The sequence below is a fragment of the Rattus norvegicus genome, chromosome 3, assembly GCF_021556685.1.
Source record: "Rattus norvegicus strain SHRSP/BbbUtx chromosome 3, alternate assembly SHRSP_T2T, whole genome shotgun sequence".
NCBI classification, from domain to species: domain Eukaryota; kingdom Metazoa; phylum Chordata; class Mammalia; order Rodentia; family Muridae; genus Rattus; species Rattus norvegicus.
The window spans coordinates 117,305,076-117,515,717 of NC_141536.1; the positions used below are offsets into that span (position 1 = coordinate 117,305,076).

Below are 210,642 nucleotides of genomic sequence, written 5' to 3' on the forward strand. Positions count from 1 at the left end.
ATCCTTTAAGTAGCTCTCCACTGATTTCAGTCTTTAAAAACTTAACAGTGAGCCTCTGACATTCCCAGGGGACACAGTCTCACAGCAAACTCCATGACCCTCTGGCTCTCAGGATCTTTCTGTCCCTCCCTCTGCAGTGTCTCCTGAGCCTTAGGTATGGAAGTTGGTTTTTGTGTGTGTCTATCCATCAGGACTGGGCTCCAGAACTCTGCATTTAATTGGCTGTGGTTTTCTGTGATGGTCTCTTTGGTAAGGAGAAGTTTCCTTGATGAGGGGGTGCAAGGACATGTGTTTAGAATGTACTTAGGGAAAACATACGTACAAGTAACATCAAACAGACTGAGAAGGTTGTATTTATGTATTTAGAAATACATATACATTAGCATATAGTATATAAAAACAAGTAACGAAAAAGAAGCTATAAATTTAGAGAGAAAGGAAGGTTATATGGGAGTGTGTGGAGGGAGGAAAGGGAAGAGGGAAATTATATGATTATAATCTCAATAAATAAATAACTTTTGAAATAATGTTTTAAAGGCTTATCATAAAAGTCTTGTATGTCTTCCACCTCCAGCATTTCATATTATTACGCATGTCATTACCTAAGTGTTTGTTATAAATACTTAAGTGAATGGCACTTAGAAACACAAGTGATTCTTTAAAGTACCTTTGTATCCAGCAACACACTTCATTCAGTCAGTAATACTTTATCAATGGATTGTCCTAAGTATGTTTCTTTCGTAGGTACCTGGCTATTTCACCTGCAAACATCTTCACTCGCTGTTTTTTTTTTTTTTTTTTTTTTAAAGATTTATTTATTATATATAAGTACACTGTAGCTGTCTTCAAATACACCAGAAGAGGGCATCAGATCTCATTACAGATAGTTGTGAGCCACCATGTGGTTGCTGGGAATTGAACTCATGACCTCTGGAAGAGCAGTCAGGTGCTCTTAACCGCTGAGCCATCTCTCCAGCCCTTCACTCGCTGTTTTATTTTAATTTCAGCTTCGCATCTGGTTAGACTCCTCAGTATGATGTTGAAAATGAGTAGTGACAGTGGACATCTTTACTCTAGATCCTGAATAGCAAGCTTTTAGCACTTCACCATTATCATGTTTGGTTTATAGTTATCATTGAATATAATTTCAATTAAAATTATGGCTGAATTCCATAGTTGGGGGGACGCTTCTCTGCATACTGTAAGGTAATCGAATGCCTTTCTGCATTACCTTGTGAATGTGCTGAATCACATCAATCGTGTGTCAGTTCTAAGCCATTGCATTAACTGTGGAGAGAGGCATTTAATGACCGGCTGCTCCTGTCCTCTGCCCAGGATTAAACGGCTAACGGTGGCCCCACTCTCTTCCTCTCCCTTTCCTACTCTTGTCCATTCTAGTTCTTGCCACATTAGAACATGTGCTTCCATGACTTCTGGGAAGCAAAATGCAGAAATCTACCTACCACATCAACATTTCTTCCCATGGTACAGTCTAATACCTCCTGGGATCCAGGGAGGAGAAAATACAAGAAGGAAAAAATGTCTCGTGGTCATTCAGCCTCCATAATGACTCATGTATTTAGAGTTTGTGTGATTCCAGCCTAGCTAGGCTCCGCTGTTCTGTGCCTGTCTGTTGGAGATCCAGAAGAAGCCTAGTGCGTTTCTCTGCCTGGAAGCTCCATATCTACTTGGCCTTAATAGAATGTCAGTACTCAGAGGGCTTGGGGGAGGGGCTCGGGCTGGAGCTGTAGGACCTGCTCAGCATGAGGATGAGTAGGAGGGTTTTGAGTGCAGAGATTCTAGACAGAGATGGAATGGAATTAACTTCATGGCTACAAAGACAAAGAGGCTTCCCAGCAGGGGAGTAACAGAACAAGGTGTTTTTGTTTGTTTTTGTTTTTCTTATTTCCCCATTGATCACTTTGTTCCTTGAGAGGAAAGGAGCCCAATATTTAAAGGGGGAAGGAGTGTCCTCAAACAGCAGATTTGCTGATCACTGAGACCTACTGTTTTAAATGTTTATTTTACTTTTAACTGTATGCGTGGGGGTGGGGGAGGGGGTGGGGGCAGAGGTGTTGGATGCCCCTGGAGACAGAGTTTTGCAGGCCACCCTCAACGCTGGGACTGGAAACTGAACTCAGGTCATCTGCTACAGCAGTATTCACTTTTCCCAGCCACCCACCTCTCCAGCCCCAGCGTCCAGCCCTTTAGCATCCTGGCTGTCCAACACCTTTCTCTCCCATCTGCCAGCCTGAGAGAGAAATTCCCTGTGCATCCTTGCCTGTATGGAGGCCTGGTAGCCATCATGAGCCGGCCCCGTGCCATGCATTCATACACGGACCCAGAACCGATGCTGCTCTCAGGTGAACAGAGGAGAACCGAGCCATTTTTGGACTATTCAAATCTAACCCATGTTGGCTTCTGTGGTAAGAACTAGTTTCTCTTGGCCACTCCCAGGGCCGTTCTTAGAAGCTGGCCCTAAGAACCTTGCCAAGATAAACTGGTTACTGGTGAAATGTGGTGGAGCAGCTGCTGAAAATGCCCAAACTTGGCAGGCCTACAGTAGGTCTCCTACTGCTTCCCCAGCATGGAGCCCTTCAGAGTCAGGCCAGGCCAGAAGCATTTGCGAAAGGCTGCCAGACATCTCTCTGAGCCCTTGTTGACTGAGGCCATGTCTGTCTTCACCTGAAAACTGAAGAGCCCGTCACTACCTTCAAGGCTGACAGAACTTCAAATCCAGTTCCCCTGGGAGCAGCTCAGCATCAAAGGTGTGGGAGGATGCAGGGGAGGTGTGGCCAGGTATGGGTATGCAGTTCAGGAGAATGAGCTCCAGCAAGGCCTCCTCCCTCCACATAGCCAATATGATGGTGTTACATTGCTGTTAAATCCATCATTCATTCAGCCTGCACTATAATCTGAGGTACAAGTCCGTGGAAGCAGAGCCTGAAGAGATTTAGATATGCATGAAAGTTCTCTCTGGGAGAAGAGAAAGGGCACTGTGAGATTCAGCATAATGGCATCTACATGGAGATCTAGCGCCATCCCAGCTCTGAGGCTGCAGTATCACACAGTAGGATCTCCTTTGTGAAAAGATACAACTCTATCATTCCTGTGTCCCTAGTCTCTGAGTGCCTGAGTGGAAACAGCTCACATTTGGCCATGGGCTATACCTGGGAGAAGGTAACAACTGTGCACAAAGTTAATAGCCAGTGCCTACCATAATAGAGGAATAAGTATAGTGGTTGGTGAAGAAGATCCCAGGGGGACACTGAGCCCTGTCTGCAGTGTCTCCAGGGAAAGGAGTTAGGCCTTCCTTTGTGTGTCCCCACTTCTACTGCAAGTGAAGCTTATGCAATGCATCCTAGGCCACCGGAAGGCAAAGAATATTCGTCTACATACAACGTCAGATGAAGCTGGCAGAACTCTGCTCCAGAAGTGGGCACAGACAGCAAGCAAGCACTCAACTCAACAGTCATCATATGATTCTGTTTTCATTAGAATTCCTACTGTTGTGATCAAATACAGCTCGAAGAGGAAAGGATTTGTTTCAGCTTGCAATTCCCAGGCCATATTTTCATCACAGGAAAGTTGAGGCAAGAACTTCAGCAGGACAGGAACCTGGAAGCAGGGGCTGACGCAGAGCTGGTGGAGGAGTGCTGCTTCCTGGCTTGTTCTCCATGTCTTGTTCAGCCTGCTTTCTTATAGCATTTAAGACCATTAGCCCAGGGGTGACATTGCCACAGTGATCCAGCCTCTCCCACACCGATACCTATCATCAAGAAAATAACCTCCATGCATCCCACAGGCAATCTTACAGGGACATTTTCTCAGTTACGATTCTCTCTTCCAAAATATGTCTAGGGTTGCATCAAATTGGCAAAACTGCTTACCACAGTGTCTGCATTAGTTCTTTGGAACCATAGCTTTTGTTGCTATAGGCGTTGCTAAAAGTTGGTCAAACGCTTTCCCTTTCTCTCACCACTCTCCCACAGATTGGGTTCCCTTTCCCTTCTCCCTTGCCATTTAGATCTGGTGACTCTCTGCCAGTCCCAGGTAGGATGGGGGATGGTGATCTACTGTCCCCTAGTCTCACTGGAGCCTCTTGACATCGAGTCCTAGTCTCCTGGTCCTTTGCAAATCATCAACAACAACAAAATAATAATAATAATAATAACAACAACAACAGCAGCAGCAACAACAACAACAACAACAGAACCTGCTCTATTTATCTCCCTGTACTGCTGGGATAGTGGTCTTAGTTAGCAGTCTCCCTTAGGCAGCTCTGTGTACCATGATTAACAGAGCCAATTATAGAAATGACAGAAAGGAAGTGAAGGGGTGCCTAGGGGACATGGGAAAATACCCAGAGAACAGAGATAGCACGTTCCAGGAGGGTAAGTACTGAGAAGGAAGCTGCGAGCAGCAGAGCTAACGGGAAGGACAGGTTCTAAGACAAAACCCTCGAGAGAGATTAAAAAAAGTATCCGTGGCTGACTCCACAGACAAAACAGTCCTGTTTCCTGCTACCCCAGCAAAGGCCTAGTGGAAAGCATCAGTTTTAACCCCCCTGGAATTGCAGGGAGCAGTGTCGGGTAAGAGCAAGTAGAGACCTGTGATGTTCATCCAGCCAGATAGTGAAGAAACTGCCTCCCACCCATGCTGTCCTCTGCCTTCTCAGTGAAGACCCCATAAAAACCCAGCATTTTCACCCCTTTCAACAGCCACAAGTGCTGCTCAGCCTCCCTTTGGGGATAATGTCACTAGAAGCCTAGTGGTGAGGACCATAGCACAAAGTTAGCCTTTCCCTGACACTATGGGGTCACAGGAAATGACACTTAGAGTCAGAGTCCCTATCCTTGCCTATCATTAAAAGGAATAGCCCCTTAGGAACTAAACTTGGTCATGTGGGGAACCTGGATTTTTCTTCCTTTTGACAAATCGCTCCCCCATACACAACCCCAGAGAGGCAACAATAAAAAGCTAGTTATAATACAAAGTTGTCAAGTATGGTGGCACAGGTCTTTAATCCCAGCACTCTGGAGGCACAGGGAGGTACATCTCTGTGAGTTGGAGGCCGGCCTGGTCTGTAAATCAAGTTCCAGGTCAAACAGGAAGAAAAAGTGAAGCCCTGTCTCAAAACAAATAAAACATTTCTAATATAGCCGTGTGCTGGTGACATATGCCTTTAATCCCAGCACCTGAGAGGCGTTGGAAGGAGGATGCAAAACTAAGGTCAGCCCGATCTCCAGAGCAAGTTTCAAGAGGGCCAGAGCTACGTGGAGAAACCCAGTCTTGAAATAAAACAAAACAAATCTAATTTAAAAAGACCTTGGATACAACACAAAATTAATATAATTTGCGGGGATGATTCTAAAGTGATTGATTGGCAGATGAGCAAAATAAAAATGGCCTTAGCAAAGAGAGTAGAGATGTAAACAAGCAAATTAAAAAAAAAAATTAGAACTGAAAAATACAGTTACAGTAGAAATTTCAACAATAAAAAGCAATAAAATTAATACTAATCCGAGTTCCAACAATGAAATGAGGGGTCTAAACAAACCAAAATAAAAACGAGTGAACTCAACAGACAAATGGGAATGAGCAAAACTTTCCCCTTTCCTGACCCACGAGGTCGCTGTTTGCGAAGCAGCCGCTCCGGCTGAGCCTGAACTGTAATCTACTTCAACACACTTGAATTTCTTATAAAGGTATGGTTTTTAAAACAACTGTGCCTTCAAAGTTCACATTACCTCGAAAGAAGGTCAACATGTTGTCTGTGTTTCCCCAATACTCTCTGCACGCAGGCTTTACTAGGGAGTTGTTTCTCATTGAACTTGGAGCCTAGGTCTAGCCTTTGCTAACTCGGACACATCAAGTTTGAGCTGTATACCATAAGCTTAGACCACCTTTGTCCTGGTCTCTTTTGGTTGCAAACTGGTTTCATTTTCAGCTCAGTGCATATGAAATCTCCACACAAATTAGAAAGAGTCATTCCCCTCTCATGCAAAATAAAAAAAAGAAAGAAATGTTTTAATGTTTATTCCTTGAAAATTATACTTCAGATAAACACACAGAAATAATTTTTACCTTCCCCTGCACCAAAGATGATGCCTGGCATGTGTCATAGAATGTTCTGGTTCTTCCATAGATACCAGAACATGTGACTCTTCTCTCAGTATGAGATGGTGCCTTAGTTTGGGTTTTATTGCTGTGAAGAGACACCATGACCAAGTCAACTTTTTATAAAGGAAAACTTTTAATTGGGGCTGGATTACAGTTTCAGTGGTTCAGCCCATTATCATCATAGAGGGAAGTATGACAGTGCAGGCAGACATGGTTCTGGAAGGAGAGTTCTACATCTTGATCTGAAGGCTGCCAGGAGGAGGCTCTCTTTCACATGGAGCGGGGCTTTGAGCACTAGGAGCCCTCAAAACCCACCTACACAGTGACACACATCCTCCAACAAGGCCATGCCTCCTAATAGTGCCACTTCCCACGGGCCAAGCATATTCAAACCACCACAATGGTATGTGTACATCCTTCTGTAAACTTTAAATCATTTCTGGATTACTTAATAATGCCTGGCATAATGAAACACCATACTAATAGTTTAAAGTATATTTTATCATTTAATAGTGATGAAAATCTATACGTATTTCATACAAATTCTGCTCTTTTTTTCCCTGAATATTCCTGTTCTTAAGTTTATTGAACAAACTCAAGAATCCTGAAGTCTGAGCTGTTCCTCGGTGAGGAGCCGGCTTTCCTTGGCTTCCTTCTTTGTGGAAAGAAATCAAAGCATGGTGATCAGTCCTCACGTGCCAGTAGATAGCCTAGCTGGCCGTTTACGCTTTAAAACGCCAGCACAATGTAAGACTTTGTATATTCAGTTTACCTCCTGCCACTGAGAGTTCGAGTCTTACCAAGCTTCGTGATGCTGACCACACCGTGCTCCCTCTGCCGGCATGCTGTCAGGAGTCAGAAGGTAGTAGTGTTCTTTATGATGGTGATGTGGGCCAGATGCCTTCCAACCACGTGGCACAGACACCAGAAAAGTTAGCGTAGCATGAGGTAAAACCCTAAGCTCATAGTCTTGTCCATTCCGTCTGAGTGAAACTTTACTTCTCACCTTTTCTAACTGGAACAAAATTCTAGTGTGGAATTCACCTTAACAACAAGCAAACTAGGTGATCATTTCAATAAAAGCAGAACAAGCACTTGCCTAAACTAGTGCTCAATAGGAAAGTTTCCAGCAACTTTCCAGTGGCAGCCTTAGAAGGGAGCATAATAAACAAAACATCTTACGACTAGCTGGTGGTGGTGGCACATGACTTTAATCCAGGCGCTCCAGAGGCAGGGGCAGTTGGATATCTCTGTGAGTTTGAGGCCAGCCTGGTCTACAGAGTGAGTTCCCTGAACAGCCGAGGCTACATAGAGAGACCCTATCTCAAAACAAAACAAAAGCAACAACAAAATCTAACAACCAGCAAGAAACTGAAACCTTGTAACCTAAAGTCAAGGCAAGCTCTCACCGCTCATCACTGTCCTGGCTGGTGTGAAGTGTGAATGAAGTCTGTGCCCTTCACCAGAGTAGAGAAGTTTTCAGCCATTGTCTCTTAGCTCCTATTTAGTATTGGCATAGCAAATAATAAATAAATAAACAAACAAAATAAGCTTAATAGTAGAAGGAAGAAAATGGTAAGAATTTTCATATAATGTAATAAACTGTGAGGAAATCTCTCTTTGAAAAGCTTTGGTGAATGAAGACTAGACCCAGTGATTTACAGCACTGGCTGCTCTCACAGAAGACCCAGATGTGGTCCCCAGGATCCACATGGCAGCTCCCAACCGCCATAACTCTAGTTCCAGGGAATCCAGTAACCTCTTCTCTCTCTCCAGCACAGTATTAATAGTAACAGCAATAATAAAAGTGACAGGACATTAGGTCCCTCCTGAGACCTTGCTCAGAGAGTCTGCCTTCCCCCAGTGTCTTTAAAGAGAAAAGAGAGGAGAGAGAGAGAGAGAGAGAGAGAGAGAGAGAGAGAGAGAGAGAGAGAGAGAGAGATTGTGTGCGCACGCACGGTCTCATGTTCTTTCTCTCCCTCTCCCTCTCCCTCTCCCTCTCCCTCTCCCTCTCCTTCTCCCTCTCCCTCTTCTTCTCCCTCTCCTCCTCCCTCTCCCCCTGTCTGTCTGTCTATCTATCTATCTATCTATCTATCTATCTATCTATCTATCTATCTATCTCTATCCCTATCCCTATCCTTATCTATATCTATATCAGGAGTAGACTGGACCTCTTTCTCTTTATAAGAACATCAGTCATATTAGACCAGGGCCAAAATGGCCTCCTTTAGCCTTTATTCCCACAGCTTTATCTCCACATATAGTCACATTTCTGAAGAACTAGAGTCTGTAATAGTGTTAGAGGTAAGTTTGGGACCAGGCGATGGTGGTGCACCCCTTTAATCCCAGCACTCAGGAGGCAGAGGCAGGCAAATCTCTGAGTTCCAGGCCAGCCTGGTCTACAAAGTGAGTTCCAGGACAGCCAGGGCTACACAGAGTAACTCTGTCTCAGAAAACAAAACAAAACAAGTGAGTTTGGAGTCAGGAAGAAGGAGACCACCAGAAGAGCAAGCATCTTTCCCCTCATTGGCTGAGATCACAGTCTTTTGTGATTGGCTAGTTTTAAAAGCATTGGTGCAGAGAAAACAGAAAATGAAAAGAGGCTGGTCTCTCAGAGCATTTAGTTTCTGAGAATGCAGCATGTTTTTTTATGAAACAAAGGTTTTTTTTGGGAGGGTGTTTAAATCATTTGCACAAAGTTTTACAAGGTAAGGGAAGTAAAACGATTCACATTCCTTCTTGAAAACCCAAGTTTTACAGCATTTGATAGAAAAGACTATTATTTACTAATATTTAATGTTTCTTACAATAATATCACAGAAAGGGGATACAAAGAGAGAGAAGAAAGACGTAAACTTCATAAAACATGTTCAAGATCTGTAGCTGAAAACTATTAAGTTATTGGAATTTAATTAAATAATTCAAAGAAGGACAATCACTCTTGCGGTATTCTCACCTGCCACCTGCTGCGCCCTGTTGCATGAGAGTAAGTTTTTTTTTTTTTTTTTTTTTTGGTTCTTTTTTTCGGAGCTGGGGACCGAACCCAGAGAGTAAGTTTTTAAAAGTCATGAATTTCAGGAAAACGTATTTATTCTATGGTTTAGTTTGTGTACAAAACACTGAGTTTCCTTATGACACTTTTGTACAGGTCCATCATTGTGCCACGGTCCTATTCCCCCCTCATTACCCTCCCCTGTCGTCTACTCCTTTCCTCTCCCCTTCCTCCCTACCGATGGTTCTTCTAATTCACTTCATTGAGAAAAAGGTAATGTTTATATCGTTTTATGTATATAGTATCTGTCTGTCTCTTCTCAGAGTCCATCCTCTGCCTTCTGCTCTCCTCCTCCACACACAAACCATGTGCTGTCTGCATCCCCAAGCTGCCTTCTTTTCCTCAGTACTATCATTTCCGCTTCTATCCATTTTTCCTGCAAACAATATGTTCTCTTTCACCACTGAATGAAACTCCAACGTGCGCACATGCTCCAAAAGGAGAGACTCTGATACAGATCTAAGGAGACACATCCCAGATCTGTAGCTGGAAACTACACAATGCTACCAAGAGAGGTTGAAGACCTGATAAACGGAGAAACTCACTGTTCATGAATCAGAAGACACAGTATAGCTAAGATGTCAAGTTATCCAATTGGCTTAACGTGATTCCCATCCAAATCCTAGCAAGGTTATTTTCATATAGATAAATGGACTCTAAATTGTATATTGGAGAGGGGTGGAGATTAGCAAAAAAAAAAAAGCCTTGAAAATCAAAGGCAGAGGATTCACACTCACATTTATTTGTGTGTGTGGAGTTTTTTTTTTAAGGGGTCTTGTAGCATGGTAAAAATATGGGTAAAATAAAATCTACTACTAATTTGTGCTTAGGTGTACAATTTTTGGTACACTTACGATGCTGTATTGCTACCACCATATCTGTTTCATTATGGAAACAAACACAGAACTCCAAATGCTTACTATCTTCAGGCCAGAAAATCTTCCCTCTCTGTCTGTGAACTTGCTTAATCTACGCACACCCTACAAGAAGAGCCAAGCACATCTACTGTACCTGCCTCATTCCACTTAGCTTAATGTTTCTGAAGTTCATCTTCTTCGAAGTAGCTTAGAATCTCATTCCTTCTTACGGCCAAGGAAGATGTTGTGTGCACAGAGTCACACATAACAGGGTCAAACAAATCCTGTACGGTAGTGGCATTGCTAAAATTCAAATGCATGCTCTAGGTGAGAGAAGCCAGTCTCAACAGACTATACAGTCTTTGGTTTAATTCGCAAGCTCTCTCGGACAGGGAGAAATGCATTCCTGCCAACTCTTTTCTGGCTGCTCTTGGTATGTGTCGCATTTCATTCAGACCTGCAACCTGTGTGTGTCTGACTCTGAACAGCAACACTTGTAGCATCTGCTGAAGCCGGGCCATGTGAACTAAAAGAAAAGACTGATTCTTAGTGTCGTTTACTTGAGGGAGCCTGATTGTTTTTTTCTGAAGAGTTCTGATTTGATCTGATCTCTCTCTCTCTCTCTCTCTCTCTCTCTCTCTCTCTCTCTCTCTCTCTCTCTCAAAAAAAAAAAAACCAACAAAGTTATTCTCTCTATTTATTGTACAGCATGGCAAATATGACACCAAAAAGAAATGAGGGGCGGATGTGATGGTGGATACCTTTAATCCTAGCACTAGAAGCAGAGACAGGAGGATGTCTGTGAGTGTAAGGCCAGCCTGGTCTACAAAGTGTTCCAAGCCAGCCAGGGTTATGTAGTGAGACTCTGTCTCAAAAACAAACTACTCAGCCCTTCTCCAAAGAAAACAGAATGAGGAAAACTTACAGGAGTCTCCTAAAGGGAGAAATTGTTTGTCCAAATCTATTGACTCTGAGCAGAAAACCACAATCAGATGTTATCAGTCTGTACCCACTTGCTGCTTTCCACATTGATGGGAGGCGTTGTTTTCAGTGCCTCACTGCCTCCAGCAAATGGGAGTCTGGTTACCACATCTTAAGTTAAATATGAATTGTTCTGAGTCAGGGGCATGAATGGGTCACAAAGAAATAGGGAGCATAGTAGAATCAAAGCCATGCATTTAGTGGACCTTGTAGGAGTTAATTACATTGGAAGTAAAAAGTATAATAAGATTGATTACATTGTTTTTTCTTAAAGGTCAGTTAGTTCTCAACATGCTGAGTACCCAGTCTGTCAGCAGAAGGAGCGCAGGGCTCTAAGTGATTCAAAACAACATTATTAGCCTGGTTACAGGTTGGGTGAAAATTTGATTTGCAAACTTTGAACAGCATTTCTCAGAAAAATCATTCCCACGGTGTGCTTTTTTAAAAGTGTTTTTGTGTAAGGGTATTTTTGCTTGCATGTATGTCTGTGCACCATGTGTATGCCCACGAAGGCCAGAAGAGGACACTGGATTCCTGTGAAGTTACAGACAGTTGTGAGCTGTCATGTGGATGCTGAGAACCAAACCTAGGACCTTTACAAGAGCAGCCACTGATCTTAACTACTGAGCCATCTCTCTAGCTACACAGTGTGTTTTCTAATTCACCGTGTCTGCTGTGTAATTAGAGGATGAGAGCCACTCACTTAAACCGATGTGAATTTGCACATACTACTTTGCTGTTTGTTTTCTCTAACTCCGGTGTTAAAATGCTTTCTTTTGTGGCATTCACTCTTTTGTGGCATTTATGTTCCCATGGCTCCCTTTACTATTTCCTTTGAGTTCTTTCCTCGGTGGTTGCCATGGGGACCGCAATAACACTCAAAAGTGCACCTGCGTGCGCCCCGCTTTAATTCTGTACAGGAACTCCATCCCTCTCCAACTTACCCCCTCAGCATCTCTGTCATACCAACTTTATTTTATGCACTGTACATCTGCCGGTGTGGACTTTTTGTAACAGCTTTGAGATAAAATTCACAGCTGTGCAATTCATTCATTTAAATAGCATAGTTCCATGGTTTTCAATATAGTTGCAGAGGTCTATACCACTATGAACACATTCAGTTTTAGAACTGAGAAAGGCAAAAATATAGCCACTAAAACAAATGCAAAGCCTTTTTTTTTTTTGTTCTAAGACTCCTTCCCAATTGTACCCGTCACTACACAGTAATTTGTTTTCTGTGTCTACTGGCTTGACTACACTGAACATTTCATATAGAAGGAATCATACAACACTAGAGGTGGTGGTGAAGCCTATAATCTCAGCACTTGGGAGGTAGAGGCAGGAGGATCAGGGGTTAAAGGCCACTCTGGGAAAGCGACATACCCCGTCAGAAAGAAAGAGGGGCTGCAGAGATGGATTCCCAGTTAAAAGCACTTGTTGCAAAGAATGTGGGCTTGGTTCCCACCACCTACACAGTGGCTCACAACCATTCATGACTCCATACCTTCTTCTGACCTATGGATACCATGCATGCATACTACTTGTCTACTTTTCTATTGCTGTGATAAAACATCATAGCCAAGGCAACTTAGAGAAAACAGTGTTTAATCTGGGGCTCACAGTTTCAGAGTTACAATCCACCATGACCGAGAAAAGGCATGGAGGCAGGATCAGCTGAGAGCTCACATCTTGATCCACAAATTGGAGGGAGGGAGGGAGGGAGGGAGGGAGGGAGAGAGGAGGTAAGGAATAACTAGAGTCTTTTGAAACCTCAAAGCCTCCTCCCTGTGACACACCTCTTCCAACAAAGCCACACCCCTTAGCCCCCCCTTTTTTTAAAGATTTATTCATTTATTATTTATAAGTACACTGTAAGTATCTTCAGACACACCAGAAGGGGGCATCAGATCTCTTTACAGATGGTTGTGAGCCACCATGTGGTTGCTGGGAATTGAACTCATGACCTCTGGAAGAGCAGTCGGGTGCTCTTAACCGCTGAGCCATCTCTCCAGCCCTCCTTAGCCCCTTCCAAATAGTTCTACCAACTAAAGCTCAAGCATTCAATATATGAGGCTATAGGGACCATTCTTGTTCAAATCACCATATTTGAACACATAAAACAAAACATACAAGTCTAAAAAAAGCAAAGAAAGAGGATAGGTTGAGGGTCAGAGAGGGGCTCAGTGATTAAGAGTGCATACTGCATTTCCAGAGGATACCGCTTCAGAGCAGCCATGTTGGGTAGCTCACAGATGCCTGTAACTCCCACTTCAGACAATCTGTGGACTCTAGCCCCCGCAGGCACCAGGCACCTGTACTCAAAGCACATGTGTCCAAGTGCCCACGGGAACACACACACACACACACACACACACACACACACACACACACTCTCTCTCTCTCTCTCTCTCTCTCTCTCTCTCTCTCTCTCTCTCTCATTCACACAGAGACCTCCAGGTCTACTCTACCCCACCCCACCCTGCTCCCAGATCCACCCGCGTTCCAACACTCTATCACATACCTCGTTCCTTTTTCCTTCTTTAACTTTTGTTCTCAAATTTAACCGTTAAATATATTTTTAAAAATTAATTGTAGGGGCAGAGAGATGGATCAGCAGTTGAGGACACTGGCTGCTCTTCCAGAGGACCCCACTTGGTGGCTTTCAACTCTCTGCAACTCTATTCTCAGGGGATCTAACTCAAAAATTCCATTCTGGCTTCAGCGGGCACTATGCAGAGCACATACAAACATAAATACACACAGCGAAACACCCACGCACATAAATAATTTTTAAAAATTAATTGCGGTAAGCCATACTTAACATAAAACTTATCTTTATTTTCTTTCTTGCAATAGTGGGGATTTAATACAGTGCCTCATTGAAACTAGGCAGGTGCTGTGACACTGAACGTCTTCCTGAGTGTTTCTTTTATTTTTGAGACCGGGTCTCCCTAAGCTGGCGGCTTTGAACTCGTAATCCTACCTTCGTCCCCTGGCTAGCGGAGATCGTAGGTCTTTATAATCATGCCGAGCTCACCATAGCCGTTTCTAAGGTTCCAGAGGTAGTAATATGCTCGACTATTTCCACTATCCATCTTCAGAATTCTTGTGAAACTCACGTTCTATACGCACTGTGATTTAAACGGAAATGTCCCTCCACTGGCTCATGTGCTTGAATTCTTAGTCCCTGTTGATGGCACTGTTTTGGGAGGTTACAGAGCGCCGCTCTCTGCTTCCTGTTCCACTAAGATGTGAGACCGGAAGAGCTCCGACTGGGGCCCCCACCACAAGGAACTGTCTGCCTCTCGAACCGTGAGCCAAAACAAATTCTCTCTCCTTTGAGTTGCATCAAAAGTAACCAATAAAGCCATTGGACAATAACTCCTAGTTTGTTTCTTCCCCAACCCCGGAGACCACTAATCTAACTTTCTGCTTCATGTATTCCATGTGTGTGGACTCGCACGGCCCTGTCGCTGTCATTTCATAACTGGTTCATCACACTTAGTGGTTTCCAAGGTCTATCCATGCTGTAATGTGGGTCAGAATCTTCTTCCTTTAAATACACTATTTGTACTAATTCTTAGAGAATTTCATTTACAACATATCTTGATCATTCATTTTCACACTCCTGGAAACACACACACACACACACACACACACACACACACACACGCACACACTTCTTGTCCTTTTTAAAGAAATCCTCTGGCTCTCACAGTCTTCCATCCCCCTTTTTCATGATATTTCTTGAGCCTTAGCTGTAGGGTTGGGTTGTAAATGTATTAACTGGGGTGGGCGTCCATAATCAGTTGAGCTATCCATTTTGACAAGTTGTGACCTTCTGAAATGATCTATGACAAGTGTAAAACGCAGATGAGAGGTGAGAGCTACACTTACCTGTAGGTAGAATGATTAGTATTTAAGATGCATTCAAGCATAAAATAATAATAAAATTCTTCAAGATCAATCTAATTATAAAAATAGCATTAGTAGTTGTGAGTAGAAACTGGATACTCTTTCTTTAGTGAGATGCACATTCACATCTACCAATTATCTGACTTGTGTGTCTGTCTTGGGTTTCATTGGCTAGCTTTTTTGCCCTTCTTTCTTTCTTTCCTTCTTTCTTTCTTTCTTTCATTCTTTCTTTCTTTCTCTTCCCCTTCTCCTTTGAGATGGGGTGACAGGATCTCACCAGCTGGCCTGGAACTCACTATGTAAATCAGGTTGGCCTCAAACTCACAGTGATCCTTCTGCCTCTGCTTTTGCTTTTGCTGTGCAGGGTGTTGTAAGCACAGCTAGCTCCTGGAATTCTTTAACTGTGAAATTTTCTCTTATGTCAGTTCTAGACAGTCCTTATTTAACATCTCTTCAAAAAACTGCCCCTGAAGATTGGAGAGATGATTTAGCAAATAATTCAACAACCTGAAACCAACCCCCAGGACCTGCATGACAGAAGGAGAAAAATTTTATGGGACACTTTGGAAAGAGAATAGGACACTAAGGCCCTGCTTTCTGGGAGCAGTGTTTGGGTTTTTGGGTGTTGTTGTTGCTGTTGTTGGGGGTGGTGGTAGTGGGGTGCATGTGTGTGTGTCTGTGTGTGTGTGTGTCTGTGTGTGCTGAAGCTTAGGCTTCTAGCAGGTTCTTCTTCAAAGACTAGAACCCTAAACACTATAGAGTTAAGGGTTTTATAGACTTTGGACCTTTGTTTGTTTTGTCTCTTGTATTAGATGGCATGCCATCTTGTTTGGGTAGTTGAAACTACTAGACTTTAATATTAAAATGACTGGACTGGGACGGAAATGGGGAGGGGTGCCACAGGAGAGGCGTGGTGAAATGGTAGACACTCAAGGACACTGACCACCTAGCTGTTTCCTGTTTTAATTCTCCTGGCTGTCAGGCGCCTACCACAAATAACTCTTTCAAGTTGTCTTCTGACCTCCAAACACAATGCTCAGCAAAAGCTGGAGTTTTGTGCTTCTTGCCCTGTCATGTTGGAATCTTTGCTGGCTTGTTCTTGTGCAGGTGACCGTAGCCACTGGAGTTCATGAGTGCAGTATCTATGAGTCTCTGCAATAACCACTATCTGCTGCTAAAAGGAGCTTGTCTGACCAAGGTTGAGAGCATCACAGACCTAGGGACATAAACGATATTTAGAGTTAAACATGACTATGAGCAAAACAATAGTAGGCCTATAGGATATATTACCTCCCCAGCCATGGGCTTCTGACCAAGTTTACAGTACCAGACATAAATTCCCTCCTGCGGAGCATGCCTTAAATTCAGTCAGAAAATGGTTGCCTATCTTCCAACAGTCACGCTACAAATGCCCATCTCGTCTGTCAGGTCATTTTTGGAGCATTTGGAATCCAGTATTGCATAAAACTGTTGATTTTCTGCCCCCAGTGACCTACATAGCAGCTTCCCGCACTATGGAAACAAACCAGCAGGGAGGATGTTTCTTAATCAGTTCCAGATTGATTTCTGCATGTCCTACAACCAAAATTTGTAGTGTTTTCAGCCATAGTGTTTTCATCTGCTTCTGGTGAGCGAACAAGGGTAATATCAATGGTCTGTGTTGTTTTGTGGGCCTCTGGGTGACTGACTCATTTTAGGTTTGTAAGAAAAGATTAGTGTTTTGCCTACATGTGATGTATGTGCATTGTGTGCATGTAGAGCCCTTGGAGGCCAGAAGAGGGTGTCAGATACTTTGGAAACAGAGACAAGGGAAGTTGTAAGCTGTGATGGATACTGGATCCCAACCTTAGGCCCTCTGCAAGAAAATTAAATGCTGACATATTTATTTCTCCAGCCCTAGCTAGTACTCGTTCGTTTTAAACAGAATTCCCTAAAGTGGTACAATACAGTAATGCTACTCAGGAACCCCCTCCAGTGTTTCCAGCACATAGACAAGCTCACTTAACATTATTTTTGAACTTTGTTTTAGCTTGACTTCTTATATTGTAAAAAGTAGAAGGCCAAGCACGAAGCCTTCCAGACTTCTTACCTGCGATTACTCTAGATTATCCAGATACCACTGGAAAGACGCTCTGGCCCTAGACCGGGGGGTAAAACTGGGCAATGGGAGGTGGCATATTTTCTGACAGTCATAGCAGTGGGAGTGTTCAGTTCTTCTCAGACATATAAAGAAGCTTCTAATGTCTAGTTCCTAGTATCTCACCTGCCAGTAGGAAGCAAATGGTAAGTGTTGGTTCCTGTGGAATATCACATGCCTGGCATTCCTCTGGTTTTTCTTGACATCGGTTGTCATTTTAGAATAGACACTGGAGTCTGGTCTCTGGTTCTCTTGGAAATTGTAAAAACTAAGACATTTTATAAATCCTTTTCTACTTAAGCCATCTAGAGTAGATTCTGTTTTCTGCAACTAAGAATCCTGTTATGTCTGGTGAAGTAAAAAAAAAAAAAAAAATGGAATCCTAAAACAGAGCAAACTCAGGAACACAATTGAGAGAGATTTCTGCTACTCTGAATTTTTAAGGGGCTAGGAGCTTTACCTATAATTTACAAACTTCCTCGTCAGCTAAGTTAGTTAGATCTGCACCAACAAAGACAAATACAGATTTATACACACGGAAGCAGGGGCAGGCAAGATGACTCAGCAGGTAGCAACCTTTGACTCCTGAGGTCCACCTTGCAGGAGAGAACTGACTCCCAGAAGTTACCCTTTGATCTTTACATGCTACCCATGCTAAATAAATAAAAAATTTAAATAGCAACAACAGTAAATAAAGGTTATTAACTTCCTGCTTTCTGGGTAGCTCCCCCCCTTTTCTCATCTTGTGGTTTCAGTATCTTTCTACACCATTTCTAGCACTACACTTTTCAGTTCGGAGTCATTGCAATGGGTTGTTTTCTTGGCAAGACAAAGATTCACATATTTCCTCCTCTAGTAGGAAAGAAACTAATCAAAGCTATCAAACTATCATTTTTGGGTACCCTCTGAATAGCTGATGGAGTAAATTCAAATGCCTTTGGCTGATCTTGGCCCCTTGTCAGTAATCCTATGCCTGGCCCATGTATATCTCATTTCCTAAGCCACCTCTACTGCATCCTTGACTGCTTGAGTCTCTGCAGACCTGCATTTCCCCGTGTATATGTGACCACACTACCTGCACCACCAAACTGCCTTCCACACTGGAATGCCTCTCAGTGTATTAACCTGTCTCCCCTAACTGGGAGCCCCCAGAAGGCTGGGCACAGACAGTGCTTGCACACTGGTACCAAGCAGATGCGTACAGAATGCAATAGCACAGAAAGTCACAGGCAGAAGTGAGTTGCTCTGCCAAGCCTCAGGTACAAGGGCTCAGGTGGGATCTTCTTTGCACATAGCGCCCTAATGTGTACGAGGGCACAGAGACTAGGGACTCAAGAGGGAGGCTGAGGCCTACCCTGGACGAGGACCTGGGGCACAGAGAAAACAGGAATATTGGGTACCAGGAAGCTTTAATGAGCCAGAGCACCTCTTTTCTACCCTGCCCCTCCCCCCTCCCCGTCCTCCTTCAGTTCTGGACAGGTCCAGCCTGTCCGAGGATGTGGATCTCTTCAGCTGAAAATGCTACTTCTGTCCCCTCAGCCACTCTAACTTCCTCCGAAGGTCTGGGGGCAACTTCGCTCCTGCTGCCAACAGTTCTAGAAGCCTCTGTTTGGGAGTCTTGGTGAGTAGGAAATTGCAGGGAACGGGGCCCTCTTCAAAGGTGACCCGACAGTGTTGTTTAGCTGTATGATAGCCTTCAGCACTGGCTGTCACGACATAGTCCCCAGGCGTCAGCAGCCGCCAGTAATCTCCACCCCAAGCTGAGAGAAGACAAAGGGTAAGGTCAGGCCAGGTTCAAGAATCTTCAACCTCTGACCAGTCAAAAGCCCCCCACCCCCACCCCGCTCCTCTCTCTGCTGCAATACCTGTTGTAACGTCATGGTTAATGCCTTCCACAGCGATGACAGCATCTGCAATCCCGAGCTCTGTGTCTTTGTCCCGTACAACTCCGGTAATGCCCATGCGCACCTGTATAGCAAAGGAGATGTAAATGCTTTTCTTTAATTTACTCTTCTCTCATATATTACATCCTGTCTGTAGTTCCTCCAACCCCCATCCACTCCTCTTTCCTTTCGGAAAGGGGCAAGCATCCGAGGGATATCAAGTTGCAATAAGACTAGCCACCTCCCTCATGGTAAGGCTACACAAGACAACCCAACAGGAGGAAAAGGGACCCCAAAGCAGACAAAACAGTTCAGGGACAACCCCTGCTCCCACTGTTAGGGGTCCCATAAGAACACCAAGCTACACAACCATAACATACATGCAGAGGCCTAGGTCAGACACCTTCAGGCTCCCTGATTGTCGGTTCAGTTCCTGTGAACCCCTAGGAACCCAGGTTGGTTTTGTTTCTTGTTGTGTCCTTGACCCCCTCTGGCTCTTACAGTTCTTCCTTCCCGTCGTCTGCCTGATTCCCTGAGCTCTGCCTAATGTTTGAAGGCTTTTGTTTAAGGCAAAGTCTCCATATTTGGTCCAGGCTATCCCTGAGCCTGATTTTCTTGCCTCTACTTCCCAAGTTCTGGAACTACAGGTGTAGGCCACCTCAGTCTGTAGAAAAGTTTATCAAAACCTTGAGGTGGATGTAAACCTTCAAGTTTGAGACTAGTCTAGGCTACATGGTGAAACCCTGTCTTAAAAGCAAGAAACAAACAAAAAATTTAAAGGTGACTTTCCTTTATGTAAGAGTGACTTCGACACCTTTCTGGCCGTTGCCTTATAAGCCTGATAAGGTGGCAGTCTAGCACAATCCTAGATGACAAACTTTGTATTAAAATTGTCTAATTGCTAATTTACACCTGATCTTTGGACTTTCTGTAGTGTGGTGGTACTCTTATTAGGTTTCTGGGTGTGTTTATGTGTGTACACATGTGTGTACACGTGTGTGTGCACACGTGCACATGCACACTTGGGTGCACGCTCACCCACGCCTGGAGGCCAGGAGAGGCTCTAGATGCTCTATTTCTGTAAGGCAGGGTCTACCCTTGAGGCTGGAGCTCACACTTCACTAGGCTGTGAAGCTCAGCAGTTCGTGTCTATGCCCAACTCCGAGCTGGGGTTGCAGGTATTTATGCGGATGCTTAGCTTCTAACATGGGAATGTCAATCCTCTTTTAAAGATGTTTGTTGATATGTTTATTTTGGTGTGCCCATGTTTGTAAGTGGGTACACACATGCCAAGGCAAGTGTATGGAGGTCAGGGAGCACGTAGCAGACAGTACTCTTCTCCCGTGACGTGTGTTCCAGGGGCTGGAATTTGGTTGTTAGCCTGCTCAGCAGGAACCTCACCTCCTGAGCCATCTCACCCCGGGAAGATGTCTTTAATAGAAGCCATGATGCTGTTACTACAGAACCACTCATAGGGATCTTAGTCCCTCAGGAATGTAACATTTTGTGCCAAGGCAGTTTTCCCATCTGACTAATGTCTTTTCTGAGAAACGCTATCCTGACAATGACAGGCTTGTGACAATTCTAGGGGCCACCCCTTAGCCTCAAGTCGCTTCTAGTTCTGTTGGCTTCTAACATCTGAAACCACCCTACTAGCAAATTGCACTTCCTATTCTAGATCATTCCAAACAGATGTCACATGTGGCCCACAGCGTAGTGGAAATCCGATGCCAGTTAAGATGGCTGGTGCCCCAGTTCTTTAAGGTGCAACTCCAAGACTGGCCAGGAGTAAGTAATTCAGGCAGGCTAGGAAGTGGGACTTAGATCCCACCTGCTCCAGGTAGGTGAGAAGAGCGTCTTTGTTGTTTTCCCACTCCTGAGGTAGCTCCTTCTCATGAGGGAACTTGTCACAGGACAGCTCCACCGTGACCTCAAAGCAATTGGTGTGTAGGTAGCTGAAGTCGTTCATGCCTGGGGATACCAAAGACACTGGAGTGTTAAGTGGGTAGATGGGGGCCCCACTTTCCCAGGGCTCTTGAGAGACACTCGGGGTAGGGATTGACAGTAAGTGCTGTACATCACGAAAGACTATTATGGGATAGGTGGTTATGGAGACAGGACTAATGCCACATACTCCCCGGAACCGTGTGCCAGTCGGCTCCATTGATGACATTGCCATGCAAGGAGAAGTCCTGGCTATGACAAGGTCGGCGATCGGTGTCCTGCATGGCTCTATTTGTGCCAGCATAGACAGTGCTGAGCCAGCGGAAGACGGCATCATCCGGTGTGGGAGTGAGTTCACGAGCAGCCCACGGGGTCCGAGTCATGTCGAAAGGATAGGACACCACAAGCTCACCCCCGTGGAGGTTGGCACTCAGCACGAATGGAATGCGCTTCATCCATTTGATCACTGCCCATGTTTCAGGAGCCACCTGGACAAGGGGAAGGGAGGATGGTCTACACAGAGACAAGGGGGCCTTAGGTGGCCTTCTACCGCTGCCCCAGAATACTCACAGTGGCATTGGGCAATGTATAGTAGGTAGGCAGTGGCAGGTGATGGTTGGGGACAGTATGGGGTACCAGTCCATCATCTTCTGCATACCACAGTTGTGTGTTGAGGTCAGCAAAATTGTGGTTAAGGTCAATGCCCTGGTGCGTCCAGCGGCCCTCTGCCCAGCCCACCAGCTCTGAGCCCTGCCAAGAAAGGGCCTTGTTCAAGTCAAGGGAGCTCTGGGTACCATGCAGGAGAGATGGGAAGGCCTTCGTGCCAGGTGACTTACCTTGTGGTAGGCAGTCTCATAGCCATCAGGATTCATGGAGGGTAATAGATGAATTCGAGTCTCGGTGAGCAGCCGAGTCACTCGTGGGTCCCCTCGCAGGAACTCACGACACAAGAACTGCATCAAAAGCAGAAGCAACTCCCGGCCCAGGGCCTCGTTCCCATGCATACCAGCCACATAGCGAACCTCGGGCTCTCCTGGAAACACACGGAGGCTTAGAGTTAGCTCGCACCACAGTCTGCCCTGTGCCCACCTCTTCCCATGCCATTGAGCAGTACCCAGCTCGTGCTCCCCTGGATGGTCTGACATTTCCATCACATAGAGCTTCAGGCCCTGGTGGCTCTTCCCGATGCTGTAGATGCGGGTGATGTTGGGGCACTGCTCATTCACCTCTTTCATCAACTGGGAAGCAGAGAGGAGCACGAGGCAGTTACATGCAGAACGTGCGTAACCCAGGAAAGACTTACAGAGTTGATGGTGGTCCACAGAGATGGGAGCAACATAGTATGATCCAGAAAAGGCGGAGCAGCTGGGGGAGGGCGGGGCGCAGCAAAGGGGTGGTGTCGTGACAAGGGTAATTGAATTGGAACAGAACTTAGAGATCAAGACAAGTAGGACAAAGGGGGACACAGAGACAGGGCATTCATGGGTAGTCATAGCCAGTTTGCCCCGGCGGGAAGGGGATAGGCAGGCTTCCTTCCAGGGTCATGGGAGTTAATCTGACCTTCCTCATAGCTTTATAATTGTGATGCCGGAAGTCCAGAGAGTCAGATGATCCTAGTGTATGGGCCTCAGGGAACAGGTCATTAGGATCTGGTGGAAAGTGAGTTCCAGATAAAAGGTTAGTTCATAGTAAAGGATGTTCCTGAAATCAGGCCCTGACATACAGCCTTTGCCCAGATGCCCACCTGAGACTGGACAGGCCAGGATCTCTGCCCGGAGGCAAGGCGCACCTCCCTGGAACCAGGTCTGAGGCAGCAGGCGAATGAATCGAGCCACCTGAGGCTCTGGCAGAAGGTTCAGCACTGGGGTCTCCGCGTCTGAATTGGCAGGAAATACCTGGGGATATGGAAGGCCTTGCTGAGGCTGCCCAGACCTGACGCTGGCTCCAGATCCAGCAAAGGAATTAAGGCTCTCATACTCACAAGCCAACCCTCCCTGGCGGGTACAGCTGGAGACATGCACTCTATTAAATGTGGACCCCCATTTCCACAGCGCCTGCCAGTGGGCAACCTTGGGCAGCTGTGTTTTCTGGCATGGTCTCAGTTCATTAAAACAACATACCCATTCTGGAGTATTGTACCAAGGAGGTCCATGAGATAGGAAACCAGAGCCATGAACAGGCAGGAAGTCAATAATCCCGCTCATGGTCAGGAGGGGTGTCCCAGAAAGAAGATGAAGCACCAGCCCCATGGTGGAATTAATAGGTCTATCCCAAAGGAGCTACTGCTTGGTAAATAACTTCCCTGTGAATGCACAAAGTCCTGGATTTGCACTTTAGCACTGTAAAAGTCTCCAGCTTTCTCCTGGAGTCTATGTGTGTGTGTCTGGTTTTTATTTGCAGAGGATTCTCCCCTAGCCCAGCACCCTAATGAACTGGTCCCGAACTCTATGGCGTCACTCACCATGTCCATCCCACTACTGTTCCTACTCATCCACCAGCTCTGACTGTCATTGCTGAACTGGACCTTGAATGATGTGACCCAGTCATACCTGCATGTAGAGATACAGAAATATTGGTGTCCCAGAAGAGCCTCTGTGGCACTTCTATGTCTGGCCACTAACAACTTCCAGGCTAAGCGTTGGCCAGCCTCACCTCCACACAGAATTTCTGCCCTGCGTAACAATTCCTGAGAAGCGGGCAGGACTCCTGGCGTCCACCTGAAGCCAAGGCTCATTATCTTGTTGCTCGGCACACCAAGCCCCGTCGTACAGGTCACCATCCTCCAGACCTGACTGTGGACACAAGATCATCGTGATCAAGCCCAGGTGGGCCGTAGAGAAGAGGGAGGATGGGGGAGAGAAGGAGCTGGTCCTAAGCCTGTGCTTCCCTACCCCTCGATCTGGCTGAGCCAGGGTTGCCAACCTGGATATTGAGCCGTCCTCGGTGTGGTCCAAGACCGAAGGACTGGCTGCTGGAGGCCTCCAGCTGACTATCTGAGACCCGCAAGGACTCAAGGCCTAGAGGGGGACATCCTGGGATAAGGACAGAACAGGGAGACAGGATTAGTAACCAAAGAAGAATGAGCCTAAGCTTGTTCATTGGCTGGGCAGGGCCCGGGGAAAGGCGATACCTGGTTCTTGTTTCTCAGGGAGAGTGGGGGTCTTTGCTGGGTGAGTGGTCACCAAAGGCCTGGCCGTCACCAGAGGACCAGGCTGCCTTAGCTTCTTTCGCTTCTTGACAACGATCTTTTTCTTCTTGATGACTCGCAGTCGGACATGCTGTTCTGAGGTCTCTAGGGTACCAGAGGAGAGAAGGATGTCATGAAACACAGACGGAAAGGTCTGTTAGCCCAGGAAGGCATCTGAGCATATGGGACACTTACAACAATTACCAACATCCTAGCATGGCATGCAAGGCCTGTTATCTCACCCCACCTGCCTTTTTTAGTCACTTCTTCAGTTCTTCCTTCTTAACACAATTGCATCGTTGGCCAGCATCCCCTCTGACTCTCTGACCCAGGGGAGAGCAATGTCGAGCCATTAGAGACTGGTCACTCTGAAGATCTGAAGTTAGTTTTTAACTAACTTTAGGCCTTGCCCTGGTTGTTCCTCTCCGGCAATACTACCTCCCACCTCTAATTTTGCACCTACCCCCATCATCCTCCAAGCCTTCCTTATCTTCAGACTAGGCCTCGGGTCTTGTCCTGAAGTCCGTGTTTGGCCTACCTCCTGGCCTCAAAGCTCCCAACTCTGAGGAAGAAGTTGGGAGGCCAGTCTGCCTGTGCGAGTCAGGAGACTGCGATCTTTTCCTCACGCAGCCTCATCGCCCTGTCTTTTCCCTACAGTCCTTGGTCTTAAACCCTATTCTGCTTAGGCTTACTCTGCCCCTTTTAGTCTGGTGTCCCTTCACCTTTCCAGATTCTGGCCTCAGTTTCTTCATTTGTGAAGAAGGGAGGCTGGAGTCAGGGCAGCCAGCATCCCGCTGGGCCTGCCCCACGACTGCTGACTAGGTCTGACCAGAATGAGGCTGCTGAGTTAGCAGCCATTGCCCAGGGCTGTGTGCGTCCTGTTCACAGGACAGGCTGGAGGACCCAGCTGGGGAGTGGGTCTGACCTGCCCAGCAGCCGACCATGGGACCCAGAGCTCACCATTTGCCTTTGTGGACGGCTGTGCAATGCTGCTATGTGGGGCCAGGGTTGAGCCCGGCGTCAGGCCCAGCACTGAGGCGCTGGGCGCCCCCAGCCCCAGACCGACGGAAGGCGCAAAGGCGGTCACAGCGAGCAAGAGACCCCACATAGCGGGAAGGATCGGCAGTCGCACTGTGCCGAGACTCTCGGTGGGTTCTTTTCTTCCTGCGGGCGTCTGCGGAGCCCCCCGCCCCTTCCTGCCTCCCCGCCCTCCGCCGCCCCACGCCCCTCTGCAGCCTCCGGCCCGCCCACAGCCACTCGCCGGAATCCGAGGTCTTAGGAGAGGGGAGGGCAGGCTGCGGAGAGCGGTGAGGTCCTCCGGGAGCGGCCCACACTGGTGAGCCCCGAGGACCCCCGGGGGCCGCAGGCTGGGGCCCTGGAACCCAGCCTCACCGGTACCCGGCCCTGCACAATCTGCAAAGCCACCGCACATTCGGTTGACTGCGCGCTCCCATCCCACTGCAGGCACCTATGCCAGGCGCTCTGCACGTGGTCTGAATTTTAGTCAAACTTCAGTTTACAGGCTGGTAAACTGAAGCTTGGAGTGGGCCTAGCTGACGTGGCCAAGGTAACAAAACTGAGAACTTTGGAAACTACAACCTGGGAGGAAAATCCATCTAGAACCTCGGGTGCCTTGCTGGGGTAGAAAGACAGCAGGAAAGCAGTAGTGGTGGGAGGTCAGAGTTGTGGGATTGGGGTGAGGGGTCCTCCATTAAACCTAAAGATAATCCAAGGGTGCAAAGAGAGGTGGCGCTTCCTCCTGGTTCTGCCTCCTTTCTTCTTCCCTCTATGGGCTGCCACGTTTTGGGGTTACATAACTCGAGGAAGGCAGCCAGAGCTGATAACGGGAGGGCTGGCGGCAAGAACCATGAGGCCAAGTCTTAATGGGATTCCTGCTCTCCCCGTTCCACCTCCTCCCCTCTTCCTCTCACCCTGCTCCAGGAGTTCTCAGATCTGTCTTCCCCAGGACCCCTCTAGGTTCCCCACACCCCTGAGTCACCTGCCCAAAGGAAAGGCCTGTGCCTCTGGTGCTTCTTTTGCCTTCGCTACAGTCCCCCTAGAAGTGTCACCCACAAGTGGCTGGGAACCCTAAGCAAAAGGTTGTAGGGCTATGGTCTATGTAAATGACTTGAATAACCTCAAGTCAAGTCAGCACCTTTCCAGCAGCATAAACAGAACCAGTCTGGTGGAAATGCATGGGGCCAGGTGTGGGGCTCCTGAACTGAGGCCACCTCCTGTAAGGGCCCACTCCACTCCATGGGAGTAAGCCCTGCCATCTGGTCCAACTGTGCCTCTCCAGAAGGAGGGTCAGAGATCTCTGAGAAGGGGGTGATCACTGAGGACCAAGTCCCATCTTGGTGCCCCCACCAAAGCAGCAGTGCTAGGCCCAGCTCACCAGAGAGGCATAGAGAAATTTAAGGGTGACTCTTTGTTCTACTCTCTGTTGTCATGATAAAAAAAACTCTGACAAAAAGCAACTTAGGGAAAGCAAGGATTTATTTCTGATTACAGGTTCATTCAGGGAAGTTGAGGCAGAACTCAAGCAGGTACTTGAGACAGAAAACAGACGAAACCCTGCTGGTTAGCTATTAGGGCCCTGCTTAGCTAGCATTCTTATATAGGCCAGAACCACTGTTTAGGGAATGGTGCTGCCCACAGTGGGCTAGGCCCTCATACACTGATTAGCAATCAAGACAATCCTGCGTAGGCTGATCTCATCTCTGTGTTTCCTCAGTTAGGTTTTCCTCTCTGATGTGTCAAGTTGATAATAAAAGCTAACAGGATATATTTTTAAAGCACAGACTTTCTGAACATGGGGCCAATGCACACAGGCAAGACCCTGCTTCCTTGACTTGCAGGCCACTATCTGAACAGATTGAGGGCTTCTGGGCTTCCAGCAGAAAACCCACACTCAGCCAAGTCTCAGAAAGCTCTAAAAGAGAGGAGAGACAACAGAAATACCAACAGCAGTACATCTCAGACTGAACTCTACTCCCTTCTTCCAGACTCTTCCTCAGAGCTCTTGTATGCCCCTCTCAGTCCCTGAACTACTCATCATCTCCTCACACACATGTCCTGCTAAGCCTTTGGTCCAGGCCACTTGGTACTTGGAGACACAAAGGCAGATCAAAAGACCATGACTCCAGGGACACAACAGCGAGTTCATATTCGGTCACCTACAGGGCCTGGTTTCTATCACCAAGAGTCACATGGAGGATCTTTGGATATCACAGGGCAAGTGTATGTTTCAGGGAACAACCTAGTAGGACGGGTGGGGTCAAGAAGAGCTCAAAGATGGCATGAGCAGGACAGCAAACCTCGCTCTCTAAATGAAACGTTAAAGAATCTGACGAATAGGGGTTGGGGATTTAGCTCAGTGGTAGAGCGCTTGCCCAGCAAGCGCAAGGCCCTGGGTTCAGTCCTCAGCTCCGGAAAAAAAAAAGAATATGATGAATAAATAAAATTCTGATTCCATTTCATCTTTTTCATTATATGTACGTAATCTTTTTCTATGTAGGAAGCACCAGTAATTCTAATTTCACATACACTATGATCTGGTAGGACTCTATGAGTTCTATATAGCCCAGTGCCTTAGTTAGGCTTTTATTGCTGTGCAGAGACAAGATGAACATGGCAAGTCTTACAAAGGAAAACATTTAATCGGGGCTGGCTAACAGTTCAGAGGTTTAGTCCATTGTCACCAGGCAGGAAGCATGGCGGTGCACAGCAGAAATTGTGTGAAAATTCTACATCTGGATCTTCAGTCATCAGGAAGAGGCTGCTTACACTGGCTGTGGCTTGAGCACCTGAGACCTCAAAACCAGCCTCCTGGGCTGGGAAGATGGCTCAGTGGTTAAGAGCATTGACTGTTCTTCTAGAGGTCCTGAATTCAATTCCCAGCACCCACATGGTGGCTCACAACCATTTGTAATGACACCTAGTGTCCTCTTCTGGTATATAGGTATACATGCAGGCAGAATGCTGTATACATAATAAATCTTAAAAAAAAACAAAAAACCCCCAAAACAAAACCAGCCTCCTAGTGGCACACCTCCTACCACGAAGAACCTATTCCAACAAGGCCACATCTCCTAATAATGCCACTCCATATGGCCTATGGCAACCATTTTCTTTCAAACCACCCTCCTAGACTGATGTCTAGACTCTATGTACCAGGGATGACCTTGGGCTTCTGAGCCTCCTGACTCTGCCAAAAGAATGCTGGGAGTACAAGTGTGCACAGATTACCGCATCCAGTTTATTAAAAGATTTATTAAATGATTTAGGCACTCTGATCCTCCCTGTTTGGCCATGTTGGGCACTGGTCACTAGGGCTGCTTTAACTCTGGTAAGGTTGCCTCGATGACCTCAACTACATGGTCTGCACGTTTCAGTAGGATTCCACCCATGGCCAGTTCCTTGGAATAATTAAGGCTGAGAACAGGAAATTTGTCATCAATGGGAAGACAGTTTCTAGCTTCCAGGAACAGGATCCTGTCAGCACCAGATGAGACGATGCTGGTCCCAAGTATACTGTGGAGTCAACTGGCATCTTCACCATGATGGAGAAGGCCAGGGTCTACTTGAAGGGTGGGGGCAAAAGTGATCATTCTGCCCCTTCTCCTGTTGCCCCCATGTTTGCGATGGAGTGAACCATAAGAAGTACCACACTTACTCAATCAAGATTGTCAGCAATGCTTCCTGTGCCTCCGAATGCTAGCCTCCCCCCTCTCCAGCCAAGGTCATCCATGACAACTGTGGTATCCATCATAGGGGGACCACAGCATGACATCACCACCACCCAAAAACTCATGGACAACCCCGCTGGGAAAGGCATGATGGTTGTGGCACTGCCAGAACATCATTGCTGCATCCACTGGCACTGTCAAGGTCATAGAAAAGGGCAAGCGAGAGCTGAACAGGAAGCTCACTGGCGCGGCCTCCCATGTTCTTTCCCACAATGTGTCTGTTGTAGATCTGACCTGCTGCCTTAAGAAAGCTGCCAATCAGGGGCTGGGGATTGAGCTCAGTGGTAGAGCGCTTACCTAGGAAGCCCAAGGCCCTGGGTTCGGTCCCCAGCTCCGGAAAAAAAAAAAAAAGAACCAAAAAAAAAAAAAAAAGCTGCCAATCTTTCTTCTGATCTCTGCGGGTACCAGACATGCCATGACACTGTCATACATGCGGGCAAAACACTCATACACAGAAAATAAATTTAAATTGTTTTTAAAAGGTAGTAAAGCAGGCATCCGAGGGTATTTGGGGCTATAGTAGGAGAAGCAGGCTGTTTCCTGTGACTTTAACACTATCACTCCTGACGCTGGGGCTGGCATCGTTCTCAATAACAACTTTGTCAAGCTTGTTTCTTGGTATGAATTCAGCTACAACTGCAGGGTGGTGGAGCTTAGGGGTCACCAGCCTCCGAGGATTAAGGAGCCTTGGACCACCAACCACAAGAACAAGAAAGGGAGAGAGGTCCTTGACTGCTGGGGAGTTTTCATTCCAGGCCCCCAAGAAGAAGTGGGGAGCTTGAAGCCCTACTCCCTTGAATGACTTGGTGAAGTTCACTTCACTACACCAGGGAAAAAAAAGTTTTGCAAATTTTTTTTCTATTTGAAGTTTCTAAAACTAACTTTCAAATATTCTTCCTCTATTTTTGTGAACCCTTTCTAGTTTCTTGAGGGTTTTGTTTATTATCCTGCTTTCTGGACAGGTTCCTAAACAGTTCTCCCAGGATTAGCTCTGCCATCAATGAATTCTGCTGACAGTTTTGACTTCCTCTAACCGATCATGGAGTTGCTTCATTTCCAAGCTGTGGGTGACTAAGTAGCCATCGGGGAATTTCTCCCTCCTATCCCTTTCCTCAACTCGTGATTCCATCATATTTAATGAATTAACACTGTCTTGGTGAATCCATCTTCAGATGACAGAGCTGCTCTTGCTCAATGGTTTATCAGAATTCCCAGGAGTGGTTATACTAATGGTCATGGCTTAGGACCAAGAAAGCTGCAGGTAGATTAAAACCAACAGTAGAACAATGTACATTGGAGTGAGCTTCCGGTTGTTTATCTGAAAACGGAATCAGGTAGGCAGCACTTACTCCTCCCAGCTGTGTATATGACAGTGTTTACCAAGTTCTGTCAGTGAGAGAAATTCACTGGACCCTCGGTGTCCAAAACTTTATTGGAAGATCAGTCACACAGGTATAGTTGACTGCCCATGTTGGTTGAGTTCAAACCCTCTAGAAGCCAAGGTAAAGCTAATTTCTGGTCCAAGTCCCCAGCAAAGATCATATTGTTAATGCAGACTATTAATGGGATGGGATCTAAGACTTTTGTGTATGCTTATATTGAACAGGATATCTCAACGACTTAGAAACCGGCTCCTTAGAGAGCCCAGCAAGAGCTAACCAATTCTGAAGTTTAAAAAAAAAATCATATACTCATGTGATTACGGTATTGGATCACCTGGAGCTGGAGCTGTAATACAGGCAGTTGTGAGCCACCTGATGTGGGTGCTGGGAACTGAACTCTAGTCCTCTGGAAGTGTAGGAAGGTACTCTTAACCACCGAGCTTTCTCCAGCCCCAAGCCAAACAGTTTTCATGAATGAACATGACACGAACAATCCAGGTTTGTTGAACTTTTCACCAGATCCACTGCCATATGTTGCTGACTCCCCACTGAGGTCCCCTTTACCAACAGTGTGCCCACTCCCACTGTTTGCAGTTCCCAGTCCATGGATGATTGCTTCCGCCTGCAGTTAAAAGCCTTCAGCAGATGGGTGTTGCGTTTCAGGCTGAGAGATTCAGTTCTCCAACTTCTATTTCCTTCTTCCTGTCCTTCAAGGAAGAGGCACCACCAAAGGCTGATACGGCGGAATCTACTGTATAGCACAGTTCACTGTCTCAGATCTGTCTGCACAGTCAGGTTGAGGCTGAACCCCAGACAAGAGCGTATGCTGGCTTAACTTTCCTCTACGCTGTTCTCCTCCTTCTTTATCTATTTTCTCCTGAAAACAACCTCAGGCTCTCAGAAGGCTCTAAAGGTTCATGGTCTGCCTTAGGAGTTAGAACCCAAGAGAGGCTGGAGACCTGAAACACAGGGATCACATTAGAAATGATCGTTGACTGAAAAACAACCTGTGAAAACCCCAAGTAGAACTCCCTGCAAATCATACAGACAGCCATGAGTGCACTAAATCATTAGTCGCCCTACTCCCAACCCCTCGAGTATGTGGACTATTTTGTCTCAATAGATGTCAGGACCTGACTCTTATTTAATTCCATAGTCCGGGATACAATCTTGTGGCTGCACCAGACTAGTGGAACTGGCAATTTTAAACCTGAATGCTAATTTTCTCATTTACAAAGACAATTGAGACTTAAACATAAAACAGGCTCCTCTATTATAGCATATATCCCTATAGACAAATCTATGTCAGAAGCACAGTTCCCAAGCAAACAAAAGCCAGTGGAAGGGAAATCAGTGAGTGACATTAAGCACAAATGATACTGGCTCTATGGTCTGCCAAGTCCATCAATACCAAACATGTCAAGACCACCTGCCCTGGATCTTTGGGCAGCTTAGTGCTCTATCATTCTCTCCCAATCTCTCCTTTCCCTGGGTGCTATATTGTCAGTTTCTCCCCCACCCCAACCCCTTCGGTTTTCCTTCAAGGTATTTAAACTTATGTCATTTCTACTCTTGTCTTTTGTCACCAAACTGATCACGTACTTAGTAGCTCTATAGCCGCCCCCAACTATTGATTCAGGGGGAATAAGTTTATTCTCGTTGAATAATTATAGCCAGTAATGGTGACCAATCCACTTGTTCCATGATCATTCCTTAATTTCATTCTTAGGAGGCAACGTTAACTTGCCATTTGGAACTTATGCGAGCCATAGTGGTGCCTGCCTGCAATCCTAGCACTCAGGAGAATGAGGTGAGGAATCCCCAAGAGTTATAGGGCAGCCTGCATTACATGGTGATTTCCAGGTTAGCCTGGAACACATGAACAGACCCTGTTTCAAAACACCTTGAGGTCATGATGTTGTGGGACTCTTAAATTCAAGACCTCTTTTTCTTTTGTTTGTTTAATTCTCTGGGCTATGTAGTCCAGTTTTGACTTAAACTCACAATATTAAACTCAGAAGCCTCAGCCTTCTGAGCACTGAAATTAGAGCATATGCCCCCATGCCCACTTCTCTGTCCCATTGCTGAAACCATAATGTCTCCCCTAACTGCAGTGCTTAAAGCATTCAAATAGCATCCTCTCCCCCTCCCCAACTCCTGCCCTTCCTCATGGCCTATGTTGTATTCTAGAAAAGTCTATTCTGCATCCCAGAGTTGCAAACCTGATTTTCCCACTACCATCAAAGGCCCACAGGCCTCACCCCACTCTCAGGGAAGAGAACTGGATACAGAAAACTTGAATGACTGAATGACATCCTAGACACACATCTTGGAGAACTTTCTGGAAGATGCACAAGTCCAAGCAGCATGCTTTCCTAACATCCCAGAACCGGTGGGAAGTCCCTGGTGCAGAGGATTATTAGCCAAGGCAAGTGGGTGAGTCTTAGTTCTCAGAAAATACTGGTTTGCTAGCTACATACTACCTAGGCCACCAGTGCTTATGAGGCGAGACAGACTGTTGTCCTGTCCTTAATTCAAGGCCCTGCCTGGTAATAGGTCACAATGCCCCAGAGTGTTCAAATCTAGAATGGTCAACCCAAGTAGGAGGAGGTGAGGAGAGTTGGTGAGGATGTTGGGTGGGAGTCGGGGGAGGGAGATCCCCAAAGAGGCTAGTTCCTCACTCACTGAGCTCACCCTGGAGTGTTGTATCCCTTCACTGATCCTCAATCTCCTAGCACGAGGACTCCCTAATAACCTTTGGGACCTGGCTCTGCTTACTCATGCCCAGAACTATTCTACAGCCAACTTCCTCCTTCCAGAGGGGCTGGAGACTGGAGAGGGATTGAGTAGTGTCAGTGAGCCATGTGTGTCCCCTGGGACTTCAGCCAGGCCCAGCTCCTGGACAGTATCCTAGGGCTGGGGGCGCTAGGAGTGACGATTCGAACAGTCTTCTCAACGGCTGGCCTAGCCCTGCTGCTCCTGTTGCTGTCCAGCTTCCTTGTTTTTGACCTGCTCCGTGGGTAAGTGCCACCTGTCAGGTAGGTGTCACAAACACAGGGACAAATGAGCAGTTGCCTCGAGCTGCCATCTTCTCTCTCCACAGATCCACAGGTCCCAACCTGCCACGGCACAGACTTCTCCCAACAGGTCAGAGCCAGGGGGCTGGTGAAGGGCCAGGACAGCAAGCAGCTCCCCTGTCCCCAACAGGGAGAGTCTCGGGACTGCTCAGACTCCAGGATGCACTGCTCCTGCTGTTCCTGGGCCTCAGCCTGCTCTTGGGAGGCTCTGGTATCCCCTTAGCCATGCTGGGCCTAGCTTTCTGTATCCATCCGTGGGCCTGAGGGGCCTCCAAAAGATGAATGCCTTCTAAAAACACACCATCCAATCTGCTCTCTGATTTCTTCTCCTCCATCCTGAGCTACGTGAGGGTAAGGTTGTCTGTTGGAAGGACAGAATAGTCCAGTATATTCAGCTTGAACCTTCTAGTTCTATAATATGAACATTTGGTAGCTGGGTCTGAGGCTTAGGGCATTAAGAGAAGGCAGAGAAAAGGGTGGTTACAGAAACCAATGCCAGCCATGAAGTTGGAGGCAGCCATCCAGGAGGGACAGGTGTGGAGAAGGCTTCCTACAAGCAAGGAGAATGGCATCTGTGAGGCTTGCTGAGCTCTCCTGCCAGCCTGGAGGGGCCGTGAGTAAAAGACGTGAGTGAGTCTCACACTGCAGCAGCTCTTCTCTCGGCTGGGCCCCACCCCAGCCCGGGTCATAATGCACCCCTCTGGGGATGGTGGGGTGAGCGAGGGTGAGACTGGGACCTGGCTGCCAGGTTAGCCTGCACACAACAGGAAGCACCATGACTTAGGTGGCTCTGCCCAAAGGTGAGTCCTAGCCCCCGGGTCAAAGCCCAATCCTGCCCATGCTGGTATCCTCCTGACCCCTGCATGCCCTCCTATCCAAAGGTCCTGGGCATCTCCAGGGTTGCTCCTGCAGCTGGCCTGGCCCCATCCACAGGTGCACCAGCCGTGATGCAGCAGCCACGAGTGGAGACGGACATCATCGGGGCTGGCGAGGGGCCCCAGCGGGCAGCGCCCTGGTCAGCCTGGGTTCTCCGTCAGGACTGGGTGCGCTGGTGGGTATGCCACATACCTCGGAGCTGGGCCCAGTGGTGGAATACATCAGGCTGGAGGCAACCACTGCAGCGCATGCTATGGGGTCTGGAGGGGACACTGTACCTGCTGCTGGCACTGATGCTGTGCCATGCACTCTTCACCACTGGCTCCCACCTGCTGAGCTCCCTGTGGCCTGTGGTGGCTGTCATGTGGAGCCACCTGCTGCCAGCTGTCCTGCTGCTTGTGCTCAGTGCCCTGCCTGCTCTGCTCTTCGCTGCCTCCTTCCTGCTGCTCTTCTCCACACTGCTGAGCCTCGTGGGCCTCCTCACCTCCATGACTCACCCAGGCTACGCTCAGGACTTGGACCAATAGAAGGGCAACCCCATCTTACTGCTTGTGTCTGTTGAGCCCTGGCCTAGGGCCTGAGCCCTGTGGGGAGGGTGGGCAGGGAAACTCCAACAGACCTCAGACCCCCAGTCACAAACACAAGTGGGGGTCTGGATTCTGGGCATCTACCTTAAACCCACACTGGTGTCAGGAACAGGACGGTCTTGCTAGGACAAACCACGGAAAGCACCATGTCACTTGATCTTCCTGGCAGAACCCTTTTTTGTCACCACCTCAGCCCTCCCAGCTCCAGGCTTCTTGAGAGTTTCCATGTACATACCCCTGGGCTTGTCTGGATTTGTCCCGGATCCTCTCTCTAATTCCAGGAGGAGCACACACTCTGGAATGGGTTTTATTGACAGAAAGAGAGGCTGGGGACCTCACCTCACAGAAACGGGAAAGAGGCCAATCATGGGGGAGACTGAGGGAGGGTGGAGAGTGTGTGTGTAGACTGGACCCAAGGCTTTGTGCATAAGCAAACACTCCACCCTACATACTCATATTTTTAAGAGCCTCCAGGTCTGTTACAAAAATGCAAAGTTCCATATCTTGGCCAATTCACTATTCTTGAACCTCAGCGTTAAGGGAGCCCCCATGTTTTCATAATGTCGTTACGATCGAAAGCCAGTATCTGTTTGCAAACTACTTTGCTTTTGCTGTTGTTTTGAAACAGGGTCTCATGAAGCCCAGGGTGGCTTTGGACTCTTTAGCTGGGAATGACTTTGAATTTCTGATCCTGTCGCCTCTATTTATGTGCAGAGTACTGGGATTAAAACTTGCGCCATCATGCCTGGTTTTATGAAAAGTACTTTGTAAGGCTAAACAGCAGTTAAGCTCAAAAGGCCTTTTGATTCAGAAGCTAAAAGATGGAGTATGTTTCTCTAGGCTTGCACAGAAAATCTGTCATGTATGGAGTCCCAGCCCCAGAACTGACATGGAATGAACGGGGCGATGAAATGTGAAAGGTACCACGTGGCCTCACGCTAGGCAGATACTGAACTAGATGAGTTGTGCAATGCCTGAGACCGGAGCCTGGTCCAGGAAATGTTGTAAGGCTGTGTGAGTGGGAAAATAATAGCTCAGGGATTTCCAGAATTGATTAAGCAAGTTGCTTCCATGAGAGGGCTTCGGACCATGCACACTTCCCTGGAGTTTGGCCATTTACCTATCTGCTGAGTCTTCCAAACAAAGCTGTGAGTAAAGTGACAGACACAGTAGACAATTTGCCCACAGCTGGGGCCCAGATTTCAGTCTTCATCCACTCCTGACCTCTACCCTATCCCTGCTGCTTCTCAGTTCTTTATCCGTTTTATATCTAACCTTAAAATCATTGCTTCTGACTCTCTAGGCTGAAAAACTCTTCTAAACACTCAGTCATCTAAACACTCAGCACCTTGAGTTATGGTTCATTTTGGCCAAAACCTGCAAGTTTTGGACCTCTGTGTTACTGGTAGACATCTTTAGATTCAGTGCCTAGAACCCAAAGCCAGTCCTTCTGTTTCTTTGTGGTTCCCCCTGCAACGTGGGACGTGTGTCAAGGCAAGACATGGGGGTACTGAAGCTTATGGTTACGATTGCTGTAATTCCAGGACTATCACTTTCTTGTTCCGTGGATGATCTATTCCTCCGTCTGTCTGTCTGTCTGTCTGTCTGTCTCTCTTTATACGCACGCGCGCACACACACACACACACACACACACCTCATGTAGTTCAGACTGTTCCCAAATTCACTCTGTAGCTGAGGATGGCTTTGAGCTCTGATCCTCTTGCTCCCACCTCCCAGGGACTAGGATCACAGAGACGTGCTCCCACGCCTGCTTTGTTTGGTGCCAGTGATCAAACTCAAGGCTTCTGGCATCTTGGGCAAGCACTCTACCAACTGAGGTACACTGCTAGCCTTGATCAGTCTTTCTGAACTCATTTTCTACCTGGATATAACAAAGACATGGACACTTGCTTTGGGGCATCTGGCTTGCAAGGTGAAGTGCCTGAACTAGGCCCTAATTTCACAACATAACTGAATACATATTAACAATACAACTTAACTGAAAAACAGACTGAGATGCCTAGCCTGGGCCATGTGTCATTGGCCATGGACCTTGGGTCATTCTAATTAAGAGGAGAGGAGGTATTAACCAAGACCACATTCAGGGGACACAATGCAGGTGAGAGCAAAAAGGGTCTTTTCATCTCTCCTCCAATCAAAATATAACCCCTGCCCTCTTGACCTGCTGCTGTGGGGTGACACAGTGAAACAGGTGTGCAGTTGGGCAGTCCTTCCCAAATTAGATGTTCTTATATTCTACAACCCAGAAACTCAAATTCTCACGGAGGTCCTTGAGGGCCTTGCTCTTTGACATGTGGTTCCAGAAGAAGCCGTCTAGGCATCCCTTAGCTTTCCGGATACATAGACACTCCGTGGGGCTGCTGAAATGGCCCAGCAGTTGAGAACACTTGCTCTTGCAAGAGGATCCTGGTTCAGTTCTCAGAAGCTACATGTGAGCTCACAAAGCATCTGTAACTTCAACTACAGAGGATCAGACACCTTCTGCACCAGGCAGAGGATGTGATGTGGCGCAGATACATGTAAGCACTCATACATATAAAATCATTAGATTAAAAAAATGCAGACTCGGGGGGGGGGGGGGCTAAGGATGTGGTTCATTTTAGTAAGTGTTTGCCCAGCATGTGGCCCTGGGTGTGATCCCAGCACCATATCAACTTGGCCCAGAAGCTCTTGCCTGTAATCCTGTCACTTGGGAAGTGAACTCAGGAGGAGCAAAAGTTCAAGGCCATCCTCTGTTACATATCTAGTTTGTGGCCAGACTGGATTACAGGAGACCACATCTAAAAAGAAAACAAAAGATTTTCCGGCTCCGGCTCAGACCTGCTGAGCTGGGCCTGTATTTTCCAAGGTGACAGGTGAGGCACTGCCTAGGGCATGTGGTTGAGGACTGCACTGTGCTGTTGATGCTGGCGGCCGTGGGAGGGTAAAGCATGATGAGGAGGGCAATGGAAGGGGCAGAAGCTACCCGGACCAGTCTTGAGATCTTAGTATAAAATACAATTCTCATCGAACACATTTAAAACATATAATGGCCCAACAAAACAACCCAAGAAACAGAATGGCACACATGACTAGCCCCAAGCAAATGGGAGTGGGGTACAGGGATATAGTGTGAGACCTTGCAGAAGAGAAAATACTGGGTATGGTGGCACATGGCCTTAATCCCGGCACTTGGGAGTCAGAGGCAAGCAGATCTGTGAGTTCAAGGCCAGTCTGGTCTACAGAGCAAGTTCCAGGACAGCCAGGGCTATACAGAGAAATCCTGTCTCCACAAAACAAAACAAAAATCAAAACAATCCACGAAATCCCTTAAGCATACAAATCTGTCCACTTTGAATTTAAATGATTTTAAATGCAATCCAATAAAAATTGGACACGTTGGAGTCAATGTGTTCCAAGCCAGTTGAGCCAAGAAGAGGGACAAATGATGTACCAAACCACTGGGTGAGTCTTTTCGCCTACCCCTTCCTCACCTCACCCACAGTTTTGTTTTGTGTTTTGTTTCTGACAGGGTTGGAATGAGGGGCTGGGATCTACCAATGGTTTTCTTTACCCAGAAAAAAATGGTCAGGCATGATTTATCTGATTCATACCAGTGTAGTTTCTTGATACTGAGGAGTGTGTGTGCGCGTGCGCGCATTGTACATGCACTATGACCTTTCTATCTCTGCCTCAAGGAATAGGGAGAAAAGAGGACCTAGAAGGATATCCAAAGATGGTCAAAGAGGAAAGAACGCAACTAGGCACTCGTTGATGAGCACGCCCAGCTCCAGGAGTGGGAGGGAACCTGCACAGCGAGGTCGACAGGAAGACCATAATCGAGAACACATCAGTTGCTGCTCAGGCGCAGTTGGGCGAAAGGGAAGAAGCAGGGGGAAGATCGCTGTGGGGGATGGGAGAGGGAGTGTCTGTGTTCCTGGATGACTGGACACCGGCTCTAGAGAGTGGCCTCTGGTATTCCCCTTTGGCTATGTGGAGAGGAATAGTGAGGGCAGCTGGTGAAACATTGTGTCGAAGGGGGTGGACAAGAGCCTGGCACTGATAAAACCCCAAGCCCAGCATGGGATACGAAGGTCATGGGCATCCACAAAGCAAAGGACTGCTGTCCTGGACCACTGAGAGGCCTAAAATCCGAGCTTGGGGAATCTGGTGCTCAATGTAGTGAGGCGCGCCCCCTGGCGGAGATCTGTGGCTCTGGCCGTGAAAAGTTAGCCTTGGCTAGGGTTCCCCGGAGGGGCGGGATTCCACAAGCTTGGACAGCAGTCTTGGGGTGAATGGGGCAGAACTTTGGGGCCATGGAGAAACCAGGTCTACCACCATCAGGATGACAGCTTTGTTGACTCCTCACTTATTTTCCTAAATCTTCAGTTGGCTACCCCACCAAGAGAAACCTAAGGCTTGAGAGTTCAGCTGAGAATCCCGGGACAGCCAGGATTCCAACTTCTGGCTTGGCCCTGGGTTTCTTTGGTCAGAATCTGGATACAATTAACTTTGTAAAACATCTTTTTCAGCTGAGTCAACGTTTCCATTTATATTCTGTAATGAAACCTTTGCTTCCTTTATACTTATATCTCACCTTTCAAGTATTTTTCCATCTTAAAAATAAAGGCTAGGAATGTGGCTCTGTGGTAGAGCTCTTGCCTGGCTGACATATTGACACCCAGGGTTTGATCGCTGATACTGCAATAAAATCGTTTTAAAAGAACTTAACTTCTTAATTCTACCAGTTTCTTTCCTGCCTTCAAATGCCTGACCCCCAAATAAAATAGAAAATGTTGGTGTGTGCACCAATTATTTCACACTGTATGTCTGCCCAGAGGCCATACGATAAGCCTCAAGGATACCTAAATCCTGTGAGATAGCACCTCTCACAGCCTCAGCTCCCCAACTAGGCTAGAATGGCTGGTCAGCCAGCCCCTGGGATCTGTCTGTCTCCCCAGCCCTAGATTCAAGTGTGCAGCACAGTACTTAGCTGTGTGAGTTCTGGTGATCAAACTCTGGTCCTTATGCTTGCAAGACAAGCACTTCACCTACTGTGCTGTCATCCCAGTTCAGTAGCTCACTTTTTAAAATGACGGAGTGGCGTTCTAACTTATTCGGTATACGGAATTTATTAATCCACCTGTTGGTGGATGGACCCGAGTCCTGTTCAGCTTTTGTAACTACAGCGCTGAAGTCTTCTTATGAACGGGTTTCTGTGTTGTGTAGGTAAGCACTTAGAGGTGAGATGGCCGGATCATGCAGATCACCTTTAATACAGTAGGCATTCCAGCAGCAAATGGTGCTCCTCTGGTTTGTACTTGGGTTATTCCCAGTGGCTGAAGATGTTGAACAAATGTTGGCATGTTTATTTACAATCTGTCTTCTTAAGTGTTCAAACTGTTTGCACTCCCTTAAATTTACTGGACTTACTGGAGTTACTTATTCTAAACAAGACAAAGGAGTGTTTATTCTAGAGTCAGTCTTTTATCAGACAGTTTGATTTGAAAATGCATTCTCTCAGGCTGCAGCTTGCCCTCTCTTAACAGCTTTGGGAGAACAGTTTTGCATTTTAATGAAATAGTTACAAGGAACTACACTGGTTTGAGCTCACCAAGAAGCTGTATCTGGAAGGGCTGCCCTTCTCCCACCCCCATTTCAGACCCAAGCATGTTTGTCTCAAAGTGTCTTCCAACTCCCCTTTGTGTGAGGGTAAACTGGCCTCTAATTTCTGTGACAGGGAGGGAAGAGAACTATAAAACTGCTTAAGGTTGCATCTACTCCACATCAAGGTGGCCTGGACCATGGAGATCCCCAGAATGCCAGTGTGGGGAACCTGGTGCTCAATGTGACAAGGTTCACCTGTTGGCAGAGATCTGTGACTCTGGCTGCAAGAGTTCAGTCATGGCTAGGGCTCCCCAGGGGGTCGGGATTCTATCTAGGGGGCAAAACATTTTCAACAGAGGTTACTAAAGTTTCTCCATGACATAGGGTCTACAGCAGGAGAGAAAACCACAAATTCAGTCATGGGGAGCTCATCTATAAAGAGAAAGTTCATCTGGGAATCCAATGGACTGCCTTAACTTCCCCAGCTGGTTTCTGCTGTTTGGTGTGCCTGACTTTAAGACATTATCTCTGTTGCCATTTATTCTTTCACTTGGATGCTCCATCCAAGGAGACACTGTCTCACCTGGGATTCGTTCTACTGGGGATACAGCTGACGACCTTGAGGTTTCCCTAGTGCATTTCTGCAGGGTGTTTTGAGCACCCAATTTGAAGTTTAGCCCTTCTTCCCTCCCTTCCCCTCTTCCTCTCTCCCTCCCTTCTGAGACAGGGTCTATTTAGTCTTTGTATTCTGAAACTCATGTAGGCTATGTAGACCGTGGTGGCCTCAAACTGACAGAGATCCTCCTGCCTGCCTCCCAAGTGCTGGGATTAAAGGCGTGCGCCACCATGCCTGGGCTAGTGGCTCTCTTGTTACTTATTCTTTTAAATTATTTTATTACTTAATGTGTAGGGAGGGGTGTTTTGTCTGCATACACATATGCTTTCCTTGTTCTCACAAAGGTCAGAAGAGGACATGAGATCCCTCGGAATTGGAGTTGCTGACAGTTGTGAGCCCTGGGGGTGCTGGAAACTGTCTGTCTGCAGAACGCCTGGAGGAGCAGCCCGTGCTTTTAACCACTGAGCACTTCTCTAGCTTGCTAGCTATTCTCTTAGTTTAGTTTGCCTCTGTAGTTAATAAACTGTCATAGATCATTCTCTGGACCATACAGCACAACAGTATATCACCATGCTATTTTATGGGCCTGCTATGGATGGCACATGCCTTTAATCCCAGCACTCAGGATGCAGAGGTAAGCACATCTCTTGAGTTTGAGTTCTAGGACAGGTAGGACGGATGACATAGAGAAACCCTGTCTCAAAAAAAAAAAAGTTGTTTGGTTTTTTTTGTTTTTTTGGATATTATGCTTTTGGTGTTGTATCTAGAACATCTGTGTCCAACGATAGGCTACCGACTCCTTTCCTCTGGATCTGTAGTTGTATGTATTGGGTTAAGAGCTATTTCTAGCTAATGTTTATATGGTATGAATTACAAATTGAAATGCATTTTCCTCAGATGGCTATGTAGTGATTTCTTCACTTTTTAAGTCTATCCTCTACTAACTTGTCTTTTTAAGTCTATCCTCTACTAACTTGTCTTTTTAAGTCTATCCTCTACTAACTTGTCTTAAGTCTATCCTCTACTAATTTGTCTTTACATTTTTAAAATGTTATCCTTTGTGTATAGAGGTGTTTTGCCTTCATGCATGTCAGAGAACCACATGTATGCCTGGTGCCCGGAGGGATCCTGTCTGCCAAAAGGAGTCATTTGTTACCTCTGGCAGGACATACGGATCCACTGACATTCATTTGTGGCAAAGCCCATGCCAGCTTCCAGACTGTCAGTCCCTACTCACAAGTACTTATACATTTCAAAGTCCCTAACACCAATTTCCTGCCCCCCCCAGCTACCCACCTTCCTTCTCTCCACTCCCCCATACCCCCACCCCCGCTGAACTTCTCTCTCTGCTCTGAACTCTTCCAGATGCCTCTGTCCTCTTATCTATAATAAACACCTTAACCACACCATGGAGCAGTTATGTGTGCAGTTTCCTTATGGTGACCCCTTGTCCATCACTGTATGGGTTCCAGAAACTGAACTCGGATCACCAGTCTTGGTGGCACCCATCTTTACCTATTGAGCCATCTGACTGACTGAAGCCAAATAAACATATCTTTGAGGCAAAGTCTTCCTGTGTGCATTGAAACTAACTTGTAAATTCACTTAATACTAGATTATCTTTAAAAATAATTTCCACTAGATTGTTTTTTACATAGACGACCTGCTATGTGCCAGTAAGTAATCTTGCTGTCCAACCTCTGACACTGAACAGAAGTAGTGACAGTGGACATAACAGTTTCTGACCTGTGGGGTCCCTATTCAGTCTCTTTCATCAGCTTAACTGGAAGGTCTTGGTTTTATTTTTAATGTGTATTGGCATTTCACCAGTGTGTGCATATGTGTATATGTTTATGAGAGAGGGAGGGAGAGAGAGAGAGAGAGAGAGAGAGAGAGAGAGAGAGAGAGAGAGAGAGAGTGAGTGTGTGTGTCTAGTGCCAGAAGAGGGCATCAGATCCCTGGGACTGGAATTATAGCTGGTTGTGAGCCACATGTGGGTACTGGTGGGTATTGGTGGTTCTACATCACTGACTCATCTATCCAGTCCCCATTTTACTATTCCTCATCCATTCATGGTCTAGACAGAACATTTTTTTAACTGGATAAAGTCATCAAAAATCGATAGTAAACTAGAATGTATTTAACAGTGAAAAATCACAGACAACTCTTTTTAAATATTTGTTTTGACAGGGCTTGGGAGATGGCTCAGTTGGTAGTGTTCCGTGAAAGCACTCCAGTCTGGGCCTCTAGCACCTAGTCTAAGCCAGCATGGTGGCATGCATCTGTAGTCCCAGCATGGGGTGGGGTGCAGGGTAGAAGGGGTAGAAGGGCAGAGTCAAGAGGATCCCTGAGGCTGCAATGGGGAGAAGTCAGTGAACTACTCAGTGAGCTCCAGGTTTACCCAGAGACCCTATCTCAAGAAAGAAAACTACGGAGGAAGACACCCAGTGTTGACCTCTGACCTCCAAGTGCCTGTGCACCCACATACACACTACACAATTGTTCCTTAATTTTAAAAGATCCAGTCAAAGGTGACTAAAAACAATTCCATGTCCTTCTCTCTGAATCTTTGTTTGCAAAAACTAAACTACATAGGAAAAAGCTTAATCTAGTCTTGATGGATGGGATGCCCTCTGGTTAGGAGAGCTTCTAACTTTCGGGTGGTACACATCTTTTATAAGTACAAACCTCACACATCAATTTAGAAACTGGGATGATTTTTAAATCCTATTCATTTGACCCACTTTGAAAGATGTTTTTCATTTAAGTGAAAAAGCCTGATTAAACAGAATGCCTATCAAATGATTCGATCCATGTAAAACCCTAGCAGATTGGTATCAAGTACTTGGGGACTAATATGAAATATGAGGAAGCTGTAGGCAGAGGAAAGGGGGAAACTATAAAATAATTCATAATTTCACAGATATACTTACCAAATTGTATACTTTAAGTATGCCAATAACATCCTATAAAGGTTTTTTTTTTTAAAGAATATCTATTTTCTTGTAATAAGAAAAGATATTCTTACTATTTTATGTCTGGATGCACTTCAACATACATTCTCCACAAAGACAAGACAGTGGTCCACTTTTATTGGAAAACTTTTAGTTTACATCAAACTAGGGGAAAACTAATAGTTTTATTTAAAAGAATTTTGTGTCATGGAGGTAGATCAGTGGGTAAAGGAGGCTGCATCAGTCTGACAACCTGAATTCAACCCTTGGGTCCCACATAAAGGTGAAGACCCCAAAGTTGTCCTCTGATCTCCGCAGGTGCTATACCACACCACCACCACCACCACCACCACCACCACCACCACCACACACACACACACACACACACACACACACACACACACACACAGAGTTTAAGCAGCCCCTCCCCCAAGGGCAGGAAAGGTTGACACACAGGCCTGCACTGCTTTTAGTCCTGTGGAAAAACTGATACTGGACCTATCCTTTGAAAATCATGGTTCTGTGAGCAAGGCAGTGTGGGTCACATTTTGGAGACAATGAAAATTAGTTCTTTCCTGATTAGCCAATAGTGGGCCTTTATATTGGGGCAATCTAAGCTTTAATCATTTTTACACCTCAAGACAAAGTCTAGGGAATAATTTGAGTGTAGATGAAGACATGTATAAGGCTTTTTTTTAACTTTTCAATTGTATGACAGCCAAGATAAAATCTCTCTATTCTTTTTAGGATAGATTTCAAGTGTAAGAGCATCTATCTTATTTCAAAAAAACTTTAAGTGGCCATAAGGAAATATTTTTTAAAGGGTTGGGGCATGGAAGTCAAAGTAGGGTAGAAATTAAGAACACAGAGGAAGCATGTAAATAGTATGACGTACACCCATCTCGAGGTTGTTTATGGAGCGTGAGTTCTAGACATTAAGCCCAGAATTGAAGAAGTAGAAGGGGCAGAGAAGGGCTCAGGAGGGAGGTGATATGGACCACTGCGGGACAGGCTAGCGGCCAGCCCTGCAGGACAGAACTCAGGGGTTTCATGGAAATCAATATATGTGCAGTTTTCTCCAACACTGGAGAAGCAAAGATACAAAAGTCTCTGGCAGGAAATGCAGAAAGTGACAAGGGACTGGACAGACTGTGGCTGGAGAAGACTGCTCTAACAATGAGGTTTTGATGATGAAAAGAAAAAAAATCCATTTCTGCAAGAAAAATTATCAAAATTCTTATCTCTGTAAAAACAGACCTAAAAATCTTTTAATTTTTGTACCCCTTTAATCTTGTTCAGAAGAAAGGATTGAGCTCTTTGTTCTTCTCTGCTCTGCTCTCTTCCCCTCTTTCCCTGTCCCTTCTCTCCCCATCGCCCCCCTTCCCATGGCCGGCCTTTACTTCCCCTTTCTTCTACTCTTCTCTCATTAAACCTCTCCATGTGGAAAAAAAGAAGAAGCAAGGATTGATACATTTGTCTTGGACGCTGTGTTGGAGCCTCTGCGTGTCTGGTCTCCTCCAAAGGTTTTAACTCACATTGTCTGTGACCACTTCCTTAGCACCTGCCTGTGTGAACCATGCCCTTTATCAATCTGCCAGATTGTTAACCAAAATCCATTTTTCTGATCAACTTTTCTGTTTTCTTTTCAGTGGAATGTTGTCCTTTGAAAGGTTTCATTAACAGGGACAAAAATGAACCCAAGAATTCTGTTCCCTCCACTCTAATTCAAATGAGTCCTTGCGTGCCCTCTCTCTGACCATTGTCACTGGCATACTCCAGGGTGTCCTCCCCATTCAAAGCTGAGGCTCTGATATTCTCTGTGACCAATTTAGCAAGCATCTCTGCCACTGCCCAGTCCCCCAGTGCACGAGTTGCTCTTACTGCACATCATAGCAAGGGACTGAGGGATCCTGTGCCACTGCCCGGCCTGGCCCACCAGTGCACGAGTTGCTCTTACTCATATCAGGGGACTGATGGGATCCTGACTAGTCTTCACCTGCACTTGGAAGCTTCTCACCTAGGTTCTAACAACTAACTGAATGCCTGCTGTGTGCCAAGAATGCACGCTAAGGTTGCATTTTTCTACTTTCAGGAAGAGATGAACACCAAAAACACATGATTGTAAGTAGGAGGGAAGGTAAGAATTAGCCAAATTCAAAACTCATCTAGAATAATGACCCTTTAACTCAGTCCTTGATTTTTCCCAGTCCCAAAGACCTGTTGATAACAAGGGACCCTCTAGGAATCTTTATTTAGTGTGTCTGTGTTCTTGTGAAGATGGCCCTGTGTAGAAGAGTGTATTTACAGATTTCTAAATTGTTTATAGAGGTCAAGGGCATCTTCCCCATGCCTTAAAGTCATGGTTTGGGAGACCCATTCCCTCACACAGGAATGCCGCTCTGTCCTTTCATGCATTTATTGATAGCAGCAATGGACAAGAACACCCCCGCCCCAACAGCTAGGTTATCAAGCAGACCCTCCAGGGTCATTGGCATCCCTAACCCCAACCTAAGACCCTGCCTACCCAGGCCATGTTCCTGAATGGGCATATCCCCGTCTGTCCTGTTTATATGTGTGGATCAGTCTGTCTGAGTGTCTGAGTCGATGCCTGCACGGGCCCCCAATCCTTGGTACATGGTAGGGGTTGTTCAGAACACAACGTGGCTTGCCCCGGTGGACCACTGGGCCCCGGTGTTGACCATGGGAGACAGGGCCAGAGACGGATGGTGGCAGGGGGCCAGGTACAAAGTTCATTCCAGGGCCACATCCTACAAAAGAACCAGTCATTATCAGAGTAAGTTTCTGACCGGGTACCTCTACTCTTCTGGGGTAAGTTTCTCTGGGCTTCATTTCCTATCTGCAAAATGGGAATTCCACTTCACCTACCGCCAGACCAGAATACTAATGCTGTTCTAATCTGAGAGACTACTGTGACTAACCCCAAAAGGCAGTACCCAATTCCTGAGCTCACATGAACACAGGTGGCTAAGCTGGAGAATGTGCAAAACTGGAAAAGGTGTGAGCAGAGACTATAGAGACACCTACCTAAGTCAAGCACCTACCTGGCATTGAGAAGTCCTCCATTGCATTGTATTTGAATTCATAGGGTGGAAAGGGCTGGCCTTGGAAAAAGGGGGTATCCTGGGGCAGGGGTGGGAACAAGGGAGGTGGTGAGGGCTGAAGTGGGTAAGGAAAAGACATGGGGGGAGGCAAATGGAAAGGTGGGAGCAGGGGCAAGGCCGGCTTCTCCCTGAAGTCTGGGGGCTGCTTATGGCTTCCCTGGTATGAATGATCCATCTCTGGCCAGTCCTCAATCCACGGGTCTAGGAATGGGATGACTATGTTAAAGAGACCTGGGAAAGCAGGTTGCCCCCAACGCTGGCTACCCACACTTCCAGAGCTCTACTCTGGCCTTTTGGAGAACAGCAGCCTTCCTCATCCCCTTTCACTTCCAGCCAAGACCAAGCTGTGTTCCTTTTTCCTTGGTACTTGTGTTTGCCTGCTCCTGCCCAGTGTCTGTATCTGTAGCTTTTTCTTCTTCCCAAGTCCTTCCCAAAGACTAATTAAATGAGTCAAATATAAAGATCCAGGTCCCCTTGCCAACTAGTCCCCATTTCCTTCTAAACCACCTAGGGAGGATTCTACCCCATTTTTATCCCTCATCAACTGTGTATTGTGACTCTTAAACACTTCACGTCTTCAGCGGTTTTCCTGAACTTCAGTGGTTTCCGGAACTGAATAAACCCCTTCTTCCCAACAGTCACATGACACCAACGATACACCCCGAGAGGCACCTTTCTCTTCTCAACTACTTGTGTATGCCCATCAATCTGTTCTCTGCCAATCCAAAGTGAGCCCCGTTCTGCTGTCCTTCCTAGTTCACATTACACTCTCCACTTCTCCCTCTGCTGGTCCTGATGACTCCCAGGGGTTTCCACAGCCCCTCACACGCATCTGCCCTAGTCAAACTGGATTGCTCATCCTCCCCTTCAAATCAAGTTTTTGTTTTGTTTTCTTTTGTTTTGTTGTTGCTGTTTTTAACAGCCTTAATTTCCTTTGTTCCCCTTGAGACAATGTCTGGCCTTAAACTCACTTTGTAGATAAGGATGTGTTTAAACTGCTGATCCTCCTGCTTTTACTCTCTAAGATCTAAAATTACAAGCATGCACCACTATGCCTGGCTGTGTGTGGTGGTACTAGAGACGGAACCCACGGCTTCATGCATGTATCCACTTCCAGCACTCTACCAACTGAGCCACATCTCCAACTACATCCACAGTTCTTAGATGGAATCAGAAACTGTGAAGCACCACAAACTAGCCTTTCAACCTTTAAAACATTCCTTTATTGACTGAGGACCAATTCTCTAATTGAGCAAAACAAAGAAAATAGAGCCAGTACATAATCCATCCCAGTTCATCTTCCTAACATTCTAGCTTCTAGTTACTAAGTCCCAGTGCTCTGCTTCTATTCCTGGCCTTTCTATGTCCCCCACAAGCTGTATGTCTTCATATTGCTGCAACAAACAGCATAAGATACTCATGCCTCCAAGTCAACAAACACTGCACTCCTGGAGCTAAAGTACAGTTGTGTTGGCACAGGACTCAAGTGACCTGATGCCAGGGAGAAGTAGATTTGGAAATAGGCCATGCTGTTTCCTTTGTGGGCAGGCAGGGACTGAGGGACTAACAAGCAATCAATCTGTAGCAGAGAACATCTTAGCAGGAATGCAGTTGGACTAATATCCCCAAACCAGCTGAAGGAATGGGACTCAGTAACTACAGCAGTGACTACTGAGTGAGCTGGGACCCAAAGGTGGAGGTGAGGAGGCTATCAGCTGTTGTCTACTAACCCTACTACATTGCAAAGACACTGTGGGTTACACTGTGTCTCTGCTGAACAACCTGCTGACTGTACCCTTCACTTCTCTGATGCGCTTGCCTAGACCATCCTTTTTCCATACCTGTCTTCCCACCTCCTATGCCTGCGACTACCTGGAAACAGTCTCATTTCTTTTCCATTCATCTATTGATTCGGGTCTTTTGACCCTGCCTTTTGCAATCAATACTTGCACATGTTCATGCAGGTACACAGAAGGAATCACGAAGCTGAAGAAGCAGCCACATGACTCCTGTGATCTAACCATTCCCAGGAAATGAGAAAGAAACATTTAGGAGCCACAACTGTTCTTCAAGAGATCCCCTACTTTCTGCAAGTACTTCTGTTCTGTTTGGTTCCTTGTGCCTTGTGCTCTGAAGGTCCTATCTACATCAATACCCAGACACTCTGTGGGAGGGCTTACCTGGGAGACGGTCATGTTTCGGTAGCTCCACACCCCAGGCATCAGCCACATGGGTCAGAAGTAAGTGTGAGAGGTGGCGGTGTGCATGCTGGTCCCAATGGACACCATCTCGATGACGGTGACGTACAGCATGCCGGAAATGGAAGTGGAGATCTAAGACGTCAAAACAGTGGTTCCCGGCTAATGTAGCACTGTAGAAGTTCCCCTCAACCACATCCTGTCGCAGAGAGACTGCCAGGGGCTGGAGCTAATTGAGAAAGTGGAGTCTCTAAGAGGGTCTCCTATCTACCTGCCGGCCACTCTATCCCCTGTCCAGAAGGGTCCCAGTCACTCACCTCTGGCAGGAGGAAACCCCCAGTGACACGCTCCCCCAAAGGCATTGCTAAGTTCCACACCAGCAGACAAGAGTCTGGCAAAACCTGGTCCATTCGTACAAACACTCGTTCCAAGTTCTCCCTGTAGCTCTCCATTGAGCAGCGGCCATATCTGTTGGGTAACACTTAGGGTGGGCAAGAGCACAGGAATGCTGCCATACCTCCACCTCCAACGGGTATTTCCCTGTTCCCCCGCCTGAACCTGGAGAGATCCCAGAGGCAGGAGTTGATGATCACTAGGTCAGGGGCAGGTCCATATGACAGCTCCTCCAAGACGTCCTCAAGGTACTCGGAGTAAACACGGGTGAGGAAGTAGAAGCGCACAAGGTGGTGGCCAGAACCAGAGCAGAACTGGCGGACCTCTCGGTACTGTGTCCCGTTGTGCAGCTCTCCCAGCTGGCCCCCAGCCACCAGCTGATCCTGTTCAAAGCTCAGCTCCCCCTGCCCACCCACCCCACCCCAACAGTCAGATCCATGCCAGGTAGGTGGTCCTTTTCAGGCCAGGGTCTGTACCCACCCAACACTGGCATGGCTGCCAAGCTTCTCTCACCTTGGCTTTTAACTGGGAAGCCGTGAGCAGTGTGTCTTTCTGGAGCAGAAGCACCAGGTCCTTATACACAGCTCTTTGGACTGCAGGGAGACAGGGATCCCGAGGTTAATGTAGCTCTCAACCCCCTCCCAGAGCTTCCCAAATGAAGGTCTTTGTTTCCCAGGGCTTGGCTCTCCAACAACAGCTCTATGGAGGATTGACTTAGAAAAGAGGAGATGAGATTTTATGTTTGGATCTTTTTTTTTCTTTCTTTCTTTTTTTTTTTCGGAGCTGGGGACCGAACCCAGGGCCTTGCACTTGATAGGCAAGTGCTCTACCACTGAGCTAAATCCCCAACCCGAGATGAGATTTTAAAGCCCTGGCTCTGCTCTTCCCAGCTATTTCGCTCTCCTCTAGCTTATGCACTGTGACCGAAGACCAACTGGCAAAATTATGTTGGTCAAGTCACTAGGGAAACACACAACATAGCCCACAGATCCTTTTAAGAAAATCATGGAGGGCAACAACAGATAAAGATGCCACACGAATGGGCTGAAATAGTGCACAAATGATATGCCAGGGCACCCGTGGAAGGTATGTAGGGAATTTAAAAAAGAAAAAAATACAGTCTAGTGTTCTAAAACAAGAGTAAGAGATGGAGAAGTCTGAAATGGAGATGCGGCGAGCAGACAAAGAAAAGGCTGTAGATACAGGGCTGTGAAATGTCATCCTAGAGTGGTCACTCACTGGAGTCCCCCAAAATGACCACGAACTTGTTGTGTAGCAGCTGCTGGACTTCCGAGGCATGGAAGTGGACCATGGCGCTTCCCAGCAGGCGGTGCGGCATCTTGTTTTCCAAACAGAAGACCATGCTGCCACTGACACCAGCTGCAGGGAGAGGCCAATAAGCTGATAGAGGGCAGGAAATCAAGGTAGGTCGGTCTGTTCCAAGATGACCCATGCGCGGTGGTCCCTCCCTGGCTGCTCTGAGTAATAGGGAGGAGAGTAGGGCGGCAAGGCGAATCCCAAGAAGGCACCAGCCTTTATCACACTCGAGGAAAGGCGGAGGGTCACTTGGGCGGTAGTCCTATACTATGGCGCTTCGCGCGCACGCAGAGACTCCCTTGCTCCCTGACACGTGTCAACGGCGGCCTCGTGCGTGCGCACACGTCTGCTCGCGCCAGTTACCAGGTCTCAGGGCTCCGGGGATTCACCGGCCAGTACGGCAGGCCCGGGCGCGGTGCGCCTTGTCCGCAGCGGGTTCCTTATCTAGAGTCATGTTCCCATGCCCCTGGAGAGCGGTGGGTTCTGCAAAAATCCCGCCCCACAGAGCTCGGGTGCCCAGGTTAGCTGTCGGTACGCAGCTCGAGGCCCAGCGCTCCCCATTCGTGCGTTGCGGTAGTCCAGCCAATGCTTCCAGCGTCTGAGCTTCAGGAGATGCTCATGGCTCCCACTTCCGGTCACCCATGTCCCGCCCTATGCGACCCCCAACGCCGGAGGAATCAGAAGGGCAGTGAGGTTGGCCGCTGGGAAGAACAGAAATTAAGGCTAGGCCCACTCGGGCGGGCGCGAAGCCCTGGTACTGGCCGAGGGCAGGACGAACGTTCAGCATAGTTTGCCCACAGTGCTGATGGCCGCTATGGCGGCCTCATCACGTGACCCCGGCGGGCGGAAGCGGAAGTGCGGCCTGAGTTTGGGTTAGGCGGGTTTTTCCTCGGCGTCTCTAGCCGACAGCTGTACTAGACATGGACTGTTACACTGCGAACTGGAATCCACTCGGGGACTCTGCCTTTTACCGGTGAGCCTCCCGTCGCCCCACCTTCTGACCCACTGCCCACCTTACCGTGTTTGTCTGATGCTGCCTTGAGCCGGCAGAGCCAGCGGTGCTCGTCCCGGTCACCACGGGTGCTGGCGTCCGCCCCTATGGCGGCTCGCCCGAACGTCTGCCACTTTACGCACTTTAGGGGCAGCAATTTGGTCCTTCCTTTGCGCCAACTGAGGCAAGCTCAGAAGCCACCCCCAAACCGAGGTCTGCTGGCCTCCGGAAGGATGCTCAGATCACGTTGAGGAAGGCCGCCCGCGGCGACAGCGAGTGCCAGTCTCTTTCCGGAAACTGCTGCTGAAGTCAGACCGTAGGGGCTCTCACAGGAGGGCGGGATCGCCACAGCGGGCGGGGTGACAGTACTGACCAAAGCTGAGAGAAGAGGGTGAACAACGATTCAGTCTTGGGTCACAACTAATGAGAAACCCTAGGCAGTGGCAACTCACTGGAGTTGGAGTACCCTTAGCGGTACTTTCTCAAGGCTAAAGTAGTAACGTGATTACAATGGTTACTGTCTCGTTGGCTTTATTTCTTTTTAAGATATAAAGTACAAACTGCTTGTGGAACTCTCATCAGTCAGCCTCTATTTGTCTCTCTCTGAGCGGTTTCCAATTTAACTAACCTCAACCATCCTCAATTAGTGAGAGTTCCAGCTTCACAGAATTGCAGGACCTCATCAGACCATGCATGCCTTGTGTTTGCACAGTCCTATAGTCCCTTCTATGGGCATCGCAGTTTTCCTCTTTATCACCCTAAAGAATGTTGCTCATCTTTCGGTACCTCCTTGGTTTGCCTGCAATAAAATCTTTTGTGCCTCACAGGGGCCAGTTGTAGAGTCTTTTAATATGTGGCACAGGAGGGCAATGTTTGTATGTGTTTCTCCTGCCAAGTTCCTTGAGGGCTAAGAATACTTCAATTTCCCATGCATATTTAGGCCAGGGCCTGTTACCTAATAGTTGTTCAGCCTGTGGTGGTCCGTGCCTCCTAATCCCAGCACTCTGGAGGCAGAGGCAGGTGGATCGCTGCAAGGTCCAGGCCACCCTGGCCTATAGTTCAGGCCAGACAGGGCTACATAGTAAGACCTTGTCTCAAAACAACAACAGAAACAAACAAAACCTAATAGCTGCCCAACAAAATTATATAGAATGTTTTATTGACGCACCTGAAGATGGTGTTTTATTTCAGTAGAAGACATTGCTTCTGCTACTAAAGCTATGTACCTTTCTCATAGCCAGACTGTTAAATGGAGCTTCGTTATTTACAGTGTGGTGCGTTTCCTAGACAGAGGATGCCTCGTGGTAATTTTTAGAGATCTGTTACATTTGTTTATTCATGATTCCTCTTAGACATATGTACAGTATGAAGCAACTGAAACTACTAATGAGCAGAGTGTGCTGTCACACCCACAGTCCCAGCACTTGGGATGTGGAGGCAGGAAGACTAGGATTGCCAATTCAGTCCAGGTGTGTGCATGCATGTGCGTGTGTGTGTGTGTGTGTGTGTGTGTGTGTGTGTGTACTGAAGCCAGCCTCAGCAAGATGAGACTCTGTCCCAAAATATGTATTTAAAAGCTAAAAAAATATAAAATGTTAGCTATTACTTTTAAAAATACCTGTTGCCTTCCCAGACTTTTAAAATCAGAGCATGGAAAAAGATGACCTCATTACAACAGAGCTCGTCCTATTTATTCTAAGAAGTTTTAGTTTCACAGATACATAAATAATGTTTCAAAAGATGTGAGTCATAGAAGTGTTGAACTCATAGAAGCAAGTAGAAGAGTTAAACATTACTGGGACTGATAAATATGTCCTAAGTTGCTAACTTTCTTATATACTAGATATTATGCTAAGTACATATGTATGCATGTATGTGTGTATGTATGTATGTGTATGTATGTGTGTGTGTACAGTTTCCTAAGTACCACCACCGTACAGAACTAGAGTCATGATTCATACCAACTTATTAATGAGGAACTGAGGGGCAGTCCAGGTTCTGCAAGTGGTGGTGGGACATGCCTTTTTAATCCTAGCAGAGGCAGGTGGATCTCTGAGTTTGAGGTTACCCTGGTCTACAGAGTGAATTCCAAGACAACTAGGGCTACAGAGAGAAACCCCTTTTTGAAAAGCTCCCCACAACCCACCCAAAAGATGTATGTGGTAGACTCTGTGGGCCAAAACATAGAAGTTTGGATCTTACATTTGTGTGTGTGCGCCCCTCCTGCACATGTGGAAGTCAGTGGACAACTTGTAGGAGTTGGTGTTTTCCTCTCCACCATTATTGAACTCAGGGCAGCAGGCAGCAAGCAGCGTTTGCTATAAAGCTGAGTCACCTCTCCTAGGTGTTGGAGACAGGGTTTCTCAGTGTAACCAGCACTGGCAGTTCTGGACTAGAAGACCAGGCTGGGCTGGAACTCAGAGAGGTCTGCCTGCCTCTGCCTCCAGAGTGTTGGGATCAAGGGTGTGTGCCACCATGTCCAGTTCCAGATTTTTTTTAAATCGGGAAAATGTAAGGACATTTTCTAGTTTATTCTCCAGTGGGAAAATGTTTTAAGACTAGGTATTTAGTTTAGTTCATGTGTTCATCTTAGACTTAATCTGACTCTAATAAGTGGGTAAATGGGCAACAGGTGGAGACATTTCACTTGAGTTTAGGGCAGGGATCCGCATTGGAATTAGTGTTGTCAGAAACTCACTGGATTTGGAAAGGTAAGGAGAAGTGGCGACCATCTCTTACGTGGTTCTAGAGATTTAGCCATTTTAATCCTAAAACTGCAACTTGAGCCGATTCCTTCTTTAATTTGACCCAACCTGTGCCAGACTCAGTGTGTGTTAACTAAGAGAGACATAGGCCCCCTTCGACATTCATAGGGCTCACAGCCAGCTCACGAGCCAGAGGATAAACTGAACCTTTGACCACAGTTACAATGGGAGTTCTGAACCTGGGCTGTGTGGAAGTAAGTAGTCAAGGATGGTTTGGTTTCTTAGCTTAAAATCATGCAAAGGGAGAAGTGAACTTGGCACAGAAGAGAGTGGACTTGTTTTGTGGTGTGTGTAGCTGTGTGCATGGCTCTTGCAGAAGAGGGAGGGTCGCTGTTGCTCCTCTGGAGCCATTCACTCTGTTCTTTAAGACATGATCTCTCACTGGACCCAGGGCTTGCTGGTTAGGCTGGCAGCCCCACAGATCCAGCTGTCTCCATCTTCCCAGGGCTGTACTCACAAGCGTGGCTTTTATGTGTGTGCTGGGGATCAAACTCAAGGTCTCACACTTTTGCAGCAAGCAAGTTAGTGAACGAGTTAGCTCTCTCCCCAGGCCTGTGAACTTGCACGTTCACAATAGTTTGATTTTTGTAAAGGGGGAGGAGTGATGATACATTTTTATTTATGAATTTATTCTTGTAAGTGTTTTTCTTTCCTTTTCCCCCTTTTTGTTATTCTTAAAAGGGAAGGGGATTATTTTAGTATTATAGTTTTGAAAAAAAATGAGTGTTTAGTAAAAACATCATTAAGTATATATAACAAAATGTATCATCTTTTTTTTAAAAGATTTATTTATTTAATTTATGTATACAAGTACACTGTAGCTAACTTCAGACACACCAGATCCCATAGATGGTTGTGAGCCACCATGTGGTTGCTGGGAATTGAACTCAGGACCTTTGGAAGAGCAGTTGGTGCTCTTAACCGCTGAGCCATCTCTTCAGCCCACAAAATGTATCATCTTAATTTTTTTGTTTTGCCTTGTTTTTAGAGAAAATGCCACTACTTAAATATTTGAAAAAAATGTATGTATGTGACTGTTTTGTCTACATGTGTGCCTATGTGTCTCATTGTGTTGCCCACAGGGGCTAGAAAAGATCATAGGACCCCTTGGAATTGATTTTATAGGCATTTATAAAGCAACATGGCGGGGTTGGGAATTGAACCTGGATACTCTGGGAAAATAGCCAGTGCACTTTACTGCTGAGCTGCCTTCCCAGCCCTCCTTGGTTTTGTTTTCTGAGACAGGATCTCAGGTAGCCCAGGATGCCCTTCTGCCTTCCTGCCTCTACTGTCAAGTGCTAGGGATATACTCATGCCTCGTCCACCCAGTGCTGGGGATGAACCAGGGCTCATGTGTGCTAGACAGGCACTCTGCTTCCTGCTCCTTTTCCAGCCTTCCTCTTAGCCATTTTTGAATTACTGTTCAGCAGTGTTGGGTATATTTACTGTGGTGTACAGCCAACTTACATTTCTTTCATCAAAAAATTCTATACCTGTTAAATAGCAACTCCCCATTAAGTATTCCTTGTTCTCTGCATTTGACTATGCTCGGTAATTCATGTGAATGAAATCTATTGTTTGTCTTTTTGTGACTGGAATTTTTAACTTAATATACTATCTCCAAGGCTGATGTTGTAGTGTGTGTCATGATTTCTTATTTTTTAAGACTGAAAGGTTTTGTTGCATTACATACTACATTTTCCTTATCCATTCTTTCAGTGACATGAGGTACAGAAGGGCAGATAGGATGGCAGCCTCTCAGAAAAGCCTAAGGGTGCAGATTTCATGAGGACAGGCTATGCACTAAATGATAAAGGCTAGCTACAGTTTTCATCTCTCTACCTAGTTCTCAGAAACAGAAGTCTTGTCAGCAGCAGGAAGTGGGCCCTTGGATTTCAGTGCCAGGAAACCATTGGACACAGCAGTGCTGCTGTCACCCTTGGCTCTGGAGAATAACACTGCCATAATCACAGAAATGCATAAAGAGCTGATGGAGTATGTGCTTTGTATGTGGGAGGACTCATAGGAAATGAAACAGCAAAACCCCTCTTTCAGACTCTGTTCCTGTTTCAGTTCTTCTGGAGGAATATCCAGAAATAGAATTACTAGGGGTTGGGGATTTAGCTCAGTGGTAGAGCACTTGCCTAGCAAGCGCAAGGTCCTGGGTTCGGTCCCCAGCTCCGAAAAAAAAGAAAAAAGAAAAAGAAAAAAAAAAAGAATTACTAAATTGTCTAGCAATTCTGTTTACATTTTTAGAGCTGCCATACTGTTCCACAGCAGTGGCTGCGCCATTTTACAAACAAGCTGCAGTACCCTTGAATAGCTTTAGTCTTGAGTGAGTTGGAAGCAGGGGATTTTGGAAATGATAGTGGGCCCTCTTTAGGGCCTACAATTGTTGGATTGTTCCCTGACACTAGATGTGATGTACCCACTTAGGGCTTCCCTGCCTGTTGTACACAGGGCTCTTCTTGCACTGTGGTTGACAGTGCTTCACCAGAAGTTTACCTGGATAGCTACAGGGATTTCTTTATTGATTGCTGCAGGGGCTGGAAAGGAGGCTACCAGAAGTACTCACTAGACTTTATGGCTTCCCAGATTAGACTCTAGGATCCATTTAGTGCTGTTCCTCAGGAAATTTCCATTTCTGGGATAAGAGAGTGGAGGAGAAGGATGTAACTAGCCTTCTACATTGAGGAATGACCTGTCCTCATGGAAGATGTACCGGTAGGCTTTCCTGATGGGTTGCCCTCCGTGTTGTCAATCTGAACCCATGCCACCCACGAAGCATAGCATATATTGTCCCTATTATCTACCTCCAATACTTTGGAAGGTGATCTAGCCACCGTTCCTTTTCTCTGTGTGCCTGTTTGTTCCTTTATGCATGGTGCTTCCTCCTCCCTCCTAGTCTTTGTTGCTGCTGAGTCCCTGGACCGCATTCCTCAGGGATTATTTGGCAGTTTGGTTCAGTGGTCCACTGTGCATCCCAGCCCTTGCTGCTTTCAGAGGCAACATAAGTGAGTACTTAGCCTCACAGTCCCGGCAATTTGTACTCAAGTGATTATATCCCTCTTAGCCTCTCCCTGCCTGTCCCACCCCACTCTGTGCATGTCCAGAACTGCTCTACCTCTCCAGTATTGAATTCAAACAATTCTGAAACCCTCTCAAGCACCTCTCGTATAGATGTTTTTCTCCCTGTCTAGCTAGGAGGACAGCTGTGCTTCTGTCATTTTTGTTCTTCTCTTTTCTCTAACAGCCTTATTCCTTGTCCTGGGTGACACCTGGCTAGCTCTACCTGTGCTGAGGCTGCAGAGTGCTAGTGTGGATGCTATGCAGTGGGCAGGTCGAGACTACCTCAGGCCTGTGCCCCCAGCTTTATCTGGACTCCTGTGATCTTGTTTTGTGGAGTCATCCTGTATTCACTGTAAAGGCTCAATGTGTGAAAGATCACATGATAAAACAATTGTGAATGGTTCAGATACTTTAGAAATACTGAAAATTGGGGTTGGGGATTTAGCTCAGTGGTAGAGCACTTGCCTAGGAAGTGCAAGGCCCTGGGTTCGGTCCCCAGCTCCGAAAAAAAGAACTAAAAAAAAAAAAAAAAAAAAAGAAATACTGAAAATTGAAGCCTTCTTGTACCTTCTCCCCATAATTCACCTTCTATCTTCCAGAAAACTGAAGTTCATTGCATTGGAAAAACGTAAATTTTGTCTGGCCAAAGTTATTCTCTTGACTCACTGAAGAAATATTCCCTTGTATATTCCTTTAATGGTAGCATCAAAAGTAAAAATGTGAAAGAGAAGAAGAGAAGGGCAAATATGTCCCTGTATCTGTATGTACATGTACACATAACAAGTCAGTCATAAGTCATGGCTGATCTACTGTGTCTGTATGCACATGTACACATAACAAGTCAGTCATAAGTCATGGCTGATCTACTGTGTCTGTATGCACATGTACACATAACAAGTCAGTCATAAGTCATGGCTGATCTACTGTGTCTGTATGCACATGTACACATAACAAGTCAGTCATAAGTCATGGCTGATCTACTGTGTCTGTATGTACATGTACACATAACAAGTCAGTCATAAGTCATGGCTGATCTACTGTGTCTGTATGCACATGTACACATAACAAGTCAGTCATAGGTCCTGGCTGATCTACTGTGTCTGTATGTACATGTATACATAACAAGTCAGTCATAAGTCATGGCTGATCTACTGTGTCTGTATGTACATGTACACATAACAAGTCAGTCATAAGTCATGGCTGATCTACTGTGTCTGTATGTACATGTACACATAACAAGTCAGTCATAAGTCATGGCTGAGATCTACAGCTTTCACGTGTGCCTGCATCTCCCCCACAGCCGTGGCTTTGCCTGCCCTTGGCCAGCACGTCCTTTGCCCGTGTTTCCTTCCTTAGTAGAGCGACGGAGCCTTCACTCCACTCATGCTGAGGTGTCTGGTTTCGGAAGGTTTTCATTGACTGTTATCATTGGGTACGACAACATCCCACAGAGATCCCACAGAGGAGTCCCTGGATTTTAGGCATAGTCCTTGTTGCCAATGTAGTTTCCCTCTAAGCAGAATAACCCCCTTAAACTAGTAAATTAAAACCCTTTGGCAGAGCAGCTCAAGGTGGCAAAGTGGCATTCTTACCTTCCAATTCAGTAACTCAATTGTTGCAAGTCTTGATGGGAGCATTGGCCTCTTAAAGACTCAGCTCTATAAGCCAACAGACCACAGTTTCCAGAATGAGAAGCTACTAATAAGGAGCCACTCTCACTTCCAACCTCTGATCCGGGTGGAGGAAACTATGCCTTGTAATAGTCTGTGAATCAGAGCATAAGAGAGAACCCCATTCTTCCGAGGTACTTTGACTTCCAGTTGGTGCTGTAATTTTACCGTTTGTTAGCTAAGTGCTATGGTTTGGATATGAAATATTCATCATAAACTATGTAGTTTGGGGCGATTGGTTGCTAGGTAGGCTTGGGGGGGAAGCATTTAGATCATGGGGGCTATCACCTAATCAGTGGTTGTTTACATTGGTGGATTCAAAGTTGGGATAGAGTGTTGGGAGATGGTAGAACAATGGAAGGTGCAGCCTAGTTGTAGGAAATGGGTTTCTGGTAGCAAATAGTAGAAAGACATATTTGTTTCAACCCTTTCCCGTCTCTGCTTCTCTGCTTCCTAGCTTTCATAAGTAGCAGCACCGTGTGTTCTTGACACCATGGTGTTCTCCTTTGTCTTACACCCAAAGTCTGACCTTGTACTGAAACCTTCATACTGTCTTAGTTACTTTCTATTGCTGTGAAGAGATAACATGACAAAGGCAACTTATAAAACAGTCGGAAGCTTGCTTACAGCTTCAGAAGGTGAGTCCATGACCACCTGCAGGCCTGCAGTCATGGTGTTGGGCAGTAGCTATGAGTTTACATAAAATCCACAAATTACAGGCAGAGCAAGCAAGAATAGCCTGATATGGGCTTTTGAAACCACAAAGTCTACCCCCAGGGACACATCTCCTCTAACAAAGCCACTCTTCCTAAACCTCTTCAAAACAGTTCCACTAACCCTGGACTAAGCATTCAAATCCTGTAAACCTGTAGGAACCTCTCTTACTCAGACGACCATGGATTCTGTGAACCAGAGCAAATCTTTCCTCCGTGACACTGTTGTATGTATTTACCACAGCTGCATGCATTGACACATCCCATGGTTTCTTGTGGGAGTTGGAATATATGGCAAGACCAGTTGGTTCTGTGGCCAGAGCTGACTTAACACTGTTGTAATATGGGCCCTTGATGAGATACAGTGCTTTGCAGAATGCAGCAATGGTGAATAAAGCTTTCTATGAGTCAAGAGATTCTGGGTCCTGAAACACAGTAGAGGCAAGAAAGGTAAATCTACCGAGAATAGGTATCTGTTCTGTAACAACAAGTCTCGGCCTCTTCAGGGCCCAGTGTAGCTATCTTGCAGGTTGGACCCTTCAGAACGGTGCCATGGTGGGGACTTGTTTTAAGCACTCAGCACCTGGGCCAGGAAATCCTTTGTCGCATCTACTGTAAATGAGATTACAGTAAGGTTTTCAGGGTGAGGGTAGTTGGTAGGGAGATGACAGACAAGCTACTTTCATCAGGAAGAGAGGATCCAAAATTGTCAGCTTCATCTGGACTAGCCCTAACTGTATACCCTATTTAGGTTTCAGGGTCCCATTGTTTCCTGATCAGTACCCCAACTTCCACATAAGATGTGGCATGCTGATACACTCAAATGTTGTAATTAAAAAACGCACAAAATTAAAATTGTGTTGATTTTTAGCAATAGCAACTGTATAGCCACAGGAGATTATGTTAGACTGTCATAGAAGCTTTCTGCTCCTCCTCGGGTCATGATTTAGTTAGCAGTCCACGCATGATGGGAACATTCAAGAATGGAGGTGTAAGGAGTGGTGGGAGACCTGGAACACGACATCCATAAGGCAAGCCACATCAAAGGTTGGATATAGAGCAAGTAAAGGGAGTTATTAGACATGTACTTGTATACATAGTGTGTAGATAGCCAGCCATGTAGGTGTACAGACACTGGGTGACCTGATGTGAGCAGAGAGCTTGGGAGTGCAGTGTCTGCACAGAACCCTGAAAAGGTGATCAGGGCCTAGGCAGTGTTTCCCAGCAGCAAGTGCTACCACTAGGTTTACTCCATGTCAAGCTGAAACCAGAAGGCACAAGTTGTCCTGCGTGCTGTTCTAGTGTTTTAGCGCCCTCTACTGAGGGAACTTGGCATTGGGCTTACTGAGAGAAAGGCTTGAGAGAATAATGGTTGTCATTGTGCAACTTGTGATTTGGGGACTGGATGAATGACTGTCCCTTTATAACTAGCATGAAAATATGTTTTCCAATATTTTCATTCAGTGAATTTAGTAACAAAATATCAAATGATATGTATTTTGAAGCTACTATGTGACTTAGCACGGAGGTACAGAAGCAGGAGGATCAGCCTGAGTTTGAGGGCAGCCTGAGCTAGTAGGGAGTTTTAGTCTAGTTGTAGCTATAGGGTAAGATCCTGTCTAGAAGCAAAGGCCCCAAACTCCAATGTTTTAATGTTTCATGTGCATGGGTATTTTGCCTACATGTATGTCTGTGTGCTGTGTACACGCCTGATGCCCAAGGAGGCCAGAAAAGTGTTGGATCACCTAGAACTAGAGTTATAAACAGATGTGAGCCACCATGTGGGTGCTGGGAACTGAAGCCAGGTTCTCTGCAAGAACAGCCAGCGCTCTTAACCACTGAGCCATGTCTCCAGCCCCATTTTTTTTTCTTTTTTCTTTTTTTTTGGAGCTGGGGACCGAACCCAGGGCCTTGCACTTGCTAGGCAAGCCGCTCTACCACTGAGCTAAATCCCCAACCCTCCAGCCCCATTTTTTTTTTTTTTTGGTTCTTTTTTTTGGAGCTGGGGACCGAACCCAGGTCCTTGCGCTTCCTAGGCAAGCGCTCTACCACTGAGCTAAATCCCCAACCCCTCCAGCCCCATTTTTAAAACTCACACAATAGCAAAGTATATGGGTTAAAAAAAAATGATTCTTTGAACCTTCCCATCCACCACCCTCCACAAAGGTAACCACTGGTTTTGGCTTCCTGTGGGAAACTCAGCATTTTTCTATGTATTTGCATACAAGTGTGAAAATGTGCAAATATACTTAGCACAAACACATTCTTATTAAGTAAATGGGCCCAGCTAGGTATGGTTAACACATGCTTAACCTCAGAAGTGACAGCAGAAGTGGGATGATTGCTGCCTAAGTTATATAGCTAGCTTTAGAGAGACCCTGAGTATTACCAAAAGGAGAAGGAGATCGCTCAGACATGGCTCAGTGGTTAAGAGCCCTGGCTGCTCTTCCAGAGGATGCAGGTTTGATTCCCAGCATCCACATGGCGGTTCACAACTGTTTGTTAACTCCAGTTCCAGGGACTACAGCACCCTTTTCTGGCTTCCGCAGGCGAGCCAGAAGATACATATGTGATGCACAGACACACATGTAGACAAATGCACATTTATTTTAAAGTTTAGAAAATTAATCCACAAATATGTAAATTAATAAAGCAAGCTCATATACTTTATGCTATTTCCTAGCTTGTTTACTTAGCCAGATTTCTTAAAAGTCATGTAGTCAGACCCACAGATAAGCAACCACAAAATATTCTCCAGAATGGGCACACTACAGTTTATTTAGCTAGCCTTGTTTTTGTGGGCATTTTCTAGTGTTTTCTAGGTTTGGGCTAAGTCAAAGGGTATTGGATAAAGTGATTTTGTTTTCTTCCCATAAGAACTAAACTAAGTTCCAGCAAGGTGACTGGGTAAAGGCTGTCAAGCCTAATGGACTGAGTTCTATCCCGGAGCCCCATGATGGGGAAAGGTCCAGCTCATGAGAGTTGTCTTATGACTTCCACATGGGTACACAACATGCACATACACTCACACTCAGTCAGAAATGCTTTTTAAAGAAAGAAGAGCTGAACCAGGCCAGGGAATTAGCTCAGTTGTTAGAGTGCTTGTCTAAAATGCATGACATCCAGGTCTCAATCCTCAGTACTGCATAAAGCGGGCATGGCAGTGTGGGTCTGTCGTACCATTATCAAGGATATTTTGTACCAACTTGAAACACCATCTTTATCATAGGCTCAGTTCCCAGGTCTTTTCTGGGCACTGTTCTCTTTCATTGATTTGTGGAGGATTTTTGTTTGTTTGTCTTTTGTTTTCTTGGTGTGGCAGAAGAGGGGGTTGTTGTTTAGGTTTTTGTTTTTTGAGACAGGGTCTTCCTATGTAACCTTGGCCCTATGTAGACCACGCTGACCTTGAAGTCTCAGAGTCCTGTGATTAAAAGTGTATACCACTGTACCTGACTTTTTTTTAAAATTTATTTCTAAAGAGGGTGGTGGGCTCTGTGCATGTGTAAGTGTGGGTACCTTCAGTGCAGAAGAGGAAATCAGGCACTTGGAGTTAGAGCTCCAGATGCTAGTGAGATGCCTGGTGTGGGGGTTGGGAGTGGAACTCAGGTTCTCTGCAGGAGTAGTATGAGCTCTTAACCATGAGCTGTCTCTCCAGTCCCTCACTGTTTTCTCATTCCTATCTCAAAACAGTAGTTTTAACTAACTTTAGTTTCTATAGCATGTTTTATATCTGATATATATACACATGTATGTATATGTGTGTGTTCTTATGTTTTTTAATCATCTTAAATCCTTCTGTTATTTTCTGTTTCCAAGAATCCCTTTTCCAACCATGGACTTTAGACTCAGAGCATTGGTTATTTATAAAGAAAACATGGGGAAGTATTTTTGTCACAATTATTGTGCATTTGTGGGTCATCTTACAGTATTTATTCATGTCTTTTGTATTCTTGAGGACAATTGGTATGATTTTATTACATTTTTCATGATTTTTTATAAAAGATTTGTTTATTTTATGTATGTGAGTACACTGTAGCCCTCTTCGTGCATACCAGAAGAGCACATCAGATCTCTTTACAGATGGTTGTGAGCCACCATGTGGTTGCTGGGAATTGAACTCAGGACCTTTGGAAGAGCAGTCAGTGCTTTTAACCACTGAGCCATTGCTTCAGCCCTATTTCTCAACATTTTTAAATACCTTTAAAGTTTTGTTGTTAACTTTTTAATATTAATTTACTTTATTTAAGACAAGGTCCATGTACCCTGGCTAGTCTGGAACATGCTGCATAGTCCAGGCTGGCCCCAAACAGATCCTCTTGCCTATGTCCCCTAAGTTCTGGGGTTAAACACTAGACTCTTTTAAAAGTTAAAATTTATTTTTTTAAAGATTTATTTTATTTAATTTATATGAGTGCACTGTAGCTGTCTTCGGACATACCAGAAGAGGGCATCAGATCCCATTGCAGATGGTTGTGAGCCACCATGTGGTTGCTGGTAATTGAACTCAGGACCTCTGGAAGAGCAGTCAGTGCTCTTAACCGCTGAGCCATCTCTCCAGCCCAAAAGTTAAAATTTATTAATCAGGTATAATGAGTGTATACTCTTATCCCAGCACTTAGCAAATTAAGCAAATAGCTGTGAACTTTAGGCTAGCCTCGGGTATATAGCAAGAACCAGGGCAGCCAGTAAGACAAAAAATAGGTTGAAAGTGCTTACTTGATCATCTTCACTCTTTACTCATTCCCCTCCCCCTCTCCCCTCCCTCTTCTCTCTCCCTCCCTCCCCTCTCCCCCTCTCCTCTCCCTTCCTCCCTCCTCTCTCTCTCTCTCCCCCTCCTCTCCCCTCCCCCTCTCCCTCCTCTCCCCTCCCCCTCTCTCCTTCCTCTCCCCCTCCTCTCCCTCCTTTCCCCCTCCTCTCCCCTCTCCCCCCTCCCTCTTCTCCCTCCTCTCCTCCTCCTCTACCCTCCATTCTCCCTCCCCCCTCCTCTCCCTCCTCTCCCTCCTCTCCCCACTCTCCCTCCTCTGCCCCCTCTCTCCCTCCTCTCCCCTTTCTCTCTCCCTCCTCTTCCCCTCCTCCCCATCCTCTCCCCTTCTTCCCCCTCCTCCCCCTCCTCTTCCTCCTCTCTCCTTCCTCTCCTCCCTCTCCCTCCTTTCCCTCCTCTCTCCCTTCTCTCCCCTCCCTCTTCTTCCTCTCCCTCCTCCCTCCTCCCTCCTCACCCCCTTGCTCCCCTCCTTGTCTTCTCATTCTTCATGAGTCTCACTGCAAATGGAAATGTCTTGCCATACAAACATGGCCTGATGTTTGTTCATGGTCCTGCTGAGTCCTCTGAGTGTCCTATAAACTGCTTTGCTGAGAGTCCCCAGGGAGTGGGGGATGCTTAAACTGAGATAAGTATTTTATTTTCAAGGTTCTTCTTAATTTAGACTATTTGTGTAGACTTCGCTAGTTTATCATCTACTCTGCAACTCAAATCTGAAACAATACTCAAGAAAATTCACTTTTCAAAGTGTATTACTCAGGGTTCTCTCTAGAGGAACAGAATTTATAGAATAAATCTATATGTAGATAGATATAGATAGATGGATGGGTAGATAAATATATAATATATAAGTATATCATTTAATACTATTTGTTATATTTATTTAATATTATATATTTAAATATATAAATATATTCATGGGATTTATCAGAATGGCTTACAGGCTCCAGCTAATCTATAATGGATGCCAATAAATGAAAGGTCTAAGAATCCAGTAGTTGCTCAGTCTACCAGGCTGACTGTCTCAGCTGATCCTCAGGAGATGCTGAATCCAGAAGACATAGGCTCTAGCACCAATAAAGGAATGGACTTGCTAGTGAGAGCAAAGGCAAGCAGGGAAAGAGAGAGCTTCAGAGGCTTCCAGAAGAAGGTGTGGTCCAGATCAAAGGTGGATCTTCCCACCTCAGAAAGCCAGGTTAGAAATGGATCTTCCCACTTCAAATGATCTAATTAAAAAAAAAAAAATCCCTCACAGGTGTGCCCAGCCATTTGGGTTTTTTAGTTAATTCTATATGTAGTCAAGTTGACAGCCAAGAACAACCATCACACAGAACATTTCAGATTTTAAGACGATGTACACAATTTTGGTAATAGCTTTGTTCTTTTTCTAAAATATATGTCAAGGGTTTCTATGCCAGGAGAAAGTTGAGGCAGGGTCTCATTCTGAAGTTCAAGTTTGATCTGGAAACAGTTTTGTCTAGGTTGGCCTTGAACTTGAAATAATTCTGCCATAATTCTCAAGTGCCAGGCTTCCAGGTGTGATTTAGTTAATTTATTTTGAGTCCCTAGAGGGTGTCAAATGCAATGGTGGCATGGTCCTGACTGTTAATGAAACCACCAAGATACACAAAAATGCCCTTTTTATTTGTGTTTTCTTTTGATGTTCTAGAATAACATCCCCTTTTCCCTGTTCCTTCCCCTCTCTTCTAAGCATCCAGTGAGCATCATGTGAAGCCTTAAGCCCTTTCCAGGCAGCATTCATTCATGCACACATTAGGGTTGCGGCATGCAACACATCTAGGGCTTCAGGCTTCTCATCCTGCTGGTGATTTTATCACCTCACGCAAGTCAGGAGTCACAGAATGCCATCAACCAGAACTCCCCCAGCTGTATCTCTTGGAAGAGCTCATTTTGGGTATCTTCTTTCAGACACTGTGAGCTCTGTGTGTCTAGAACTAGCTTCATCTAGAACTCTAGCTTGACCCTTAGACATAAAGAGCACAATCTGATTCATCATTGGAACCAGAAATAAAAGAGGACTCCTATTCAATAGGTAGGCCTCTGAAGCTCTCACTCTCCTCCTGGTTCCAGGCAGAGCCAGCACCATACCTTACATCATTTCAGTGTCTTGTACATAACCTGCCCATCTCAGTGTCCTGCCAATGGTGGACACTTGCCTCAAAAACTGTATCCTTCCTTGTCGACACCCTATGCTGCCTCACCTACAGTTCCCAGGCCTACATGATATGGTCAGTTTCTAGTCACCATCCCCTCTCTGCCTCTCATGTGGGGGAGCGGAGGACTCTCCTCCACTACTGCAAAGGATAAATGGTAACTTCAGGCATGCCTCTGGGGCTTATTCTGTCTAGATACATACAGATCACAAGGATGCTAATCTGTTTATCTCTCCGAGTAGGAAGTATGAACTGTACAGCATGGACTGGGACCTGAAGGAGGAGCTCAAGGATTGTCTGGTGGCTGCTGCACCCTATGGGGGCCCCATTGGTAAGCTACCTCTCTATTACTCATGCATACTGTGGGTGCCCACGGGCGTTGCTTGCAGGTTGTTCTCTGCCAATCCACCTTCTAAATGTTTTTAATCTGGGTTCTCATGAGGCTTGGTTCCCATGGGCTGAGCCTGGGTACATGACCCAAGAGGCCTACCTTACCTGGAGCCTGAAGTTCTAGGATAGAAGTCTCTTCTCAAATTGCAGCTCTACTGAGGAACTGCTGGAGAAAAGAGAAAGCTGCCAGTGTGCGGCCAGTACTGGAGATGTACTCTGCTTCTGGCATGCCCCTGGCTAGCCTGCTGGTGAGCATGGAACCTACCCTTACTGTGATGGGCAGGGCTGGCTGATTCCAAGGAAAGCCACTGGAACCTTTCTCCTCTGCAGTGGAAGAGTGGGCCTGTGGTGGCCCTCGGCTGGTCAGCCGAGGAGGAGCTGCTCTGTGTGCAGGAAGATGGTGCAGTGCTAGTTTATGGGCTTCATGGAGACTTCCGGAGGCACTTCAGCATGGGCAATGTAGGCACACAGGAGCCTGAGGAGGGAAGGGGACCTCTTCACCTGTGGATTTCTTGACCCATGGTCCATCTTGTTAGGAAGTGCTTCAGAACCGTGTCTTGGATGCTCGGATTTTTCACACTGAGTTTGGTTCTGGGGTGGCCATCCTTACCGGAGCCTATCGATTTACTCTGAGTGCTAATGTGGGTGACCTCAAACTCCGTCGGATGCCAGAGGTGCCAGGTAAGCCCTGATACTTAAGAGAGCCCTACAAGATCACGAATGTGCTTCCAAACTGAAACCAGCAAAGACACACATGGTGGGCTCTGGTCATTCAGTGTTTCCTCTCCCTGTCACAGGTCTGCAGAGTGCACCCTCCTGCTGGACCACACTGTGCCACGAGCGAGTAGCACACATTCTTCTGGCTGTAGGACCTGATCTTTACCTTCTGGATCATGCTACCTGCTCTGCAGTGGTGAGAACCTAAGTGGGAAAGAAATGGAAGGGCTGGCCAACCAGTAGGAAGGCATTGAGAAGTCAGTTTATCTGTTTCCTCCCTGGTCCTGCCCCAGACACCTGCTGGTCTAGCTCCAGGAGTGAGCAGCTTCCTACAGATGGCTGTATCCTTCACGTACCGTTACCTGGCACTCTTCACAGACACAGGCTACATCTGGATGGGGACAGCATCACTCAAGGTGTGGTTCTGGAACAAGAGATACTGTGCTTTGTCCTTGGAAGATCTGTTGTGGATAGGGCCATGGCTTTTCAACAGCAGGGTGACTGTTGAACAGCAGGATGCTGGGGCAAGGCCATGACATGCTGTGCCATTTCAGGAGAAGCTGTGTGAGTTCAACTGCAACATCCGGGCACCCCCGAAGCAGATGGTCTGGTGAGGATAGCGGCTGCAACATAGGCCTTCTCTTTTCTGCCAGCACTTAAAGGGAAACAGTGTCTTCTGTGGGCCACTTGACCGGTAGTGCAAGAGTGGGAGGGAAGCAGATAGGTCAGCATGTGACCGGGAAATGGGCTCCAGGACACTGTATGTTCAGGCTGTCCCAGGAGAAGGTACAAGTAATGGTATAGAAGACATGGCTATAGGCCCAATGTCCTGAGTGTCCCAGATGTGTATATGATGTTGCCTATAGGTGTAGCCGTCCTCGAAGCAAGGAAAAGGCTGTTGTTGTAGCCTGGGAAAGGCGGCTGATGGTGGTGGGCAATGCGCCTGAAAGCATTCAGTATCCTTGGAACGTTTCCTGTGGGCTGGGAGAGGGAAGGAAAAGGAGGTTACCCTATCTTTGGATGTTCTTAGTAGCCTTGACTAAATTCAGGTTTGTGCTTGATGAGGACTCCTACTTAGTGCCTGAGCTTGATGGGGTCCGCATCTTCTCTCGAAGTACCCATGAATTCCTGCATGAAGTCCCAGGTGAGGCTCCCACAAGCATACAGTGTGACACAGGGCAGGTGCTCCTGACCAATGGCCCAAAACAGGATTTGGGTATTGGGGGCAGAACTGAGAATTTTCATGCTTCATCTCTATTCAACAACTCCTCCTCTAGTGGCCAGTGAAGAGATCTTCAAAATTGCCTCAATGGCCCCTGGAGCACTGCTGTTGGAGGCACAGAAGGAGTATGAGGTAATTTCTGGGCAACTTCTAAGATTCCCAAGATGCTCTCTTCCTTTCTCTTTTCCGGATTAGACTAGCCTTCTGTCCTACCTAAGCACCCATGATAAGCCAGGTGCTACCTGACAGGGGAGGGGATTAGGTAAGATGCTGATGTGAACTGGCCAAGGCTAGCACATGTAAAACTGGCTAGGAAGGCAAGGCACCCCTACTGTTCACAGGCTCAAGTTGGTCCTTCCCAAGACCTTTCCATTTGAACTATGTAGTCCACGAGGCTAGGGATCAGAGTGAGACGGTCTGTGTGATGTTCCGTCTCTGGGCCTCTCCCCACAGAAAGAGAGCCAAAAAGCAGATGAATATCTGCGGGAGATCCAGGAACTGGGGCAGCTGATCCAGGCTGTGCAGCAGTGCATTGAGGCTGCAGGACATGAGCACCAACCAGACATGCAAAAGCGTCTGCTCAGGGTTGGCCTGGAGTGGTTGGGGGAGGGTGTGTTGGAGTGGGGTGGGCTGGGCTGCATGGGAAGCTCATTTCCATTCTGTTCTTTCCAGGCGGCTTCGTTTGGAAAGTGTTTCCTTGACAGATTTCCGCCTGACAGCTTCGTGCACATGTGTCAGGACCTTCGAGTGCTCAATGCTATTAGGGACTACCACATTGGGATCCCTCTGACCTATACCCAGTATCCCTATGTATGGCATGAGGGTGTTTACAGCTGGGCATGGCAGGGTAAAGGGCAGGAGATGTGGTCTGCAGTTCCCTGGCAAAGAGGGCTTATACCAACTGATCCTTAACCAAGGAAAATAAAGATACAAGCAGCTTACCATCCAGGTGCTGCTCGACAGGTACCGAAGCCCAGGTGGTGTGGGAGGACAGGGTGGGTGTAGCATGTGGGGACTTGTGGGGACTGCTCCTCACTTACCTGTTAGGACTGGGAAGCCTAGCACAGGCTAGGGTCATTCTGCCTGCTCGACCTCACTTTGCCTCACCGCTTTGTCCGTTACTCCTTTACCTGCCAGGCTCGTGTTGCGGAGGCTTTATCCCCTGGCTATCCAGATATGCGAGTACCTGCGCCTTCCTGAAGTACAGGGCGTCAGCAGGATCCTAGCCCACTGGGCCTGCTACAAGGCAAGGGCATGGGATATGAGGTAACCTCAGGCCCTGACAAAATATAAGAAATACCGAGCATGGAAATAAAGGGTGGGTTCTGCTGGAGGTCCTGTAGGATTGGGCAGGTGAGGGATGACATCCAGACTGTGTGACACCCATATACACACAGGTGCAGCAGAAAGATGTCTCAGATGAGGACGTAGCACGGGCTATTAATCAGAAGCTGGGTGACACGCCTGGTGTTTCATACTCTGACATTGCTGCAAGGGCCTATGGCTGTGGCCGCGCTGAACTGGCCATTAAGGTGTGGTTGTGTTACCTTTCCCAGACACCCCAGGGTAGGTGTTCCAGGTCCTTATCTCTGCCTTCTCACCCCTCACAGCTGCTGGAGTATGAGCCACGGTCAGGGGAACAGGTACCTCTTCTCCTGAAGATGAAGAGGAGCAAACTAGCTCTGAGCAAGGCCATTGAGAGTGGAGACACTGACCTGGGTGAGCAGGGATGGGCAAGGGCCAGGAGGCACGAGGGTGATGAGGTGAGTGAGCCCAGGAATGTGCAGAGCTGGGCTGGAGGCCCACCCACTTCATCGTCTCACAGTGTTTACAGTGCTGCTGCACCTGAAGAATGAACTCAACCGAGGAGACTTTTTCATGACTCTGCGGAACCAACCCATGGCCCTGAGTTTGTATCGACAGGTAAGTGCACATGAAGGGGAGGAAAGGGTTGGAGCCTTTGTTGACTTTGCTGACTAACCTTCTGCCCATGACCCAGTTCTGTAAGCATCAGGAACTAGACACTCTGAAGGACCTTTACAATCAGGACGACAATCACCAGGAATTGGGCAGCTTCCACATCAGAGCCAGCTATGCTGCGGAAGAGGTCTGAGGTCCAAAGGGAGGGTGGGCCATTTATCAAAGCCCTAGCCCTCTGCATTGGGTTGCACCCTCTCTGGTCATAACTGTTGAGGGGCTCTGAGAACATCAGGGCAGAATATGGCACTGGTGTCCAGGGAGCCAGCGTCTGTAGCACAGGGGAAGAGTGCCCCTGGTAGATAAGGCTGGCTCTCGGCACAAGGGTGGAGAGCGGCAGGCTAGTTGGATGTGTTGTGACCTCAGTATCCCTTTGTATGTAGCGTATTGAAGGGCGAGTGGCAGCTCTGCAAACGGCAGCTGACGCCTTCTACAAAGCCAAGAATGAATTTGCAGCCAAGGTTTGACTGCCTTTTCTAAGAGCTTTTGTCCTGCCTTCTTGGTCTTCCTACCTTGGTTGTGATCCCCTCTCTCTGGTCTCCAGGCTACAGAGGATCAAATGAGGCTCCTGCGGCTACAGCGACGCCTGGAGGATGAGCTAGGGGGCAGGTTCCTAGACCTATCTCTACATGACACAGTCACCACGCTTATCCTCGGAGGACACAACAAGCGGGCAGAGCAGCTGGCACGTGACTTTCGCATCCCTGACAAGAGGTGGGCGAAGACCTCAGCTCTAGGTAGTCCTGGGACTTCTTGCCTTTCCTTCATACCTGTGCTGAGTACAGCTTTCCTACAGGCTCTGGTGGTTAAAGCTGTCTGCCCTGGCAGATCTGGAAGAGTGGGAGGAGCTGGAGAAGTTTTCTAAGAGCAAGAAATCACCAATTGGCTACCTGGTGAGACAGGGCTCCTCCCTAGGCCTCCCACTAGTGAGAGTGGTCCTGGGAAGGAGCCAGGCAAGGGAGATGGGGTGATGGCCTGTTTGTGCACCCATTTCACTGTCCTGTGTTCTTAGGTAGTGCTTCTTGTGCCATGTGACTATGGGCAGACACATGTACTATGTGGGGAACGCTGGAGGATAGGCACAAGCCTGCCTCCTACCTAGTGGTGGAAGAGTTACTTTACCCTGTAAAGACTACAGGGGCCACTGTGTGCTTGAGGGCAGAAGGGGCAGGGAGAGCCAAGATATTGAGGGGTTGCTTCAGACATATGGAGGGCAAGTTTCATAGTGGCAGCCTGAGAGAAAGGACACAGGAAGCAGAAACACCTACCTTGGTGGTGGGAATGGAAGTAGAATAGAACCCTAAAGATGACTCTTCTGAAGGCTCCGGTAGGTCATTGGTTTAGCTGCTTTCTGTTACAGTGGTATGCTCCATCTTGTTTTCCACAGGTGGGAAGGGGACTAGATATACTGACTGTACAAAATACCTATGGGCAAGTGTCCCCTGGGCTTCTGCTCCTGAGAGAGGAAATAGGCCTAGGCTTGTCTTCTCTGTCTTGCAAAGCCCTTTGTAGAGATCTGCATGAAGCAACATAACAAACATGAGGCCAAGAAGTATGCTTCCAGAGTGGGCCCTGAGCAAAAGGTCAAGGCTTTGCTTCTTGTCGGGTAAGTCAGATGAAGTCCTCTGTATGTGAGGTGGCTGAAGAGCAAGGTGCCTGAGAGGAGACAGGTTCGTTGTCCTTGAACAGCCCCAACACCATCTTCCCTTCTGCTCAAACCACAGGGATGTGGCTCAGGCTGCAGATGTGGCTATTGAGCACCGGAATGAAACTGAGCTGAGCCTCGTTTTGTCCCACTGCACTGGAACTACAGATGGGGCCATAGCTGACAAGATTCAGCGGGCCAGAGCACAAGCCCAGAAGAAATGAAGTGCCTGTCCCTAAAGGGGCTAGTTAAAGTCCAGGGGTGTCCAGATGTAAATAAATTTGGAATACTAATTCGGAACAGTTGTTGTGTGCTGTCCAGCTTAAGAAAAGCAGGCTTTGAGGCAAACTATTCAGCTACTGCAGCAGAACTCCACATATTTGATTGTAATGATGCTGGGAATAAGAAGTTAAAAGAGAGACCTGTTTATTCACATAGTTATTCTCTCAGAAGCTATAGCTCAGTAGCTAACGGCCCTTGCCACCAAGCCAGGCAACTTGAGTTTAAACCTTGTCCTATGTTCTTTACCCATATATAAAAACACACGGAATAAATGGGTGTGTGAGTGAATAAATGAAAATAAATGGAAGTAAATGAGGATTTGAAACCTAGGTTGTGTTCAGGCTGGAACTGGTCAAGTCCTCTAATCCTGAAAACCTGGTTGAAGGATGGATGGGAAACCGGTGACCATCCCGTTGTCAGGGTTGGAGGTAACACCTTTGAGAGCCCTGGCTATTGAACAGTAAGTGGCAAGCAGGTCTGTGCGCTTGAAAAAAGGGGTGGAAGATCATCTCAATTCTGTCTAAAAGTTATGAACTGGAAACCCCCAATCCCACCCTACTTGAGTGAGTCCTCCACTGCCAGTCAACATGAGGGCTGTGACTTTCTCCTTCTGTCTGCAGCCCCCAGTGTACTCCAGTGCACTGTAGCACTCCCACCCACCATTGAAGTGAGCCTTTTGCATCATGTCCCCCACCCAACTTGTTAGCAGAAGAAACCAAAGTCTACAGGATGTTTCCTCTTTAGAACTCTGAGTCCTAACTATGTTTGTAAAGGATAAGAGAAGCTAGACATAGTGGTGTTTACCCATAAGCCCAGTACTTGGAAGGTTCGGGTAGGGAGATTGCTGTGAATTCAAGGCCAACATGGGCTATGTAGCAAGCTCCTATCTCAAAACAAAGATAGATGTGGTTTAAGGCTGAAATCTAGTACTTAGGAGGGAGAGGTAGGAGGACTGCTACCAGCCTTGGCTATGTAACAGATTCTAAACCAGCTAGGACTACGTATCAAACCAGGTCTCAAAAAACATGAGAGCTGGAGAGATGGCTCAGTTCTTAGGAGCACTGACTGCTCTTCCAAAGGACTTGGGTTCAGTTCCCAGCACCCACATCACAGCTCACTCCTGCCTGTAATTCCATTTTCAGGGGAGCTGACAAAACACCAGTGCACATAAAATGAATAAACCAAGACAAACCAAAAGACAACAACAAAAAGCAAGACAGATTCTGAGCATAGTAAGTTTAGCTTCCTTTATCCCATCTACCGTGTAAATGCAAGTTTGTGAAAATCCTTCAAGAAAAATCTATCTCATTGTGAAACAACTACTTGTTCTGACAATGGTTATTATGTGGGTCAGGAATGTAGACAGGGTTCAACGGTGATGGTTTATGCCTGGCACATAGCTCTGGATATCAGCGGAAAGAAAGTTCAAAGGGTAACTTGGGTTCTGGGGGCTGACATCACCTGGAGGCTTGTTCGTTTTTCACTTCTAGGGAAGATTGTAAAGCAGAATCTTATTATGGTTGTGGATGAGAACAGCTACAACTGTGTGCATCTGGTACCCAGAGGGAAACCGCTGCCTTTCCTAGTCTGGCACTGAATTCCGATGTGCCCCGCCATAGTCTGTCAAGGTGGTCTGCTAATCCTACCTCCACCATCGCACCTCTTGATGGGGGAGTACAAGCTTCTGGGAAGAGTAGAGTCTGTTTCAGGAGTCGTTTGTTTTCATCTCTTTGGAACAAGCAGACATGTCCAAGTGAGGAAAAGGATGCTAACACTGGGCGTGTTTCCTCCCTGGTCTCAGCCTCACAGGTCCTTACTGCTCGAGTGTCTCTTTGATGTCCTTTGCAAAGATTACTGCCAACATTGTGAGTTCTTAGTGAAAAAGAGTTTCTTTCTGGGAAGGAAAGACTGCCCAGTGCCTTAGATAAATCCACAGCTCCATAGTAACATGCAAACAGTAAATACTACACCTGAGATCATAGAAATAGAGGAGAAATTAAAACAACAGCAAGTGGCAACAGTGATTATAGCTTGCCAAGAAAGTTCATGCACAAAGCACTGGACTTGTCTATGGGGAGTGACTAAAAACTAAGCAGAGGGCGTTTAATGTGCGCAGCACAGAGGGAGACCACTAGAGTTGCCTAGAGTGTCTGAAGCCCAGGGTTGAATGCTTTGTGCCTCAAAACAAAAGCTAAACAATTTTATATACTTTTGTAAAGGTCAGGCATCTCTGCCCCTACCTCCAAGATTTTATTATGGGATTTTCAAATACCCAAACAAACTTTAAAAAATATTTATATTAGACACCTGTATAATCACCACTTGGATTATCCATTAACATGCTTAGGTTACACATTTGTCTCTGTATCCATTATTTGTGTGAATTTCAAAATAAATTATGTGCTGGATGTGGTAGCCCACACTGTACTGTCAGCATTCTGGAGACTGCAGGAGGGAGATAAAGGGACTGGAGAAACGGCTCAGCAGTTAGCATTTGTTGATGACTCCTGCACCTCATTCTGAACCTCATAACCACCTGTTAACTTAGGCCTCAGGAATCCAGACATTCTTCCTACTACACACACACACACACACACACACACACCCCTCTACCTTAAGAGTTTGGCCAACCATAGTGCCACATGCCTCTAATGCCAGCCCTCAGGAGGCAGGATATGCAGATCTCTGAGTTCTGAGTTCCAGGCTAGCCAAGGGCTACATAGTAAGATCCTGTCTCAAAACAAAACAAAAACTTAAACAAAAAAAGAAAGGGGGGCTGGGGATTTAGCTCAGTGGTAGAGCGCTTACCTAGGAAGCGCAAGGCCCTGGGTTCGATCCCCAGCTCCGAAAAAAAGAACCAAAAAAAAAAAAAAAAAAAAAAAAAAAGAAAGGGAGACAGAGACCGAGACCAAGGAGACCTTCAAATCCACCCTGGTCAAGACCCTATCTCAATAACAGAGCAAATTATAGACATCAGGATAATCTCTCTAAATATTTGAAAATGCATTTTATAAACAGTCTTAACTGTCCTAGTTAAAGTTTCAAATGTGAAAAAACACCATGACCAAAAGCAGCTTGAGAGGAAAGGATTTATTTAGCTTATTCTTTCACATCACTGTTTATCACCAGAGGAAGTCAGGGCAGGAACCTGGTCTCAGGAGCTGAGGCAGAGGCTATAGATGGTGCTACTTACTGGCTTGCTTTGCCTGCCTTCTTATAAAATTCAGGACCACCAGTGCAGGGATGGCACAGTAGGCTATCACAAATTAGGAAAATGTCCTACAACTAGGTCTTATGGAGGTGTTTTCTCAATTGAGGGTGTGTGTGTGTGTGGTGGGGGGATAAACAGAAGCAAAAGTGGAAAGTCAAAACAAACTTTAAAAAACCAGTAACACAACAAACAAAAGTGGAGCGTGGCTGATTATACCCAGTGACACTTCAATTAAGAGAACTAATTTTCCCTTTCCCAACACTAATCAATTGCAAATAGCTTCTTGGTTGGAGATGGGATATCTTTATATATCTACTTACCCATTTCAGGAAAGTCCTAGATCTTAAAGGGCACTGTCACCAAGTTTTCACAAGTGTAAGTTTTCACTTATAAATATTCACATCTAAAAATTAGGATTGGGGTTCTTGGGAGCTAGCTCAGAGAATACTTGCCAAGCATGTGTGAGTCCCCAAGTTCTTTATCCCTGCAAAATAAAAATCAAAAGCAGAGCTTTGTTTCAAGTTCTTATTTGCTCAACTAAAATTAGTATAAGATACCTTCTGTCTTTTAAGACTTGTACAAGAAGGCCTGTGTCCGTGGTCGTGGATGGGATCAAGTCCTATCTAATGGTTTGTGTTAGGATTTAATCTTGGGACCAAGTATGGAAACACTTTTAGATTAAGTTACCCATGGTAGCTGTAGAGTGTATGAGGTCAGAGAGCCTGCCTGGTCTATCTTAGTTACAAAACTTCAGCAAATGACCCTCAGGAGATGTACAGTAGCCAGGGAAGGCCCTTGGTTTTCACTTATTTCAATTTTCATATTTCCTGGTTTCATTTTCACCTTGGCACTTTAGTGAACATGCTTGTTCGTTGATTATCCAAGTACATCCCAGAATGTTAGCTCCTGAGAGGTGATAATCTCTGACTTACTCTCAGCAGTGTCCAGTGTGTGATCTGCATTCAGAATATAGAGAACAACTCATTGTTTCATTTACTAGACAGAATGGCAGGCAGGTGAGGGGAAGTGACTTTGTCTTTTGTAGGGAAACAGGGTCCTTTAATCCTGTCCTTCAGCCCTGCTATTCCAGTTCTTACCTGCAGGCACCAATGCAGTAGAGAGCTGGGGAGCTCCCACTTACCTTTTTGTTGGTCGTTCCTCCTCCTCCTCTTAATTCCAAGACAGCTCTTGATTATGCTAATGGGGATAGGGAGCTCTGAAAAAGACCAGGAGTGAAGTAGGACAAAAGCTAGGTCAGTTTCACCAGAGAGGCAGCTGAGTGAGACTGTGTAGTTGTCACTACTGACCCTCCCTTCCCAGGGTCTCTAGGGCAGGCCACTTAAACCTTGGTCACCCTTGCACAAGTATCACACTGCCAAAATATTATATAGAGAAAAAACCTTGAGGTTTTTGAGAAAGGGCTACTTTGCCAAGCTGCATGTATCCGGAAGGTCCCAGGGAGAGTCAGGTAGGCTTGGGTCATCCTAGACCTCTGACTACCAAACCCAGCTGCAGATTTTCCCAAGTGTGGTCAAATCTGGCAGTGTCCTTCACTTGGTCTCATAGGGAACCACTTACTCTATTTTATTTACATTACCAAATATTAGTATGGAAAATGCTTTTATTATACTGTAAATTCAAATAAAATAGCAAGAGAAATGAACAATGTAGGTTAACTGTAGATAAGAAAAACTTCACTGGTAGGTTTTGCTTTAAAGCCTTGAGGCTGCTTTCTTAGCCAAGAACCAGTATTTTTCAGATTTGTTTTGTTTTGTATTTTTTTTTAATGCATTGAGTTCTAGTGCAAGACCTGACTTCATTTGGTCACTTTTCAATTTGCTCTGTATTTGCATCCTGCTAGACCTTGTACTTCCTAGGAAATGGGCTTCTTGAACTTGTAGGAGGAGCAGACCTCATTGACTGGAGTCTCACATTTAAGAGACTCTCTGGGAAGGCCCTGCTGGGGGGGGGGGGTAACAAATCTTAATCAAGTAGAGGTCTTTTACTACCCAGAGGGAGGAAGTTTAAAGAAGATCCGTTCCAACGCACATTCACAGGTCCTGGCTCTGGTCTGAGCACATTTATTCAAGAAATACAAGAAGGCTGTTGGCATAGAGTCCTAATTTGGCGCCCCAGGTCTTGCAGCGTCCAAAGTGCTCTAAACTGAGGACTGCTACCTCCTGAAACACCCAACTTATGGCTTCAGGAAGCTAGATGAGGGACCAATGCCCAGACATATGAGGACGGTGTCCACACCCCTAGTGTCATAGTGCTTTCAACCTTCCCCTCCTGACCACCATGCATTTATCAAAAAGCAACTCTCAGTCTGCTGCAGAGCACCACGTGCCGTGGTTCCATCCAGCTCCAGAGAATCAGGCCCAGAATGCACATCTGGAAAGCAAGAGAGATTTCCCTGGGGTTCGGGTGGGAATGATGTGGGCTGGTTTATTTAAGATGACACCCACAGAACTAGATCCATTCTAGGTACTAGGCAAATTCCTGTCCTCGCAATTACATCTTTCGTCCTTTAAGTACCTTACAACAGTGTGCGTGTGTGTGTGTGTGTGTGTGTGTGTGTGTGTGTGTGTGTGTGTGTGTGTGTGAGAGAGAGAGAGAGAGAGAGAGAGAGAGAGAGAGAGAGAGAGAGAGAGAGAGAGAGTGTGAGTGAGTTCCGTGCGGTGTGTGTGTGACAGATGAGAGGATCACATTTGGAGAGGGATGGAGATGGCTTTCCAGTGCCTGAGCTCACCAGTTGTGAGCTTGTGCCTGGTGTCAGTTTCCTCATCTGTAAACCAGAAAGAAAGCCCATGCCCAGGGACCTAGGACTGTGGCTAGGTGGGAGATGTTGGTGCTTGAGGAGGATGGGGAGCATCTTGCCTGGTTACCCGGAGACCCCTAGAGCGCCCGGGGAACTCCGCAGCGCAGCGGGGCGCGCAGGGGTGGGGCCCGCGGAGGCGGAGACGCCCGCCTGGCGTCAGCGAACCAGCGCCCGCCTCTCAACGGCCAATGACGAAGCGCCTTACAGCCCAGGCCGCGTTGGGAGTGAGGCTGCGGCGAGTGAGGCGCTGACAGGGACTCACGGGGGCATCTTGCACAGACCCCTGGACCACGCCGCCATCGCAGCCTCCCGCCCAGTCCTCTCTCTGCTGCTTCTCCTCGCCATGGAGGCGAGGCCGCCGCCGCCGCCGCGGGGCTTCGAGCAGCGGACCGGGCGGCGGCCCTGAGGGGAGCGGCGGGCCGAGACGCCGCCGCGGTGCTGAGGCGGAGCTGCCGTGCGCGTCCCCCGCGGTCCCGCCCAGCGCCGGGCTCGGTAAGCGTTCGCGCCTGCCGCCGTCGGGAGGGCTCGGGAAGGTGGGGTGGCCCGGCCGCGCGTGGGAGCGGTCCCCGGATCCTGTCCTGGAGGAGCGCCTCCGGCTTGTGCATCCTGGCCGGGTGGACAGGGGGAGGGGGTCCCGGAAACGTGCGGGACACAGACAGGCTGGAACTTTGCGGACGTCCTCCTCGGGCCGGGCCAGGGCGCTGCCGTAGTTCATTCTGAAAGAAACAACTTTGAGCAACGAGGACAGTATTTGCTCAGGTCCATTTAATGGGAGGAGCAAGGTAGCTCACACAGTGACCATTCCATCCCCCAACCCTCCCCTTAAAAACCCGTCCTGGTCCTACTCCCAGGCCCCTCTCTGCTGCCCATTCCCAACTGTTGTGTATGCTCAAGAAGGAAAATATGGACTTAAGCTACCCAGAATTCAAAACCAGCCACATGGGAACGCACATCTCCTCTGTTTACTTTCAGTAATTCTTAAAAATTGCCACGGGGCGGGGGGCGGTGTTTAAACCCTAATATTTTCTAAATATAACAACTACAGAGGCAGAGGTGAGCCTGATATATTAGGGGTTTTGTTGTTGTCAGTGATTATATTTGTAAGACAAGAAAAAAATGTTCCAAACCCTCTTGGACAGTGTGATGTCGGCCGAAGCCCTTGGCTAGGATAGGGAATCCCTGTTGAAAAGCAGCCTCATGTCCCGGAGATGGCAGCACTTGTTACCAGCTAACTCTTGAAGCAGCCAGAGAACCAAAAGATGGTGGATGAGGGTAGCCTGAGACAAAATGCACGTCTTTCTGTCTGATACTCCTTTCAAAACGTATATCAGATGCTGTCATTTGTGCGCTTAAAGACTCCCTCACTTTCCTTCCTCCATGAGGTGGAGGAAAACCCAGATGCCTTACCGTTTCCTACAAGGCTCTTGACAGTCTTGCCTGAACTTAATCTTTGATGGTTACCTCAGTCCTCTCATTCTCCTTTCCCTTCGACCCCGTGCTTAGCCATTCAGAGCTACTTGGCCTCATATTTTGGGAGGTTTTTGCTTTCTGGGTCTCCCTTTCTCTTCACCCTCTCTTGCCAGGTTCTAGGCCTTCCTTTATAATTCTTCATTTGAGAAGCTTCTTGAAGATAGGCTGTGTCCCGTTTAAGACTTCACTGTCAGAATTCTTCCTAGTTATCTTGACGATCCTCAGCCACTTCCCAAGAGAAATGTTTGCTAGTGTTTGCTGGCAGCCTGCTTTGAGTTTGGGTTGCCCTTACCGGGACAGGCATACTTTGATTCCCTATGTCACCATGTCTGTCACACCCAGCAGCCATACATAGTCATCGTGGAGAAACCAGTAGGCTTTCCACCTTACTCGTTTCTTATCTGCCTGACTGTCCTTGAAAGGCCAACACCTCCTCAGTTACTTTTCTCCTCTCTACCCCAGTGGCCCGAGGCATGGTCGGATCAGTAGACTATTCACTGGGTTACCTTTTAGCCACTGATTTAGAATGTGGGTGAATACAGAACCAGAAAAGCAAACCCGATTGGCTTAGTGCATTCTTATACCACCTATTTGCCAGGCACTGTGCTTGAAATACAAAACGAAAGTGAGAAAGTCATCTTCTTATCTTTGAGAAGGTTACAGACCAATGGGGGACGGGTAGATATAAACAGTCACATCATAGGTGCTAGTAGAGTAATAATAATTGCTGTTTTCTGTGTGACAGGCTATATAATAAATGCCTAGCAGGAGTTATCTTGTTTAATCTTTTCAGTAATTATAAGGGTTCATTCCTACTCTGCAGGACTTGAAGCTGAGAGAGTAGACAGATAGGACTAGTCAGAATCTAAATCCTGACAGTGTTTCTACACCCTCCACCTGGGTAGTCTGGGAAGGTTTTCGGGGGGGGGGGGGGGGGGGGGGCGGAATCTTGAGATCCTAAAGGAAGGATCTGCACATTAGGGGGTGGGAGGGAGGGAGGGAGGGAGAGAGAGAGAGAGAGAGAGAGAGAGAGAGACAGACAGACAGACAGACAGACTTAGAGGAAAACTCCTCTGTCTTTGGAAACTGGCAAGAGCTATGGCTAGCCTAGAGGGGCAGAACAAGGTAGGATTAGGTTCAGAGTGAAGGCTTCCATTGTTGTGTTAGGGTCATTTGGAGGCTTTATGGAGCCACATGCTCATTGATACTGGAGTAGTTTAAGAGGCAGCGGCCCAGACCTACAAACGTCGAATCACATTCTTTTCGACCCAGAGGATGATTATTCCTCTTGAGAGACATTCCTACTCAGTTTGGAAAAAGACACTGGAGAGGAAAATTCTAGCAGTCAAAAGGATATGTAGAGAAAGAAAAATCTATCCTCTTATCTCCTAACCACCTTCCTAAGGATGACCGAAGTTGCTGGCATCTATCTGTGTTCTTTTATAAGACCTCCTCCTTTATAAACATTTCATCTACTCCTCCCTCTGTGGCCATACCTGTCACACCTTACTCTTTAAGTGAGCACATGTTTAGGAAACCATTCCATGTTAGCATAAAGTATTGTCTACTCTTTGTGTTGACGTTTCTTTTAAAAAATTTTTTAATTAAAAAAATGTGGGGTTGGGGATTTAGCTCAGTGGTAGAGTGCTTGCCTAGCAAGCGCAAGGCCCTGGATTCGGTCCCCGGCTCCGAAAAAAAGAAAAAAAAATGTATGTGTATGGGTTGCTTTACCTGCATGTATGTCTGTATACGGCTTGTGTGCTAGGTACCCTTGGAGGCCAGAAAAATTTTGGAGACCCTAGGAATTGGAATTATAAGACCACTGTGACCTGCCATGTGGGTGCAAAGGATTGAAGCCAGGTCTTCTGGAAGAAAAACCCGCTTTGACACTTCTTACTGTGTTATACTGCTGCAAGATAAGCTGTTTCTGTACATAGGACTGTTATTTGTATTTGTAACTAGTCTTTAAGTTAAACATTTGTTTCTAGGTTTTCCTCTTATAAGAATACAATGAAATCCTTCTAGATACTTTGTTATATGCTCGTATGTTCCTATATACAATTATCTCAACAGTGTAGTTTAAGAGATGGAACTACCTGATCAGAAGACCCGTGCCTACTTTTATTTTTAGACATACCAACAAGTTGCTGCCTCTTTGAGGCAGTGCTCGGTTTTTGTTATTTTTTTTTCTCCCCTAAAGTGTGGCTCGATAAACCTAAGTCAGAGTAGCCCCTACCAAGCTTTTCCAACAGTCGTTTGCCTGTTTCCCTCCCCTACTCCAGCCTAGTTCAGAAGGAGTCATGTGATTTGTGTAAGCCGATCAGAACTGGATGACGGTAGTTTGCTTTCTGCAGTTGTGGTATTTGGTATTTGCCGTTTGCCCAGCACCATTCCTGGAGGACCTCAGCATCGGTTTGTAAACATGGTCGCATGACTTCTACCATCTTTACGTGGAGAAATGAGATGCAGGCTTGAGTTTCAAGCAGGAAGCCAGCCAAATATAGAATCTTGTCTTTTTCCTTTGGTACAGGAACTAGTAAGTGTTCCAAATCCCAAAGCGGAAGAATTTTTTTTTCCTTTGGTCCCGGGTGCAAAAATAGCAGTAGTGTAACACAGACTTAATAAAACCAAGCAGCAAACTGACAAGATAATCTACTTATTAAAACTGTATTTTCTCAGTTCACATTCCTTTGCCTCAGTGTACTGACACTGATGTTATTTGTGGTCAGTACGGATAGAATATGGTTTCTGAAATTTTAATGTGGTAATATTTACTTATTTCTATATCTTGTTTAAAATGTATTATTTATCCCATGTGAAGTCTGTTTTATTCTTTCTTTTCTTTGTTACTTTTGGATGATTTTATTGTCCAATAAAATCCTTTACCCCTCAAGAGGGCCTACTGAATCAGGATTATTTTAGTGACGAAGTTGAACTAATTTGCAATACTACCACTGTTTTCTGCCATTCCAGCATTACTGTCACAGACAAAGCCTAGTCTTTATTGTTATTTATTAAAACTGTATATATGTATAGGAGCTAGAAAGGTGGCTCAGTGGTTAAGAGCTCTGAGGGCTCTTGCAGAAGACTGGAGTTTGTATTTAGCACCCAAATAAGTTGACTCACAACCACCTATGTGACTGCAGTTCCAGGGACTTTGACATCTCTGTCTTCCAAGGGTGCCTGCAGTGATGTCCACACATGCAATTAATAAGAATAAAATGGTAAGGAAAGGAAATATCATAGCCATTAAGAGTGAGCACTGCTCTTGCAGAGAACAGAATTCGGTTATCAGTATCTGCATCCAGCAGTTCTCCTTGCCTGGAACTCAGCTCCAGGTGATCGGTGACCTGTCTTCTGTTGGGCAGACATGCGCACATGCACACAATATTTTTAAAATTAAATAAACACAAGGTGGATGACTTAAGAAATGACACTTCCACGTGTCCTCTAACATCTATATGCACAGCCATATGTGTAGTTTTATACTTCCACACATATATGTACACAAAGAAAAGACTCCATTCCTTGTCCCCCCCCTGTGGGCAAACAAGTCAGGTTATCATTCGCTTGTTATCTTGTGATAGTGTTGTTGATGACTTGTGTATTAGTCAGAGATCTCTAGAGGAACAGAACTTACAGAATGAATCTCTCTGTGTTCACACACACACACACACACATACACACACACACAGAGAGGGGAGTGAGGAGAGAGGGGGGGATTTATTAGAATGGCTTATAGGCAGTGGTCCAGCCAGCCCAACAATGGCTGTCTACCAACAGAAGGTCCAAGAGTCCGGTAGTTGTTCTGTCTATGAGGCTGGATGTCTCAGCTTGGCTTAAGTATGTGCCAGAATTCCAAAGAAGTAAGGCTCTAATGCCAGTGAAGGAGTGGACTTGCCATTGGGAGCGAGAGCAGCAGGCAGAGTGAAAGCTTCCTTCAAGGTCCTTTATACAGGCTGCCAGCAGAAGGTGTGGCCAGGATTAAAGGTGGATCTCCCTACTTCAAATGATTCCTCACTGGTGCACCCAGCCACCTGGGTTTTAGTTAATTCCAGATGTAGTAAAGTAACAACCAAGAATAGCCACAAACAACTTTCATATATGTACGTATGTATACATGTGTATGTGTACATATTTATATATTATATGTTTACATATGTGTATTTTAATGCCAGTTTTTGCAAGTACATAGCAATTTTTGCAAGTACAGTTTTTGGTAGTACATAGCTATAATGCCATACACCTCAGAGGTTGAGGAAAGGATTGAACAAGGCCAGCCTGGACTACAAATAGCTAACTTTTTGCTGCCTGACAAGAATATTAGAAAAAATGTCAAGTAGGGTGGTTATTTTTTCCCTTACTATTTTTTATTATGGTATGTGTATGTATGTGCACCTGCCCTCTGTTTGTACATTGTATTCACATAGGTACTTGAGGTGGCCATGGCCATGAGAGCCTATTAGAGCCTCTATAGCAGCGGTTCTCCACCTTCCTAATGCTGTGACCCTTTAATTCAGTTCCTCATGGTGTGGTGATCCCACCACTACCATAAAAGTATGTTGTTGCTACTTCATAACTGTAATGTTGCTGCTGTTAGGAACTTTGTGTAAATATGTGATGTGCGAGGCCCACAGGTTGAGAGCTGGTGCTGTAGAAGAAGAATTCCTGGCAGTTGTGAGCAGTCTGGTGTGAGTGCTGGGAACTGAGCCTGGTTCTCCCCAAGAGTATAAAGTGCTTTTACCTGTAGAGCCATCTCTCTAGCCCCAAAAGTGTTGTTCTTGATAATCAGTGAGAAAGTAACTGCTTTTAAAGTTACTTTATAGGTATGTGCGCATGAATGCAGGTGCCCACAGAAGCCAGAAAATGGCATCGGGTCCCCTGGAGCTGGAGTTGTGGACAGTTGTGAGCCATCTGATGTAGGTCCTAGGAACTAGGAACCAAGCTCAGGTTCTCTGAAAGAACAGTACAGTCTCTAAACCCTTGAGCCATTCCTCCAGCTCTGAAAGTAACTGCTTCTTTTTTTTTTCTTAGAAAGGACAGGCAAGCTGGGTGATATCCATGGAGGCCTCCCCTTTTCAGAGAAGAAGAGGAGAGGGGTGTATGGGTGGAGAGAGGTGAGATAACAGGGAGGGACTGGGAGGAGAAGAGAGAAGGAAAGCTGTGGTAGAAAAATGAAGTAAATAGACAATTGAAAAAAGAAAGAACAGCCAAGACTACACACTGAAACCCTGTCTCAAAAAAAAAAAAAAAAAAAAAAAAAGGTAGGAGGTGTTGATTGTTATGTACTTATTAGCTATTAGTATATGTTACTTGGGGAAAAAAAGTCTCTTCAGTCTTTGTCCATTTTCAGAAACATGGTTTCTTTTATTATTGAGCCTGTTCTTTTGTGTTCTCTTATTAGGTATATGATTTGCAAGGACCTTTCTCACTGATGAAGGTTGTTGTGGATATAATTTATTGGATATATAGGTCTATCCGCAGAGTTGCAAGGCCAGACACTTACCTCTGCTTAGTTTGCTGAGACCTGTGGAACCGTTTTCCAGGTCCGTGTGTCTGACACTCCACGCGCTGCCTGAGAATGTCTGCCTCTCCACACCTCTGTCAGTGCTTACCGTCTACCTTTCAGCTCTAGCCACCTTCGTGGGTATGGAGTAGTTTTGATTTGTGGTCTGATTTACAGGCTGAGAATGTCATTGTGATTCTGTTCCATCTTTTAAAGAAATTCTCATCATTTCACCCTTGAGGAACTTGTAAACAGGATTTTATAATCTGATAAAAAAAAAGTCTTAAATCTGTTTCTTTAAAATAAAGTTTCTGTGTGATGATCTAATGAAATGAAAGACCTGTGCATTAATTATCGGTACCAGTTAAAACTACTTAAGGGACTTTGGAATGAGGGGTTAGACTGACAACCTTAAGATAAACCATACCAGCTATAAATTTGGCACAACTAAATCCTTACTTCTGTGCACATGACGTCATTCGTGAGTATTCTTGTTTCCTCCTCCACAAATTAAATAAAAACTAAGTTTCGAGGTATAACAGTTTGTAGAGTGTTATTAATTATGATGTGGGAAATTCTATAGAGCATAACAAGCCCAGTGACTTTAGATGGGTGTCAGGAGAAAAGGAGAGACGCATCTCCATGCTTAAAAGATTCGACACCAGCTAAGTGGAGTGTATACACTTTATTTGTATCCACACCACTGTAAAAAGGTGTTTTGAGGCCATTGGGAATAACTTGTATAGCCTTCAAATATTAAGTGATTTTTAAGGGATTTTAATTACTTTTACATATGATAATAGTATTTCTGTCTTAGAGCTGAGAGATGAAGTCTTAGGAATGAAGCAATGTGTTTGGAAGTCACTTTAAAATCTTCAGTTGTCTAAAGGGTTGTAGATGAACAAAGAATTGCCATGTGTTGGTAATTATTAAAACCGAATAATAGGCATGCAAGGTTTGTTCTGTGTGTTTGTTCCTGTAGGTGCATGTGCATGTGCACACATCTGTGGAGGCTAGTCATCGGCTTGGGTGGTGTTCCTCAGGTGTCAGACGCCTGTTTATAGTAATTTTTTATTTTGCATTTACTTATTTTATGTGTGCACACTCATGTGCCATGCATGTGGGTGGAGGTGAGAGGACAACTTGAGGGAGTTGGCTCTTCTTCCACCACGTGAGTCCTGAGGATCCAGCTCAGTCAGGCTTGGCAGCAAGCACTTCTACCTGGTACGCTGTCTCACCGCTGCCCACCTTGTTAACTGTAAAAGATTTTATCTTATATTTGGGATTACAGTATATATACCCCATGCCCAAGTGTGCGTGTGTGTGTGTGTGTGTGTGTGTGTGTGTGTCTGTGTGTGTGTGTGTGTGTGTGTGTCTGTGTGTGTGTGTGTGTGTGTGTGTCTGTGTGTGTCTGTGTGTGTCTGTGTGTCTGTGTGTGTCTGTGTGTGTGTGTGTCTGTGTGTGTCTGTGTGTGTCTGTGTGGGGGTTTATGTACATGTTGGGTACAGGTACCTAACGAGGCCAGAAGAGGGCATTGGCTCCCCCTGGAAGTAGAGTTATAGGTCATTGTGAGCCAACTGATGTTGCTACTGCAAACTGATCTTGGATCGTCTGCAAGAGTAATCTGTAGCCTTAACCGCTGAGCCGTTTCCACACACCCCCAACGCACGCACACATTCACACACACACACACACACACACACACACACACACACACACACACACACACCTTGTTCTTTTTTCTCTACATTTTTTGAGACAGTATCCTTCACTGGCTTGACCTCACAGTGTAGACTAGTCAGGGTAGCCAGTGAACCCCAGGGATTTTCCCGTCTCCATCTCCCATTGCTGGGATTGTAAATGCACACACACACCACCTGCCTACTTTTTTAATGGTCTCTGGAAATTAAACTGAGTCTTGCCTGGCAGGTACTGGCAGACAGTAGTCCAAATGAAGAGTTTTAATACATTTCAAACCCGTTTGGTAACAAGTGACATCTTCTAACTAGTTGTTAAGAATGAGTGCATCAGAGAAGATGGGCATTTACTAGACCAATTAATTTATTTTTGTGGTTCTGGGGTTCTGTTATTTTTTAGGGCAGGGAGAATATGAGATGGGGTTTAGGTATGTAGTCCAGGCTGGTCTGGACCTTACAGTTTTCCCACCCCAGTCTCCCGAGTGCTTAGATTTCGTGTATGAATCACCGTACCCAAATGTGTGTGGGGAGGGGTGGTGTGGGTGTTCAGAGCCAACAATGGGTGTCTTCTGCACTCTAAACCAGGTTTCACTGGTCTCACAGTAAACCTGGAGTTCACAAATTCAGCCAGGCTAGCCAGCTAGTGAGCTGCAAGCATCATCCACCTGCCTGCCTTCTCGGTGCTGGAATTACAGACTCATGACACTGAGCCCAACTTTTTACGTGGGCACTGGGGATGCAGATGCAGGTCCTTACACTTATGTGTTCTAGGACAAGCACTTTACTCACCGTGCCACTTCCTCACCCCTGTATCCAGCTTGTTTGGAGCTTCTGTTACTGAATGGTTGGAACTGTCACAGCACAGAGCTCCCTCGCTTTGGAACCATGCTTACATTGCCCACCACAACCAAACATTGACTTGAAATCAGACCTCTGCACTGCTTTGTTATGGAATACTAGGATGAGCTTTAAAAGGATGGCACTGTAGTTTAGCAGGAGAGTGCTTGTATACCCAAGGTCTTGGGTTCATTACCAACATGGAAAGGAGGGGAAAGGGGAAGGTTTTTTCTCACATCAAACAACCTCACGGAGTAAACTCCTTCCTTTACATGGGTTCTGGAGTTGAACTCAGGGCATTGGGCTTGCATAGCAAACACTTTACAGCCTGGAGGCTCACATGAAAAATATATTTAACCATTTTTTTAAATTTTATGTGGATGAATATTTTGGCTGCATGTATGCTCGAGGCCAGAATAGGGTGTCAGGTCCTCAGGGCATCAGATCCCCTGGGGCTAGCAGTTATATTTGGAACTGATTTAGTGTGAAGGCGTAGCAGTGCAGTTGGGACACATGGACAAGTATTACTAAGTGGAAAAAGTGTTGATAGTTCCAGATTTAATAGTTTCGAGTGGTGGTTCTTTAATCCCAACAATTGGGAAGCAGGTGGAACTCAGTCAATTTGAGGCCAGCCTGATCTACAGAGCAAATTCCAGGACAGCCAGGGCTACACAGAGAAACTGCCTCAAAAAAACAAAACAAAAACAAGCAAACAAACAAAAAAGATCCAGGTTTGGGATTTGGAAGAGGATTATTGGTGAGTGGAGCTTCTCTGTAAAGGAAGAAATTGAAATCCAGCTGTTAGGAACTGTGCCTGTGGTTTCCAAACATGGACTGACTGGCTAATAAATCAGTAAAGAGAATGCTTTTCAAGAACTGTTGCTAGAGTGATGGGACAGCCTTAGGACTTCTGGTGTCCGAGGGACCAGGTCTTTCTACCTGGATGCCTCTGTTCCCCTCCTTTTTGTATCTCCAGTGACGCACATGTTTTTCCCATTCGGCAAGGAGTGAGACCTGTCAGTAACTTGGTGCCCATGCCTGTGCTGTGGCTGCCCTTCAGTGTTCCCTCCTCTTGACTGAGCCTTCTCAATTTGTAGCAAGGCCTGAGTTCACAGTGGCTTCAGCTAGAGCTTCTCTTTCCCGAGTCTGGGTCTTCCAAGTCATCAAAATGGCAAGTCGGAAAGCCTCAGAGCTGAGAAGTAGCAGCAGCCCGGGAGGTTGTCTGTGGCCTGAGATCTTGCTTCTAGTCTGTGGATTCAAGAAGATACATTGATTTCTGTAAGGAGCACTCCGTGCTACAGAGGTGCTGCTGGCAGTAGTTGTCACAAGTGAGTGACTAAGGTGAGTAGGACATTCAAAACAAAAGGAACACATGGGTTCGGTACTGTTTTTTACAGATTTTTACATTTTCAAATTCTATACATGTTTAAGTAATTAATACTTAAAGTAATAAAATATGTAGAGAATTGTAGTAGAAGATGATTCTCTTTCCCCCAGTCTCCAGCTTCCCCTTTGCTAAAGCTTCCTTAGGAGTCTGGGGAGAAAGCTCAGTCAGCAAGGCCCTTGCTAGACCAGCATCAGGACCTTACTTCAGTCCTCCTGGTCCTTCCAGGTGGAAGAGCCAGGCTTGGTGGCACTCGAGCCTGGCATGAGGGGGGCAGAGACAGGTGGGCCCACTGCCCTGCAGTTTGCTTACCCTTGTTCATGCCTAGTCTTCAGAGGGAACTTGTTCATGCTTTGAGGGAGTTCTTGTGGATCGGGTAGCAGTTAGAGCAGCTGGATCTGTGTGAGCTGGATGCTGGGAGGGGCTTTTGTGTATAGAAGGACTGTAAATTAACTTAGTAAAGTGGCAATAAAATCATTTTGCCACTAAAATTTTGTTGTTTTGTTTTAGTCTTATTTAATTGTAGGCAGAAACTTTGTATAGAAACAGGAAACTTTTATTCTTCTTTTTGTATTTTGTCTTTCTTCACTCTTTTAAATAAATGTTAAAATTCACAGGTGAAATTCTTCCAGCCCCCTTAGTCACTGGACTGAACTTCCCAAGTTGTTTAAAATACAGTCATTTGTTTATACATTCGAGCTCTTCAAGCGCAGCTAGTACTTGTCCTGCTAGAGTGAACCACCCTCAGTCTCCATAAGAGTTGAGCAATCTGTGACTGTAAGGAAGGAGTTAAACCTGCAGAGCAGCAGAGCGGGTCCTGTCAGACCAGTGCTTTCCTTGGTTAGATCTGAACCACCATCACACTGAAACCTAGAAGTGTCAGTGCCATAGCCTTGATAGACCTTGTTTTATCACTCACAGCTTGTCTCCCTGGGTCATAATGTCACTCAGCTTTGGGGGACAAGTTTGCCATCTCCAAGAGTCAAGGTTATTGGATGGAAAAGCCAGATTATGATTACAGCAGTACAGTTGTAGGGGTTCTAAGACTGGGTGGAGAGAGGCTGGACACTCTGCTTCGAGGATGCTTTGCCTCTGAGGTGGCTCTGCTTTTGTAGAGTCCTGAATGTGGCACCCGGTTGTTGTGCTGTGTGCTTGACTGAGCACAGAAACTGCCTTTTTTACCTGTCTGGTTTAACAAAGGGAAATGTAGAAAGGTCCAAGGAGGGAAGAAAGGGAAAGGAATTGGGTGGGTTAGTAAATTAAATCGTCTACAACTGAACAGGCTTCCCCACAAAGTGCATCACCAGCCTCGTGTGTGTTCACCACACACATCCTTGGAAGGACATGGGTATGCCTGTGGCTTCGTGTTGATAAGCAGCAACCTGCTTGTTTTCCCCCATTGAGGTGTTTCCCAGACACCTGCGTCAGTCTCAGGACTGACCTGTTTTCTAATCTCTGTTTTGATGAATGGAACATGGCAGCAGCGACACCAGAATTTAAATGTTGCTGTTGCTATTGGCAATGTGTTGTATCTCTCAGGCGGGCCTGCTTTGGACTATTTCTTATGTCCCTTTGTTCCTCACGTCACTTTGCAGCTAGATATGACCTACACACTATCTCTCTTCCTTCCGTGTTCCAAGTCTTGATAGCATGCTACCTGAAGAGATCATTCTGGCTTCCTGATCTAATCATAGTAATTCATGGTTTAAGTCTAAAGGTCTTTTTTTTTTTTTTATCCAGTTTGGTCTTCATTATTATTTTAAGCAGTTTTAGTTAGGTGTTCTAGTTAGTTTCTGTTGCTGTGATAAAACATTCTGGCCAAAACAAAGTTGGAGAGGAAAGGCTTGATTTAGCTTGCACGTTCACAACATAGCCCATTGCTGAGGGAGGCCAGGAAAGTAACTCAGGCGGGAACCTAGTGGCAGGAAGTGAAGCAGAGGCTGTGGAGGAATGCTCCTTCCTGGCTGGCTTTCCACGGCTTGGCCAGCTTGCTTTCTTGGATCACTTGCCCAGGGATGGCACTACCACAGTGGCTGGTCTCTTCCACGTGAGCCATTAGTCAAGAAACTATCTCACAGACATGGCCACAGGCCAGTCTGATGGAGGCAGTTCCTCAATCAAGGTTCCCTCCAGTTTATGTCAGGTGACAAAAACCAGCACATGAGGTATAATGATAAGCATCAAAATATATGTTAATGTGTGCGGTTGGATGAGGTTTGATATGCTAAACTGTGAGGCTGTCACCACAATGATTGTAAAAGTCATCCACCACCTGCAAAATTGTTCTTCAGTTTTATTTTTTGACTTCTATTTCTATAGTAAGAACGTATAACACGAGGTCTGCCCACCTACGTGTGTAAGTGTATCCTACAGTGTTGCTGACTGCAGGGATTATGCTGTACAGAGCTCTCTACAATCACTTGAGAAAAGATGAATTCTTCCTGGAGAAGAAGCATCTTTCACTGTCCGTTAGCACACTATCTCACATACCCCTTCTAGCATAATACAGAAGCAAGACTGAAAGGGTGACTGTAAATGTCTGCAGATGCAGCGAGTGTTGAAAGGGAATTCCTTTTAATTGTTTTAAGACACTGCACACACGGATTTATGAACAAGGAAACAGTATTGGAGTTGTAGAAGTCTGAGCTCAGCATTGGTCTTGTGTTTCTGTCTCTTTTACATTTTTTTTTTTTTTCAGAGCTGGGGACTGAACCCAGGGCCTTGCACTTGCTAGGCAAGCGCTCTACCACTGAGCTAAATCCCCAACCCCTCTTTTACATTTTATTTATTTTATGCCTAAGAGTATTTTGCTTGCATGGATGTATATGTATCTCACGTGTGCCTGGTTCCCACAGAGCTGAGAAGAGGGCTCGAATCTCCCGGAACTGGAGTTACGGAGGACTGTGAGCCTCTCTGTGGGTGCTGGGAACCAAAGATCTCAGGGAGAGCAAGCAGTGCTAAGCCATCTCTCAAGTACCCTGTGCTTTTTTTGTCAGGTTATTTTATCAGATGGTCTGGTAGTCCACATACTTGTATGATAATCCACACAGCATATCGATTAATGTTGGTCTCGGCCTCAGACTCGAGCTTTCCTGTCTTGGCCTTCTGAGAGCTGGGCTTACAGGCATGTGCCACCTAAGCTCACTTTTCTGTTTGTTTCTTTCTTTTTATATGTGTTTGTTTTATTTTATGTATATGATGATTTATATGTATTTTGCTTTATGCGTTTGACCTGCATGTATGTATGTCTACCATGTGTGTACCTGGAGCCAACAGAAGTCAAAAGAGGGCACCAGATCCTTTGGAACTGTAGTTACTAACTCACCATGTAGGTGCTAGAAACCAAACCCAGGTTCTTTGCCCGAGCAGTGACTGCCCTTACCTCTGCCAAGCCATCTCTTCAGATCCCTAACTTGACTTTTATGATTGTCTTAATGTCAATATTTTGTTAGTTTCTTTCCTTCATATAGTAAATTTCTCTCTTGAGGACAGTGGTATGGGTCTTACTTGTTTTACAGGGTTTCTTTGATTGTTTTTACTTTATCTCAACTCTTCTATGATATTTAGTAAGTATGCATGAGTGGTTTACTCCAATAGAACCATACTGACCCCACCCCCACTCTGGGCACTGTCAGATAAGTGAGCTAGTGTTCTTTTCCTTTTCTTAGGTAAGATTTCTCTCAGTAGCTCAGGCTGGCCTAGCACTCAAGATCTTTGCTGCCTTGGCCTCTGCAGTGCTAGGATTACAGGTATGAGCCATAGCTTGGCTTGAACCAGTCCTCCTAAAGGAATCAGCGTGACCTAACAAGCACGTGACTTCCTGGTCTGTCCAATAGGACAGCTCTTTTGAGAAAGATAACTCTCTGTAGAAAGTTTAAAGTAGTATCCACAGAGTGTGGGTAGATCTTAGCTTGCTACTGAAGGCGACTGTAAAGTTGTCAGCTAACAGTAACCTGGGATGCTGTCTTGGGTTGAGTCCCTGCTCCTTTGGCTCTACTGCTGTGGACCTTTGGTGGCAGGAGAAGCTGCTCGTCTCCTGGCAGCCAGGAAGCAGAGTGAAAGAGAGCGTGAGAGTGTATCTGTCCCAGTGGCTGGCTTCTCTCAGATGGCTCCAAACACCTCTGTGCTGAGTCTCTCCTTGGTTGCTACAATGGCAGTGATCTTGGAAACCCTGTCATAGCTACACCCGAAATTGTGCTTCACTAACTCCCACGTGTCGTGTCTCAGTCTATTCAAATTGATACTCAAGATAAACTGAACCTCTCTCAAATTGCACTGATCTCTTGGTTATATCCTTTGCAGCAAAGACTAAAACTAGAAAACTTGTTACCTCTTACTTGTGCTTTGGGGACCGTTCACTGTTGAGTGCTTAATTGTCATAGTTCTTCAGTCTCTTTCATAGAAGAATAGTTTCTCAGACTTCTTTTCAGTAATTTGACATTTTAAAAGAGATTTAGTTTTATTTTATTTTATTTTTTTGTATGAATGTTCTGCCTATACATGTGCCTGGTACCCTAAGAGGGCAGAAAAAGGTGTCAGATCTCCTGGAACTGGGGTTATAGACAGCTATGAGCCACCATGAAGTTCTGGGAAGAGCAAGCACTTAGAACCACTGAGCTGTCTTTCCAGTCTCTAACTTGACCCTTTTTGGTTTTGTTTGTTTTGAGATAGTTTCTTTGGCTGTCCTGGAACTCACTCTGTAGACCAGATTGGCCTAAACTCAAAGACCCACCTGCCTCTGCCTCCGAGCTGGGATCAAAGGCGTGCGCCGCCACCACCAACTCTCCTTTGGCTACTACCTTTTTTTTTCTTAAGTCTAATATTTTGCAGAATGTTCCTCATCCCGAGTTGGTTTGATGGTCTTTCACCAATAGATTTGAGGCTTATTTTATGTTTGCTTGTGTGTATATGTATGTATGCCTGTGCATGTTTTATGTTTGCTGTGTGTATATGTATGTATGCCTCTGCATGTTTTATGTTTGCTTGTGTGTATATGTATGTGTGCCTGTGCATGTTTTATGTTTGCTTGTGTGTATATGTATGTGTGCCTGTGCATGTTTTATGTTTGCTTGTGTGTATATGTATGTGTGCCTGTGCATGTTTTATGTTTGCTTGTGTGTATGTATGTGTGCCTGTGCATGTTTTATGTTTGCTTGTGTGTATATGTATGTGTGCCTGTGCATGTTTTATGTTTGCTTGTGTGTATATGTATGTGTGCCTGTGCATGTTTTATGTTTGCTTGTGTGTATATGTATGTGTGCCTGTGCATGTTTTATATTTGCTTGTGTGTATATGTATGTGTGCCTGTGCATGTTTTATGTTTGCTTGTGTGTATATGTATGTGTGCCTGTGCATGTTTTATGTTTGCTTGTGTGTATATGTATGTGTGCCTGTGCATGTTTTATGTTTGCTTGTGTGTATATGTATGTGTGCCTGTGCATGTTTTATGTTTGCTGTGTGTATATTATGTGTGCCTGTGCATGTTTGAGTGCAGGTACTCACGGAATCTAGAGAGAGTGTTGGATTTTCCAGGGCTAGACTTAACAGGCATTTGTGAGAATCAAACTCAGGTCCTCTGCAAGAGCAGTGCTTGTTCTTAACTACTGAGCCAACTCTATCCCCTCATGAGATTTAGATTATATATTGTTGGCAGAATGGCACAGACACTGTGTGCTTGTCACTGCACGGTATCAGGAGGCACATGTCCATTGGGCTCAGTTTTATCACGTGGTCAAGATGTTGTCTGGCAAGCCTTTGAAAAGTTAACTGAGAAATATTTCTGTGCTTATTATTTTTTTTTTTTGGTTCTTTTTTCGGAGCTGGGGACCGAACCCAGGGCCTTGCGCTTCCTAGGTAAGCGCTCTACCACTGAGCTAAATCCCCAGCCCCATTTCTGTGCTTATGAATAAGAAAATGATACTTTGTGGGAGTGACACTGAGGTTATGTAAATTGCCTATTTAGTATCCATTGAGGGGTTGTGACGGAATCCACTATTGCTATGGTGGTAACCAGATGGTAAATTAAAAAACAAATTAGTCATTCTTCATTCATCTGACATTTCCTACAAGGAAAAGCTCTCACTTTGTCTTTTGAATTTGTAAAATTAGCCAACATGGTTTCCTATTTTATTCTATTCCTTTTTGAACTTACTTTGATGATCAGGTTGCCCCAGATTTAGCTGGTCCTAACCCTTTCCAGCTTGTGTCCATTTGTTCATGCATTGGTTTTATTTATTTATTTATTGGCCTAACATGATTTTTTCATTTTCATCTTGTCCTGACTCAACCATTTCTTCAAGGAACTCTAGTTCTTTTTAGAAAATATAGTTAGGCATCAAATCTGATATGTGCGTCTTGCAATTGAGATGTGATTGGTCTCCCTTGTACCCTGAGCCCTGAACTACAGTTGTGTTGTTGTTTATTCTATAGCCTAGGTTGACTTAAACTTGTAACAATCCTCCTGCCTCAGCCTCCAGGTCGGAGTCACCATACCTGACTATGAAATTGTTTTAATTAAATTCCTGGGACCAAATTTATGGAGGTGACTGAGTAACAGCCCAGCTCAACACCATTAAAAGCTTGTTATTGCGTAGTTTTCCAGGATCTGGATGCACACCATGCGGCTGTGCAAGACCAAGTAGGAAATCAGGAGGAAGGCGTGGAGCCAGAGACAGACGTGAGTGGGGACCACTTTTCTATAGTGGCGGGAAGATGTTGGATGTGTATGTATGGGGTGCTGTAATTTGATTTGTACATGCTCTCAAAAACAAGGATAGTAAGAACAGAAATAACATTGCCTCTAATTTTGGCATCTGCTTTCAAGGTGCCAAATGATTAATTACAGAATATTAAGATTAGTATGAATAGATATGCATGCTGGGATATATATATGTGCTTATAAATAAACACAAATGCCTGAAAGCCATTTTCCACAAAACACCTCCAGTTCCGTTCTAACCTCATAGGATTGTTTTTCATGTTTCCTCGTGTTCGACTTTGACAGATATGTCTCATCCTTTTCACTACATTGCCACTGAGAGACTGGTTAGTCTCCTGTCTGTGCAGACCTCCCATTGCCCACCCACAGAATGCCCCTCCAGGTTCCGTAAGCCATTCTTTACTTTGCACAGTTAAAATGCAACATTTCTATTACCATTGTTAATTAAATAGCATCGGTGCCCAGACTGCTGAAGCGAGTGATTTGTAGAGGATGGCAGTGCAGCTCAGTTGATAGAGTGCTTGCCTAATACACACAGGCCCGAGGCTTAATTCCCAGCCACACATAAACCAGGTATATGGCACGTTTCTGTAATGTCAGCGCCGGAACTGAGGGATGGAGGTGGGAGTTCAGGGTCATTTCAGTTACACAGGGAATTTAAGGCCAGCCCGAGCTACGTGAGACCCTGTCTCAAAACCAAAAACAGAAGATAATGTGGTCAGAAGCAATTCAGATTTTTAAATTCATCTGACCCTATAGTAGCTGGCTAATGTGTCCCTGAACATTACTCAGTTGGAACTAATCTAGTTTCTTTTTAAGAAACTATAGTCTACGCTTTTCTCACCTACACTTTAAAGGAGCTCTGCATTCATCCTGTCGGTTCTTGGGATGTGGGTGGGTAGCAGAAAGTTACGCACTTACAGTTTTTAGAACAGGGTTCGCTCCAGCAGTAGTTCAAGGAAGCGGCGTTAATCCGGCTTTCAGAAGACCTAGCATGAAAAAGGAAGGAAAGAAGGAAGGAAGGGAGGGAGGGAGGGAGGGAGGGAGGGAGGGAGGAAGGAAGGAAGGAAGGAAGAAAGGAAGGAAGGAAGGAAGAAAGGAAGGAAGAAAGGAAGGAAGAAAGGAAACCTTGGTGGCTGTACTTTATTTCATTAAAACCTAGAAATACAGGTGAAGTACTTTGGGCATAGTGGCCCCCAACTGTAATCCTGCATCAGTGTACTTCTCTGCTGCTGGGATAAAACCATATTTACAGTTTACCACATCTGCAGGATAGAGTCCATCATCTAAGGAAGTCCAATCAATAGCTCAAAGAGGAACTTGGAGGTGGGAACCGATCCAGAGGCCATGGAGGGTGGGGGGATTACTGATTACTGGCTTGCTCCCCATGACTTGCTCAGCCTGCTTTCCTAACCTAGACCCATCTGCAAAAGAGGGCACTGCCTGCAATGAGATCAGCCCTCCCCTGTCAATCACTAATCAAGAAAGTGCCCCACATAATGTCCACAGGCCAATCTAATGACAGTGCTCCCTCATGGATGTCCCCTCTTCTCAGTTGTCACTTGACAAAAGTAGTGAGCACAGATCTTGGGAAGTATTTTGGGTTTGGGGTTTGTCAAGGCAGGTGCACAGCTCTTGTTTCAAAGGGGGGAAAAGAGAACACTCATTCTGGAACACAGTTTAGGTTGCCCCAAATTCCATGTTCCACATGGAAACAGAGTCAAGTTTTTATAGTAACAGAACAAAGACAGCCTCACATACATTGGTAGAAACATTGAGTACAGCACAGAGGAGATTCTCATCTGTAAGCCTAGATGCTATCTGAAAGCATTCTTAGCCCTTTGGTTGCTAGAAATAGTGTTTTATTAAATTAGTACACTCTAAAGATTTGTTTGCTTATTTGTTTTATCTGTTAGGATATTAGGTTCAACTTTATTTCTAATTTATAACTTTATGTTAGGTCTGACACAAAGAGGCACAAGGAATAACTATTTTGTAAGTTAACAATAGCCCAAGATAAATTGCAAATAAGCTGTCTGCCTGTAACCTTTCATTCTCTCTGTCACTCTAATTCTGATCAGTCAACCAGCCTTTGCAGACACAGCTTCTATCTTAGCTTGCTTTCTATGGCTGTGATCGAGACTATGACCAAAAGCAACCTGGGGAGGAAAGGTCTTGCAGATTACCGTCCATCATGAAGGGAAGTCAAGGCAGAAACTCAAGGTAGGAACTTGGAGGCAGGAACTGAGGCAGAAACCATAGAGGATGCTACTTAGTAAAAGAGTTGCTGATGCCATAGATGGACAGACAGACAGCAGCATGTCAGGAGTTCTGAGGAGAAATCAAGCCCACATGGTAGGTCCCTTCTCATACATTTTAGAGAAAATACCATGTGATTAATGGGCTATCTGTATTCCATTCTTCCTGTCTTTGGTTCCTGGCAGGCAGGTAGGAAAGGAGTCTGTTAGCCTGGGACCTGTGAGTAGAATCAACTCTTGAGAGTGGGCAGAGCAAGAATTTAGGGAAAACAAGTTAATGGAGGGCTTTACAAAATGGCATGGACCTGGCTACATTCCAGACTTTTGTTTCTTTTAGATAGGTGATGGGGTATTGTGATCGTCATCCTTTCTCTGCCTTAGTGCCCCCTTTGAACACCAAACCCGAAACCTTCCACTTAGCATTTGAGATGTGGCAGCAGGAGGAGCAGGAATTCAAGGTTGCCCTTAGTTATGGAAGAAGCTCAAGGCCAACCTGAAACCTTTTGTCTTTAAAAAAGCAAAACAAACAAACAAAAACCAAGATGAATGCAGCATAGCTTATGTTAGGAAATGTAGGTATTTTAGTGAGTTTATGAATGTTTTGTAACGTGGAGAAATCTTCCACTTTGATATTTCACAGAAGGCCCTTCTAGAACAAACATGCAAGGGTATGCATGGATTTAGGTGCCAGTGGCTGCAAGTATACAGGAGAGGTCCTAAAAAGCTGGCAAGCACTTTCCTCATTTACACAAGATTCAGAAAGCTTGCATTAGTGCAGTTAGCACTGTTCTCTTAAAGACTGAAACTGAAATCATAACCCTGACTCCAAAACTAATGTGGACTTTTCCACTAAGGACCACACAAGTCTTTCAACAACTTTGCTTGGGACAAGATATTTGCTGATGACTGTCATGTGCAGTAGGCATATTCTCTCTCTCTCTCCCTCTCCCTCTCCCTCTCCCTCTCTCTCTCTCTCTCTCTCTCTCTCTCTCTCTCTCTCTCTCTCTCCCCTCTCTCTCTCATCCCTTTCTTAATTGAGGGAAGCAAAAAGCTGGTTTCCAAGGATACGCATTCTCTTGTGCTGGTTTCAGATTGTTGTAGTCATGGAAACTAGACTAGTAAACTCATTCTTGGCAGCTTCTCTCGTTGATCTGATCTTTTCTTTAAAACACATTACAATTATGATTTAAAATTATGCATTTGGGGAAGGTTAGTGCCTTATGATTCCATTTCATCCCAGAGGGAGATTGGGAATGTTACTGAGTTGGTTTAAGGAAGTCGGTTAAATAGTAACAAATGGCTAAATGAAACATCAGTGATTTAACTGAGGGTGGTTATATGTAATTTAAACAGAAGGACCTGCGTGGAAGAAATTAACATTTAATTTTTTATTTATTATGCTTTATTTGTGTGTGCACATGCATGTGTGTAAATGTGCTTTTTCCATCTGTGGTGTGGGAGGGATATGGTATATTTGTGGGGTGTGTGTGTGCATGGTGTGAAGTGGTTTATTTGTATGGGGTGTGTGTGTGTGTGTGTGTGTGTGTGTGTGTGTGTGCGCGTGTGTGTAGGCTGGAGGTTGATACAGGGCATTTCCTTGATTGCTCTTCACTTTAATTAAAAGGCAGGAATTCAGTCACACCCAGAGCTTGCAGATAAAGCCATTCTCCCCTCACCTAGGTAGAAATGGTTACCACGTCTATCTAGAGTTCTCGGAGGCATGTGACAACAAAATGTCTGATAGGAGCTGTTCCAGATGGCCCTGGCTGCACTGCTTGAAGCTAGGGTAGTCCACTGTGATAATTTAGTCACATGTCTATGGAATGTCCAACCTGTCTGCTATTGGTGTGAGGCTAGTCCTAGGGCTATCAGAGTGATGGTTGTGTTGCACAAGGCAGCCAGGGCAGTGACGGGGATCCAGGGACTGCCACTTAGGGAGTCAGGCTGTCCGTTCTCCTCCCATCTTTGCTTATTAATAGGAAAATGAATCTCAGACATGCCTACAATAAGAAGTTAAAAAATTTAACACTAACATTAATAGTGTTTTTTAGCAGTGCTTAATGCTACCCCATGCCCTAGGGAGAGATGAGGTCTTGTGTCCGCCTCACCCTTATGTAAAATCTTTTCAGTAATTGTTGGCGGAACCTGTGGCTATGATGGAGTTTTACTATAGGGACTATATGGCATTGCCTCACATTAAAGGAATTTTACAAGTGTAATTTACTAGTCAGTGTGCTTTGAGATTATCAAAAGGAGGAATATCCAGTTGGATCTGACCCAGTCACATGAACCAAAAGTCAAAATCACAAGAAGTAAAATAATCAGACATGAGAAGGGTTGATGAAAGGAAATTTAGTTCTTGGCTTTGAAGATGGAGGTTACATGTGAAGGATTTCAGACTTTAGGAACTGAGAATGGCCTCAGGCTGAAAAATACAGACATTAGGGACCTTGATCCTACAGGATCCTGCAAGGAACTTAAGTTTTCGTACAGCATTGAGAACTTGAAAGAGTATCCTAAGACAGGGAAGCTAAAAATCTGGCAGACATACTGAGTTTTATCTTTGTGAGAGCCTAGTCATGTTGCACCTGAACTTCTAACATCTAACTAGATGGTTATTAGATAGTGTATAAAATTAATGTTCTATCAAGATGGTAAAGGGCTTCTCTTATTAATTTAATTAAATTTATTTTTATTTGTATGAGTATTTTGACTGCATAGTGTCTGAGGTGGTCAGAAGAAGTCATCAGGTCCTGTAGAACTGGAGTTATCTATTGTTGTGAACAAACTTGTGAGTGCTGGGAACCTAATCCAGGTCCTCTACAAGAACAGCAAGTGCTCTTAGCCTCTGTGACATCCCTCTAGCCCTGTTCTGTTTGTCATAGCATTCTATCAAGTGTGCTGTCAGCTTTTCTGTATCAGAGTAGCACTGGCATTCTCATGCTTATTAACAAACACGTACAAGCACAAATCTCCTGGAAATCTAATTGAGATTGCGCATAATATATAGATCAGTTTGGAGTTACTGCCTTTGTAACAATTTTGAGGGTGTGTGTGTGTGTGTGTGTGTGTGTGTGTGTGTGTGTGTGTGTTGTTTTATTTGAGATGGAATCTCTTGATTGAGCTCAGGCTAGTTTAGAACATAAAATCCTCTTGCCTCGGCCTCCTGAGTACTGGGATTATAACCTGAGCCACCATATGTGGCTTGAGTCTTTTGATCCATGGAGAGATTAGGCCACTGTTTACTTAGGTCCGAGTTCAACAGTGTTACAGTTTTCTGCATACAGGCTAGCATGTTTATTGTCCAATTTATCCCTAAGTAGTTTTGTTCTAACTACTCACAGTCTGTATGTATACATTGTAATTTTTGATAAACTTATTCTATCAAATTTATTTCTTTAATATTGTAAGGTTTTCTTGAGGTGGTTGTATATGGTGTGTGTGTGTCTGTGTGTCTGTGTGTGTCTGTGTGTGTGGCCAGAAGTTGATTTCAAATGTCATTCTCATTGCTTTCCATCTTTTTGGAGACACTTTATTGAGCCTGAGCCATTTCTGCTAGACTGGCTAAGCAGCAAACCCTCAGAACCACCTTTCTCTGCCCCACCGTATCAGTGCTGGGGTTACAGCCATGTGGTACTGTACGCTTTTGCCTTTGTGTTTGGGATCCAGGCTCAGGGTATCACACTTGTACAACAAGCACATTATTCACTGAGCCCTCTCTGCAGCCTCAATGTAATTCTTTTCCTGTTAGAATGCTGTTTCTTTTTCTCTCCTCGCTGTACTACCTAGAACCTTATAAGACAAGATTGATGGAAGTGATGAGAACGTTTATCCCTGCCTTGTTACTCGTTTTAGGGTAGAGGAGTGTTAATATTACCTTTAAATATAATGTTAGCCTCAAGTTTTTCATAGATTTTCTTTTCATGCCAACATACTGTCATCTCCAAGTTTCTAAGAGGAAAGTTTTGTATTTTAGATTATTTGAACTGTAGGGAGGGAGAGGACAAAGGAACCTTGCATTTTGAACCTAAGTGTTTGTAAGTTTGAATGCTAAGCTATTTTCCTATGTAAGAACTTGCTGTGTAGACCAGGCTGGCTGGGAACTCAGAGGAGCACCTGCCCTCGCTTCCTGAGTGCTTGGATTGAAGATGTGTGCACCTCATCTGGGAATAACTTCTAGGTCCTGGCTTACTTTTTGTTCTACCAATTGTCGTTTTCTCTATCGCTCTTGTGCTTTCTGAAGTATGTTGGTATTTATCCAGCGTTTCCACATCTTAATGGCCAAATGAGTTTTAATTCATTTTCTAGACTGTAGTATTACCAGCTAGAAAAAAATGAAAGCTATGCACTTTAATGGTTAAATTTCTTTATTAGTGTGCATGTCAGCCTTATGCTGCAAGTATCCATAAAACCATCCTGCTGGCACCTAAGGGTTGAATTTAATATACAGAAATACTGAGTGTCAGTCAAAATATAGAGCTGCATTTTACAAAGTCTTCTATCTTAAATTCTATTTTTAAACAACTCCTGTTAACAAGTAGATACTGAACCAGGTTTTCCTGTCTACTTTCAGAGGAAGCAAAAATTGCAAAAAAAAAAAAAATTGTTGAAGAACAAAACCAGTGGTTGCTCTAGTAAGCCAGGAACTTCCTGCGCATGGTTCTGTGAGCTGCGGGGAAGGGCCATTGCATGCCACTTGTAATTTGTCACAGTTTTGTTTTCCGTCTTTGAGAGCTGGAGGCGGAGGGCTGCAAACACATTGCTCCTTCCCATTTGCTTTACTCAAATAACAATTCAAAGCCGTACTAGGTGGGTACTTTGTAACAGTGTAACAGTTGTGGTATATTGGAAGAGAACCTTGACACTTTGCATTCAGCTCCTTTAGGAGTAAGTGCTTTCATGATTTAGTGACCTGCCTGGGTTTAGTCTTTCTGCAGTCTTGTAGTCTATGAGTGACAGCACCGACTGTGGGATTGATTTAATAGTTGAGTTTGGGTCTCTGGATCTGCCACCTGCTGGCTGATTCTGGACAGTTATACTCTGTATACAGTTTCTTCATCTATAAGATCTACAAAAGAACAAGGCTAAGTTGTGTGTGTGTGTGTGTGTGTGTGTGTGTGTGTGTGCGTGCGTGCGTGCGTGCGTGCGTGCGCCTGCACTCAGCGCCATTGTTTGGCAGGATAAGTACTTAGTGATAGTTGCTAAGATTATTACTGCTCTGTTTACTTGATTCCTTTTGATATGTTCTGCTTATCTCTACATGGTAATCAGTTTTTTGGGTTTTTGTTTGGTTTGGTTTGGTTTAGTTTGATTTGGTTTTTCAGAATTTCTCCATGTATCCCTGGCTATCCTGGAATTCAATCTATAGATGGGACTGGCCTCAAACTCAGAGCTCTGCCTGCTTCTACCTCCCCAGCACTGGGGCTAAAGGTGTGCCCAGTGCTAGTAGTCAGCTGCTTTTTTTGGTCTTCTTAAGATTTAACTAAATACCAAAGTTCCAAGCAGCAGAAGCTGTCAAGAAACAGCAGTTAAACAGTTATTAAAGCATTCAGTAATAATGACCATTGTGCTATGTGTGCTTAATAAGGAATACACTCCATTTCTGCCTCGGCCTTTATACATTTTGAATTTTGCTGCTTCTCTGGTAAGGTGGTTCATTTCTATAAGCTCAACCCTTTGGAAGCAGAAACAAGATAGTCTAGACCAGCCTTGGCTGTTTAGTAAGACCCTGCTTCATAAAAATAATTACTGGGTTTTCTCTCCCTTTAAGCCTTACTAGCAAATTCAGTAATAAGTTAAGCTTTAAAAAAATCTTAACATTAAAAATTATTAAAATTAAAGTATGTATTGCACAGCTATGAAGACCCAAGTTTGCCTGCTGCTAGTTTTTACATAGAGGATAAAGAATTGTTTTTTACAGTCTGTGTGCACTTGCCAGTGCCTATGGGGGGCTAGAATATATATGTTCGGGTGGTTGCACAAAACATCATGACCAAGAAGCAAGTTGGGGAGGAAGGGGTTTATTCCTTACACTTCCACATTGCTGTTCATCACCAAAGAAGTCAGGACTGGAACTCACACAGGGTAGGAAGCAGGAGCCGATGCAGAGGCCATGGAGAGATGTTACTTACTGGCTTGCTTCCCTTGGCTTGCTCAGCCTGCTTTCTTATAGAACTCAAGAATGGCACCATCCCCAATAGGCTGGGCCCTCCCCACTTCATCACCAATTAAGAAAATGCCTTATAGCTGGATCTCATGGTGGCATTTCCTCAAGGGAGGCTCCTTTCTCTGTGATAACTCCAAGTGTGTAGTCACCATGCTGTACAATAGTATACCATTTCTTGTGCCTATCACATTGTACCTAACAATTTTCAAATTAGAGATATCTATTGAATCAAGTCACATAGAGTCAGAGAACTATGAAGCTAGTCCTATTTGTGTTTGAGTTACCTTTCAAAGGATGCCATCTAGAATTTTGATAAAACTTCATTGAACATTAGTCAGGGTTCTCTAGAGTCACAGAACTTATGGATAGTCTCTGAGTAGTAAGGGAATTTGTTATGATGACTTACAGTCTGTAGTCCAGCTCCCCAACAATGGTCAGCTGTGAATGGGAGGCCAAGGACGTAGTTAGTAGTTGGTCAGTCCCACAAGGCTAGTAGATCCTGACACATGTGCTGGCAAGGAAATGCAAGCAGGTAAAGAAGAACGAATCTTCTTTCTTCCAATGTCCTGTGTAGATCTCCAGCAGAAGGTATGGCTCAGATTAAAGGTGTGTTCCACTAGGCCTGAATCTGGGACTTGTTTTGTCCCAGGCTGACCTTGAACTCAGAGATTTCCTTGCCTTAGTCTCTTGGAATTCATAGCCACTATGCTTCAAGATCTCCATGTCAAGATCCAGGTCAGAAAGTTGTATCTTCCAGTCTCAAGATCTGAATCACAGGTGAACCTCTATCTGGATTGTATTTAATTCCAGATATAGTCAGGTTGACAGCCAGGAGTAACCATTACACCCGTACATCATACATGCCTGTGGAGGTTAGAGGACTGCCTCAGTGTTATCCTTAGGCACATTCCACTTTTTGTTTGCAACAGGGTCTGTCGTTGGCCTGGAACACTGCCAAGTAGGCCAGGCTAGCAAGCTAGCAAGCTTCAGGCCCCCCTCTGCCTATCTCCGCCTCCCATCTCCCCATCACTGAGATTACAATTGTGTGCCACCAGGCACCCACCTTTTCATGTGGATTCTGGGGAGCAGAACTGTACATGTGTGGGACCACTTAACTCAAAAGGGTGGAGAAGAAAAGTGCTGGCTGGCAGTGACTTGAGAGCAGAATGGGTGGCCAAACCTTTACCAACAGGTCTTCCCCCCGCCCTGGTTTTTGTACTTCTTAATGATTGAAAAAAATCAAAATAAGATTAATGTTTTTGGCATGTAAATTACATGAAATCAAATTTCAGTGTTCATAAGTAGTTTTATTAGAATATAGCTATGCTAAAATGTTATATATAGTTTGCGGCTGCTTTTCTAGTATAACAACAAAACAGAGTAACCGTGACAGAGACTGTTTGGTTTACAAAACCAAACCTTTATACATTACTGATAATTGCAGGCTTCTTGGCGAGATGATGGTTGTAAATTTTTAAAATTAGCAAAAACCAGTGGGTTTCACTGTGGCATTTCGTGTGTGTATATCATGATACTTTGTTTAGTTCATCCCATCCTCCTGCTCTCTCTCCTGCCTTCCAAACAACTCCCCCTGTTGCCAGGCCCTGCATAGTTCACTACCTTCTCTTTCCCTTCCTCCCTTAAGAGCTTTCTTCCCTCTCGTTATCCTTTTTCTAATTAAATCAAACACACATGCATACACATGTGCACAATCTAGTTCTGTCTGTGAGAGAAAATATAGTCATCTTTTATATCTGCCTTATTTCATTTAACATCATAATTTTGATGCCATCAATTTTCCTGAAAATTACATGATTTCATTTTTCTTTATAGCTAAATAAAATTTCACATCAGTGCTTCTCAACCTGTGGGTCTCAACCCCCTTAGTGATCAAATGACCCTTTTCACAGATTAACCTAAGACGAATGTAAGACAGATATTTACATTACGATTCATAACAGTAGCAGAATTACAGTTGTGAAGTAGCAGTGAAAATAATGGCTGCGGTCACTGTAACACGAGGTACTGCATTAAAGTGCCGCAGCATCAGGGAGGTCGAGACCCAGTGCTGTGTGTTGTATTTGAGTGTTCATCTGTTAGAGGGCTTCTAACCTGGTTCCCTTTCCTGGCCACTGTGAGCATGAATGTGCAGTGCCCTGGCGGGTTAGCTTAAGGAGCTAATTTCAGGAGCATAGCAGAGTGGTAGGCCAGGTCACAGGGTCGTTCTGTTTAGTCTTTTGGCAAACCTCCAGACTGATCTCCATAGTTGTAGTGAAAAGTCGTCATTCTCACTAACACTATTAAGAATTCTCTTTGCCAAAATCCTTGCCAACATTCATTGCCCTTTGTTTTCTTGACAATAGCCATTTTAACTGAGGTAAAACAGAATCTGAAAGTAGTTTGGGTCTGCATTTCCCCCGATGACTAAGGATGTTGTCGGGGAGGGTAGCGCACAGAGAGAAGACCAAGAGGGGTCCAGAAGCCAAGACAACCAACAGAACACATGGCAGAAATGGCAGCATTATATAGGAATGGGACACTGAGGGAAGGAGCCCCAGGAGCTGGAGAGGTTTAGGGCAGGGCACAGGGCCAGAAGAGCTGAGAAGAGCCACAGGTACTGAGTGAGCCTGGAGGCAGCAGACACTGTGGTGTGCTAATGGGCACCACAGTCAGCCATTTGTCCCCAGTTCCTTTTGGACCTGATATAGATTGACGTTTGTAGGGCTCACTGATGCCCTTGACCTCTCATGACCTGCAAAACACCTCTGGCATTATGGAAGCTAGCCAGCGGGGAAGAGAATCCCAGCTTAGTTGTGTTTGATGTCTCTATATCTTGGCAACTACAGTGAGTGGTGTCTTCAGCAATAAAGTTTTCCCATCTAGTTTTGCTGGGCCTAGCCATTGTGTGTTTGGGGAGTTTTTACAGTTCTTTATATCCCTTCTTGTGTGTAGTTGGCAATTTCTTTTTCTGCTTGTTGGCTATTTCCCTTGCTGTTCAGGAGCTTTTATATTTAATTTGTTAATTATTGGGATTGTTTCCTGTGCTATTCGAGAGTTCTTTTTAGAAAGTCATCACTTGTAGCTGTATCTGGACATTTTTTGTCTATATTTCTTTCTAGCAGTTTGAAAGTTCTTCACCTTGCATTAAGGCTTTTATCCATTTTAAGTTGCTCTTTGTGAGAGGTGAGAAATATAAATCTAGTTTCATTGCATGTTCTCTCTCTTTCTCTTCCTCACTACTCCCAGCCACATGTATGAATGTACGAATGTATGGTGGTGGTGGTGGTGGTGGTGGTGGTGGTGGTGGTGATTTGATTTGATTTGATTTGATTTGATTTGATTTGTTTTAAGGTAAGGGTTTATGTATCCCAGTCCTTCCTTAAACTCAAAGGACCCTGAACTTCTGGTCGTCCTGCATCCATATCCTGAGTGTTGGGTTATAGGCAAGGATAACACACTTGGTTTTATGTGGCACTCCGGAATCAACCCAGGCTCTCATGCATGCTATCCAAGCAGTCTACCATAGAGCTACATCCTCAACCCAAGTTTCATTCTACATGGGGAATATAGCAGTCCCAGCACCATTTGTTACACGGGCTCCCTTTTTCCAATATATATATATATATTCCTGAAACCCTTGTTAAAAATTGATTAGTTATGGGGGTTGGAGAAATGGCTCAACAGTTGAGAACACTGGCTGTTCTTGGCTCAGTGATTAAGAGTACTGATTTTTCCAGAAGACCAGGGTTCAGTTCCTAGCAACCATGCTATGGCTCAACAACCATCTGTGACTCCAGTTCCTGGTGACTCAGTTTCTTCTTCTGGCATCAGGAGCACATGTGGTACGCAGACATCCGGCAGAATACTCATACACATAAAAGTTATTTTTTAAAAAACAATTAGGTGGTTATAGCTGTGTTGATTTATTTCTAGACACTATTCTATTCCACTGGTCTGCGTCTGTTTCCATTCCAGTGTCAGGCTATTTTTGTTTCTATTGCTTGATAATATAATTTGAGATCAGTTGTACTTTCTGCAAAGGGTGTCCTTGACAATGTCGGTCCTTTTGTGCTTCCTTCTATCCCTAGCATTTGGGAGGCTTTTATCTTGAAGAGATGTTGTTGTTGTTGTTGTTGTTGTTGTTGTTGTTGTTGATGTTGTTGAAGCCCATTTTTTTATTGTTTGAGATCATCGTGTGATTTCCCTGTGCTGTATAACACTCATTGGCTCGTATATGCTAATCCAGAATGAATCTAACTTGATTGTGGTATATGATTTTTTAAAAAGCTTTTTTATTAATTTATTTTTTAACTTTATTTTATTTCAGTGTATGAGTGTTTTGTCTTCATATATGTCTGTGCTCCACATGTGTGCAGGGCTGGTGGGAGTCAGAGGAGGGCATCGGATGCCATGGAACTGGAGTTGGGGATTGTTGTGATTCACCATAAGGATACTGGGAGCAGAGCCTGTGTCCTTTACAAGAACAAGTACTTTTGCCTTCTGAAGCATCTCTCCGCACCCTACCCCCATTTCCTAGGTTATTGGTTTTTCAAAGTATGGCCTAGTAATTGTCTATATCCACTGAAATATATAATATGTTTCCTTTTTCTGATCTCTGATTTTATTAATTTCAGTCTCTTCTTTTGATTGATTTGTCTGTGAGGCTGTCTGTCTCTTTAAGTTATTCTATGAACTGTCCTTTTAAAACTCTTTCTGTTGTGGTGTGGTGTGTATGTGCTTGCTGGCATACATCTGCTTCAGTGAGCAGGGCTGCTCAGATGATCGCTCCGGGGTCCAGTCTCCAACCTTCCGTTTTGTTGAGGCCTCGTTTGTCTCTGCTTTGGCTGGTGCACACTCCAGGCTGGCTCATCTGTGGGCTTCTGGGTGATTCTTCTGTGTATGTATGTTCTTTTAATCTCCACCATTAATCCTGCCCTGATCTTTATTATTTCCTACCATGCAGAACATTTTGGGTTTAAATTGTTCTTGTTTTTCTAAGACCTTGTGGCACATCATTAGGTTATTTATTTGCGATCTTTCTGTTGTTTTGTTTTTGAGACAGATTCTCACTTTGTAGCCCTAGGTGGTCTGAAACTTTCTATGTAGACTCAGTTGGCCTTGAACTCACAGAGATCTGCCTGCTTCTGATCCCCATATGCTGGGTTAAATATATGTGCCTGGCTGGTTCTTTTTAAGATAAGCACTCATAACTGTAAATTTCCCTCTTAGGACTGCTTTAGTTCTATCCCAAAATCTGTAGTAAGTTTTGCTTCCATTTTCATTTGACTCTAGGAGTTTTCAGTCTCCTCCCATTTCCTTAATGGCCTGCCTGGTCATACAAGAATGAATTGTTCAGTCTTTATATTTGTATAGTTTTTATAATTTTTCTTCAAATGACTTCTAGTAATATTGATAACTTTTGGGGCAAAACTTTTGTTTGTTTTTGTGAGTTTTTTGTTATTGTTGGTTTGGCGTGGTTTGTTTTTTCTTAAGACAAGTTTCTCTGTGCAGCTCTGGTTGTCCAAGAATTCCTTCTGTAGACCAGGCTGGCCTTGAAATCAGAAATCCTCAGAAAGGCAGCACTGTCCTGTTCCTGGGTGCTGCAGTTAAAGCCGTACAGCGCCAGCGCCCAGCAATATCTTGTTTGAATACATTTTTATTACGTTTGATCCTTAGGGGGTACCTGGGTAGTGCAGAGCTCTAATTAGAATTGCTAGCATTTTGATTTTTAAAAAGCTCTCTATCACTGTGCATATATTTAATACTCAGTGTGTTGTCGGGTTTCCCCAGAAGCAGCTAGTCAGGTGACAGTGGGGACAACAGGTTTGAGTGTGGTGAGTGATCCCATTGCAGTGGACACCTGGCAAAGCCTCTGCCTACCCAGACTCCCTGACAAGGCAGGTAACGGAGTAGAAATTCCATTCCACCGCCTAGTCACTGATGAAGGGCTAACGCTGAAGAAAGGTGTCTGTTAAAGCTGGGCGGCCGTCTAAGGAAGCACACAGTAGAAAGCTCTCACGCTGACCGTCTCCTCACAGCTGACAGTCCGTTCTTCTTGTGTGCAGGAGAGGTATACTCATGTGGACACACGTACTGTGCATGTCACACAAGGTGCACAAGGCCAGCCTTGGATGTCATGTCAGGAGCCATCATTTCAGGAGCCATCATTTCAGGAGCCATCTGCCCTTTTTTGTTTTTTTTTTTCTTTGTTTGTTTGTTTGTTTGTTTGTTTCCCGAGACAAGGTCTCTTGTTGACCCTGGAGCTCACTTAATAGGCAAGGCCGGCTGGCTTGTGTGTCCTAGAGATCCACCTGTGTCCAGCTCTCCAGCACTGGGAATACAAATAAGTCACCACATTTGGCTTTTCTGTGTGGACTCTGGGGAATCTAAGTCCAGGCTTACACTACGAGCCGAGCTATCCTTTAGCACAGCTCTTTTTTTTTTTTTTTTTTTTAAATACGTGCATAACTTGTTTCACCTACTGAATCTATTCCCTAGGTTTCTACTTTTTCCATGAACATCATTGTATAAGGGTTTGTGGGCTGGTTTGTTTGGGGTTTTGTTTTGTTTTATTTTGGTTGTTATTTTGAGACAGGGTTTTTCTGTGTAATAGCCTAGCCCTGACTGTGTTGGACTTGATTTGTAGACTTTGTAGACCAGGCAAGCCTTGAACTCACAGAGATCCACCTGCCTCTACCTCCCAAGTGCTGAGAATTATGTAAACTTTTAAACAGGATAGGATTACTTTATTTTAATAGATTCTCAGAGGTAAAATAGACTGAGGAATGTGGCGGATTCTGAGGCCTTTCATGTGGGAAGGGTGGTTATTTGTAGTGTTCGTGTCAGTAAAAGGATAAGCACTGTGGCATCAGGACCTCAGCAAGCTTTGCTGCTGTTGTTTTAAATGCTGAGACAGGGTCTCTGGCTCAGGCCTGCCTTAACTCCTGTGTAGCCAAGGATGACCATCAACTTTTGATCATTTTGCCTCTATCTCCCAAGACTTAGGATTCTAGGTGTGAGTCACCACACTGAGATACTGGAGCCTCGTAATGGACCAGATTATATCCCTAGCCCCCTCAGCAGCCTTGGGTCGCTGGTCACATATGGTATTTAGTAGTTTGTAAATTAAATGAATATTAATTCAGTTCTCTGTCCAAAGGGGTAGGGAAGATAATGGTAAGAACGAAGGCTTCAGAATCAGATTCAGCAAATTCAGACTTTTATCTTTGTAGTTTTCTTATTTATGACTGTGGGCAAGTGTCTGGGTGTGAGCTGTTTCCCTAAATTATAGAAGTAATACTTACCCCTTTACAGTGAGGACTGTGACGTTAAACAGGGTGGAGCATATGAGAGCGCTTAACATACGGTTAGAGAGTTCTTAAGTGAAGCAGTTGTTTGTGTCCTTGTTCATCTTTTTGTTTGCCTTTTCATCTGAGACAAGATAGTGCTACATAGGAATGCCAGGCTGACCACAGATTGGTGATCCTCCTGCCTCAAGCCTTCCAAGTGCTGGCATTACAGGTATATTACAGGTATGTACCACCACACCTGAATACCTATTATTTTATTAGATACTTATTTGGTTACTTTTGTTGCCCATGAGTTGAGAGAGAACATTTTTATGTATGTATGTATGTATGTATGTATGTATGTATGTATGTATGTCCATCCATCTATCTTTTACATCCTAACTGCAGTTTCCTCCTTCTCTTCTCCTTCCAGTTCCTCCCATTAGTACTGAGCTTACAGAGATGCATAGACTTAGCCTGGATCACGTAGTCTGAGAACGAGATTTCCCACTAGTGCAGGACTGAACAGCCTTCACATCACAGGCATTTCAAGGCTGGAGAATTCTTTGTTGTAGGAGACTGTCCTGTGATTTATAAGATGTTTAGCAGCACCCCAGGCCTTGACCCCTGTGTGTCCATGACACAGTCCTCATGACTTCATTTATGGTGATCAAAACCAACTTTCCACCGTGCCCAGTATCACTGGGAGACAGTGTGTAATGCTGTGAAACAGCTCTGCAGCGACACAGTCCAAGCTTCCATACCAGCAAGCAGTGCCAAAAGCCTACTTGGAAAAGCCTAATTTCTTGTGAATTCAGTTCTTCTGAGCTCCTTAGTGCTCCGAGCTGTTCAGATGGTAGTGTGTTCTATAGTTCCTGGAATTGTGAGCATACCTCTATGAGATCATTTATAAGGGTGCTGCCCAAACCCAGAAATGTGCCAGTATTTAAATAAGGTTATCTTATGTCTCTCATACCCCTCTTTGGTGGCAGTTGGCACAACTTGGGAGAGAGGATTAGAACTAATACCTAAACATGGGGTACACGTGTCTGTCCAACTAATTAAGCTCAGTCCTTTTGTGCATATATCTAGACATGGAACTGTGGATCATACAGAAGCTCTGTAATCCACTGATGTTTTTGAGGGACTACCATGCTGTTTTCCATAGTGTCTGAGCTATCTTACGTCTTCCCAGCTGCAATGTTAATGATTTTTTTTTAATTTTTTTTAAGGTTTATGGCTGTTCCTCCTGCATATATGTCTCCCCATCATATGCCTGTAGTGTCCACAGAGGCCAGAAGGTGGCATTGGATCTCCCAGAACTAGAGTTACAGATGGTTGTGAGCCACCAAGTGAGTGCTGGGAACTAAACTCAAGCCACCTGGGAGAGTAGCAAGTGCTTTTAGCCACCATGCCACCTCTCCAGCACTGCAGTGCTGGTGTAATAGTCTCCACAATTCTAGATTGTCTATGTGTAGACTGCTGGGCTTTTTAATGTCTCCGTCCTTCTCTCCCTCCTCTTCTTTGCTTTTATTATTTTATTGAAAATAGATTTTTTTTAAATGCAATATATTCTGATTATGGTTTCTCGTCCCCTAATTCCATTCCAAATCCACACTCTTTCTCTTATTGGAAAGCAAACAGGCATCTAAATAATAAAAATAAAAACACAGGGAAAAAGGAGCCAAAGAAAAACAGCATAAAAACACATAAAGGCACAGGGACACATATACTATCTATCTATCTATCTATCTATCTATCTATCTATATATATATACATATATATATATATATATACATATATATATATATATATATATATATATATATATATATATATATATCAAGGATCTATAAGGTTAGGGATGGGGAAAGCCCTGACAAAACATTGTGAGACTTCAAACAGGCTGTTGAATTCATTTTTTGTTGGTCACCTACTGATGGCATGGAGCCTGCCCTTAAGAGTGGTTTGTATCCCCAATGAGACCCTCGTTGGAGAAAACTAATTTTTCATTTGTGAGTAGTCTACAGTTTGAGATAGTGTTGGAGTTAGGGATGGGTACTTGTGTCTAACTCTCCTCTAAGTGCTGGGAGCCTGGTGCAGATCTATGCAGCCTTGTTTGCTCAGTGTCCTGTATCCCCTCTAGCTCTGACACTTGGTCTGCTTCTTCTCCCACAAGGTTCCCTGTGCCCTTAGGAGAGACATTTGGAGGGGATATCCCATTTAGAGCTGAGCGTTCCAAGCTCACTTGCTCTCTGCACGTTGTGTGGCTGTGGGTCTCAGTATTTATCTGAGCAAGGCACAGATCTCTGAGTACTGCAGAATGTCACTAGAAGTCATTTTATTGCCATATTCCTTTAGTAATATTTGGCTTTCCCTTAGTTTCCTGGCCTGTCTAGTCTGAGGGTTTTGTCCAGAGCAGTGTCCAGGATAAGCTCCATCCTACGGAGAAGGCCTTAAACCCAAGCAGATACTTTTCGATTGCTTCTGCGAGCTGTGTGCCACCTTTGCACTAGCACACCTTACAGTCAGTTCACCTTTGTTGATGTTTCCCTTTCTCCCTTGGTTATTTGCAGAGTACTTTCTAGTACCATGAACATTAGTACATAGGGTGAAGGCTCAAGGAAGGCAAAGCTCAACTTCTCCATGTTCAGTGAGTTGTGTAGGTGCTGTCTTCAACAGTAGGCCTTACAGTCAGTTTGTGGAGAGTAACCAGTGCCTTGGCAACAACCTGGGTTGTTTGGGGTTCCCTTTTGACCAACAACTCAGTAGGATATAGCCCATTCCCAGAAACTTCATTTGATGATGGGAGTTGTCCAATTGGGTCTATGTTACCCCACTATTTGGCAGTTTCGTTTAGATCACTTTCATATATGTTTATATTGTAGGAGGTGTCTACTGGATTAGGTTTAAGTACAGCCCCTCAAATGTCTGCCATAGTGTCTTTATCACCCCCCACTTCCTTCCCTTTCTCCATTTGATCCTCTGTTCATCCTCCTACCCCATCCATCTATAACTGTCCCCTTCCTAAGGAAATGGATTACACACACTCCTAGTCCCTTACTCTATGTCTAACCTATGCAGTTATACAGATTATAGCTTGCTTATCAAAGACGTAACAGCTAACACGCACATGGATGTGAATACATACTGTATTTGTCTTTCTGACCTGGGTTATCTCACTCAGAATGACTTTCCCTGGACCACCCATTTAGTTTACCTGTGAATTTAATGATTTTGTTTTTTAACAACTGAAATATTCCATTGTGTAAATGTACCCCATTTCCCCATATCCATTCATTACAGACATCTAGGCTGTTTTCAGTGTCTGGCGATTATGAGTAAGGAAGCAGTGAGTGTGATTGAATCTGTGGTAGGATAAAGTGTCCTTCGGCCATAGACCCACGAGTTTCTTGGTTGGATCTTGAGGTAGATCGACTGTCATCTTTCTGAGGAGCCACCACAGTGGTTTCCTTAGAGGCCGTACAAGTTTGCCCTCCCACCGGCAATGGATAAGTGTTTCCCTTACTCCACATCCTCATCAGCAGGGGCTGTCATTTGTTTTATTGATCCTGGCCACTCTGACTGCTGTAACATGAAATTGCAGAGTGGTTTTGATTTGCATTTCCTTTATGGCTACGGACGTTCTCTAAGTGCTTCTTAGCCATTCGCGCTTCCTCTGTAGAGAATTCTCATAGATCTGTATTCCATGTTTTGTTTTGTTTTTTCTTGATGTACTTTTTTTTTTTTACTTCTTTATATATTTTAGACATTAGCCCTCCCTTGGGTATGTAGTTGGCAAAAATATCTTCCCACTCTGTAGTCTGTCACTTTGCCTGAATGCTGGTGTCCTTGCCATTCAGAAGCCTTTCAGTGTCCTGAGGCCCCATTTATGAATTGTTGCTCTGTGTGCCTGTCATCAGTGTTCTCCTGTACCAGTGCGTTCAAGAGTACTCCCCACTCTCCTCTATCAGATCCAGTGGGTCTAGCCTTATGTTGAGGTTTTTGATCCATTTGGAGTTAAGTTTTGTGCAGGGTGAGGCGTATGGGTCTATTTGGAATCTACATGCAGCCATACAGTTTTCAGCATCATGTGTTAAAGATGGTGTCTGTTGTCCAGTGTGTACTTCTGACTTCATTATCTAATTCCAGTCCACAGGTGTATAGACTTACATCTAGGTCTTCGATTCCACATGTCTTTTTATATCACTATCATGCTGTTTTTGTTACTGTAGCTCTGCAGTACACTTTCCGATCAAGCACAGCAATACCTTCAGCAATTTGTTTATTATTCAGCATTCTTTTTAAGCTATCCTGGTGTGTGTGTGTGTGTGTGTGTGTGTGTGTGTGTGTGTGAGAGAGAGAGAGAGAGAGAGAAACGTGTGTGTGTGAGTGTGTGTATGTGTGAGTGTGTGAGTGTGAGAGAGAGAAACGTATGTGTGTATGAGTGTGTGAGTGTGTGTGAGATTGTGTGTGTGAGAGAGAGAAACGTATGTGTGTGTATGTGTGTGTGTGTGAGAGAGAAACGTGTGTGTGAGTGTGTGTATGTGTGAGTGTGTGAGTGTGAGAGAGAGAAACGTGTGTGTGTATGAGTGTGTGAGTGTGTGTGAGATTGTGTGTGTGAGAGAGAGAAACGTGTGTGTGTATGTGTTTGTGTGTGTGTGAGTGTGTGAGTGTGTGTGTGAGAGAGAAATGTGTGTGTGTGATTGTGAGTGTGTGAGTGTGTATATGTGTGTGAGAGTGTGTGTATGTGTGTGAGAGTGTATGAATGTGTGTGTATGTGTTTGTGTGTGTGTGTGTGTGTGTGTGTGTGTGTGTGTGTGTGGTGTGTTTACAAAGCTGAACTTTGGCCTTTCGGGTCTGTGAAGAATTGTGTTGAAATTTTGGTGGATATTTCATTGAATGTGTGAATTTCTTTTGGTAGGATGGCCTTTTTTTTTTTTTTTTTTTTTAACCGTACTGATCCATGATTATGGGAGAACTTTCCATCTTTTGATATCTTTGTCAGTTTCTAAAATGCCTTAAAAGGTTTTTATCATGCAAGTCTTTCATTTGCTCAATTAGAGTTACTCCCAAGATATTTTATATTATTTGAGGCTATTGTAAAAGGTATTGTTTCCCTAGTTTCTTTCTCAGTCCATTTTTATATAGGAAGGCTAGTGATTTGAGTGTTAATTTTGTATCGTGCTATTTTTCTGAAAGTGTTTATCAGCTGTAGGAGTTTTATAATATAATCTTTAGGGTCACATATGTATACTATCATATTGACATGAAATTAACCATCTTAAACCCCACACCCTATCCACTTGGTACCAATTTACATTTTTTTAGACATGCTTAATATCTAAATAAAGATAACAGGATTTCACATTTCTGACTAATATGCTAGAACTACGTTGCATATAGCCCCAAACTCACATCCCTCCCAGAAGCACTTGGGTGGTGCTTGCTTTCTTTATGTGTTACCAGTGAGGTGCTGGCTAAGGTCCTTTTTCTCTGCCTGGGTAGGAATCTTAGATAGGTAGGACTTATAGCTCTGATGGTCTTCAGACCATAGGTTTGCATCTTGAGAGCTAGGGGCTTAAGATCCAGACTTTAGAAACCAGAAACTTAGAGCTCTAACTACTCACACTGGAGGTTATTGCTTGGCAGTTGATAATCATTCCTCTTGTTTCTGGCAGTGGTCAGCAGCAAGTAGCAGCAGGTGGCTTTTTTTTTTTTTTTTTTTTTTTTGGTTCTTTTTTTCGGAGCTGGGGACCGAAACCAGGGCCTTGTGCTTCCTAGGCCAGCGCTCTAACCACTGAGCTAAATCCCCAACCCCTAGCAGGTGGCTTCTAATGCTAGAGCTCTTGTATAAGCCTCAGGTATTGGGATCATTAGGCCTCGAGTCACAGTGGCTAATGTTAAACTCTCAGGCCTAAGGTATCAGAGACTCGTAACCCTAGAGTCCTTCCGTGATCAAGGCCCAGTTTCTCATCTTTAGCTCTTCGTGACCCTGTTTCTCTTAGCTCTGCTTCCTGTTATTTCTGCTTACGCCATTCTCCAGATATCTTGGGTTCTCCTCTCATTGCTGCTGCTGCTGCTGCTGTTGGCAGTACAACCAGCAGGACAGTCACCAGTCTGCTTCCATAACTACTCCCACCTTTTCTTTAAGTTACCAATTCAGTCCACTCTACTGATTAAAGATTAAAAGTATGCAAAAGACCCCTGGAGTGAAGCCTTTATTGTGCTTAATGTTGCAATACCAGGGGATATCACAGTAGATCACAGTAGCATGTTTTCCTGACTGGCTACCAGGATGAGCTGAATGTCCTGATTACAACAATTCAGGTTTTTAATTGTTTGGTATGTTTGGTTGGTTTGGCTTGGTTTTTGTTTTGTTTTGATTTTTACATTTCTTTATTTATGTGTGTTGGATGGATGCTAAGTGCACACATTTCTTAGCATGCATGTGAAGGTCAGAGGACAATTTGTAAAGTTCAGTTCTCCACTCAGTGGGTACTAGGGATCGAACTCAGGTAATCAGGCTTGGTGGCAAGTGCTTTTACCCACTGAGCCATCCTGTTGGCCCAGCCTGCTTGTATAGTCAGGAAAGTAGGTATAAGAAAGGTATCTCCCCCAATCACAACAGAACGTTATTCACTGTGCTTGCAGTCCTTATTCAAATGAGGGACTATACTTGCACCAGTAATCTATGCTTGTGCGAATCACAAGTGGCCTACCAAAATCATCAGGGTCAGAACTCCCTCTGGCTTGAGTGGATCATCTAGCGTTCACTGGGACATGTGGAGGAAAAACTCTAGCACAAGCCATTTAAACAATCGTGGCTTAGATTGTTTCCATGAGTCAGGGTTGTGCTCCAGCAACAGATGCCTTGTAGCTTCCTGAAGCCATCTGTGGAGTATCCAGAATAGCCAGAGCTGACATGAGGGCAGCCTGGCCTTCAGTCAAGGTAGTTAGGGCACTAGGGGAAACTCTCTCTACCAGCTGTCAGTTATGGGTTGAAAAGTAAGTATCAAGATGGCTGCTTAGAACAAAGGCCATTGTTAACTCACACAGTATTTAACAGTGCTCTAGCAACTTCTGTGCCATCCCTCTCTTCCCCTTTGTCTGGGACTCAAATGAGACGTAGATTACCTCACTACATCCTGTCCACCCTTTGCCCACTCTGCATCATTTTAAAGTTTCTGATCGTCATTTGCTCATTGATTCTTTCATAAGCTCCATTTTGTTCTTAAGTCTAATAAGGCTTATTTGTCAGTTATTGTAGTTACATACTCTAGGGAAAATTTTTATATAACTTTAGCTGGCCTGGAACTCTGTAGAGAGATCAGCTTGTCTGCCTCCCCGTGCTGGGGCTAAAGGAGTGCAGCACCAAGCCCAGTTTGTTTTCTTAGCTTCGGCAGTGCTAGAGGCCAAACTCAGGCCCTGGCCCATCCTAAGCAAGGCCTCAGCCACCAAGCCGTCCTCTCAACCCTCCAGGATTTCTAGTTCATTCTTAAGTCGGTTACATCTGTTGGTCGATTGGGTCTTTGTTTAGTTCTTGCATTCCCACCCTTGTCTCAAACTCGTGATCCTCTTGCCTCTGCTTCTGTACCTGACAGTATTTTCTACAGTATTGATTGTTGTCTAAAATTCAGATCTTTCCACTGGTTTCCATATTGTCTCCTCGTGGACATTTTAAAAATAACTTACAGAGATTCACATGATGACATTTCCTGTAACCCCCACCCCACACCTGGAGGCAGAGGCTAGGGCAGGAGGAGTGAGTGTTCAAGGCCTACTTGGGCTTTGTCTTTGTCTTAAAAAGAAAAAAAAACATTGTGAAAAGAATTTGAGGTGGCTGGAGAGATGGCTCAGTGGTTAAGAGCACCAACTGCTCTTCCTGAGGTCCTGAGTTCAAATCCCAGCAACCACATGGTGGCTCACAACCATCTGTAATGAGATCTTTTGCCCTCTTCTGATGTGTCTGAAGGCAGCTACAGTGTACTCATACAATCAAATAAAATCTTAAAAAATAAATTAAAAAAAAAAGAATTTGAAAAACAAGATGACAATAAAAAGTATGTTGGAGAAATGGAGAACAGGACAGTGTGGGAAGCGGTTTGGAAGTGATTAGCAAGTATGAGCTCTGGGACAAAGACACACACCTTCCATTTTCCTCCCAGGTCTCTTCAGGAAAAAAAAAAAAGAATTGAGACATAGGCCTGGGTTCAGTTTCATTCAGATTGAAAGGGAAGAAGATGGCAAACATAGGGCTAGGGAAGAAGAAAGGAGGCAGAGACATGGGTTTCTCTGGGCTCCTCCCAAGTGATGGCACTGCCTGGTGCCTGCGGTAAACATTATAGGAGTGCCTACTGAGTTAACAAACTAGAACAGACCAGATCCTTTTTCTGTCATTAAAGGGAAGATGCTTATGGAAGACCCAGGTGTGGTTCCCAGCACCCACAAGGAGGACCACAGCCATCTTTAGCACCAGTTCCAAGATAACCAGCACCCTCTTCTGGGATCTGTGGGTACGGCTTGCACATGGTACATACATGTTATAAGCAAATAGAAAATAAAAATAAATAAACCTTTAAAAGAGAGTACCCTGACACAGGGGCTCACTCCTTTTATATCAACATGCAAGAGATTGGAGCAGGAGGGTCCATGCAAGTCTGGTGCCGGCCTGGGCTACTCTGTGTCAAAAAAAACCTAGCTAGCTAATTAGAAATTAAACAATAGAAGAGAAATGAATCAAAATGAAGAAGAGCTACGTTCATTTTCATCTCCTGGGTGAAAGAATTCTGTTGACTAACTGAAGTATTTTGGGCAACAGAGGAAGTGAGAAAATGCCTGACATGTGAGCTCCTCACGTTGCTTTTTCTGGATTCTCAGTTCTCCAAGATAACATTAGAATTTGATTGAACAAATGAGTAAAGGAGTGTTTACTTGCTTTGAAATAACTTGGACTGTCATTACTTTACAAGTCAAGTTTAACCATCCATTTACTTAATATGCATTTCAGGAAGAGATTAGCTGCAGAATTTAAATTTCCCAGGGCTTGCTGCCAAACCTAATGACCTGAGTCCAATCCCTAAACCCAATGGAAGGAGAGAACTACTGAGTCCCACAAGTTATCCCCTAACCTACACATGGGAGTAATTGGCATTGGCATGTACACACACACACACACACACACACACACACACACACACACACACACTCAGTGTAAAAATTTGTTTTTCCTTTCTCAGAGCCCACTTTACATTGAAATAAAGAGCCTGTTCAGAGCCTTGTTTAGTATTTTCTGACTTCTGTGATATGACAGGGAATGATGGGAACTAGTGGAGTTATACTTCCTGTGTCTTAATTTCTCAGTTATTGTATAAGGTTTTCTTTTTCTAGAAAGAGACTAATCTGGAATGAGAATGGATTCTCATCAATAAAAGCAGAGCTTTAAGTAGGTCATCTGACTTTGCCTTTGTGCTGCACATTCACATGGCTATGAAAGGCCCTTTCATGAGTTTTCTAGGCTCTCACTGCTGTCAGACTCTCCACAGGCATTGTGAAAGAATTGAACTACCCACCATCCCCCTGCGGTCGGTCGGTTGGTCGCATGGACTCTTTGAGGGCTGTTTACAGACTAAGTTTAGCTCAGCAGGAACTGCTGACACGCAATCAATGAGCAGCCCTTCTTCCAGATCAGTGTCATAACCACCACAGTTAAAGTCTGCTGGCATCTGATGGAGTGACTGAAAGTTTACCAAATTATTAAGCCATGATTTAAGAAGTGCTTGTATTAAAATTACTCATGTATAAAAGTTTCTATAGAGAATTTCTGTTATCATTGGATAAGAAGTTTATGGAAGCTTTCTATAACCTAGACATATACTCAGAACTTTTAAAGAGAAGCTTGTGTGCTGGTGAGGTAGTGTACATCTATAATCTCAGTACTGAGGAGACGGAAGAATCCATGTACAAGGCCGTCCTAGGCTATAGAGTGATCCCTTGTTGAAAACAAAACAGAAGAGGAGTGAGCCGTAGCTTCTGGTCAGCACTGGAAGTAGTCATTATTTCATGTTTTTATTGCAGGAGTAGTGATACCAAAGGGAGTATAGAATTTAGAAGGGATCTTTGGTAAGGCAGTTGTGGCATCATTGAGTAGTAAAGTAGTTGTATGAGTTTTGACATGCTAAGAGGTGGCTCTTGAGAGGACTCAAGTTTGATTCCCAGCACCAGTATGAGGCAGCTCATAGCCGCCTGCCTGCAACTCCTTCTGTAGAAGATCCAGCACCTTTTTCAGGCCATCATGAGTACTCCACTCATGTGCACAAACCCAGACACAGACCACACAACATATGTGCACATGGCTTAAAGACAAAATATTTAGTTGGGTAGGTAGGTAATTAATTAGAGAGAGGGTCTCTTAGTTAGAGAGAGGGTTTCTAAGTTACTTAGTTAATTAGTTATTTACTTTTTTTGAGAGAAGGTCTGGCTATATAGTATTGGCTATTCTAGAATTCACTATATAGACCAGGCTGACCTCAAACTCAAAATACCTTGACAAAAAGCAATTTAAGAGAGAAAGGGCATATAATTTCATGTTACAGACTATCATTGTGGGACAGTTTGGGTAGGAACTTAAACTTGCATATCACCAGCAGTCAGAGCAAAGAAATGTGCACATACATGCTCATTCCCTGGTTTGTTCTCTACTCATTTCTCTACTTTTAAGCTGATCAAGATCCAGTGCCTAGGAAATGGTGCTACCCACAGTGGGCTGGGTCTTCTCATAACAATGAATTAAGACAATCACTAACAGATATACCCACTGACCAACCTCATGGAGATAGTTTCTGACTGATACTTTTATTCTAGATTGTTAAGTTGATATCTTAATAAGCTTTTTATTGTTGTAATAAAACACCATGACCAAAAGTAACTTGGAGAGGAAATGATTCATTTCATTTACACATTCCATCATTGAAGGAAGTCAGGGCAGGAACCTGGAGGCAGGAACTGACTGAGAAGAGATGGAGGAGTGCTGCTTACTGGCTTGCTCCTCATGGCTTGCTTAGCATGCTTTCTTACAGCACATAGGATCACCAGCCCAGGGATAGTATCACCCATGGAGAACTGGGCCCTCCCATATCAGTCATCAACCCACAGGCCTATATCATAGGGACATTTTTCTTCCAAAATGACTCTAGCTTGTATCAAGTTGACATAAACTATCTAGCACAGTTGATAATTAGCCATGTATTTATAAATGTTACTTTAAAATATCATTTTAAAACATCCTTAAGTATTTTGGATAGATTCAAATTGACTGTGATTAACTTTTTTGTATGTTACATTTAAGTTTTCAAATCATATACCTTATTATTGTTGATACTATTAATTGTTCCATATACTGTGTCTAGGTGCTTCCACTTTGTGTTCATATTAATTTTTGCCTTCCCTGTCTTTAATTATGTATGTTTGATGTTTCCATTTAATAGGCATATGCTGGTATTTTGCATTTCCCAGATGACTAGTGATTCTCACGATTTTTTTCATGTGCTTGTCTTCCAAATACCTTTGTTTGTTGTCATTTTATGGCATTGGATCTAACCCCAGGATCTTTTTTGGGGGAGGGGGGGAGTGGGTGACAGGATTTAAGACAGGGTTTCTCCGTGTATCCCTGGCTGTCCTAGAACTCACTCTGTAGACCAGGCTGGCCTTAAACTCAGAGATCTGCCTGCCTCTGCCTCCTGAGTGCTGGGATTAAAGATGTGCACCACCACAGCCTGGCTTAACCCAGGATCCTTTTTTTTAATTCAGTTTTTTTTTTACGTATTCACTTTATATCCCATTCACTGCCCCACTCCCGCTCACCCCTCCCACAATCCTTCCCCCATCCCCTTCTTTGAGCAGGTAGGGATCCCCTTGGGTATCCCCACAACTCAGGCACTTCAAGTCTCTGCAAGGCAAGGCGCTTCTTTCACACTGAGGCCAGACAAGGTAACCCACCTAGAACATATGCCACATACAGGCAACAGCTTTTGGGATAGCCTTCTCTCTGGTTGTTAGTGACCCACATGAAGACCAAGCTGCATATCTGCTACATATGTGCAAGGAAGCCTATGTCCACTTGAATATGCTCTTTGGTTGGTGATTCAGTCTCTGAGAGCTCCAAGGGTCCAGGTTGGTTGATTCTGTTGGTCTTACTGTGGAGTTCCTATCCCCTTTGGGCTGCAATCCTTCCATAAGAGTCCCTAAGCTCCACCCACTGTTTGGCTGTGGGTGTCTGCATCTGTCTGAGTCAGCTGCTGGGTGGAGCCTCTCAGAGGACAGCCATGCTCCTGTCTGCAAGCAGAACAGTATCATTAGTAGTGTTAGGGGCTGGTGCTTGCCCATGGAATGGGTCTCCAGGTGGGCTGGATACTGGTTGGTCATTCCCCTAGTTTCTGCTCCATCCCCTGTGCCTGCATTACTTAGAGACAGGATAAGTTTTGGGTTGAAAGTTTTGTGGGTGTGTTGGCTAACCCAGGTTTTTAACAAATGCTAAGACAAGTGCTCTGCTACTGTGTCATTCCATGAATTTTTATTAAAGTATCTATATCTGATAAAGCAATCCTTTATTAGCTAGAAACTCTAAGATTTCTACTTGTTTGTGACTTGTCTTAATTTTTCTGTCTATTCTTTTTTTTTACTTTATACCAAATGTGATGGTTCAGGTGGAGCTCTGTGAATTTAGGTCTAGCCTGGTCTACATAGTCAGTTCCAGGTCAGCCAGGGCTATGTAGAAAGATCCTGTGTCTTAGTTAGGGTTTTACTACTGTGAACAGATACTATGACCAAGGTAACTCTTAAAGGGACAACATTTAATTGGGCTGGCTTACAGGTTCAGAGATTCAATCCATTATTATCAAGGCAGGAACATGGCAGCATCCAGGCAGGCATGGTGCAGGAGGAGCCGAGAGGTCTACATCTTCATCTGAAGGCTGCTAGCAGAACACTGGCTTCCAGGCAGCTAGAACGAGGGTCTCAAAGCCCATGTCCACAGTGACACACCTACTCCAACAGGGCCACACCTTCTAATAGTGCCACTCCCTGGGCCGAGCATATACAAACCATCACATCCTGTTTCAAAACAAGAAAAGGCAAAAACAAACAAATAAATAAATCAATGAATAAATAAAATGTTGCTTTGTATGTAAGTCACATTGTTATGCAGCTGTCCCCACGTCTACATGTAAAACTCTTTCACCTGTGCCCACTAAACACTGACTTTCCTTCCTTCTTCCCCACACAGCAACCAGAACTGCATGTTTAGTCTGATTCTGAATTTTACTACTCTCAGAATTTCAGAGTATTTGACTTTCTTTTTATTTAGTTGGCTGTGTATTGGGAAGGGTGTGTGTGTGTGCGTGTGTGACAGGAGAACACAGGTCAGTGTTGGATATGTCTTCCTTAATCAGTCCCTATCCCCCTTTTTTTGAGCCAGTGTCCACACTGAACCTGGAGCTCCCTGATCAGTTAGAGTAGCTGGAAATAGACCTGGGTTCAATCCCCAGGACTGAAAAATCACAAATATGTAAATAGAAACTCAGAAACATATCCTGAGTTTTACTAAGTGAAAAAAGCCAGATACCAGAGGTCAAATACCTCCCATATTCTCTCTCTCTCTCTCTCTCTCTCTCTCTCTCTCTCTCTCTCTCTCTCTCTGGTCTCTCCTTGCTCCCGCCCACCCTCTCAGGCAGGTGTCCGCTCTCCATTCAGCATCCACCTCCTGCCTCTTTCGTGCCTCTGCCTGGCTTGCTCATTACTGCATGGTCACCCGACCAGCTGCTCTGTCCCTCCCTTGGCTGTGCCTGACTTTCATGGCAGCCCCTCCGGCACTGCCTGTGTGCTGCTCTGCCCCTTCTCTCATCGCCCTGGGCACATACACTGTTCTGCAGTACTGCTGCTTGTTCTGCACATTTCACAAGTCAACTCGCTCATCCATTACCCTCCCTGCTGTAAGCCCCCAGTCTGCTCATCCTCTGCCTGTGACATTGTGATACACTTAAATCCAACACATGGGCCGCGCACACCTCCAGCATCTTAGTAAGTCTTTAATTCTACACTGGTGTACTCTCTGGAGTCTATCTTAGGAGCTGGTCTTCCCCTCCCCTAGTTCCTTTTGCTTTAATGACTATTCCTTCCGAAGACTTTGGTCAGTGACTCCCCTTGCCTCATAGCTAGCCAGTCGAGCCTCAATCCTGTTGTTGACTGTTCCAAACTCCTGATCATTCTGTCCATTTCCTTACGTACGCTCTCACCATTGCTATTTCCTGGTTGTGCTCACCAGTAAATCAGAACTTTTTACTATGGGGTAATTTTAAAAATCTGTTTATCGCAGGCAGCAGCCCTTTGGTGATGTAATGGCTGCCTCATCTTGCCTTGTGTGCATTATATCCTCTTTGTTTCATCCTCTCAGACACACTTGTCTGTTGTTTCCAGGTCTGCGTTGAGATAGGTCCTGCTTGATGCCTGCCTGTGTTGGAACTGTGTCCTTTGAGCAGGACATGGCCATTGCCATCATGAAATCTGAGCAGCTATTGTTACCGCATGAAACATTGACCTGAAATACCCATCACCACTCCCCGCTGTCCTGGCAGCACATCATCCTGCCCCAACTGCACAGTCTCTAGGGGTTTAAAAGTATATAGGAGAGGGAAGTTTGGTGAGATTGAGGTCTTCTGATTCATCACCAATGCCAGGGCTGGGCTTAATCTCTGGTGCAACTGTGTAGTAGTCCCCTTTGCTGTGTAAATTACCCCTAATCCACGAGACATCCTTTCTGTGGTCTGTCAGGTGTCCTCTGTAATCAGCAGGCGTTGCTATGCCGCTTCCCAGCCTGTTGTCATGGATAGTACGAGACAAGCTATTTAAAACTTTGAAGGCCTCTTGTTTTAATGGCTGCCCGGTCTTTCTCTTAGCTCACCTGTAACCTTCCCAGTCTTGCTTTACATCATCCTCACTGAAAATCACCCACAGTTTGCACTTCCCCCACCTCATTTTTAGTGCCTTTGGCAACCTTTATATGGCTGGTAATAATTCAGGATTTGAATAGTTTGTGCCTCCCACAGGTAAATGAAGCCCTTGCTAACAGTGTCTGTATCTGATCTCTGTCTCCTCCAATATCTGGTGAATTAAAAGGAAAAAAACATGGGCTGTAGAGTTTGAAAAGCCCATGTTTAAATACCAGTAAACATTTATTAGCTATGTAGCCTTGAACAAATTCCTTAATCTCTGGAAAAAAAATAGTGTCTAACTCAAGATATCATGAGCATTAGATAGGATAGAGTATATAAATGCCTATTACAAAGGCACAAAGCAAGCAATCACGGATTACTGCTGTGTCTTGTTTCCAATAATAAATATGGCCGAGCAAGTGAACAGTGCCTGAAGTGGCTGGTCCCTCCTTCTAGTCACTTTGCTTTAAAGTCAAGTCACCTGAGCAGCCTCAGGAGATGGCCCAGAGCAATTAGAAATGACTCCCAGCTGCCATTTTGTCACATTTTGACTTCCCACACTTGGAAGGCATCTTCAATAAGACTGGGATCTCGCTATCTCTATCAGAAAGGTGAGTTTACTTAAAACCAAGACCAGAACCAATGCTGGATGCTTGAACATCGGCCTTTGATTAATCTGATCATATGTTCAAGGCCCACCACTCCATCAATGAAAAAAAAAAAACCTGTAAAATAGAAATAGACGCACCAATTAATTAGCATTTTGAGAGATTTATCTTTTCTTCATTAGTTATGTGAGGAAAACCCAGATAATCTGAATTCTACCCACTGAGAACCTATCTTTCAAATTTCTTTATCTGTAAAATGGGAGTAAGAAGAGTTCAAGAGACCAAGCGTGGTACTGTGCACCTTTGATTCCCAGCCTCAGGAGGCAGAGGTAGGAGGATCTCTGAGTTTGAGGCCAGCCTGGACTCCAAATCGAGTTCCAGGACAGCCAGAGCTGCATAGAGAAACCCTGTCTCAATAAATAAATAAAAGATGTTAACAGAAATAAAATGTTCCCAGTGGTAGTACATACCCGTCTTGACCATATTGCATTGGGAAATGTCAAATGTAGAACACATAACTCTGGATATAATTTTTTCCTTTCAGTGGTCGTTAGTGACAGTCTAACCCAGAACCTCATGGTTTGTGCTAGGCAAATGTTCTGTAACTGAGCTACATCCCCGGTTCATTTTATTTTTATTTTGAGACAGGGTCTTGCTGTCTAACCAGGCTGTCTCAAGCTTGTGCTCTTCCTCTGTGTGACTTGGACTACAGGGCTATGCTCTTACACATGACTAGAAAGACTCACCACAAGATATTAGAACCACGGTCTCAACTCTGAGGAGTGCACAGCTGAGCTCTCCTTCACTAGGAAGGACTTCATAATGTTACTGTAGTTGCCCTGAGACAGAGCCTCATGACTGGCCCCAGGCTGGCCTTGAACTCTAGCTCCTCCTTCCTCAGCCTCCTGGTTGCTGGGAATGTCAGTGTGTCCCAAACACCTGCACAATGTTAACACCTGCATTAAGTTGAGTGTTTATAACCTTTCTTGTTAGTAAATGTATGCGGAGCTCTTTTGTCATTCTCACCCTGAGTTCTTACTCTTCTGCAAAAGCAGCAAGTGCCCTTAACTTGTAACCCCTTTCTCCAGCACCTGAGAAAGGTTTTTAAGATCACATTCCTAGAGACCTCACAACACAATTTAGTGTATTAGCCCTTGGCTCTGATGTTTTCAGTTGTCCACATCTGTCTAACAATAGGCAAGTTCTCTTGCACCTCAGTTTGCTTTCTTCCTCTCTTTGACCTCATGTAAGAGGTCATGGCTGTCAACCTTGGCATGGCTGGCAAGAATTATATGTCAGAGCAAGAAATATTGCTCTTTGGCCAGAGCCAGCAAAAGCCTGGCTTTCTCTAGCAAGTATTCACTGTGCCTGTGGTAGGTCTTTCCTTCATTTTGAATACAGGATCTATTTTTCAGATAAATTAGCCCTGAAATGTGTGTGTGTGTGTGTGTGTGTGTGTGTGTGTGTGTGTGTGTGTGTGTGTGTGTGTGTGTGTGTGTATGTGTTTGTATAATTAATTGTCCCTGGATTAAACATTCAGGTTTCGGGGTTGGGGATTTGGCTCAGTGGTAGAGCGCTTGTAGCAAGCGCAAGGCCCTGGGTTCGGTCCCCAGCTCCGAAAAAAAGAAAAGAAAAGAAAAAAATTCAGGTTTCTAGGCTGGAGTTGTTACTCAGTAATAGAGTGCTTGTAGCACACCCAAAGTCCTGGCTACTATTCCTTGCACTGCTAGTGTGTAGGGGTATCCAATTTAACGTTTATAGTTTCTCTAATGGAGGATATACTACCAACAGCAAAGTATACTCAGTGAGTTATGGTTGCCCTACTCTGCACTGTCAGCAGAGCAGAACTGGTGGGGTTAGGTGAGAGGAGTATAAAAGTGTTTAGAATATCCTGGTCTTTTGAGATAGGAGGGAAGGGGTGAGAAATCTAACAGCCAGTGAGCATTACCTACTTTGTGTATCCCTAATGGAGAACTGAGAGCTTGCACATACATCCATAGAACACAGCTCAGGTCTGCTATGCTGAACTAGAATTTTATGAACATTTAGAAAATATTCCGTATCAGGAAAAGTAGTGATGGGTTTTTCTCAATTACTAACATGATGAGCTCTACATTAGACAATGAACCTATGCCGTGCCTGTCAGGAATGGTCTTGGTTAGGTTAACTGGAGAGAGAAGCCCTGCCTGCTATGGGTAGCATCATTCCCTGGGCTAGGATCCTAGAAAGTGACCTGGGCAACAAGCATTCATCACTCTCAACTTCCCAGCTATGGGCACAGTGTGATCAGCTGCTGGGCTCCTGCTGCTGGGGCGTCTCCATTTTGATGAGCTATGCCCTCAGACTGTTGGCCAGGATAAAACTTGCCTTAAATTGCTCTCCTCAGGGGTGATGATGGTGGTGGTTTAATCACAACAAGGGAAGAAACTAAGACAAGAGCTAAGTTTTTTTTTTCTTCAAAATTTTCTAAGTCTTTTATCATATTGCTTTCATGCAAGTTAGTAGCGTCTGGGTGTTCTTTATAGTTTAACTGTTGAACTTTGATAATTGACCAGCCTAATGGCTATGTAAAGGAAACAGTGTTTTTTTTTTTTTAAAGATTTATTCATTTATTATATATAAGTACACTGTAGCTGTCTTCAGACACACCAGAAGAGGGCATCGGATCTCTTTACAGATGGTTGTGAGCCACCATGTGGTTGCTGGGAATTGAACTCAGGACCTCTGGAAGAGTAGTCGGGTGCTCTTAACCGCTGAGCCATCTCTCCAGCCCCGGAAACAGTGTTTTTTAGAAGTAAGGACTACACATTGTCTCTTCGAACATGGAGGAGCAAGGGAAAGAACACAGGGCCGTTGTGTTTGATATACTCGAGAAATGAGCATTTTCATGACTTGCCTCAAAAAGTTTTCTTGCTTCGTTGGTATATACTCACTTCACCAAAGGTTTATGATTTTGTGTGTTGGTTTTATTTTTAAATAAATAATTGAGGAGCTGGGGAGATGGCTTCATAGATAAAGCTCGGCAAGTGTGAGGACCAGAGTTCCGATCACCGTGGTGAAGGGTCCTTGCTTTGCTTTAAACTCTGTCTTGTGTGCATTTGTTCTTACAAGTGCACTTTACTCTTGTAAAGCCGTTTATGATACATGACAGAGATTGTCCAGAATCTTCCTGTTTCCAGGTTTTTGTTTTGGGATTTTTGTTTTGGGGGTATTTTTGGTTGGTTGGTTGGTTGGTTGGTTGGTTGGTTGGTTGGTTTGGTTTGGTTAGTTTTTGTTTTGTTTTGTTTCAAAACATGGTTTCTCTTTGTAGCTCTGGCTATTCTAGATTTTGCTCTGTAGATCAGGCTGTTCCTAGTCTCAGAAATCCACCTGCCTCTGCCTCCTGAGCTCTGGGATTAAAGGCGTGCACCACCACGTCCAGTTTTGTTTTTTCAGGTTTTATTTTCTGTGTGAGTGTGTGCTGGCAGTGGTATGGAAGTCAGAGAACAGGTCTTAAAGGTTGTTTCTTTCTTCCGTGTAAGTCCCAAGGATGGATTTCAGTTCATCAGGATCGCCAGTAGGTTCCTTAACCTGCTGAGCCATCAGCCCCCAGTTTTTCCTAACTGAGCAGAAACAGTAAGTAGCAGTACAAGATTCTGTTCACTGTGTTGTTGTTTTTTTTTTTTTCCAATAATATTAGATTCTTTGTCATAGGTTTCTAAGATCTGGTTCTGTGGTCATTTCTTAGTGAGTCATCTATTATAAAAATTTCAAATATATAGAAAAATTGGAAGAAGTTCTTTGTTGTTTTTCTGAGACAGGATCTTGCAGCGTACCCAGCTTAGCCCCAGACTCACAACAGTCCTCCTGCCTCAGCTCCCTGAGTACTGGGGTTATAGGTATGAGTCACTCACCACCCCCAACTGAGAGAACTGTGTATGTGGAGGTGGGTGAGAGCCGCACATGTGTGTGGGGGACAAACTTGGTGTCCCTCATAGCATTCTACTGTTCCAAGTTAGACTGGATGTCCCTCATGGCATTCTACTGTTCCAAGTCAGCTAGACTGGGTGTCCCTCATGGTATTCTACTGTTCCAAGTTAGCTAGACTGGGTGTCCCTCATGGTGCTCTACTGTTCCAAGTTAGCTAGACTGGGTGTCCCTCGTGTGCTCTACTGTTCCAAGTTAGCTAGACTGGGTGTCCCTCGTGTGCTCTACTGTTCTGAGTTAGACTAGACTGGCTGGCCCAAGGGATCTGCCTATCTCTACATCAACAGGACTGGTACTATAAGCGTGTCCCACCACTCTCAGCTTTTTCTCATGAGTGCTGAGGTGGCATTCATGTCCTCATGCTTCAAGGCAAGCACCTTGTTGACTTAGACATTCAAGATTACTTTAGCTCAGTGGTAGAGCGCTTACCTAGGAAGCGCAAGGCCCTGGGTTCAGTCCCCAGCTCCGGGAAAAAAAAAAAAAAAAAAAAAGGAACCAAGATTACATTTACCTATAGTCTAATCTGGAGGGAGTGAGACAGGGGCTTCAGACAGGCTTTCTCTGTCTGACCCTGGCTGCCTTGGAACTTTCACTGTAGACCAGACTGGCCTCAAACTCAGAGATCGCCTGCCTCTGCTCTAGAGTGCTGGGACTAAAGGTGCAGCAGCACTGCCCTGCTAAGGAGCTCCAGTCCAGTGCATTGTTTACTATCAGTTTTTTTTATACTTGGTTTTTTTTCTTATCAGCTTCCATTTTTACTTTCGTGATTGCTTGCATTGCCCTTATGCTTAGAAAGTTTTTCTTAGCTGCAATTTACAAATATTTGCTTATTCTCTTTTAAAATGTATTTTAAACATCTAATTCTCCAAGACAAATTTTCTGTTGATGTATCCTGAGAAACTGACCACACATATACAGTAGTCTTTCAACCTGCTGCCTGATCCCCCTGCAAATTATTTTATGCATTTCCAACTTTGAAAGATGATCAGGTAGGCACTGAACTGGATTCCATCAGTGATCAATTTAAGTCCATTATCCAGTTCTTTAAAAATTACAAACGTCTAATGCATGTGGCATTGGCTTCATTATCACACCCTACAAAGAATAGTAACACCTTTGCACTTGGGGAAGGCCACTGCTGAATCCGTCCCCTGCTAGGCAATGCCATTGCATCAGCAAACGTCTTGGGATCATATAAATCACCAGCACATGCCTCACCTCAGCATTTGCACAGGCCTCTTAGGGAGGCAGGCCTTCTGCCTCAGACAGTGGCTGCCATATTGATGTACATCTAAACTGTCAACCGTGTGTAACCATGGCTTGTAAATAAATTGGTCCTCACTTCTTCCTCTAGAACCTAAGCTCAGTATTGTACACAGGTCCTGAAAAGATGAACTTACAAAGATGCAGTCTGGAGCCAGAGTTTTTAAAACAGGTTTTAAAGTGCAACCAAGTGTGAGGATTACACCTTAAAAGACGTGTTATTTAAATTTACTTTTATTTCTTTTTTTAAAGATTTATTTATGTTACATATACACATCAATCTCTTCATGCATACCAGAAGAGGGTATTGGATCCCATTACAGATGATTGTGAGCCACCATGTGGTTGTTGGGAATTGGACCGCTGGAAGAACAATCAGTGCTCTCAACCGCTAAGCCATCTCTCCAGCCCCTTACTTTTATTTCTATGGGGACAATTAATAGCTGAACTTTTGGGCGGGGAAACTGCCTATCACACTGCCAGAAGACCCTGTGTACATATTTTAATAACTAAGAAAGATGCTACCCAAAATAACCTTTTGTATTTTGAGTCATTTGTACATAACTATAATAATGTTAAGACTTCATCTCCTGTGTCTTTTTTCTAGGTCAGCATGGATTCCTGGTTCATTCTTATCCTGTTTGGCAGTGGTCTAATACACATTAGTGCCAACAACACTACTACAGGTAAAAGTTGTCATCTGAGAGGGGATCAATGTTTAAGTAATGCTAAGTTATCATTTAAACATGACTGTGAAGCTTATAGAAATCTCTGAATTATATTCATAGTCAGCTTTGTTCTGTATGCTAAAATAACTAGAGAAACTGTTCTTCCCTAAAAACTGTAAGAATGCTAATATTTACATTCCTATATAGTAGTTCTGAAGAAATAAGTGAGAAGCCCTTTTTCTTCATACCATAAAGCAGCAGTCCTTTGGAGGTCTGCTCCTGAGAGCAGGAAGGGTCCAGCACTAAGAGGGTGTGGGATGTAGGTGTCTGTCTGTCTGTCTGGCTGGCTGGCTGGTCTTTGCATGGTGTCCAGATGCTTGCTAATTTGTGTCTTAACTTTTGAGCTTCACATTCTTCATAAGTTTTTTTTTATGTTTTTTGATATTTGTAGTTTCACCTTCTTTAGGAACTACAAGATTAATTAAAACATCAACAACAGAATCGGCTAAGGAAGAGAATAAAACTTCAAATTCAACCTCTTCAGTAATTTCTCTTTCTGTGACACCAACATTCAGCCCAAATCTAACTCTGGAACCCACCTATGTGACTACTGTTAATTCTTCACACTCTGACAATGGGACCAAGAGAGCAGCCAGCACGGAATCTGGAGGCACTACCATTTCACCAAACGGAACATACGGAACATGGCTTACTGATAACCAGTTCACGGATGCCAGAACAGAACCCTGGGAGGGGAATTCCAGCACTGCAGCAACCACTCCAGAAACCTTCCCCCCTGCAGGTACCAGAGAGGCTTTCTGCTTGCTCACCTTGCTCTGGGCTTAGTTACTGCTTTGTATATATTTTATAGCCATAAAATTCTTGAAATACATTTTTGTCCAAGGAAAAAAAAACGAAACCTAGAAACAGAAATTTTTTAAAGATTTGTTTTCTTGTGTGTGTCCCTGTGTTTGTGTCTGTGTGTTTGCATGAGTTTATGTATAACACGTGTATAGAGGTGCCCGTGGAGGCAAGAAGAGGGTGTTGGATCTCTGGTCTTGGAGTCTCAGCGTTGTCTGAAGGGGCAGCAATTGCTCTTAACCACAGAGCATCTCTTCAGCCCCCATCGTGTTAGCAATTCCTAGTGCCTGGTTAGCATAGCACGTAAGATCGTGCTTAGGTTGGGAGGTCCAAGTGTGTTTAAAGATAGTAAAATATTTGATTAGCAGCTAGCTGATAAAAGCCTGAAGATGAACAGTACAAACTGCATAGTGCGTTGGCCTTAGGAAGGAAGCAGTCCACAGAGGCCATGGGAAGGGAGTGAAGAGAGATGTCCATAAGGTAATGAAGCAGCGGAGTCATGTCCTCAGAAACAGTGAGAAAGTGAGGCTCGGGGAGGCTTATACATTCAGAGCATCTGTTCAGCCCACGTCTCTGTCTCCTTGAATCTCAGGCACTAGATTGAAGCAGCAGTGGCCTGGAGGATAGGATTGGAACTCTGGGCCTGAGACCAGCTTGGCTAGGACAAATCTCTGACTTAGTGAACCAGACAAGACAATGAGAGGGTTCCTCAAACAGCATCTGCATGGAGTAAAGTAATTGCTCCAACTGCCACGTAAATGAAGCTTCCTCTCTAGTAAAATTGCTGTTCTCTGATCTGTGATCACATCCTTTTGGGTCAGATTTCTTGTCTGTTTCAGATTCTCTTAGATGGATCTACATCTGGTTCCTGGTAGAACTCCAAAAGTACTTTTGAAATTTAATCCTATTAGATACTAAAGATGCCATCTTTCAACTAGACCTTATATTACAGACCTGATACTGTCTGCTTCAACATCATTGTTTCGGCAGTACAAGCAAGACAGCATTACAGTTACAGTTAAGAGCATAGTTTGCAGACCCTGTTTGTCCCTGTTCAGTCCCAACTCTGCCATAAGCCATACTGTGAGCATAGGCAAATTTACTTGATATTATCTGTGCCTCTGACTTTTATATATAACGTTGAAATGAGAGTTCATTTGATGAATTGATCTAACTGGATATAGTGATGCACACCTTTAATCCTGACACTTTGCCTGGCTGAGGCAGGCAGATCTCTGTGAGTTCTAGGCCAACCTGGTCTACAGAGCAAGATCCAGAATAGCCAGAGCTACACAGTGAGACCCTTTCTCGTAAATAAACAAACAGCAAACAGAGGTAAATTACTTATTATGTTCTGTACATGGTGTTAAGCAACCTGTTTTTTTAAGGGCTAGCTGTTCTAACTGTTACAACTTATGCCCTGAGAGATTTCCATTAGTCACGTGGCCAGGCAAGGTGTTAGTGGCAGCACGCAGGAAGCTGAGGCAGGAGTTCCAGAGCAGCCTAGAATACATGATCAGACCCTGTCTCAAAAAGAGCTGGGGTGGGGCTGGGGATTTAGCTCAGTGGTAGAGCACTTACCTAGGAAGCGCAAGGCCCTGGGTTCGGTCCCCAGCTCCGAAAAAAAGAACCAAAAAAAAAAAAAAAAAAAAAGAGCTGGGGCTAATATGCTCATTGGAGGCCCTTGCCTCCAGTAGTGCTCCAAGCCTTGCATTCAGTTACTGTAAAAATAAACAGAGATGGGGTTGAGGATTTTAGCTCAGTGGTAGAGTGCTTGCCTACCAAGCGCAAGGCCCCGGGTTCAGTCCTCAGCTCCGAAAAACAAACAAACAAATAAATAAATAGAGATACAGTAAATGTCTGTGACTGCCATTCTTAATTAGGTTGGGAACTGCAAGTAATTTTACTTTATATTTTAGTGTTAAAATACAGTTTATGACCCATTCATAAAGTCTGTTTAAGGGACCACAATCATTAGTGTTTATTTTGTCATATATATATATATATATATATATACACACATATATACTGTTTTAAAGCTTTTGTTTGATATGCACAACACACACTGTATACTAAATAACAACATAAAGTGTTCTCCTGTGAGTTATAGCCATTGCTTAGGGGAGAAAGGCAATAACTTACACAGACTGAAGGAATGAATACAGAAGGCAGGGCTGTAAAGTAAGCACAGTTGATTTCATAGCCTGGGTCTCATTCTCTACTGCTTTCCACTTAGGAGCTCTGTGAGATGACCACGGTAATTATCTTCTGTGCATGCTGAATTTAACACTAAATGCAATGTGAGACTTGCAAATAGCAAAGTAGACTTAACTTTCACTTTCTTTCCACATTAAGATTCCTACACACACACTCTCCAAAGTGTAAGTTTTTAAAAAAGTCCTCTTAAAGGTAAAATGAGGGCTGCAAACATAGGTCAGTGGATGAAGTGTTTGCCACACAAGCGTGAGGCCTGGGTTCAAGTCTTCTGAATGCACATAAACCTAGGCATAATCTCAGTGCTATGACAGGATGGGAGGTAGAGGCAGGAAAACTCCCAGAAGCTCACAGGTCAGTTAGCCTGCTGTACACAGTGCAGTGAGGAACAATGAAGAGATCTTGTCTCAAATATGGTGGAAGGTGAGGTCCCGGAAGGCGAGGTGATTTCATGTCAGCCTGACACAGTTGAGAGACTGGCCTGTAGTACACTTGATGGTTGATGTGGCAGGCCCTGCTCACTGTGCATCACTACCCCTGGGCTGGTGGTCTTGGCGTCTTCTGTAAGCGGGCTGAGCAAACCTTGAAGACCAAGCCAGTATGCATCAGTTCCTGCCTTAGATCCCTGCACTGGCTTCCCTGGATGACGGGCTGCAAGCTATAAGATGAAGTAAAGCCTTTCGTCCCCACACTGACTTTAGTGTTTTATCACAGCAATAGAGACCTAACACATGGCTTGTATCCAAGGTTGTCCTTTGACCCCCACACATGCATCATGGTCATAGACCCTGACTCACAAACATGAACATGCAAACAAACAAAACTCCCATATGTGTATCTAATTGCTCTTATCACTTTCATGCATGTGTATAGCATGTTTTCATCTTCACCACCTCCTCCCTATCTTGTCTTTCCTATCGCAGTGCTGGTCTTCCCTGTCCTAGCCAGTCCCCTTCAACTTCTGTGACTTTCTCTTAAAGGTTGCTACGTATGTACATATGTGTTTTGCCTGTGTATATATGAATGTAGTATGTGTGTGTATGTGTACTGTGTACGTGCACTCTGTCTATAAAGGCTAGATTTAGGCATCAGATGTTGGAACTGGACTTGCAGATGATTGTGAGCCTCCATGTACATGCTGGGAACTGAACTCAGCCTCTGAGAACAGCCAGCACTCTTACTTACTGAGCAGTCTCTGGTTCCAAACTTTTTTTTTCCTGCATAAGTACACGTAGCTGTTTGTCTTCATACACACCAGAAGAGAGCATCAGATCCCATTACAGATGGTTATGAGCCACCATGTGGTTGCTGGGAATTGAAGTCAGGACCTCTGGAAGAGCAGCCAGTGCTCTTAACCCCTGAGCCATTTCTCCAGCCTGAGTTCCATCCTTTTTGAGAGACTTTTACTTTTATTTTTTAATGGCCCAAGAAGTGTCATTAGCGTTGCTTACAGAGCATGTGTGAGGAACTGTCATTTATTAGGATGTTTTCATTGATATTTACAAGTAGCTTTTTATTGGATTTTTTTTCTCTCTGAATTTGGTCTGTTTTTACTTTGCAAACGTGATATTGTTAATGTATCAGTTACTAGTGTTTTGTTTTTATTAAAAAAACATGAAAGGAAAAAGGAATTTCAAAGTTTGACTGTTAATTTCCACTTTTATTGTGGTGATGAGAGAATACCGTACTGTGTCTTAGGGATCTGTTTAGGCTGTAGCTACCACAGGCTTCTTTACAGGTGCATCTGAGTGTTTACTGGTGGGGGGTGGGAGCAGCCACAGTGCAGGTGTGGGGGGTGGGAGCAGCCACAGTGCAGGTGTGGGGGGTGGGAGCAGCCACAGTGCAGGGGGGGAGCAGCCACAGTGCGGGGTGGGGGAGCAGCAGGGGAGTGCAGGTGTGGTGGGGCCAGTTTTCCCCTTCCCTCGGTAGGTTTCGAGGATTGAACTCACCAGGCTCTGTGGTAGTGCCTTTGCCTGCTTAGCTGTCTCCAGTTCACCATAGGTGAAGCTTTGCTCTGATAGTTTATGGACTTTGGTACATAGCAGTTACATTGGGTTTTCTGGGTTTTTTTTTTTATTGTTTGTTTGCACCTCATTGTGTAGATCTTTTTATCTTTAATGTCATTTTTCATATCGTCCTAAAGAGATGATGTCTTCTATTCACTTCTATTTGTGTTCTTCCTTGAAGTCCTGTATTTTAGTGAGTCTTGGATTGGCATACTTAGGAACAAGGAAGGAGACAGTTGACTAACGTTTAGTAACTCTGGATAATCTTCTTCCCCATTTATTGCAGTGTAATGAACATGTAGGAAATTACCTATATTCCTGGAGCTTTTTCTTTTCCTTTCCCTTAAATCGAATAGCAATGTTTTCTTTTAACCTGAGTAAATGTTTCTGTTTTCTACTTGTTACACAGGTAATTCTGACTCAAAAGACAGGAGAGGTGAGCTCATCACCTTTATCTGTTGTCCTTTAAGGGTATCTGCCATGTCTCTGCTGTCCACTGCCTGTCCTGTCTCTGCTGTCCACTGTCTGTCCTGTCTTTGGTGTCCACTGTCTGTCCTGTCTCTGCTGTCTCTGCTGTCCACTGTCCATCCTGACTCCTCTGTCCACTGTCTGTTCTGTCTGTCCACTGTCCACCATGTCTCTGCTGTCCACTGTCCATCCTGTCTCTGCTGTCCACGATCCGTCTCTGCTGGTGTTTGCTTGTTGTCCCTTAACTGTTCTCAGGTTTACCTTAGAAAAGAGTAAAGGGAAAACAGCATTTGATTTCATGTACATTACATATTCCAACAGATTCCATGTATTTTATGTTTTTAAATTTACCTTTGTGTATGAGTGTGTTGGCTACATGCATGTGTGTGCGGCACACATGTGTGCCTGTTGCTCAGAGGCTATAAAAGTGCATCAGATCCCCTAGGAGTGGAGTCACATGTGGTTGTGAGCCCCCATGTGGGTGCTGGAAATGGACCCTTAATCCATCTTCAGCCCCTTGATATATTTTAATTAATAATAAAATAACTATATATTGTCATGTTCCTGCACTAGAATTCTACCCTTTGGTCATATAGTAGGACATATTTTTTTGTTTGTTTCCAAGTTGTATTTATTTTGTGTGAATATTTTGCCTGCATGTATGTCTGTCAACCATATGTGCTCTGGAACTGGAGTTATGGTTGTGAGCTACCGTCTAGGTGCTGAGAATTGAATCTGGGTCCTCTTCAGTCTCTAGGGTATAATTCTTATGAATTAATTGATTTCTGGCTTTTAGTCTATTACCTTTAATCCTATTTGCTTCCTGTAGTTTTCCTCTTAATTTATAAAGTGTTGTCACCCCATGGCTTTTAGGGATTCTCAACCCTAGTGTAAAGCTCCCACAACCCCAGATGGTGTATTACTTTTCTGTTGCTGCCAGTGACCAAAACCACTTAAAGAGCTTATTGTAGCTTGTGGCTATTGAGGAACAAAGTCTGTAACAGTGAGTGAGGGAGACAGGTGCCAGGAACAAGAGGCTATGAGGTCACATCTTAACCACACACAGGAAGCAAGGCAAGGCTGTAAACCCAGAGGCCTCCCCAGTGATGTGCTTCACCCAGCAAAGCTGCACCTCCTAAAGGTTCCATAACCCCCCCCCCCCAACAGTGCACCAGCTGGAGACCCACATTTCAAGTAGATGATTCTGTGAGGGACATTTCCTATTCAAACCAGCACAGACGCTATTTCTGTGATCTAAGCTAAACTGAATTTCTGGGGTATGAGTATTTACGTACAGATGTCAGATTTTATATAGGATGACAGTAATACAGCTGTTTAGAGAGGCTGAGTTGGAGACAGAAGGATAAGTCAGTCATCCACTCCAAGAAATGATTATTGCATTTGAATTTGAAAGATGAACATCTATTAAGGGAGTTTTTCATGATTTTGGGCTTTAGGGTGTTATTTTTGAGAGTCTTATGTACTCCTGATGTTTTTACCTCTGTCTCCCAAGTGCTAAGAGCTGAGATTATATAACTGCACCACCATGCCTAGTCGTGTGTATGTGTGTGTGTGTGTGTGTGTGTGTGTGTGTGTGTGTGTGTGTGTGTCTTCTGCTGCTCTCCACTTTGTTTTGGAGGCAGGGTCTCCTGCTAACCTTGGAGCCTGCCACCTCAGGCTGGCTGGATCCAAACTCAAGTCCTTGCACACTTAGCACTTTACCCCGATTCACTTCCCAGCCCCTTAAATTTAGAATTTATCAAATCATGCTTTTTCAGATTCTTTTTTATAATTCCATTATTTAACCATATTCAGTTTTTGATGTATAATTTGAAGGCTTCTTACCAAGTAAAAAGGAAGTATTTGCATCAGCAAAATGGACTGGTCACCCTGAGCCTTTACCCAACGTACGTCTGTCATCACGTCTGTACAAGGTTCTCTCGCCTTTCCAGCTCTCGCTTTCCCAAACTCAGCAACCCAAAGCTGGGCGAGTGGCATGACGTCACTGCTCAGGCTTGCCCATTAACTACAGAGCTTAATAGTTGTATAATGCAGCGTCTACTTACATCTGTTTCCTGTACCGCTCTCTTACCCACTTACAATAAAGTGACGTCAGACTGATTAGTCTCAAGGTTAAAGCCAAAAGCTTTCAGAAGAAATGAGTCAACTATTTAGAAAGAATTTGTATTATAACCTATGCAAATGAATTTAGGGTTTTAAGTTTTTGTGTCTAGGTCTTTAGGGGGCTTTAAACAAAAACGACTAGTGGATTAGTTTATTTAAATTTGAGACAGGATCTCACTGTTTGTCCTGCATGGTCTGAAACTATTTAAACCAGGCTAGCCTTGGACTCCCAGAAATTGGCCTGCTTCTGCTTCCCAAATGCTGGGATTAAAGGCCTGTGGCGCCGTTCCCTGCATAGCTGGGCACAGGATTCCTGGCACTTCAAGAATCAGCCATCATATTAGGCAGAACTTTTTTTAGATGTATATATTTTATTGTATGTGTATGAATGTTTGGCCAGCATCTATGAGTACCACACGCATGCCTGGTGCTCCCTCCCCAGAAACCAGAAGAAGGTCTCTGGTTGCCTGGAACTAGATTACAGATGATTGCAAGCCACCATGTAGGTTCTGGCAATCCAGCCCTGGTCTTCTGGAACAGAAACCAGTACTCTTTTTTTTTTTTTTTTTTAAAGATTTATTTATTTATTATATATAAGTACACTGTAGCTGTCTTCAGATACACCAGAAGAGGGCATCAGATCTCTTTACAGATGGTTGTGAGCCACCATGTGGTTGCTGGGAATTGAACTCATGACCTCTGGAAGAGCAGTCGGGTGCTCTTAACCGCTGAGCCATCTCTCCAGCCCGAAACCAGTACTCTTAAACTCTGAATTATCCTCTCCTGTGCTAGAATTAACGAAAAAGTATTGGGGGAGGACACAGGGGATGAGGGGGCACACATGTGCCACAGTACACAGATGGTACTCAGAGGACAACTTTCAGGAGCCAGTTCTCTCCTTCCGCACGAGGGTTTCAAATTTCAAAACTTAAGCTGTTGGTTTTGCTTAGCAAGTACCTTTGCCTACTAAGCCTCTTGCCAGGTCTCAGAGCATCTTAAATTGAAACTTTATAACTATTAAACCAGACTATTCCATTTCATCCTTTCTTTTTTCCCGATAACTGTTTTTCTTTCTGTCCCTATGAAGTACGGGTTAGCTGTCACTCCTATTCCTATCCTGTCCGTATTTGTCAGTTCCTCCATTAATTATGAGAAGTATTGTTTTCCTGTCCACTATACTCGTTTACTCAGACCCTTTCCTGACCTCTGTATTTAAACGTAACCGTCCTTCCACTCTTCATTGCTTATGTTCCTTACTAAAATAGTCAGTTTCATAAAGCAAAGGCAGCTGAGGGAGAAGGGACTAGGGAGCACTCAGCAGCTTTGATCATGGTGCATAAGGATCTAGCAGTGTCTCCTTGCTTAATCACATTCCCTGGGCCAGGTGGGTTCATTAAAGAGCAATCTTTTTCCTTCCCTCTTCTGTTTTTCTCTAGGCAGAAATCTTTGAGACTGAGAAGGAGTGTAATATTGGTCCTAAATTCCTGGCCTGCCAGGATTTGTACCTCTGAATCTTTGAGTCCTTTTAGTTCTTGGTTGTTTGCTGTTTTGTTTGTCTGTCTGTTGAGCTCAAATGATATAACAATGAAAGAGTCTCTGAATTAAAAGACAAATTTTATCCCAACACAGGAAGTCATACAGTAAATAAATGTATGATATATCAGAGATGGGTAGCATCTTTCTACCCATGGCCCTAAGATGGCCCAAGGGATTCTTTTCTCCCTACTGTAGCACAGGACCTTGCTGCTTGCTCTTGTATGCATTTCTGCACCTCCCACTTCTGTCTCACATTTTGTGCTGGCTCATATTCTCTCTCTCTCTCTCTCTCTCTCTCTCTCTCTCTCTCTCTCTCCCCCCCGTGTGTGTGTGTGTGTGTGTGTGTGTGTGTGTGTGTGTGTGTGCGTGTGTTTCATATCCTACCATCTGCAGAAATGTTTAATTGATGACGTCCCCTATCCTGCATCAGTGTGTCTTCCTGAGCTCCTAACTTGAGCCCTTCATTGAACAAAAGTTATGACCTATGCTTTTCTCTTGGTTTCAGATGAGACACCAATCATTGCGGTGATGGTGGCCCTGTCCTCTCTGCTAGTAATTGTGTTTATTATTATAGTTCTGTACATGTTAAGGTAAGTATGATAATGTTGCTGCATTTGCTTAGACTATCCTGACACCCCAGTGTCTCAGTAAGCCTACACAGTCTAGAAGACAGGAGCCCAACTAAGGACATAGGGGACATTGAGTAGAGAGAGAGTGCCTTATAGTACTTAGATTAAAATTCTGCTGAGAAATGGTTTCTAGAAATACAGTCTTGCTTAAGACCTAGCCTCTCTGCGTCCTTTGCTTTATTTGTCCAAACCAAGTCTGCCAGTTCTAGTTCAGCCTAGAGCCTAGAGAAGAGCAGTGGTTTGGAGATGGGAGACTTCCATGCTGTCTTATGAGAGACAGGTGTTTCAAGATCTTCAGGTTTGTCCTTTGCAATAACACCCTAAAAGGCCCCTTAGTAACATTATATGCACCACAAAAGCTTACTTTGTTTCTACTTGGGGCTTTGTTGCCAAACCTCTCTAGGGCCCCTGGCCTCTGTCTGCTAGGCTGGTCTTAGGGTTAAAGTCTTCCTCTGGCCGACCTTTCAGAAGCTTCTAGACAATGAACAAAGCAAGGAGGGAAACCCAAGAGAGAGAAGATGGTGGTTCATTTGTTCTCTTCGTACTGAAGCTCCTACCTTGACTACCTTCTCTTGGACCCAACCTGCTCTGTGCTCCCTTGTTCTCCAGGAATTAAGAGAGGGGGGCCAGTGTGCACTGTAGAATTTGGCATCTGTGTGTCTCCATTAAACCTCTTTTTGCTCATTCTGGAACTCTATGCCTCTCCCCATGACTCCTGTGTGCACTGAGGATCACTGAGATTTTTGTTTTATGAAATCTTTAACTGCCCCACCCTCTCCACCTCCCACTTTCCTCCTCACCTCCACTATATACATTTTCCCATATTCCGCCTGGTATGGGTGTGCATGCAAGTATGTCGTGGAGCTGAAGCTCCACAAGCTGGAATGTAGTGTTGCCTACGCTGGGCTTCAGGGTGCCAGGTGTAAGGAAGCCCATCCCAAAATACTCAGTCACCACAGAATGGAGCCACCTCAGAGGGCCTGACCCCCACGGCTCCCCCATCCCCACCCCCTCTCTCTGATTGACAGAAGAGGTTAAAAAGACAGAGTCTTGGGGCTGGGGATTTAGCTCAGTGGTAGAGCGCTTACCTAGGAAGCGCAAGGCCCTGGGTTCGGTCCCCAGCTCTGAAAAAAAGAACCAAAAAAAAAGACAGAGTCGTTAGCAAGAATACAAGGAGTGATTTACCTGTGTCTAGTTTTTCATCACAAATATGTTCTCATTAGGTTTAAGAAATACAAGCAAGCTGGGAGCCATTCCAATTCTTTCCGCCTGTCAAATGGCCGCACAGAGGATGTGGGTAAGACATGGGGAACATCTGGAGAAGAACATCAGGAGATGAACATTTCCCCATCCTTTTACATTTATCTTTCCATTGTTTATTTAATTTGTGCACACATGTGCCATGGCATGCTCGTGGAGATCAGAGGCTAACTTGCAAAAGTTGGTCCTCTCCTTCTATCATGTGGATTCTGGGAATCCAGTTGAGGCTGCCACACTTAGTGACAAACACCTTTTACTGACAGCCATATCTTCTGCCTCTTTTCCTCATCTTTTCAAAACAATAAGACCATCAGTCTTCACAAAAGGGACTGCATCCATCTCCAGGGCCCCTAACTGACCTTCCCTTTTGTACACTGCAGAGCCCCAAAGTGTACCACTTCTGGCCAGGTCCCCGAGCACCAACAGGAAGTTCCCACCACTGCCTGTGGACAAGCTGGAAGAGGAGATTAACCGGAGAATGGCTGATGACAATAAGCTCTTCAGAGAGGAATTCAACGTGAGTTCTTTGTTGTTAGCAGAGGAAGGGAGACCTAAGGTCCAGCTTTTTGAGTCGTGGGATATAAAATAGGTCTCTAATGATGATGGGTGAGAAATGTTCACCAAGTCCATCTTGCCCCTTTCCTGTGTAATCACGGAAAGAAAGTTGTAAAAAAAGGAAATGGCTTCACCTTTCTCATCTACCCATCCATTCATTACTGACTAGTTCATTCATCGTCGTGTCTAGTGACTCATCTGTTCAATACTTGCAAGCATTTTATAGGTACCAAGTAATATTCTAGGTGCCAAGGATATGATACAGAGCAAAAACAAATCTCACTCCCAACCTCAAATAACTCTCTGCCCACTTGGGAAACTCTGCTTTCAAGAACAAAACTACCTAGAAAGCCAAACAGCAATTGAAGAGGTTGCCCGGGACCAGCAGGGGATCTGGAGTGTATATAGTGAGGAGTAGGAGTAGTTTGATGTAAAAAGTTGAGATTTGTGGTTTTCATGTCTCTCAAGGAAGCAGGATGAGTGTCACCAGCAGCTGCTGACCCTGGGTCAAAAGCTTCCTTGCTGCGATGTAGCTCAGTGATAGCTTGCTTAACACGTGTGTCACAGATCCCTGGGTTCACTCCCCATTACTACAGAAAAGGATGGAGAGACTTTAGCCAAGTCTAGTTTACATCCTTGTCAATCCAGCTAGCAAGGCTGAGGCAAGAGGATTACAAGTTCAAAGCCAGCCTGAGCAGCTTAGTAAGCTGCTGCCTCAATGGAATATGTAACTAGTATTTGAGCACAATTTCCTTGAAGAAGTGGGAGAGTAGAGAAAGGGAAGTAAGGCGCTAGAAATAGAAAAGGCAAGTGTGGGGTAAGAGATGGCATATTTAGATGGTTTTAAAGGGGCCACAGAGCCTACAAGCAGTGCTGTCTAGCTGTTTCCTGCTAATTGAACTGTTCCTTCATGAGGAAAGGAGAAAAGACCATTAGGACTCAGGAAGCCCCACAGCCTGCATTCCTGTAGGGAGCTCCAGGGGACATCTGAGTGGTCCCTTATACTGGGTGGGCTTCAGGGTTCCAGCTGCCCTTGAGTCATCCTGTTCCTATCCAGTAAACTTGGCAGTGCATGTTGCCCAACTTGTTTGGAATCGTTTCTTTAGTCTGTCTCTGGTGCCCTGTCTGGCATGAGTAGACATTTATTCCTATCTTGAAAAGTCCTGTAACAAGGAATAGTAGTAGGGTATAAAACTAAGAAAAGTCTAGCCTAGACCACTCAGCTCAAGATTGTTGCAAGTGAAGTAGAAACGTGTGAACTAAGCAAATTGCTGTTTGGAAAAAGAAATGATTCTGTTTGCTTTATGGAGAACAGCCTGTGGACACCAGATGAGGATCAAGGAATACAGCTAGTCTATAGCAGTTGTTAAGACCAGTTCTAACTTCCATAATTATCTAATGTAGCCATTATCAAAGAGAGGAAATAGGAGACAGGACAGAGGAGGGCAGTTCCAAGACTGTTGGCTTCCCTTGCCTTTTACATTGTGTCATGTGACAGCTTTGTCTTTTAGATAGGGTCTTCTCATAACGACAAAATGGCTATCCCAGTTCTAAAAATAATATAGAGATCCAATCAGGTCCAATGGGAAAGGTTCTAAGTTTCTGGAGACTTCTTTTGCTACATGTTCCTTCTTAAAGTTACTCCAGATAGGGGAGAAAGCTTCTGCGGCTTAGAAAAGTCGGTGCAGATTATCTCTGATCGAGGCAGATAACCCTATAGGGAAACTTTAGGATCCAAAAGAAAAGGAGGCTGGGGGTCTGGCCCTGTCAGTAGTGTTTGCAATTCAGGCCCAAGGACCTGAGTTTAGATCCGGAGCACCCATGTGAATAATTGGGCACTTTGGCATCCTCCCTCAATCCCAGAGCTAGGAAGGCAAAGACTCCGTGTCCTCCCCAACTAGCAGGCCCAGCCAGATTGGTGAGCTCCAGGTTCAGTAAGAGATGTTATTTCAGAAACAATAAATAAGGTGAAAAATGACTGAGAGTGCCCCATTGTCCACCGGTGACCTCCACATGCACACACGCACACTCAGACATCACTCAGGACAGAAAGAGAGAGGAAGTGGTTATTAGGTGGTCGTACCACCACTCAACTGCTCTGGCACTGAATGGTTTATATGCAGAGTCACATCTTTAGAAAAATCACTGGCTTCAATATAAAGAGTAGGAAGGAGGAAAGCCTGAAACCTGTGATCATTTTCCAGGTAGGAGTTGACAGAAGAGTTTAGACCTTTCATCTTAAACTGTTAGAAAAAGCACCATTTAATACTCATTATTGATTGAGAACATTTAGCACATCCCACCAGACAGCCTAACAGATGGGACTGTGGTAGACATTGTACTGTTCTGTGTCTGTAACACCAGCTGCTTCTGGATGCTAGTGTATGTGACCCTGTTGACATACTTTTTTTTTGTAAAATTAATTCTTTGGGGGAAATAATATCCCCTGAGATACCATAATAAAGCATTCTGGTAAATCCTTGGAGAGAAGTCCTAGAAGGGTCAGGGAAGGAGGGAGACAGACAGACTGCTAGTATGTTCATGAGCTCACCAGGCCAGCACTGAGGGAGCAACGGAAATAATGTAGCTGTGGGCTCTATCTGGTGAGTGCTCCCCTGGGGCATAAATAGTTCTTTGTTCCTGTTTAGAGCCCAGTCTCTAGTGACGTGCGTGACAGTGTATTTAAAGTTCTCACTGAGAGGATTTTCTCCTTATAGTCACTAAAGCTGCCAGTGAAGCCAAACTCTACCACAGTCTACTTCTGCCCAGCTTGGGCCGGCATAACACACAGAGTCATATACACCACATCGGAGTGTTTCCCCTTCGTCAGCTGTTGACATCATCAACAAGAAGTTATAAGTGTCTTTTGAGGGAGAGGGACTTGTGGCATGTGACAGGTCTTCTAGACTTATTGCTTCTAGGTATGGTGTCTTTCTGCAGGGCATATCCAAATTTGTAATTCACAGGTCACATAACTAATTTATGACATGAAGCTTCTTTGTATCAAGTAAGCAGTTCCCACTCTAGGGCTCAATTCTAAGCTAGGAGCCTGATTATATGGCTGTATGTGTATATGTATATGTATGTGTATATGTATATATATATATACATATATATATATATATACACACACATACACACACACACATACATACACAGACCATGTGTTTCCCCCTTATGAGGTTTAGCGTCCCACAGAGACCGCTAGGCCATTTGCCTCAGCCTAGGTCAGTTCTTTCCTTCAGTAAGTTGGTGAGAAGGATACCCAGCATGTGTCATATCCTTTCTCCAGGATTCAAAACAGCTAGGCAAGCATTGCTCCTTTTACTGGGGGAAAATGGTGGGGTAAGGAGAAGGAGCTCATCCTTTATGTCAGAGGAAGGAGTCTGACAGGCCTACAACTGTGACCTCAGGTTGTCACAAGACAACCCTGGGGTTTGCTTTGTTCTGTTCTTTTATGTCCAGCATTCATAGCTAAGATACATAACCTCCCGCTCTTGAAGTTCTGTCAGCTTGGCATTATTCAAGTGATGGTCAGGTTAACGTCCTATGAAACTGTGAGACAAAATACTGGTAAGCATGGCCACCTGGGTAGATCAGGGTATTTATCACTGAGGCAGTTCTTTTCATGAAAATGGGAAACAGCAGCCTGGTATAGCTGTACTGAGAAACTCTCCCAGCAAGCACCTGACTATTACAGGTGGCATATACTCATAGCCAGCCATCAGACTGAGCCCCGGGGACCCCAAAGGAAGAGTTAAGGGAAGGACTGAAGGAGCTGAAGGGAATTACAACCCCGTAGGAAGAGCAACCATATCAACCAACCAGAACCCCCACCCCCACCCCGAACTCCCAGGGAATAGACCACCAATCAGAAAGTATACATGGAGGGATCCATGGCTCCAACTACATATGAAGCAGAGGATGGCCTTATCTGGCACCTATGGGAGGAGAGGCCCTTGGTCCTGTGGAGGCTCAATGCCCCAGCATAGGAGGATGGTAGAGGGGTGAGAAGGGAGTAGATGGGTGGGTGGGGAAGGAGCACCCTCATAGAAGCAAAGAGGAGGGGGGAATGGATGGAGGTTTGTGGAGGGGAAACTGGGAAGGGGACAACATTTGAAATGTAAATAAATAAAATAATAAGAAAGAAAGAAAACGGGAAACATCTCTAAATAATGTGTGCAACCTAAAGAAAGTGTTACTTGTCCCATTAAACCAGGTTCAGGTAGTAGGGTTCTACATTAGGAAGAAAAGTTGCTGGGAAGTCAGTGTTAAGTCTCCAGTTCCAGCTGATGACTGACCCACTTGCTGTATAGCCTAGGCCGTCCTGAAGTTTACTATGTAGCCCAGACATTCCAGGAACTGCAGCTCTTCCTGCCTCAGCTTCCATACACCTTGTTACAGACCACGCGCTCTTTTTACCCCTTCATTTCCCCTTCCCTCCAAGGTATTGTTTCCCAGACTGACCTCAAACTCTTGAGTTTCACAGCAGTCTTCTATCTCACTCCCTGGGACTATAGCATTCATCTGTAAAATCTGAGTTTTTTCTCCCAGCCCCAAGCTCCCTGAATAATGACCATGAGACTCAAATTGTACTCACAAATACCTAAGCTGTAAGCTTTGGCTGTTCCCCAACCATCTCATGAATTAATATCCCATTTATTTTAATTTATTTTAACCACACGGCCAGCTACCTCTGTTCAGGTCCCATGCCCTTCCTTCCTGTTCTGGTGGGGAGCTGGGGGGGGGGGGCTTCCTCCTCTATCCCAGAATCCTTTCTTCCTACCGGATGTCTCACCTTCTATTTCCTGTCTCAGCTACAAGCCAGTCAGCTTTAATTGACAGGTGTAGCATTCATACTGTACACAGATTTTCTCTGTGAGTGTCACTGTAGCTGGATATCCTTCAAGCCTATACCACTTAAGATCTCTGGTAGGTCAGTGCTCATGGAGCTTACACTTGCTTCTTCTATATAACAGTTTTTTATCTAGTAAGTAGGGAATTTGTATACCTATGGGAATTCTGATATAATAGGTATCCATCCCCTAGGATAACACAGTTCAGACCAGAACCCCTTCCTTTACCTGGCATTTAAGTGCTCCATTGAAAGTAATATGTCATAGTGATATTCTGGACTCCTAGAAATTAGTTAGTTCAAGGCCAGAGACCAGTAAATCCTAAAATTTGTGATTTCCTTTGCCAGTGTGAGTTAGCACAGGAAATGTGCAAATTCTTAAGACAGAGAAATAGAGTCATGGAATATGAATGTGACTGTGCTTGGTCAGGGTTTGTCAGAAACAGGTGCCTGGTCTCCCTCTAATTAAAGGGATGACCCAAGCTTGGCTGTCAGCTGAGAAGTGGCATTTTCTCTAGCAGGTTAATCTTGTAGGTCCCCTGAACTAGCTGCCCTATTTCCCATATCATTCAGAGGTTCCAGTGTTTTCCTCACCAGTGTGTATCATACAGCAAGGACTATGCTAGGGACATACAGCAAGATCCCACTAGAGACTTGGTGAGGACACCGTTATATTCCTGGACTGAAAAGTAGGAAGTCAGGCTGGGGAGAAGGATCAGTCAGTAAAATGTTTGAGGACCTAAGTTCTACACATAGAACCAATATTAAAAGGCCTAGGACACCAAAATCACCATCCTGAGGAAGTAGAGATGGGAGGACCTCTGGGACTTTCTGACCAGCTACTCTTATTAAAGAACAAGCTCCTGAGGGCTGGAGAGATGGCTTAGAGGGTAAGAGTGCTGACTGCTCTTCCAAAGGTCCTGACTTCAATTCCCAGCAATCACATGGTGGCTCACAACCATCTGTAATGGGATCCGATGCCCTCTTCTGGTGTGTCTGAAGACAGCAACAGTGTACTCATATTTAAAAACAAAAAAGCAAGCTCCTGAAGAGTGACCTGATATAAAACTGTTCTCTGATACACACGCACGCATGTACACACACACACGCATGTACACACACACTCACAGCCTCAGGCAGAACAGGCCCTGCCTTGGTGACAGGAAGGACTTAATGGGAACTGTTTTCTGCTGTGTCACTCGATGTCCTGTTTGGGTTTTCAAGACAGAGTTTCCTCTGTGTAGCCCTGGCTATCCTGGAACTCACCGTAGATCAGGCTGGCCTCAAATTCAGAGATCCACTTGCCTCCCTAGCACTGGGATTAAAGGCTTACACAGCACTGTCTGGAGATATATATATATATATATATATATATATATATATGCATGCATACATACACACACTCATACATACATACACATATATATACATACACATACACACACAATATATATATATATTATATATATTTAAGTAGGTGGTGGTGATTTTGAGGAATGAAGCTGAGGGGTTATAGTGTGCTTTGGTGGGTACATTGCATTTGTGATGAAGGAGTTGCCTCTGAATTCTGGCCAGCACCATCTCTGGTCAGGTCACTCTGAAAGGTGTATCAGCAGATGTGTTGTTCTGGAAAGGAACAATGGCATAGGACTTGACAGCTGTCTGACAGGCTGAAGAAAGCCTGTACAGCATTTCCCTGACTCCCTGCTAAATGGAAGTTCGAGGCTGTATGTCTCATCTCAGTTACAAACTGGAACATTTTTATTTACCAGCATTTGTCTTAGGAAGAAACATTGAATGTGTTCACACATTACAAATCCACATCCTCGGTTTCCTAAAATGCTCAAGGTTTAAAGAGGAAAAGAAAACAAAAAAAGAAAAAAGATTTAGTTTTCAAGAGAAAAAAACATGGAAGAGAGGAAAGAGGAAAAGCCAATGAGATCAGGTCCTGCGTGTGACCCTCCTCTGGGATCCCCTACTTTTAGTGACAGGTTAATTTTTAGAATACCAGGTAAAGAAGGCACATATGGCATGTAATGAAACTGGACAGATATTTGAGCTGCTTTGATGACCTCACAGAAATTAGCAAGAATCGTGACAAGGGATTTGGGTATTTACCATAGCTGCACTGTGGAAGAGACATAGGAAAGTCACCAGATGGCATCTGGTTTATATTATTTAGTGTATTTGGTTGTTGTGTTCTCTTTCATAGAACTGCTGGTGGCTGTGAAGTGAGAGTGCTCAAAGGAGACTTGACAGTAACAGTTCTGAGATCCAGCAAGTTCTGGTAATCCCTGACAGAACAGGGAGGCAAGACAAGAAAGGATTGCAAAATCAAAGATAAAACAAAGAGTTATCGCTACAAATATTTCTTCAGAAAAGGTCAGCGTCAAGAGATAAATTATCAGATATAAAAGCAACATAAAGACTAATTTTTGTATGTAGGCCATAAAAATACTTTTAAAATATATCTCTTTTGTTAGTATCCAAACTGTAAAGTATATAAGAATAAATTTAACAAAATATCTGCAAAATTTTTACAGAAAATTATAAAAATGTTTGCATACATTAAAGGAAAATAGCTTAAACTAGTTAAGGAATAAAATCTGTGGGTGAGGAAGTTCAGTATGTGAAGACGCCAGCTCTCCTCAGCCTGACGCACAGATTCAATGCAATTCCAATAAAAATCCCAACAGGTTTTGTGTGGAACTTGACAAGCTGACTCTAAAATTTTTATGGAGGAGAAAAGAGTCAAGACTAGCCAAGACAATCCAGAAGAAGAAGAACAAGGTGAGGAGAACTGCCTTAGCAGACACAATGAGTCCTTATTACAACAGTTTGATGTTGTCAGCGGGGTAGACAGACCGACTAGTGCAGCAAAATACCAAGAGCAGACATGGAAACAGATTCATCATAGAAATGCTGTTGCCTTTCTAGTTGGGGAAAGAATGGCCTTTACAATGTGTAATACTGGAACACTGGGAGACCTCTGAGAGTAAGTGAAGTGTACATTTGTCTCGTATAAAACACAAGTACCAGTTCCATTTGACATAGATACTGAAGTTTAAAGGACAAGATTTAAAATGTGAAAATAATATAGGAAAACACACCTATGACATCATAGTAGGAAAGGATTTCTTCTCCCCAACACCCCCTCGCCCAACAGGGTTTTACTGTGTACCCCAGGCTGGCCTAGAACTCACTCTGTAGACCAGGCTGGCCTAGAACTGAAATCCGCCTGCCTCTGCCTCCCAAGATAAAGACACGAGGCACCACCACCCAGCAGGAAAGGATATCTTACACCAGAAGATGTTGGTAAAGTGAAAGATTGAATTTAATTACATGCAATACAAAAATGTTGATAAGTACAGACCATAAAAGAAACTGGAAGAGCACAGGTAACTGTGATCAGTTAATATCCAGAATGTATACAGAAATAATGGAAAAGTAAGACAGTGGAGAACGCACTCCGTGAGGCGCTGTGTAGAGGAGGAAACCCTTTGCACCAGTAAACTGGGAAGATGATGACCCTGTTGGTTACATAGAAATGTCAGTTATGACTATATTTAATATATTTAAAGCATGACAGTAGCAAGTGTGGATGAAGGTTCCAAGTGGAACCTATTCTGTCACATTTGGTAGTGTAAGACTGAGAAACCGTTCCAAGCCTGGTGACTCAGCAGTTAAGAGATCATAATGTGGGCTGGAGAGATGGCTCAGCGTTTAACAGCACTGACTGCTCGTGCAGAGGACCTGAGTTCCTTTCCTAGCACTTAAGTCAGACAGCTCACAGCCGCCTCTAACTCCAGCTGCCTAGGACCCAGTGCCATCTTCTGGCCTCTTTGGGGGCACACAAAAACTGCACACTTATCCAGACATACCTGTATATAAACAAAACAGAAATGAATGTTGTTTTAAAAGATCAAACCAAAATTGTATCTCTCGTTTGTTAGAAAGAACAAATGCCAGTTACAAACAGTAGTTTGAATGAACATGTATGTCTTGGGTTTTCTATTGCTGAGATAAAACACTGTGATCCAAGCAGCTTGAGGAGGAAAGGGTTACACTTCAGGTGACAGTCAAGGCCGGAACTCAAACAGAGCAGGAACCTGGAGGCAGGAGCTGATGCAGAGGCCATGGAGGGTGCTGCTCACTGACTTCCTCAGCCTTCCTCCGTATAGAATCCAGGATTACCTGCTGAGGGATAGCCCCACCCACAATGGGCTGGGTCCTCCCCCACAATCACTAATTAAGAAAATGCCATACAGGCTTGCCTACAGCCCAGCTTAAGGCATTTTCTCACGTGAGGCTCCTTCCTCTTAGACGACTCATGTCAAGTTCATACGAAACTATGCAGCACACAAGCATAATGTTGAGCCAAAAGGAAAGCACCTTAGCACCTTATTATGCTTCCATTTCATCACAAAATACACTGAGCAGTAATAAGGATGAAGTATATGAGACACTAGTATATGTGATACATACCATAACAAGATCGTGATAAGCTCCAAGTTTACCTGTGAAAGGAGAGAGGAAAGCGAGTAAGAATCCAGAGTGAACTTGTAAGTTAAAGTGAATGGCAGATGTATACCTTTTTTAAAAAAATGTTGAAGCATGTAACATTGGTTCAGTTAAAGTTTGGCTAAGAAATGAAATGGTCTCTGATACTACCTAGTGTTTCTGGAGAGTGTAATGTCTTCTGGTCACTCAGTTCTGCAGCTTTTACCCGGACTTAGGCAGTGTCAGGCCCCCTTTGTTTTGTCCTTGAAAAGAGCACTCCCTATTTTCCTGTCTCTTCCCCGGTGGTCCTGCTAGTACAGTGAGGCAGCAATCACTCATCCCTACCTTTCTGTGTTAAAGATTGTGTTCTGTGGAGCTAGGCCTATAACCCAGTTGGGACTACTTGCTTTGCATACAGAGCCCTGGGTTCGATCCCTGACACCACATAAAATGGAGCATGGTGACACATTTCCTTTAATCTCAGCATTCTGGAAGTGGAGCAGGAGGATCATAAAGTCATGGTCTTTTTCAGTTACATAACAAGTTCAAGGCCAGCCAAGGCTAGTACAGTAATCTCACTCTCTGTTTCTCTGGTCTGCATCATTTTTAAAAAGAAATTTGTAGGGTTGGGGATTTAGCTCAGTGGTAGAGCGCTTGCCTAGCAAGCGCAAGGCCCTGGGTTCGGTCCCCAGCTCCGAAAAAAAAGAACCAAAAAAAAAAAAAAAAAAAAGAAATTTGTAGGAATCTTAGAAAGGGGTTAATTTCACCTGTCCTGTGCCAGCATGGAGGACCCTAGACCGAGATGACAAAGTGTAAGAGGGCCAGGGAATTCCAGGACTAGATGTGTTCTCCATTCTGTATGCAAGAGTTGGCACAAAGAAAAGAAAAGCAGGAAACTTTCCTATCGTCATGTGCTAACAGCACAGAGTCAAGGATTGGCCATCTTAAGTGAAATAACATTGCAGCATCTCCAGGGTTTAAACTGAAATTTCTGATTACCCTTACCTTTAGATTTACCGTATCATTTATGCCTTGTCATGCAAGGCCCAGGAAATAGCCTTGTTACCTCCTTAAAGCACCTTTCATCAGACAAAATCAGCTTCTCCAAAGCTGACATTTTCTTCATTTAATCATTCTTATTTCCAAAGCCGGAAACCTGGGAGCTCTCCTTCATTCCTTTTTCTCCCTTCAGTGTACTTCACTTCCGTCCCTCTCCAAATGCAGTGGCTGTAACTCCAGAATATAGCTCAGGTGCTCCCATTGTCATCTGTCTTCGTGAGTTCTGTTGCTGTGAAGAGACAGCATAACCAAGGCAACTCTTATGGAGGAAAACATTTAACTGGGGGCTGTTTACAGTCTTCAGAGGTTTGGTCCGTTACCATGATAGTGGGGTATGGGGGCACACAGGCAGGCACTAAAGCAAACACCTCCTGATCCATAGCCTGAGAGAGCCTGGTTCTGACTGGGTTTTGAAACCTCAGAGCCCACTTCCAAGGACACTTTCTCCAACAAGATCACACCTCCTAATCCTTTTCAAACAATGCCACTTCTTGATAACTTATTCAGACCACATCACCTTACCTGCATCTGTTCCAAGCTTTGATTCTTGCCTCTCTTCAGTCTTACTTTTCAAATGGCAACCAGAGGTATTCTTTATCATGTAAACTAGTTTCATTCTCAAAACCCTCAGTGAGTTTACTCATATATTTAGTTGGGATCTAAACTACCGTCTTAAGAATCTCCGTAAAAAATCTCTGTCAAACTCTTCCTGCTTCCTGCCATCCCTCTTCCTCCTGCCATCTCCACCAGCTTATGTAACACTTACCAACCTTTTTCAGTCTTTGTGCAGGGGACCCTTCAGGGGCCTCTGGATCTTCACAGGCGCTAGTATTCATTGCTGGAATGGTATCTCCTGCCTCACTCTTCCACATGGACATCTACTTTTGATCAAAATTTTGCTTTGCTTTGCTTTGCTTTTTTTTAAGGATGGAAATTAAAGCTTTATTTTTTTAATTTTTATTTATTTATTTATTTTTACACTCCAGATTTTATTATCCTCCCAGTCCACCCCCCCCCAACAGTTCCACATCCCATACCTCCCCCTACCCCCTGGTCTCCACAAGGATATCATCAGACCTCTAAACTTCCTAGGTCCTCCAGTCTCTTGAGGGTTAGGTGCATCTTCTCTGACTGAACCCAGACCCGGGAGTCCTCTGCTGTATGTGTTGGAGGCCTCATCTCAGCTCATGCTGCCTGGTTGGTGATCCAGTGTCTGAGAGATTTTGGGGGTGGGGGGTTTAATTGAGACTGCTGGTCCTCCTGCAGAGTTGCCCTCCTCCTCAGCTTCCTCCAGCTTTTCCCTAATTCAACCACAGGGGTCAGCAGCTTCTGTTCATTGATTGGGTACAAATATCTACATCTGACTCTTACAGCTGCTTGATGGGTCTTTTGGAGGGCAGTCATGATAGGATCCCTTTTTGTGAACTCCCATAGCTTCAGTAATGTTGTCAGGTCTTGGGGCCTCCCCTTGTGCTGGATCCCACTTTGGGCCTGTCGCTGGACCTTCTTTTCCTCAGGCTCTTCTCCATTTCCATCCCTGCATTTCCTTCAGACAGGAAGAATTATGGGTCATAGCTTTGACTTCAGGATAGCAACCCCATCCCTCACTTGATGCCCTGTCTTTCTGCTGGAGGTGGGTTGAATAAGTTCCGTTTCCCCACTATAGGGCCTTTTATGTAGGGTCCCCCACTTTGAGTCCTGAGAGTCTCTCATTTCCTAAGTCTCTGGTACATTCTAAAGGGTCCTCTCAACCTCCCTCCTCCCGAGATGGCCTCTTTCCATTCTTTCTGCTGGCCCTCAGGGCTTCAGTCCTTTTCCCCCCAACCCAATACCAGATCATGTTCCCCTCTCGCCCTCCCCTGTCCTGCCGCCCTTCGAGGTTGCTTTCTTCTCCCTCCCAAGTGGGACTGAGGCATCCTCACTTGGCCTTTGAGCTTTTTGACCTTTTTGAGTTTTGTGGACTTATATCTTGGGCATTCTGTCCTTTTTTTTTTTTTTTTTTTTTTTTTTTTTTAGCTAATATCCACTTATTAGTGAGAACATACGCTGCATGTCCTTTTGGGTCTGAGTTACTTCACTCAGGATGATATTTTCTAGTTCCATCCATTTGCCTGCAAAACTCAAGATGCCTCGTTCTTAATAGCTGAATAGTATTCCATTGTGTAAATGAACCACATTTTCTGTATCCATTCTTCTGTCATGGGACATCTGGGTTGTTTCCAGCTTCTAGCTATCACAAATAAGGCCACTACGAACATAGTGGAACATGCGCCCCTGTGGCATGTTGGAGCATCTTTGGGGTATATTCCCAAGAATAGTATTTCTGGGTCTTTAGGTAGGTCTGTTTCCAGTTTTCTAAGAAACCTCCAAATTGATTTCTAGAGTGGTCATACCAGTTTGCAATCCCACCAGCAGTGGAGGAGTGTTCCTCTTTCTCCACATCCTTGCCAACATGTGTTGTCACCTGAGGTTTTGATCTTCGTCATTCTGACTAGTATAAGGTGGAATCTCAGGGTCGTTTTGATTTGCATTTCTCTGATCACTAAGGACTTTAAACATTTCTTTAGGTGCCTCTCAACCATTCAAGATTCCTCTGTTGTGAATTCTCAGTTTAGTTCTATACCCCATTTTTTGATTGGGTTGTTTGGTTTTTTGGTGGCTAGCTTCTTGAGTTCTTTATATGTTTTGGATATTAGCCCTCTATCGGATGTGGGGGTAGTGAAGATTTTTTTCCCAATCTGTAGGATGACGATTTGTCTTATTGACTGTGTCCTTTGCCTTACAGAAGCTTTCCATTTTCACGAGGTCCCATTTATAATTCTTGATCTTAGTGCATGAGCCATTGGAGTTCTGTTTAGGAAATTTCCCCCTGTGCCAATGAATTTGAGGCTCTTTCCAACTTTGTCTTCTATTAGATTCAGTGTATCTGGTTTTATGTTGAGGTCCTTGATCCACTTGGACTTGAGCTTTATGCAAGGTGACAAATATGGGTCTATTTTCATTTTTCTACATACAGACAGCCAATTAATTAGACCAGCACCATTTATTGAAAATGCTTTTTTTTTCCATTATTTGTTTTTGGCTTCTTTGTCAAAGATCAAGTGTGCATAAGTGTGTGGTTTTATTACTGGGTCTCCAATTCTCTTCCATTGATCAACCTGTCTGTCTCTGTACCAATGCCTTGCAGTTTTAATCACCATTGCTGTAGTAGAGCATGAGGTCAGTGATTCCCCTAGCTGTTCTTTTATTGTTAAGAATTGTTTTCTCTACCCCCTTTGGGAGAATCAGAGAAAGGACTGGAAGAGGCTCAAGACCCCATATGAACAACAATGCCAACCAAACAGAGCTTCCAGGAACTAAGCCACTACCCAAAGACTATACATGGACTGACCCTGGGCTCCAACCTCATAGGTAGCAATGAATAGCCTAGTAAGGGCACCAGTGGAAGGGGAAGCCCTTGGTCCTGCCAAGACTGAACCCCCAGTGCAGGGGATTGTTGGGAGTGGGGGGGGCAGTAAGAGGGGGTGGATGGGGGGAAACACCTATATGAGGGAGGGGAGGGGATGAGGCTTATGAACAGAAACCGAGAAAGGGAATAACATTTGAAATGTAAATAAAGGAATATATCTAATTAAAAAAATAAAATTTCAAAAAGAAAAGAACTCAAAAAAAAAAAGTTTTCGCTATTCTGGCTTTTTGCCTTTCCAGATGAATTTGAGAATTTTTCTTTCCATGTCTTTGAAGAATTATGTTGGAATTTTGATGGGGATTGCATTGAATCTGTAGATGGCCTTTGGTAGGATGGCCATTTTTACTGTGTTAATTCTGCCAATCCATGAGCACGGGACATCTCTCCATTTTCTGAGATCTTCTTCAATTTCTTTCTTCTTTAGAGACTTGGAGTCTTATACAGATCTTTCACTTGTTTAATTGGAGTTACCCCAAGATATTTTATATTATCTGTGGGCTATTGTGAAGGGAATTGTTTCCCTAATTTCTTTCTCAGCCTGTTTATCATTTGAGTAGAGGAAGGCTACTAATTTACTTGAGTTAATTTTATATCCAGCCACTTTGCTGAAGTTGCTTATCAGCCAAAAAAGTTCTCTGGTAGAATTTTTGGAGTCACTTAATGTATACTATCATGTCATCTGCAAATAGTGATACCTTTATTTCTTCTTTGCTAATTTGTAACCCCTTGATCTCTTTTCGTTGTCTTATTATTCTAGCTAGCACTTTGAGTACTATATTGAATAGATATGGGAGAGTGGACATCCTTGTCTTGTCCCTGATTTTAGTGGGATTGCTTCAAGTACCTCTCCATTTAATTTGATATTGGCTGTTGTTTTGCAGTAAATTACTTTAATTATGTTTAGGTATGGGCCTTGAATTCCTGACCTCTCCAATACTTTTTGTTTTTTTTTAATAGCATTCTGCTTTTCATGACTCTGTGTGTGTGTGTGTGTGTGTGTGTGTGTGTGTGTGTGTGTGTGACTTGTATTACTAGTTTAATGTCACTCACAAGTTTATACTGTATACAAGGGCAAGAACCACGTATATTTTGCTCATCATTGTTTGCTATATTATATGCCTAGCCTAACAGGCATACAGCATATATGTTTGAATGTAAAGTCACACATGCACTGTAATCTACTCCACTCTCCCCTGCTGCTGAAGACTGGCTTGTGTCAGTGTTCAATCACTCTAAAGATGATGAAGGAAAAGAGTTCACACAGGCATTTTGTTTCTTTGAGGAAATTATCAGAAGTAGAGTTGCTAGATCAGAAGATAGGGCAATTTTTAAAGCTCAAAAAAATGTTCTGATCACTCAATTGAAGTTATCCCAGTTAGCCAAATTAGTTCCTGTTTTTCTTTCTTTGCTGTAAGTGGAACACTCAAGAGGGGAACAGTTCAGATAGAATTCAGCATCACACTCTCATTACACTGATTTCCTGAATACTGCTTTATACCACACATGACATTATGTCATTCACTCCTTGCATTGAAGATGAGGTAATGCAGGCTGAGAAGGTTAACAGATTTACATACAACCAGGCTCTCATGTCAAGACACTTTGTTTACCTACATCATCCCTGGGCCAGCTATGCTACAGTTACTCCAGAATTGATAACCATTCTCTGTCACTTCACCCATCTCCATCGTTTCCCACCTGCCACACCGCTGTGAGGGTGCTGACCACCCGGCCTTGCCACACAGTGCTAGAGCCTGCGTGCCTTGTCTCTGAAAGACCTCTAAAGAGGCACTGGCTAACCAGTCACTCAGAATAGTTCACACTTGAGTTTCATCTTGCCTTTGCATGATGGTCAAAATACATACATGAATAAATAAATATGTGACCCATTTTTCCCTTAATAGTCCCCACTCCCAGTTTACCGGTCACACATTGTGATAGTACTCTAATAATCATATAAGAAGCATGCATCCTCCCCTGTGGATTCTCCGTATTGAATGAATCCTTAAGGCTTGAAGAATGTAGGAGAAGGGTGAAGTTTCTGTGTTAGGCTGTAAATATTCACCTGGGTCTGTGTTCCCCTCCAAATAGGCGTAACTGACAGATGGGTGTGGTCAAGCAGAATGCCTGCTTGGTACTTATCCCTCTTAATAACGCCTTTACTTTCTCTTAACCTTTCAGGCCCTCCCTGCCTGTCCAATCCAGGCCACCTGTGAGGCTGCCTCCAAGGAAGAAAACAAGGAAAAAAACCGATATGTAAACATCCTGCCTTGTGAGTGTCTGTAGGGATTCTTGGAGTGCATCTGAAACTACACCCCTACATAGATTCTTTGAGGATGGAAAAGATCTTCAAGTTGGTAACAGGAGGGTGCAGTAAGAACAATATGGTTCATCCTTAGGGCTGAAAGAGCACGTGTACTTTCCCCAAACGCCAGACAACCCCACAGTCAGGTGGGACAGTGGACCACAGTTTGAATTGCAGGCCAGTTTCTAGAGACCAGGCCGGGCAGCTCCATGGAACCAGGCAGAAAGTAGGTTGTGTGGTTTGTTTGTTTGTTTGTTTGATACACACACTGCTTACCCAAACAAACTATCATACAAAGTTCTCTTTAGCTGTAAGCAAGTGAAACCACCGAATAAAACCACTCCATTGCTAGAAAGAAAGGTTTATTGGGAAATCAGACTGCAGAGGTGCTCTCTCAGGAAAAGAGAGAATAGTGAAAGCAGGGAGAAGCCTTGCCAGTGTAAGGGAAGCAGGCAGTGGGCATGTGGGCCTGGGAGCCAGCACAGGGATGCCCATCAGTTACAGCCCGTTGCCAGAGGTAGTTGGTTGTAAGGGTCAGGTAAGGGAAGTAATGGCTTTTCCTGACAGCAGAAATTACTTCACAAGATTTCTGGGGATAATGAATTTAGGTAGCAGTCCTTCTAGTGCTTAGTCTGAGTCCAGTCTGGGCAAGCCCACACTGTCATTTTGGACATTGTCAATAGCAGTACCATTGTGGAGGGCCACTTCTAGCCTAAACATAACTTCTTCCCAGAATCAGCTACTGATAATCTAACAGACTGATGTCATCTAACGTATTTTTCTAAGTCTCTGCTATTGAGTTTGCTTTTCCTAGTAGGGCATGAGACAGAGTGTTTGTTTGAACTTCTTTGCATTTATATATTGGCTTGTTAAAATTTTCTCACTGGGGGCTAGAGTGATGGCTCGGCTGATGAGAGCAGCTCTGCTCTTGCAGGGCACCCAGGTTCAGCTCGGTACCCACACGGAGGCTCACAGCCACTGTAACTCCAGCTTCAGGAGCTCTGACTCGCGCAATAATAAATCTTGTCTAAAAGATTTACCCTCCTAAACCCTTTCCTAACTTTGATTGCGTTTATGTGTGTATGTGTTTAGCTACACATGTGCCATGGTGCACATGTGGCGGTCGGAAGACAGATTGCAGGAACTGGGTCTCCTTCGTCTTGTAGCTCTTGGATCTCCAGGCTTGGCAGTAAGGGCCTCTAACCTTTCAGCCATATCACAGGCCCTCATCCCTTTAAAATGCTTGCTTTCTAGTGCACAGTAAGTGCATTAGTACTTGTACATAATGTGTCAGTAAATACTAATAGAGAAAATACCTACTCAGGTGTGATTGGTGAAACCTGCAATCTCACTTGTATCCATGTATGAGTGTGCGTATGTATGTACACAACATTTCACATATGGTAGGTGTATTGTGCAGTATACACTCCTGACTTAAATATGTATATAGTCAGTTCATCTATCCAGAAGCACTTTTTATCAACTGTTTAATATTCTATATTATAGATACAATATAATAACACTAATGTGGTGGAGGTGTTTACATATTTAGGGCACTAAAAACAGCATTGAGAGCTGCCTCAGTGGGTAAGCCTGAGGCCCTGAGTTCAATACTTAGAAGCTACATAAATATGGAAAGAGAGAACCAGCTCCACAGAATTATTCTCTGACCTCCACATATATGGGGTAGCACATGTAATAATAGTTGTTGTTGTTATTATTATTATTATTGTTGTTGTTGTTATTATTATCATTATAAGTAAAATAATGTTGAGGGCTGGTGAAATGGCTTAGCAGGTAAAGATTCCTGACACCCTGAGTTCAATCCACAATAGAAGGAGAAAACCATCTTATGAAAGCTATCCTGTGACCTACACACACACACACACACACACACACACGCACACATTAATATTAAACTTAAAAAAGTTTTGGAGTCAGGGTTTCTCTATGTAGCTCTGGCTGTCCTGAAACTCGCTGTGTAAACCAGGCTGTCCTCACACTCAGAGATCTGCCTGCCCCTGCCCCTGCCCCTGCCTCCTGGGTGCTAAGACTAAATACCAGTTTTAAAAGGCAAGTGTAGGAGGCAGCAAGGATGCTCTGGGTAAAGGTGCTTGCTGCAAGCCTAGTGACCTGAGTTCAGTGCCCAGATCCCACATCGTGGAAGGAGAGACTTGATTCTCCACAAGCACAAGCAGGCAGAGGCACACAAAATAAATATTAAAAAAATGTTCTCTACAACCTAAAGGCTAGGTACAGTGGCTTCTGTGAACTTGGAGAAGTTCAAGCAGGAGGATTGTCCTGAGTTCAAGCCAGCCTAGGCTACAATGAGCATCCTGGGTTAGCCTGATCTACAAAGTAAGAGTATATAAAAAACAAAGAGCATTGGAATGCCATGTCTCAGTCACAGAGACACAAGCTTTCTGAGCTAATCTGCTTTGGGGACAATGAGAAACAAGATTGGATCTATTGAAGTGTTAATGTCTTGTTTGGTTTTTCTCAGATGACCACTCCAGAGTGCACCTGACGCCTGTGGAAGGGGTTCCAGATTCTGATTACATCAACGCCTCATTCATTAATGTAAGGAGCCCGTGCCCTTCTTGTTTGTCCCACGGAAAGGTAGTGGCTGCCATCTGCTGACTTCTTCCTTGCACCACAGGCTTTTCTTCACAGATGTGATTGCTTTAAGTAGCTAATTCCTTTCTTAAAAAGTGGTTCATTTAAAAGATACTTTTACCTTTTCATTATTGGCCACAGTTTCCAGTACAGAAATCTGAATCTAGATGTATATTTCTGTAAACCCTTTTTTGAGCCTTTTCAAATGCTGCAAACAAAAGCAGGTCTCCTCCTCAGTAGTAAAAATAACAGAGAACAAGACAAGAAAAGCTGCTACCAAGTAAGTCTGGTCAGTGAGTCCCCTGTGAATCAAGGCCTGAGGGAAGGAAGGTGGTCCCAGGTTCACTGAAGTGGCGCAGACAGCAGGAGACATCTATATTCTGGGCAACACAAAAGTTATCTCACCTGCTAATGATCACTGGAGACTCTGACTGGAGACTCAGGTCTAGACTGGAAGGAACCAGTTCCTCACTATCTTTCCTTAGATGCCTGAGGGCATGTAGCAAGTCTTTCAAAGTGTTTCTACTGGAACGAATGTAAATTCCATCCACACAACCAGCTGGGGCCCAGGTTTCAGAATGCAGACCAAGGAAGCAGCTAAGTAGCCACATTTCCTCAGTCCCTTAGCTCTTCCTTCTGTTCTGCTTTAGTAATTAGGTGATGTTACTATGTCGCTGTGGGCACTCTTCCATGGAGGTAACTGACCCACTCCACATAGGAAACCATCTGGGCAGGCTTCCACTTCCCAATGTCTGTGGATTGTTTTTTTATAGTTTTTGTGTTCCATTGTGTTCCATTGTAAGAAATCTGCTATTTATTGCTGACTTTTTAAATACTTTCTTCTCTGCTATGAAACAGTTGTATCTTGCCCTTGTTTGAACTAGAACAGGAAATGACTTCTCAGATTTAGGTCCGTCCTTTGATTTTACCACTACCTTGATGTGCCATCAACACAGGGAGAAAAGAAAGCCCCTGTCTGCTCAAGTCTCTCAGAGACTCCTTATCTCTTTGAATGGCATCCCCAGTCTCCTTTGTTTCTCGTCTCCACTGACTAATGGAGAAGCTCATTGTCAAACCTGGCTGTTTCAGTAGAGTTTGTTTTCACCTGAGAAGCATCCTCAAGAACAATTTCAGCCCAGCTCCACCCTTATATGCCGTGCCTTGGAAGGCCTCACTCATGAGGCCCACATTGTTGACACTAGTAAAGCATCAGAAGCAGTGTAGACCAGGGGTTAGTCTCTGGATACTCTCCTGAGTATCCCTAATAATTCACCTTGAGAAGACTACCTACACCTTTGAGCTTCATCATCTCTCATTCTCCTCTCCAAAGCCAACTCCTGGGCCTTCTGTAGTGGAAATCCTTATGAATTGCCTAGACCGTCTATAGGAGAGACTTTGTGAACTGAGAGGCCAACCGGAGAGTCATTCCTGCCAAATTCTGCTTTTCACTTTTCTTTCTCATCCCTTTCCTCCCAGGGCTACCAGGAAAAGAACAAATTCATTGCTGCACAAGGTAACGACCACATTTTATTCTTGGGCTAAACCGTGACCCCACACTGGGACGAGGGTGGAGGATTTTGCCCAAATACTAAATGAAATAATAAAAATACAGTAACTTTTCTCCAACTGCTGTCACCTAAAAGATATATGGGGGCTGGGGAGATGGCTCAGTTGGTGAAGTGGTTGCTCACAAACATGAAAACCTGAGTTTAGATTCCTAGCAGAAGTCTCTTGTAGCTTGAGAGATGGCTTAGTGGTTAAGAGCACAGGGTGGCTGCCTTGTATAAGCTGACAATATAACTGCTTTGTGATATGGTTTTTTATTGTAGATTTGAGAGAGAAAACATTCCAGAGGAATCTGGAAGAGTCCAGAGCATAGAGTGAGAAAGGCAGACTTAACATGGCCAGGAGCACGACTTAGCAGGAGCAGAGCAGAGATACATGAATAAAGGAGGAAGGGAGAGAGGAAGAAAGAGAAACAGAGGGAGACAGAGCCCAGAGCATAGCCAGAAGAGCAGGTTAGAGGGAGAATGAGGAGCTGGGGAGAGAAGCCTGTGAGCTGGAGGGAGGGAGGGAGATGCTGGAAATGTGTGCAGGTACTGTGATACGTGATACCGAGGGAGCCCGGAGGCCAGCATGCACTTTGTTACACTAACAGGTATCACAAGTGGCCATTTGTCCCTTCTGCCAACGATAAGGGAGATAACCAGCCAGAGATACGTAGTGAGACCCCATCTTAAAAAACAAACAAACAGGAACTAAAGGAAGGGGGAATTAGCATAGGGAAAGAAGGAGAAACATGAACAGACACACCAGGAAGGCTTATACAGCTCCCAGGAAGTGTTGCACGCTGGCCATGGCCAGTCTGCGTCTTTGTCTCTCCGCTCCGGAATCTTCAGGCATCTCTGGATGGTCTCTCTCTTATATACTATAAAGACCTCCATCTTGGTTGTTTCTCTACTGTGCTCCTTGAATACCAGTCTCAGTTCCCTGAGGAGTTACAGATGATGGCGAGCCACCATGCAGGTGCTGGGGATTGAGCCCAGGTCCTCTGGCAGAGCACTGCTATACCCAAAGAGATTGCAGCTCCTCAAACTCCAAAGGGGCATCCAATATCCAAAAAAGGGTTCAACCTGGACTGTGGGAGGATTTCTGGCTGTTAGATAAAGGCAGCGTTCCTCAGGAAGCCATCTCTCTCCTCACTGGCAGAAGGGACAAATGACCACCTGTGGTACCCATTAGTGGCCTCCAGGCTCCCTCTGTATCCACGCCTGTTACACATTTCAGAGTCCTCACCAGCACCCCAGCCCTTCTCACCCCTCCTACCTACCTACCTCCAACTCACAGGCTTCCCTCCCCTAGCTATTCCCCTCCCCCCCCCCACCACTCTCTCTCAGCGTTTCTCCCTTCTCTCTGCCCCCAGCTCTTCTGTCTGTGTGTACAGCCACTTCCCTGACCTCCCCCTGTGAGATCAGTGAACCCACCTGAGAGCTGCCCTCAGTAACCTTCCCTTTATACTTTAATTTGACTTGAATTGACTTATTCCATTGGTGGAGAAAACCTATCATTAACATGTCATGCTTTTGTAGTTTTTCCTTTTCCAAGATTAATCATTTTCTCATTTCTCTAGTCATTTAGTTCTTTATAGAAAATGCTGCTGGTTTCTCCCTTAAACTCTTTCCTTTCAACACCTTCAGATAAATGGGATTTAATTTCTTTTCTTTCTTTTTTTTTTTAGGTAGGGCCTCACTATATGCACCAGGCTAGCCTAGAACTCACAGGGATCTTCTGCCTCTCGTGTGCTAGGATAAAAGCGTATGTCACCACATCCAACTGAGGTGGATATTTGGTTGGCTACTTAGTTGGTTGGTTTGAGACTAAGTCTTCTATGTAGACCAGGATGGCCTCCAATTCACAGAGATTTCTCTGACTCTGCCTCCCAAGGGCTGATATTAAGAGCATGTGCCACCATGCTAACGAGCTGAAGATTTTATTTATTTATTGGAAGGGGGCTAGCGCGTGCTACAGAATACATACAAAGGTCAAAGAGACAATAGTTGTTTCTTTTCCTTCTACCGTGTGGGTCCCAGAGACTGAGCTCAGTTCATCAGGTTGGGCTACAAGTGCCTTTACCCACTGAGCTCTCTTGCTGCCTCCTAAGGTTTCATGGTTTTAAGTGCATTTGGGGTCTTCCGAAAGCCTTAGTTCTATAGCAGCAGACCCAGTGCCCCCACGCCTGTCAGAGTTCGATTGCGTTACGAAGACTTCTATTCTACCCAGGAATTCCACCAGCCTCCACTGCTAAATCCCATCATCTGCCTTACTGTGCAGAGCCTGGCTTTGTTTAGGAATTTCTTATGACTTTCTGAGAAGTGCTGTATGGACAGTAAATTTGAATTCCAGCCTGAACAGGTCCTCGACTTTCTGTGGTTGAGGACATTCACTCCAGAATGTAATAGGACAGTAAATGTCAGAGGTAGCCCTCTGTCTCATTGTCTGGACCGTCAGTCATGACTTGTAATCCTTTACCCTTAGAAAACCACTGTGTTCCTTCCTACTTGGAAGCCTCCTGTACACAGTCCTAATGAAGGGTCTGGTACACACGTGGCAGATACATGGCAGTTGGTTAGTTGGTTGGTTTGAGATTAAGTTTTCTTCAGTTGGCAGGTGGATAAATGGATAATAAAGTGGATATTCCCCTGAAGATATGTAGACACAAAATTCCAAAAATGAGGACTGAGTAGTCTTAGATTTCTAGAATTATTTTCCCTGAACTTTCAATCTTCACTTTGGCTGCTTTAGGACCAAAAGAAGAAACGGTGAATGATTTCTGGAGAATGATATGGGAACAGAACACAGCCACCATTGTCATGGTGACCAACCTGAAGGAGAGAAAGGAGGTAAGCTGAGGGTTTAGAAGCAAGCCCGACCAGGCTCCTTCCGTTACTGTACTAGTAGATCATCCAGACAGGCTAATGTCTCTTCTTGTAGCCTAGAAACCTCAGATAAATCTCAGGACGGGGGTAGAGGTATCCATGGCACATCGTCATGTCTGGAATTAAAATAGCTCATTCGCATTCCAAAGTAACCAAGAGGGAGAAGTGAGCATTAGCTAGAAAAGACGAAAGGCTTTCCCCTCAGCTTCTCTGGTCGCTCATTCCCTTGGTTTCCTGCAGCACCTTCTAAAGCTTCTGGTATATCCTCAAGCTGATAGAGGGAGCCATATAAACTAGCAGAGCCCCAATAAGTGTGGATCTTCAGGCAGCAGGAAAAGAGAAATGATGGACCAGGCTTGGGCTTTTGAAACCTCAAAGCATATCCCTAGTGACACATTTCCTCCAACAAGACCACACCTATTCAACAAGGCCACACCTCCTAATCCTTCTCAAATAGTGTCACTCCCTGATGACTAAGCATTCACATCTGTGAGCCTATGGGGCATTCTCATTCACACCACTACACTGACAGCCCACAGAGATAAATCCTGGTGTCTGACTTTCTCAAAGTTGGCACTCTGTCACCGCTGTTCACAGTAGGTTATAGAGTGTATTGCTCAGCAGTCCCATGGTGCTTAGAAGGGTAGTTTGGGGCTGGGTTTTATGAACTATGCTCTAAGCTGACTAAGCAGACCGTTAACTCTTGGAAGCTGTTGAGTCACCAGGAAGACCTTGGGTTAACAACAAGCCAATAGTCTATGTGGGGACACTACAGTAACTCTGTCACAACATATGACCAGTCCCTTCTTCATGTAGCCTGACCTGGGAGATTAGGTGGTGCAGGTTTTGCTGGTTAAAACAGGTTTCCCGTTTGCCTTGAGCTGAGGGGTAGGAGTAGAAAAGACGGAGAGGACTGTGAGTGAGGCCGGGCACAGTTGAAGAGAAAAGTAAGATACAGTAACTAAACCTGTGACTGAAGTGACAGAGGAGAGACAGGCTTTGTGGTCCCTTTACACCCGCAGGGGCAGTCTTGAGTGAGAGACATGTGTGTGTTTTCATTGTAGTGTAAATGTGCCCAGTATTGGCCAGACCAAGGCTGCTGGACCTATGGGAATGTCCGTGTGTCTGTCGAGGATGTGACTGTTCTGGTGGACTACACAGTACGGAAATTCTGCATCCAGCAGGTACAGTCTTCTGCCCCCTTTCCGGCGTTTGTGTAGTATCTGCCCACCATTAAGAGGGTGGCAAGGCCTGGGTTGTCTGCATCTTACTCGGGTGTCAGGAATTACATGGTATACAGTTGTGGGTGTCAGGAATTACATGGTATACAGTCTGTGGGTGTCAGGAATTACATGGTACACAGTCTGTGGGTGCGACACCAGGAACCTGACCTCCAGAAACCTCGCTGTCAAAGCAGAATGAGCGTGTCTGAGTGGCTGGGAGGAAAAGGATGGTTCAAGGAAAGTTTGATTGCCTTGAGTGTGGCCAGGCCACGTGAAGAGGGGTTTCAGGAAGTGGGCGGTCTACTGGATGTTGTGTTCACCTCGCTAAGGATCTCGAACACTAAGGCTATGCTGGGACTATTGTAAGCCTTCCAGAGGGCCCATGGAGTCCTGAGCTGGAGTGTGGGATTAGGGTGCTGCAGAAAGAGGATTTACCAAGAATCAGGAGCCCAGCTAGCTGTGGTGGTGCCCACCTTTATCTGACTAGGAGACCAGCCTGGTACAGAGAGTGTCTCCAGCTCTGCTCTTTACCGTAATGGTTCTTGGGCTTAGACCAGGTCACCCAGGTTCTCTGACCTTCCCCTGCATTTTAGGCCAAGTGAGGTAGCATCTGCACAGCCTCCTCTCTGTTCCTCACCTTTCACACCACGCCTGCCCTCCTGCAGTTACCAGAGCCAATGCTTCACTCCTCACTTCACAGGTGGGCGACGTCACCAACAGGAAGCCACAGCGCCTCATCACTCAGTTCCATTTCACCAGCTGGCCAGACTTTGGGGTGCCTTTTACCCCAATTGGCATGCTCAAGTTCCTCAAGAAGGTGAAAGCCTGTAACCCTCAGTATGCAGGGGCTATCGTGGTCCACTGCAGGTCAGTGCGGCCTGACCCTTGCCCACTTTCCGCCCCCTTGGCCAGAGCAAAGGATCAGCACAGGGACCCTGACCAAGGACACTGACACAGAAGAGTGCATAGCCGGGACCCCAGGAAGCAGCCAGAAAGAATCCTCCATCTCTAGTCTGGGGTGGAGAATATGACCTGCAGGAAGATGGAGAGTCAGGCAGCTTACTCAGGTTCTAAAATAACTGTGAAGGAAGACTCGAGCCAGAGGCCATGGCTTACCTCTAGAAGCAGTATTTGCAGTTATAGAATTTGTTCCCTGGCTCCCATTATTTTCAGTATATACCCCTGACAATCATGCATGAGATAAAATCATTTGCTTTTCCTAGTGTATTTATTGGAGTTAATGTGCCTTTCTTCTTAGGAGGGCAGCCCTCCTAGGTTTGGAGTGGAGAGACTGCAATGTGAAGCCAGTTGGCTGCTGGCTCAGTTCCCTTGCCGTCTTGAGACCCTTAACTATCAGGTGCCTAGGCCCTGATAACTAGAGACCAGCAGCTCCTAGCACAGTAGGGTTGTTGATGCTAACATAGGGTTCTGTCCCTTTGGAAATTATAATGTGGCTGCTTGGAGATGCCTGAGCCGTGCACCGTCCCTGCTGCTCCTGCACACACTGACCCCATGCTCTCTGGTTACAGTGCAGGTGTAGGGCGCACTGGCACCTTTGTTGTCATCGATGCCATGCTGGACATGATGCATTCGGAGCGCAAAGTGGATGTATATGGGTTTGTGAGCCGGATCCGGGCCCAGCGCTGCCAGATGGTCCAGACAGACGTGAGTGATCTGTGGGTGAGGCAAGGGAAGGGCTTTCTAATGCCAGGACATCTGCCTGCTCTGAGGACTCCTGCTCACTGTGCATGGGCATCACATAGGGTGTATACACGTGCATGGAATGCACATGTTGGTCAGAGGACAAATTACAAGTTAGTTCTTCTGCCGTATACATAAAGAAGAAAGCATGGGGGGTAGAGAGGAGGCTCAGTGGTTAGGAGCACTAGCTGTTCTTCCAGAGGACCCAGGTTCAGTTCCCAACACGCACATGGAGGCTAACAGCCATCTATATCTCCAGCTCCAGGAGATACAACAGCCTCTTATGGCCTCTGTAGGTAATAGGCATGCACATACATGAGGCAAAACACTCATATACACAAAATAAACAAAAATCTTTTTTAAAAAGAAATCTCATACACGAGGCTGCAGCTCTGAGGCTGGGGGCCAGAAAAGCAGCTGTCATCTCCACTGTACCGTTGGATAAGGGAACAGTTATTACAGAAGCGAGCACGCCAGGGCCCACTACATGATGCAGTCAAGTCCAAGAGCAATGGTGAGACTATGGGGTCACAGACCCAAGATGGATCCAGGCAGGCTGAGGTCTGCCTTGCAGGCCTTGCAGACTTTCACAGACTTTGTGGGTGTCCAGTTTCTGACAGACTCTTCATACTGTGGAATCGCCAGGCCAGGCCCCTGTCTCCCAACCTAACCACCCCCAGGGGAACTCATGCATTTCAAGTCCTGCTTCACTGTATTGGGACAGTGTGGACGACAACTTTATCCCTGCTAAAGTCAGAGGGAAAGTGCACTGAGTAGAGCTAGCACTGAAGTGATCCGGCAGCACGCCGCCCCTAACTGAGCCCTGTGTGACCCGCATTTCAGATGCAGTACGTCTTCATATACCAGGCCCTTCTGGAGCATTATCTATATGGCGACACAGAGCTGGAAGTGACTTCCCTAGACACCCACCTGCAAAAAATTTATAACAAGATCCCAGGAACTAGCAACAATGGACTAGAGGAGGAATTTAAGGTGAGTTGAAGCTGACAGTGTCTATACAGAAGGGACACACTGTCCGGGGGAAAAAAAACATATCTAATAAAAATGCTAATTCTGTGTGTGCCGCGGCCAGTGGTAGTTGAGTGTGTCCTGCATGATAAAGTCACTTGAACTGTCTGTAAGGAAAACGAATAGGAAACAGTATTTCCTTAAGCCTCTTGGCACGCCTAGATGGTTATAATGTACAGCAGCACCGAGGCCGGATAAACAGCTTTGAGCTTTGCAGTATTCCAACTACTCGATCTGCCATTGTAACACAAAGGCACCCGGAGACAAGTGAACAAATGATTTAGGCTGTTACGTGCAGGTAACAGGCAATATTTAGCCCATGAGCCCTAGATTGCCGACCTCTACTGATGCTATTAGACAGTGACTCAACACTCAGGGCCTGTGACTAGGGTTTTAACTCAATGATAGAACGTATGCATAGCATGTGGCTGTGGCCTCAGTCGCCAGCAGCCCTCTACCCCCAAAGAGTAAATACATAAAACCCGTGTCATACTCTCATCAAGAAATACTCCTAGAATCCAGGCATGGTAGTTCACTCTAGTCCCAGCATGGACAAGAGGATCTCTGAATTTGAGGCCAGCAACTCCAAAACAGCCAGAACTACGTAGAGAGACCCTGTCTCAAAAAACAAACAAACAAACAAAAATGAACTCAAGCCCAAGCAGGCCCTGGGACTGCAGGCCTACAATTATAGCTGTGTGGGTGGTTGGGGCAGGAGGATTGCAAGACTCTATCTCAAAAATTAAGCCATGTGTACACATTTAGTCCCCGTACTTGAGAGGCAGAGGCAGGCAGATTACTGTGAATTCAAGGCCAGCCTGGTCTACACAGTGAGCTCCAGGACAGGGTGGACTATGTAGAGACAAGGTGAGTGTGCTCTCAGATGTAAGACAAGTAGTGAATGGAACGTAGAGCACCGTTCACCTAGAGTAATGAGCACTTGATTCGCTGGGACGCTGCACAGGCTTAACAACTCGAGTTTGGATGTCCAGCACCCATGCAGAAACTCTGTGTGATGGGGTATGTCTGTAACCACACTACTGGGGGACGGAGACGGGAAAAGGGACAGACACTGGTCAGCCAACCAGCTGACTGCAATAGCAAGCTCCAGGTTCCATGAGAGGACCCTGTCTCAAAAAGTACAGTGGGGCGTATAAAGCAGGTCGCCCAGCCTCCACCTCTGGGGTCCACGTGCACACACATAAAGAACGTACCCATGCAGACAAGAGAGCAACCTCAGAACCAGGAAGGAAGAATATCATCTGAATATTTTTCTACACAGAAAAGTGGCCCAGAAAATTCAGGGTCAGAGGAATCTCAGGAAGTTCCACGGGAGGGTAGAAGGTGTTGCTTAAACACTCTTTTGACTTCTTACTAAACTTAAAGACAGGAAAATGGAGCTGGGGATGGAGCACTACAGGGAGAAAAAGTGCAGTCAGGAGCCTGAGTGTGGCCTTGGTGACTGCCAGGAGTTGCCACACTGGGCACGATAGTCACTTTTCTTTCTTCATTCAGAAATTAACTTCAATCAAAATCCAAAATGACAAGATGCGTACGGGAAACCTTCCAGCCAACATGAAGAAGAACCGAGTTTTACAGATCATTCCATGTAAGTGCCCTCCCGGCTCCCGTCTCCCTGCCCGCTCCCGTCTCCCTCCCCGCTCCCGTCTCCCTGCCCGCTCCCGTCTCCCTCCCCGCTCCCGTCTCCCTGCCCGCTCCCGTCTCCCTCCCCGCTCCCGTCTCCCTGCCCGCTCCCGTCTCCCTGCTCGCCCCCGTCTCCCTCCCCGCTCCCGTCTCCCTCCCCGCTCCCGTCTCCCTGCCCCAGCTCCCGTCACCCTCCCCGCTCCTGTCTCCCTGCCCCAGCTCCCATTACCTCCACACTCCAGCTTCTCGGGCATGACAGTTGCCAAAGTCAAGAGGCAGAGCACTGCCTCTCGATTCTCTCAGTTCTTAGTGCTTTCAGGAAATATAAAAGCACAAAAGCCAAGGGAACATGGCTGTCTTTGCCCCACTGACTGACAAGCTGGTAAGGGGTAAGTGTTGGTGAGCTGCAAGCCATTCGTTGTCCTCCTTGCAGATGAATTTAACAGAGTGATCATTCCAGTCAAACGGGGCGAAGAGAACACAGACTATGTGAACGCATCCTTCATTGATGTAAGTGACGGGTTATGTCCCATGAGTGTCCGTGGAACTTCAGTGCCTCCCTTACATGCCTACTTGAGAAGAACATCTCTGAGTCAGTCAACAGCTACTCAGTTCATTGCCGCCTCCCCACCCTGAGCACTAGGCCTGTCTAGCCTCAAAGAGCACATTGTAAAGGAGACATGCTACATTTTTCTAGAAGAGAACCTTACAACATAATCACAAGGATCTAACGCTGTTCTAATCTTTCCTGTTTCTGCTCTTCCACCTACCTCCATACCCCACTTCCCTTCCCCTGGTATGATCCTTCGTCAAAAGAGAGCTCTTTGTGGACCCGTCTACCTCCAGGTGGTCCCTGTCACTTCAAAGGGCTCTTATCCATCCAGATAAGCCTGTCTTTTACTCTCACCCTTGTTGACACACCACCTCTGTGGTTAACCTGACCATACAGGGCTACCGGCAGAAAGATTCCTACATCGCCAGCCAGGGCCCTCTTCTCCACACAACTGAGGACTTCTGGCGAATGATCTGGGAATGGAAGTCCTGCTCCATTGTAATGCTAACAGAACTGGAAGAAAGAGGCCAGGTGAGCTCAAGAGGATGCTGGGCTATGAGACACAAGAAGGTTGGGGGCATCCATAAGGTATGTTTGAATCTCCGATGCTGCCTGGCATATCAGCCGCCGGGTAGTATCTAAGCTGCCCTCAGCTTCTCCCTGAACCTCCAGTTGATTCCAGAGTCTCCCACCATTTCACTCTTCTCCTGTATCCAGCTCTCAGACTAGCTTTGCACACATCCTCTGCATCCTACCTCCCTAGGAGGGCAAAGCCTATGAGAAGAGAAATTGTATAGCCAGGCCAGGTCTCTGAAGTAGAAGCATCTGATGTCCTTAAAACATGGTCACCTTTTATAATTACTACACAAACCAAGCAGTGAAATTTAAGAAGTATAAAGTAAAAAAAAAACCAAACAAATTTTAAAAAACAAAAGAATTTGAGGCCAGGTATGGAGTCACACGCTTTTAATCCCAGCACTGTGGAGGCAGAGACAGCAGGATCTGTATGAGATCGAGGCCCTGATCTACACAGGTGGTTCCAGGCCAGCAAAGACTGCATAGTTGAGACCCTGTCTCCAAAAAATAAAAAAAAAAAAAATCATTAGCAAGGGGCTTTCTCAGAACCAGAGATAAGAAAACAGCCCCATTGCTGGGTCAGCAGCTTCATTGCCCATACTTAAGGTCTTTTTTAAGGCAGAAAAGACCTAAAGCCAATTTAAAAGTAGTATTGTCTGGAGTTCCTCAGAGATGCCCTAGATCAGCTCCTCAGCATAGGAAATCACTCCCCACTCCCTGTTCCTGATAGTGCAGCCTCAGCGGAGCACTCCCAGTTTCAGGGTATCATATTCTGTCCTGTATTTCAGGCTGCATTCCCAAAGTTCTTATTTTTGAACCTCTTTGCATCATGTCCGTGTGCCATCCTAAGTAGGTAACTCACTGTCCCTGGGGCATCGTCCACCAGGGTCCAGGATCAGAAGACAAGCCTGGAGAAGCTAGTGTAGCCTCGTAACAGTTAACTTCTGCAACATAGAGAAGAGTTAGGACATTGTACCAGAGAGCATTGGAGATGCCGGAGCAATGGCTCAGCAGTAGTGCTCAATGCTCAGCCAAAGAGACCAGGTTTGAATCCCAGCACCCTGTAGTAAGCCAGGTATTCTCCAGTGGGCAGAGACAGGATTTCTGGGTCTTTCTAGTTTCCATCCTCACTGAGAAAATGAAGGCCTGGGTTCAGGGAGAGACTTACCTCACAGAATAAGTGAAAAGGAAAATGACATGTGATGCCCTTCTTCAAGCCTCCTCCTGTGCACATTGGCACATACACACACATGCACGAATGCACACACACATGAACATGCACACACATGTGCAAAAACGTCAGTTAATTTTTTAGACAATTTTTGCCTTTGACAGGTCTAATTTATATATTTCTTAAAAGCCCTCTGGGGTGAGATGATTCAGTAGACGAGGGTGCTGTTCTCTGACTTCTGTGTGAACCCTATGGCACGTTCATATCCACACACAATAAATGAATAAGTGTCTTTTTATAAACAGACCTCTTAACCCTGGCAGCGAGCTCAAACGGAAATAAAAGGGTCATCACATATTCACTCAACTCTGAACCCATCTAAATAAGGAAGTGTACCTTTAACCCATTGACTCATGTCACAATTCTAGAGTTACCTTCCTCTCTGAGTTCTTCCCGGCCCCAGTGTGCAGCCTGGGAGTCTGTGGCTGAGTCCTGGTAGCCTCTGAACACTTCTACAGTTTGACCACTGGTGCTCGCCATTACCTCTGACATGAGGAGCTATGGTCATGTGACTGCCTCCCATGCAGCTGTCAGCTCGGCCTCACCCAGGGGAGCCTGACACCACTCTTTCTATGTCCTGCCCAAAACTTAGTTCTTCATTAGCAGCTAAGTGTTATCTTTCTGAAAAATATAAACATAACCATGTCACTCCTTATTATAGAATCCTGTTTGAGTTTGTGGAGATCTCACTAAAAATGTCCATACATGTAAATATTAGGAATATTTAGTGGTGACAGCTAGTTCCCAAACTTGCTTCAGCCCTTCCTCCTCGTCTCACTTAAACTTATTTACAGACAGGATCTCATGTATCTCAGGATGGCCTCAAATCTACTGTGTAGCCAAGGCTAGCCTTGAACTTTTGATCCTCCTGCCCCTACCACTCTTGAGTGCTGGGATTACAAGTGTACACTACCATGCCTCATTTTTTCTATATTGGGGAACAAACCTAAGACTTCTTATGTGGTCAATAACTTAGCTGCATTCCCAGCCCTGTGTTATTTCTGAAATTCTTACACTATTTCCCAGGCTGGCTTTTAAATGAGCATCCTTTTAACAAGTGGTGACATGCGCTTAATCCCAGTGCTCCAGAGGCAGAGGCAAAAGGATCTCTGCTGAGTTCCAGGCCAATCAGATCTACATAGTGAGTTGTAGGGCAGCCAGAACTATGTAGAGATGTTGTAAGACCGTCTCTGTGAACGGGAGGGAGAGAGGAGGGAGGATAGAAAAGAACAGAGTAATGAAGACCCGTGTGCTTCACTGTCCCAAACACTGGGGTTGTGGGTATGTGCGCCATTCCTGCCCTGTCTGTCACACCCTTCTCTCAGACCCTTCTACAAACCGAACAGTGACGGTTTTGAGAGGGGAGTCTCATTTTCTTCACAGCCTTATGTTCTCCATGGGCCTAACCCCAGCTTTACCCTTACTCCCAGCAGGATCCCTGGGCGCTTGTAGCTTGGGCCTTCTCACTGCCAAGACTCCTTAGACTCACATTTTGTCCCCTAAAAAGGTTCTTGTCCCTTAAGGGAGAACAGCCCAGGAGATCCCTGAACTGAAGCTGTCCTTTGCCTTCCGTCTCAACTCCACAGCCACTCAAACACTGGTGCTGCTGTCACCACCATTCACACTGCCAAGAGGGCCTCTGCTGGTACTGCCCCTCTAACATTCTCTCTCAGAGTGTGACTTTGTTTTGTTTGTTTTAACTCCAAACTATGCTGGCTTTTGTTGTTGAGCCCACATGAAGAACTAAATTAAATGAAGAGTCCTTCACAGACTGAGGCATTCCTAAGTGAGGATAACCCCAGACATCACAATTGTAACAATCTCTCCAGTATCTCTCCATAACATCCACTAAATCCTACTTCTATCACATGACCAGATGTATCTCACACCTTGCATACCTTACACAGCTCCCTGCAATAGCTTTTTCACCATCAAACTCATATAGCAGGAGTCTGCAACCCAGGTCAGTCAGCACCGAACAAAACTACCTTAACCCACTCTTGACATCAGCCAGCCAAAAGAGGCTACATTTTTGCTGTTTCCATCCTCCTTCCCCTCCCCAGCTTGGAGGGGGCCTCTTTATCTTCTGCCTCCTCCCTTGTGAGTAACTGATTTTATGACCTAAAGCTGCTAGGTGTGGTCTTCAGTACCTGTTTATTAGTTTGCTGGTTGGTTGGGGTTTTTTTGAGACAGATCTTACTTTGTAACTCAAGCTCCTCTCAAACTCACAGTCCTCTTTGCCTCTGCTTTCCTAGTGCTAGGGTTATAGTCATGAGGCATCATCCCTGGCCCTTGGTATGTAATTCTCTTATAGCGTCTGATGGTACTGGCTTGTTCTGCCCACTAGCAAGATTAGAAATGCTTTGGCATCTGTCCTAATTAGTTTCTTAGATACACTTACTACTTAATGGTTTTGAAAAAACTGTTTAATTTTTAAATTTTTTGAAAACTTGCTAATAACCTTTTGTTCAGAATTTAGTAGACTGTTTATTGCGGGACATCCAATACGCAATGAAAGATGCTTGAAATGCCTTTGTTATTTCAGGCCAATCAAATTAAACTATGAAACTACAAAAAAAAAAAAAAAAGATTAGAAATGCTCAAGTTGGGGCTAGGGAGATGGCTCAGTGGTTAAGAGCACTGACTGCTCTTCCAGAGGTCCTGAGTTCAAATCCCAGCAACCACATGGTGGCTCACAACTGTCTGTAATGGGATCTGATGCCCTCTTCTGGTGTGTCAGAAGACAGCTAAGTGTACTCATATGCATAACAAATAAATAAATCTTAAAAAAAAAAAGAAAGAAAGAAATGCTTAAGTTAGCAACCTTCAGGCGGCAGGTGGGCAACCCTTAACTGTTTACAGACTAAAGGGCAAAGAGAACCCGTGGGCCCAGCGTGGTGGTACACACCTCTAATCCCAGCACTTGGGAGGCAGAAGGGTAGATCTCTGAGTCTCAAGGCCAACCTGAGGTGTTTTCAGTAGGACCCAGGCACCCGGGTGGTACACGTATGTACATGCAAGCAAAGCAGTCACACATAAATGCATGCACATGTAAATGTCAGGAAGAAAGGTCTCGGTGCTGTGAAGAGTCAGGCTACTCACAGGCACTACTGCTCTACCACACATGAATGCTAGCCCTGACCTCACACACCTCCCACTTGTTCCTCTAGGAGAAGTGTGCCCAGTACTGGCCATCTGATGGCCTGGTGTCCTATGGAGACATCACAGTTGAGCTGAAGAAGGAGGAGGAATGTGAGAGCTACACTGTCCGAGACCTCCTGGTCACCAACACCAGGGTGAGATGGGTACCGGGTGGGGCTGCTCCTACAGAAAGAACAAGTCTTCCACTGTGTCCCTGATCGCCCTTCTTCCAAAGGAGAACAAGAGTCGGCAGATCCGGCAGTTCCACTTCCACGGCTGGCCTGAGGTGGGCATCCCCAGCGATGGGAAGGGTATGATCAACATCATCGCAGCAGTGCAGAAGCAGCAGCAGCAGTCAGGGAACCATCCCATCACTGTGCACTGCAGGTACCGCTGACCCTGCCCTTCCCTCAGCAGGGACCAGAGGAAACCAGGGGGAGGGGTGCAGGTAGAGAGTACTGGTCAGACCACAAGGAGAGACAGACACTGCTGAGCGCCTGGGTTGGGTAATTGGAGGGGGTCCTATCGTTTGAATTCTGCATTTTGTGCTGAGGAAGTGGGGATATTCTATTCATCTCTTAACTATTCATCTCTTAAGAAGGGGAGCAGCGGGGTTGGGGCTTTAGCTCAGTGGTAGAGCGCTTGCCTAGCAAGTGCAAGGCCCTGGGTTCGGTCCCCAGCTCCGAAAAAAAGAAAAAGAAAAAAAAAAAAGAAGAAGAAGGGGAGCAGCAAGGAAGGCCAACACTGTGGAGAGATTAGTTAGATAATGTGGGGGTGCGATGAAAGACAAGAGAGTATCTTGACAATGATGGGGGGGGATCAATGAGACTAAGAAAGAAAAAAAAAGAAAAGTCAAGAATGCTCCCTAAGTTTCAGCCCAAATTAGTAGTTACATAACCAACAAAAGAGGAAGCCATATTCTGGGGAGCAGGTGACTCTGTTTGAGATGGCACGTTAGAGGGAAAATGATGTCAGGCTGAGGTGTGGTAGTACACTTGACTAGCATGCTCACAGCCCCAAGTGGAATCCCTAACACCCCCGGGGAAAAAAAGTTTATCCAATGCATGTCCTTAATAGTGAAGTCTCGTGAAGCATGATGGTACACACCGTTAATCCCAGTACTCAGGAAGCAGGTACATCTGTTAAGTTCAAGACCAGCCTGGGCTACAGAGTAAGTCTCAGGCCAGCCAGGGCTACATTGTAAAACCCTGTTTCAAAAAAAAAGGAAGGTTTGGTTTTTTTGTTGTTGTTGTTGTTTTTTGTTTTTTTTTTTTTTGTTTTTTTTTGTAGTCTCTCAAAGATATGCCCCTATTATAGGGCTGAGGATGTAGCTTTGTGAACACATCACATGAAAGCAGACTTGTTGGCACATAGCCTGTAATCCCAACACTCAGGAGATAGACACTAGGGGATCAGAAGTTCAAGGTTATCCTCAACTGTATAGCAAAACAGTAAAACCTATGTCAGTACTATCTTTCAAGTTTTTCTCCTCCCATTCCAGTTACACTATGAGCCCCCCCTTCCCCGACACTCCATTGCAGTTCCCCTCCACCAGGACTACCTGTGGCCTCAAGGTGGCTGGTGACTAAGGCTTTTCACACTGGGCACCATCACCGTCCCTTTGTGATATGCTTTGATATCTTCTCTTACGGTCTTCATCTTTATGAACTCTCCCATCTCTGCCTGTGCTGCTTCTCCTCCGTGGGTAGCCATCTAAACTCCTTTGCTTGTAATACCCACTGCTGAGCCTTGGTCTCGGGCTCAGACTCTCCCACAAACTCCGTATTGCTCCCTGGCATGTGTGTGTCTAGTACTCAGAATTTCAACTCAGGGATCTGATGCTTAAGATTCAAGTCATAACTCGTGGTCTTTCCTCCAAATCTCCTTTAAATCCATGTCCTTTCCACTCGTGCTTACCTCTCTGTCTTAATTTTTATTTTCTTGTAAGGATGTTTTGTCTGGCTTTACGTCTTTGTGCTGAGTGTATGTCTGGTGCCCACAGAAGCCAGAAGAGGGCACCAGATCCCCTGGAACTGGAGTTACAGGTGGTTGTGAGCTGACATGTGGGTGCTAGGAGTGAAACCCAGGTCTTCCGCAAGAGCAGCCAGTGCTCTTAACCATTGGGCCACCTCTTCAGACCTCTCTGTTTTGTTTTAGTCTTGTGTTTGAGACACAGGATCTTACTATACAGACCAGGATGGCCTCAAACTTACAGAGATCCACCTACCTCTGCCTCCCAAAGTGCTTGGATTAAAGGCGTCTGACAGCTCTTATGGGTGTCTTAGGTCTTAAGAGTTACGGCTTAACTCATGAGAAGCCTGAGAACTGTCCTGTCTTCATTCTCCACATCATATCTGAGCCATCAGTAAATCCTGTTCTACCTGCCCCATCTTCTCAGAACCCAGATGTTTCTACCTTCCCCACAGCTCCTCAGTCAAAGCTACCTTCCCTCCCATACTGCCTTTCCTGCTCTCCCCACAACCCCCCAATTCTTAGCACAGCAACTTTAAAATCTTTTAGAAGATGCCTGACTTTGGGTCAGAGAGATGGTTTCATTGATAAAAGCACTTGCCGTGAAAGCCTGACAGCTCAGGTTTTATCCCCAGAACCCACAAAAAAGCCAGATGTGGTACCCCAGCACTGTAACCCAGCACTGTAACTCCAGCACTGTAGTCCCAGCACTGTAACCCAGGACTGTAACCCCAGCACTGTAGTCCCAGCACTGTAGTCCCAGCACTGTAACCCCAGCACTGTAACCCTAGCACTGTAACCCCAGCACTGTAACCCAGCACTGTAACCCCAGAACTGTAGTCCCAGCACTGTAACCCAGGACTGTAACCCCAGCACTGTAGTCCCAGCACTGTAACCCCAGCACTGTAGTCCCAGCACTGTAACCCCAGCACTGTAACCCCAGCACTGTAGTCCCAGCACTGTAACCCCAGCACTGTAACCCTAGCACTGTAACCCCAGCACTGTAACCCCAGCACTGTAACCCTAGCACTGTAACCCCAGCACTGTAACCCCAGCACTGTAACCCCAGCACTGTAGTCCCAGCACTGTAGTCCCAGCACTGTAGCCCCAGCACTGTAGTCCCAGCACTGTAACCCCAGCACTGTAACCCCAGCACTGTAGTCCCAGCACTGTAGTCCCAGCACTGTAACCCCAGCACTGTAGTCCCAGCACTGTAACCCCAGCACTGTAACCCCAGCACTGTAGTCCCAGCACTGTAGTCCCAGCACTGTAATCCCAGCACTGTAACCCCAGCACTGTAGTCCCAGCACTGTAACCCCAGCACTGTAGTCCCAGCACTGTAGTCTCAGCACTGTAACCCCAGCACTGTAACCCCAGCACTGTAGTCCCAGCACTGTAACCCAGGACTGTAACCCCAGCACTGTAGTCCCAGCACTGTAGTCCCAGCACTGTAACCCCAGCACTGTAACCCTAGCACTGTAACCCCAGCACTGTAACCCAGCACTGTAACCCCAGAACTGTAGTCCCAGCACTGTAACCCAGGACTGTAACCCCAGCACTGTAGTCCCAGCACTGTAACCCCAGCACTGTAGTCCCAGCACTGTAACCCCAGCACTGTAACCCCAGCACTGTAGTCCCAGCACTGTAACCCCAGCACTGTAACCCTAGCACTGTAACCCCAGCACTGTAACCCCAGCACTGTAACCCTAGCACTGTAACCCCAGCACTGTAACCCCAGCACTGTAACCCCAGCACTGTAGTCCCAGCACTGTAGTCCCAGCACTGTAGCCCCAGCACTGTAGTCCCAGCACTGTAACCCCAGCACTGTAACCCCAGCACTGTAGTCCCAGCACTGTAGTCCCAGCACTGTAACCCCAGCACTGTAGTCCCAGCACTGTAACCCCAGCACTGTAACCCCAGCACTGTAGTCCCAGCACTGTAGTCCCAGCACTGTAATCCCAGCACTGTAACCCCAGCACTGTAGTCCCAGCACTGTAACCCCAGCACTGTAGTCCCAGCACTGTAGTCTCAGCACTGTAACCCCAGCACTGTAACCCCAGCACTGTAGTCCCAGCACTGTAACCCCAGCACTGTAGTCCCAGCACTGTAACCCCAGCACTGTAACCCCAGCACTGTAGTCCCAGCACTGTAGTCCCAGCACTGTAACCCCAGCACTGTAGTCCCAGCACTGTAGTCCCAGCACTGTAACCCCAGCACTGTAACCCCAGCACTGTAATCCCAGCACTGTAACCCAGCACTGTAACCCCAGCACTGTAACCCCAGCACTGTAGTCCCAGCACTGTAACCCCAGCACTGTAATCCCAGCACTGTAGTCCCAGCACTGTAGTCCCAGCACTGTAATCCCAGCACTGTAGTCCCAGCACTGTAACCCCAGCACTGTAATCCCAGCACTGTAGTCCCAGCACTGTAGTCCCAGCACTGTAACCCCAGCACTGTAGTCCCAGCACTGTAGTCCCAACACTGTAACCCCAGCACTGTAACCCCAGCACTGTAGTCCCAGCACTGTAGTCCCAGCACTGTAGTCCCAGCACTGTAACCCCAGCACTGTAACCCTAGCACTGTAGTCCCAGCACTGTAGTCCCAGCACTGTAACCCCAGCACTGTAACCCTAGCACTGTAACCCCAGCACTGTAGTCCCAGCACTGTAACCCCAGCACTGTAGTCCCAGCACTGTAACCCCAGCACTGTAACCCAGCACTATAGTCCCAGCACTGTAGTCTCAGCACTGTAACCCCAGCACTGTAACCCCAGCACTGTAACCCCAGCACTGTAGTCCCAGCACTGTAGTCCCAGCACTGTAGTCCCAACACTGTAACCCCAGCACTGTAACCCCAGCACTGTAGTCCCAGCACTGTAGTCCCAGCACTGTAGTCCCAGCACTGTAGTCCCAGCACTGTAACCCCAGCACTGTAGTCCCAGCACTGTAGTCCCAGCACTGTAACCCCAGCACTGTAGTCCCAGCACTGTAGTCCCAGCACTGTAACCCCAGCACTGTAGTCCCAGCACTGTAGTCCCAGCACTGTAGTCCCAGCACTGTAACCCCAGCACTGTAGTCCCAGCACTGTAACCCCAGCACTGTAGTCCCAGCACTGTAACCCCAGCACTGTAACCCAGCACTGTAGTCCCAGCACTGTAGTCCCAGCACTGTAACCCAGCACTGTAATCCCAGCACTGTAACCCCAGCACTGTAGTCCCAGCACTGTAACCCCAGCACTGTAACCCCAGCACTGTAACCCAGCACTGTAGTCCCAGCACTGTAACCCCAGCACTGTAGTCCCAGCACTGTAGTCCCAGCACTGTAGTCCCAGCACTGTAGTCCCAGCACTGTAACCCAGCACTGTAGTCCCAGCACTGTAGTCCCAGCACTCCAGAGTGAAGATGGAAGGCTGAGACAGGAGAAGTGGCCAGAGGCTCAGGCTAGCTAGCATGGTGTTAACTATGCAGTTGCAAAAATGAAAAGAAATCCTCCTCAACAACCAATTTCCAAAGGTTGTCTACTAACCTCCATGTGGCTTAAGCATGCCCCACACCCTGCAGCCTGCCTGCACGGGCGTGCGTGCACACACACACACACACACACACACACACACACACAGAGATTTTTACAAAAGGAATCAGTAAGACTGGACTCTCCTGTTCCTTGTGTACCAAATCCAGGCACTTGCTTCATCATCCTCACCCCTCAGAGAATTGTTTTCATATAGCAGCCTGCATGCAACATCCCCTCACAGAGCCTTCCCTGAGCAGCCCGCGTGGGGCTCTGCTCCTCTTTTTCTTTTTCTTTTTGCATATCTTATCTGCTGAGTTCACAGCCCCTGCTGCCATAGAGCAGGCACTCAGTCCTATGGGAATCAGCTGGTAATACTGGAGCATGTCAAGACGGAAATTTGGATTCCTTAGAAAGAATGGAAAGGAATCAGCAAAACACCAGCACAAAAAGTTTGAGTCCAAACTGGTGAAGACAACTAGTCATTGTGTGTAGGCGGCAAGGAGTCAAACCGGCAGGGTGTGTAAAAGCTGTCACCATGGACCCACAAGCACATTCTCAGTGCACACAGGAAGGGCAGCAGAATTCCATCACCTCTCCAGAGCTTCTCTCTCACAAAGGCCTAGGCTAGGACGGCAGAGGTGAGCACAGGTCTCCTGGTCCACTGATACCTTCCCAGAGCCAGCCTCAGCTTGCCTTCCTCAACAAACTCACCTCTCGGGATAGACAGCTACAGACAGCAGGTGTGGTAACTGGGTCTGCTCTGTTTCAGTGCCGGGGCAGGACGGACAGGGACCTTTTGTGCCTTGAGCACAGTCCTGGAGCGCGTGAAAGCAGAAGGAATTTTGGATGTCTTCCAAACTGTCAAGAGCCTGCGGCTGCAGAGGCCACACATGGTCCAGACACTGGTATGCCCATGTCTTTGTGTCAATACATCCATAGCTCTTCCCTGTCAGGAGCAAGCTTCAGGGAGCTCCCCTACTCAGAAGACAGGAAGTGTCTTGGGAAGCAGGGCCAGAGTGGGAACACAGCCTAGGACCAGAAGAAATAGATGAGATTAGACAGAAGTCCCCGGGGTCTGGGGAGATAGTTCAGTGGGTGTCAGCACTTGCTCTGAAAGCCTGCAAACTTGAGGTCAGTCTCCCAATACCTACATGCAAAACTGGGTGGGCTGTATGTGCCTGTAACCCCAACATTGAGGACAGACACAGGCAGATCCCAGGAGCTCACTGACCATCCAGCCTAGCTGAAACAACCATCTTCTGGTTCGGTGAGAAACCCTCTCAAAGGAATAGATAGAGAGCAGTTGAAGAATCCCTCCTTGATGTTCAGTCCTACAGGTATATACCCATATCCAAATATCAGCTACATACATCACACACATGCACACAAGCACATATGTGCAAAGGGAATGCTTGGCTAACACAGGGTATATGGACTGTACTTTGGGTTCTGGTAAGGAGTGAACAGAAGTGCCCGCCTTTGTTTTGCTTGGTTTCCTGTTCAGAAGTCGACTCTCGACAGTCTATATCTACAAAGGTTCTCCTGAGTCCTGTTAAGCTAGAAAGGTTTGAGGGGAAATGTGAGTTTTCGGAGGTTTGAGAGGAGATAAAGCTTTGGATGTTAGGATTCATCTCAGCCTCGTAGCCTGTCAAGATGCCACATGTTCAACCTGGCACACTTACACCTGACCTGCAGGACCTCAGGCTGCCCTCACATGGCCGGTCAGCTCTGCCTGTAGAAGATCTACTATAGTCCATAGAGTTTTTTTTTTTTTTTCCGTTTTCCACTTTAAAAACTGTGTCTGCCAAGCCACCTTTATCCCCAGCACTCAGGAGGCAGATCTCTGAGTTCTAAGGCAGCCTGGTCTACATAGGGGGTTCCAGCTCAGCCAAGGATATAGTAGTACATCTTTTTAAAAAGGGGGTGGGGGCTCCAGCAATCCCTTTGGTAACTCTGTTTTTCCCTGCCTCTGCCTGTTTTCCAGGAACAGTATGAATTCTGCTACAAGGTGGTACAGGAGTACATCGATGCCTTCTCAGATTATGCCAACTTCAAGTGACAGGGGACAAGGCCCACAGACAGGAGAATTGCCTTTAATATTTTGTAATATTCTGTTTTGTTAATATACCCAAAATTGTATATATCTTATAACTGTTTTAGAAATGGCACATAGGCTTCTATTACCTATTAGGTGGAGATTTTGTATGTAAATGTGTTAGCACTATAGTCCTTTTCCAGTGTTTTATTGGGGAATTAAATAGTGTGATATTTGAGTTGATTTAATGAAGTCCTTAGCCTGGAAATTGGGCCAGATTATTCTTTGCTTCAAATGTCTTTTTCTAAAGAAGACAAACATAAGAGTCATTCCAGGTAACTCGGTGCCAACTAAAACAAAGCACAAAGTTCTCGGAGCTCTTGAGGAAATGGTTGTCTCACCGTCCCCAGGCCGGCCTCTTCCCCTCCCTGTCCCTCTCCAGTGCACCCTCATCTCCCACCAATATCAGCCACCTCAGGAGTGGGGAATAATGAGACCAGAGCAGCATCCCTGGCACCACACTAGGAATCATCAGGTAATAAACACTCTTGATTCCCGGAGATGTCGGTCCCTTTGTCTTGGGCAGAGCAGCCTTATTAAGCTGGGGCTCTCCTGGGTTGTTCCTAGCCCTGCTGTTGGCTGACGTCTCCCAGTTCCTTTTCCTCTTTTCTATCAAGTGTGGTCATCCCAGCCACCCACCCAGCTTATAGCCCTAGGACAGACAGCTTGGGTCTCACTGAATTTCTCTACAGGAAAGGACAGCAGGACAGAGGAGCTGCTGTGGGCTTGAGCTGAGGCCAGTCTGGCCTCTCTAGTTTCTGTCCAGAATAACTTTTAAATTTTCTTCAGGAGATGTATTTATTTATGTGTGTTAAGTGTAGGCACACGCATGCCACAGCACATGGGTCTCTCTTTCAGCTTGTCTTTGAGGGTGGGTATATTACTCACTGCTCTGTTGCTGTGATAAGGCACCATAACCAGGGCAACTCATAGAAGAAAGTAAATTTGGGATTCACAGTTCGAGAGGGTGGGTCTATGACTATCATGGTGGAGCATGGCGGCAGGCAGGCAGGCACGGTGCTGAAGCAGTATCTTAGAACTTACATTTTGATATACAAGCACCAGACAGACAGACAATGAAGAAGAGAGAGGGAGGGAGGAAGAAAGAGAAACAGAGAAACAGAGAACAGCTAGGCCACATTTTAGAATTATGACCGTGCCACTACATCTAACTTTTTAATTTTCTCTTTGTTTGTTTCTTCAGACAGGTTCTCCCTGTGTAACACAGACGAACCTAGAACTCACTGTGTAGACCAGACTGGCCTTGAACTCGCAGAGATCTGCCTGTCTCTGCCTCCCAAGTGCTGTAATTGAAGACGTGCGGCACTGCGTCTGTTCTTGCCTTCTCTGATGCCGGCATCCTGAGGGCGTACTCCTCATCCCCACAGTGGGAAGGAACTGGGCCGCTGCTGCTACCAACCCAAAATAGGAGGAAGCTCAGAAAGCAAGCAGCCTCATTGCCCACTTTACCATTTTCACTAATCCCCACTGGCTAGGACCCAGGCCGTGGCTGCCCTTCACTTCAGGTGGCAAGGCTGGTGGGTTTTCCCCACCACCTCCAGCATCACAAGTAGCTTCTTAGCACAAGAGGGCAAAGATGGGGAGGCAGACATCACCTCTGCTCTTCAGAGGCTTCAGCAGGTCCCCCGGTGTGTCCCACAGAGGCACATTCAGAGATAAGTGCTTCCGGCTGCTTGGAAAAGGGGGGACTTAACCAGACCCAAGCCATGCCGAGAATTTAGGAATAGAAAGGAAAGGTCAGTTGGAGCCGCCAGCAGAATTTAAGTTCGACAGAGTGGTGTGAAAAGGAAGCCCAGTGTATGCCACGTGTCCATGGTGTTTGTGTACAAAGAAACATGGGATAGAGAGACATCTCAATCATTAAGAGCACTTGTTCTTAGAGCAAACCCGGGATCTTTTCCCAAGACCCATGTGATGGCTCAGTCATCCAGATCCAGGAGATCCGGTGTCCTCCTCTGACTTCCATGGGCACCGCAGGGGATCCAGTGTCCTCCTCTGACTTCCGTGGGCACCTCAGGGGATCCAGTGTCCTCCTCTGACTTCCGTGGGCACCAGTCAGGCAAATGATGCACAGACATACATGCAGGCAAACACCCATGCACAGAAAATAAAACAGGTTTTAGCTGGGCATAGTGGCACACACTTCAATCCCAGCACTTGGAAGCAGAGGTTGGTGGAGCTCTGTATGTTCAAGGACAGCCTGTTCTACATTACTGAGTTCCAGCATATCCAGGACTACATAGTGAGACTCTGTCTTGAAAAATAAATTAATTAAGAAAATTTTAGAGAGGCTGGGCAGTGGTGGCATGCAACTTTAATCCCTGTACTTGGACGGCAGAGGCAAGTGGATCTCTATAAATTTGAGGCCAACCTGGTCTGCAGAGCAAGTTCCAGAGCAGCCAGGACTACACAGAGAAGCCCTGTCTTGAAAATAAAAATAGGAGAAGAAAGTACAGGAGGAATCCCAGAAACCTTTGGGAGCAAAGATGTGACAGCAGACCAGCTTTACACTGAGCATAAGTCACTGGGATCATCTGCCCCTCTAGGAACTGGAGCTCTAAAAGACCCAGTCAGGAATTTTCCATGAAGAATGCCCTGTTCTTGTACACTTTGTGTGACTGAGTCTAGCAATGGAGGAGTATGCCTACTGGGTCAGCAAGACCTCAGTGATTACATACACCACTAAGAAAATCCTCTGTGTGTGCTTCTATCCACCTAGCAACAGCCCAGGCTGCTCCCTTGCCAAGGCTAGTCTTGACCAGGGCATACTGGAGTAGCCTCGACAGGACTCTGCTGGAGTCAGTGCTGACTTGATGAGCAGCCCTTAATGTTAAACATCACATGCTTGCTAGCAGATCTCTTCCAGCAGGAATGACCTCTGCTCTTTGCTCCCTTCCACAGAAGTAGCCCTCATCCTTTCTTTTTAAGTCAGGGCTCAAACCCCACAGGGGACTCCTGTATGACCAGAGAAAGGGTGTCTTACACAGCACAGTTGTGTGGAAAGAGCGAAAGTGACCACTTCACCCGTGACACTCTGGCACATCAGCTATGACCTGGGTCAGGGAATGGTCAAAGTGGAAGTGAGCATTTCCTCAGAAAGAAGTGTGCACCCAGCCTGAAGCGCACACCCAGAGCCCTTCTACTCAGACCTTACTTCATTGACTCCACTTGGTCTGCCACTGAAGGCCTGCATTTCCCAAAGCTTAGCTTCCTCCTCATTTGTGACAGGCTTATGAAAAAGTCTTCCTTCACTCTCCATTCCACACCTTTTGCACCCATGCTTACTAGAGGAGCTTGGGTGCTGAACCCCAAGAATCTATTGTGTCTGAGTCACTGATATCAGTGTTATTCTCCAAAGAGGTGGGGGATCTGGGGCTCCGTGGGCTTGTGGCTTTCCTCCACCCCCAGCTCCCCAGACCCCAGCATTTCCTACTGGATGACTCACTAGTGTTGCATTAAATAATTTTTAAAAAAATGGATGCACCATCCCACAGTAGTGCCAACTACTCTCTGGCCCTGGCAGCAGTTTCACTGCCTTCACAGCTAGCCCCATACACACATATGTACAAGAGTCATCTACTTAGCAGAATCCGTGTCTCTCTGGCTGTAGCATCTCGCAGTTAACTGTCACAAATCCCTGTAACCCAGTAAAATCAAAACTCTAGAGGCTTGTAATTTATCAGTCAGATTTATATCAGTAAATTCTCAACTCACAAAATGCCCAAACAAAGAACTCAGAGCCAATTAATATGATATAAGCTGCCCACCTTGAGTGGACAAATTGTCCTGTCATAATCCACCCCTTATATGATATTCATAGCTACCTGTGGCTATTTAAAGCCACACAGCTCTGGGTCATCCTTCTCTTCCTCCATCTTCCTTCTTTCCTCCTATCCCTCCAGACTCTCAAACTCTCAGCCCGCCCTCCTTTTCTACTGTCCAATCACAGGCTCTAGCCTTGTCTTTCACCTGCTGACAGACAGTAATCTACACACTAGTAGTCCAAAAGCAGCCCTTTCTACCTTTCTACCTCCTGAGGGTTCCACGCACCATGCTGCAGCTCTCGGGGCAGCCCTTCTGCTTTATCTCTGCACCTCATTTGCCAATCTACTGCCAAACTTGTACCTTTCCTTCAGCTACTGCTCAGGATTTGCACCATGTGTCTCCACCAACTCTTCAGTTCAACTCAGCTCCAACCGTGTTTTCCCATTTTCCCAGCTGACCACAAATGACTAAAGCTGCTGTGTGTGTGTGTGTGTGTGTGTGTGCGCGCGCGCGCGCGTCCTGACATCAGCAGAAGCTTCATGATGAACAAATGGCTTTCCTGCCCTACCAAATGGGACACAATGGTGAATTTGAGTTGTTAAGAAGGAACAGCGACAATCTTTAAAAACACACTCGCTCACGCCTTCAACCCAGGCAGTTAACGGGCAGAGGGAGGTGAATCTCTGTGAGGTTGAGGCCAGCTTGGTCTACATAGACTCTGCCTTTAAAAAGACTTCAAAGTTACCAGGAGAACTGGCCCAGAGCTTTTCCTGAGGAACGTGGTTCTTTGGATTTTTAAAAGGAAAAAAAGGAAAGTTACACACTCATCTTTTAAAATAAACACTATGGAGCTGGTAAGATGGTTCAGCTTGTTATACAGCATGAAAACCTGCCTCAGTTGGGCTTTCTGTTGCTGTGATGAAACACCATGACCAAAGCAACTTGGGAGGAGAGGGTTTATTTGGTTATACTTCCATATCACTGTTCATCACGGAAGGAGGTCAGGACAAGAACTCAAACAGGGCAGGAACCTGGAGGCAGGAGCTGATGCAGAGGCCATGGTCAGTGCTGCTTACTGGCTTGCTCCTCATGGCTTGCTCAGCCTGCTTTCTTACAAAACCCAGGTTCACCTGTCTAAGGTTGCATCACCCACAATGGACTGGGCCCTCCCCCATTAGTCTCTAACTAAGAATTAAGAAAATGCTATACAGCTGGATCTCATGGAGACAGTTTCTCTACTAAGGTTCCCTTCCTTCAGATAACTCTAGCTTGTGTCAGGTTGACGTAGAACTAGCCAGCACAAGACATATTTAGATCTTCAGAACCCACATTAAATTTTGGCCATATCTATGTTGAACACATCTGTAACCCTAATGTCAAGATGGATATAGGTCTATAAAGGTTTGGAGTGACACCATTGTTCTGATCTCCATGTGCCTACATATCTACTCACCTTAACACATGCTTGTGCATGACAAGCACACATACACAGGAAAAATAAACCACTAGGATCTGAACTTGAGACCAACAGATCCAATTCCAGGACAGTCAGAGCTACACAGTGAGACCCTGCCTCAAAAACAACATACACACATATGTACAAGAGTCATCCACTTAGCAGATCTGTGTCTCTCTGGCTGTAGCATTCATTCTCTGCCTTTGTTTCCTATGCCTGCCAATAAGACAACTCTAGGAGGTCACAGAGCCATCCTGAAGCTCATGCCCAGCACCCACAATGGTACCTCATGCTGCCTGTCACTTTGCTAAAGCTGGGTGCAGTTGGTCCCCTAGTGGCTCTGGTCACCATTATGCCAGGCTTGGCCCTTCCTTAATATGGTTTTCAGCCCAAATACAGATTGGCCGTTGACTCTATAAATGTTTCTTCTTATCCCACGCCCACTCCCGGAGGTTAATGGCTGGCAGTGAAAGCAGAGCTAGTGGCTCAGACTTGGGCTGCAAAGACCTGTTTCCAGCAGCCCATGATAGTAGTGTCCAGATCGACAAAGGACTGTGGATGAGCACAGGATGAGGACTTAGAATTATCCCCTATTGTCAGCTTCAGAGAGACTGTGGGATCACTTCTGGGCTGTCCCCATGAGTCTGCTTACAAGAGAGGACAACCCTGGGTGGGCAGTACCCCACCTAAGCCCACCTCCATCCAGAGTGGCCCTGTCCTGGTGCCGAGTATGTATTTGTGTGAAGCCTGCCACACTGTTTTGCCGGTAAGTACAAATGAACTCTCTTGGACCCCTGTTCACACTGCTGGGTTCCCTGTTCTTAGGCCAGAGTCCTGAGCTAAGTGAGCCAGGAAATCCTCAAGTATCACCCTTCTCCATGTCAGTTTCCTTTTGAAGTTAGGAAGGGTGCAAAGCTGCAAGGGCAGGTACTTGAGAATTCAGCCTAAGAAGTAGGAAAGTGAAAACAGCGTGGTTCACTCTCTGGGCCATCAAGATGGCTTAGAGGGTCAAAGTGCGTGCTACCAAGCCTGACAACCAGAGGCCAATTCCCAGGAAAGAAAATGCACTCTAGCAAGTTGTCCTTTGGCTTCCTGTGGCACATGTGTACACACACACACAACATAATAAACTTGTCACAACACATACCTATTTAGATGTAGAGTCAAGTTGCAATTTTGAAACAGATCCAGTTAGACTGTATCATTGTTCCGCCAAGCTTGGTGTGCTTGGACTCTAAAGAGGAAAGTGAACACATTTTTGAAAAATGTCATGGTGATTGAGGTAGCTTCTACACTAAACAGGGTGATTATAAGTTCTGTGAACTCACTGCAGTGTCCAGGTCAAGGGACAAAACTAGCACTTTGGTGTTAGAATTTAGAAATGGGGCTGGAGACGTAACAGTTCACAGAATGCCTGCTTAGTGTGTGGAAAGTCCTGCGTTCAGTCTGCAATACTACATCGAACGAGTCATGTGGAAACGCCTGCCATCCCAGCATTCATGATAGGGAACAAAAAGGCTCAGAAGTTCCAGATCAGCCCCCGTTAGAGAAAAGAAAAAGATTCCAAATAATTTCCTGCGGATCTGTTCCCAGTAAGTCTATATGGTAATGTAGCTGTCAGTGAGGTTGAGAAGCTCAATGACCACTTGGTAGCCATTTTGCATTTTTACAGTGTGTGTGTGTGTATGTGTGTGTGCACGAACACATGCATGTCACATGTGTAGGTCAGAGAACAAATTCCGGGAGTTCTCCCCTTTACAATGTATATCAGACTCACAAGAGGTCCATCTGCCATTGCCTCCTAAATGCTGGGGTTAAAGGCACATACCACCACACCTGTCCTAAACCTTTCTTCTTCGGGGTCATCCTAGATAACCAGTATCTCATTTCAGATAACTTCAGTGTCTGGGCAAAGAGAATATTTCTATGGTGTGGGTCATTCCTAGAGGCTTCCTAACCTTGCTGGCTCTGATGTTCTCTCGGCTGGTCAGGTCTACTCATCCTTCTTTCAGAGGGTTTCATAAGTGTAAGAGATTTAGGCCTACGGTGGATGAAAAATGTGGAGTCATTTTGAGTAGCTAATGCTACAGAACTAGAAGGCAGGTCCACTGTTTTAATTTTTTTTAAGATGTATTTGGGTTGGAGAGATGGCTCAGTGGGTAAGAGCACTGACTATTCTTCCAGAGGACCTGGGTTCAATTCCTAGCACCAACAGGTAGCTCACATCTGTCTGTAACTCCAGTTCCTGGAAACCTGACACCCTCACACAGATATACATGCAGGCAAAACACCAATGAACATTAAAAAAAATCGTTGAAATTTTTTTTAAAATCTGCTTTTAAAAGATTATTTTTTTACTTAGGCACCGTATGCACACATGCATGTGAGTGACACCCATAAGCCAGAAGAGATTACTTGGTCCCTAGAATTGAAGTTATAGGCCAATTTGAGGTGCCCAATGTGGATGCTGGGAACCACATTCAGAATTTCACTACTTAGCCATCTCTCCAACCATGTTATGCTTTTTGTTTCAAACCTCAGATCCTTAGGAAGATCTAAGACAGAGGAGCACTTGTCTGGTGACTTTAAAAGCCAACATCAACTTCGGATTTGCTCATAGAACATTGTGAGGAGGGGTTTGAGTAATGACTTGCACCTCCCTGTTTCAAGAGATCACTGTACCTTGGTATGGTGACACACACAATCTTAGCACTCTGGAGACAGATGCAGGGATATTGCTTCAAGTTCAAGGCCAGCCTGGGCTTTGTTGGAAATATAAGGCCATCAAGTAAGACCCTGATTGGGGCTTTTTTGTTTTTGTTTTAATGATATCACTGGATTTGACACCAGAGGAAATAGAATGGCCTGATCATTAAATCCTGGGACCGTCTGCATAGGGTCCTGCAGGCACCTGAAGTCACCTCATCCATAGTTTACCCCTTGGTAAATGAGGAGGCTTCCATTCCTCCAACTCTGTCTGTCTGTCCTTCTACCCATGAACTGCCCAGAAAAGCCTCCTTTCCCAGCTTTGACAATTCTATCTCGCCACCTAGTGGGGAGGGTCACAAATGGACAGTTACTTCCACTTCCCCAACAGGTCAGAGAAAGGGGGCAGAGAACCTGCCTTCTACTTCTGTAGCATTAGCTACTCAAAATGACTCCACATCTTTCATCCACCGTAGGCCTAAATCTCTTACACTTATGAAACCCTCTGAAAGAAGGATGAGTAGACCTGACCAGCCGAGAGAACATCAGAGCCAGCAAGGTTAGGAAGCCTCTAGGAATGACCCACACCATAGAAATATTCTCTTTGCCCAGACACTGAAGTTATCTGAAATGAGATACTGGTTATCTAGGATGACCCCGAAGAAGAAAGGTTTAGGACAGGTGTGGTGGTATGTGCCTTTAACCCCAGCATTTAGGAGGCAATGGCAGATGGACCTCTTGTGAGTCTGATATACATTGTAAGTGACAGACCATCCGGAGCTATATAGTGAGACCCTGTTGCAAAGAAAGGATGGGAGTGCCACGTTCCCTGATGTTCAGAGCAACCCTGTGTCACTCCAGGGTAGGGTGAGATGAGAGGAAGAGGGTGCTGGCTGGGCCTCCTACGGGCCTGGAAGTTGGGAGAAGGATGTAAGCAGACTCTGTTCTCTTCTGAGAAAATATCAGGTATTGCAGTCAGCCCAGGCTCCTCAGACCCTCCTAAGTGCAGATTCTCTGCAGAATCTGGTGTTGACAACACTAATGAGTAGGATGAGACTTCAGTTCCCTAGCCCTCACCGTCAGCTTCTGATTACCAACAACTCTCCCAGAGGAGAGCCATCTACCTTTGGGACAGATGCTCTCTGCCCTGCACTGCCGCCTGTTTCTCTTCAATTGTAGAGGAGATAGTACTTTAAAAGCTTCATAAATGGTCTCAAGGTGGGAAGACCCCGGCTCAGGTGAAAGAGGACAAGCGTCACCTCACACAGGCCACCCAGTAGAAAACAAGTGATCACTGATACTGAGAACTCTGGCAATTGCAGAGCTGCCCAAGACCACAACAGGGCAGTGCAATGCAAGGAAAAGGTTTGTTGCTCGATTGCAAACCTAAAGTTTAAAGTGCATCAGGAGAACGCTTACTCAAAGAGGAAGTGTAAGCCTAACTTAAGTAGCTAGAAGCTCAGAATTTCTTGCATCAGCCCTGGAAGGGTACACAGGCCACCGGTGGGCCAGAGAACCACACGCTTTGGGGCGGTGTCCAAGCTTGTGAACAAGTAGGCAAGAGCGCCTGGTGTTGTAGCTGTCATTGGCGGGCAATACAGCCCAGCGAACTGTGGTCTCCAAGGTGCCCCTCGACCCTCCCACTCTACCCGAGACTCCAGGGACGCGATGGGCCAGACAGCAAGAGCTCCGCCTACGGGGGCGGGGACAGGAGATTCCCGTGATGCTCCTCGACCACTTCCGGACAGGGCGCAGGCGCTAGCTGTCATGTTGCGGGCTTTGAACCGCCTGGCCGCGCGGCCCGGGGGCCAGCCCCCAACCCTGCTCCTTCTGCCCGTGCGCGGCCGCAAGACCCGCCACGATCCGCCTGCCAAGTCCAAGGTCGGGCGCGTGAAAATGCCTCCTGCAGTGGACCCTGCGGAATTGTTCGTGTTGACCGAGCGCTACCGACAGTACCGGGAGACGGTGCGCGCTCTCAGGTGTGTGTAAAGGGCAGGCGGCCTTCGGCGCCCCCTGGGAAGTGCTGGGGCTGGAGGATGGGTGCTCACTTGAAGCCCGTCCTCACCCAGGCGAGAGTTCACATTGGAGGTGCGAGGGAAATTGCACGAGGCCCGAGCCGGGGTTCTGGCTGAGCGCAAGGCGCAAGAGGCCATCAGAGAGCACCAGGAGCTGATGGCCTGGAACCGGGAGGAGAACCGGAGACTGCAGGAACTACGGTGCGAGAGGCGCGGGGCTGGGTGGGCTGGGCTAGGCTCACCCACGGCCCCGCTCATTCTCGGCTCCTTTTTCCTCGCAGGATAGCTAGGTTGCAGCTCGAAGCACAGGCCCAGGAGCTGCGGCAGGCTGAGGTCCAGGCCCAGAGGGCCCAGGAGGAGCAGGCTTGGGTGCAACTGAAAGAACAAGAAGTTCTCAAACTGCAGGTGGGCCGAGGTCGTGAGGAATGTGGGTATTGGAGATTCCGGTGAGGGAGGCTCTGGGGAGAGCAGCACAGGGTGTCAAGTGACCAGTCTTCAGGAGGCTTCTCTCTCTGCTCTGCACGCACAGAGTGCCTCCCAGACAATGGTCAATGAAAGGTTACAGGCTAGTATTGCCGTGTGAAACTTGAAGTCAGGGAAACCATAAATGAGAATGGAGCTGTTTTTATTGTGTAAGGGAGAGTGACAAGGTTGAGAGAGTCCACCACCCCGCACCTCCCCCCCCCCCCAATCAGGTTGTCACGATTCGATTCGTTCTTGGGTTGTGGCTGAGAGATCTGATGGGTAATTGTCCGAGGAAGAGGGATATAATGGTTGAGGTCACCTAGTACAGTTGTGCTGGCCTATTGGTGGGACACTCAAAGGGGCCCTGGGCTCTTTTGACACCCTTCTTAAGGTGGGCTAGAGACAGTAAGTTATGCAGGCAGCCAGCTCTGAGAGATCCCACGTAGCTAACCTTTCTCTTCCCGTAGGAGGAGGCCAAAAACTTCATCACTCGGGAGAACCTGGAGGCACGGATAGAAGAGGCCTTGGACTCTCCGAAGAGTTATAACTGGGCGGTCACCAAAGAAGGGCAGGTGGTCAGGAACTGAGAACAGAGGCCTCTCAGGCCCAAATAAGGACAGTGCTTGCCCAGGGACTGGATATTGGGGTAGAAATTGGTGCATCCCAGGAGGGTGGCACAGCCTTGTCCAGAGCAGCCCCCATTCATTCTAGATTTGGCACCAGGTATAGTACCCTGTTCTGACACCACATACAAACTCCGGACAGCATTAAACTCTGGGAAGTTCCTATCACACAGAAGATCAGACTGGACTGTCCCCTCTAGAAGCCAAGAGCTGTCTCCTGAGTTTCTTGGAATAGTGTGAGCCCAATGTTTCCTGCTTTTATAAATAAACTATTGGAACGCAAAGCCTTTTGTTATGTGGCTTGCTTTTTTCTTGTTGTAGAATAAGTTTATTTGTCCCCAGTTATTTGGGTCTTTAGGTTATTAGCCAAAAGCCAGTTTCACCTAACTGAGCCAGGAGTTAGTTATCTGCTTTGCTCAATCCTGGGCTTTGCTGGGTAGGGTCAGGTGTGTCCAAGGTCCAGAAAGCAAAAAGGGTGCCCCGTTTCTCCTGGAAGCTCCCCGTCAGTGATTTCTGTAACCGGACCCTGCCCTGACACAGCGTCATTGGACTACCCAGCAGACAGTAGACTCCACTCTAAACCCGCTTCTTGCGGTCAGTTGCTGTCCTTCAGTGTGTGTAAGCAGTGGCCAGACAGCACCCTTGGGTGTCATTTCAAGACTCTCTCACCTTGGTCTGCTTTACGTTTGGTTTGATTTGGTTTGTTCTGGTTTTTGAGACGAGGCCTTTCACTGGAACCTGGCACTCAGTATTTAGACTGCCCAGCCAGCTAGCCTCAGAGAATGCATCTGCGTATGCTTGCCTGGCGCTGGAATTCGGTGCACATGGCTTTGATGTGTACCGGGGATCAGACACAGATGTTCATGAGTGCAGTGCATGCCTGTTAGTGGATGAGCTCTCTGCCTCTTTGCTCTTCAGTGTCATATACTTGAATACCAGGGACATGAACTCCAGACTCTCATCCTAGCTGAAATGGAAACCTTGGGGATGTTAGCAGCCTCTTACTCCATTGAAGAAGCAAGTGTGAAGGTGCAGGTGTCGTCCTGCACGCAGCCCCCCCCGAGAGCTGTAACCCACTTTAGGGTAGTAAATACTGTCCCTGACTGGGACACACAGTGAGCCCCTGCATTCAGATATCTGAGGTAGGCTAATGGGATCATGTCAGGACAACCTAGGCCATTCCTAGATCTTTGTTGTCACAGTAAACCCTAGGAACTCTGCTGCTGAATGGGTAACCCCTTCACTCCTGCCCAGGATGTATCTCCCTAATCACAAGCGTAGATACTTAACCAAGAAACTGGACCCTTGCCCCTTCATGATAAGTGGGTGCTGAGGGGAAAGCCATGGCCATGGCCTTCAGGGCTAGGTTAGGTCCTACAAAACTGAAGGAGGTGGGCTCTGGGTGTTGTTCACTTGGTAGATTGATAGGCCCTGGGTTCAATCCCCACCTCTGCATAAAGCAGGCATGGTGGTTCACTGCCTGCTTTTAGAGGAAGAGGCAAGAGGATTGGTAGAATCTCAAGGTCATTTTCAGCTACATAGGGAGTTCGAGACCAACCTGAATCCTCATGAGACCGCTCATCGGGGAGACTGGGGTGCCTGTGCTGGTACTGCAGCCGAGCGAGGGCAAACTGCTCAGCTGACTGAAGGGCTACAGAGAGAGAGGCACATTTGTCAGCTCAGCGGTGTGGGGTATTTTCATGTTTCATCCAGGCACGATGAAACCTAAAGTCATTGTTCAGTTTCTCCAGCACGTGGGTATCCAACGTGCCCTGAGATCTCAGGTTCCTCTGCGAATTTGCAGAAACAGTTACAGCAGACTCTGTGAGGAAGCCTGGTAAAGGCCAAAGAGTCTGGCAAGGATCAAACTTGGAATTGTTTTTTTCTTGCCAGATAGAAGTCAAAGCATTTTCCCACCCCAAGCCTGGCTGGGCTCCTGTTGACACTGGCCATTTCCTCTTCGTGTGCTTTAACAAATATGTTGAACACAGATGCTGAATTCAGCCCTCAGCACTCATGCCAGCCCGCTCACCACTCCGGGGGATACAGTGCTCTAACCTCCGTGGGCACGAACACTTACACACAAACATAACTAAAAGTGATAGAGTTTTTAAACCTTGTGGGTTTTGTTGTTTGAAATTTTAAGTAGGGTCTCAACTATGTAGCTGCCCTGGAACTCAGTACACAGATCAGGCTGGTCTTGGACTCAAAGATTTGACTGGTGCTATGTAGCTGAAAATGACCTTGAGATTCTACCAATCCTCTTGCCTCTTCCTCTAAAAGCAGGCAGTGAACCACCATGCCTGCTTTATGCAGAGGTGGGGATTGAACCCAGGGCCTATCAATCTACCATGTGACCAACACCCAGAGCCCACCTCCTTCAGTTTTGCAGGACCTAACCATCCCTGAAGACCATGGCCACAGCTTTCACCTCTGTCTCCTACGTGCTGTTAAAAAATCTTCTTTTCTTTTTTAATAAAAGGGGTAGCTGACTCCACAGTCATCTGAGTTCTTCCCGCTTTTTCAGACCCCCAGTTGGTTTCCAGGCACCCACATCAAGTGGCTCACAGCCATCTGTAAGTCCAGTTCCAGGACAGGACAGCCCACAGGCACCTGCGCTCATATGCATATAACCCTGTGTGGACATGCCAACAGATAATTTTTAAAAGCCTGGAAAGGTGACACCAGAAGTGGCCAGGAGGGTGACACATGCTAGTCATCCCAGCACTTATTAAGCAGAGAGCTGGAGAGATGGCTCAGAGGTTAAGAACACTGACTGCTCTTCCAGACGTCCTGAGTTGAGCTCCCAGCAACCACATGGTGGCTCACAACCATCTGTAATGAGGTCTGGTGCCCTGTGTCTGAAGACAGCTACAGTATACTCATATACATAAAATACATAATTTAAAAAAAAATAAAGTGCACAATTTTAAAGTTAAAGGCCAGTCTAGTCTACATTATATAAGGCCAGCCAGAGCTATACAGCAAATTCATGGTGGTACCTTAAAGGATGAGGAGTTTAAAGCCAGTCTCACTTAGTCAGTGTGAGGCCAGCCTGGGCTACCTAAATCCCTATCTCAAAATGGGGGCTGCGGGGTCGTCAGGGAAGAAACATAGCTGTACACAGCTGTAAACCTAGGACTCAGGAGTATCTGGAGTTTAATGTCATATTCAGCTACATGGAGAACTTGAGGCCAGTCTATATAAGGTTCTTGCAGGGCCCAAGGCTTGGAATTGAACCCAGGTCCTCTGGGAGAGCAGCCCATGTTCTTAACTACTAAGCCATCCATCCAGTCCTGCAGTGTCTCACAGAGTACCACACTCCGTTCCACTGCATCTGCTGACTTGTGACCTGGCCGCCATTCACAGGCTGCAGGAGGGCACGTCTCCTGGGGACTGAACATTTTCACAAAGCCTTTCCTGACAATCTTTATTGTCACAAAGTCAGAATTTAGTTGTACTTGCTCTGAGGAAAAGTTACGTGCAAGAACCTCAGATGTTTTCAGGAAACCAAGTTGAGCATATACAAAATTGGTAGCTTATATTTTTCCAGAATTTCAGCAATTATGAATCTTTAATTGTCATTCAGTAGCCTTATCAGACTCTGGGGTGTAGTTTCATGGTACAGTGCTTCCTTACCATGTCCCAGGGCCCTGGCTTCAATCCCCAACACAGAAAACATCCCAGAGTCTCTAAATCCCGGCCGTTTAAAAGTCCAGATACCTGATGGTTTTCCTTACATTTGTTTCTCAAATAATGAAGGCAGCGTTGTAAACTTTTTTCTTTGCTTTATTTGTTGTTGTTGTTGTTGTTGGGAATTGGTTCCAATGTTTTGAATTAATGCAGCCCCCAAATTAGGAATCTTCATGTCCAAACACTGTAGGTCCTTATCCCCAATTGGTTTTTGATTGATCAATAAAGATGCCAGGAGCCAATGGTCAGGCAAAGGGAGACGGGAAGGGGCCCTTAGATTTGCATGGGCTAGTGTGTGTGTGTGTGTGTGTGTGTGTGTGTGTGTGTGTGTGACAGACAGACAGACAGACAGAGACACAGAGACACAGAGAGAAAGGAGAGAGAGAGAGAGAGAGAGAGAGAGAGAGAGAGAGAGAGAGAGAGAGAGAGAGAAGAGGGTCCTCATGATTCAGGGAAGAAGGACAGGATGTAAGAGCTGCAGGACAGAAAGCCAATCAGCCATGTAAGAATCAGAGTAAGTGGGGTTGGGGATTTGGCTCAGTGGTAGAGCGCTTGCCTAGCAAGCGCAAGGCCCTGGGTTTGGTCCCCAGCTCCGAAAAAAAGAAAAAAAAGAATCAGGGTAAGTGACCAATGCTCACTTCCTCCGTTGGGCCTGGGACAGCAGGGGAAGGCTTAGCTTAGTCTCAGGAGTACCAGAGGGGAGCATTTGCTGACAGGGGAAGGTTTGGGAGTGCCTAGCCTTTGAGCTAGTCATGGCGTGTCAAAAGTTAACTGGTGTGTGTGTGTGTGTGTGTGTGTGTGTGTGTGTGTGTGTGTGTGTGTGTTTGTGTCTGTGTCTGTGTCTTCCATTTGAGAATCCAGATAGCTCCTGGGCAGGTGCACACATGCTACCCACCAAGTGTCAAAGCAGTGTAGTCCAAACTACTGCTCTACTTCTGTTTTTAAGTAGGGTAGGTTTGACAGGGTTTCTCTATGTAGCCCTGGCTGTCCCGGAGCTTACACTATAGACCAGGCTGACTGCCTCCCCAGTGCTGGGACTGAAGGCATGTGCCACTGCTGCTCAGCTATTCCTTTGCTGTTTTAAGGCCCTGCCACCACCACAGTGAGACTGTCCTTGCCAGTGAGAGGGGGGGCTGGGACGGGGGTGTGGGAGGGCATGCTATGAGCAAGTCTTTCAGAAATTCATTTCTGATTTGATGCCATGTCAGATCCATGGTGTGCGTCTGAGGTCACAGTAGGTCATAGGGACTAATTGTATAGCTCAGTGATAGAGCCAATTCTTGGCATGCATGAGGCCCTGGGTTTGTGCCCTCATGGAGACCAACATGTCTAACACGTGTTGAGCACTTACTATATCCTGAGTTTCGTTTTACACAATGTCCTCCTTCATCACAGCAGTCTTATAGGTAGGTACCAGTTATTCCTGGTTCACTTCTTTTGACAAAACTGAAGTGCATGTATTGTGACATATGGCACATAGGAAATCCTAGCGCTTGGGAGACTGAGGCTGAAGATGCTGAATTCCAGGCCAGCATGGGTTACAGAGTGAGACCCTGTTTATTTTAAGATCCTGTTTCCGAAACCAAAAGTGGGTAAATATGCACCCATGGGGATTGAAGTAGCTGGGATTCAAATGCAAATAGGTTGGACCAGCAAGACTGCCCACAGGTAAGGGTGCTTGTCACCCAGCCTGATAACCTCGTGTCATGCCCAGCACCCACATAGTAGGAGGGAAGTGGGTTGCACACAGTAGGGTACAGCCTCTCACAGCCTTTTCTCTAGTTCTGGCCCATTCATATTGATTTCTAGAAGCACACAGTAGGGCAGTCATGCGCACACTCTCCCATCTCTATTAGAGGCTTTTCCCCCTAAATTATTCTAATAATTATTTTAAGATAGGATTTAATGCTGCACTTCTAGCTGACTATGTCTGCAACTCATGTCAATCCTCCTGCCTCGGATTTCCAAATGCTGGAAATAGGTGTTAAGGGCCCAGGAGTTTTCTGGAAGAACTCACTCAGCCAAGGCATCCCCTGTGCAAATACCATTACAAGACGAGCGGAGGCCTGAACTTCACTGGCTCAAGTGCTGGGAATGCAGCATTTAACAATTTTTCCCTAAGTTGTGAATGCCACAAGCAGCAATAAAATATTCAGAAGAAAAACGTCTATGTGTCTCACATAAAGAAGTGACCAAAACAATGAAGAGATTCCCCACCAACCCCGAGACAGGGTCTCCATACAGCCTTGGCTGTCCTGGAAGCTGCTGCATAGACCGAGTTGGCCTAAACCTCACAGATCTGCCTGCCTCCGCCTGCCTCCGCCTGCCTCCGCCTGCCTCTGCCTCCCAAGCGCTGGGATTTAAGGCATGTGCTACCACTGCCCAGCCCAGAAGTGTTCCATATAAACTATTTTCTTCTGTCTAGAAATGACCCTTCTGTGGAAGGTACAGTGCTAAAATGATCACCGTGATCCCCATTCTTGATACCCCCAACTTTGTGTAATCTCCTGCAGCATGTGAGAAGGACCCATAAATTTGTTTCTAAACAGTAATGTAGGGGTTGGGGATTTAGCTCAGCGGTAGAGCACTTGCCTAGCAAGGGCAAGGCCCTGGGTTCGGTCCTCAGCTCTGAAAAAAAGAAAAGAAAAAAAAAAAAACCAGTAATGTACAGTACAAGCGGTGCAGTGTCAGCCCCGGTAGGTGCAGTGCGTGCAGTGTCAGCTCCCTCGGGTGCAGTGAGTGCTGTGTCAGCCCCTTTGGGTGCAGCATGTGCAATGTCAGCCCCCCTGGGTGCAGTGGGTGCAGTGTCAGCCCCCCTGGGTGCAGTGGGTGCAGTATCAGCCCCGGTAGGTGCAGTGCATGCAGTGTCGGCCCCCTTGGGTGCAGCAGGTGCAGTGTCAGCCCTGGTAGGTGCAGTGCGTGCAGTGTCAGCCCCCTTGGGTGCAGTGCATGCAGTGTCAGCCCCCTTTGGGTGCAGCGTATGCAATGTCAGCCCCTTCGGTGCAGTGCATGCAGTGTCAGCCCCTTCGGGTGCAGTGGGTACAGTGTCAGCCCCCTCAGGTGCAGTGCAAGCAGTGTCAGCCCCCTCGGGTGCAGTGCATGCAGTGTCAGCCCCCTTGGGTGCAGTGCGTGCAGTGGCAGCCCCCTCGGGTGCAGTGCGTGCAGTGGCAGCCCCCTCGGGTGCAGTGCGTGCAGTGGCAGCCCTGTGGGAGCACTCCAGCTGCAACAAAGATGGAGGCTGTGGCAGGCGTGATGTAATAAAGATTCCTCTTAGCTTCCGGTCAAAATGTAGAGATGCTGGTGGACCTCACCTGGGCAAGTGAGCTATTTGTTTGGGGCTCTTTTTAAGACAAGGTCCTACCATGTAGCCCTGGCTTGCCTATAGCTCACTGCATAGACCAGGCTGGCCCCAAACTCAGAGATCTGCCTTTCTGTGCCTCGGAGTGCTGAGAGCAAGGTGTGTACTGCCACACCCAGCCAATTCAGTCCTTTAAAAGTGAGCCTAAATCAGGCAAAGTGGGAGAGACAACAGGATCTCTGCGAGTTTAAGACCTGCCTTGTCTACATAGAGGTCCAGGACAGCCAAGGCTACATAGTGAAATCCTGTCTCAGATAGATAGATAGATAGATAGATAGATAGATAGATAGATAGATAGATAGACAGACAGACAGACAGACAGACAGATGACATAGAATGAACCTAGGTCTTCCCTATGCTCAGAGACTTGACAGAACAGAATCAGTCTCTCACTTTTCCTTTGTCTCCCAGTCCAGAGAAGCAGGAGTTGGAGAGGTGCTCAGCAGCTGAGCGCACTGGTTGCTCTTCTAGGAGACCAGGGTTCATTTTCCAGGCCCCATATGCCAAACACGACCACCCGGAACTCCAGTTCCAGGGGGTCTGACACCTTCTTCTGGCCTCTGTGGACATTTTGCACAGACATACATGCAGGCTCATACACATAATTTTTTCAAAAATATTTTAAAGAAGTGAGCTGCCAAATAATATACAACTGCAGGGAAATGACCCGTGTCCACGGTCACCAAGCTCCGATAAGGAAGGGCTGCATACCAGCTGAGGTGTGGGCTGCTCCTAGGACCATGAGTAGAAACGCCTGCCTGGGCTCTGCCCCCAAAACAGACATGATAAATGGGTATTTCCAGAGGTTACATTTGTGCTCACTTGTACATAGCAGCAGCACGCTGAGCCTTCTGCATGTACACTTTCTTTCCTTGATACTCACAGGTTACCCTAAGGAGAATGACAACCAACACTGCCTCTCATCCCATAGCATTTCCTAATCCACCCCCTACATAACTTGGATCTGGGACCCTAACAAGGGTGGTGAGAGAGTGAAGAAAGGACAGACACATGGACAGAAAGGCTGGGGTCAGGTGGCCTGTGCACTCTCTGGCAGAATGGTAGCAGCCACTGGAGCAGCCCAGAACCTCCGTGTGTTCACTCTGCACAGCGCAGGAGAGGGCCTGGCTGATCTTGTGGGCAGCAATCCCAGGTTGTGGACATTCATCAGGGAGCCACCACTTCTATGGCTAAAGCGCACACTGGCCCGTCCTTTGTAAACACCTCCACTAGAACATACCGTCAGCATTTGCACTCAGACCAGACAAAGGCTCTGCCAAATCCCCATTCACCTCATCCACAGCGTGCAGGGGGAAGCTTTGCCAAATCTCACAGGTCTGAGGCCCGTGAGACAGTATACATTCACCCAGGGCTTCCTCAGCTCTCCTCCGGGGACCTCGACATAGCCCTGGTCTAAGCACCCAGCATGGTGATATCTACCTTCCTAGCACATGTTGCCTTAAACATAGCACATGTTGCTATGTTTACGTGCCTTTGTTTCCTGTGGTGACTTTTAATTACTATAGCAAAACCCCTGACAAGTTGTAATGTATAAAAACAAAAGTTTTAATTTGATGGTTTTTGAGGAAGTATCTCATTATCCCCTTGATGGCTTTGAACTGTCATTTATCTGAGACTGGTCTTGAACTCCTGATCCTGCTGCACATTTCCAGCATGCTGAGATTACAGGTGTGTGCCGCCATGCCTAGAAGGAAAGGGTTATTTGGACTCACAGTCTCAGAGACTTCAGTCCACAATCTGTAGCCACTGTTCCTTACAGGTCTATGTTGAAGTACACATCATGGCAGAAGCACACGGAAGGATACACCCCTTCATCCCATGCCTGCAAAACTGAAAAAGAGATCCAGGAGAGACCACTTCCTTCATGGGCATGCTGTCAGAGACATAAAGACCTGACACTGGGTCTCTATCTTAAAGATCTCACCATCTCCCAAGACATCTTCCTAAGGACTGACAATGTATCACATGGGATACACTCAGATCTTAACTAAAGTCGTAACCCAACATAATATGCCTCTTAGTTCATATTCTGCTTCCTCCAGTGACAGATGAACCCCATGGTGATAGTGACTTTTCTCCTGGTGCTGACACTGTACCCAAGGCTCCGCCTACTCTACCTTGCTATAAGCTCAATGTCCTCTTATACTTCAGTGTGTTCTCCCACTCAGCTGCAGCCCCATTCTGAGGACTAGCATTCTGTCTGCGGATATTGGCCTTCCCAAACACAGATGGGTTGGTGAGCATGTTAGGCATGCTGGCCTAACAGGAGCATTAGGTATGTATTATCAAGACATGCTAATTTATGTGCATGGATTACCTAAGATGAGATCACTATGCCCACAGACTATGTGGGCTGTCTCTCTGGGGCTATAGTGGGGGTCAAGCTCTTGGCCTTCTATGCCTGGAATGCCAATAAGCTAGTCTGGGTGAGAAATGAAGTGATTTGTAGTACAGGTCAACCTCACCACCAACTTAGCGCTTGATAGTTTGCACCAGTGACTCAGGATCTGTGATTCAGGGTCAGAAGAGAATGTGCTTTGCCCCACTGGCCCCAGCTCCTTGAGGAGAAGGCTGATCATAAGAACAAGGAGACCGGAGGCTTTTCCATCCTCTCTAGGGGCTGAGACTGCATGTAGTGAGTGGGTCTCGGGGGCACTGGCTGTTACTTCTTCCTGGATGTCGCAGGTCACTTCTTAAGAGAGCCTGAGATGGAGTTTAGAACACGGGCTTAGGCCCCACCTCTATGGAAGAGAAGGGGTGGGCAACTAGAACCAGTATGCAGACCTCAGCTAACCCAAAGCCCAAAGCTGACATGCAGTTGGGGTGCCCAGCATTCGTACCAAAGTGGACCAACCATTATATGTGGACACCTGGGAAGGGCCAGGTGGCTTTCTGCAGCTAAGACCACACCCAGCCACTGATGGCAAGTGTCTTCTTAAACAGGGGCCTAGGTACCTGGCACGGTGGTACACCCAGCACTTTGGGAGGCAGGGGGATCGCTGTGAGTTCAAGCCCAGCCTAGTCTACACAGACAGTCCCAGGTCAACTAAGAGTCTATCTCAAAACAAAATAAAACGACTCTGGATAATGCTTCTCCTTTCTTTTAAATGTTTTTAGGTCTATTTATTTTATTTTATGTGTCTGAACGTTCTGCCTGCAAGTGTGTAATGCACTATTTGGGTACTGGCTCCACTGGAACTGGGATAAGTGATGTGAGCCACCCTGTGGGTGCTGGGAATCAAACCTAGGACTTCTGCAAGAGCAACTCAACCACTGAGCCAGTTCTCCAGCCCTGAGATGGTAAGATATTAAGATGGGGCCCAGTGGAAGATCTTCCAGTCACTGAGGGCAAGCCCTTGAAGGGAGCAGTGAGACCTTGGTCTCTCCTGGTGATCTGTTTTCGATTTCTCAGCCGTCAAATGAAGAGGTTGAGGCTCCCATGTCTTCCTGCCATGGTTTGTCTGTGTCTTTATTTTGTTTTGGTTTTGCTTTTGTTTTTTTGTGTAGCCCAGGCTGGCCTGGAACTAGGTCTGTAGACCAGGCTGGCCTGGAACTCACAGACATTCTCCTGCCTCTGCCTCCTGAGTTCTGGGATTAAAAGTTTGCATCACTGTCACCGTGGCTTAATGTGCATTTCATTTTAAACTGTATTCAAATGCAAAATCAAGGAGCTGGGGAGATGGCTTAATGGTTAAGTCTGCACACTGCTCTTGCAGAATTCTGAATTTTGTTCCCAGCACCCACATAGGCCTACTCATGATCCCCTTTAATGACAGCTCCTGGGGATACAACATCCTCTTCTGGTTGCCAAGGAAACCTGTGTACACAAACATACACACAAATAAAAGTTAAAATTTAAAGCAAAAACTGTTCCCAAAATGTCTTGCTACCACCATGCTGGGGACTGGACCCAAGGTCTCTCACACACTAGGCAGGCAGTCTGCTACTGAGCTGCATGTAGCATTCTTCCCATGCAGACCTATGCAGGCCTGCAGCCCAACCCTGAAATGCAACACGAGATGCCTAGTTGTATGTACTAAAATGGGCCACCATTACATGTGGCCACCAGGAAGGGTATGGCCTTAGGACAAATGGCTCTCTGTAGCTGAGGCCGCCTGTTGGCCACGCTCAAGCAGCTGATGGCCTGTGTTTTCTCAAACGGGAGTGTAGGTACCTAGCATTTGGGAGGCAGAAGCAAATAGATCACTGTGAGTTCAAGGCCAGCCTGGTCCTCATAGCAAGTTCTAATACAGAGTTTTAAAGAGTTTTAAAGTTATTTATTATATATAAGCACATTGTAGCTCTCTTCAGACACACCAGAAGAGGGCATCAGATCCCATTACAGATGGTTGTGAGCCACCATATGGTTGCTGGGATTTGAACTCAGGGCCTTTGGTAGAGCAGTCAGTGCTCCTAACCACTGAGCCATCTCTCCAGCCCTAATACAGAGTTGTAAGTGCAAGTGTGATTTTTCCTTTTATTGTGATTTTTCTTTCTTTTTACTTTATTTTGGTCTGTTTGTTGTGTTTTTGGGTTTGATTTCTACTGATATTTTGTTTTACGGGCTAGTTAGAAGAAGGGCTGAGCTGCACTCAGAGATTGAACAAGATCCTTTTCCCCATCTAAGCTTTAGATCCACGTAAGGGCTTCCTCACCCACTTGCGCTATCCAGCCTCATTCTGAGGTATTGGATTTCTATGAAAAACAGCTCCTGGCTAGGCTGCACCTCTACCCCCTCCAAGTCTCTTTATCCTCTTGTAGCTTAGGCCTCCC

At 45.6% G+C, this 210,642-nt stretch overlaps 7 protein-coding genes and 2 long non-coding RNA genes across 32 annotated transcripts; 7 read left to right on the forward strand and 2 right to left on the reverse strand.

The window, feature by feature from the left end:
* Positions 1 to 18,456: 18,456 nt before the first annotated feature.
* On the reverse strand, positions 18,457 to 25,255 carry Cpxm1 (carboxypeptidase X (M14 family), member 1). The gene is made up of 14 exons (NM_001106511.1): positions 25,040 to 25,255; positions 24,023 to 24,184; positions 23,815 to 23,924; positions 23,545 to 23,684; positions 23,354 to 23,441; positions 22,637 to 22,787; positions 22,453 to 22,541; positions 22,007 to 22,130; positions 21,729 to 21,925; positions 21,463 to 21,642; positions 21,083 to 21,380; positions 20,780 to 20,919; positions 18,931 to 19,033; positions 18,457 to 18,825 (listed from the first exon to the last, which is right to left on the reverse strand). Exons 1-14 carry the CDS (start codon positions 25,185 to 25,187, stop codon positions 18,587 to 18,589), a joined length of 2,169 nt encoding a protein of 722 aa, NP_001099981.1. The 5' UTR covers positions 25,188 to 25,255; the 3' UTR covers positions 18,457 to 18,586.
* Positions 25,256 to 30,240: 4,985 nt separating this feature from the next.
* Pced1a (PC-esterase domain containing 1A) lies at positions 30,241 to 52,253 on the reverse strand. Of its 10 annotated transcripts, none has more exon segments than NM_001399286.1 (8): positions 44,042 to 46,695; positions 46,990 to 47,250; positions 49,230 to 49,476; positions 49,565 to 49,715; positions 49,806 to 50,044; positions 50,154 to 50,233; positions 50,906 to 51,020; positions 51,976 to 52,253. In NM_001399286.1, coding segments are annotated over 7 exon segments (1,260 nt in total). In that variant the 5' UTR covers positions 50,940 to 51,020; positions 51,976 to 52,253; the 3' UTR covers positions 44,042 to 46,447.
* On the forward strand, positions 32,732 to 33,586 carry LOC129351010 (uncharacterized). 4 transcript variants are annotated; one of them, XM_087647107.1, is made up of 3 exons: positions 32,732 to 32,819; positions 33,011 to 33,229; positions 33,313 to 33,586. In XM_087647107.1, exons 2-3 carry the CDS (start codon positions 33,072 to 33,074, stop codon positions 33,548 to 33,550), a joined length of 396 nt encoding a protein of 131 aa, XP_087503233.1. In that variant the 5' UTR covers positions 32,732 to 32,819; positions 33,011 to 33,071; the 3' UTR covers positions 33,551 to 33,586. The 4 variants fall into 4 exon arrangements, with proteins under 4 accessions (XP_087503233.1, XP_087503244.1, XP_087503228.1 ...); XM_087647118.1 differs by having other exon boundaries at positions 32,774 to 32,819; positions 33,095 to 33,229; XM_087647102.1 differs by having other exon boundaries at positions 32,799 to 32,819; positions 32,998 to 33,229.
* Tmem239 (transmembrane 239) lies at positions 33,999 to 35,245 on the forward strand. Of its 2 annotated transcripts, none has more exons than XM_087645790.1 (2): positions 33,999 to 34,086; positions 34,168 to 34,707. In XM_087645790.1, exon 2 carries the CDS (start codon positions 34,234 to 34,236, stop codon positions 34,687 to 34,689), a length of 456 nt encoding a protein of 151 aa, XP_087501916.1. In that variant the 5' UTR covers positions 33,999 to 34,086; positions 34,168 to 34,233; the 3' UTR covers positions 34,690 to 34,707.
* Positions 51,837 to 73,349, forward strand: Vps16 (VPS16 core subunit of CORVET and HOPS complexes). Of its 4 annotated transcripts, none has more exons than XR_015682770.1 (24): positions 51,837 to 51,930; positions 67,341 to 67,429; positions 67,639 to 67,736; positions 67,819 to 67,947; positions 68,025 to 68,169; positions 68,286 to 68,401; positions 68,499 to 68,621; positions 68,760 to 68,815; positions 69,072 to 69,161; positions 69,255 to 69,349; positions 69,483 to 69,559; positions 69,881 to 70,012; positions 70,100 to 70,227; positions 70,355 to 70,390; positions 70,565 to 70,693; positions 70,825 to 70,959; positions 71,038 to 71,146; positions 71,253 to 71,350; positions 71,427 to 71,534; positions 71,788 to 71,865; positions 71,949 to 72,118; positions 72,201 to 72,297; positions 72,792 to 73,010; positions 73,129 to 73,349. XR_015682770.1 is itself a non-coding variant. In NM_001005541.1 (24 exons), the coding sequence occupies exons 1-24, from the start codon at positions 51,878 to 51,880 to the stop codon at positions 73,271 to 73,273; spliced, it is 2,520 nt and encodes an 839-aa protein (NP_001005541.1). In that variant the 5' UTR covers positions 51,856 to 51,877; the 3' UTR covers positions 73,274 to 73,349. The 4 variants fall into 4 exon arrangements, 1 of the variants encoding a protein (NP_001005541.1); XR_015682769.1 differs by having other exon boundaries at positions 72,907 to 73,010; XR_015682768.1 differs by having other exon boundaries at positions 70,565 to 70,673.
* Positions 73,350 to 74,473: 1,124 nt separating this feature from the next.
* On the forward strand, positions 74,474 to 77,049 carry LOC147995685 (uncharacterized). Its single transcript, XR_015684602.1, has 2 exons — positions 74,474 to 74,563; positions 74,822 to 77,049. It is a non-coding gene; the product is annotated as an uncharacterized LOC147995685 (long non-coding RNA).
* A 2,526-nt stretch (positions 77,050 to 79,575) lies between these two features.
* Positions 79,576 to 187,954, forward strand: Ptpra (protein tyrosine phosphatase, receptor type, A). Of its 8 annotated transcripts, none has more exons than XM_087649035.1 (23): positions 79,576 to 79,852; positions 86,235 to 86,477; positions 134,118 to 134,196; positions 134,630 to 134,980; positions 139,669 to 139,695; positions 143,893 to 143,977; positions 145,240 to 145,313; positions 145,657 to 145,793; positions 161,896 to 161,986; positions 164,523 to 164,599; positions 166,112 to 166,148; positions 168,938 to 169,035; positions 170,136 to 170,255; positions 170,995 to 171,161; positions 171,824 to 171,959; positions 172,839 to 172,988; positions 174,540 to 174,633; positions 175,102 to 175,178; positions 175,618 to 175,752; positions 180,199 to 180,324; positions 180,405 to 180,556; positions 186,421 to 186,556; positions 187,636 to 187,929. In XM_087649035.1, the coding sequence occupies exons 3-23, from the start codon at positions 134,124 to 134,126 to the stop codon at positions 187,708 to 187,710; spliced, it is 2,418 nt and encodes an 805-aa protein (XP_087505161.1). In that variant the 5' UTR covers positions 79,576 to 79,852; positions 86,235 to 86,477; positions 134,118 to 134,123; the 3' UTR covers positions 187,711 to 187,929.
* Positions 150,602 to 153,476, forward strand: LOC147995686 (uncharacterized). Its single transcript, XR_015684601.1, has 3 exons — positions 150,602 to 150,763; positions 152,899 to 153,068; positions 153,383 to 153,476. It is a non-coding gene; the product is annotated as an uncharacterized LOC147995686 (long non-coding RNA).
* A 9,460-nt stretch (positions 187,955 to 197,414) lies between the features above and the next one.
* Mrps26 (mitochondrial ribosomal protein S26) lies at positions 197,415 to 199,079 on the forward strand. The gene is given in 4 exon segments (NM_001013206.2): positions 197,415 to 197,673; positions 197,764 to 197,910; positions 197,991 to 198,114; positions 198,642 to 199,079. Coding segments are annotated over 4 exon segments (603 nt in total). The 5' UTR covers positions 197,415 to 197,461; the 3' UTR covers positions 198,762 to 199,079.
* Positions 199,080 to 210,642: the final 11,563 nt, after the last annotated feature.

Excerpts from the sequence above, each read along its gene's own strand:
- Cpxm1 (NM_001106511.1), bottom strand. The coding sequence starts at position 25,187 with ATGTGGGGTCTCTTGCTCGCTGTGACCGCCTTTGCGCCTTCCGTCGGT. Across the intron at positions 22,542-22,636 it reads CCTGGCCTGTCCAGTCTCAG|ATCCTAATGACCTGTTCCCT; the intron begins GTGGGCATCTGG and ends ACTTTCCACCAG. Across the intron at positions 22,131-22,452 it reads ATTATAAAGCTATGAGGAAG|TTGATGAAAGAGGTGAATGA; the intron begins GTCAGATTAACT and ends TCTGCTTCCCAG.
- LOC129351010 (XM_087647107.1), top strand. The coding sequence starts at position 33,072 with ATGTGTGTCCCCTGGGACTTCAGCCAGGCCCAGCTCCTGGACAGTATC. Across the intron at positions 33,230-33,312 it reads GTTTTTGACCTGCTCCGTGG|ATCCACAGGTCCCAACCTGC; the intron begins GTAAGTGCCACC and ends CTCTCTCCACAG.
- Tmem239 (XM_087645790.1), top strand. The coding sequence starts at position 34,234 with ATGCAGCAGCCACGAGTGGAGACGGACATCATCGGGGCTGGCGAGGGG.
- Pced1a (XM_087650968.1), bottom strand. The coding sequence starts at position 51,093 with ATGGGTCATCTTGGAACAGACCGACCTACCTTGATTTCCTGCCCTCTA. Across the intron at positions 50,045-50,153 it reads CTTCCCAGTTAAAAGCCAAG|GGGGAGCTGAGCTTTGAACA; the intron begins GTGAGAGAAGCT and ends GTGGGTGGGCAG. Across the intron at positions 46,696-46,989 it reads GGAGGACTTCTCAATGCCAG|GATGTGGCCCTGGAATGAAC; the intron begins GTAGGTGCTTGA and ends GTTCTTTTGTAG.
- Vps16 (NM_001005541.1), top strand. The coding sequence starts at position 51,878 with ATGGACTGTTACACTGCGAACTGGAATCCACTCGGGGACTCTGCCTTT. Across the intron at positions 68,622-68,759 it reads TGGGGACAGCATCACTCAAG|GAGAAGCTGTGTGAGTTCAA; the intron begins GTGTGGTTCTGG and ends GTGCCATTTCAG. Across the intron at positions 71,147-71,252 it reads GAGTGGAGACACTGACCTGG|TGTTTACAGTGCTGCTGCAC; the intron begins GTGAGCAGGGAT and ends ATCGTCTCACAG.
- Ptpra (XM_087649035.1), top strand. The coding sequence starts at position 134,124 with ATGGATTCCTGGTTCATTCTTATCCTGTTTGGCAGTGGTCTAATACAC. Across the intron at positions 134,197-134,629 it reads TGCCAACAACACTACTACAG|TTTCACCTTCTTTAGGAACT; the intron begins GTAAAAGTTGTC and ends TGATATTTGTAG. Across the intron at positions 175,179-175,617 it reads TGAACGCATCCTTCATTGAT|GGCTACCGGCAGAAAGATTC; the intron begins GTAAGTGACGGG and ends CTGACCATACAG.